Below are 288358 nucleotides of genomic sequence, written 5' to 3'. Positions count from 1 at the left end.
GATGGAGCACTGTAGCGGGCCTGAGCGTGCTTTGGCTGTGGTAGCCTTTTACAGACACGGTAACCATGTTGCTGCTGGTAGATTAAAATACCATCATTTCAACATTAGACAGAACTACGCTGAAATCGCCAGGAAGGCCCAGAAGCTGTCGCTCACAGGAACGAATAGAGGAGGTGCAAAAGGTTGAAACCAACAGTCCAAAGGGTTCTGTGAGACCAACTGAGACAGTAGTGGGAAAGCCCACTTGTAGTGTGCACAGAATGTACAGTATGATTTAAAGTTGCCACCGGACAAATTACTGGTTGTGCAACAGTTACATGAAAGTGATTAAGAAAACCGAACAATTCTGACTGTTGAACTGTTGACAAACATTAGGAACAACGAAGGTTTATTAAATTTACTACAGATGAGTGAAGAGTTATATTTTCATCTCATTGGTTGTGTCAGCAAACAAAACTGTCGTTACTGGTGCGAGGATAAGCCCCATGAATACCATCAACACCCCTCACGCGGCTAGAAAGTCACAGTGTGATGCGCTGAGGATGAACATGGACGAGGAACCAGTGTGATGTCTTAGCGGTATGCTTCCACGGTGCCACAGTTGACCTGATCTTGAACAGTTTCCTGCAAATGACCACTGATTTCACCGAGATAGTGCTACATCTCATTGTGCTCAAATTTCAGTGACAGTGCATAGAGTATTTGGTAACTAAGTCATTTCAAAGAGTGGGGACATTTTGTGGCCTCTCAGATCTCCCAGTTTATCCTCCTGTGACTTCTTTCTGTGGTTGTTCCTGAATCTCAGTGTGTATCCTAAACGTATACACACAACTCCGAAACAGAAAGACACAAATCGTGCAGAAAGCAGAAACGTTCTTATACAGAAGCTTGAACGTGCCTTGAACTATTTACGTCACATATTGTCTGAGTGTCAACGTAGCAATGGTGGCCAACTACAAGACATCATTTTCACTTCTATTCGCCTTCCCGAATACTGTTCAGCAAAGTAGATAAACAGGCAGTACTGTCGTATTTCAATAAGGATCTCAAAACACTTGGCGCTGCAGAGGAGCGTGTAGAACTGTGGCTCAAGTTTACGCGAATAGTTGATCATACACTTGTTAGATATGTATCTAGTAGGGACCAGTCAATGTATACAGTGAATGTACAGAAACTTCTAAAGAATCAGAGACTACCACAGAATAGATGCAAAAAAGGCTTCGTGCTATAGATGGGGAGATGCTGAATGAAAAGCGTTTCGCTGTCAAGAGGGGAAGGCATAAAGATTTCAACGACTACCATAGCAGAATATTAACACAGGATCTCTGTCAAAATCCGAAGAAAAACTGTATATAATAATAACTTTTAATGATGCCAAGGTCAGCGTCCAATCACTTATGGACGAGTCAGGGAATGAAACACTGATTTCGGTTTCCAAATATTACTTGGCAAATGTAAATCAAAGGGTACTGCCCGAATTCAATTCTCGCACCACTGCAAAGATGAGTGACCGAGATATTAGTGTCAGCGGCATTGAGAAATTGCTGAAACCACTAAAACTAAGCAAAGCTCCAGGGTCTGACTGAAAATCCTGTCAGATTCAATACAGAATTTGTGGCTGAGTTAGCCTCTCTTTCAACCATAATCTATCATAGGTCACAAAAGAAAAAACTGTGCCCAATACTTGGAAGAAAGTGCAGATTATACCATTTTACAAGAAAGATAGCGGAAGCGATCCACAAAACTACCGTCCAATATCCTAGCCATCCTTTTGTTGTTGAATCTTAGAACATATTCTGAACTCAAACATGAGGTATCTCGAATAAAATGCCTTCCTCCTTGCCAATCAGCATGGTTTCCAAAAGATCGATCGTTTGAAGCTGTGGATCAAGGCAGTCAGGTGGATGCAGTATTTCTTGATTTCCGAAAACCATTTGACTCAGCATCATACTTACCCCTATTATCAAAAGTATTATCGTATGTGGCTTCGAGAGAAATTTGCAACTGGATCAAGGATTTCTTGGGAGTACACTACATGTTGTCTTGGATGGAATGTCACTGACAGATGAAGTAACTTCATGTGCGGTCCAGCGTTTCGTGGTGGGATCCTTGCTGTTCATACCGTATATTAATGACTTTGCAGGATACATTTGTAGTAACCTCTCACTTTTCACAGGTGATGCAGTTACCTATAATGAAGTATTATCTGCAAAAGGTACACAAATATTCAATATTGGTGGTGTAGAGATTGACAACTTGCTTTAAATGTTCAGAAATGTGGAACTGTGTAGGCCTACTTCACAAAACGAAGAAAACATGCTATCCTATGATTACATCATCAACGAGCCACAGCTGGAACCAATCAACTCACACAAATATCTGTTGTATGGTAAACTAGAAGGCAGACTTCTGTTTTTGGTGAAATATTGGGAAATTCAACCAAAGGTGATTGTTACAAATCACTCGTATGATCCATCCCAGAATATTGCTCAAGTGTGTGGGCCCTTTTCGAAATAGGACTAACAGGATATTGAATGAATACAGAGAAGGGCAGCACGAACAGTCACACATTTGAAACTTTCTGGCAGATTAAAACTGAGCTTCCCAAGCACGACACATACATGGATATGTGTGTGTGTGCGAGTGTATACCTGTCCTTTTTTCCCCCTAAGGTAAGTCTTTCCGCTTCCGGGATTGGAATGACTCCTTACCCTCTCCCTTAAAACCCACATCCTTTCGTCTTTCCCTCTCCTTACCTCTTTCCTGATGAAGCAACCGTTGGTTGCGAAAGCTTGAATTTTGTGAGTATGTTTGTGTTTGTTTGTGTGTCTATCAACATGCCAGCGCTTTCGTATATATATATATATATATATATATATATATATATATATATATATATATATATATATATATATATATATATATATCAATTGGTTCTACTGAGAAAGTCATCAATGGAGTAGAATGAGTTGGCCACCAATAAATCCTTTAGGCTTCTCTTAAACTGAATTTCATTGGTTGTTAAGCTTTTTATGGCTGCTGGCAAGTTATGGATCCTCACATACTGGTTGTGTTGTGACATCCTCTTCACTATGATGAGCAATGGACATAGCTCCTCCTGCCAATTATTCCCCATCATCAGGTAGCTCTTGAGTTTCCTGGAATGAGAAGCCATCATCATAAATCAGACTGTAGTTGTGCTTCACATGGAGGGCATGGACAATGTATTTATGCTTTAGTCTTGTGTCTGTGATGGGTTTAATCTATTACAAATATTTTTAATTTACAAAATGGTGGGGCCATAAATAAGCCTATAGTTGACAAGCAGAATCTTGTATAAATATATTGCATTTTGATGAAACCTGGTGAGGCAAAGGGATGCTAGAATACTGCAAAACAGTGAATTATCTGACGACTTGTGTTTCATTTCTATGTTCCTAGATGCACATTTAATTATTGTCACTGTGGATTGTGTATTTTGCCCATGTCTGTCTGTTTTTGCCTAGGATGTTAGACAGTGGGGGCAGGTGGATGCCCTTATGCTACCTCATTGACTAGTGTGTGTTGTTGTAAGTTATATTAAGAGTCCCATTTATAAAGCTAATCTCAGTTGGGTGGAGTATTTATATTGGATGATAAACATACATTAAGTTACGGTTTTCTGTTTGCATGTTCATGTGTACCCCTTGACATTTTTATTATTACTGTGGGGCAAGAATTTAATTTTCTTGAATTTTTATATTATTATGTCAGTTTTTACGTTATTTGGAAAATTGAGTACAAACTCCAGGTTGTTTCATCTTATGCATGTTCTCTGTTAATCTTAAGCTTCATACTGTTAATAAAATAAAATTAAAGTTGATTAAGAGCCCGTACTTGCACAACACTGAGGTAAATTCCACTCTCACCGGATTCTTGCATCACATAATGTTCAATCAGTATAACAACAGGAGAAGAGTAAGGTTTACTGATCAACATATGCAAACAGTTGAATAAACTCTTCTCAGTTTAAAAGCCACATCAATTTAAATAAAACTCCAGCTTTCAACAGTTGTGTCTGCCATTATCATCAGGAGTTGGGCATTCACACCAATTGTGGTCCACAGCAGGAGCTGCTGTGAGTGGCCCAACTCACCTTAGTGAGCATATATCACTTCAATCACCTCTGGAAGATTCCAGACACTGTAATCATGCCTACACAAGGGGACAGTCCTGGCAGTCAGTCTTTGCATTAAAGATGCCTTATTATGTTTGAGCTCAGAATATGTTCTAAGATGCCGTGACAAATGGATTTTGAGGATAGCGGACGATAGTTTTGTGGATCACTTCTGCTACACCTCTTGTAGACTGGTGTAACCTATAATTTCTTACTTTCTTCCAACTATGGAGCACAGTTTTTTGTTTGAGGACCAATGATGGATTACAGTTAAAAGAGGGGCTAACACTGCTGCAAATATGGTATAGACTCTGATAGTGATTCTAACAGGCCCTGAAGCTTCGTTCAACTTAAGAGGTTTCAGCAGTTGCTCAACACTGCTGACAATAACTTCTATATCACTCATCTTTGCAACGGTGCGAGAATTAACTTAGGGCAGTACACCTAGATTTTCATTTGTAAAGGGACATTTGAACTAGGTTCGGTGTTTCTACTTTTGCTTTGCTACCCTCAGTTTCAGTACTTGTCTCTTCCCTGCATGTCTGGACACTAACCTTGGTACCACTAACAGTCTTTACATATGACCAGAGTTTTCTGGGGGGTTTTGAGAGAGCCCTTTGAATAATATCTTGCTGTGGTAGTCACTGAAGGCTTCACCCATTGCTCTCTTGACAGCCAAATGCATTACATTTAGCACCTCCCTATCTACCGCCCTGTATTTGGTTTTTGACCTACACTCATGCTCATAAATTAAGGATAATGCTGATACATGGTGAAACAACGCTATGGTGGGCAGTTTATGGGTTTAAATGACCTCGGGGTATGGCGCATTTGACCTGCGGTCATCGCACAGTGGCGCTGGCAGCAGTCCACATACACAGAGGTGTGTTGGTGTATGTCAGAGTACAGTGCAGCAAGTAAGTGTGCAGACATTTCCAGACGTGCTAATGGTGACTGTGTGTTGAAAATGGCTCAAAGAACACATATTGATGACATAATACTAGGGCAACTGGAGGCTGGTCAAACACAGCAGGTCGTAGCACACGCCCTCTGTGTGCCACAAAGTGTGATCTCAAGATTATGGCAACGACTCCAGCAGACAGGAAACGTGTCCAGGCACTACAGTACAGGCTGTCCACAGTGTGTAACACGACAAGAAGATCAATATCTCACCATCAGTGCCGCAGACAGCCACAGAGTACTGTAGGTAGCCTACCGCAGCCAATGGTACAGTTGTCTCCAAACACACAGTCTACAGATGACTGAACAGACATGGTTTGTTCACCCAGAGACCTGAAAGGTGCATTTCACTGGCCCCCACTCACAGGAGAGCACGTAAAGCCTGGTGTCAAGAACACAGTACATGGTCATTGGAACAGTGGTCCCAGGATGTGTTCACAAACAAGTCCAGTTATAGTCTGAACAGTGATTCCCACCGGGTTTTCATCTGGCGTGAACCAGGAACCAGATGGAAATGAAGTCCCATGCTTTTTTACAGAGCGTAGGGGAACGATGCGGAAGACTTGCACCGCCTTCCTAGGCAAGGTCCTAATGGAGGTGGTTTGCCGTTGCCTTCCTCCGACCGTAATGGGGATGAATGATGATGATGAAGACGACACAACAACACCCAGTCATCTCGAGGCGGGAAAAATCTCTGACCCCGTCGGGAATCGAACCCGGGACCCCGCGCTCGGGAAGCGAGAACACTACCGCGAGACCACGAGGGGCGGACAGGAACCAGATACCAACCCCTTAATGTCCTTGAAAGGAACCTGTATGGAGGTCGTGGTATGATGATGTGGGGTGGGATTATGATTGGTGCATGGACACCCCTGCATGTCTTTGACAGAGGAACTGTAACAGGTCAGGTGTATCGGGACGTCATTTTGCACCAGTATGTCCGCCTTTTCAGGGGTGCAGTGGGTCCCACCTTCTTCCTGATGGATGATAACGCATGGCACCACTGAGCTGCCATCATGGAGGAGTACCTTGAAACAGAAGATATCAGGCGAATGGAGTGGCCTGCCTGTTCTCCAGACCTAAACCCAATTGAGACCGTCTGGGATGCTCTCAGTCGACGTATTGCTGCATGTTTTCAAACCCCTAAGACACTTCAGGAGCTCCGACAGGCACTGGTGCAAGAATGGGAGCTGCACCCCAACAACTGCTCGACCACGTGATCCAGAGTATGCCAACCCATTGTGCGGCCTGTGTATGTGTGCACGGTGATCATATCCCATGGTGATGTTGGTGTACATGTGCAGGAAACAGTGGTGTTTTGTAGCACATGTGTTTCAGGACGGTTTTCTCAACTTATCACCAATACCGTGGACTTACAGATCTGTGTCGTGTGTGTTTCCCATGTGCCTATGGGCTATGGTATTAGCACCAGTTTTGTGTAGTTGTGTGGCACCACATTCTGCAATTATCCTTAATTTATGAGCATGAGTGTATTATAGAATAGTCTCTGTTTCTTTAAAAGTTTATTTACAGTGACATTATATGATTGATGGTCCCTTTCATCATGAACTGTTCTACTAGGTACATATCTGTCAAGTGAATGGTCAATCATTCTTCAAAACCAAAGCCTAGTTCTTCTACACACTGCTCTCCAGCTTGAAATGTTTTGAGTGCTTTATTGAGATACTTACAGCACTACCATCTCTCTGTCTGCTTTGCTGAATATGTAAATCCACCTACTCATTTTGTTGCCCTTTGTATTTTGGCAATCATTGATGCATAACTGTCTTATGTTCACAGAACCCAGTTTCAGTGTAGCCATTCTCAAAGAGATCAGGTCTGTTTGTTACCATTAGATTCAACATATTTCCATAATAAGTGGGCTTCCAAACAATCTGTTCTAAGTAGTTTACAGAGAATGTATTTAGTAATGTTTCACAGGCCATCTTGTCACATGTACCACTTACAAATTTGTCATTTTCCCAGTTCATTGGTGTATGATTAAAGTCTCCTCTATTGATTACAGCATGACTGGGAACTCATGTTCTAGTGAAATAATATTTTCTCTAAAGTTTTCATTTGCATCTGGGGGCAAAAATGATCTTTAACAAAAGAATACAATTATAAGATGTCAACCCTTGACTCTTGCCCAGACAATCTCATATGCAGTTTCAGTTTCTATCTTGTTCAAGTTTCTTGCTTACTGTGAGAAATATATCGTGCCCATTTACCATTAACTTATAACAGTGAATAAGGTTAAATTTTCCCCAAATATCTCACTGCTATTGATTTCTGGTTTTAACCACCTTTCTGTACGTAGTGTAATGTGAACTCCACAGCTTCATAGAAGCGCTTCAAACTCTGGCACTTTGTTGCAAATGGTTTGGTAATTAATCTCTAGGATTTTAATACTACTGCCTATAGAGGGCACTCTTTGGATCTTATACTGGCACTTCCATGCGACCTGCAGCTATCATTATCTGGATTGGATGGTGAGTTGGCTGATCTGAAAATCCTTGTGGGCACCCTATACACAGTCAGCTACCTGGGTGGCAGCCTTTGGATGTGCACTGCACACCTTACCTATTTAGGAGGTCCCTACAGTCTCAATCCTGTAGTGCAAGTTCAGGAAGTCACAGCATAGATTGTCACAGAATCTTTGATGTCTCTGGTTCAGTCCTTCCATTCAACTCAGAACCAAGAGCCCAGAATAATTTCTGGAGACAATTCTACAAATTGCAAGCCTTGATGAAACTCTGTGAGCAAGATTGGTCTTCTCAACCCTCTCTGGCAGTTGCTATAATGCTCCACGTGTGACCGTAGAGCCCAGACAACAGGCATTGCGTGTTTCAATGTATGTAACAATTTGCAGTTGGTTACACCCATTTCTCTCAATGGCTGCTGGAATAACCTCTTCACCATGTTGAGTGAGTCTTCCAGGCACACACACTGATTGCCTCTGGCATTCCTTCACATCCATTGCTGCCATTTCCCTAACAGGCACCGATATTCACCATACAGTTGAATTGCTGACAATTAATAGACACTTACCCTTTTGTGTTTGCCTCTCCTTGGCACAGGTTAAGTGAGCCTCACTGCTTCAGTTTCAGAGTCAGCAGAAGACAGCACCTGGAACTTGTTGGTTAGGGAGATCAGTGTAACATCTTGAGTTCTCCTGCACAGAAAAAATAGCAGTAATTCTATTACCATAGCCAGTCAAGTCTCAATAGACTGAGTCAGTGTTCCAATTAGACAATTAAACAACAATTAAACAATCACTGTAATACAAGAACAAATTAGCCTAAGTGTGCTTAATAATACAAGAAAAAATTCGTATAAGTATAGCATACCACATAATGACACATAGAGTGAGAAATTTTTAACTAGTACAGTGCACTTCATTTCATACAGTAGTGCATTCTTCAGGGAGTTGAATTTGCTGTTTCACTGTCAAAGAAGAAATTTTGGCATAAATTTTGTGGCACCTTTCCTTGATTTTTCACCAATTCCAAGGACTACATATTAGTACTGATATGGTTGAACTTTTAATAGTTACTGCTGGAAAAGTGTCCTGTGTCATGCAGAATGGACAGCTTAGGATGTCTGTGTTTTCCTTCTTGCATGTGTTATAATTGTTGATGTCACTTCTGTTGGTGAGTTTGTATCAGTCTTTTTTAACATACATGAAACAGGTGAAGATGTGCTGACTGAAAATTGTCATGACTCCTACACATATGAAGATGGGTTTGCAGTGGCCTAGTTTTTTGCTTGTTGTAATGATTCTTAATGCTTTTTTTGTAGTATTAGAATTTTACTGCAGCCTGTAGAGTGACTCTATAGTAACAGGCCATGGCTGATATGACTGTGGAACATCAAATAATACACTGTCAGCAGATATTGATCACTTATCTCAGGCTTCAGTTTCCTCAGGAGGTAAATGTCTCATGACAGTTTGTCACACACATGTGCAGTGTGTTCTTGCCAAGTGAGCTTACTATCCACTGTGAACCCTAGAAGCTTCACAGTTCCTGCACTGCTTAAGTACTCTTTGTCATTGAGGCTACATATCAATATTTGCATTTTTCTTCATTACTTTCATTTTGTTTACAAAAAACTGTTTGTGTGCAGCATTGAACAAAGCATCTACTTCTTCTCAAGCCTCGCTGGCACCAATGTCTTTCAAGTAAAGAGTTGTGTCACATACTGATTACATGAGAGCTTAAATCATTTACAAATACTAAGAACAGGAGGGGGCCCATTACCAATCCCTGTAGCATGCCTTATTCCAACTTCCATTCACATGATAGTACTCCTTGGACTAATACATTCTGCCTTCTGTTTTACAAATTAGATTTGAGGGTTGCTAGAACAGTGCCTCCAGCTTCATATTTACTGAGCTTGTTTAGGAGAACCTTGCAAGGAATGCAGTCAAATCCCTTACTAAGGTCACAAACTGTCAGCACTACAGATTATTTTTTCTCAAAATTCTGGTTATCCTAGTAACCAGATTTAGTGCTGCTGTTGTTGTAGATTTACCTTTCCAGAAACCATGCTGTGCATCTGTAAAGAGTTCATTAGTTCAACTTGGTATTTCATCTTTAATTGCAGTCTCAATGACTTTAGCGCAGACTAGAATTATTGAGATTGGTCTGAAGCTTGCTACCATGGCTGAGTCACCTTCTTATTAACTGGTACTGTCCACGAAAGTTTCAGGAAGTCTGGAAAGACATCAGCAGTGAAATACAGGGTTATTACAAATGATTGAAGCGATTTCACAGCTCTACAATAACTTTATTATTTGAGATATTTTCACAATGCTTTGCACACACATACAAAAACTCAAAAAGTTTTTTTAGGCATTCACAAATGTTTGATATGTGCCCCTTTAGTGATTCGGCAGACATCAAGCCGATAATCAAGTTCCTCTTACACTCGGTGCAGCATGTCCCCATCAATGAGTTCGAAAGCATCGTTGATGCAAGCTCGCAGTTCTGGCACGTTTTTTGGTAGAGGAGGTTTAAACACTGAATCTTTCACATAACCCCACAGAAAGAAATCACACGGGGTTAAGTCGGGAGAGCGTGGAGGCCATGACATGAATTGCTGATCATGATCTCCACCACGACCGATCCATCGGTTTTCCAATCTCCTGTTTAAGAAATGCCGAACATCATGATGGAAGTGCGGTGGAGCACCATCCTGTTGAAAGATGAAGTCGGCGCTGTCGGTCTCCAGTTGTGGCATGAGCCAATTTTCCAGCATGTCCAGATACACGTGTCCTGTGACGTTTTTTTCGCAGAAGAAAAAGGGGCCGTAAACTTTAAACCGTGAGATTGCACAAAACACGTTAACTTTTGGTGTATTGCGAATTTGCTGCATGAATGAGTGAGGATTCTCTACCGCCCAGATTCGCACATTGTGTCTATTCACTTCACCATTAAGAAAAAATGTTGCTTCATCACTGAAAACAAGTTTCGCACTGAACGCATCCTCTTCCATGAGCTGTTGCAACCGCACCGAAAATTCAAAGCGTTTGACTTTGTCATCGGGTGTCAGGGCTTGTAGCAATTGTAAACGGTAAGGCTTCTGCTTTAGCCTTTTCCGTAAGATTTTCCAAACCGTTGGCTGTGGTACGTTTAGTTCCCTGCTTGCTTTAATCGTCGACTTCCGCGGGCTACACGTGAAACTTGCCCGCACGCGTTCAACCGTTTCTTTGTTCACTGCAGGCCGACCCATTGATTTCCCCTTACAGAGGCATCCAGAAGCTTTAAACTGTGCATACCATCGCCGAATGGAGTTAGCAGTTGGTGGATCTTTGTTGAACTTCGTCCTGAAGTGTCGTTGCACTTTTATGACTGACTGATGTGAGTGCATTTCAAGCACGACATACGCTTTCTCGGCTCCTGTCGCCATTTTGTCTCACTGTGCTCTCGAGCGCTCTGGCGGCAGAAACCTGAAGTGCGGCTTCAGCCGAACAAAACTTTATGAGTTTTTCTACATATCTGTAGTGTGTCGTGACCATATGTCAATGAATGGAGCTACAGTGAATTTATGAAATCGCTTCAATCATTTGTAATAGCCCTGTACTTAGTAATTACTGTCTTTAATGGTTCAGCAATTTCATACATAATTTTCTTGAGGACATTAGTAGATATATATATCCTGACTATCAGAATATTTATAAGATTTTATAATCTGTACACACACACACACACACACAAACAAAGATGATGTGACTTACTGAACGAAAGTGCTGGCAGGTCAATAGACACACAAACAAACGCAAACATACACACGAAATTCAAGCTTTCGCAACAATCTGTTGCTTCATCAGGAAAGAGGGAAGGAGAGGGAAAGACGAAAGGATGTGGGTTTTAAGGGAGAGGGTAAGGAGTCATTCCAATCCCGGGAGCAGAAAGTATATACATATATATATATATATATACATACATACATATATATATATATATATATATATATATATATATATATATATATATATATATATATATATATATATATATATATATATATATATATATATAAAGAATGTATCTCAATATATATATATATATATATATATATATATATATATATACGTTCATCACGATGCATCTTTTGTTATTTATTACAGCAGCTGCAGAGTTTATATTGATGTTTGGGATTGTATTTAGTGTTTTCAATAACATCAATAAAATAACTATTAAAGTCATCTGAACCAGATAAACTTAAGGGAGAGGTGGTTTTCTTCCTGTGTTTGTTGCTCAGATCTCAGGCTGCCTTGCATGGATTGTGAGCTCCTTCAATGAACCTAAAGTGCTTTCCCATTTGGCATCTTCTACATCCTCTCTATAACATCTTTTTGCTTGTAAATATATGCTGTGGAATATTGGGATCTCTGTAGTGATCATGTAATAGCAGTACTATGCATTTTAGTTTTTCAGTTCATCAGTATACCATGTTTTTTCTTTCACACTGTGGCTGTGTTGTGATATGCTTCCAGGACATTTTTTGGTCTTCTGTGGATCGATATAGTCAAAATTGGCTTCGATGAGCTAGAAAAATTCTTTAAATGCATCAGTCACTGCCATTTCCCACAATACAGGGTTCAACTTCACTGCAGATACTGCTGTCTGAAAAGCATTTATTGGTTCCTTGCTTATGATGTTATTCATACATTTAATTAGAACATTAGGTAACAGTTGTTTGATTTTTATCTCTTTTTGTATATAGTTTCATAACTAAAGCACTGTTGTCTGAGATCAATGGATCGACTACAGTCATCTCATTCCCAAGTATTTAAATTTGTGATCACCTCTGGTTGGTAGACGGTTTGCCATAAATAGCTCATAATGGGCTACTAAGTTCGTAAATTCTCTCTCCTTAGTGCTATCTTGACGAAGTGTACACTAAAAACACCACATAATGCTATTTTTGATTTCGAGTGCATTAAGTAGGACAGGCAAGATTCCCTTTGGCCATGAAAATTTTCAAAGTTGCCATTTTCACACTCCAAGCACCTACTTCTGCATTACTAAACTTTCTTTACAAATGTTATAGTTTTGACATAAATGGTCCCTGACTGAAACTGTTCATACAATAAATAATAAATTGAACAGCAGCCTAAGGTCTTTCATAATGTCATTTCCACAAACAAAACTGTTGCTATGAACATACCCACAGTCCAGTTGACTGTGTGGTCAAACAGTTACAAAGACAGACTATATAAAATTTCTGGGTCTTTGGATACAGCATGATATTCAGTGGAGCACATATGTAGACAAAAATAAAAAAAAAAATAAGTTCAGCATCATTCATGGTGAGAATATGAAAAAAATTAGACCAGAAGTGACACACTCAAACGTGCATATTTTTCATATGTCCCCTCCATACTTAGATACTGTATACTGTTTTCAGTAAATAGTGGTATCAGCCTAAAATTTTTGAGACTTCAAAAGACAATAGTTAGAGTAATGCAAACTGGTAAACCACTAAAATTAAATGAAGCTGTGTGAGATTGCTGAAATTAAACAAAGCTGTAGGGTCTGTTGGGATTCCTATCACATTCTGTATTAAAGTTGCAGCTGAGTTAGCCCCTCTATTAACTATAATATATGATAAATCCCTCTAACAACAAACCATGTCCAGTAGTTGGAAGGAAGGATAGGTCATATCTATCTAGAAAAAGGGTAGCAGAAGTGATCTACATAACTACTATCCAATATCCTTGACACCCATTCATTGTATTCTGAGCTCAAAAGCAAAGAGGTATGTTGAACTGAATCATCTCCTCTATGCCAATCAGCATAGATTTGGAAAACATTAATCATATGAAACATAACTTGCACTTTCGTCATATAACATCCTGAAACCCATGGATCAAGACAATATTTCTCAACTTCTGAAATTCAGTTGACTCAGTACCAATGATCATATGGAACATCAAGTAAAAATTGTGACTGGATTGGTGAGTTTTTGGTACACACACAATATGTTATCTTGGATGATATTCATCTAAAGACAACTTTAGGTTTCCTGCAAGGAAGTGTTTTGGGACTCTTGCTGTTCATATAGCATATTAATGACTTTGCAGACAATGTTAGTAGTAGCCTCAGACTTTTTGCAAATGATGCAGTTATTTGTAATGATGTACTGTCAGCAAAGAAGATGCACAAATATTCATTCAGATCTTGATAATATTTCAAAGTGGCACAAAGATTGGCAACTTGCTTTAAATGTTGAAAATGTAAAATTGTGCACTTCACAAAACAAAGCAAAAATGCAGAATCCTATGACTAGAGTATCAATGAGTCATGACTGGAATTGTTCAACTCTATAAATACCTGGGTGTAACACTTCATGAAGCTATGAAATGGAACAATCACATAGGCTCAGTCATAAGTAAAGCAGGCGGCAGAAATAGGTTTATTCGTAGAATGCTAGGTAAATGCAATCAGTCTGCAAAGGAGATTGCTTATGAATCATTCATGCAACCTCTCCTAGAATATTGCTCAAGTGTGTGGGTCATGTACCAAATTAAACTAACAGGGAATATAGATCATGTACAGAGAAGGGCAGTGTGAAGGTCACATATTTATTTGACCCATGGGAGAGGGTCGTAGAGATGCTGATGATACAATTGTCAGACACTTGAAGACAGATGCAAACTGTCCCAAGAAATCTTAAAAAGTTTTAAGAATTGCCTCTAAATGACTCTAAAAATATTCTACATCCTCCTAGATATTGCTCTCCATTAGATTAATTATGGCATGTACAGAGGAATTCAAACAGTCCTTCTTTCCATGATTCATACATGAGAGAAACAGGAAGAAGCCATAATAATTAATACACAGGGCTGTATCCTCTGCCATGCAATTCACAGTGGTTTGCAGGGTATGGATGTAGATGTAGGTGTAGATGTGTAGTCTAAAGAAAATCATGCAGACCATTTGTTTCTAGAAATTATATCTTGCCTCTACCTTGTATTGCATTTTGTAAAACATTATGCATATGGAAAGAAACTTGAATGGTGAAAAGAAACTTGACTGTACATAATCACTAAACACGGCGAAAGGAAGAGTTGCATTTATATAAAAAAAGAAATTTTGCAAAGCTTAGCATGAAATTATAGAATGCTTTGTGTAGTTAGTTATTTAGAACTGTGAATGACACTATACGGTTTAAATTACAGATAATGGTTTACTTGTTTGAATACTGATTTTACTCATTAATTGAGTTCCTCAAACAAAGAAACTGTTATTCTTTTATTGTGTTATCCAGTTGTACTTATTATTCTCTGAACTTTGGACATAAATTAGTTTCATTTAAGTGTTATTTGCATTGTATTTGTCATTCACCTTGTTTAAATGCCAATTGTCCTGGATACAAAATGATGAAAAAAGGACCAACAAATAAATGAAAAAGTAAATTAACTGGACATTTTGCACACATTGTTCAAGTTACCGTTTATATTTTCACTATGCCCCACTCATCAACACTGGCAAACACGTGAATGAACTTTTAATGACTATTTTCATCATGTCGCATGTTTATTTTTGTTGACATTTTCATATCTTATCACAGGAATATTTCCACATAGTAGCTGATGTTTTCATATGAAGGTACCAGTACACATATTCTCTCTGTTTGCAAAATTATTGGCCTCTTTTTCTTCCAGCACTTGATTCTAAATTTTCCATTCTAGTTTTGTGTTGTAGTATGTTGTTAATGTGGCAATTATATGATGTCAGTAACATATCCTAAATGAATGCAGAAGTTCACTTAGTAATCACAGTTGGCAGAAATTATGGAGATTAGAATGACAATTGTCATGCCACATGAAAGCTTAGTCAATTACATATAAGTTAATGAGTTAATGGTAAAACAAACCTATCTACATATTCTTTCAGGAACTATATATTTATGGAATATAAAATACTTTAATCATTTTTAAATCTCACCAAAATGATTTTCCTGAAACAGAGGTGTACGTTATTAGGTCATTAGTCATGCAAGGAGGATTTAAAACAAACAGGATGATTTTTACTGTGGGAAGATGCTAGGTTTTTCACAATTTTTAAGAAATAGTATACAGCTTGGTGTAAAAGAAGATATATCTATAGGGCTAGCTCAGATGCTGACATTCAGGTATACCAGTCATGGGTTTGAAAGGAGGAAATCTCATGGCTCTAAGCACAATCATTAAAAATATGTATGGTAGATGTTTTTCATGCAAATAGAGGTGTGCTAAACTGAAATACGACCAATATTTTAACATATCTCAATTCTCATTTAAATGTGGGTACTCCACTAACAGAAAATTCTAACAAAGGTAAAAGTCATTTTGATGGAAAATTAATTTAAATATGTATACATGTGCACTCATTAGCAACTGAATTAGGGCTAAACTGTTTTGCTGTCATGAGAACACTCTTGTTGTCAGTTCAAATGGAATATTCAGTCTATCACATGATTATTTGACTTCATATTGGCCTGTGACATGACAGCTGGCATGGTAAGGCAAGACAATATCAGTAGTAACAACCAGAGAGTGGCATAATTTAAATAAATTTCTATCTGTCTAGATTAAAATTTTTTTTAAAAATATTCAGAAATAAATTATTTCCAGGTAAAATACACATTATTTTTTACTGATTATTAACAATTTTAACTCATGAATAATAGAAAGTACCATGAATTTTCTTTGCCATGACATTTTATTTCCTTATTTCTCAGTCAGCACTCCCTTACATATAACCAGTGTTTGTTGTTGCTGTGGCTCAGTGTAGTTTCTGTTTGATAAATAGGTTACTAATGCTTTATGCAATGAAACAAACATAACAAAAATACTTCACAGGCAGACAACCTTATTAGTAACATCTCCAACTTGCCCAAAGTCAATTGACACTCACTCACTTGCTGGTTCTTCCTCCATTTCTACCCCTACCCTTTCACCCCCACTAAGATGCAGAAGCACTTCACATTACCTACAAAAAGGTAAGCATGCAGCTGACAGAGAATCTAATCCCAAACAGTACCTTACTCAGTTGTACCGGATGCAGAAGCTATGAATACTGACCTAGCTGTATCTGATCACAATGCACTCATCATTAAAGTTCTCAGAGTTCCAATTAATACAAAAACAGTACATCACATGAATAAAAGAATTGTCTCCCTTGAAAACTGCAACCAGTTGGCTATCACACTGACTAGCCAATCATAAGCAGAAGCATTGTGACAAATAAGCACTAATGCTGCATGCATTGTATCCTCTTCTCCTTTTAAGACAAATTTCGCAATGTGCTTTCCAAAAAGATTACCGTAGTCAAAATCAACTCATGTAGGCATAGATGTACAAATTCATGGGTCACATCTGGTATACAAAATTCCTCTTTTCTATGAAAAGACTCAGTTCTGGAAAGAAAACTTTTACTGAACCTAATTTAAAAAATATGTAGGAAACTTAAAAAAATACAGAAGGGCAATTAATCTAGCAAAAGTACTAATTAATGATAGATTCATAAGGAAGTCAGACAATAAATCAAGAAATATATGGGAAATTTCAATAAGAGAAATAGGAAAAAGTTGTAAGGAACACGATATTGTACTTAAATCTAGCAATAACATTAAAATAAAGATGGAAGGCTTGCCTAATTACATTAATAACTGCATTTTAAGTGTACCACAGAAAATAAGCAAGAACTTTAACAAGCAAAACAAAATAACAGCACCAAAAGTAGTCAGCAGTATGAGAATAAGTCCCACAAGTGAACATGAAATGTTGAAAGTAATTAATAGTCTGACACCAAGAATGTCTGCAGGAATGGATGAAGAGCCAGTGTCACTAACAAAAGAAAATTGCTTCACAAATTTTGAAACCAATGCTAGATATGGCCAATTTATCATTCAGTAAGGGGGTGTTTTCACAGAGTCTGAAAATGTCTGAGGTTAGATCACTATTCAAAAATGGAGATGCATGTAAAGTAGAAAACTACAGACCTATATACCTCCTTCAATCTTTTTCAAAAACCTTTGAAACAAATGAAAATCAGACTCATAATCTACGCTGACACCTTCAATCTTCTGCATTGTAACCAGCACGGTTTTCGTACAGGTCACAGCAGATAAACAGCTGTACAGGCCTATACAGAAGAGATTGTTAGAAATTTAGATCATAACAAAAGTGTGGTAGGAATCAACCTAGGTCTTTTGAAGACTTTGATACAGAAAACCACCAAATTCTCTTTAACAAACTGGAGAAATTATGCATCAGAGGAATTGGGAGGAAATTGTTTGAATCCTATCTCCCAGATAAAACTCAGGTTTTGGAATTTATCTCAAAACAGGCAAAAAATAAAGTTGGTATCAATGCCAGGAAAGTGGAAGCAGGTGTCCCAAAGGGTAATGTTCTTGGCCCTATATTATTCTTGATCTATATAAATGATACTGAAAGCCCCAACACTTCTAACTCAATTATATTATTTGCAGATGCTACGAACATAATTACAATTGATTATAGAAAATCCTTGTCCACTACAGCTTAAAAAGTTCTGAAGCGTGCAGTTGAAACATGGTACTCAGGGAAGGCGGGATTTGGTGTGGACAGGGCCTTACTCAGTTACCATTAGTTGCTCAGCTTTTTTTTATTTTTTTAAATCACATACACTTTATTTGGAACCAATGAGGTTGACAATAATGAAAAATTATCAGATTTGACTGTTAAGACACAATGTATAATAAAAATACTTAAACAAGTTGCAGTCACAGCTGAAGGCCTTATCGACCAGAACTTCAAATTATTTGTCAGCTGAAGGGCCAAATAGTAATAACTCAAAAACAAATTGATGGCTGAAGGCCTGGATAGAAAATTCATAAAAACAGTTAAACTTCTCCAAGAGATACTAAAATATTTCTTAAAGAAAAAATTTACTATTAAGAGACAATATCAAATTAAAAATTCTTAAGACAAATTGCATTCACGGCTGAAGTCCTTATTGACCACAGATTCAAATTATTTGTCGGCTGAAGGCCCCAATAGTAATAACTGAAAATTAAAATACTTTTTTTCTTTTTAAAAAAAAAACGATCATCACAATCTGATCAAACCAAGAGAGAAGTGGGCCTCAGACAGTGCTCCAAGGATCGGCCTGGGAAAGGTCGCTCAACTTCGTAACCGACGAGACAGGCAGCCAAGAGTTGTATTCACTTAACGATGGTAACTCAAACTAATGACAGTTTAAATGCAGACCAACATTCTTGCAAAATCTACCTAATGTCTGATAACCAACACAATGATGGAATAACCCAGGCAAGATGGAACTGGTGGACAGCACTGCGTCTTCAGAATCCGGTGTTTAGAACATCCAGAAGCAGAAGGAACCACTACGACCAAAGCAGTCCAACAGAAACAACATATCTGAACCACGATCAAGGAGACTGTCTAACTACACGCCTTACCAGATAGCAGCGGCAAGGCAAGGAAAGGTACACTGCCGCAAAAATACGCTAACCTCCAGGGCAGGTAACTGGGGCATTAGCAGCCACTAGGCAGAAAAATATCACTGGCTGAACTTCATCAATAGACACAAGGAATTCAAAGATTAATAATAAGAAGCAGAGGATGGCTAACTAATTTTGCCAATTCCAAACACTCCACCCGTTGCTCTTCGTCTCAGTGACCCTGCGAGCAGCAACACGCGAACAAACAGTGTGCTCTCAAAATAGTGGAGGTTTCACCAGTGGGTTAATGTTCACTCAACTCAAACATCCTGGGTCCAGTGGACAATGAGGTTGTGGCCCTCGCAACTAAAGCCCCTTGATCCTGCAGTGCCTGCATGCCAGCAGCAGTCCCGGCATGTGCTTGCGCTGCCGGACCTCACTGCTGGTCCGTCCCAACCGAACTCCCTGACACACTCCAATCCGGACAACACTTGACACTCTTCCAAAGATAGTACAAGGGTACTAGATGTCAATAACTGCTGCTGCTGCCACTTGCGAATAGACAATGCCAGTAAACATGAGAAGAAAACGAGATGCCACTATCCCTATTACAAGATGCCAGCCTACCAATGGGACCAACACGAGCCGCAACATGGCTCAGCAGTAGTGGTTTCATGCTAATAAGCTAGGTAACACACAATTTAAGTAAAACAAATGACATGTAGTACAGTAAAATAAGTGAGAAGGACGATATCCAATTATTAATATGTGACCAGGAAAGACAGAAGAGAGAGAGAAAGTACAGTGTACAAAATTTCTGGACATCTGCATTGATCATGACTTGAGCTGGAAAGAACATGACATATATATATATATATATATATTCAAAAAACTCAATTCTCACTTCAGAGACATTTGTATAGAAAAGAGTCATTAGAATTATTACACACAGCTCTCCACAAAGACATTGCAGGCCCTTAATTGTCCAGTTAAAAACGCCCACAGTACTATCTTTGTACATATTCAGAAGTGTATTGTATACAAGAGTATGCCTGAGTAGTTTACATGTGAATTCATATTTCCATAACTACAACACACATATCAGTAAAAATCTGCATGTAGAAAGAGCAAGAAAATCAAAAACTCAAAAACATGTGAGCCATTATGAAATAAAGCTGTGTAATGATCTCCCAATTTGCATCAAGGGAATGAAGAATGAGGGAAAATTTAAGTCACAATTAAAACATTACCTGTTAAATAAACCTTTTATTAACCTATAGCAACATTTTGAATCTCTAAATCACTGACAAAGACTTGTATTTTCTTCACTATCATTTCAATCATGCTATTCCCAATGCAAATTTTATATTTTGTTTGCATACTCTCTTAACTCTAAATGATGTGAAAAATGTGTTTCTCACAATGAACAGTATGTATGTCAAATCATTATTTACTTGTTCAGAGAATATGTATAAGACCATGTCTTAGTTCAGTATGTCATTTTTAGACACATTATAAAATGTTAATCTTATATGTATTATATAAATATGTAAAATTGTGCTGTGCATATGCTGTATGGTATTATGGCAGTTCCTATGTCATGTAAGTGATGCAAAGGATGCTAATAAACTAAACTAAATTAAGGGTATTGCAGAATTTCGGAGAAAGTGTTGAGAGATGTACTGAATAATTTTTTGTTGTTCTTTACTTAAGGGAGGACATACTCATACAGCTATTGTCGCAGTGTCTTACCCATTATTTAAAAATGGTTCACCTACATTGCGTTCCATCTCCAAGTGAGCCTTACAGTGAATTTCAGGTGCAAATGAGCAAAGAACTGGAGCAGTAAATGAGTTTGGACTTGAAATTTATCCTTAAAAACCAAATGTTGCACAATGTGGCCTCTGATAGCAACAGTCTACCAGGTGAATCGCAATACCTAGGAACACCATTCTGAAAGATCAGTTATTCTGAAAAGTGGATACTTAATGCAGTTGGATCAGAGTGGGGTTAATCCAGGGAAGTAACTTAAGATACAGAGGCAACTACTACAAAGGTCTTCATGCAATAATTTGATAGTATGTTTTCAACAGTCAAAAGGATCTTCAAGAGATACAAAAGAGATACAAAATTCAGAAAGCTGTTATGTCTTATAAAAGATGATCTTGGATTTAAAATGTGCAACATAAATAATATTCCATGACAGTGTGGGAAGACTTATATTGGGCAGAAATGTTGCAATATGCAAGAACAGTGTTAAACACAATTGACATGCATACCTGGTCCATGCTGACAAATCAATAGTAGTGGAGCATTGTCTAAACACAGAGCATCACATGTTTTATATAATGAGTTTGATCCTCTGAATCATAATTATCAGACTGCGCTATTAAGGAAGTCATCAATGTAACTGTACAGTAGACAATCTTATCAACAGTGATGTATGATTTCAGTTAAGCATTGCCTGGAACTTGACAGTGGATGTCATTAAATTAGGAGAAACAAGAACCTTCAATAACAGACCCACTGCAGTGCAATGTATAGATTTACCACATCTTTTAGCCACAGAAATGCCTGGATGCAGGTGATACAGCACCTGCAGGAGACACTGAGAGCTACTGCAAATTCTGCTGTAAGAACTCTTCTGCATCTTCATCTTGCAGCAGTAGCTACTGTAAGCATCCAGAGAGGAGTACTTCAAAGAAGTTTTGTGTGACATGCACATTGTTGTCTGGTGACAAACACAAGAAATGTATTTGCTGTCGTCAGGTATGTCAATCATAGCCGTGGATCAGTGCATAATATTTGGTGTGGGAAGTTTCCTGTATCAAATGTGTCAACTCATTGAGCCAGTCACATTAACAGCCATTCAAAGGTATAAGAATAATGAACATAACTTTCTTTTTGGCCCTTTAGTTATGGACTAACACTGGGCACACTGTTGTGACACCAAAAAGAAGGAAAGTAGCAAGAAACATGAACACTTCCTCTCATAAAAGAAAAAGGTGCGTTATTCATTGATGAAAATCATGCTAAGAGCACTTTTCTATTATTATGGTTTTTTTTTAATGGTGAGATATGATACCGGAGGACTTCATTCACTTTCTTGTCTAGCAAATCTGATAAAATGTTTCTACAGTTACTGTAAATGCTTGAGGTGAATGCAATGACCTATTTTCCTTGAAATGCTTTTTGAAGTTCTGCTTGTGATGTATCAGTAATGAGTATGATGGATGTTAAAGTCTAACCTTCACTTCTCCTTTGTTGGCAGAAAAAAAAGTAATATAGAGATGAATTAATAAATTTGCGCAACTCGAACTTCTGTGAAAAGTTATAAAGCAGTATTATCTTATGTGGTTTAGATGAAACAAGCTGTGTTAGTGTTGAATGGCTATTGCAGTTTTCATATACTGTCTGCCATCAGAAAACTCATTCAGAACTGCCAACCACATGTCAAGAGTGGTATATACTTAGATCCTGTTGCTATATGTTGTAGTATATAGAATTGTGTGCATGCCGTAACTAATAATTACATGCATTTACTGGTCAAAACCTTTTCTGTTTATTTCATTCATCTCCTGTTGCTGATCATCATGGGTTGTGAACAGCTATGAAGCATTCTCATTTACACTAAAGGGGACACATAACTGTAACTAGTGCAATAGTTTTGAAAGCTCTGCCTTACTTTTTTGTGTCTATCACTATAGAGAAAAATAATCTGTTTGATTACTTGGGGAGATAGATGTAAGCAAGTGAAAACCAAGATAGTTATGATTTGTTGGTAATGACAGAGTTTATAGCATTAGTGGAGAGCCAAAAATAAGCATGTAAGCATAGCAACTGTCATAGATAAGCGATATCTGTCCTTTCCTAAGATTAATGCTAAACTAGTGCAAACCACAAAAAAGCTGTTAATATACTTTGATGTGTGACAATTTCCTTCATAATACATGTCACATGGTGCACATACTCACTGCAACACTGCTAGTCATTGATGTTACTGGATAATTCTGATGTCTGTGCCTCAAGATCTATATCAATACTAGAGATAGATGAAGATGTGGAATTCATGTCCATGATGTTAAGTTCCAACTATAAGCAGATGTACACAAGGTAGCCAGTTCTGTTTTCTTAAATATCCCTCTCTTGTTGTAAAAATCAAATCTATTTCCAACCTATAACTTAATACCCTCCCATAGGGGAGATACTGTCTTCTGTTCAGTTTCTGAAAGTCGTATACTACTTTCACTCCCTTTGTTATTGTCAATCAGATAATTACAAGTAAAACTGGTATGTTAAGGTCTCTCTCTCTCTTCTTCTTCTTTTTTAAATTATCACTACCAGTCACAAACTTTGTCAACTATTGTATTACTTATTTATTTGGCGACATGTTTCGAGGGTTATACCTTATCTTCAGGTTAAATAAATGGCATGACAAAAAACAGCTTTACAATAAGTAGTCAAAATGGCTTCAAAAATTGTTATGTTTAATTGCATCAATCATGAAAGATAGTTACATTAATAAATATAACATTTTTAATTAAGCACAGTTGGAGTTCACAAATGAGGTGAGTACAACATCAGTCATTACCCAGGTCACAAAAGTGGTACTGGTACTTCAAACTCTTGACAAGGATGACTGTGTTACATGCACATTCTTACACTTGTCCAAGGATTTTGACACTGTTGACCACAAAATACATCTAAGTAAAATGGAAGCACTAAATGTAAGAGTAATAGCAAACAGGTGGTTTCAGTCCTACCTGGAAAATAAAGTTCAAAAGGTAGATAGTTCACACATCTTCTGATGTTACATTTCTAGTAAAAGAAATGTCAAATGAGAAACACATAATCATGGCTGTGCTCGGGGCTGTGTATTGGGTCCATTTCTGTCCTCAATATCCATAAAAGAATGTCCTAATTTCAATGGAATATTACAACAGTTTAATTTAGATTATTTACAACAAATTATACATCAAATTGAAGGTAAACTAACCCAAAAACGTTCATTATGTGCACGTTTAGTTACACAGCACACAACCTAACTAAAATCCAATTCTTCCCACACTTTCATTAATTAGTCTAGAGTAATGGAAGTAATAGCCTCTAAAATTCTCATGTTTCAACTCTGGCAAATCATTAGGTAGTGGCAGAATCTAGACCCAATCTTTTATAAAGCTTCAAAGGAAAAAGGTGCATGGCATCAGGTTGGTGGAACATGGAGGCCAGTGGAAAACAGTTCTGTCATGTTGACCATTATGACCAATCCAATAGTCAGGGATTTGATGCTGTGCCACTGTTATACAAAAAGATATCAATGGGGAGGGGCTACATCTTATTGCCAAATAAAGTTTTCTGCTTCACCTTCTAATTGAGGAAAAAGGCTTTCTTGCAACACATCCAACAAGCCATCCCCATTACTGTACCTTAAGTGAAAAAAAGGTCTGTCCACTTGACTTCAAGACACAGCATAGAAAACATTTAATTTTGGGGAGGGAAGGAGGTTTCCTTTCCAAGGAATACTATTGAGCAAATTTAGAGAACCAGTATTTGCTGGCTGCAGAGTGGATCAACAACGACCAACACAAATTTCACATAAGGAACACGAAGATAAGATTTGAGAAATTAGAGCTCATATAGAGGCGTATAGACATTCATTTTCCTCTTGATCTATTTGCGAGTGAAACAGGAAAGTAATTGATTAATAATGGTACAGTGGATCCTCTGTAATGCATCATATGGTGGCTTGCGGAGTATGTATGTTCATATAGACATAGATTTAGAATCTTTTTGGTATTGTACAAGTTCATGCGAATCTTCTGACCCCTAGATATGAACATTTTGGATCATCTTCCACTGAAACACTTCATTTGCAAAGTTATAATGTACACCATAGTCATCTGGTTATGGATGCCTGTGTAAACTTTTTCTTAAAAAACCTTCTGCACTGTCATCTTTGGCACCAAGAGTTGTAGACTTCCTTCCCAAACAGGCTTCTTAGGACTACGAAGGTAAGATGCTCTGACGAGGTCAACATCCTCTTCAGACTTTTTGTTATCCTGAGCTTTTACCTTTGCACAAAAATGCAGTTATTTTGATTAATTGACTCTACCATCAGTGGATGTTTTTGCTGCATAGGGGATAACAATGAAAATTAAAACAAAATTGACACTGAACTGAAATTACAGATTCACTGCAAAATGCAATGCTTCACACCAAGGAGTCATCATTTTGCATACATGGCCTTTTTTTTTTATGGACGCCCTCTACATATATATGCTCAGACAGCATACGACATGAGAAAATGTTTTCTTTGCTAACGACACCAACATCATACTCACTGACAAAACACTAATAGAGAAGACAAATAAAATACTCAAGGATGTTTACAGTTTGGTACTGAACATAAAACAAATGTTACTTAGTACAAAACAAAGAGGAAAAACAACTCTATCACATTGAGCATAGATGATGAACCTATAGATTATGTAACAAATGCAGGTTGTTTAGGGATGAATACTGACTGTCAATTGATGTGAAATGAGCACACAAAGGTATGTTAAAAAATGTTTATGGCAGGTTATGCTTTCAGGGTTCTATAATGAGTTTATAACAGCCAATGTGGCAGCATACCATTCACAATATACATTCAGTTTTTGCTTAGGTTTCTCTTCCAAGGATCAAAGGCACAAAACATGAATGTAGTTTTCAAAGTGGTGAAAAGGTCCATAAGAGTAATAACTAAAAGTAGTAGTTAGAGTAAATGTAAAGAACTATTTAAAAATCTGGGTGACCTCACTGCACCAAGTAAGCACATATATCAACCTACTGTGCATTTCAGGGAAAGCTTTAGTAAATACTTCACTAGTAGTTCCATACATTTTCATGGAACAAAAGCTTGTTTGGACTTGTAATTACCAAGGAAAATTGAATGAAAAACTAAAAACAGTATTTTCTGTCAGGAAATAGAATTGTATAACAAAACTTTCCAATGATATGAAAAATATTTCTAAACTAGATCTATCTAAAAAAGGCAGTAAAACATAGTTCATATGTAATGCATACCACACAATTAATGATTACATACAGGGCTCAGAGTAGGGGTTAATGCCGGAAAGGAGATTGATACAATATCCAGTCATATTACGATACATGGTCACAATGTAATGCTTTTGTAGCAAATGTCCCAAGCTCTATAGTGCATGATGCAGTGTGGGCAAAATAAAAGTGGCCTGGGAAATATTTACAACAAGACTGATGTGGTATTTGCTCTTGTTAATAAACATTATAGAAGGTCCTGTAAATGGCCACTGTTGGTGTCAATGCAGTGCTGTACATGATTCATCAAACTGAGAAACATGTAGCAGCTTTGACTGAGGGCAATAGAGTTTCTAGTGTTCTGCTGTAGCTCTTCCAGTGTGTGAGGATTATCTGAGTACACTTGTTGTTTCAGTTCGCCACAAAGGTAAAATTATAGGGAGGCAGATCAGGAAATCAAGGTGACCAGGAGACTGCACTCTCTCTGCTGATTGTCCTTTCCTCACCAAACACCTCAGGCATTCATGACAAGGTTATGATGGTGGCATGTGCTTTTGCTCATCTTACTGAAAATATCCATACAATTGTTCATCTTCTTAGAGTTGATCCACAAATAGATTAGTTTCTGAACATATCAGTTACCATTAAGAGTTTGGTGAAAGAATAATTTTATGATGCAGACACCAGACATTTTGCATCAGACACCAATCTTGAGGGAATCCAACAGCTGTTAAAAGTGCTAATGAGGTTTTTCTGATGTATAATGCTACATGTTTGGTGTGTTCACGTATCCTGATGGGGCAAACTAGGCCTCATCTGAATAAATATAAAACTTATTCCATTTCACTCAGAAATAACTAGCAGAACTGAACACCTGAAAGTTTGTCTGGGCACTTTAACTCATTCACGACAGCAAATTTGTAAGGATACAGATCCAGGTTCTTTTTGATGATGATTTAGCATGAGAATATTTTAATTCCCAGTTCTAAAGATATACAACATTGAGAATCTGTTGGACATCATTGCAGGCTTTCCTTCCCTTCAGCTATATTTTCTGCTCTTCAAACTCTTTTTGGATTGTTATGGTTTTTATCACCACAGTTCCCATTTCATGCTATTTTGCCGTTAAGGTTTGCAATGTAGAGTTTGATGCAAGTTTTGCCAAAATACTACAGGCTCAAATTCTTGTGCAAACATTTCTACACACTTTTTCCATGAGTTGTTCTTTGCATAAACTTGACAGTGAACACAAGCCGTCTTATCATTGCTCCATTTTGCTTGCATTCAGCTGGTTACTAAATATGTCTGCTCCTCTCACTCACTAATTCAACTAATTCAAATATAATGACACAGTGAAGTAGTCAAGACAGAATATGTGCAAGAAATGAATACACTAACATGTGACAGCACCAATTGGTGCATCAGCATCATGGATTCCAGCATTTTCTGTGATGGACAGTTCTCGTGGTCATCAACAAGGGTTAATTCTGCATCAGTTTTATAAATATTTTCTAGGCCAGTTATATTTTGTACACCCATAATAATGTCTTGTCATTTTCCTGAGCTCAACATCCTAATCACAGTGGTATACAAAATTGGTGGCAGACACAAGGGTGCTGACTGACTTTCAAGGAATCCTTTGGCAGAAAGTAGCAGTGAGGATGAAATTTGATTCATTGCTGCATTAAATGACATTGCTGCTGAGGAGAGGGAAAAATCCACACTGCTGAAAACCTAGAAGCTTTGAAGAAGGAGGAACTGACCAATGGGTAATTCTAATTAATAAATGAAATGGTGTATAAGAGGAATTATGATCCAGTGGGGTGGAAACGGCTTCTCATCATTACAATTCATCTATGGCCAGCCTGAAATATTTCTGTGACGCCCCGTCACCCCATCATCTGCTCACATGGCATTTATGAACATTAGACAGAATTAGATGTGAGTATCCTTGAACAGGTCTGTACCGATGCGTTGGACACTATGTGAACCCCTGTAAGAAATGTCAATGATGGAATCTTGTGTTGCAGTTACCTCTGAGGTATCTGGTATCAAATCCATCTCCAACAGCACCATTTCACCTAATTGGAATCAGAGCTCAGCAACCAGGAATTCAAAATTGTTAAGGGTACTCCACAAATTATATTAGAACTGTAACAGAGCCAAAAACTCGGCGAAGTAAGGAACCAGAAAAAGAAATGTCGGGTACGGCCTTTCTGCCATACATTCCCAGAGTGACGGACAGAATCGGCCGTATATTGCGCAAACATGGCGTAAAGACGATTTTTAAACCGACAAGGAAGATCAAAGAGTATCTTAGATCGGCGAAGGAGAAAAGAGACCCACTTGCAATGTCGGGAATATACCGTATACCATGCACAAGCGGGAAAGTTTATGTCGGAATGACTGGACGATCAATTAACACCAGGATCAAAGAGCATAAGCGACATTGCAGGTTGGGGCAGGTGGAGAAATCGGCCGTGGCAGAGCACGCACTGAATGAGACCTACCACGTAATAAAATTCGCCGACACGGAAGTTCTGGCTGTAGAGAAGCACTATCACACGCGCTTGTTCAGAGAAGCTGTAGAAATACAAAAACACGCGAACAGTTTGAACAAGAAAGAGGAAAGCCTTAAGGTGAACGAATCCTGGCTTCCCGTACTGCAGCGAACGACCGTCGCAGGTAGCAAGAGGAGAACCGCACCGGAAACGACCGCGGAGAAGCCCTCGGACGTTGGCGCGCCAGGTACACATAGTCTGCGGCCGCGAGCTCGGCTCCAGTTCACCACCGGCAATGGAGGGTGAAGCTTTGACAATGCCAGCCACTCGTGCTGGCGAAACGTCAGAAAAATCATTAGATGAACGTCGGCCGAAGAACCCGAGACAGGAGCCAATAGGCAGTTTGTCAACCAGGAATTGTTGGATAGTAATGTGCACAGACTACCTCAATCACTACATTACCACTAAAGCTGTGCCGACTGCCAAAGCTCCGTAAATTGCAAGGTTTCTTGTTGAAGACATCATTTTCAAGCACGGAGCACTCCATGTGATGATCTCTGATTGTGGAAACGATTTTGATTTGAGACTTGACACAGAGGTAATTTCACAGTGCATCACCCACAGAATGACAACTGGCTATACCCATGGGCGAATGGCTTCACAGAATACTTTAATAAGATTTTGGCAGATATGCTCTGTGTATGCTGATGTTGAACATAAAGCCTGGGATGCATTACTGCCCATCTTGACATTTAAATTCAACACAGCGAAGCAAGACATTGGAGGTTCTACACTGTTCTTTCTCCTCCACAGTCGTAGCACCAAAACAACAATGGATACATTGTTCCTGGTTCAACCAGGTGGTATTCAAGATGCCTACGTAAAACACATCATTACCAGGACTGAAGAATCAAGAGAGCTGCGTGCCCTGGAGGAAGACCAAGAGAGCTGTAATGCAAAGCACCAGAAAATGACATGCAGCCTGGGAGGCTTGATATGGACTGTTTAGTACATTACTTACTAAGTCGAGGATTAGGGTCCTTCAGAAAGTAGAATGAAGCGCAGAGACATCGTCCATACTCTCCATGTGAAGCCCTACTGCAACTTTTGTTGCTCCTCACAGTGAAGAGGATGTCACAACACAACCAAATCTAAGGATACACCAGTTTTCTCAGACAGAGTACCACAAACAAAATCTAGATCCAGGGTGCTGTACTCGGCTCCAGTGGGAAATTCTGAAATAGTGGGTCACTGTTTCACCAACAGACAAGAGTCGTGTCACAAGCTGTGGTGAATGCAGTGTGGCATAGTGGTTAATCTTAATCTTGCTGGCTCAGTTTAAGCTTGACCACCAGCAATTATTTGCTGTTTAGTATTTATGATTTCTAGAAGGATCGTGAAATATCTAATTTCGTAAAGTTTGTGTATTGTGGAATGTTCCTTGTTTGTTGCCGAGCCAAAAATTCAGTTCTGTTCTGGCTGTATGTAGTGTTCATAATAAACGTGCTTCCAGTGCTAAGTGTCTTATTTCACTAATGACTCTGCTTTCGGATTTGGACTTGAGTGTGGTTATGATGTGACAATATCATTTTAGCCACAAGTGTTTGGTACTGTTACAGAACAGTAACAACAGTAACACAGACCCTTTTGATGTGGAAATGACATTGTGGCACTTAATTTGACAGTCCAGAGTTGTGTTTTAGGCGCCAAGTGTACCTTAACCTCTACGTTCCACCAATAATGTCAACATCATTACGTATTTTGATAAATAAAACAGACAACTTAAACATGGAGATAATATTGTGACAGTTAATTTGAGTGTCCATTGTTCCAAGTGGGTACAAATATCGAAATTTACTCATCACCATGTGGGGTACAGAGAAAGAGATGGGCGGCTCTGGGTAGGGTTCATGTAATTTTTTTTTTTTTCATAGTAGGGAAAATACTGCTCTGTGATTGGGGGAGCAAAATACACTGTAAGACAAACAAACGACTCACCACGAAGTAATTATCTGAATTGGACGGAAATCGGTAGATGTGATGTACATGTACAGACAAACAAACAAATTTCAGAAAAAATGAACAATTTATTTAAGAGAAAGAACTTTACCAACAGAACAAGTCAATAACGTGTTGGTCCGCCTCTGGTCCTTGCGCAAGTAGTCATTCGGCTTGACATTGATTCGTAGAGTTGTTGGACGTCCTCCTGAGAGATATCGTGCCAAATTCTATTCAATTGGCGAGTTATTTAGATCGTCCAAATCCCAAGCTGGTTGCAGCGCCCAGTCCATAATGCTCCAAACGTACAGATTTGGAGGGAGATCCGACGACCTTACTGGCCAAGGCAGAGTTTGGCGAGCATGAAGACAAGCAGCAGAAACTTTCGGTGTCAGTGAGTGGCCATTACCTTGCTGAAATCTTAGCCCAGGATCGCTCGCCATGAAAGGCAACAAAATGGGGCGTTGAATATCGTGGACGTACCGCTTTGCTATAAGGGTGCCCCCTCATTGTATGGGGTGTCTCTGGACACATCGTCGGCTTGGAATCTCATTGACTGGAATTGAATTGTCTTCATGATGAGCTCTGGTTCGAACTGAGCCCTGATGGCCAGCAAAGAAGTATCTGGTGATACCCTAGACAGTGTTGGATACCAACATGACCATTGCCTTTCGTATGTCCCAAAAACAAGGACTGATGGTCTGAAGGTCTAGGGTGCCATTTCTCTCCATAGCAGGACCCTTTTGGTTGGCATCTGCAGCACCCTTACAATACAGCGGTACGTCGACAATATTCTACTCCCCGTTTTGTTGCCCTTCATGGTAAGCCATCCTGGGCTTACTTTTCAAGAAGGTGAGAATTTCTACTGCTTGTCTTTGGGCTTGCCAAAGCCACCTTCACAAGCAAGATCACCGGATCTAACTGAGAACGCTTGAAGCATTATGAGCAGCTCCCTACATCAGCTCGGGATTTTGACAACATAACGCGCCAATTGGACAGAATATGGCACGATATCTCTCAGGACATCCAACTTTATCAACCAATACTAACCGAATAACTGCTTGCGTAAGTGCAAAGGCGGACCAGCTCGTTACTGACTTGTTCAATTTGTAAAGCTCTATCTCTCGAATAAATCATACAATTTCTTTGAAATTTCAATCACTGTTTGTCTGTACATGTACACCACATCTACCGATTTTCGTCCCTTTTGGGTAATTCCTTCGTGATGTGTCACCGTGTGTGTGTGTGTGTGTGTGTGTGTGTGTGTGTTGGCTTATAAGCTCTCTGACTGGCCTTTTGCATTACAGGAGCATTGCTTAGGGGAATGGGGGGGGGGGAGGGGGGGCGATGGTGCACGACTACTTCAAGCGTTTGCCCCTGACCTGAATGTAGGCGAGCCGACAGTTTGCGGTCGAATTGTATTCAAAAAGTACATTGCTTCCCCACTGTGGAACAACGTAAGTTAATTTCCATAGCAGAAAGAACATGAAAGTATCCGATTACAAAATTTGTGTTAAATCTTTGTACCGGAACACATCATATAAATCTACATCTACATCCATACTCTTTACACCACTGTAAAGTGCATAGCAGACCATACTTACCACTGTACTAGTTATTAAGGCTTCTTCCCGTTACAGTGTAAGAATGACTTTACATGCCACTGTGTGTGCTGTAATTAATCTAACATTGTCCTCAAGATGCCTACATGAGCCACACATGTGGCCTCGCAGTATATTCGCAGAATTCATCATTGCAAACTGGTTGTTGTAACTCTTGTAATCGCTCTCTAGAGAAACGAGTATTAGATTTAATTCTGTAATACGAAATGACCTGAGAACCAAGAAGCGGTAGTAGTATTTCGAAGTAATAGTTAGTTAAAATTGTACAAATAGTTGATATTCGAAATAGAGTAACGCAAAGTAGTACAAAGGGAATCCAAGGAAGACATACCAGAGCTGCGTTTGTTTTGAATGTAATATATAAACCAATGCGCAGCATTGTTAGGCCTCTTGAGTTTTTGTTTTCAACGGTGGCGAGTGTGTTCGCAGTTCTTCCGTGGTAGTCGGAATTTTGGGATTAGCAGCCTAATTCAATTGCATACTTAGAACTGGATTAGACACTGGAGTGGTGGAGAATAGATTATTTTGGGATAAATTCAGAGACGGTGTCAATTAGAGGTGATTGGGTATACGATCATTGATATTTAAGTGAATGGTGATTGCACGTGTTAAAACGATCGTATACTTACGGTTGTGAAGAGATTTCAGAAAAAATGAACAATTTATTTAAGAGAAAGAACTTTACCAACAGAACAAGTCAATAACGTGTTGGTCCGCCTCTGGTCCTTGCGCAAGTAGTCATTCGGCTTGACATTGATTCGTAGAGTTGTTGGACGTCCTCCTGAGAGATATCGTGCCAAATTCTATTCAATTGGCGAGTTATTTAGATCGTCCAAATCCCAAGCTGGTTGCAGCGCCCAGTCCATAATGCTCCAAACGTACAGATTTGGAGGGAGATCCGACGACCTTACTGGCCAAGGCAGAGTTTGGCGAGCATGAAGACAAGCAGCAGAAACTTTCGGTGTCAGTGAGTGGCCATTACCTTGCTGAAATCTTAGCCCAGGATCGCTCGCCATGAAAGGCAACAAAATGGGGCGTTGAATATCGTGGACGTACCGCTTTGCTATAAGGGTGCCCCCTCATTGTATGGGGTGTCTCTGGACACATCGTCGGCTTGGAATCTCATTGACTGGAATTGAATTGTCTTCATGATGAGCTCTGGTTCGAACTGAGCCCTGATGGCCAGCAAAGAAGTATCTGGTGATACCCTAGACAGTGTTGGATACCAACATGACCATTGCCTTTCGTATGTCCCAAAAACAAGGACTGATGGTCTGAAGGTCTAGGGTGCCATTTCTCTCCATAGCAGGACCCTTTTGGTTGGCATCTGCAGCACCCTTACAATACAGCGGTACGTCGACAATATTCTACTCCCCGTTTTGTTGCCCTTCATGGTAAGCCATCCTGGGCTTACTTTTCAAGAAGGTGAGAATTTCTACTGCTTGTCTTTGGGCTTGCCAAAGCCACCTTCACAAGCAAGATCACCGGATCTAACTGAGAACGCTTGAAGCATTATGAGCAGCTCCCTACATCAGCTCGGGATTTTGACAACATAACGCGCCAATTGGACAGAATATGGCACGATATCTCTCAGGACATCCAACTTTATCAACCAATACTAACCGAATAACTGCTTGCGTAAGTGCAAAGGCGGACCAGCTCGTTACTGACTTGTTCAATTTGTAAAGCTCTATCTCTCGAATAAATCATACAATTTCTTTGAAATTTCAATCACTGTTTGTCTGTACATGTACACCACATCTACCGATTTTCGTCCCTTTTGGGTAATTCCTTCGTGATGTGTCACCGTGTGTGTGTGTGTGTGTGTGTGTGTGTGTGTGTTGGCTTATAAGCTCTCTGACTGGCCTTTTGCATTACAGGAGCATTGCTTAGGGGAATGGGGGGGGGGGAGGGGGGGCGATGGTGCACGACTACTTCAAGCGTTTGCCCCTGACCTGAATGTAGGCGAGCCGACAGTTTGCGGTCGAATTGTATTCAAAAAGTACATTGCTTCCCCACTGTGGAACAACGTAAGTTAATTTCCATAGCAGAAAGAACATGAAAGTATCCGATTACAAAATTTGTGTTAAATCTTTGTACCGGAACACATCATATAAATCTACATCTACATCCATACTCTTTACACCACTGTAAAGTGCATAGCAGACCATACTTACCACTGTACTAGTTATTAAGGCTTCTTCCCGTTACAGTGTAAGAATGACTTTACATGCCACTGTGTGTGCTGTAATTAATCTAACATTGTCCTCAAGATGCCTACATGAGCCACACATGTGGCCTCGCAGTATATTCGCAGAATTCATCATTGCAAACTGGTTGTTGTAACTCTTGTAATCGCTCTCTAGAGAAACGAGTATTAGATTTAATTCTGTAATACGAAATGACCTGAGAACCAAGAAGCGGTAGTAGTATTTCGAAGTAATAGTTAGTTAAAATTGTACAAATAGTTGATATTCGAAATAGAGTAACGCAAAGTAGTACAAAGGGAATCCAAGGAAGACATACCAGAGCTGCGTTTGTTTTGAATGTAATATATAAACCAATGCGCAGCATTGTTAGGCCTCTTGAGTTTTTGTTTTCAACGGTGGCGAGTGTGTTCGCAGTTCTTCCGTGGTAGTCGGAATTTTGGGATTAGCAGCCTAATTCAATTGCATACTTAGAACTGGATTAGACACTGGAGTGGTGGAGAATAGATTATTTTGGGATAAATTCAGAGACGGTGTCAATTAGAGGTGATTGGGTATACGATCATTGATATTTAAGTGAATGGTGATTGCACGTGTTAAAACGATCGTATACTTACGGTTGTGAAGAGATTTATTAACAATACGGAAATTTTTATGTTTAATTAGGACTTAATTCGCTGTATGCGAAATATTAAAGAGTATTGGGACCGAAAATAGTTTGGACCTTATCACACTAGTATCTTTGCCGCTCGTTGTCAAGATGATTCCGCTAATAAAGGAGAAGTGAAAAATAGTGCCGGTTAAGAGACTAAACTTGTGCTGAACAAGCATTGAAAGGATTAGAACCCATAATTAATATCGTGTCGAGAACTGAGAAGCTTAGGCACTCTAAGACCCAGAGACATAATTTATCAGACATTAATGGCAAAGGACAGTTTCATGGGAAATTATATCTTTGGTGATATGTACACGAAGGAATGTAGTACTGACTGACTTATCATATCGAAACAATACCCAATAGGGTCAGCTCTCCTTTCATTGGTCCCCCAGTGCCATCTCTCATTAAGTTAAGAACTTCATTCTGTCAATAGAACAGAAATATACGAGACATTCCCAGTGTTTACTAAATTCCATAATCAGCTAGTACATAGACAATAATATCTGTGAAAATTCAAGGATTATTGAAGGAAGCTGATAAACCTTTTTACAAACAGATTTAATATGATTCAACGAATGCATACAGACTGCTAAAGTAACTAAATCAAATTACTCAGGGAAACAAGTTAGTAAAAACAGACTGGAACTCAACTGATATCTTACTGAACAGTAATAAAAAAAAGAAAACAAAAGTGTCTTTGGATCTGTCGTGGTTGAAAGAGTATGAAACATCTCGAGCAAAACGCGATCAATTTTCAACTGCTAGTTCACACGACTAGATTCACGACGTGATTCAGAGACGTTTTATGCCCGGCCCACAAGGCAGGGAATGGTTCTTAACTAGCTGGGACAATATATACACAAACTTTTGAGATCAGCTCCCCTGACGGGGGGAAACGGCTTCAGTTTCTCGGGTATTTCTGAGACACTCCACCTTGGGTCAAACAAACCTGTGACTGCTTGTGCTGCCCTTCTCTGCATACGATCATCCCCTGTCAGACCCATTTGGCACGGGTCCCACACACTTGAGCAATATTCCAGGGTAGGTCGTACGAACGATTTGTAAGCAATCTCCTTTGTAGACTGACTGAATTTCTCAAGTATTCTACCAATAAAGCGAAGTATACAAACTACTTTGTGAACCAGTGTGGTCGTTCCATTTCATCTCCCTATGAAGTGTTACATCCAAGTATTTGTATGAGTTGACCGATTCCAGTTGACAGTCCTTGGTACTGTAGTCGTAATATACTACGGTTTTTCATTTTGTGAAGAGCAAAGTTTCACATTTTTGAACATTTAAAGCAAGTCGTCAATCTTTACACCACTTCAAAATTTTACAAAGGTCCGATTTAATATTTGTGCACTTTTTACAGATAGTACTTTGTTACAGATAACTGCATATCTGCGGAAACTCTGAGGTTACTACAAATGTTATCTGCGACGTCATTAATTTACAATGTGAACAGCAAGGATCCCACCATGCACCACTGGACCATAGATGAAGTTACTTTTCCATCTGCCAATGAGTCTCCATTCAAGATAACATGGTGTGTCCTGCTTACCAAGAAATACGCAATCCAGTCACAAATTTCGTTTGTTATCCTACACGATATGATAACAGGCGTAGGTGTGGAACTGAGTCAGATGTTTTTCGGAAATCGAGAAATACTTGATGTGCCCGACTGCCTTGATCCTTGGTTTTCAGGATTTGAACTCACAATATGTTCAAAGATTCCACGACAAATGAATGTCATTGATATTGGACGGTAGATCTGTGGATAATTCATGCTACTTCTCTTGCAGGCAGGTGTAAGCTGTGCTTCCCTCCAACTACTGGGGACAGTTTTGTGTTCGAGGGATCTATGATAAATTACGGTTAAAAGAGGGGCTAAATCTGCTGCAAATCTGGTATAGAAACTGACAGCGATTCCAACGGGTCATGGAATTATATTCAGTTTTAGAGCTTTCAGGAGTTTTCCAAGACCGCTGACACTGATATTTGCATCACTCGTCTTTGCAGTAGTGCGAGAGCTGAATTGCGGCAATACCTGTTAATTTTCATTTGTAAAGTAACATTTGAAACTAAAGACAGCATATCTGCTTTTGCTTTAATGCTCAGAAATTCACCCCCTGTGCCCGCATCTCGTGGTCGTGCGGTAGCGTTCTCGCTTCCCACGCTCGGGTTCCCGTGTTCGATTCCCGGCGGGGTAAGGGATTTTCTCTGCCTCGTGATGGCTGGGTGTTGTGTGATGTCCTTAGGTTAGTTAGGTTTAAGTAGTTCTAAGTTCTAGGGGACTGATGACCTAAGATGTTAAGTCCCATAATGCTCAGAGCCATTTGAACCATTTGAACCATTTCACCCCCTGTCTCGTCTATGAGTGGTTGGACAATAATCTTGGTACCAGCATCCAACGATAATTCTTTGCTATGATAGTCGTTGAAGGCTTTACGCATTGCTCTTTTCACAGTCAAACGTGTGGATTCAGCATCTCCCTATCCATAATCCTGTGCTTTGTATTACATCTACCATGCGGTAGTCTCTGTTTCTTTAGAGGTTTCTTTATCTTGCGTCTGTCCGATAGCTAGATCGTGAGATTTTGCATTTCTTTCGTGGTCGCGATCGATTCACAGGTGCCGCCTTACGCCTCGCCTCTGCCGCACACGTCTCGCCAGCTGCAAGTTACATTGCTGCACGAAGCAAACCGGGTAACGTATTGCTGCTCCGGCCTTTAGGGCGTACATATCCCAACCACCACTTGCTCTCAGCTGCACCAATAGAAACTTCTGTAGATCATCGATCAAAGTCTGCTAAGCGTCAAATTAACACAGCGTTACCCACATTTTGTAGGGCCAGAGTACTTGACTCACTTTTGCCACCCAGGATCCTTGTCCACTGTGGTCTTAAGCCGCCTGTTGGTTGTTTACGATATTCTAACATAGTTTATTTAACTTTAATTATGTCTGCCATTTTTTGTTTTGGGGAAAATAAATGTTGTCAGTAAACTAAATTTTGCTTACCTTCTCAATCAAATATTCACGTTTATATAGTCACCCTGCTAGAATTAACTGCCGTCCGGGGTGACCGAGCGGCTCTAGGCGCTACAGTCTGGAACCGCGCGACCGCTACGGTCGGAGGTTCGAATCCTGCCTTGGGCATGGATGTGTGTGATGTCCTTAGGTTAGTTAGGTTTAAGTAGTTCTAAGTTCTAGGGGACTGATGACCTCAGAAGTTAAGTCCCATAGTGCTCAGAGCCATTTGAACCTTGTTTAGAATTAACTTTTTTTTTTGTATGACCCTGCCAGGATAACTTTCATATTGGCCTCTCCTGCCAGGATCTCGGATTGATGGCACCTTCTGTGACTGTCAAATCGCATTGATTAGCGTAGTCATTCAATTTGACGTCCCTTGCGCCGAATTTGGAATTGATGGCACCTTCTGTGACCGTCAGGTCGTAGATAGTGTTGCATAGTAAGTTTCTGTTCCCCATGTTTAATGTGGTGCACTGCGTAGAATAGATTCGCGTTGCAGGCGCCTAGACGTAATACTAATATTTAACTATTGAGTGTGTGTATTTTCAAGTTTTGGTTGTGACTTCTGTGCCACTTGATTGTTTGTTTCTGACGGCGAACGGCGTTGTGCTGATTTGTTAGGACTGATTGAGATTTTCGTCTGTGAGTATAGACAAGCGTTCTCAGGAACTAGGAATCAGCAGCTCACGGAGTGTAATTTAGATTAGAATCTGTATGACATAGGAGTGTGTAGTGTTTAAATTCGTTTGGGTCAGAATTAGAGTGCATGCTTACAAGAAGCAAGGCACGTTTGCTACAGAGTAGCGGAATTAATTGTTTTGTTAACCATGGATCCACGTCAGATTATTAGCGATGACCAAGCAGATATTACACGGGATTCTCAGGTAAATGCAGTTGCAGACCGGGCAGATGTGTCGAACGTAGAACCTGCAGAGTATGACGACTTGTCTCAGTCAGGTGATGAAAGTGAGCAGGAGACCGCAGCAGAACGAAATGTAGGCGCTGCCGGTACGAGGCGCACCATCAGTGAAACTGGCAGACCAGAATCACGAACGAAACGTCATAGAATGACGGAATCTCGTTCATCTAGTCCGGAAAGTGTTCGCGGTGAATCTCAGTTTGAGGCTCTTGTGCAATTCGTGCAAGAGGCAGAAAGGGACAGACAAGAGGCAGAAAGGAAGAGTCAAGAGGCAGAAAGGAAGTGACAAGAGGCAGAGAAAAAGAAACGGGAGGAAGAGGAGGAAAGACACAAATTAGTCGTAAGAACGGTCACTGACGGTATAGATGGAGTCAAGAAAGAGATCGCAGGAATGCAAGAAGAGCTAGAGAATGTCAAGAAAACGACAGTAGAAACGCGTGAGGTCGCGGACCAGGCGAAGTACGATGCTAAAATAGCACGATTGGTAGCGCAAGTAGCACGAAAGGACGTATCAGTGGCAAAAGAACAGCTTAAACTGGCAGGAACTGAGGTGTGTAAGACAAAAAAGGCACTCGCAACTCTCCAAAAGCAAGGTAAAAAACAGTACAAGAAACGCACGAAAAACTGAGTGAGGCGACGAAGTGAATTGATCAGATAGAAATCAAACGGGCCGAAATCTCTGAAGTTAAAAATCAGCAGACCCGAGTCGCCGCGCAACAAAACGAGTTGTCTAAGGACGACCGGCAGGCACACGAGAGGGTCTCGCAATTGCAGGCACAACCTCGTCCGGTACAGCGCCATCGAGAGCATCCCAGAAATGAAGACAAATGTTTTGCGACTCTCCGAACCGCTACTTGAGGACACACCCCCTGCACATGGGCGAATGCAGCAGGAATATGCTCCTGCCGCGGCGGAATGTGTAATAGAAAATGCTCCGTCGGTACGCAGCATGTCAGACATCGAGCCTGAAAACAATTGTACACGTCTACGGAGGTCAGAAACGTTATTACGTGAATCTGAAAACACGAGGGGACAACATAACAGTGCACGAGGATCATTTGAGCACGGACACATGGAAAATTCGTACGGCGGATACGTCGAACCTTTCGACCACAAACTTTTCTTGACCATCCAAAATTTTCAAATCTACAAGGAGGTAAACAACGCATTACATCCAAAGATCTGGATAGCACAGTACAATCACGTGCTAGCAGAATCTTGGCCACTGAAGTGGAAGCTACAGTTTATCTGTGGTTTCTTAGAAGGGTCGATTGTAGAACATATGCGCGGAGTTGCTGAGAGTTTTCGCTCCAACCAAGAATTTAAGGACGCATTCCTTAGCATGGTCGGAAGACACACAAGAGAGGCTAAAACAGGAGATCATGTTAGGAAAGGACTTAGAAGCGTCTGGATTCCGCAGTCCTGTCAAATTCTTCGAATCCTTGGCTAAGAAGAACCGATTCTTCGATAAACCATACAGTCCCAAAGAAATTATATGGCACTGATACATTAAATTACCATTACGTTGCCGGCAACTGCTTATCGGTAGATGCAGCGATTCAGTCGAAACTTTTGAGAGCGCGCTGTGCGAACTCGAGTACGCGAATGATATTCACAACTTGCGGGAAAGAAGTAGAAATAATGACCGTAACTGGCCAGATTCGGCAGAGAGGAATGACGATGAACGAAATGGGGTAAAACATCGATCGAATAGAAACCAAAATTCAAACTCCAATGGGAATAACCAACCGTCATGGGAAAATAGTGGGAGACGAGGAAATTATAATCATAACAACAACTACTACAGGCGAAACGGAACCGGAGAGAGCAGCAGCACTCGAACCAGGGCCAACAGGTGTTTAGGGAGCAACAGCAAAGCAATAGCAGGACGTACAACGGTCAAGGTCAATGGAATGACCAACACACCGAATATGTGGAATTGAGGCCACCTAACCCATCGCACCTACGTTGACGACCTCTTGATAGTAGAACCGACGTGGGGATGACACATTGAGATCCTCAGAGAAATCCTACAGACCTTTAAAGAATGCGGCGTAACCGCCAACATCACGAAGTCATGCATAGGAACCTCACGAGTAAAATTCCTTGGACATATCATTACCGCGGAAGAAATCACACCAGACCCGGACAAAATAGAGACAGTTACGAAAGTTGCCAAGCTAACAACCAAGAAACAACTACGTGGCTTCCTTGGCATCGCAAATTTCTGTAAACTATTCGTCCATATGAAGAAATTAGCGACACCGCGGCTATGCCAGCTCACAGGAACAAAGAGGCCGTGGGAATGGGACAACGTGGCGGAAGATGAATTCCAAGGCCTTAAAACCGCGATGATTAATGCGCCACTTCTTTCACTCCCCAACTTGGAGGAGGACTTTTGCAAGGCGTCAGACAGCTCTTACTCTGGTATTGCTGTAGTGATTTTCCAACGATATCAGCAAGGGGAAAACATGGTGCACAAAATCATTGCTTTTGGAAGCCGAGTCCTGAGCAAGTGTGAAAGAAATTTTTCGGTTACTGGATTAGAAGTTTCGTCGGCGGTTGTTTTCGGCTTCGGGAAATTTCGTTTTTTCTTATATGGGAGAAAAACAAGAGTGCACACCGACCACAAAGCCTTGGAATTCCTACTCACAGCGAAAATCCGAAACAAACGTCTAACGAGATGGGCACTCTTGCGCCAGGAGTATAACTTTTCGATCACACACATACCAGGGAAGGAGAACATCATTGCGGATGCGCTGTCACGTTCACCTGTGGGGCTAGAAACAAGTGAGGCCAATCCACTGGTAAACAACAACTATAGTTTGTTTTATACGAAGAAGGTTGCATTTGATAATTATGTAACCTAGAGCTTTAAGGACATCAGCAAGGAGCAGGACAAGGATCCAGGTGAGAGATGAAACGGTGAACTTTTAGAGGTCTGTGTAATAGAAAAAGAACTGAAACTATACCCTCCTGGAGCAATGTGTCAAGCCATTTGAAAGACAAGTGCAATTTATTGCTCAAAAATGTTTCTTCTAAGGCCACAGGTTAAACTTTTCATTGAGAATAGAAATGCATTGAGAAACGTCTCTCTTCTTTGTAAGTGTCTAATGTCAAACTGTGGCTTCAGTGCAGCGTAGCTGTAAAAATTACTGATCAGGATTTCTGCTTCTTTTGATCAGAAATCATACGAGAAGGTAAATTCCACGATTTCAAAGCAGCTATAAGAAAATTTAGTCATCATTTGTAATATTTATCCGAACAGTTATCTCTCTCGTCACTCTTTGGTGATTAGTCAGACGTACAAACCAATTTGCACAGATAGAATCTACAAAGGTAAAAGGCATTACTCTTTTTTGTGGAGAACTGAATGCGTCGTTATATGGTAAGTTTAATATTCTTCTTCTTATCATTTATTATTAATTCTTATTCGTTAATTTACATCTCCTGCCTAAATCTGAACTTCATTCCAAAGAAAACGTTAGCCGTCTTCGTGTGACGCAAGAGCAATGATCCATTCTATTTCTTGAAGATTATGGGCGTACAACAGTTTTATTCAAGAATTCCCTTCGACATGGACGACCAAGACTTCACATTGAGACGCTAAACGATAGTTAAGGAGTTCAAAGCTGTTTGTGGTTCTGTTGCAAGGTGTGTTAAATTAATGCAATATTTTCATGGACTATTGACTGTAGATGCCGAATAACAGGAATTTGTATTATGTTGTGTTCAAGATCATCGTGGACTGTACCCTAATTGCAAGAAAAACATTCTCGAGAACAGTAAACGCATCCTAAAACGTAAATAATATTTAATTCTGATTTTATGCAGTCCTCAATAACTTTTACACTGACTAAAAATATAAAACTGTAAATTCCAAATATTAAAATTTTAACATCACCTCATTAAGATAAAAAAAAATTTCCGAGTAAATCTAACCAAATAGAAAACATTTCAGGGGTGTGGGTAAAAATGTTCGAAAAATGATTTTTTAAGGCAAAGGAAACCCTAATGATATTTGCTAATTTTCGCTTCGTCCAACTTTTGGTTGTCTGTGAGGCTTTGCTTACGTTTAAACTTACAATTTTTCTCTTTTCGCAGCTTTATAACACGGTTGTCGAACCACGTCGGCTCTTTTCCATCCTTCACACTTTCGCTCGGCACTTAGGCCTGCCTATCTAGAGCATACTGTACAATACTTTTAAACTTTGCCTGCTGATGCTCGAAGTTCAAGAGTAACAGATAAGGCAGTTGACACAACAGTGCCAGTCATAGATAAAACTAATACAGCTAAGATAAATATGTTCAAGTGCCGAGTCAGCAGATCCCAGTGCATATCGATTCTGTGTTTAATCATTAAAATGGATGGCAGGTGTTGGCATGTCATCAGCGAATATTCAGCAGACTCACGAATGCGTGAAGGAGTCGTTTTCGCGAATTGCCGGAATGAAATACCTTCGTCTCGGTTGAGCAAGTTGTCTGCCAATTGTATGTGTAGCTTTCTTGACCATTGAATCCCTATAAGATGAGGTTGTGGCTAGTATCTTGACTTTTCCGTTATCCATGGAATGGCCAGAGGATATATAACGTCCAGACACCGCACATTTGTTGCGCTGTTGAAAGCGATTGTCTGGTTGCTATTCGAGGCACCGTCCTTATACACTGTGTTTGGTTTGCCCTAACTGTTTCCGCACTAACGAGAAATTTTATAGGTACCCACCTTTTGTAAAAGCAAATCGTCCTTCGCAGATCTCGAACGTTGGGCGGTAGATCAAATCCACTTTATGCTTGTTCTTTATTTTGTCAGTTTCTGAAGAAACATTTCTCAGACGCGGAAGAAATGCTGTAGCCTTTACATCTCCTTCCTCTTCCAGTTATAGGGAAAATGTTAAGGTAATTCTTACACGGCACATTTTCATTTGGCTACTCTTTTTATCTTTCCATTCCAACCAAAAAATATTATATGGAATTTGGCTTACTAGCAGAAGGGGAAAGGGTGTCCATGGGCATTCAGAATCAGAATATCCAGAAAACAAAAGAGACAATAACGTGTTATTATTCCTGCATATTGAATGCACTTCTGTCCGCCACTGGTAGCTGAGTGGTCAGCACGGCGGAATGTCATACCTGAAGGCCCGGGTACGATTCCCGGCTGGGTCGGAGACTTCCTCCGCTCAGGGACTGGGAGTCGAGTTGTCCTTATCATCATCATTCCATCCCCATCGATACGCAAGTCGCCGAAGTGGCGTCAACTCGAAAGACTTGCACCGGACGAACGGTCTACTCGACGGGAGGCCCTAGCCGCACGGCATTTCTATTCCCAATGCACTCCTTACCCAATGTAGACAGATTGTTTAATTAAATTTCTGTTATAATTTCACAGATCACTCTGGCAGCGCGGATGACGACAGCTGGATGGTCGTTGGTGCATGAGAGCACACTGCAATACATCTCCCCAAAGCATGCCACACGTGGTCGACGGAATTTAAGTCAAGGGTACGGACAGGCGAGTCCATTCGCAGAATGTCCTTTCGTTTCAAGTGTTCTTCGACCTGCGCTGCTCGATGCGAATTTTCACCCATAAATATGGCGTCAGGTCCGAATGCACCCACAGACAGACGCACATTGGGAGGGAGTACAGTGTCACAATAACGCTGACTGGTGAGTGTATCGTGTTCAAGGATCTGGAGACCAGTACGCCCATGCAACATTGTGACTCCCCATACAACAACAAGGGAACCACCAAAACGACCATGTTCGACAATATTCCTGGGTGCTTTTTTTTTTTCACGAAGAACGTAAACGAGAACTAAACACTATTTTGTTTCGTATTTCATTGTGTTTTCGTTATTTCCAATCTAACGCTTTCTTCTTTTTATGTAAAATGTAAGGTGACAGAACGCATGGGATACCTCCTAATATCGTGTCGTACCTCCTTTTGCTCGGCATAGTGCAGCAACTCGACGTGGCCGTGCGGTTATAGGCGCTACAGTCTGGAACGGAGCGACTGCTACGGTCGCAGGTTCGAATCCTGCCTCGGGCATGGACGTGTGTGCTGTCCTCAGTTATGTTTAAGTAGTTCTAAGTTCTAGGGGACTGATGACCATAGATGTTAAGTCCCATAGTGCTCAGAGCCTTTTGAACCATTCCATGTAAACATGGAGCTACCGTTAGCTTGCACAGTGCTTCGTTGCCAAATTGGGTCCATGGCTGTGTGGGGTCTGCGCCACCCGCAAACCCTACCATCAGATCTTACCAACGGAAATCGGGACTCATCTGACCAACCCACGCTTTTACAAGTCGTCTAGGATCCGATCGATATGCTCACGAACCCAGCACAGGCGCTGCAGGCGATGTTGTGCTACCATGGCCCATTACGGTCAAGTTCGCCGCACTGTCCTGGCGCACACGTTCGTCGAACGTCCGATACCGATTTCTGCAGTTACTTGTATGTCAGCACTGACGACTCCACGTGAACGGCGCTGCTCTCGGTCGTTAGGTGAAGGCCGTAGGCCACTGCGTTGTCCATGGTGAGAGGCAATGCCTGGAATGTGGTATTCTCGGCACACTCTTGATACTGTGGATCTCGGAATATTGAATTCCCTAGCGACTTCCGAAATGAATTGTCCCAGGTGTCTACCTCCAGCTGTCATTCCGCGTTCGAAGTCTGTTAATTCCGGTCGTGCGGCCATGATCACGTCGTAAACCTTTTTACACGAATTACAGCTTCACAAATTGTACCTTGTGTACGCGATAATGCCGCCATGCATACATGTGCATATCGGCGTCCCATGATCTTTCTCACCTCAGTGTAATATTCTCCAGTACGGATACTACAAGAAATTTCACAAGAATACGATGAATTTTCCATTTGAGCTAATGCCCCCCGCCCCTTTAAGGTATGAATTCGCACGGTATTTTTGAACGGAAAATGAACTTCAGAAATACTAACATGCAGCTATGTTACAGCACTTTTAATACTCAAATCAATGGCGTTACCCATGCTCTCTGGAAAATTTAAGAAACTTACAAGGAGATTTACTGCAAACACAGAAAAAAATGACTTAACAACGTGTCGCTGCCATGCTGCTGTCGTGAAAACCACAGGAGAAACGTTACCAGATGCTAATTAATCACGTTCGAAATATCTCTACTACACATTTCATCCGCAAAGAGGCGTCAAATAACTACACAATCAGCTGGTATTGTTTTGCCATTTACCTTTCCTTTCCGCCCTTTTTGAATTTCTGAATTCACCGTATAAGGTTTAATGTTCGCTTTATTTTCAGAGCGCTGTTCTCTCATCTTTACTCTGTATATCACACAGAGTCGCTCTTAAACATATTGCAACATTTTATTATAGTTAAAATTCTTCTTTGTTTATAAATCCGAAACATCACTTTCTAAGTATAAATCTCTCTGTTCCTCAGTCTTGCCCATATGTTTCAACGAGACACTTACATTCTCATCACAGTTCGTATGAAATAGGTAGATTCTGCGTCCAGCCTTCTTGAGATGAGCCCGGTATAAACCGGATTTTTTTTTGTTTTACGCACATGTTTCTAAACGAAGAGTGGCGCGATCTCTGTTCGTTACTACTTTCATTTCCAGTGATTGTCCTCCACAGCTAGAACGTTGTCCTGCCGTTTCTCCAGTCCGAATCGCCACGTCATAAAATTTTGAGAAGACTTGCGGCATTGTTCGTGGACAACACCCTGAGAAAGACCCAGGTGTACGCATGGGTCAAACAGTTTTCACCAGGACGAGAAACAGCTGAGAGTGCACCTCACCGTCGCCGCTCGAGGAACTTATGTAAGACGATCGGCGAATAACAGTTGCTGAAATTGCTACTGAGCTTGGTAGTACGGTAGTGGATTTCAGAAAGTGTTCGCAACGTGGGTGCTTCGTCTTCCCACCGTACAGCACGAATTTCATTACCTCGACATGTGCAAACGGCTGCTGACACTCTACCAAACCGAACGGGCACTAATTTTTTTTTTTTTTTTTTTTCACCGAACTGTGACCTGCGATGAAACGTGGGTGCACCATCACGAGGGGCCTATGAAAAGTCCGTGCAAAGTCAGAGAGATGGCACCAGCGGCGCGTATCGAGGTCATGTTTAGTTAGTAGCATCTTTGGAAAGAACTCACACCAAGTTCCAGCCATATTGGTCTATTTCTTTGTGTTTGGCATTTGTGTGAATCAAGGAAGCCGAGTGATTGTCAAAAAATGGACGAAAATTAATTTCGTGTGGTGATTAAGCATTACTTTATGAAGGGCAGAGCGCCTCTGGAGACTAAAGAGAAGCTTGATAAACATTACGGGGACTCTTCTCCTTCCATTAGAACAGTTTAAAAGTGGTCAAAATTTTCGGGGTGGCCATATGGGCACAAGTGATGCTGAACGTTCTGGGCGCCCTGTGGAGGTTACGACTCCAGAAATCATTGATAAAATCCATGATATGGTGATGGATGACAGAAGAGTGGTGTGTGAAATTGCTAGTGCTATGGGCATCTCGAATGAATGGGTACATAATATTTTGCATAAACATTTGGACATGAGAAAGCTATCCGCAAGATGTGTTCCGCGATTGCTGACGCGCGACTAAAAACGGAATCGCGTGAAGTGTTACAAGGATGGTCTGCAGCTGATCAGGAAGAATACACACGACTTTAAGCGTCGTTTCGTCACTGTGGGTGAAACATGGATATATTACTCCTAAGACCAAACAACAATCCAAACAATGCGTTACCAATGGAGAATCTGCACCAAAAAAGGCGAAGACCTTTCCTTCGGCCGGAAAGGTTATGGCGACTGTCTTTTGGGATTCGCAAGGGATAATCCTCATCGACTATCTGGAAAAGGGTAAAACTATTACAGGTGAATACTATTCATCGTTGTTGGACCGTTTGAAAACCGAGCTGCAAGAAAAACGCCGGCGATTGGACCGCAAAAAAGTCCTTTTCCATCACAACAATACACCAGCACACACTTCAGCAGATGTGGTCGCAAAATTAATCGAAATATGATTCCAACTCGTTTGACATTCCCCCTATTCCCAAGACTTGGCTCCCTCAGACTGCTATTTATTCCCCAATTTGAAGAAATGGCCGGTGGGACAAACATTTTATTTAAACGAGGTGATTGCAGCAACTAATAGCTATTTTGCAGACTTGGACAATTCCTATTATTCGGAAGGGATCAACAAATTAGAACAGCGTTGGGCGAAGTGTGTAAGTCTAAAAGGAGACTACGTCGAAATATAAAAAAGGTTTATCCCAAACGTGTAAGTAGTTTTTATTTTTGCAAACGCCCGTCGTACACCCCGGAATCGAAAAATGCAGCACTGAATGGCGGCAAAAAAAAAAAAAAAAAAAAAAAAAAAAAACGAAAGTGTACTCATCAATGTTAGAAACCGTCCTTCCGCGGGGGAGGTTCTTGCAACCTTTTTTGTTATAGAGGAGTTCCCCTCATCGATTGTCTCCACGAATGTGGTTCTGTCAACGCTGCATACTACTGCCAAATTATGGACCACATGAAACGTTCATATTATCAGAAAATGTGCGAATTTCTAAAGTGGGATATGGTCGTGATTTATGACAACGCTTGACGCTACGCAGCTGACCGAACACAACAAAAAATTCTGGAACTGTTCTGCACCGCACTGCAACATTCTCCCTAAATCCCGAATTTGTCACCTCGCGATTTTCATTTGTTTGGACCGTTAAAGGAAGCAGTCGGAGATTAGAGATTTGATGACGATAGCGCTGTTGAAGTGTTCGTGCGCAACTGGCTGCTGTCAAAGTCTCGTTCATTTTAAAGAAATAGGACCAAAAATGTGCCTATCCACTAGAAAAAATGTGTTTCCCGTTCAGGGGCTATATAGAAAAATGTGTTCGCGTACATAAATTATCCGTAAGGTTAAATAAACTTATAAAAATTCAGGTTTATATTTGATTCACCATCGTACTTGCAGCTACAGCAATCAGAAAACATCCAATAAAAAGAGAAAGGTGAAAAATACGTAGCCCGAACAGCAAGGACAGTAATTTGTGGATAACTGTAAATAGGACGCTGTATTAGCTGTGCAAACAGATGGCCAGTGCGGAGACGTACAGTATCGGACACAACTGTTTGAATACCTCAGTTTGGATGCTGCGATAAAAGGACAGCGGTGCAAGTTAGCTTACTGCGTCTGCGCACGAACGCTCGTCCACGTTCCTGGACCAACGCCCATGCGACGCGACGGAGTCTAGCAAGTTGAGCGCAGTACTTGTGAAGTTGTCGCCTGTGGGACGCCGTAACCCTTCCGGATTGCGAACTGCGCTGCAGGTATGGAAATTGCATTTCACTGGTCGCCTTAAAATTGTATGTTGACACCGTCTGGTCGCCTAAGAAGTTGTATTCTACTTGCTATACTAAACAACATAGTTACAACGCAATATTTTATTTACAAACAACAGTGATGAAAATTCCTAACTTACGCACAGGGTAATTTTCCTGGCCGAGCTACGTATGATGCAAAAACATACTGCTACGACTTCACTGAAGACACTGAAGGTATTAATTACAGTCAGTCTTCTGGTAATCTTTTAGCTGCTTCCTTATCCGAATCCGAGAAATAAATTTCTGTTCTGGAACTGCCGTCTGCTTCGTTGATAACGAGTCGATCAACAACAGAATCCACGAAGCCACCCAGGCGCCGCATTTTCTCGTTTTCTTTTATGGCGTGCCGTTATATATCCAGCGAGAGTTCGACAGTGACACGTGAAAAAGCGCTGGGTGCGTTAGTTCCAGTACGTCGCAAATGTAAAAATGCAACATTTGTGTGGTGTGCTCGATGCTGTGAAAATGATTGTTTTTCATGTTTCTACGATACTCGTCACTCTGATTCGTGTGAGACGACATCTGTGGTATAAAACAATGGACAAAGTCCAAATAAAGAGTATTTGGTTCTTCATTTTTGTCCAGAAAATTAAATTGTTATGTTTTCTTAATTTAAGCAACCTTTATTAACAATATTTCATAAACTATCGATAATTAAGAATTTACATTTAAAATGAAAACAGGAATTTCGCTTGCATTATGTAATTAGAAACAAGAAGATATGCATTATTCATAAAAACGATTACGAATTTAACAATTACGAGATGTAGGTATTTCGAATTGAACAAAAAAAAAAGACTATGGCATGATTTGAACCAGCGATCCATGAACTGCACTGGGTTAAGAAGCTCCATCACTACCGATTCCGCTCTACATTTAATTTGTGTCTGTGTCTCAATTGCATCAAATACAGTCCCTTCGAAAATTTCAAAGTCGATTTTTTTCTGTAAATCTATGAAAGGCGTTAAGAACAGCCTATTTCTCGTCACTTTTTAACAGTATTCGACACGCGTGTTTCACTATGGAGCAGGAAGCAGCCTCAGCCATTTTCGTACTGCGTATTATTAACAGCGCGACAATCGGAGTACAACAGTACAGAGACTGTGACTGTACACGGTTTTTGAAATGAAGCCTAGATAGCTGAAGCGTGATTAATAAAAACGTTGATGGCTGTTAACACATTAGAATATCTTAAAGTTTCATTTAACGTAACTTAGTAATAAGATATGTAATACCTAAACAGTACCAACTTTCAAGAGCGTAAAAACACCAGTGTGCGTGTGGTAACGGCTTCTGACCAATCATCGCGTTTATTCTTCTGGTGAAGAGAGTATAGTGATACGGGTGTTTAATTAAGCGGATTACTCCTATTTCCTTTCTTGGGTACTGCTGCGACTTGTGCAACTTATCAGTCTTTAGGTACGGATCTTTCGACGAGCGAGCAGTTGTATAAAGCTATTGTATCACCATACTCTGAAAGGAACCTGACTGGCAGAAAATGTGGACCGGAGCTCCTGCTTTTATTAAGTGATTTAAGCTGCTTCGCTATCCTCTGGGTATCTACCTTTAAAGCACTCATGTTGGCAATTGTTCTTGATTCTTTTGCGAAAGAATTTCAGAGAACCCTGTTTAGTAACTCTGCTTTACTGACAATTTCATCAGTAAAATTACGACTGTTATCATTCAGTGGCGGTAATGGTTGAGTCTTGCTGCTGGTGTACTTCGCATACGACTTGAATCTCTTTGGGTTTTCTGCCAGATCTCGAGGCAGAGTTTCGTTGTGGACACTACGAGGATGAGTCAAATGAAAACCTAAAATATTTTTTAAAATATTATTTATTGTACGGGAATGGTACAAAGCTGTATCACTTTTCAACATAATCTCACCCACGCTCAATGCAAGTCCTCCAGCGCTTCCAAAGTGCATAAATTCGTTTAGAACAAAATTCTTTTGGTAGTCCGCGTAACCACTCATGCACTGCGTGGCGTACCTCTTCATCAGAACGGAACGTCTTTCCACCCATTGCGTCTTTGAGTGGTCCAAACATATAGAAATCACTTGGTGATGAGGAATGGCGCCATTCCTTGCTCGCTCTCTTCGTTTCCGGTTGGTGGAAGTGAACCCAGGTTTCGTCCCCAGTAACGATTCTTGCAAGGAAGCTATCACTTTCTCGTTCAAAGGGTCGAAGAAGTTCTTCACAAGCATCAACAAGTCGTTCTCTCATTTCAGGAGTCAGCTGCCATGGCACCCATCTTGCAGACACTTTGTGAAACTGGAGCACATCATGCACAATGTGGTGTGCTGACCCATGACTAATCTGTAAACATGCTGCAATGTCATTCAGTGTCACTCGGCGGTTTTCCCTCACTATGGCTTCAACTGCTGCAATGTCCTGTGGAGTCACAACTCGTTGTGCCTGACCTGGAAGAGGAGCATCTTCCACTGTTGTCACACCATTTGTTACCTTCCTACTCCATTCGTAGACTTGCTGCTGTGACAAACATGCATCACCGTACTGAACCTTCATTCGTCGATGAATTTCAATAGGATTCACACCTTCACTACACGAAAACCGAATAACAGAACGTTGTTCTTCCCTGGTGCAAGTCGCAAGTGCGGCGGCCATCTTTATACTGATACTGCGACGGTATGTGTGCATCTGCAGTATGCTGTCACCTACATGCCATTCTGCACGCTGTTTGTAGCACGCTTACCAACTTACAGGATAATGGCGTGAAATTTCGAGTTGTTATTACAAATTTAAGGCTTTCATTTGACTCACCCTTGTATTAAAAGATCTTGCATTGAAGTACGCGCTAAATTTAGAGCTTCCGCAAAACTTCACCTTTAAATTTGGCATGCTTCTTTCGGTTCTTTTGCACCAATGTTCTGATCTGTTTTGTGTATCATGTGGGATCAGCTCCATCTCATTAATTTGTTTGTTACATATCTCTCAATTGCCGTCGATACTATTTCACTGATACATGAAATGTATTCACAGTAGCGAATACGAACAACCATCACATTCATAAGGGAATGGCGACAACGAAAATCAGTGCCGGAGCAGGGCTCGAACCCGGATTTCCCGCTTTACGCAAGCAGTCCCTTTAACAGCTTTGCCTATCTGTGCACGGCCGATGGACAGACACAATCTTCCATACGTTCTCATTTCTGCAACACAGCCTGTTCTCATATATGCATTATGTAATCCTCGTACAGGAAATGACATTTTTATTGAAAGTAGCCGTGTTAAGAAGACCGCTACGGTCGCAGGTGCGAATCCTGCCTCGGGCATGGATGTGTGTGATGTCCTTAGGTTAGTTAGGTTTAAGTAGTTCTAAGTTCTAGGGGACTGATGACCTTAGAAGTTAAGTCCCATAGTGCTCAGAGCCGTTTTTTTTTTTTTTTTTTGTTAAGAAGAAAGATGCAGTTTTCATGCGGACATGCATGTGTGTACGTACAGGCAGCGACGCAGGATCGACGATATGTGGAAGGTTGGTCTCACTTTGAGTCCTGCACGGATATCTAAACCGGTTAAAGTGACCCCCTGTCATCAAGCGCGAAATGTGGGTTCGAGTCCCGATCCAGGACAGATTGTCGTCATTCCCTTATACAGCTGATGGCTGTTCGTATTCGCAATTGCGAACGCGTTTCAAGTATCTCATAACGGCTGTAGTTGCCGCTGCTCTTCTTAACAACACGGGCATTGCAATATCCAATTTCTTTGAATTTGAACCACATTTTGTCTACGATTAAATAATCAAATTGGAAGGAATGGAGGCTGTGTCTCAGGCCTGTTTCACGTGCCTGCGGTTCTATTCGCTTCGGTTCGTTTTCGGTTCTTTTGCGGTAGCTGCCAACAAGTGTGAAACCGTGCTTCGGTTTATATTCGCTACCTAATAACAAACAGTAGACATCTAATACCCTCTCGACAGCCGGCCGCTGTCGCCGAACGGTTCTAGGCGCTTCAGACCGGAACCGCTCTGCTGCTACGGTCGCAGGTTCGAATCCGGCCTCGGGCATGGATGTGTGTGATGTCATTAGGTTAGTTAGGTTTAAGTAGCTCTAAGTCTAGGGGACTGATGATGACCTCAGATGTTAAGTTTCCATAGTGTTTAGAGCCATTTGAACCATTTGAACTCACTCGACACAAATAGGTTTCATTAAGTTTTTATACGGTACGAACTCGTGTCCAGGGAACAGAAAGCAACGAACGCATTCACACACGCACGATTCAGTCTGTTTTAAACAGATAGCGAGTGAATTATCTCTGATCATTATTTTTTGAAAGTTGTCGTCTCAGTTTTTCTGGTAAAATGAGCGGTTCACCAGATGTTGATGTGGATCAGCTGATTTCTGCACTGCAATTTAAACTAGTGCTGTGGGACAAAACTTGTGAAAAATACAAGGATAAATTTAAGGCGCAGGTAGCATGGAAACACATGTTAAAATTTGCTACGACTTTCATGAATTTGAAGTCACTAAAAAGATGGATTTGGATAAGTATTGAAAAAATCGTTTTTGTCGAATAGAAGACGTGGTACAATTGGAGAACTAGTGAACTCCTCGCAATTTTGAAGAAATTTAAAAGGAAATGATTTGATAATTAAGAAAATAACCAATGAAATTTATTTAAAATAGATATCAATTTATAATGCAGTGCACTGTTGATTACACTCCTCAATAAATGTATCTTGGCGTTGAAGACGATCCTTTAGCTTCACGTGTAATTCATCAAATGATTTCATTGACATCCTGTAGTAATTAAAAAATTGTGCTCTTGTAGCTTCGGGAAAATGGTGCAGAATACTCCGAATTTCTGCATAAAGTGATGAGAGGGTACTTCCACTAAATTCTAATATTCCTCCTTCGTATGTTCATTCTTCCATAGAGAAACAACTTGGCAGCAGCTCGACTTCTCTCCATGATCACTACTCAGTCCATGTACGAAAGAAAACAAAACGTAATTTGAACCGTGTGAGAACCGTGTATGTGCGAAACTCTTTCATTCGTTTTCCGTTGCAACCGAAAACTAACCAAAGCGTATGGAACGGCATACGTATGAAATAAGTCTCAGGAAGGTGTCAAGCGAATTTTTTACTCCCTTTTTTTTAAAAAAAAATTAAGCCTTTTGTGTTTTGATGTTAAGGTATTCAGTCTAGCTACAATCACCTTATCGTCACTAATCCCTGTATCTGTCATGATTTTACTCAGTTTTATTTGTTGCTAAGAGGTCAAGCATGTTTTCGTAGTCGTTTACACTTCCGATGGGCTCCTGAACTAATTGTTCAAAATAATGTTCTGAAAACGGATTCAGTAAGATTTCGGACGACATTTTATGCCTAACGCCATGTATTTTCGCCAACCTGTCGAGGGTAGATTGAAGTCACCACGAAATATCATTGTATGAGGGGGGTATCTATTTGAAATGACACGGAAGTTTTCTTTGAACTGTTCAGCAACTGTATCGTCTGTGTTGGGGAGTCTGTAAAAGGAACCAGTCATTAATTTACTCTGGTCGACAACAACAAACAGTGCACTGTACTTAATCTATCCTTTCCATACACGGTTACGTCCTCTGCAAAAATTTCAGATTTTCTTATTTCCCGCTCTGCCTCGTGATGACTGGGTGTTGTGTGCTGTCTTTAGGTTAGTTAGGTTTAAGTAGTTCTAAGTTCTAGGGGACTGATGACCATAGCTGTTAAGTCCCATAGTGCTCAGAGCCATTTGAACCATTTTTGAACTTATTTCCGGCTTTCCGTTCCTACAACGCCTTGAGCTTCAATGCTTTCTAATAGCGCCTGGGGTTCTCGTTCTTTTCTAACACAGTTAGACAGTTTACAACTTTTTTATCAGCCTTCTGACTGATTTGATACGACCGCCACGAATTCCTCTCCTATGCCGTTTTCATCTCAGAGCAGCAGTTGCAGCCTATGTCCTCAATGATTTGCTTGATATAGTCCAATCTGCCTTCCTCTACAGTTTTTACCCTCTACAGCTCCCTCTAGTACCATGGAAGCTATTCTCTCATGTTTTAATAGATGTCGTACTATCCCGAGCCTTTTTCTTGTCAATGTTTACCATATACTGCTTTCCTCGCCGATTCTGTGGGGAACCTCTACATTCCTTACGTTATCAGTCCACCTAATGTTCAACATTCTTCTGTAGCATGACACCTCAAACGATTCTTTTCCCCTATGTTCCGGTTTTCGCACAGTCCATGACTCACGGCCAGAGAATGCTATACTCCAAACGTACATTCTCAGAAATTTCTTCCTCAAATTAAGAGTTATGTTTGATACCAGTAGACTTCTTTTGGTCAGGAATGCCGTTTTGGCCAGCGGTAGTCTGTTTTTTACGTCCTCCTTCCTCCGTTCGTCATTGGTTATTTACTGCCTAGGTATCAGAATTCCTTAACTTCATCTACTTCACCACCAATCCTGATAAATTTGTCCCTGTTCTCATTTCTTCCGTTTTTCATTACTTTCGCTTTTCTTCGATTTACTCTCAGTTCATATTTTGTACTCATTAGACTGTTCATTCCATTCAACATGTCCTGTAATTCTTCCTCACTTTCACTGGGGACAGCACTGTCATCAGCGAATCTTAACATTGATATCCATTCACATTGAATTTTAATCGCACTCTTGAACCTTTCTTTTATTTCTGCCACTGCTTCTTCGATGTATAGATTTAACAGCAGGGGCGGAAGACTTCGTCCCCATCTTACACATTTTTTTAATCCTTGCACTTCGTTCTTGGTCGTCCACTCTCTCTGTTTCCTCGCGGTTCTTGTACATATTGTATATTACCCGTCTTGCCCTATAGCTTGGCGGCCGGAGTGGCCAAACGGTTCTAGGCGCTACAGTCTGGAACCGCGCGACCGCTACGGTCGTTGGTTCGAATCTTGCCTCGGGCATGGATGTGTGTGATGTCCTTAGGTTAGTTAGGTTTAAGTAGTTCTAAGTTCTAGGGGACTGATGCCCTCAGAAGTTGTCCCATAGTGCTCAGAGCCATTTGAACCAACAGTATAGCTTACCCCTTGCTTACATCTTGCATCATTTTACATTGTCGAACTCTTTTTTCACGTCGACAAATCTTATGAATGTGTCTTGATTTTTCTTCATTCTTGCTTCCATCATAAATCGCAACGTCAGAATTGCCTGTTTGCCGGCCGATGTGGCCGAGCGGTTCTAGGCGCTTCAGTCCAGAACCGCGCTCCTGCTGCGGTCGCAGGTTCAAGTAGTTCTAAGTCTAGGGGACTGATGACCTCAGGTGTTGAGTCCCATAGTGCTTAGAGCCATTTGAACCGTTTGAACTGCCTCTCTGGTGCCTTTCCCTTTCCTGAAGCCAAGCTGATAGTCAGCTAACGGATCCTCAGTTTTCTTTTGCAATCTTCCGTACAGCAACACACACGAGTGACATGATCCAGATGTTCAACAGGAATCTTATAATCGACACTATCACGTATTTCTATGTGTCACTAGCTTAGCGCCCGCTGCTTCGCTCGCGTAGACTGTATGGAGTGCACAGATTTTATTTTTTTTTTGTTTTCTTTAAGCGAGTTTTTATGTTCCCATGTTTGCCCTGCACCCTAGTATACTGACGCCCATTCTGTAGTTTCCCGCGACCCTGTAACCTAAGAGACGGCCAGTCCCCTCCACACAGTCCCCGTTAACCGTGTAGCCGTTAAGCGGAACCTGAATACCCGCCACCCTATGGCGCAAGTCCAGGAATCTGCAGACTACTCGGTCGCAGAGCCGTCTGAGCCTCTGATTCAGACCCTCCACTCGGCTCTCTACCACAGAAACATGCGAAAGAACTTCACGGCGCGAGTTAGTTAATGTACCATCACCACTAGTGACTTCTCCGATTTGGATTCGGCGATCGTTCATAATCATCGGTTGTTGATGTGCGGGAGCGTCTGGGAAGTTCGTCGTCTTCAGCGTCTTCACGATCTAATTCTAAACGGTAACTCCACCCCAAACTAAGGTTACCCATACCCGGGGGCAAAGCGGAGGTCCCCCTCTCCCCAGACCTCAGGGAAAGGAAGAAATGTAGTGCAGTCAGGTGTTTTTCTTTCACCCCCCCACCCCACCCCCTCGCTACAAACTGTCGTAATATCGTAATCGTATGCGCGCCCTTGCCGTAAATCCTTGTTTTTTTCATAGCATACTCACCAAAAGCAATATTTAACATTTCTAAATCTTTGCTTCACGTTACTCCGCCCTTACAGTATAATTTAATACAAATCGCCGACAACTATCAACATGTAACCACTTTACGTCCGACAAGATTAATTATCCGATCTGGCTACAACTGTTCAGGTATTTTTTAGAAAACACAGCAACGATAAAACTGCACGAATGAGACTAATACAAGACACCAAATTACAAAACTGACTTTACTTTCTCAACACGCATCGTCTTTACACAATTGATATGATCCAGATGTTCACCAGGAATCTTATAATCGACACTATCACGTATTTCTAAAAAAAAAAAAAAAATGGCTCTGAGCACTATGGGACTCAACATCTTAGGTCATAAGTCCCCTAGAACTTAGAACTACTTAAAACTAACTAACCTAAGGACATCACACACACCCATGCCCGAGACAGGATTCGAACCTGCGACCGTAGCAGTCCCGCGGTTCCGGACTGCAGCGCCAGAACCGCTAAACCACCGCGGCCGGCCACGTATTTCTATTTGTTACTAGCTTAGCGCCCGCTGCTTCGCTCGCGTAGACTGTATGGTGTGCACAGATTTTTTTCTGTTTTCTTTAAGCGAGTTTTTATCTTCACAAATCCATCACCTTCTAAACTTTTAATGCTACTGCTTTAGAAGTCAAATCCAATACTCATAGATTTATCTTTATCTGTGTTTTAATATAACGAAATATTTTAATAAAATTTTCATTCCTATTTCACCCCCTTTGAGTTGAATTTCCAAAACCTCTGAAACATGTATCTTTTTTCTAATCAAGAAGCTAAATACAAATTTTCTTAGATTTAGGTTTGAAAATGCTTTCGTAATTAAATTTTTTCACGAAAATTTGCATCCCCTCTTTCATCCCCTTAGGGGTTAAATTTCCAAGTCGCTGAAACACGTATTTTTTTCATTTGTAACCAAGAAGTCAAATATCAATTTTCACGGATGTAATTTCAAAATGCTTTGGTAATTCTTTAAGAATATTTTATTTTTTTAAAAAAAATTCACCCACTACTTCACCCCAATAGAAGTTAAATTTCCAAAAATTCGGAAACAGGCATTTCTTTATTTCTGACCGGGAAACCAAATACCAATTTTCGTAGTTCTGGCTTCATAATTACCTTTATAATGTCATATTTTCAAAAACACATTTCATCCTCTTAGGGGTGGAATTTCGAAAAATTGGTTCCTAAACGACGCCCATGGTATTAGGTCAAGACTCTCTCCAGATCTGAAGTTGCTCTCCTCAGCAGTTTTGGCTGGGCGACGATGATTCAGTCAGGGCATTTTTTTTTATGCGTAGAGGCTGGCATTGGAACAATCGGCTAACATGTCTAACTAATCGGCTGTATGGATACTGCATAAAGCACCCAAACGATGTGTCAGCTTATTTCTCACAATCTACGATATTGAGGGGTGGTTTTGTGTGCATCATTGCTTTCCTAACTTAGATGGTTATTGATCTTGGTGCCGTAGTTCCGATTTTTGCCCGTGTTTGCTTTCAAACAGTGGCGGGCCATGCAAACTCTTACCCCTGTGCTACAGTGTGGTGGCCTATCCTTTTCACTTACAGGGGTAGTAATCTAAACGAAATTCTGTCTCGAAATCTGGCAGAAAACCCAAAGAGATTCTGGTCACACATAAAGCACACCAGTGGCAAGACACAATCAATACCTTCACTGCGCGATAACAACGGTGAAGTCACTGATGACAGTGCCAATAAAGCAGAGTTGTTAAACACGGTTTTCCGAAACTCCTTCACCAAAGAAGACGAAGTAAATATTCCTGGATTCCAATCAAGAACGACTGCCAAGATGATAAGCATAGTAGGAAATATACTCGGTGTAACAAAGCAGCTTAAATCACTTAATAAAGGCAAGGCCTCCGGTCCAGATTGTATACCAGTCAGGTTCCTCTCAGAGAATGCTGATAAAATAGCTCCATAATTAGCAGTTATATACAACCACTCGCTCACAGAAAGATACGTACCTAAAGACTGGAAAACTGCTCAAGTCGCACCAAGACCCAAAAAGGGAAGCAGGAGTAATCCGCTGAATTACAGGTGTATATCACTAACGTCGATTTGTAGCAGGGTTTTAGAACATATACTGTATTCGAACATTATGAAGTACCTCGAAGAAAACGATTTATTGACACATAGCCAGCACGGATTCAGAAAATACCGTTCTTGTGAAACACAACTAGCTCTTTATACTCATGAAGTAATAAGTGCTATCGCAGGGGATGTCAAATTGATTCCATATTTTTAGATTTCCAGAAGGCTTTCTACACCGTTCCTCACAAGCGTCTTCTAATCAAGCTGCGTGCCTACGGAGTATCGCCTCAGTTGTGCGACTGGATTCCTGATTTCCTGTCAGAAAGGTCACAGTTCGTAGTAATAGACAGAAAGTCATCGAGTAAAACAGAAGTAATATCCGGCGTTCCCCAAGGAAGTGTTATAGGCCCTCTATTGTTCCTCATCTACATTAACGACATAGGAGACAATCTGAGTAGTCGTCTTAGATTATTTGCAGATGATACTGTCATTTACCGTCTTGTAAAGTCATCAGCTAATCAAAACGACTTGCAAAATGATTTAGATAAGATATCTGTATGGTGCGAAAAGTGGCAATTGACCCTGAATAAAAAAAAGTGCGAAGTTATTCACATGAGTACTAAAAGAAATCAGCTAAATTTCGATTACGCGATAAGTCATACAAATCTGAGGACTGTAAATTCAACTAAATACTTAGGAATTACAATAACAAATAATTTAAATTGGAACGATCACGTAGATAATATTGTGGGTAGAGCAAACCAAAGACTGTGATTCGTTGGCAGAACACTTAGAAGGTGCAACAGGTCTCCCAAAGAGACTGCTTACACTACGCTTGCCCGCCCTATTCTGGAGTACTGCTGTGCGGTGTGGGATCCGCGTCAGGTGGGACTGACGGATGACATGGATAAAGTACAAAGAAGGGCAGCTTGTTTTGTATTATCGCGGTATGGGGGAGATAGTGTCACAGCCATGATACATGAATCGGAGTGGAAATCATTAAAACAAAGGCGTTTGCGTTGCGACGGTATTTTCTCATGAAATTTCAATCACCAGTTTTCTCCTCCGATGCGAAAACATTCTGTTGGCACCCACCTACATAGGGAGAAATGATCATAAGGATAAAATAAGAGAAATCAGGGCTCGCACGGAAAAATTTAAGTGCTCGTTTTTCCTGCGTGCCGTTCGAGAGTGGAACGGTAGAGAGACAGCATGAAGGTGGTTCATTGAACCCTCTGCCAGGCACTTTATTGTGGTTAGCAGAGTAATTACGTAGATGTAGATGTAGATGAAAACTGAGTACACACTGATGGAAAAAAGTCTTAACACTAACGAGGAGTTGGGCTACATAAACGAAAGATGATGCCTATTCAAATTTCGCGCCGATCGCATAAGAGGGCCGCTAGTAGCGCCACTGTAAAAACGCAAATTAGGTTTACTTTAAACATACTTTGTAACGGTCGTGAGCATTAGTTACGTTTGAGATACGACGCGGTGAGGTGATGTTAGTCCAGAATGCCTTTAAGGCGACAAAGACGCCATTGTCAGTACCTCACTGAGTTTGGACGAGGTGGTGTAACAGGGCTACGAGAAGTTAGATGTTTCTTCTGTGATATTCCAGAAAGGCTTGGCGGGAATGTAGCCACTGAACACGACAGCTGGTGGTGGTTGCGAGAATTTACGGTCGCCAGAAGACCGGGCTCCGAACCGCCACTTATCACTACCGAGATAGAAGACCGTGGTGTTCTATGTATGGTTCTGGCGCATCATACTCCACCTGCAGCAGCAATATGAACAGATGTTGGCACCATAGTGATCTGTTACAAATCGGTTACTTCAAGGATACCTGTAGCGTCCGTTACACTGACCCAAAACCACCACCATTTGCGACTTCAGTGGTGTCAAGTGAGGCTTCATTGGAGGTCAAAGAGGAGGTCTGTTGTATTTTCTGATGAAAGCTGGTTCTGCCTCGGTGTCAGTCATGGCCGTCTGTTCGTTAGAAGGAGGCCAGTGGAGGGCCTACAACCAACCCCATGAGTGCTAGACACATTGGACCTACAACTGGAGTTGTTGGTCAGGGTGCGATTACGTATGGCAATAAGAGCACTGTCGTAGTTTTCCCACGCACTCTGACTGAAAAATTGTACCTCAGCTTGGTGATTCGAACTGTTGTGCTACCATTCGATGGGGAGTTTTCTAACAGGATAATGCTCGCTCACGTACCACAGTTGGAACTCAACATGCTCTATAGAGTATCGACATATGAGGTGTGACAATAAGTAATGAGACTAATTTTCTTTGCAAGATGTGGCAACCCTGCAGGCTTGTATAGACATAATATCTTTGACCTTGCTCCATAAGCTGCTTCGAGTCCAAGCATCACATCGATGCAACTGCTCAGTCGTGAGTTGTGCTGTAATAAGTTAACACTTGTTTGTGTCTCTCGTCACGGAACCGCATAATATTGCTCAATGGTATATCATTTCTTTTTTAATTAAATTGGGTGAAAACGCAACGACAACTTACGGTAAGCTTCAGAAGGCTTTTGGAGAAGAGACAAAACACCAAAGTTCGCAATGGTGCTCAAAGGGATCACCAAAAAAAGCTCCTCGCATGTCAAAGTCAAAAGTGAAATGCATGCTTGTGTGCTTCTTTGATTCACAGGGAATTGTTCATAAAGAGTGGGTGCTACTGGACAAACAGTTAACCAACACTACTACAAAGAAATTTTAGAAATACTTCGTAAAAGAGTTTTTCGTGTCCGGGCCAATATTGCTGATAACTGGATTCTGCATCATGATAATGCGCCATCCCATACTGCTCTATCAGTACAGCAATTTTTAACCTCAAAACAAATTTCAGTACCACAGCCGCCTTATTCAACAGATATCACTCTGTGCGACCTTTTTCTATTTCCAAGAGTCAAAACCGCGGTCAAGGGACACCTTTTTCAAACAACACAAGATGTCCAAAAAACTGTGACGAGAGTCTTGAGGATATTACAGAAGATGAGTTCCAGAAATGTTACCATCAATAGCAGAAGCTCTGGAAAAAGTCTGTGCAATCAGAAGGGAACTACTTTGAAGGAGACAACACTAAACTTGACTAAAACGGTAAGCAACATTTTTTTTCCATTACTTTATTGTCGCACCTCGTATTACCTTGACCTGATCGATCACCAGATTTGTCTCCAATCGAGCACAGACTGGACATCATCGAACGACAACTCCAGCGTTATTTGCAACCAGCATTATTCGTCCCTGTATTGACCTACTAACTGCAATATGTGTTAAACATTATCCCACGAAATGACATCCGGCACCTGTACAACACAAAAAATGCACGTTTGCATGCTTGCATTCGAAATTCTCTCTGTTACATCCGTTGTTAATGTACCAGCGTTTCACATTGTCAATGGCGTAAATTGGGCTTACATTAACGAGAGATTTTGCGATGTGACTCATTCAAATATGTTACCTAGAAAAACGTATTCCCCAAATTTCATTACTCTACATTAATTAATTTTTGGTGTTGCAGTTTTTTTCCGTCTGTGAATTAATTTTACGCTTATAAGTTGAACTGTTTAAATAGTTTTATGTTTTATAATTAACCTTTTAACATTGCGAGGACTAATATAAAACGGAAAAAAGCAGTGATGTCAGCGAACGGAATCGAACCTGAGTCAACAAATTGTCCATCCGTGCACTTAACCAATAGATTACGCAACTGATATATATACCACTGCTCGAAAATCGCTCATACTACACGCTTTGAGAATTTAAGCGCTATTGGCGTATTTAAACTCCGTTGTGACAACCCTCTCACAGCTTCCTACGGATTACTTTATATATCGGAGTGTAACACGTCCGGGGGTACAAATGGCGGGGGTACCTTTAACTGGTTCTCGCTTCGCTTTTCTTGACCGTGCGCCATGTCCACACCATGCACCTGATAATCCCGCGGCGGTCTTACCGTTCTGCTCCACACTGCTGCTGGCTTGCCTGAAATTATCTATCTAAATATGCAAGCGGGTTTAGGGGATCCACTCAACATTAAAAACAACACTGTCCTACGTCTGATATGAACAACTATATTCTGAGGCGATAAGAAAATCACAGGTTGCATTGTTTACACTCCATAAGTCATAAGTGACTATGCCAATTAACTTATTGATGATTATCTATCCACAATATCACTTGGACGAGCGTACGCGTAACCGACACAACGCTGGTGATTGTTGAAGATGCGGAGGGACACGCAACGAGAGGATACACAAATACGTTATCGGCGGCACTGCTCATTTTTAACTATCATTTCGAACTTTCCTCTGAATCACTTCCATATTTCATCACTTTACTGTAATAGCACTTGTGGCAACATTGAACTTCCATAATAACAATGCCTCTCACATGCAGAGCTACCCACAACACAATAGTTCAGTGTCCCGTCCTCGACTCTGCAGACGCGGCTGCCCACAAAGATACTCTGCAACGAAGCCAGTGATATGACAATACGAATACAGACGAATAAAAAATTTTCGAGTATTTATCATAAAAAAGACACATTGATCAGCCAGAACATTATGACCAACTTCCTGTATATCCACTTTTGGCACGGATAACAGCAGCGATGCGTCGTGGGAAGCAATGAGGCCTTTGTAGGTCGCTGAAGGTAGTTGGCACTACATCTACATACGCAAGTCACCTAAATCCCATATCCGGATAGGGGGCGATGATCTCTGACGCCAGATGTGTTCGATCGGGTTCTGATCTGGCGAACTTGGGGGGGGGGGGGATGGGGGGGGCAGCACATCAATTGGCACTCGCTGCTGTGTTCCTCGGACCACTCCATCACACTCCTGCCCTTGTAACATGGCACATAATCTTGTTGAAAAATGCCACGTCGGAAACATGATCGTCATGAAGGGCTGCACGTCGTCCGCAACCAGTTTGCGACACACCTTGGCCTTCATGGTGCCTTGCACGAGCTCCGCTGGACCCATGAATGCCCATGTTAATGTTTTCCGAGGCGTAATGGAGACGCGCCAGCTTGTCTCTGATCCGCAGTACAGGTGTCAAGGAGCTGTTCCCCTGGGACCCCCATTGGGATGATGAAGGTCTCGGGTTAAGTCAGACCATTCAACGCTCTGCCACTGTACCAACGTGCCGATGGTCATGTGCCCATTACTCTCGTAGTTGCCGATCTCGTGATGTTAGATTTGGCATATGCATGGGTTGTTAGGTGCGGAGGCCCATCGTTAGGAGTGTTCGATGCACTGTGTGTTAGGACACAGTTGTACTCTGCCCAGCATTAAAGTCTGATTTAGATCCGCCACAGTTCGCTGCCTGTCCTGTTTTACCAGTCCGCCCAGCCTATAACGTCCGACATCTGTAATGAAGGGTGGCTGCCCAACCCCACGATGTCTGGACGTGGTTTCACCTTAGTTTCGCCATGTGTTGAAGACACTCACCACAGCACTCCTCGAATACCCGCCAAGTCGTGCAGTTCCCGAAATGGTCGTGCCGATCCTCCGGATCATTACATCTGGCCTCGCTTAAAGTCATATACATCGCTCGCCTTCCGTATTCTACACTACGGGCCATTAAAATTGCTACACCACGGAGGTGACGTGCTACAGACGCGAAATTTAACCGACAGAAAGAAGAGGCCATGATATGCAAATGATAAGCTTTTCAGAGCGTTCACACAAGGTTGGTGCCAGTGGCGCCACCTACAATGTGCTGACATGAGGAAAGTTTCCAACCGATTTCTCATACACAAACTGCAGTTCACCGGCGTTGCCTGGTGAAACGTTGTTGTGATGCCTCGTGTAAGGAGGAGAAATAGGTACCATCCCGTTTCCGACTTTGATAAAGGTCGGATTATAGCCTATCGCGATTGCGGTTTATCGTATCGCGACATTGCTGTGACTGTTAGCAGAATATGGAATCGGTGGGTTCAGGAGGGTAGTACGAAACGCCGTGCAGGATCCCAACGGCCTCGTATCACTAGCAGTCGAGATGACAGGCATCTTATCCGCAAGGCTGTAACGGATCGTGCAGCCACGTCGCTATCCCTGAGTCAACAGATGGGGACGTTTGCAAGACAACAACCATCTGCACGAACAGCTCGACAATGAAACTTCCTGGCAGATTAAAACTGTGTGCCCGACCGAGACTCGAACTCGGGACCATTGCCTTTCGCGGGCAAGTGCTCTACCCCCTGAGCTACCGAAGCACGACTCGCGCCCGGTACTCACAGCTTTACTTCTGCCAGTACCTCGTCTCCTACCTTCTCAGGAGAGCTTCTGTAAAGTTTGGAAGGTAGGAGACGAGGTACTGGCAGAAGTAAAGCTGTGAGTACCGGGCGCGAGTCGTGCTTCGGTAGCTCAGGGGGTAGAGCACTTGCCCGCGAAAGGCAAAGGTCCCGAGTTCGAGTCTCGGTCGGGCACACAGTCTTAATCTGCCAGGAAGTTTCATATCAGCGCACACTCCGCTGCAGAGTGAAAATCTCATTCTGGAAGCTCGACAATGTTTGCAGCAGCATGGACTATCAGCTCGGAGACCATGGCTGCGGTTACCCTTGACGCTGCATGACAGACAGGAGCGCCTGCGATGGTGTACTCAACGACGAACCTGGGTGCACGAATGGCAAAACGTAATTTTTTCGGACGAATCCAGGTTCTGTTTACAGCATCATGATGGTCGCATCCGTGTTTGGCTACATCGCGGTGAACGCACATTGGAAGCGTGTATTCGTCATCGCCATACTGGCGTATCACCCGGCGTGATGGTATGGGGTGCAATTGGTTACACGTCTCGGTCACCTGCGAAACCCTACATTTGAGCAGGATAATGTACGACCGAATGTTGCAGGTCCTGTACGGAATATCTGTGGATACAGAAAATGATCGACTGCTGCCCTGGCCAGCACATTCTCCGGATCTCTCACCAATTGAAAACATCTGGTCAACGGTGGCCGAGCAACCGGCTCGTCACAATACGCCAGTCACTACTCTTGATGAACTGTGGTATCATGTTGAAGCTGCATGGGCAGCTGTACCTGTACACGCCATCCAAACTCTGTTTGATACAACGCCCAGGCGTATCAAGGCCGTTATTACGGCCAGAGGTGATTGTTCTGGGTACTGATTTCTCGGGACCTATGCACCCAAATTGCATGAAAATGTAATCACATGTCAGTTCTAGTATAATATATTTGTCCTATGAATACTCGTTTATCATCTGCATTTCTTCGTGGTGTAGCAATTTTAATGGCCTGTAGTGTACACACGGACTGCACGCTCACTGAAACTACATACATCGTGCGTGTATCTGGGTAACAGTCATTCCTCGCTATGTGACGCTGCTGTCGAATGGACGGGTTTATATTGACAATAGGTCGGTGGGCATAATTTTCTGGTTGACTAGTGTACATGCCTGTGTGCGTGTCTTTTTACCTCTGCAACATCTTTATAATTTTATGCAATCCTTTACTTCATTCGATGCAGCACGGTAACAATGACGAATAATGAAAAGAAATTCATTCCTTTATCTGGCAAAAATAATAATCTGTAAGATGTGCAAAAATCGAATTTTTTCACTGAATAGATTTCTTAAAATTGGATTCTAAGTATTTCGTAGTGGCTGGAACACCACCTCTCAGCACACGTAGCACAGTTAAGTGAACATTACAGCGACAACAACGCCTCTCTCAGCATGGTGTATAGAGAGCACGTCTGCAGCAGCTAAAGGTTCCATTTTATAATTAATATTTTAACATTGAGAGGAATGAAAACACAAGCCAGCCAATTAAACCACTCAGCCAAAGCGTCATTGACATAAGTGGTGGTCTAAAATCCCTCATACTCTACACTTGCACAATACCTTGCACGCAGAGCTCAAAGTAAATTACTGACCTGGTGCTGCGAGCAACGGAGTACCAGTAATGACAGAAGGGATGACGTCACATCACAGCATGCGCAATCGAAAACAGATAGCTGCATCCATACTTTGCGTTGATCGCAGAGTGGCTGACTGTCATTTCGGCACCTGAAACTGTTTTCTAGTTATTTCAAAGCGAGCGCTACAGTCCATGCTTTTGTTCGCTTTATTTGTATACCAGCTCACATTCGAAGAGAACTGGCATAATTATAATGTGATTTCTGGTTTGCATTCGAGGAGAAATTGCCTAACTTTAGTGTGATCTCTGGCATGCATACAAACTTGTACTACTGTAGTAGTCATAGGCTTCGTGTCTATCTTGGCCACAATAATGCGTTCACTATGCTGTTTGTAGTAGCTTACCCGCACTCCTATTTTTTTATTCGTTATTAAACCCACTCCTGCATTACCCCTATCTGATTTTGTATTTATAACCCTGTATTCACCTGACCAAAACATGGGCGACTGGAATTCGAGAGTAGGAAAAGGGAGAGAAGGAAACATAGTGGGTGAATATGGATTGGGGGAGAGAAATGAAAGAGGAAGCCGTCTGGTAGAATTTTGCACAGAGCATAACTTAATCATAGCTAACACTTGGTTCAAGAATCATAAAAGAAGGTTGTATACATGGAAGAATCCTGGAGATACTAGAAGGTATCAGATAGATTATATAATGGTAAGACAGAGATTTAGGAACCAGGTTTTAAATTGTAAGACATTTCCAGGGGCAGATGTGGACTCTGACCACAATCTATTGGTTATGAACTGTAGATTAAAACTGAAGAAACTGCAAGAAGGTGGGAATTTAAGGAGATGGGACCTGGATAAACTGACTAAACCAGAGGTTGTACATTCAGGGAGAGCATAAGGGAACAATTGATAGGAATGGGGGACAGAAATACAGTAGAAGAAGAATGAGTAGCTCTGAGGGATGAAGAAGTGGAGGCGGCAGAGGATCAATTAGGTAAAAAGACAAGGGCTAGTAGAAATCCGTGGTTAACAAAAGAAATATTGAATTTAATTGATGAAAGGAGAAAATATAAAAATGCAGTAAATGAAGCAGGCAAAAAGGAATACAAACGTCTCAAAAACGAGATCGACAGGAATTACAAAATGGCTAGGCAGGGATGGCTAGACGACAAATTAAGGATGTAGAGGCTTATCTCACTAGGGGTAAGATAGGTACTGCCTACAGGAAAATTAAAGAGACCTTTGGAGAAAAGAGAACAACTTGTATGAATATCAAGAGCTCAGATGGAAATCCAGTTCTAAGCAAAGACGGCAAAGCAGAAAGGTGGAAGGAGTATATAGAGGGTCTATACAAGGGTGATGTACTTGAGGACAATATTATGGAAATGGAAGAGGATGTAGATGAAGATGAAATGGGAGATACGATACTGCGTGAAGAGTTTGACAGAGCACTGAGACCTGAATCGAAACAAGGTCCTGGGAGTAGACAACATTCCATGAGAACTACTGACAGCCTTGGGAGAGCCAGTCCTGACAAAACTCTACCATCTGGTGAGCAAGATGTATGAGACAGGTGAAATACCCTCAGACTTCAAGAAGAATATAATAATTCCAATCCCAAAGAAAGCAGGTGTTGACATACGTGACAATTACCGAACTATCAGTTTAATAAGTCACTGCTGCAAAATCCTAACGCGAATTCTTTACAGACGGGTGGCAAAACTGGTAGAAGCTGACTTCGGGGAAGATCAGTTTGGATTCCGCAGAAATGTTGGAACACGTGAGGCAATACTGACCCTACGACTTATCTTAGAAAATAGATTAAGGAAGGGCAAACCTACGTTTCTAGCATTTGTAGACTTAGAGAAAGCTTTTGACAATGTTGACTGGAATACTCTCTTTCAAATCCTAAAGATGGCAGGGGTAAAATACAGGGAACGAAAGGCTATTTGCAATTTGTACGGAAACCAGATGGCAGTTATAAGAGTCGAGGGGCATGAAAGGGAAGCAGCGGTTGGGAAGGGAGTGAGACAGGGTTGTAGCCTCTCCCCGATGTTATTCAATCTGTATATTGAGCAAGCAGTAAAGAAAACAAAAGAAAAATTCAGAATAGGTATTAAAATCCATGGAGAAGAAATAAAAATGTTGAGGTTCGCCGATGACATTGTAATTCTGTCAGAGACAGCAAAGGACTTGGAAGAGCAGTTGAACGGAATGGACAATGTCTTGAAAGGAGGATATAAGATGAACATCAACAAAAGCAAAACGAAGATAATGGGATGTAGTCGAATTTAGTCGGGTGATGCTGAGGCAATTAGATTAGGAAATGAGACACTTAAAGTAGTAAAGGAGTTTTGCTATTTGGGGAGCAAAATAACGGATGATGGTCGAAGTAGAGAGGATATAAAATGTAGACTGGCAATGGCAAGGAAAGCGTTTCTCAAGAAGAGAAATTTGTTAACATCGAGTATAGATTAAGTGTCAGGAAGTCGTTTCTGAAAGAATGGAGTGTAGCCATGTATGGAAGTGAAACATGGACGATAAATAGTTTGGACAAGAAGAGAATAGAAGCTTTTGAAATGTGGTGCTACAGAATAATGCTGAAGATTAGATGGGTAGATCACGTAACTAATGAGGAGGTATTGAATAGAATTGGGGAGAAGAGGAGTTTGTGGCACGACTTGACTAGAAGAAGGGACCGGTTGGTTGGACATGTTCTGAGGCATCAAGGGATCACAAATTTAGCATTGGTGGGCAGCGTGGTGAGTAAAAATCGTAGAGGGAGACCAAGAGATGAATATACTAAGCAGGTTCAGAAGGATGTAGGTTGCAGGAAGTACTGGGAGATGAAGAAGTTTGCACAGGATAGAGTAGCATGGAAAGCTGCATCATACTAGTCTCAGGACTGAAGACAAAAACAACAACAACTGGCATGCATTCGAAGAGAAATGGCATAATTTTAGTGCTATATTTACAGTGTGCCGTAGCACATTAGCACTTGATCATTGGTCGCCATTACTTTCAAACATACACTCCTGGAAATTGAAATAAGAACACCGTGAATTCATTGTCCCAGGAAGGGGAAACTTTATTGACACATTCCTGGGGTCAGATACATCACATGATCACACTGACAGAACCACAGGCACATAGACACAGGCAACAGAGCATGCACAATGTCGGCACTAGTACAGTGTATATCCACCTTTCTCAGCAATGCAGGCTGCTATTCTCCCATGGAGACGATTGTAGAGATGCTGGATGTAGTCCTGTGGAATGGCTTGCCATGCCATTTCCACCTGGCGCCTCAGTTGGACCAGCGTTCGTGCTGGACGTGCAGACCGCGTGAGACGACGCTTCATCCAGTCCCAAACATGCTCAATGGGGGACAGATCCGGAGATCTTGCTGGCCAGGGTAGTTGACTTACACCTTCTAGAGCACGTTGGGTCGCACGGGATACATGCGGATCTAGGCGCGCAGTCCGGAACCGTGCGACTGCTACGGTCGCAGGTTCGAATCCTGCCTCGGGCATGGATGTGTGTGATGTCCTTAGGTTAGTTAGGTTTAAGTAGTTCTAAGTTCTAGGGGACTTATGACCACAGCAGTTGCGTCCCATAGTGCTCAGAGCCATTTGAACCATTTGATACATGCGGACGTGCATTGTCTTGTTGGAACAGCAAGTTCCCTTGCCGGTCTAGGAATGGTAGAACGATGGGTTCGATGACGGTTTGGATGTACCGTGCACTATTCAGTGTCCCCTCAACGATCACCAGTGGTGTACGGCCAGTGTAGGAGATCGCTCCCCACACCATGATGCCGGGTGTTGGCCCTGTGTGCCTCGGTCGTATGCAGTCCTGATTGTGGCGCTCACCTGCACGGCGCCAAACACGCATACGACCATCATTGGCACCAAGGCAGAAGCGACTCTCATCGCTGAAGACGACACGTCTCCATTCGTCCCTCCATTCACGCCTGTCGCGACACCACTGGAGGCGGGCTGCACGATGTTGGGGCGTGAGCGGAAGACGGCCTGACGGTGTGCGGGACCGTAGCCCAGCTTCATGGAGACGGTTGCGAATGGTCCTCGCCGATACCCCAGGAGCAACAGTGTCCCTAATTTGCTGGGAAGTGGCGGTGCGGTCCCCTACGGCAGTGCGTAGGATCCTACGGTCTTGGCGTGCATCCGTGCGTCGCTCCGGTCCGGTCCCAGGTCGATGGGCACGTGCACCTTCCGCCGACCACTGGCGACAACATCGATGTACTGTGGAGACCTCACGCCCCACGTGTTGAGCAATTCGGCGGTACGTCCACCCGGCCTCCCGCATGCCCACTATACGCCCTCGCTCAAAGTCCGTCAACTGCACATACGGTTCACGTCCACGCTGTCGCGGCATGCTACCAGTGTTAAAGACTGCGATGGAGCTCCGTATGCCACGGCAAACTGGCTGACACTGACGGCGGCGGTGCACAAATGCTGCGCAGCTAGCGCCATTTGACGGCCAACACCGCGGTTCCTGGTGTGTCCGCTGTGCCGTGCGTGTGATCATTGCTTGTACAGCCCTCTCGCAGTGTCCGGAGCAAGTATGGTGGGTCTGACACACCGGTGTCAATGTGTTCTTTTTTCCATTTCCAGGAGTGTATAATTTGGATACAGGGTTCTGCCTTGAACAACACAATTTTCTACTTTCACATCCAGAAAGACCAACAGAAATAAACAACGGTGTAAAAAATTGTTAAATGCTGGCAACTATGATCCAATTTCTGCATTCACTGTGTATGCAGGACATGTGTAGTAGTAGTAGTAGTTGTTGTTGTTGTTGTCTTCAGTCCAAAGACTGGTTTGATGCAACTCTCCGTGCTACTCTATGCTGTGCAAACCGTTTCATCTCCGAATAACTACTGGAACCTACATACCTCTGAATCTGCTTGCCGTATTCATCTCTTGGTCTCCCTCTACGATTCTTACCCTCCACACTTCCATCTAGTGCTAAATTGGTGACCTCTTGATGCCTCAGAATGTGTTCTACCAACCGATCCCTTCTTCTGGGCAAGTTGTGCCACAAACTCCTCTTCTATTATATTCAGTACCTCCTCATTAGTTACATGATCAACCCATCTAATCTTCAGCATTCTTCTGTAGCACCACATTTCAAAAGCTTTTATTCTCTTCCTCTTTTAGCTGTTTATCGTCCATGTTTCACTTCTAAAAAATAGTTCAAATGGCTCTGACCACTATGGACTTCACATCTGAGGTATTCAGTCCCCTAGATTCAGAACTACTTCAACCTAACTACTCTAACGACATCACACACATCCATGCCCGAGGCAGGATTCGAACCTGCGACCGTAGCAGCAGCGCGGGTCCGGACTGAAGCGCCTAGAACCGCTCGACCACACCGGCCGGCTGTTTCCCTTCCATACATGACTATAGTCTATACAAATACTTTCAGAAAAGAATTCCTGAGACTTAAATCTATACTCAATGTTAACAAATTTCTCTTCTTCAGAAATGCTTTCCTTGCCGTTGCCAGTCTACATTTTATATCCTCTCTACTTCGACCATCATCCGTTATTTTGCTCCTCAAATAGCAAAACTCATCTACTACTTTAAGTGTCTCATTTCCTAATCTAATCCCCTCAGCATCACCCGATTTAATTTGACTACATTCCATTATCCTCGTTTTGCTTTTGTTGATGTTCATCTTATATCCTCCTTTCAAGACACTGTCCATTCCGTTCAACTGCTCTTCCAAGTCCTTTGCTGTCTTTGACAGAATTACAATGTCATCGGCAAACATCAAAGCTTTTATTTCTTCTCCATGCATTGCAATTCCTTCTCCAATTTTTTTCTTTTGTTTCCTATGTTGCTTGCTCAATATAGAGATTGAATAACGTCGAGGGTAGACTACAATCCTGTCTCACTCCCTTCTCAACCACTGCTTCGCTTTCGTGCCCCTCGACTCTTAGAAATTGTGTATAACCTTTCTCTCCTTGTATTTTACCCCTGCCACGTTTAGAATTTGAAAGAGAGTATTCCAGTCAACATTGTCAAAAGCTTTCTCTGTCTACAAATGCTACAAACGTAGGTTTGCCTTTTCTTAACCTACTTTGTATGAGAAGTCATAGGATTAGTACTGCCTTGCGTGTTCCTGCATTTCTCCGGAATCCAAACTGACCTCCCCTGAGGTTGGCTTATAACAATTTATCCATTTGTCTGTAAAGCATTCGTGTTAATATTTTGCAACTGTGACTTATTACGTTGATAGTTCGCTAGTTTTAACACCCGTCAGCACCTACTTTATTTGGAATTTGTATTATTATATTCTTCTTGAAGTCTGAGGGTACATACATCTCGCTGACCAGTTTTTGTCATGGCTGGCTCTCCCAAGTCTACCAGTAGTTCCAACGGAATGTTGTCTATTTGGGGGGCCTTGTTTCGACTTTGGTTTTTCAGTGATCTGTCAAATTCTTCACGTAGTATCATATCTCCCATCTCATCATCATCTACGTCCTCTTACATTTCTATAATATTGCCCTCAAGTACATCTTCCTTACATAGATCCTCTATATACCACTTCCACCTTTCTGCATTCCCATCCGAGCTCTTGATATTCATACAGGTGGTTCTCTTTTCTCCATAGGTCTCTTTAATTTTCCAGTAGGCGGCATCTATCTCACCCCTAGTGATATATGCTTCTGCATCCATACGTTTGTCCTCTAGCCAGCCCTCCCTAGCTATTTTGCACTTTCTGCCGATCTCATCTTTGAAACGTCTGTATTCCTTTTTGCCTTCTTCATTTTTATATTTTCTCCTTTCATCAATTAAATTCAATACGTCTTGTCTTACCGTAGGATTTCTGATAGCCTTCGTTGTTTTACCTACCTGTCCTCTGCTGCCCTCAGTATTTCATCTCTCAAAGGTGCCTATTCTTCTTCTACTGTATTCCTTTCCCTCGTTCTTGTGTATCGTTGACTAGCGCTTCCTCTGAAAAACTCTCTACAACCTCTGGCTCTTTCAGTTTATCCAGGTCCCATCTCTTAAATTCCTACCTTTTTGCAGTTTCTTCAGTTTCAATCTACAGTTCATAACCAATAGATTGTGGTCAGAGTCCGCATCTGCCCCTGGAAATGTCTTACAATTTAAAACCTTGTTCCTAAATCTCTTGTATTACCATTATATAATCTATCTGAAACCTTCCGGTACCTCCAGGTCTCTTCCACATATATAACCTTCTATCGTGAGCCTTAACCAAATTTTAGCTACGATTAACGCATATTCTGTGCAGAGTTCTTCCAGGCGGCTTCCTCTTTTGTTCCTTTCCGCCAGTTCATATTCACCTGCGTATTTTCCTTCTCTTCCTTTTCCTGCTATCGAATTCCAGTCCCAGCTACCGTAAAATTTCGTCTCTCTCAACTGTCTGAATAATTTCTTCTATCTCATCATACATTTCTTCAATCTCTTCGTCATCTGCGGAGCTAGTTGGCATATAAAGTTGTGCTACTGTGATGGGTGTGCGCTTCGTGTCTATCTTGGTACAATAATGCGTTCACTACGCTGTTCGTAGTAGCTTATCCGCGTTCCTATCCTTTTCCTTTGTTGAACCTACTCCTGCATCACCTCCTATCTGATTTTGTATTTATAACCCTATATTCCAGAATGAGATTTTCACTCTGCAGTGGAGTGTGCGCTGACTTGAAACTTCCTGGCAGATTAAAACTGTGTTCGAGTCTCGGTCGGGCACACAGTTTTAATCTGCCAGGAAGTTTCAACCATATACTCACCTGACCAGAAGTCCTGTTTCTCCTGCCACCGAACTCTACTAATTCCCAATCTATCTAAATTTAAGCTATCCATTTCCCTTTTTAAATTCTCTAACCCACCTGCCCGATTTAGGGATCTAACATTCCACGCTCCGATCCGTAGAACGCCAGTTTTGTTTCTCCTGATAATGACGTCCCTCTGAATAGTCTCCGCCCGGAAATCCGAATGGGGGATTTTACCTCCAGAATATTTTACCCAAGAGGACGCCTTAATCATTGAACCATACAGCAATGATGTATTCCCCCGAGAAAAATTACGGCTGTAGTTTCCTCTTGCTTGCAGCCGTTCACATTACCATCACAGAAAAGCCGTTTTGGTTGATGCAAAAAGGACAGTTCCGCCAATCATCCAGACTGTTGCCCCTGCAACTGCTGAAAAAGCTGCTGCCCCTCTTCAGGAACCACACGTTTCATGGCCTCTCAACAGATACCCCCTGTTGTGGTTGCACCTACGGTGCGGCTATCTGTATCGTTGAGGCACGCAAGCCTGCCCACCATCGGCAAATGCCCATGTTTCATGGGGGCGGGGGATGAGGGGGACAGGACATGTATATATGACATTCAGTTTATTGATCTCATTGCTTCAACTTCTTTCCTTATCGAAAATTCAGATTACTTCTTGTTCTTTTTCATGATATGAATGATGTGAAAAGAACATTACCATTATTCTAGATTTTAATTTCAATTTTTAGCAAAGGAGATACTAGTTATTAAAAATTGGACCATACCTAGATGCTAGTGTTTTAAGTATGGTCCACATTACATGTGTTATGGTGCCTTATGGACCTTACGTCCATTTATTTGAATAGGAAATTACAGAAAAACATTATTACATTATTTGACACATTTCTTTTGCCTCATATGTCTTCGAGGTCTTTTACAGAAGGTAATTCTCATTTGGTGGACGCCTTAAATGGGGACTAAATTGTGCAAAATACATCAGATTCGTTGCACATAATAAGATCCCTTTCATTCCCAATTCTTGCCATGCAAATGACTTCTGCCACAGTTCTGCAAACCTGACCAGATTTTGCCCGCGTCTTTAACAATCAACAAATCTTTTAGTCGCTTCCCTCTGGCTCAGCCTTTTTTTCCCTTCAAGTATGTTCCTTGAACCCAAGTCGGTTGTATCTTGGGCATAAGGGCGATATAGCCGCCCACCCTTTTTTTCGTTTATCATTCATTATTTACTGCAGCAAAACCTACAATTGTATTAAATAGAGCTATTTTAATTTCAGATATTTAAGTACCGCACCACCAATGTAAAGTACTTTAAGACAAACATCCTGTTGAAGGACACCTTGGACCATAGTTAGGTGTGATGCGTAATTTTTTTATAAATTAGCGTGTAATGCAAGTTTATTAAAAAGACTCTACTAAATAATGAGAAATAAGAATAGTGTACAGCAATATTTAAATTTCCTTAGCTGTTTATGGACACATAAGAAGGTCTATGACAAAATCAAAAACACGCTCACTACTCAAGTAAGTTTAACAGAAACTGAGGCTTTCCAATTATGCTGATACAGTCATTTTGCGGCTTGAAAGACTGCAGCACACATCGGACTTCCTCAAAAGAAATGCTGATAACTATTGCGTAAATACACACAATAATACAATTAGATACTAACAGCTTGGGCCAGCTATGGGCCTGAACCATCGTTATTTGAACATACTGCGTACATAAAGATGTTCAAGAAATAATAAATTAAAACAGAGCAGTCCGCAGTGGAACTCTGTATTGACAGCAGAGAACAGACAAGAAAGTTAATGATTCTCGCCCAGTACACACAAAACAATATGGTTGAACAGATGAATATATTTCATGAACAGTTACACAGTTCGTTAACATGTACAGTTTTCTTAGAGTTATGACAACGTGAAAACAACAAAAAGCAAGACAAACAATTTACATATAAATCTCCCCATACCCCCACCCCTTTCCACCACTCCCCCGCACTCACCAATTTACAAAGTGGGTCGCAGGTAACAAGTCCTCACATTATTGTCGAAAGTTGTTTCATTAACCTGGCAAACAATAGTTAAATGATAAAAACCAGTATTGACAGCAGAATATAATATAAATAAATGCAATAATATAACATTAACAAAGAGTGAGCAATAGTTTCATTTTAGGACTGACATTTCGGTAAGTACGATAAGTGTTCAATAAGTAATACAACACATTCCTTTCCTGAGTCAGTTTCGGTCGTAAAATATGTAGAATTTGTAGTGAATCATGGTACAACATTTCAGCTTCAACCCCTACATTTTCATGAAATTGCGGTTGGTGGCAACGTTATACATAGACATCAAAATGGCGTCTGTAACGGAGGTGCGTTCCAAGCAGAGAGCTGTCATTGAGTTCCTTTTGGTGGAAGATAAGAGCATCGTAAATATTCAGTGGCGATAGCAGAATGTCGACGAAAACATGGGAGTCAACAAAAGCACGTTGAATCGTTCGGCGATGCGTCTATCGCCATCGCAACAAGGGACATCTCTGTTGGTAGTGCTGACACACTCATCCACCATTTGGGGTACTCAAAGGTGTGTGCCCGCTGGATTCCTGGCCGCCTAACAGAAGGCCATAAAGAGCAACAAAGGACCATCTGCGAGGAGTTGCTTTCGCGTTACGAGGTTGATCGTGACCATTTTTTATGAACATCGTCACAGGCGATGAAACATGGGTTCACCACTTCGAACGGGGAACAATATGCCCCTGCTTAAAAATGGTTCAAATGGCTCTGAGCACTATGGGACTTAACATCTGAGGTCATCAGTCCTCTAGAACTTAGAAATACGTAAACCTAACTAACCTAAGGACAGCACACACATCCATGCCCAAGGCAGGATTCGAACCTGCGACCGTAGCGGTCGCGCGGTTCCAGACTGAAGCGCCTAGAACCGCTCGGCCTCAATGACCGGCGCCCCTGCTTAACCCACGGGACAGGACAGGTAGTTTAAATTGTGGAATGGGGCCAAAATAAGGGCTGTCAGTTACACTCGAACATATAACTTTATTTTTTGATCAAACATTACCAGAGCCCAAAAAAATTATTTTTAAACACACATCTTTCGGACTTAATTACCAGCTGAATGCCATTTAAAAATAGCTGAAGGCCAATAATTTAAAACGCAAGCATAATCAGAAATTTAAAAGGCAAGCCTTATCTTATAATAGTTCTTTATTTAGGCCGAAGGCTCAAAGAATCTGAGATTTCCAGAGCAAACAATTTGTATTCAAAATCCACTGAAAGCCCAACACTTAAGGTAAAACGACATTAATTTTAAAAAAACAAGGCCTTATGTAAAACAGTTCTTAATTAGGCAAAACTCAGCCAAAACAGAAGTTTAAAATGGAAAGCCTTATCTTAAAACAGTTCTTTAGTTAGGCTGAAGGCCCAAAGAATCAGACACTCCAAGAGCGAACAAGTTAAATTCAAATCAGCTGTAGGCCCAACACTTAACATTCAACAACATTAAAACCTTTAAAATGCCGAAAGTCTTACGTGAAACAGTTCTTTAAATTAGGCTGGAGGCCTAAAGAATTTTACACCTTAACGGCAAAACAACCTTAATTTTAAAAAATCGGCTAGAAGCCATACAAGTACAAACAACAAAAACAATGAAAAAGGCAATACACTAAAGGGCGCTCAGATGTTCGAGGGGCAGTCTGGAATTCAAACACTAACGCTCGCTTAGGTGAGACAGGCAGTCGGGGCAACCATTCACGATCTGACGACAACCCAACCGACCAAACAGTCAACGGACTCACCGACAAGATAACTTCCACTTCTCCCGACCAGGGCGCAACAGGGAGTTCCGCGGAACAACGTAGGAGATATTGGCGCCCACAATCAATCATACATGGAGCTGTCAAACTACACACGGTGCTGGACAGCAACAACACAATGAGGAAACTACACTGCCTGAAATTTACGTCAACGGCCATGGCAGGTAACCGGAATGTTAATGGCCACAAGGGTGAAGATTCCGCTGGTGCACTTCAAATAACCAAATACAGTGAAACTCCACCGGAGGGTGGCTAGAATTTTCCAACTTGAAAACCACTTCGTTGCTCGTGGGAATATCCCAATAGCCGACAACGATTTCCAAACGACACAATGTGAACAGTCTTGACTTGATGGTAGGTTACATCAAAACTCAACTTTCGTGTCCAGGGTCGGTGAGCCATGGACCTCTTAGCAATGGGAACAGCCCCACACACTCAGACACCGCGTAGAGACCACCAGCGGCCTCAGCCAAACTACGCCCCGCCGAGAATTCCTAACTGCTCCACGCCAACCGACCGACTGGTCACACACCGCCCAGATGGCAACTATAAGCGCCTAGTCAAAGACAGTCCAAGGCGCGAATATCGATACACACCGCTGCTGCCACCCGCGGAAGGAAAGGATAGGAGCATAATCGCGATAACCGCGGGTGACTAAACACAGAATAGCAACGAAGGTTTAATCCAGCGCATAGCATGAGCCAGCCACGGCTCAAATGCATAGAGCGGCGCCAAACCACCTCTCGTCCAATACACTCCCTCAGCCGGTAAAGTCATGGCGACTTTCTTCTGCGACTGTGAAGGGGTTACTCTGTTTGATGTTCTTCCTCATGGTGCAAGCATCAACTTTAAAGTATACTGTGCTACCTACAGAACATTGAAGAAACAATCTAAGCGTGTTCGTCGCCTCGAAAATGGAAACGAACTTCTCTTTCTCCATGACAACGCAAGGCCTCATACAGCCTGCACACCCGAGAGGAGCTCACGAAACTTCACTGGAATGTCTTTCATCGGCCCTACAGCCGAGATCTCCACCTTCCGCCTTCCATCTGCGGGTCCAATGAAGGATGCACTCAGCGGGAAGCAGCTGGACGTTGGCTCCGACGTCAACCACCAGAATGGTGCCTTACGGGCAGATAGGCCTTGTCATCGCATTGTACAGAGATTATGTTGAAAAATTCGGTTTTGTAGCTAATAGGTGGTGGTGGTGGTTAGTGTTTAACGTCCCGTCGACAACGAGGTCATTAGAGACGGAGCGCAAGCTCGGGTTAGGGAAGGGTTGGGAAGGAAATCGGCCGTGCCCTTTCAAAGGAACCATCCCGGCATTTGCCTGGAAGGATTTAGGGAAATCACGGAAAACCTAAATCAGGATGGCTGGAGACGGGATTGAACCGTCGTCCTCCCGAATGCGAGTCCAGTGTGCTAACCACTGCGCCACCTCGCTCGGTGTAGCTAATAGTGGAGAATAATTTGGTGTATTGGAATCCTGAATAAAACCAACCTGCTTTTAGAAGAAAATGTGTTGCATTACTTATTGAACGCCTCTCGTGTCTGCAATACTCGCATACTACAGAGAAATCCTGGTTAGCGGCAGATGACAAACTGTGGCCAAATATCAGTTGTACTGGAGACGACAAATAGCTACACGAACATCAGTATGTAGTATTAAGGTACATATTTTGTTAATAATGTTATGAATTTAAATGCCATGCTAAACATTTACTTGCTGTTCGACAATAAAAAAACATGAGTACACTGACAATGACGAAACTTAACCGAAACAAGTATGGTTGTTGATGTAGGAAACTATGATTACTGTAGGCGTAAACCTATTTCCAGAATTATAATTAGATAATTACGTATGTAAAGGATAGATAAATGGGATCGTACCAGCTCGGACAGCTTTGCATATACACTCAAGCTTATAAATTAAGGATGATGGCAGAATGTGGTACCACACTACGTGGCACTACACAAAACTGGCGCTAATAGCGTAGGCACATAGGGAACACACACGACGCAGATCTGTAACTCCACGGTATTGATGACAAGTTGAGAAAACCGTCCCGAAACGCCACTGTTTCCTGCACATGTACCCCGACATCAACATGGGATGTGATCACCATGCACACGTACACAGGCCGCACAACGGTTTGGCATACTCTGGATCACGTGGTCGAGCAGCTGCTGGGGTATAGCCTCCGATTCTTGCACCAGTGCCTGTCGGAGCTCCTGAAGTGTCGTAGGGGTTTGAAAACGTGCAGCGATACGTCGACCGAGAGCATCCCAGACGTGCTCGATGGGGTTTAGGTCTGGAGAACAGGCAGGCCACTCCATTCGCCTGATATGTTCTGTTTCAAGGTACTCCTCCACGATGGCAGCTCGGTGGGGTCGTGCGTTATCATCCATCACGAGGAAGGTGGGACCCACTGCAGCCTGAAAAGGCGGGCATACTGGTGCAAAATGACGTCCCGATACACCTGTTACAGTTCCTCTGTCAAAGACATGCAGGGGTGTACGTGCACCAATCATAATCCCTCCCCACACCATCAAACCACGACCTCCATACAGGTCCCTTTCAAGGACATTAAGGGGTTGGTATCTGGTTCCTGATTCACGCCAGATGAAAACCCGTCGAGAATCACTGTTCAGACTACACCTGGACTCGTCTGTGAACATAACCTGGGACCACTGTTCCAATGACCATGTAGGCCTACTGTGTTCTTGACACCAGGCTTTACGGGCTCTCCTGTGACCAGGGGTCAGTGGAATGCACCTTGCAGGTCTCCGGGCGAATAATCCATGTCTGTTCAGTCGACTGTAGACTGTGTGTATGGAGACAACTGTTCCAGTGGCTGCGGTAAGGTCCCGAGCAAGGCTACCTGCAGTACTCCGTGGCCGTCTGCGGGCACTGATGGTGAGATATCGATCTTCTTGTGGTGTTGTACACTGTGGACTTCCCGTAATGTAGGCCTGGACACGTTTCCTGTCTGCTGGAATAGTTGCCATAATCTTGAGATCACACTTTGTGGCACACGGATGGCCTCTGCTACGACCTGCTGTGTTTGACCAGCCTCCAGTCACCCTAATATTCTACCCCTCATAACGTCATCAATATGTGTTCTTTGAGCCATTTTCAACATAGAGTCACCATTAGCACGTCTGAAAACGTCTGCACACTTACTCGCTACACCGTACTCTGACATGCACCAACACACCTCTGCGTATGTGGACTGCTGCCAGCGCCACCGTGCGACGACCGCAGGTCAAATGCACCGTATGGTCATACCCCGAGGTGATTTAAACCCGCAAACCGCCTACCAGAGCGTTGTTTCACCATGTATCAGCATTATCCTTAATTTATGAGCATGAGTGTAGTTTATTCACTCCTGACACAGGGAAGATAGCAGAATCAATGCTTTACCTGCCACCCTTGATGTGGCCTGTCTGAGTGATTTTCGAAATTCCCTAAGCAGCTGACGGAATGGTTCGCTACATGTGCCCCTGAAACACGCCACACAAGCTGTTGAACTGTAGATACGAACTGCGAACGCTGCTGCTGGCAGTAGTTTCAGTTGCGCTTGAAAGTGTGCGATAGTAATGAGCACATATGAGTTTAGGTACGTTTACAAGCACCATTTCTGCAAGAAAGAAGGAAGGAAGGAAGATCAGGATTTAACGTTCCGTCGACAACGAGGTTCTTAGAGTCGGAGCACAAGCTTAGATTGTGTCAAGGATGGGGAAGGAAATCAGCCGTGCCATCGCGGCATTTGCCTGGAGCGATTTAGGGAAATCACAGAAAACCTAAATCAGGATGATCGGACGTGGACTTGAACCGTCGTCCTGTTGAATGCGAGTCAAGTGTGCTAACCACCGCGCCACCTCGATCGGTAACATTTCTGCAATGTGGCTGCAATATTACTGATGCAACAGGTACTTACTGGTAGTTTGCCGAGGTGTGGCCCAAATATTGCCGGTGTTTTCCCCCGGAGGTGGTGAATGTCTCGTATGGTTGGTCGATATCTACCTCTGCCTCTGTCTTTGTACGTAAGTGCTACCATTTCATACTGCTCCCTCTTTCTCACTTAAACAACGGGGCTGTGCCGAGTCCCGTGAAACGACGTGATTTCGCTTGAGTTTCGAAAGTTTCCGTAGATGCATTCGATTTGTTCGTTGTCTACTGGAATGTAGAATTGGAGACACGAGAGAATCATCAATTTCATAAATGCGGAACAACGTCGACCAAAGAAAGTAGGAACTTCAAGACCGCAATGTGAAAAAGACAGTTGACAAGATGTTGACTACGAGCACGTAATCACACGTGATGAGTCCTGCAAAAAATTTCGAAGTCTTCGAGTATATGTAAAAGACGAATAAAATATTGAATCGTCGCTGCTAGCGTCGTTTTAGGAGATGTGCAGAAGTCAGTCATAATTCTGTTTCACAAAACATCGAAGATTTATAAACTTGTTGTAAGCTTCATTACATGTGTTTCGGTGGTCAGTTACAGCAGTTTGTCAACTGTTATTTTTAATGATTACTTCCATCGTTTCAGGGGTAAGACAAGGCTGCAACCTGTCTCCACTGTTGTTCATATTATTTATCGATCATATGTTGAAAACAATAGACTGGCTGGGTGAGATTAAGATATGTGAACACAAAATAAGCAGTCTCGCATATGCGGATGACTTAGTTGTGATGGCAGATTCGATTGAAAGTTTGCAAAGTAATATTTCAGAGCTAGATCTGAAATGTAAGGACTATGGTATGAAGATTAGCATCTCCAAAACGAAAGTAATGTCAGTGGGAAAGAGATATAAACGGATTGAGTACCAAATAGGAGGAATAAAGTTAGAACAGGTGGACGGTTTCAAGTACTTAGGATGCATATTGCACTAATGCAGTGAGCGCTCAGCTACGAACTACTCTCTTCTGCAAGAAGGAAGTCAGTACCAAGACTAAGTTATCTGTGCACCGTTCAATCTTTCGTCCAACTTTGTTGTATGGGAGCGAAAGCTGGGTGGATTCAGTTCACCTTATCAATAAGGTTGAGGTTACGGATATGAAAGTAGCTAGGATGATTGCAGGTACTAGTAGATGGGAACAATGGCAGGAGAGTGTCCACAATGAGGAAATCAAAGAAAAACTGGGAATGAACTCTATAGATGTAGCAGTCAGGGCGAACAGGCTTAGATGGTGGGGTCATGTTACGCGCATGGGAGAAGCAAGGTTACCCAAGAGACTCATGGGTTCAGCAGTAGGGGGTAGGAGGAGTCGGGGTAGATCAAGGAGAAGGTACCTGGATTCGGTTAAGAATGATTTTGATGTAATAGGCTTAACATCAGAAGAGGAACCAATGTTAGCACTGAATAGGGGATCATGGAGGAATTTTATAAGGGGGACTATGCTCCAGACTGAACGCTGAAAGGTATAAGCAGTCTTAAATAATGATGATGATGACTTCCATCGTCCCGTAACACTGATCGTATATGTATAAAAATTTCGAAATTGCTAGTTCTCTCACAATTAAGTATTAAGATAAACGTTTGGTCGTTATTTCAAATTTCTCTTAATGAATTCCTTGAGTGATTCTACGAAAGCGTAACAGTCATTTAGTACTGAGAGGCACTTCAATGACAAATGTACTTCAGACACGTACATAGCGGTCATGATAAAACTTTTGGTATATGAGAGGGGCCCCAATCCAAAAACAAGTGACTGTAGGGAATGAAACTTCGCAGCAACATTTGTAAGGACATGCAGAAAGGAAATAACGAATAAACCGTTGAAAGAAACACATTTTAATTTCCACATGAGAGGGTAACATCTGATAATTGTGTACTATGTTTGTGTTCCAGGTTAAAAACACTGCTCAGTTTGACGATCATCTGCATCCACGACAGCTTGCAACCTCACAAGATACTGCTTTTCTGCTGCCCAAACCACCTTAGGCGGGATGTTGTCTACCTCCCTCGCTTTGTTTATCTTCAGCCTCCAATGTGTGTTAGTGTCTCGTTGGTAAATTTCATTTCATTTCATTTTCATTTCATTTATTGTATATTTTAAGACTTGCTGCCTGATATTTAAAAAAAAAAAACATGTCGTGCATAATACAATTTTACATGTAATAGTCCACCGAAGGGACAATGAAACTGGTATAGGCATGCGAATTCAAATACATTGGTGTGTCAACAGGCAGAATATGGCGCTGCGGTCGGCAATGCCTATAAAGACAAGTGTCTGGCACAGTTCAGTTACTGCTGCTACAATGGCAGGTTATTAAAGTTTAAGCGAGTGTGAACATGGCGTTACAGTCGCCGCACGAGCTATGGGGCACAGCACCTCCGAGGTAGCGATGAAGTAGGGATTTTCCCGTACGACCATTTCACGAGTGACCCGAGAAAATCAGGAATCCGGTAAGAATAAAATCTCTAACATCGCTTCGTCTGGAAGAAAGTCTTGCAAGAACGGGACCAATGACGACTGAAGAGAATCGTTCAACGTGACAGAAGTGCAATCCTTCCGCAAGTTGCTGCAGATTTCGATCCCTGGCCATCATCCCGAGGGCGAAGTGCTCTGTCTGTCTTCTTGTTAGAATAACAATTTTTCTTGAATGTCGACCGTAGATGTTCAAGCTCATCTTTTAAGCAAGTTGGTTCACAAATTTTGTGCGCTCTATGTACCAACGTTTTAATCACTCCTCTTTTCTGTCTAGGGTAGTGATTGGAATCTTTATGCAGGTAACGGTCAATATGGGTGGCTTTTCTGTATACTCTATGGCCCAACGTCCCGTCCGCTCGCTTGACAACCGACACTTCCAAGAAATTCAGCTGACCGTTATTCTCCTTCTCCATAGTACAGTGTATTTTCGGATTGATACTGTTGAGATGCACCAGGAAGGCATCCAATTCCTCTGCACCGTGTGTCCATACTACGTTTGTATCATCCACACTGCGGTACCACATGGCTGGTCTTTTCCTGCCAGTCTGCAACGCCTGTTGTTCAAAGTTCTCCATAAACAAATTGGCAACAGCTAGACTAAGAGGACTGCCCATAGCTGCCCTGTCAATCTGTTCATTATTAAGGGCGTTCAAAAACTTTTACACAGTTGCCTCTAATTTTTTTTTATTTTTTTGCAGGAGGAGAATGAAATTTTTTGTGAACATACTTGAAACATTTAGCTATACATTGAGCCTACTTCATGTAGCCTCCGTCATCTGTGACGCATCACGTCCTTTAAACCTCTGCAGCCACCGCAGGACACTGCCGCAATCCACTGTGTCCTCTCCATAAACAGGGAGCAACTTCCTGTGAACCGATGTGGCAGAGTCATCGCCGTCTTGAAGAGGAACTTCATCATCGATCGTTGTCGCAACCTGACATCTACTTCACGGTTCATTGCGGCTCACCTGTAAATAAAAGAAAATACTTTTATACACCAACTTTTAGCTAATTGTTCCAAATATGTTCACAAAAAATTTCATTCTCCTCCTGCAAAAAATAAAAAAAATTAGAGACTATTGTGCAAAACTTTTTAAACGCACTTTGTAAAAGACTTCAGAAGGATCCGACTACAAAGATTTTAAAAATCACTAATAGACTGGTGAAAGCGTCTTCACTCTCCTCTGACAATAAGAAGCTACTCTGCAAAACGGAAGCGTACCCTCCTAGGCTCTATGGACGACCTAAAGTGCACAAACCACACATTCCTTTGAGGCCTGTTGAGAGTGCTATAGGGTCTCCCACCCACGAATTAGCTAGACACCTTGCCTCACTGCTACAACCTTATGATGGTGGAACGGATAGTCATATTAAAAATTCATATAATTTAATTGCCAAACTAAAAGAAATGCACGTGGGCCAAAGTCACATTCATGTTAGTTTTGATGTCGTGTCGTTATTTACCACGATTCCAGTGAACGAAGTTATCTCATGTATAGCTTATTTTTCCAGCAGATATTACGTAGTTATTCAGACACTGCCTCACCACGACCTATTTTCAATACAACAATGATTTTTATGAACAGATTTGCAAGGTGGCTATGGGTAGTCCTCTTAGCCCAGCTGTTATCAATTTCTTTATGGAAATCTTTGCACAACAGGCGTTGCAGACTGCTAGAAAAAGACCAGCAAGGTGGTAGCGCTATGTCGATGATACTTTCATAGTATGGGCACACGGTACAGAGGAATTCAATGTGTTCCTGGTACATCTCAATAGTATCTATCCGAAAATACAATGTGCTATGGAGAACAACGGCCAGCTAAATTTCGTGACCTCAGCCAACGTGTTTAGGAGGCAGATTGGCCTGTATGTTTTGGTTCAATTGGGTTTCTGTCCTCTTATTTCTTGATAATGACCGCGTTGGCTGTTTTCCAAAGAGTAGGTACTCTACACTATTTAGAAATATCTTTTTAAGGTATAATACATTCTTTATAATAGTTTTGAAATGAAGATATAATATATTATATATTTTTCTCATTAAATGGCTTCACTGAAGAAAAAAAGGTTTGGGATAAAGACCAAATGAACGGAGCTGTGGAAGTCGTTTTAATGTAAGATACGGACTTCTTAAAATCAGCTAGGCATTTCTGTGTACCACAAACAACGTTAAAAAGGTATGTAAAGCAAAGGCGAGAATCTGACAATGAAAATATTACTACAAAGTTAGGAAGAAAGCCTGTATTTGCACCGGATATTGAATGTGACCTGATAAGGCATTGCCTTTTAGTGGAGTAGCGAATTTTTGGGTAAACCAGGACTGATTTAAGACGACTGGTTTACCGCTTAGCGGTGGAAAATAATATCCGAAATACGTTAAATGAAGAAATCGAGACTACCGGTAAAAAGTGGTTGCAGGGATTTATCAACACTGTCTGTTGGAATGCCACAGGGAATTTCGATATCTCGTGTGAAATACGATCCTAATGGGGTACATATTTGTGATGAAACAGGGATTTCTTTTAAAATGAAAAATATCAGTGGCATCATTGACATCATCAAGTGTGGCTGCCTCATTACTATTGTACGGATGCTTCTCGACATTACGTCTCACCTTTAATTGTATTTCCACGAAAATAGATGCAAGTAGAGCTCATGGATGGAAATCCACCAGGGTCGATTCATGCCTATCATATTTCAGGGTGGAGACAGGCAGATATTTTCACACGGTGGATTTTATCGCAGTAGTAAAACCGACCAAATCAGATCCTGTCGAACTTATAGTTGACGGACACACTCCCACATTAGAAATATGGATGTCATTTATCTTGGAAGGAAAAATGGGAGTTCAATTGTACGCCTTTCACTCCACACCTCTCACAAGACACAACCCCTAGGCTTGGCATCTGTGAAACCGCTCAAGACTTTCTACTGCCAGGAAACTGAGCCGTCGCTAAAAAATAATTTCCCTCCCACAGGTACGATACGCCAGGTGGGAAAATTATTGGCAGCGCATATTCCGAGCTGCAGCTCCTGAGATGGCAGTTAACGGTTTTAGAAATAGTGGAAACTATTCGCTGAACCGAGATGTGTTCAGAAGCTGTGACTTTGCCGTATACTCCGGAAATGAAGCACTTACCGAACGCCAAAATCAGCAGTCATCTGTCAGTGGACTTCAAACAACTGATGATAGGCCTACAGCTTCAGCAAGGGATATTTTGAGTGCTGCAGACGTGTGTTTCCTGCCATCTAATTTTAATGCCACTGCTGACGACTTGGCAGGTTGTTCTGAACAAAACTCAACCTTTTCGTTACTAAAAATTCATTCGTAAAGTTGGATGGTACGATCCGCAGAATTGTGTCCTCTGCCATCTATTTCTAATGCCGCTGTCCAAAGAAGTTCTAGAGCAGGTTCAGCGAAGATCATAACTTCATCGCCACATATGCAGTAACTGACAAGCAGTCAAGTGTAGAATATCGTCAGAGTTGATAATCAAAAATCTGCAAGGCCTACACGGACTAGAGGGTCTCAGAAGATTACGAAGAAGGATTCCTATGCACAGAGAATGTCAACTAGTCACGCCAAACAAATGGAAAAAAGAAGAAGAAGAAAAGTTTTTAGATCTTCCAACTTCATCTTCTCCAGAAGATTCAGAATTTCTTCTCTTTTAGAGAATGATGATTGCGGAAACAGAATCGAGATGAATCTCATGCTGAAAATGTGTATTGTGTAGGGTTGTTTTCAGATTATCGGCCAGGTGAAGAGTGAATCCGTTGTCAGAAAGGCCTGAAACGGTCTGACATAAACTGTTCAAATAATCTGAAAAAGAATTTCATGTGCTTGAAGTGTAAATAACTGAATAATAAACCCTATGTGATCATTTTAGTTTTTTTCCTTTGATTTACTTTAGTTGATGTGAAATAACAAAATAAGAATATGTTTTTCCTGATTGGAAAACTCAAAGCAATGCAACATCTGTATATGGAAACTTTGTTAAACTGTTCCTAGTAATAACTGATTTTATTGTCATATTTCTAACTGAAAATTGTAAAAAAAATGTGGTACCACTACATAGGAGCCACCGCTGTATTGGGAACCGGTTCTGGGATTTTCTAAAAATAAACCACAAAAGAAAGATTCACATTTAACAGACTAAAAGCCAGATAAACCTAATCTTAGAATCCCATATTTTAATGTAAGTGTAAAAGTAGTGTTTAATTCTTAATGGTGTTAGCGGTACGAGACAAAATCAAAAGCTACCCCATATAAGGTCACTTTATGTTTCTTCTTCATCAGGGAGGAACTTGCTGAGTAAAAAACCGTACCGTCTGCCCGTTTTAATGCTGACAGAACTGTTGAATGTCTTAATTCGTTCTGTCTGTAACTTAAATGGTTCTCCGCATATGTTATTCCGTAGCTGTGTCTTTACAAAGTTGTCCCAGTGGTTTCATCTTGTTTTATTTTGTTTAGTTCTTTCTTGTATTTTTGTTTCCCGTCACGATATAGTTCAGATCTTGAGTTGTCTTTTTGGGCTGTCTTGGCTCTTAGGTAGTACATTCTTTTGTCACTTCTTTCCGTAGTCTTTGTCAACTCAATAGACCATGACAGTTTATGTTTCCGTCGGAATTTCGCTCCCGGAATGGCTATTGACCGCGCTCTTTGGAGTAAGCCTCTTAGAATATGCGTTTTGTAGTCTGTGCTACCTTTGATAGCCTGTAGTGGAAAATGTCCTGATGTGTCTAATTTTCTGCCAATTTGTCCTTCCTTGAAGAAATCGCTCATGTTTTTAGGTCGTGGTGTGTGTGTGTGTTCATTTATGTGTCTGTGTGAATGATTATGGCATTGTGGTCACTGTGTGTTACTTTATCCAGTACTTCCCATTTTGTTAGGCGTGCTAATGAGTTGTTGTTTGCTAGTGATACGTCTATGTTACTGACTCCTCCAGAGTTACCAGTATATGTTGATACAAAGCGGTTGCACTCATTTATGATGATACCAAAAATTAGAGTGGGCGTTAATATCTGTGAGTATAAGTAGTTTTCTACCTCTGGAAAATTGTGCAGCCTCTCTGATTATGTCTGCAAGAGGTTCATGTTGTAGGGATACTGTGGATACACTGAAGTGATTACCCATGTGTCGCGACTGTAGGTGATTTCAGCAGTGGCTGTGTGTTCCGAAGAGCGGTGTGCTAGCATTGTTGCTTTAGCTGCAGCCTTTGCGTCTTTTGCTCCTGTAACTGCCATGCAATGTTTTGGAAGCGCTGGAATTTTTGCACTATGCGTGTAACGTTCGTGGAGACAGAGTCCATCCGCTCCGACGTTCGATGCCTACTAATGTGCTCCTCATACATATTATTGTATATGTTCGTAGTGGTTATTTAGTGTAACCGAAACACTGATGTGTAAAGTTCAAGCCCTCTCCTCTTCGTGTACATGACGCTCCCAAGAGGCTGCAGAGCTCACTTTTGTCAGCTGGAAGATTTACGGTTCGGAGAATCATCCGATCTGTTTGCTCAGTGGTGTGTGTGTGTGTGTTTGTTTCGATGGTTGAGACATGTGACTAAAACTAAGCGCAGTTCCGTTTCAAATATATCTCTATTTTCGAGTCTACAGATACGCAGGTTTGTCTCAATGTTATCATAATCGATTATATTTGTTATGTCACGTCCATATTTCTGGTCTGCGTCTGGTGATATGTCCGGATGGTGTTCTTTATCAGTTAGGAGACGGTCTGTGGAATCTATATCTGTTTCTGATATTTGCTTGGGATACTCTGTGTCTGCCAATAATATACGTAACACAGATGCTGCAGACTGGCTTTGTTTGCAGTGTTTGTATTTTCATGTGTTTTATATGTCTGTATGGATCTCGTATCTTTGTATGTGTTTATGGCATCAACGCACACCACTGTTGCCTTCCTTCTGACTGGTGTTGTTTTAATCTTTGATGTATTTGTATTCTGCTCGCATGTTGCTGAGCTGTCTATTACAGGTGCTTGAGTGTGCTGACTGCGTGTAGATCCGCCATAAGTAAAGCGAACTGGTTTTATGCAAGGTTTACAGTTTGTTGTGTCACACTCTGGTTTTAATCTTGGTGTTTCGGCTGTGGGTGAGTTTGGAATTTGTATTTTATTACTATTCTGAGGCGTGTTAATGTGAATGTGAAGTGTATATGTATCCAGGTTGGTGGCTATTTCATTAATTTCGGTGTTCTGATGCTGAGTACTGCAATTATTCCATTAATGTTTTGGCGTGTTTACAAGTGTATGTGTGTGTGTGTGTGTGTGTGTGTGTGTGTGTGTGTGCATTATCAGTATCTAGATGTAACATTTCCGCTTCAAGCTCCTCGATTCTGAGTAAGATCCCGGTTTGAAAGATGGCCCATTGATAAATGTCATACTTGATCTGCATGGCTACGTAGAGTTGTATGGCACCTTGCACACATGCATCGTCGATATAGTCTGTGATATGAAAGTATCTCTGGCGAACTGTATCACACGAATGAGGCGACGGCAGTTTGCCCGTCTCTAAGTCTGCGTTTGGTAAAAGTCCCAAGTGTTGCTTCAGAGGACCACACGACGCCAAGCTCTGTTCCTGGTTTCAGTTTTACAGTCTGTACTTATGTTTGAGATGGGGGTTGTTCTATCGCCAGTATGGTTACATTCTGTTTTGGTGAAAGTTGTCTGCAACTTCGTATTCTGTGCGTCCAATTTGTCGTTCATACCCTCCTGGAAATTGAAATAAGAACACCGTGAATTCATTGTCCCAGGAAGGGGAAACTTTATTGACACATTCCTGGGGTCAGATACATCACATGATCACACTGACAGAACCACAGGCACATAGACACAGGCAACAGAGCATGCACAATGTCGGCACTAGTACAGTGTATATCCACCTTTCGCAGCAATGCAGGCTGCTATTCTCCCATGGAGACGATCGTAGAGATGCTGGATGTAGTCCTGTGGAACGGCTTGCCATGCCATTCCACCTGGCGCCTCAGTTGGACCAGCGTTCGTGCCGGACGTGCAGACCGCGTGAGACGACGCTTCATCCAGTCCCAAACATGCTCAATGGGGGACAGATCCGGAGATCTTGCTGGCCAGGGTAGTTGACTTACACCTTCTAGAGCACATTGGGTGGCACGGGATACACGCGGACGTGCATTGTCCTGTTGGAACAGTAAGTTCCCTTGCCGGTCTAGGAATGGTAGAACGATGGGTTCGATGACGGTTTGGATGTACCGTGCACTATTCAGTGTCCCCTCGACGATCACCAGTGGTGTACGGCCAGTGTAGGAGATCGCTCCCCACACCATGATGCCGGGTGTTGGCCCTGTGTGCCTCGGTCGTATGCAGTCCTGATTGTGGCGCTCACCTGCACGGCGCCAAACACGCATACGACCATCATTGGCACCAAGGCAGAAGCGACTCTCATCGCTGAAGACGACACGTCTCCATTCGTCCCTCCATTCAAGCCTGTCGCGACACCACTGGAGGCGGGCTGCACGATGTTGGGGCGTGAGCGGAAGACGGCCTAACGGTGTGCGGGACGGTAGCCCAGCTTCATGGAGACGGTTGCGAATGGTCCTCGCCGATACCCCAGGAGCAACAGTGTCCCTAATTTGCTGGGAAGTGGCGGTGCGGTCCCCTACGGCACTGCGTTGGATCCTACGGTCTTGGCGTGCATCCGTGCGTCGCTGCGGTCCGGTCCCAGGTCGACGGGCACGTGCACCTTCCGCCGACCACTGGCGACAACATCGATGTACTGTGGAGACCTCACGCCCCACGTGTTGATCAATTCGGCGGTACGTCCACCCGGCCTTCCGCGTGCCCACTATACGCCCTCGCTCAAAGTCCGTCAACTGCACATACGGTTCACGTCCACGCTGTCGCGGCATGCTACCAGTGTTAAAGACTGCGATGGAGCTCCGTATGCCACGGGAAACTGGCTGACACTGACGGCGGCGGTGCACAAATGCTGCGCAGCTAGCGCCATTCGACGGCCAACACCGCGGTTCCTGGTGTGTCCGCTGTGCCGTGCGTGTGGATCATTGCTTGTACAGCCCTCTCGCAGTGTCCGGAGCAAGTATTGTGGGTCTGACACACCGGTGTCAATGTGTTCTTTTTTCCATTTCCAGGAGTGTATAATTCCCTTTATGATGGGCACTCATTCCTCCAGCCTTGTCAAAGCCTATTTCGATATTTGCACCTAAGAGCTGTTTCTTCACTGCAATCTTCCAAAGACTTGTTCTCTGTGACAGAGTTTCAGAGGATGGGCTAGGCCCCAGCAGTTGAAACACTTTTGCACTGCTACGAAATCCCTGGTGCTTAGTGCCTCGAACGCTATGTACACACTCTCAGTTTGTAGCAGCAGAAGACAGGCCCTCAGGACGATTTCTAAAATGTTGTTAACATTACGTTTTCCTGTCGGTCCTGCGTTAAATTTAATATTTACTCCCTCGTTGAATTCGTCCTTGGCGATGTGTTCACTAAGACTCATTTCATAGAGCTCTTCGGGAAAGTATGGGTCAGTTACTGTGGTAGGTACTTGGTTTATTGCCAAAAACAATCTAAATTTTCGACGCTCCTCACGACTGATATCTTTTAACAGTGCTGTTTTCTCAATGATTATCGTTTTGTCTCCCTTCGCTTGCGCCTCTAGAATTATTATATTTGCAGTTGATCTGATAGCTTTTATTTTCACTTAATTTGTTTGGAATAATTAGTGGTTTTCGTTATGGTATCACTCACAGCCTTTGTATCCTGATTGCTTTTTGGTTTGAAAAATAAAACACTGCTCTGCTTTTCTTTTCCTTGGACTATCCGCTCCTGCACCTTGTTTTTCGGCTTTCTAGCTGAGCCGGCGGCTGCTACTGCACATTTATTTATTTTGTTAACAGTACAGAGTAACCCACCGCCTTTAAATGTAAGGTGGGTCGGATGCTTCTGAATCTAATAGCAAAGACTTCTCATAGTTACAATCTTATAGATATACAGTTGTTAATGCTTTTTTTTATAACATAAAGAAGATAATATATAAAGATTTCTCTGAGGTTACAACGAATTGAATGCTTAAAGAGTGTTAAAATGGTTCCATATAATTTGTTACTACCTAATTGATGAAAATATAATTTATATAATGCAAATGTCAAAGAAAAAGAAAAAAAGAAAATGTAACACAATGAGCGTGGTGAATATAATTTGTAGTATGTAGAGGGAAGTGATATGCTGTATTTGGATGTGTAGTACAGTCGAAGTAGCATATGTTGGTTAATAATGGCCTATTTCTACCTATTTCAGATGAGAAGGTCTCGGTACAACCTCGAGGTATTCTCATCTGAAATTGTACGTGTTAATGTATGTTTACACAGGTTATACAGATTAAATACTAATTGAGTACTTCATACATGGAATACATTAATGTTAGCTATACATGAGAAATACACTTACGTTTGTAACTTGTTAGCAGAAATAGAATATCGTTCATCATTACTTGAGTGCATTATTCCTTAAATAACTTAATACATTTATGATATATAAAATTCATTGATTGTAGCTTTGAATAGAGAAGAGAATATACTGCTGTCTGCACACAATAAGACGAGAAATACATTACTGTTTGTGTGCAGTATACTTTAAACACTATGCGTAATACTGAGAGGAGGAGCCTGGAATAAAAGTTCTTCGAGCCTTCTCCTCCCAAGCAACATTATCTTATTACTACAGATTACTACAGTCTGAGTATGTGGCGCCGGTGTTTATTTGTTTTATGATTGTTCTGTTGTGGCATGCAGTGTCATACATTGTTGGTTTTGGTCCCTTACGTGTTGATCCCTTTTGAGTCATGTTCACGCAGGTTCCTTCCTCGGTTTCGGAATCTGTGTTTGTGTCCTCCCATATGGTTTGTTGTGTTGTTTGTGCTTGTCTACGCCTCCTTTCATATGGGTTTTGGCGCTTGTATTCTTCGTGCAGAGTGTTCGATACAATATCGGCTACGCTATTTGTTGTGTTCCAGTCATCAGGATTACGTATTATTCTGGCGATGCCATTGTCGTTCTGCATAGGTCTCACTTGTGCTAGCGTGTTGCACAGCAGTGTGACAAGTCGTGGTGTCCCAGTTTCTCCACATAAGCATACTTCATCGTTAGTTAGTCCCATTCGGTTTAAATGTACCGGATACGGTCCGTGACCTGTCAGGAAATGGACCATCCCCCGGCTTGGGTCGACATGTTTCAGTTGTAGTCTTTCGTGTACATCAGGAAGGAAAGAGTGTACTCGGTGACCCTTGTCGGATGCATCCCACTCTCTCTGCCATGTTTGAATCCGCCATTGTTTCATTTGTGTTTTATTCGTAATGTTGGTTCCCGTAATTTCGTTGACTTTATCGAGCCTTTCCCTCTTAAGCCATTAAAGTGCAGCTCTATAACGTATTGTTATGTCTATAGGGCAGGTCCTCATCACAACGCAAAGTGCCTCTAGTGAGGTGGTGTTTAAGGCTCCGCTCATTCCGCAAAAGACTTTCGGATCTTAACTCTGAGGTAGGCAATTTCCTCTTCAAGACGTACGCCGATCAGCCAAAACATTATGGCCACCTACATAACAGCCAGTATGTCCACTTTTCGAACAGATAACAGTGGCGATGCGTCGTGGCGTAGAAGCGACGAGGCCTCGCTAGGGCGCTAGAGGAAGTTGGCACCACATCTGCACGCACGCAAGTCATCCAATTCCCGAAAATTCCGGGGAGGGTGGCTATGAGTGCCGACGCCGCGTTCAATCACATCCCAGATATGTTCGATCGTGTTCACACTTGGCGAGTTTGGGGGGATCGGCCCATTAATTGGAACTCGCCACTGTGTTCCTTGAACTTCTCCATCACACTCCTTGCCTTGTGACATGGCGCATTATATTGTCGGAAAGTGCCACTGCCATCGGGAACACGATCGTCATGAAGAGGTGCACGTGGTCTGCAACCAGTGCACGATACTCCTTGGCCATCACGGTGCCTTGCACGAGCTCCACTGTTTCCAAGGATTCCCATGTAAATGTTCGCTTGGGTATAATGGAATCGACTGTGCAACGCTTCGCCACAGCGATTACGACTAGTGCTAATGGTAACGTCTCCATTTCAGTTGTAGTTGTCGATGTCGTGGTATGGGTCATCGCCTGCAGAGGCCCATCGTTAGGAGCGTTCGGTGCACTGTGTGTTGAGATACACTTGTACTCTGTCCAGCATTAAAGTCTGATGTTAGTACAGCCACAGTTCGCATATTATCTGTGGCCTAAAGGACATTGTATATAACGCTCTCCAGCGTCGTCTACCAGCAAGTCATGACACTAAAGCTATTAACAAGGCAAATCCTGCAGTGTACAGTCTAAACATACGGTAAATAGTTTTCCGTCTGCACTGGCTCATTTAGCGAAAGTTTAATTATAACAAACTTCTGCATGAATCACCACTAACCGAAAGCTGAAAAATGCTTTGGCTGTAGCCGGTACACAGACTCTTACATTGGTTTTGGTCTTACCAGTCCCCTGACCAATCGTTTTTGCAAAATGTTCAAAACAGTGTCTCGGCGTTTCGGCGATTCCTGGGAAACGATGAACCCAACACCAGTTAACAAGTTGAACTTCGAGAAGCTTAAAGTATAACTCATCCACAAAGTGAGATTTCTCATTTTATTGTTTATACTTCCTTGCGGAATTTTCTCATTTTCTTGTTTTTTCTTCCTTGTGAAATCCAAACACAGCACAGAGTTTTCATTCCCTATGTCTTCTCTACTGTGTTATCAACGTACACTGTCCAACATATCCCTCCTCGACCTCAACGCTCTTGTCTGCATAACATGGCAGAAACAGTTGTTCCTGTCAGAGCAAAATCCTTTCCGTAGTTCAGCCACTTTCACGATGTCCTCCTCAGTAGGAGGAAACTGACTATGAAATAACCTCCTGCATTATTTAGATAACTAAATGACATCTCCAGGTTCAGACAACAGTTATTAACATATCTACTAAGGCAACAATAATGATTACAATTGTCCCTGTCAGCAATCATTATTGTAGCATATCCTTCTTTCCAGTCGGATCTTTCTCTTTTATAAATTTTATAGTGGTGCAGTTTATTTAAATTTCCTTTCCCCAGAACTCACTCTATTAGAAAACATCTATTTATGCTCCTTTAAATCCTTTCCATATCAGTCACGAACATTATTGTTATTATGCTATTATTACTTAGCACATAGTATTACTTACTCAGAGGCAACGGCCTTGCCGCAATGGATACACCGGTTCCCATCAGATCACCGAAGTGATAACAGGCGTGGCCGGCACTTGGATGGGTGACCATCCGGGCCGCCATGCGCTGTTGGCAATTTTTGGGGTGCACTCAGCCTCGTGATGCCAATTGAGGAGCTACTCGACCTAATAATAGCAGCTCTGGTCAAAGAAAACCATCATAACGACCGGGAGACCGGTGTGCTAACCACAAGTCCCTCCTATCCGCATCCTCAACTGAGGATGACACGGCGGTCGGATGGTCCCTGCGGGCCACGTGTGGCCTGATGAAAGAGTGCTATTACTTACTCTCGTCATCAGTATAGACTGTCAAATCATTTTAACACTAAGAGGGGCATTCAATAAGTAATGCAACACATTTTCTTCTGAAAGTAAACTGGTTTATTCAGGAATCCAGTACATCATACTATTCCCCACTTTTTTGGACAAAAATGTCTATTTTTCGCCTCCCCATCATCAATATACTGCTTGCCATGGAGCGCATTCTTCATTGGACCAAACAGATGGGTGTCAGAAGGTGCGACATCCGGGCCCTAGGGTGGATGAACAATCCAATAAAGTTTTGTGAGCTCCTCTCAGGTGTGCGCTCTTGCGTTGTCATGGAGAAGGAGAAGTTAGTTAGCATTTTTGTGGCGACGGACACTATCAAGTCGTTTCTTCAGTTTCCTGAGGGTAGCACGAGACACTTGCATCATGAGGGGGGACATCGAACAGAATAAACCCTTCAGAGTTCCAGAAGACCGTTTCCGTGGCTTTACCGGCAAAAAGTGCGGCACTGAACTTTTTCCTGGGAGGAGAGGTGGAGTGGCGTCTCTACGGATTGCTGTTTTGTTTCCATTTGGAAGCGATGAACCCATTTTTCATCGACAAAAAATTTTCACGATCAGCCTCGTAACGCGCAAGTATCTCCACACAGATGGTCTTTCGTCGTTCTTTGGGGTCTCCTGTTAGGCAGCGATTAACCCAGCGAGCACACACCTTTGAGTACCCCAACTGGTGGATGAGTCTGTCAGCCCTACCAACAATGATGTCCAATTGAGCAGCGAGGTGTTTGTTCCTGATCCGTCAATTACCTCGAATGAGTGAGTCTGCTCGTTCCAACATTGCAGGAGTCACAGCTGTGTGCGGCAGATCGACATGTGGGATATACGAGGGTTGTCCAGAAAGTAAATTCCGATCGGTCGCGAAATGAAAACCACAGTGAAAACCAGGAACGTTTTATTTGCAACAGCTAGGTACACCTTCCACCTACTTCTCTACATAATCGTCGCTCCAACTTCGAGTGTTGTCTTAGTGTTGTATCAACTTTCCAATATCCTCGTCATAGAAAGCAGCCGTCCGTGCTTTCGGCCAGTTTTCTGCACTGGTCTGCAGCTCGTTGGTCTGTGGAAAAATTTTGTCTTCGTAGCCAGCGGTTCTTGCGGGCAGAGATGAGACACAGGGGTAGCCAATTACGGACTGTATTGTGGGTGGTCAAACACTTCTCATCAGAAACGCTTCAGAAGCGTCTTCATTGTCCCCTGCAGTGTACGGCCGAGAATTGGCGTGAAGAAGAAACTGCTCGACAATTACGTTATGTGGGCTGCATGACAGAGGCGAAATCTCTAACCAGGCCCCAATACTTCGCAAGAGACGCCATTCTCTACGCATCTTTACGTGCTCACTGTTCACTCAACACTCAAAAGAGCGACGCGACACGATCGACAGGCATATTAGAGACACTGCCCAACACATCTGTGCAAAGCTTTCCATTTCGCGACCGATCGGAATTTACTTTCTGGACAACCCTCGTAGGACACATTGCGCAACCTCCTCGCGATGATCACAGACGCCTCGCCCAACAACTCACCGTGCTTTTGTTCACTGTCAGGTCTCCGTAGACATTCTGCAAGCACCTATGAATACCTGTGACGCTCTGGTTTTCTGCCAAAAGAAACTCAATTACGGCTTTCTGCTTGGAAGGCACCTCCGTTACAGACGCCGGTTTTAAGTCCACGTATAGGGTCGCCACCTATCACAACTTCATGAAATCATATTCCACGAGGTCCTACAACAAATTTCGCATTTTCCAATCGAAAGCGGCTGAGAAAAAATGTATTGTACTACATACTGAACGCCCGTTGTATTTGTCACCATAAAATTGTTATATTTTAGACAACTATGATGTAAAGAAAGGTACTATATGTGTGATGCCCTGGCCCGATGTAAGACATGGCCTGATGGCGCAAATCATATCAAGTTACGTAAACATTAAAGAGCGGCGATAACTGTCACTGCAGTTCACTTTCTTCCATTTCACGGCTATACTGCGCCCCCCCCCCCCTCCCCCCCTGTGTGATCATACCTTTTAGATATTATCCTCGCATCTGGCAGCTTTAATTGTTAAGCAACGTGGTGTAATTGTTTATAACATGTGATTTAGATTGATCAGCAAGCGCTACATGGAGACACTTTTAGACCCTAGAGCACTACCTCACAGTGCCCAAAATCCTCTTACTACTCAGGTCAAACAGTTCTTTCTTTTCAGTATTAAAAATGTGTCTCTTTGTTCTTATTTCGAGTTGATTTAACTTATCATTCGTTTTATGTGACAGAACCCCTTTCGCGTTGATTAAGCAGTATTTTCCTCACTTTCCAGCCAGGGTACAATGTCACCGGTGACAGTGGAGAAGATTACCGAGCCCTGCAAGTTAGGAGAGGGGCCACACTGGGACGCAGACAAGAAAGTCTTGTACTTCGTCGACGTCGGATCAAATCGGGTGCATAAGTACGACCCGGCGACTCGTACTCTGAAGAGCCTCACTCTGGGTAAGTACTGTTTTATTCGTTTGCACACAATACACCGATGAGCCAAAACTTTGTGACCACATGCCCAACGGTTTGGTCCAAAATTCAAATTCAATGCATCAAAGATGTATGAGTCACCGATTCGGCAAGACTTTGGTGGTTTTCCAGAGATACAAGGTGTTGAGAAACATTGATAATTGCCTTTTCTTTATTTCGTCCGTTTCAGTTGCACTGATATAAAATTCAGTTGTAGTTGCTACTGGTTTCGAGCTACTACACACGTTTTCAAACCACAATTCTAAACATGACTAATTACATGTCATAGAATAATGTGTACAAACAGTTGTGTGTCCATATTCTTTGTATTCATATGTTTATAGACATCCCTTGCTATTAAATGTAATTATTCATACAATATGGTGCCAAAGGGCACAGAAAAGTATATGGTGGGCAACCAAGTATTCTCACTGACCTTAGCCTACACGTCCGCTGATGCCGACAGACACAACCAACTTGACAAATATTACGTACAGCAGTCAATAGGAGGCCCCTATTGGTGCCTCCCTCGTACATACGTGCACGCTAGTGTGGCTGTTTGTTAGTTTTCTGCGGTGCTGCCCTGACCACTGTCTTTGTTATTGATAAGATTTTATAAGCAAAGAAGTATCAAATTTACGGTATAGAAAATGTTGACAATTTTGTTTTACAAAATAATGTGGCATCGAAATGAAAATATGAATTTTACGTTACAGGAAATGTTAATTTTTTTCCGAAAATAACTTAGCATCCAAATGGAACATGTAAAGCCAGGAGGCGACGAAATAGCGCACCCTCCTGTATACAACCCAATATTTATGTAGCAGAGTAAAGTACCAGGCATCACTACCTTGCATACAGGAAGTCAATGCTAAAACCTAAAATATGTTGTTCCTCATTGCATTAGACACATACTATCTAAAATAAAATGAGGCGAAAGACATAAAACAGTTACAGCTTTACAAATTACATTATTAGCTTAACCTTTGATATTAAACGCACTGTAACGTATTAAATAAACGTTGCACAGCACCGTACTGAAGACCATCCGACACAATCATTATTCATGGCGCGAAGGCCAATTTCAAAGACAAAAGTTATTTCTGCTTTGGTCATACAAACACAATAATCGTAGGTAAAGGTATCATATAAGATGTTGATTGTATATCATTACATAGGACTACATTAAAAAGACCATGTTACAACTATTATGCTTCATCACGAGGTTTTGGTCATACGCACTTGAACAAGTGTATCAAATGATTACGTATGCGCGCAGCCTAAGCGCGATAGTAATACACCAACATATGCTTTTCGCTCAGGAAGGAAATAACCACAAGTACGGCTGACACATACTGAGCAGAAAATTTTTGTGTGACCGATGCATACTCCAGCATACAATGCCTGTCTGAGCGGAAAGTATGTGTTCTCAGATATTTTCAGTCTTTGTTCGATTTCTACTTTTACTACAGAAAATAACTGGAATGAAAACCCGAAAAAAGGTTATTTCAGAAACCGGTTATTTTTAGCGGTTTTAAGTCGTGGTTATAGCCGAAAATCGGTTGTGTCGGTCATAACCGGCATCCCTCATTGCTTCCAGCAGCCGTTCGCCTGGATGACGGCATATCCAAAAGTAAACTTATCTCCTCCCGCACAGGCCATGAAGGCCCAAAGGTACCGACTGGCCACAGGCGTCACTGGGTGCGGATATGGAGGGGCATGTGGTCAGTACACCACTCTCCCGGCCGTATGTCAGTTTACGAGACCAGAGCCCCTACTTCTCAATCAAGTAGCTCCTCAGTTTGCCTCGCAAGGGCTGAGTGCACTGTGCTTCCCGGTAGACCGGATGGTCACCCATCCAAGTGCTAGCCCAGCCCGACAGCGCTTAACTTCGCTGATCTGACGGTAACCGGTGTTGCCACTAAGGCAAGGCCGTTGGCCTGACGGCGTATCAGGACACGAAAATCGAGCTGGGGAAATAAGAAACGCGGTTCGTGCGACCACGTGACAGTTTTCGAGTGATACGCCTTCCAGTCTCTAAGATACCATGCCTCACTGCACTCCAAACTGATGATGTCGTCGGATTAACATAACACGTCGGGGTCATCTTCTGTGGAATACCCAGTTCACCAGTGTGCGTTAAACATTGTGCTGCGAAACGCCTGTACCTGCTCCAGCACTGTATTCTGTAATTCCATCAGACCGGACAAGCCGCCGACCTCGACGTTCCGTGATGGGACATAAGTCCAACAACTTGTCACCTACTTGTGATACCGTCGCACATCCACATTCTATAGACGCTCACGAGAGACGCTGACAACCGATCAGCTTCCCGTTTCCGAGATCCGCCTTCCAGTTGCCAGGCCATAACAATCTGCCCCGTTCATCAGAGTCATTTGTGGCAGTGTATTGTCCCATTTGCGACCCATATCGTCGCTGGAATGAGTCCCCGCTCGTCTACGGACCGAGTCACATTACAGTAACCAACACCTATGTTCGACTTAAGCGTTATTGTTGTTGTTGTTGTGGTCTTCAGTCCTGAGACTGGTTTGATGCAGCTCTCCATGCTACTCTATCCTGTGCAAGCTTCTTCATCTCCCAGTACTTACTGCAACCTACATCCTTCTGAATCTGCTTAGTGTATTCATCTCTTGGTCTCCCTCTACGACATAAGCGTGCAATAAACATTTACAGAAGGCAAGTGGCAGTATTAGCAGTGAAAGGGATACAGAGCGTTTTAGGGGGACACGAAAAACAGTGCAGTACTTGTCGTAATGCGGAAAAGGAGCGAGTTATCTGTCGTCCAAAAGGACATCGACTTTCTTGTAAGAGGGGGGGGGGGATGTGGGGGGAGAGGGGGAGAGAAAACAATTTCCGAAACGGCTAAGTTTGTAACGGTTCACGTGACACCTTGGTTTAGTATACAGTGCATGGCAAAAAGCCACGACGCAAAACAAGCACCGAGGCAACTGTGATGCACCACGGGCCGCAGATGACAGGAGTGAAAGATGGCTGCGGAGATGTGCACGGACGAATGGAAGTGCAACTGTTAAGCAACTGACCTCCCAGATGAACCAAGGGGCTACCAACAGTGTCTCTTCGACGAATGTTCGGCGAACGTTGATGCCTATGGTGCTCAGCAGTAGGCGCCTGGTTCATGTACCCAAGCTGACGGCTGTTCTTGGGCAATGGACACTGGAATTCCCACTAGAGTACCGCAACTGGACGTCCACTGAGTGGCGACAGTTGGTCTTTTCAGAATGGCGTTTTATGCTCCATCGGACAGATGACCTTTGGCGTGTAAGGTGTGAAACATCTGAAAGCAAACAACCTGTGACCAGAAGGGAGCGTTATGCCCTGGGGAATATTTCCGCGGTGTTCCCTGGGTCATCTCCTCATTGTGGATGGCACAATGGATCAACACAAGAATGGATCTATCCTTGGGGACCATGTCCACCACTACATGCAGTTTGTTTTTGCCTCTGCTCGATGGCATCTACCAGCTGGATAATGCAACGTATCATACAGCTCGCAGTGTACTTGTGTGATTCGGCCACCAAACTCCCCGAATATAAACCCAGTCGAGAATCTGTGGGACCATCTCTATCGGGCTGTTCGCGCTATGGAGGAAAAAAAAATCACTCCGTCTTCAGGCCACAATTGGCCCATCGGGACCGTCCGACCGCCGCGTCATCCTCACCTGAGAATGCGGATACGAGGGGCGCGTGGTCAGCATAGCACTCTCCTGGTCGTTATGATGGTTTTCTGTGACCGGAGCCGCTACTATTCGGTCGAGTAGCTCCTCAATTGGCATCACGAGGCTGAGTGCACCCCGAAAAACGGTAACAGTGCATGGCAGCCCGGATGGTCACCCATCCAAGTGCCGGCCACATCCGACAGCGCTTAACTTCGGTGATCTGACGGGAACCGGTGTAGCCACTGCGGCAAGGCCGTTGCCCTATGGAGGAGAGAAAGTGTTGTTTTCAAGGGAACACTATGGAGGACATTTAGAGAACAGGTATTTGAAGCTGACTGCTGGACGATTCTGTTGCCTCCAACATTCCTTGCACGTAAGGAGCACGGAGGTAAGATAGGAAAAATTAGGGCATGTACGGAGGCACATAGACAGGCGTTTTTCCCTCCTTCTGTTTGCGAGTGCAACATGAAATGAAATGACTAACAGTGGTACGGGGTACCCACCGTCACGCGCCGTAAGGTGGATTGCGGAGTATCGATATAGATGTGGATCCTCAAGCGCAGACCTAGTGCAGCTGGCCACGACAATGGAGTCGGCATGGCTCCACATAGCTGTCGACACGTTCCTCACTAACTCTGCACCTATCGCACTTCGCTATTCGGGCTTTTGACAGGAGGTCACATTAATGTGACTGGGCAGTGCATTTTCCTCACTGTGTCACGTGGCCGTGACACAATCAGGCGGCATGCAGTCTCGCGATAGGCGGCAGTCATGTTTTAGCTCATCAGTGTATTTTCTAGTGAGATATTTTATCAGGATGACGGGATGTGTATAAGAGAACGCTGTGAAGCGCTCACGACTGTTATATTTCTCAGTAATTATCGAAATAAGAATTACCACAAATCATTGGTGTGAAGCGGTCTGCGACATGAGGTTCATTGTTCGAAGTGATCAAAAAGGAATATAGGAAGACAGTGATTACATATATTGCTTATGAAATGCAGAAAATAAGTAATATACAGTAAGACACAGTTTGGATGGTTCAAAGACCAGCAGTTGAGAGGTTTATTGCAAAAACTGGACAAGTCCAAAATTGTCACTTTTCAGGAATAAAAAATAGAATACCTCACCCTTTTAAACTGAACCACGAAAAAAGTCCAAACGATATTCATAGCATAACAAATAGAAGCATCCTGTTCAATAATGTTCTTTGTTACATACACAGTCTGTAGTTAATTCCTAGAGAGCATTTTTTTCCTTTGGATTTGACCGGTCTTCGTAAAATATTAAGAGAAAAGCTCTAATATTGTTCACTGGTCTTATTTATGCTGTCTGGGAAGACTTTACAATGAACACAAAACAATACCGTTTTCTTTACAACAAACTGAAAATAGAATTCCTGTTATTCCTATTGTTCCCATTATTACGAGGGTCATTTAATGATTAAAGAAACAAATTGGTCTGGAGAAAAAACGGTTAGAAGGCCAAGTTTGGTACTTTTACAGCTTTAAGTTGGCATCACTGGGATGAGCCCTGATCAGCTGATGTATCAACATTGTTTTGTTTATAACCTCAAAAATGCGTTTGAAGATGGCGAGTCCGCTTGAGACGTCCACATTAGTTGAACAACGTTCTGTTATTAGCTTTCTACTTGCTGAAGGCGAGAAACCAGTGAATATATACCACAGAACGTCTAAATTTTATAATGAAGGTTGTATGAATCGTGCAAATTTTTACAAGTGGGTGGAGCAGTTCAAACATGGTCGCGACCCAGTGACTGGCCGACCAGTTGCAGTTTCAACTCCCTCGCTTGAAATTAGAATTGATGACATTATTCGTGTCGACCACCGTGTGTCTGTGAAAATGATAGATAAGGGTCAAGTTAGCACTGGTACAGTTCATAACATTACCTGTAAGAAGCTGAAGTACGGCAAAACATGTGCAAAATGGCTCCCAAAGGAGTTGATGGGGCTGTACAAGGAAACACGGTTGAGAGTGTACACAGAGCTAAAGGAACGTTATGAAAGAGAAGGTGAGCACTTCCTCAACAATATTTTGACTTGTGATGAAACTTGGGTTCACTATTATGACCCTGAATCAAATAGACAAAGCATGGAGTGGAAGCACACCAACTCACCTTTCAAGAAAAAATTCAAAACCCAAGTATCAGCAGGAAAAGTCATGTTGATGGTGTTTTGGAATGCTGAAGGTCCAGTTTTTTCTGATTGTCTCGAATTGCAGAGTACGATGAACAGTCAATACTACTCGGATTTGCTTTTAAACAAGGTTAAGCGCACCATGAGAGAGAGACGTCGTGGATCTCAGAGGAGAGGTGTGATTCTCCAGCAAGACAACGCACGTCCTCATGCTGTTCAACTAACCCGTGAAACCATCGACAAATTGGTTGTAAAGTATTGCCTCATTCCCCTTACAATCCTGATTTAGCACCTAGTGGTGCATTACGTGGGAAGAAGTTCCAGGACAAAGAGGGCGTCAAAAAAATTGTGGGAAATTGGTTCAAACATCAAGATAAAGAGTTCTTTGCAGCCGGAATAAAAAAGCTTGTAGCCCATTGGAACAAGTGCATAAATGTTCAAGGGGATTATGATGAAAAGTAGAGAAAGCATTGTTTTGTAGAAATAAACGCTTTTTTCTCCAGACCAATTTGTCTCTTTATTGAATGACCCTTGTAGATCTTATTCATCCTCGCACCCATCACTGTTACCATTATCATCATAAACAATATCCTCCTCTTCATTACATTTTCATCTTGGGTACCATGAAGCACATCCTTGTAGAAGGCTTTGTTTTCTTCTTGCCGGCCGAGGTGGCCGAGCGGTTCTAGGCGCTTCAGTCTGGAACCGCGTAACCGCTACGGTCGCAGGTTCGAATCCTGCCTCGGGCATGGATGTGTGTGATGTCCTTAGGTTAATTAGGTTTAAGTAGTTCTAAGTTCTAGGGGACTGATGACCTCAGATGTTAAGTCCCATAGTGCTCATAGCCATTTGAACCATTTTTGTTTTCTTCTTCCAGGAAATGAGTGGAGTTACAAAGATCTCCCTCTGTATTTAGCTAGCTAAATACCTGCGGTCTTGTAGTACAGCAGATGTAGAGCGAAAATAGTTTAATTTATTCTGTAATAGGACTTCTCTTAACAATTGTGTGTCTGTTCCTCACGTCAAAGTAAGAGCTTCGCCATGAAACACATAACCTGTCTTCCATATCATTTGCGAGTCATTCGTACCTGCTGCAGTTTGAGTGGAAGTTAGGCGTTTTCAAACAGAATGGTTCAATAGCACGTTTAATGTCTGTGAAATCGTCACGTTGCATTATTTTCAGCTACAATGTATGAGGGTGATGTATGGGCTTCAACAGTTTTCCTGACTCGAGTTTTAGGAGTATCTGCAGTCTTTGTGTTCCGCTTCTCATGTCCTGTCAATGTGAAGACTTGATCATTTGCTAAATAGCTGTGTCGTCGCACTGGAAATAAACATGTGACCCTCTTGTAGATCTTCAAGATCAGCACTTGACTGTAAAAGAATTGAACCGTAACTGTATTTTTGGTCTTCCGCGGACACCCAATACTAACAAGGGAACCTCCCCATCGCACCCCCCTCAGATTTAGTTATAAGTTGGCACAGTGGATAGGCCTTGAAAAACTGAACACAGATCAATTGAGAAAACAGGAAGAAGTTGTGTGGAACTGTGAAAAAATAAGCAAAATATACAAACTGAGTAGTCCACGGGTCGCATAGGCAACATCATGGACAGAATGAGCTCAGGAGCGTCGTGGTCCCGTGGTAGCGTGAGCAGCAGCTGAACGAGAGGTCCTTGGTTCAAGTTTTACCTCGAGTGAAAATTTTATTTTCTTTATTTTTGCATAGTTATTATCTGTCCGTCCGTTCATTAACGTCTTTGTTCACTGTAATAAGTTTAGTGTCTGTGTTTTGCGACCGCATCGCAAAACCGTGCGATTAGTAGACGAAAGGACGTGGCTCTCCAATGGGAACCGAAAACATTTGATCGCAAGGTCATAGGTCAACCGATTCCTCCACAGGAAAACACATCTGATATATTCTATACGACACTGGTGACGGCATGTGCGTCAGATGACAGGGATATGTTGTCGACCCACCTAACTTGTACACTTGGCGAAGGGGTAAAAAGATTCTTCTACCTTGCCCGATTTAGGTTTTCTTGTGGATGCGATAATCACTCCCAAAAAAGTGATGAAAACATAAGAGTTTGTCACATAAACTGAAAATAAAAAATTAAAGTTTTCACTCGGCGGTAGACTTGAACCTAGGACCTTTCGTTCAGTAGCTGCTCACGTTACCACGAGACCACGGCGCTCCTGCGTTCTTAGTTTCCTTGACATTGCATATCTTCCCATGAACTACTCAGTTTGTATATTTTGCTTATTTTTTCATAGTTCCACACAACTTCTTCCTGTTTTCTCAATTGATCTGTTTTCAGTTTTTCAAGGCCTATCCACTGTGCCAACTTATAACTAAATCTGAGGGGGGTGCGATGGGGAGGTTCCCTTGTAAGCAGAACAAGCACATTTCCTCCATTCTCTAACAGAATGCTGTTTATGTAGTTCTAAATCACGGATGTAGCTCCATTAGGACCTTTTCTGCGTTGATGTTCAAGATGGATAAACTGAAACTGAGTCATCTGCCAGACAGCGAATCAGTAAATGGCATTTGACTGCAAGTGCAGTAGGAGCAAGTTTTGCGTATGATCAAATGAAGTACCGTTAATGAGTCCTTGTTTTGAATTTAGAATATAGTTAGGTTTCATGCTTACAAAGTCAGAGACCTTTCCAAGTGTAACGTCTTTTACGCTACTCATTGACTCTTCGCAAAATCTCTTTACTCAGCTTTTATTTTTCTGTTCAGTGAGTTACATGCTGTACATGTGTCAGATCTGAGATATTCAAAATGTATTTTAAATTTTAATCTTCTATTGCCCTTTATAAATGTTTTTTTTTGAAACCCTGCGACTATGAAGACAATGGGTTTGTTTTTAGATACTCTATGGAAGACTTGTAACATTATCTCTGTCAACTACATTTAAAAACACATTTGTAACTGTTTGTTTATGTACGTTATTCTCGATGTATAATGTGCGCTGAAAGTTGTGTGTGAAGTTTAACATGTATCAGACTCTGCACAAATGGTCCATAAGCAAACTGTAACTAAATAAAAATTGCACGTTTTTTATACATTGTAGTAAAGTCAACAAAACAAAGCAGAACCTTACACATCGAAAACATTATGTAAAAATAGCATACTACAAAGAGAGAACACACTTGAAAATGGCAATCATTTCCCTAAACGCGTCGTGTGAAATATGAATAAAAGGAAATAAGGAGTGGAAGCAGAAAAGTGATCTAAAAACAAACCCATAAAAGTTTTAAACACTGTGCAGTAGGTTTTATATGGAAGAGTGATATAATACTTGTCAAAAAATTAAAGATGCATATAACTTTGGTTAAGTCTTCTAGCAAGTATTTCCGATTTGGATTATAACGCAGAGAGAAGTATGAATGTCTTGCTCTAACGCACATTAAATGACATTCAATCACCTGATCAGTCAGCCGTGGTATCTTTTTGTGGTCTGTTTTTCGTGGGAACCTCATTTGTCTTTTAGAGACTGCCCATGCATTACAATACTGCTCTGGATTCTTTACAGTCTGTGCTAGGTTATTCCATGAAAGCTGAGGAATGCTACTTTACAAATTGGAATATCCCTACCTTCAATTCTCAACTTGAAGGAAAATTCAGCTGCATAATTCCATCTTCGTCTGCAACTTTTGGACGCTTCCTCTGTCCCATAGTGCTTAGAGCCATGTGAACCATTTGAACCCTTCCTCTGAATGTGCTGCTTAGTAACAAGTGCAGCAACGTGAGGAGATCTACAAATCCTGGACTTGCCCGACATTTGTAGAAATAATAAGGGAATAGCCTTTTTTTGTGAAGACCAAGATTTTCAAAATGGCTCTGAGCACTACGGGACTCAACTGCTGAGGTTATTAGTCCCCTAGAACTTAGAACTAGTTAAACCTAACTAACCTAAGGACATCACACACATCCATACCCGAGGCAGGATTCGAACCTGCGACCGTAGCGGTCTCGCGGACCAAGATTTTCAAATGGATATTTCTTAGAATCTGTGGGGCTTTTGTCGAAGAAACAAATTCCACTATAAAATAGAAGAGAGAGCAAAGGGTATTAGTTCAAAAACGTTTTTGGACTTTTTTTGTAATCAGTCCCTCAATTAGATCTCATCTGGGAATGTAATAGGCTATCCCGGCGCGTGCTATTTATGAAAAGCTCTCCGGTTTGCAGCCAGGTGGCGGTGTTAAAAATACCATGACGTTTCGACGAGTATCACACTCATCATTTTCTGGCGAAGTGTCGAGATAATGCCCACACAGAGATGCGAACTGCTCACTCGCTTTCCCCGCGGCCGGACAATACTCGACTGACTGTAACCAGGTGGAAGGGGACACATTGCCTGTATAAATGTTATGTCACCCGCGTATCTCGACACGTCACCAGAGACTGATGAGGGCGACATTCGTCGAAACGTTGCTGTATTTTCCCCTCTGGCTGGAAACGCGAGAGCCTTTCAACAATTAGATCTCAGTTAAATCTTTTTTTTAACCTATGCTCTCTATGAAATGCAGAAATGCAACCTTCTATTGCACAGTTGTTGAGTCACAACTAGAATCAATGTCTTCACACAAATACAGTGTCTGCAGTAACAATGCTCAGCGATATTAAGTGGAACGACCGCATCCGTTGATTCGTAGCTGCAGGAAATGGCAACCTTCGATTTACTGGTTGACTAATCGAAACTGTAGTTTCTCTTCCAAAGAGATAGTCTACAAAACAATTTACTGCAGAAATTGAAATATTGTCCTAGTGTGTGGGAGCCATAACAGGTCGGAATAGCTATAGATATTAGGGGTATACGAAGAAGGGCTGTGCTAGTGGTGAAATGTTTGTTTCACGAGCGAAGGAAAATAAGAAAGGCGATCAAAAATTTTAAATGGCAGCCTCCCAAAGAAAGATGCCGTATATCTCGCGAAAATCTGCTTACAAAATTCGAAGAATCGAATTTTACGGCGAAAATTACCAACATTCTTCAGGCTTCTGCGTATCGTGTAGAGCAGATCGGTTAATATACTAGACTAACAATAGGCATCATAGAGGCATGTAAACAATGGTCTTTCCTGTCCTCAGTCAACGAATGGAAACTGGAGGAAATTCCAGGCGAACTAAAAATTTCAATCAGCAATACACAGTACAGTTATTCGCAGAATGCAGGGTGTTACAGGAAGAATGGTCAGTATTCAAAGATATGACAGGAACGATCATTCGAAGCAAAAAGTCTACGAAACTAGGGCTGTAAAATCATACCTCAAGAGCTACAAGCACTCCTTTATTTTAGATAATGTGAAATAACTTTTTCTTTTACTGCAAGCTCTTTGCTTTCCATATTTTGTGAGCAGGTAGTATAGACCAAAACAAGAAAAAATTGTCTCGTAAACGTGCATACGTCAAGAGCTATGAGCACGTGTTTGGTATGAGAGACGTGTTTCATTGTAGCGAAGATGATAAAGTACTGATAGCTCTTAAGGTATGCACGTTAGAGCCGATGTCTATTAAATTTTTTCTTGTTTTCGTCTACACTATCACCTCTCAAAATATGGAAAACACAGAGTTTGTAGTATAAGAAATCTGTTCCACGGTATCGAAGATGAAGAAATACTCATCGCTCTTGAGGTACGTATTTTAGATCCTATGTTTACTAGACTGTTTTGCTTCGAATAATCCTTCATGTCATATCCTTAAATATTGAACATTCCTCCTGGGACAAACTGTATAGATACAGACGGAGAAATAACATGATAAAAGAAATTTCCGCCATTTGACCGTAAACCGGTTATTTCACTCAATCATTTTTTGGCATTATAGCCATTCCCAAGTACATGTTGAAATGTTACATTCTATGTTTCCCGTCTGTGATAAACAGTTGTGACAAACAATTTACAATGAAATGGCTGAAGTTAATCTCAAAAATTTCTACATGACGAAGAAAAAATCATTAACATATGATAAAAATGAGACAGCGACTAGTTGATTAACAACTAAAAAGTAAATTATGTACCTAGAGAGGGCACCCGTCCCTTTTGACCCCTGACATCATGTAAATGTTGGTCATACAACATGTTAAATAGTGTTATCGTTACACACAGTATCATTACTGTTTCCTTAGAAGTCGTCTTACACGTAGAAGGTGTGCTTTGGTGTTCGATAGTCACATATCACCATTTTGTTAAAAATGTTGCTTTATGCCCAGGTCCATAGCGTAACAATCGTCTTCATAACGCTGTTGAAATAGTTCAGTCAGTTGATCCATTAGAACATCCATTTTAATATCGGCCAGTTCCACTTTATATGGTATAGGCACAGGATTTTTTTATACACTTCAAGACAAAAAAAGACGCACCACGAAGAAATTATCCGAACGGGAGGCTGGTCTTCGGCGCTCGGCTCGATGCGCGACTAGTCACTGAAAACAATTCTATTCCAGTCAACGAGATTACAAGCCGAAGACAGCCGTGGTGTACCAACCTGACTGTATGAAACTGGTTTCTGTACAGATATCATTGGTGTCGCTCGCTGCCCGCATCTCGTGGTCGTGCGGTAGCGTTCTCCCTTCCCGCGCCCGGGTTCCCGGGTTCGATTCCCGGCGGGGTCAGGGATTTTCTCTGCCTCGTGATGGCTGGGTATTGTGTGATGTCCTTAGGTTAGTTAGGTTTAAGTAGTTCTAAGTTCTAGGGGACTGATGATCATAGATGTTAAGTCCCATAGTGCTCAGAGCCATTTGAACCATTTTTTGTCGCTCGCCAGACGGCTGACAGCCGGGAGCGATGATCTGGGGTGCCATTTCTTTTCACGGCAGGACTCCTTTGGATGTCATCGGCGGCATCCTTACGGCACAGCGGTACGTCGACGACATTCTGCGCCCCGTTTTGTTGCCCTCATGGCAAGCCGTCCTGGGCTTACTCTTCAACAAGATAATGCCCGCCCGCACGCGGCTCTTGTCTTCGTGCTTGCCAGACCCTGCGTTGGCCAGCAAGGTCGTCGGAGCCCCTATTCAGAGCGTTTGGAGCATATTACGGGCAAACCCTCCAACCAGCTCTAGATTTTGACGATCTAACTCGCCGACTGCAAGAACGTGGTACGACAACCCTGAGGAGGATATCCAACAACTCAATCATTCAATGCCAAGCAGAATAACTGATTGTATAAGGGCCAGAGGTGAGTTACTGACTTGCTCAATCTGTGAAGCTCTTTCTCTATAGGAAATCATCGAATTTTTGTGAAATTGGAATCATTTGTTTGTCTGTACATGTACGAGGGTCTCTCCAAAAGAAATGCACACTATTTTTGTAAAAATACAGTTTTCATTCTGCATGTGTGAAAGTTTTACAGTGTGTAGATACATTCTTCCCGCTTGTTTTCAAACTTAGTTCAACCTGTTCCCGTGAGTGGCTCCGTCACAGCATGTCTTCAACATGGCTGCTACACTTGACGTTCGTCAGAAGCAACGTGCTGTCATAGAATACCTGTGCTGTGAAAACGAGACAGTGGGAAACATCCACAAGAAGTTGAAAAAGGTGTATGGAGATGCTGCTGTCGATCGCAGTACAGTTAGTCGGTGGGCAAGCAGGTTTCGTGATGAAAGCGGGCACGGCAATATTGAGGATTGTCCTCGCAGCGGCAGGCCTCGTATTGCACACACTCCAAACAATGTGCAGAGAGTTAACGAATTGGTGAATGCTGACAGACGCATCACAGTGATCTAATTGTCACGCTACATTGGGATAGGGGTAGGAAGTGTTTGCAGAATAGTGAAAGTGTTGGCTTAAAAAAGGTTTGTGCCAGGTGGGTTGCCAGTATGTTGACAGTGGCTCACAAAGAAACAAGAAAAACGGTATGCAGCGCACTTTTGGAACAGTACGAGAATGGTGGAGATGAATTTCTTGGAAGAATTGTGACGGGTGATGAAAGATGGCTCCATCATTTTTCATCAGAGACGAAGAGGCAACCAATGGAGTGGCATCGTGCAAATTCACCCAAGAAAAAAAATTCAAAACCACACCTTCTGCTGGAAAAGTTTCGATTCCGAAGGACTCTTGCTTGTGGACATCATGCTTAGTGGAACCACCATAAATTCTGATGCATATGTGACGACACTGAAGAGACTTCAAGCTCGACTGAGTCGTGTTCGACCACATCGGCAAAAGCAGAATGTTTTGCTGTTGCACGACAATGCACGGCCACATGTCTGTCAAAATATCGTGGAAGCGATCACAAAACTCGGATGGACAACAGTGAAACACCCGCCTTACAGTCCTGACGTGGCTCCATTTGACTATCATCTCTTTGGGAAACTGAAAGACTCTCTTCGTGGAACAAGGTTTGGAGATGATGACTCCCTTGTGCACGCTGCCAAACAGTGGCTCCAACAGGTTGGTCCAGAATTTTACCGTGCGGGTATACAGGCGCTGGTTCCAAGATGGCGTAAGGCAGTTGAGAGGGATGGAAATTATGTGGAGAAATGAAAATATTGTATCTACACACAGTAAAACTTTCAAACACGTAGAATAAAAGATGGATTTTTAAAAAAATAGTGTGCATTTCTTTTGGAGTGATCCTCATACGTCGCATCTACCAATTTCCGTCCCATTCGCTTTATCACTTCGTGGTGCATCTTTTTCTTTGTCTTGGAGTCTATAATAATACCATGTTTCCGTCTATGCTTGTTAGGGTTATTTTCAACGAAAAAAGTATATTGTGCGTTTTTATCGATATGGCCCCTCCTTTCACTCAAACACGCTTATGCCTCGCTCACTTTATCTGTGCCTCATGGATTCCATGCACCATGTGTCGTCATTTTTCATGTCCTCCTTCCTCCGTCCATCATGCTTCAGTTCGCTGCCTAGGTAGCAGAATTCCTTACATTCATCTACTTCGTGATCACCAGTCCTTACATTAAGTTTCTCGCTGTTCTCATTTCGGCTACTTATCATTGCTTTCGTCGTCGATTAAATTTCAATCCACATTCTGTACTCACTAGACTGTTCATTTCATTCAGCAGATTGTCATGTACACTGAGGATAGCAATGTCATGAGCGAATCTTAGCATTGATATCCTTTCACCCTGAATTTTAATTCCCCTCTTCAACCTTTCCTTTATTATGTAAGTATTGTGTGGCGGCCAGCACGGCAGAAAAGGCTTGAACTGCATGGGTACGTCGTCGGGATATGATGCCTGCTCTGTTTCTCTTGTGAATATGCAATGTTTGTTTCGGTTGCTTGGGAGTTGTACAGTGTCGAGCGTTTAAACTGCAATGGGTTACTGGCGCTGGCGCTCAATCACACAAGATGAATGTGCATATTACAAACTGTGGCTATTTATCAGTGGTTGAGACAGGTGTTATCTCGTGCTGCCTGTTGGACGACCGTCACTGTGCGTTAATTCCAGAACATTCAGCAGTATCAGTTGCTTCTAAGATTCATTTTGATCGATATACGTTTTGCTGAGCCCTTTTAGTTGGCTGATTCGAGTGATACGAGTAATCGTTAACTTGGTATTTAAACTGTATGCTACTGTTACTGTTATCGTGTTAAGGGAGTGCCGGCGTCACGCTACTTTCTTAACTTCCTTATTGCCTTAATCTTATTTAATAAATTACTTCCTAAGTAATGGTATTTTGTGTTGTTTAAATTATTATACATTTGGGGGGGGGCATTATGTGATTATAAAATTTTTGAGGGATGGTATTTGTATTCTTTTATATGATTGTTCATTTTGGGGGCTTTTTATGGGCATATTGTAAAATTGCAATTTTGTGGGTCGCCCCTTGTTTCAGTATTCATATTGTGCAATGTTGTTACGCACACTCTCGAATCCGGTACCACCGCTTCCTCTACCGTACATTCTCGCGTTTTTCGAACATGACTACTTCTTTATTCTAGCACCGTAAAAAACTAATCCCACTGATTGAACAATTTTTGTTTTCCCTTGCTAGCCTTGACGTCCAGTTCTGTGCAACAAAGGCCGTGAAAGTTTTCCAAAAATCGTTTTTTGTTAGTTTTTTTCGTGACCTAATGACACATTTAAACACATCAGCAATGTGATATTTATCGTGAGCACGTCGTCTTCTTTCGTAGCTATCTGAGTCTCATTCCGCTGAACGTTGTGTCCCTCCTTTCGTCGTTTGCTCAGGTTTTAACAATTAGCTTAAGCGTCGAGTCACCTTTTTCTTTAGGTCTGTCACTCCTTTCCGCTTCTCTTCGCCAAAAACTATAACAGCGGTCATTGAGACTAAGGCACTTTTCGGGATTATTTTCTGTGCTTGCTCCCCGAAGTAACAAACCGCATTACTTTGAACTGAAACATGGATGTACACCGCGAAAGTGGAAGAGGAAACGCAGTGACACTGCACTGGTTGAAAGGGTGTGTGTTATTTCAGCAGTTACAAAATCGAGTCAAAATTACAAAGAATTTGGCAGAATGAGCCCACTTATCAGTATGACATTGCACTACCTCTCCCTTGGATGCTGCACTGATTCGGTTAGGAAGGTGACATGGAGCCGTTGTGCCCTCTTCTGAAGCAAGTTGGCCCATAACAGTTGCAAGTGGTTCTTTATATCCTGGACACTGGCTCTGGGACGGAACTGACGTCCGAGCCGGTCCCATCCATGTTCTATTGGGGACAGATCTGAGTATCTGACTGACCATGAGAGTACCTCGCATCATGCAGATGGTTCATAGAGAGACGCGCCATGTGTGAACGAGCTTTGTCCTGCTGAAAAATTTCATCATGATAGTGTCACATGTGAAGTAACGCGTGGTGATGCAGGCTGTTCTTGACGTACAACTGTGGCCTCAAGAGTTCCCTCAATCAATACCAGTCGTGACCTGAATTCAAACCCGATGACTCCACACACCCTGACGCCAGTAGTAACACAGCTTTGTTTCTCCAAAACACGGGATGTATGAAAACTTCTCCCTGGTCGCCGCCATAGTCGATGATTGTCATCTGGGGTAGCGCAACTCATCGTTGAACACATCACAACGCCATTCATGGATATTCCACACTTCCCGGTCATGGTACAACTCCAAAGGCAGCTCTTTGTATAGTGGTGTTAATGGCAGCCTACGAATAGGTTGGTAATTCCCTTGTCAGGCTGTTGCTACTCACCGACCAATGGTGTGGGGTGACGCAGAATGTTGCCCAGTATCCATTACTTGTTCTCAGTCAGGCACAGATGTCAAGGAGTAATGACGCATTTTGTTCGCAATACGGCGATCCTTCCATTGGTGATCAGACTTGGTCGACCAGAACCTTGATGACGAGTATCCATATCCTCATGTTCCAGTGCCGTCCAGCATCAGGCCACTGTAGCACGATTCGACCAGCTGGCCAAATGGAGACCCACCATGAGCCCCCTTCCAACTCTGTCAGTTGCTGATAACGCAGTCTCATACGAGTATGCAGCATCTCCGTGTCCTTCAGAGTCATCACTCACCTGACGCTGTGCACGCAATTTATACAAGGTGATTCAACCTAAAACTTGCACCGCAAATATTTCCATATTGGGATGGTTCACTGACACGTGAATTTCACAGATTGAAATGACAGGCTGGGGCCTGCCTTTCTAGCCCACACAGTGTTATGAGTTTCCGATCTGTAGTTATTTACAAAAGATCCATATATTTCATTGAAACAATGCCCATTGACTGTACCACAATGGAAGTAGACTAAATCAGAACGTCACTGGTGTTCGTTGCAGGAGTCTGGATGCATGTAGTTTACGAAATATCGTAACACCGACAGTAGTTTGTTCCGTGTTGTATGACGAACGAAGGTGAATTTCACATAGGTGCATATCTGCAGCCTTACGTCTCCGGAGTTCTGTTGTTAAACAGGACATTGCCTACGACAAGCGAAAAACAAAGGTGAATATAGTACCTCTGTGGGATCAAACACTTAAAGAAACAATGCACACTCAAAACCTATACTCAAAATGACCACCCCCTGCGTCAATACAAGCTTGCAGAGTGCAACCCCACACTTGCTGCACTTATTCTACACTAAAGTGTCAAAGAAACTGGTACAGGCATGCATATTCACATACAGATATATGTAAACAGGCAGAATACGGCGCTGCGGTCGGCAACGCCTATATAAGACAACAAGCGTCTGGCGCAGTTGTTAGATCGGTTACTGCTGCTACGATGGCAGGTTATCAAGATATAAGTGAGTTTGAACGTGGTGTTACAGTCTGCGCACGAGCGATGAGACACAGCATGTTCGAGCTAACGATGAAGTGGGGATTTTCCTGTACGACCCTTTCACGAGTGTATCGTGCATATCACGAATTCGGTAAAATGCCAAGTCTCCGACATCGCTGTGATCGGAAAAAGATCCTGCAAGAACGGGACCAAGCAGAATTCAGTGCTGGGTCAGCGAGCGAACCATTTAACGAAACATCATCGATATGGTCTTTCGGAGCAGAAGGCTCATTCGTGTAACCTTGATGACTGCGTCACCCAAAGCTTTACTCATCTCCGTCAATAGCGACATCGGACTGTTGATGACTGGAAACATGTTGCCTGGTTGGACGAATCTCGTTTCAAATTGTACGAGGGTAATTCCAAAAGCAAGGTCTCCTATTTTTTATAAGTACATAGACCTTGTTTATTTCGACAATGGTCTACATCAGTTTACAGAGTGAACATTTAGCTATTTTTCGACATAATCACCATTTCTGTCGATGCATTTTTGTAGACGCTGTGGCAGTTTTTGTATGCCCATGTCATACCAGCTCGCCGCCATGCTGTCAAGAACCTCTTCTTTCACCTCGTCGTCGGAGCTGAATCGCTTTCCGGCCAAATGTTCTTTTAACTTAGGGTATAGGTGATAGTCAGTGGGCGCTAAGTCAGGACTATAGGGTGGGTGGGTGATTATGTTCCACTGAAACTGTTACAGGAGATCAACGGTTTGCCGAGCGATGTGTGGGCGAGCGATGTCATGGAGAATGTGTACGCCCTTGCTCAGTATTCCTCTTCCCCCGTTCTGAATTGCCCGTTTGAGTTTTTTCAGAGTTTCACAGTGCCTGTCAGCGTTAATTGTGGTTCGAGTGCATGCTTTGCTCAACCTTCAACGCTGTCTCCTCAGAAATTGACGGTCTCCCGCTCCTCTGTTCGTCGTGAATTTCGGTCCGACCAACTGCAAACTCTCTACACCACTTACGATCATTTTTGACATCCATGCACGACTCACCATACACTTCCGTCAATTAGTGATGGATTTCAATCGGCGCAGTGCCCTTTGCGTTCAAATACCGAATAACTGCGCGAAATTCGCACTTAGCGGTAACATCCAACGGGAGCCCCATTCTCAACGGCTGCAAAGCCAAGAGTGAGCGCCTCAGCGCGGCGTGCGCATGTTCACACACAGCGCGTGAAGCACTCTTCGTAACAGTGTGACAAACTGCCACACAGAGTTCTGTACTTATAAGAAAATAGGAGATCTTACTCGTGGGACTACCCTCGTATTTGAGCGGATGGACGTGTACGGGTATGGAGACAACCTCATGAATCCATGGACCCTGCATCTCAGCAAGGGACTGTTCAGGCTGGTGGAGGCTCTGTAATGGTTTGGAGTGTGTGTAATTGGAATGATATGAGACCCATAATACGTCTAGATACGACTCTTGACAGGTGACACGTACATAAGCACCCTGTGTAATCAGCTGCATCCATTCATGTCCATTGTGCATTTCGACGGATTTGGACAATTCCAGCAGGACAATGCGACATACCATACGTCCAAAATTGCTACAGAGAGGGTTCAGGAACAGGGATGCCTTGCAACGTGCCATTCCGAAGAGATTCCCCACCCCCCACCCCCACCCCCCGCTCCCTTGGTACTCTTACGGATTTGTTGACGGCCCTGCAGGATTCAGGTTGTCAATTCCCTCCAGCACTGCTTCAGACATAAATCGAGTGCATGCCACGCCGTGTTGCGGCACTTCGGCGTGCTCGCGGGGCCCTACAAGATTTTAGGTAGGTGTAACACTTTTCTTTGGCTCTTCAATGTAGCATGTAGCATTTCAGCGGAAACTGTAGCGCAGGCAGCAGTAATACGCCGTTTCATATCAAGTGTAATTGTTTGAAGAGGCTGACCACGGTGACATCTGTTAGGGTACCTTTCGGCGTACACTGTGCACGAACGAACCTCATGCTTTCTACATTCACCATAAACATAAACCATGAGCATGTGCGCTTTTTTTGCATTGGGAAGTACCATCTTCAAAGCACGTCACTGCTTCCACTATCATACAATACGTGACAGTACCGCTGCAATGCAATCGCAGTATACATACAACAAACGTAAACGAACTTAACATTGTTCCATTGTATTACGTAGATGGTGTACAACAAACAGCTGTCAGTGTCTACAATGTTCACAACACGATGACTCGTAGACTATTTGCACTAGCTTCCTGCAACAGACACCACTGACATTTTCCTTTACGCTACTTTTAGGATATTACTGTCAACAGGCATTGTCCCATTAAAAATTTGTAACCGTTGTAAAACACGGGACTTTTGTCAACGTATCAAAATTTGGGTATTGGCTGCAAATACGCTCCCTTGCCTACAATTCAGTTCTGCGAAAATTGCATATCGATAGTATCTTCTATATCCGAAACATATGCTGCACAAGTGTTAGGTGATTCAGCGTGTATACCAGGATAGCTAATAACACTGAAAGCGATCAAAGCTAATGCACTCTGGTCGTTGTTCTACCTGTCATAGTGAATCGCAATTTAAATGTTTCAGATACCTGCCAATTGCGTGTACTTGTATAAAGTTGCATGATTTGACCATGTCTTCTGGATGCTTGACATTTTTTGTCAGCCAGCGTACTTATTGACGTGGCCAAGTTAGTTCTCGCGATGACTAGGTCTGCCATTCGCCCTTTCGAGTTACAGAACACCATAAAACTGCAGTGCCGACGACAAGAAGTTCTTTGAAACGCATCTGAAAGAGGATAATAAAAATGACTGATAGCAAGTTTATGCTGAATGGATCCCGGCCTGAAGATGGTCATTTTATCTGAAGGAAAACCGTGCAGAAAGATTAAAACAGATTTTTTTCTTTACAGATGGCGTAACTTTCATTATTCCAGTTAAAGGCGAGACAGACAAGTTCGTTATAAGCATGTACCGTGATGTGGTGCTGATGACGTGGGATGGGGAGAGCAGCGAGCCAGCCGCTCTGGAGGTGATCGCGACGGTGCACGACGAGGACGGAAGTCGGGACAACAGGATCAACGACGCCAAGGCGGACGCTGCCGGCACCCTCTGGGCAGGTAAACACTGTCATATCACTCTGCTTTGTTTGCCGGCCTTTAACGAAAGTTAATAAGTCTGGAATCTTGTAGAAGTCTTTTAGTGAGTGAGTGAGAGAGTTAGTTAAGTGCAGAGAAATATCGGCGTGAATAACAACAAAATGGCCGCCATCAGTGTTAGAAACGAAAATATACAGTGTCACATAGAGCAATCAGACCAAACCACCGCCTGTCGCACCGTTCATTCTCCTAGTAACTGCCGGTAACTGCCCTTAAGGGAAGACGTTCATGAAAAACACACGCTAATTAAGACACACCACATCCACAATTTTTAAGATACGGAGGTCAAATATTGTACCATGCATTACATGAAATTAATACATTAACTGTTAAGTTCATTACATTATATATACTTAACTTTTTTATGAAACTTGAAGATTTTATTTTTTAAAAAATTAATAAGTACCTCTTTCTCAGAAATTATTCAATAATTTCCTACAAGATTTCCTGTTTAATTTCCTTGCATGTAGTTAGCTTCTCTCATGAGGTTTTTTGAATGTATCGAGCAAGAGAATTTTGATAATTTTAGTTGTAATTCTGTAAATGTTGTTGTTGTGGTCTTCACTCCTGAGACTGGTTTGATGCAGCTCTCCATGCTACTCTATCCTGTGCAAGCTTCTTCATCTCCCACTACCTACTGCAACCTACATCCTTCTGAATCTGCTTAGTGTATTCATCTCTTGGTCTCCCTCTACGATTTTTACCCTCCACGCTGCCCTCCAATGCTAAATTTGTGATCCCTTGATGCCTCAAAACATGTCCTACCAACCGATCCTTTCTTCTAGTTAAGTTGTGCCACAAAGTTCTCTTCTCCCCAATCGTATTCAATACCTCCTCATTAGTTACATGATCTACCCACCTTATCTTCAGCATTCTTCTGTAGCACCACATTTCGAAAGCTTCTATTCTCTTCTTGTCCAAACTAGTTATAGTCCATGTTTCACTTCCATACATGGCTACACTCCATACAAATACTTTCAGAAACGACTTCCTGACACTTAAATCTATACTCGATGTTAACAAATTTCTCTTCTTCAGAAACGATTTCCTTGCCATTGCCAGTCTACATTTTATATCCTTTCTACTTCGACCATCATCAGTTATTTTACTCCCTAAATAGCAAAACTCCTTTACTACTTTAAGTGTCTCATTTCCTAATCTAATTCCCTCAGCATCACCCGATTTAATTTGACTACATTCCATTATCCTCGTTTTGCTTTTGTTGATGTTCATCTTATATCCTCCTTTCAAGACACTGTCCATTCCGTTCAACTGCTCTTCCAAGTCCTTTGCTGTCTCTGACAGAATTACAATGTCGTCGGCGAACCTCGAAGTTTTTACTTCTTCTCCATGAATTTTAATACCTACTCCAAATTTTTCTTTTGTTTCCTTTACTGCTTGCTCATTATACAGATTGAATAACATCGGGGAGAGGCTACAACCCTGTCTCACTCCTTTCCCAACCACTGCTTCCCTTTCATGCCCCTCGACTCTTATAACTGCCATCTGGTTTCTGTACAAATTGTAAATAGCCTTTCGCTCCCTGTATTTTACCCCTGCCACCTTCAGAATTTGAAAGAGAGTATTCCAGTTAACATTGTCAAAAGCTTTCTCTAAGTCTACAAATGCTAGAAACGTAGGTTTGCCTTTTCTTAATCTTTCTTCTAAGATAAGTCGTAGGGTCAGTATTGCCTCACGTGTTCCAACATTTCTGCGGAATCCAAACTGATCTTCCCCGAGGTCCGCTTCTACCAGTTTTCCCATTCGTCTGTAAAGAATTCGCGTTAGTATTTTGCAGCTGTGACTTATTAAACTGATAGTTCGGTAATTTTCACATCTGTCAACACCTGCTTTCTTTGGGATTGGAATTATTATATTCTTCTTGAAGTCTGTGGGTATTTCACCTGTCTCAGACATCTTGCTCACCAGATGGTAGAGTTTTGTGATGACTGGCTCTCCCAAGGCCATCAGTAGTTCTAATGGAATGTTGTCTACTCCCGGGGCCTTGTTTCGACTCAGGTCTTTCAGTGCTCTGTCAAACTCTTCACACAGTATCTTATCTCCCTTTTCGTCTTCATCTACATCCTCTTCCATTTCCATAATATTGTCCTCAAGTACATCGCCCCTGTATAGACCCTCTATATACTCCTTCCACCTTTCTGCTTTCCCTTCTTTGCTTAGAACTGGGTTGCCATCTGAGCTCTTGATATTCGTACAAGTGGTTCTCTTCTCTCCAAAGGTCTCTTTAATTTTCCTGTAGGCAGTATCTATCTTACCCCTAGTGAGACAGGCCTCTACATCCTTACATTTGTCCTCTAGCCATTCCTGCTTAGCCATTTTGCACTTCCTGTCGATCTCATTTTTGAGACGTTTGTATTCCTTTTTGCCTGCTTCATTTACTGCATTTTTATATTTTCTCCTTTCATCAATTCAATATTTCTTCTGTTAGCCAAGGATTTCTATTAGCCCTCGTCTTTTTACCTACTTGATCCTCTGCTGCCTTCACTACTTCATCCCTCAGAGCTACCCATTCTTCTTCTAGTGTATTTCTTTCCCCCATTCCTGTCAATTGTTCCCTTATGCTCTCCCTGAAACTCTTTACAACCTCTCGTTCTTTCAGTTTATCCAGGTCCCATCTCCTTAAATTCCCACCTTTTTGTAGTTTCTTCAGTTTCAATCTGCAGTTCATAACCAATAGATTGTGGTCAGAATCCACATCTGCCCCTGGAAATGTCTTACAATTTAAAACCTGGTTCCTAAATCTCTGTCTTACCATTATATAATCTATCTGATACCTTTTAGTATCTCCAGGATTCTTCCAGGTATACAACCTTCTTTTATGATTCTTGAACCAAGTGTTAGCTATGATTAAGTTATGCTCTGTGCAAAATTCTACAAAGCGGCTTCCTCTTTCATTTCTTCCCCCCCAATCCATATTCACCTACTATGTTTCCTTCTCTCCCTTTTCCTACTGACGAATTCCAGTCACCCATGACTATTAAATTTTCGTCTCCCTTCACTACCTGAATAATTTCTTTTATCTCGTCATACATTTCATCAATTTCTTCACCATCTGCAGAGCTAGTTGGCATATAAACTTGTACTACTGTAGTAGACATGGGCTTTGTGTCTATCTTGGCCACAATAATGCGTTCACTATGCTGTTTGTAGTAGCTAACCCGTACACCTATTTTTTTATTCATTATTAAACCTACTCCTGCATTACCCCTATTTGATTTTGTATTTATAACCCTGTAATCACCTGACCAAAAGTCTTGTTCCTCCTGTCACCGAACTTGACTAATTCCCACTATATCTAACTTTAACCTATCCATTTATCTTTTTAAATTTTCTAATCTACCTGCCCGATTAAGGAATCTGACATTCCACGCTCCGATCCGTAGAACGACAGTTTTCTTTCTCCTGATAACGACGTCCTCTTGAGTAGTCCCCGCCCGGAGATCCGAATGGGGGACCATTTTACCTCCGGAATATTTTACCCAAGAGGACGCCATCATCATTTAATCATACAGTAAAGCTGCATGCCCTCGGGAAAAATTACGGCTGTAGTTTCCCCTTGCTTTCAGCCGTTCGCAGTACCAGCACAGCAAGGCCGTTTTGGTTAATGTTACAAGGTCAGATCAGTCAATCATCCAGACTTTGCCCCTGCAACTACTGAAAAGGCTGCTGCCCCTCTTCAGGAACCACATGTTTGTCTGGCCTCTCAACAGATACCCATCCGTTGTGGTTGCACCTACGGTACGGCCATCTGTATCGCTGAGGCACGCAAGCCTCCCCACCATCGGCAAGGTCCATGGTTCATGGTTCATGTTCAAAATATATAATATATTTATATAATACACACACACACACACACACACACACACACACATATATATATATATATATATATATATATATATATATATATATATATATATATATATAATTTAAATATATAAACATATTGCATATAATATGTAATTATATAATTAATATGTATTTACATAAAATATATAATATTTTATATAATATATATAAAACTCATGCACAATTCCAAGTACTTTGCCCCATACCTCACCTTACACTCAGCATTTCAGAATTTGCTCTTGAGACAACATTTATCGGGTTTATATAAATAAGTACAAAAAATTTCATTATTCTAGCCTTCATAGATTCTGAGAAGAAGGTGCATAAACTTTAAGAAACCTAATTTTCACTAAATTCGGTTTGAAGTTCAACCTAATGTTTTTTTTCTTACATCACATCTTCAGAAGGCTCCAGATTTGTTCTCAGGAACCTCTTTCCGTACAAGGCTTCTCTTCTGACTTCTTATTTTCTGCCTTTGCTCTTTTACTAGGTCTTCAACCGACTTTTCATTTGCAGAGAGGCACAGTAAATCTATTTTTCCTAAGATGTCTTGAGTGAAATTTCCTATTTTAGAGCCTGTTTTCTCTAATACCTTCGCCCCCACTCCCCCCCCCCCCCCAACATACTTATCATTAAATACAAGAACTGCATTATAAGTTACTATTCTGACAACTGTAGCAGATGAAATTGTGGCAAAACAAGAGTTACTTCTCCATAAACAAAGCAGATGGTTTGTTATTGTTTCTATGGAACAGAGTTATAGATCTATAAAACCAAATAGTATACACTGAGGTGACAAGTCATGGATAGCTATAGACACAAAGTCAGACGGCAGTAGCATTGCGTGCACAACGAATAAAAGGGCAGTGTATTGGTGGAGCTGTCATTTGTCTCATTTAATATTAATAACTAAATAATTATAAAACTAAATGACTGGGATGTTTTTTATTTATCTTCAAAGATTCGAGTCCTCCCTCGGGCATGGATGTGTGTAATTTTGGTAAACATTTTTGGAATACAGTGATCAACAGATTATTATATTTTGACTAAAGTTCAGTCTTGATCACACCATTTATGTTTCAATGCTATAGGTAACCGGTTTCGGTTATTTTTAGATAACCATCATCAGACCCATGGCTCCCTTAGGATGGTAGGCGAAGCTCCTCAGCTGCTACGAAGTTAACTGATCACTTCGTAGCAGCTGAGGAGCTTCGCCTACCATCCTAAGGGAGCCATGGGTCTGATGATGATTATCTAAAAATAACCGAAACCGGTTACCTATAGCATTGAAACATAAATGGTGTGATCAAGACTGAACTTTAGTCAAAATATAATGGATGTGTATGTTTGTCCTTAGGATAATTTAGGTTAAGTAGTGCGTAAGCTTAGGGACTGATGACATTAGCAGTTAAGTCCCATAAGATTTCACAACCATTTTTTAATCTTCGAAGGCCTACCTAAACTTCCCTAACCAAAACGTTGTTATTTAAGCAACGGTAGTACATTTGATTCACTTGCTCATTTCACGACGCCCAAAACATAGTTTACTGTTACGGGTTAACGATTAATGGTTAGCTTTAAAGTCCGCAAAATCTCCAATAAATTAATGCTTCAACGTTTAACGAAGTTAACTTTTTTAGCAATGGATTAGCGAATAGTGAAGTTAAATTTTCGATTAAAGTTGCCAAACTATTGGTTTAGTTCATGAAGGCTGCCTCACAAAATCTTTTACGTCACTGCAAGTAAGAGGTGGTTCTGACTTTCAATAAAAGTTTGTAAAATAAATATAACTAAAAAAGACTGAAATGAAAAGAGGTGTATAATGTCTAGCAATTTAATGCTACAGCCGAAAGTTTCTATTGCAGATGGTCCAGTCACATTAATGACGTCTGAAAAAACTACCTTTTGCAGTGGGTACGTGCAAGTAGAGCGTCAGTGAGGTTCTGGAAGGTCCCGAGAGGGATGTTGAACCATACTAACTCGAGTGCCGTGGACATTTGCACTAGGTTTCTCGCTTGAGGATCCATGGTGCGAACTGGCCGATCGATGTGGGCCCACATATTCCCGATTGGGTTTAAATCCGGAGAGTTTGGTGACCAGAGGAACACAGTAAACTCATTCAGGTGCTCTTCGAACCACCCACATATATTGGGCTGCATTACCTGCTGGTAGTCGCCATCGTGCCGACAAACAAACAAACTACATTTAGCGGTAAACGTGGTCTCCAAGAATAGGTGCAAACGAGGGGCGTTTGAAAAGCCCGTGCGAAAATAAAAACTACTTACGTATTTGGGGTAAACCTTTATTTTTCGACATGGTCTCCTTTTAGACTTATACACTTCCTTCAACGCTCTTCTAATTAGTTGATCCCTTCCGAATAATAGGAATTGTCCAAGTCTGCAAAATAGCTATTAGTTGCTGCAATCACCTCCTCGTTTGAATAAAATCTTTGACCCACCAGCCATTTTTTCAAACTGGGGAACAAATAGTAGTCCGAGGCAGGCGAGGATAGGGGGGATGTAAAACGATTTGGAATCCTATTCCAAACAATTTTGCGACCACAACTGCTGATGTGTGTGCTGGTGCATTGTCGTGATGGAAAAGGACTTTTCTGTGGTCCAGTCACCGGTGTTTTTCTTGCAGCTCGGTTTTCAAACGGTCCAATAACGATGAATAATATGAACCTGCAATAGTTTTACTCCTTTCCAGATAGTCGATGAGGATTATCCCTTGCGAATCCCAAAAGACAGTCGCCATAACCTCTCCGGCCGAAGGAATGGTGTTTGCTTTTTTGGGGGCAGATTCTGCCTTGGTAACCCATTGTTTAGATTGTTGTTTGGTCTCAGGAGTATAGTAATGTATCCATGTTTCATCCACAGTGACGAAACGACACTTAACGTCCTGCGGATCCTTCCTGAACAGCTACAAACAATCCTTGCAACACTTCACACGATTCCGTTTTTGGTCAAGAGTGAGCAATCGCTGAACCAATCTTGCGGATAGCTTTCTCATGTCCAAATGTTTATGCAGAATATTATGTACCCGTTCATTTGAGATGCCCATAGCACTAAAAATCCCACGCACCTTAACACTACTGTCATCCATCACCATATCATGGATTTTATCAATGACTTATGGAGTCGTAACCTCCACAGGGCGTCCAGGACGTTCAGCATTATTTACGCCCATATGGCCACTCCGAAAATTTTATAAACTGTTCTAATCGAAGGTGCAGAGTCACTGTAATGTTCTTCAAGCTTCTCTTTAGTCTCCTGAGGCGTTTTGTCTTTCTAATGTTTAATCACCTAATGAAATTATTTTTCGTCCATTTTTTTGACAATCACTCGACTTCCTTGATCCACACGAATGCTAAACACAAAGAAATAGACCAGTATGGCTGAAACTTGGTATGTGCTCTTTCCAAAGATGCTACTAACTAAACATGACCTCGATACGCGCCGGTGGTGCCATCTCTCGGACTTTGCACGGACTTTGCACGGACTTTTCAAACGCCCCTCGTAGTTGTGCTGATTCACTGAGCCTTTTTGAATGATGTGGTCACCCAAGGAATTCCACGAAACTTTCTCCAGATCATAACGCTCACTCCTCCGATACTGACCGTTTGCTTCCTGACATTTACGCCGTACACGCCAATGACTAGCTGTTCGATGGAGCATAAAACGTGATTCACCTGAATAGGTAACCTGTCGTCATTCAATGGACGTCCAGTTGTGGTACAGGTGCGCGTATCCCGGCCTTCGTCGCCCATGAACAGTGGGTGCATGAACACGGCGCCTCCTGTGGAGGCCCACAACCAGCAACGTTCGCTGAGCGGTCGTTGAGGACACAGCGTTGGTTGCGTTTGGTTCGTTTGGGTGGTGAGCTGGTGAACAGTCGTGCGTACACTCGCCGGTACACGTCTCCACAGGTGTCACTGACTCCTGTCATCTACGGCCTGTGATGCACCATAGTTGTTAGTTGTCTCGGTGCCAGTTTCGGATGGGGTCATTTTGCCATGTACGGTATACTTTGACCATGGCAGCGCGAGAACTGTTGACAAACTTAGCCGACTCCACCCTTGGCCCGAAAGCCAATGATTATGCCCTTTTGGACGTCAGATAAATCGCTCCGTTTCCGCGATACAACGACTGCTCTGTTTTCCACGTCCCCCAGACACGCTTCATATACCCTCCACTTCTGTTGCTGCCACTTACCGTATGTGAGTGGTTATTACACGATGAAGTCCAACACAGCCCGTGGTCTCAATGTGACTCGACGGTGTGTACGTATATTATTTTAACATTTTGTGATTGTATATTCATTTGTGCCCCCTTAAGGTTTCTGTAGTTGTAGCTTTGCGTGAGTTTATTTTCCTTAATTTTTAAAATGGTTCGAATGGCTCTAAGCACTATGTGTCTTAACATCTGAGGTCATCAGTCCCCTAGACTCAAATGCCTCCCGGCCCACAAGGAGGCAAACAATTCAGAAGCGGAATTACTCCACGAAGATGGTGAGAGTGTGCCACTTCAGTATAGAAGGCTACACAAGGACGAAAGGAGAAATCCTTGAAAAAATTGTAACAAGAGAAAGAGTAAGTGTCGTATTCTTGCAGGAGACACACCTGACAGATGAAAACATCGAACGATTATGCATACCAGGATTCACCAATGTGGGATACTCAGGACACGACAAACATGGTATGGCGACCCTGGTGAAAAATGAGCTTCTAGGAAACCTCGAGAACAATGTGGAATCGGTTCCACACGCAATAGGCATTAAACTGGGAGAGATGACAATCTACAATGTCTACAAACCACCTTCGCAGCAATGGCCTATAGGAATCTTACCGCAGGCTAATCATCCAGCAATCAATGCCGGCGACTTTAATTCCCAGCACACCAGATGGGGATATCAGAGATCCACTCCGGAAGGCGTTGGACTAAGTGACTGGGCTGACAACCGGGACCTACACCTCCTGTTTGATCCCAAGGACAGAGCGTCCTTCAATTCAAAAGTATGGGGCACAAAGACGACACCTGACCTGACCTTTGTCACACGCGGCGCAACGGGCGTACCAATGCAAGCTACAAGAAGAGTCCTCGAAGCTTTCCCACGGAGCCAACACCTCCCGATTATTGTGGAGATCGGCCTTTCCATCCCGATCATAAAGAGCCCCCCGATTCCACGGTGGAATCTGAGAAAAGCAGACTGGGGGAAATATAAATCTTTTATTGACAAGACAATAAATCGAATACCACCAAGTCCAGAGAACTACCAAAGGTTTGTAAACCTGATATATAAAGGGGCCCTAAAGGCTATCCCCCGAGGGACCCGGAGGGAATACATTCCTTGCTGGTAAGAGGAGTGCGAGTCATTGTTAGAGCAGTATGAGAGGAGTGGGGAGGACGAGACTGCAGAACGACTGATCAACACTATGAACGAGGAACGTAGGAACAGGTGGAAGATGGCAATGGAGAACCTGGACTTTACCCATTCTAGCAGGAAGAGCTGGGGTCTACTACGGAAACTGGGTGGTGCCACAACACCACGAAGATCGGCCGCGGGTGTGGGCCCATCCGAAATAGCGACTGCCATGAAACAGACCTCCAAAATACGACTGAAGACTGAGGAGAAGAAAAGGATCTCCAGGAACCTAACCAAGGAATTAGCCAATAATCCAACTAATCTAGATATTGTCAAAGCAGTAGACGTCGAGGAGATTACCCAGGCCCTAACACTAATGAAAACAGGGAAAGCAGCCGGACCCGACGAAATCCTCCCAGAATTTCTGAGGGAGCTGGGACCCATTGGGAGGAAATGGATGGCCAAGCTCTTCACGGAATGCATTAAATCAGGTGCACTCCCGAAGTTATGGAAAGAAGCTAAGGTAATAGCGGTACTGAAACCAGGGAAGGATGGAGATAATCCAAAGAACTATAGACCGATCTCACTGCTTTGTACCTCTTACAAACTATTTGAGAGAATATTACTGGCCAGACTAGCACCATACATTGAGGCGAAACTCCCGGACTATCAAGCAGGGTTCCATGTGGGAAGGAACTGCTGTGAACAAGTTTTGTCCCTTACAACATATATAGAGAAAGGCTATCAGAACAAGCTGAAAACGGGCCTGGTATTAATAGATCTTACATCAGCCTATGACACTGTCTGGACCGAAGGACAACTGCTCAACCTTACTCGAATTATCAAATGCAATCAGACGTACACATTACTATAAAATATGCTGACAGGCAGGAAGATCAAGGTCTATCTCCATGGAAAGAGCAGCAAAAGCATTGTCATAAACAATGGCCTGCCGCAGGGGTCAGCCCTGGCGCCGACCCTTTTTAATTTATACATATCTGATATGCCGAACACCAGGTCGCGTAAATTTGCGTATGCGGATGATCTGGCCATCGCATACCAAAGCAAAAATTTCGAAGATCTTGAAAAAACGTTGAATGCGGACCCTGAAGCGCTGAACACCTACTACCTTAAGTGGCATTTGCATCCCAATCCCAATAAAACGACCAGTACCATAATGCACCTTAATAACAGAGCTTCAAGCAGGAAACTACAGCTTTCCCTGAATGACCGGCATATCAGACATGAAGATAAGCCCAAATATCTGGGAGTAAAATTAGACCGTACACTAACGTTTAGCTCCCATCTGGAAGACACCAAACAGAAAGTAAAATCTCGAAATGCCATTATGTCTAAATTGGCCGGAACATCATGGGGGTGCGGAGCTAATACACTAAGGACGTCAACATTAGCCCTCGTGTACAGCGTGGCTGAATATTGTTCACCAGTCTGGGCGAAAAGTGCGCATGTAACTAAAGTAGACACCCAATTGAAAGAGACGATGAGAATTATCTCAGGCACACTTAGGGCTACCCATGTGACTGGCTCCCAGTCCTTGCCAACATAGAAACCCCTGATATAAGGCGCTCCATGGCGACCTCAAGAATATACAGGAAGATCGTACACAATCCAGAACTCCCTATACACCAAGACTTATCACCCATCAACAGGCTAAAATCTGGGTCCCCCTTTTGGAAGATTGGCAGGGAATTACAGGACTTCGACCCAAAGCTAGCGTGGGGGGAATCATGGCGCAAAGGGACACACAAGAACCAATAGCTTATCGATGACCCCAGCAAGAAGATAAATGGTTTTGATCTCCCTCGGAAGCTCTGGGTTGCCTTAAATCGCCTTAGAACAAGCGTGGGAAGATGCAAACATCTAATGAATAAGTGGGGACTTGCGGAGAGTCCCGTGTGTGAATGTGGTGAACTCCAGACAATGGACCACCTACTGGTGTGTGAAGTGGTAGGATATAGTGGCGAACTGAAGGACATACATTACTTGTCTGACCTAGCCATATATTGGCTCAAAACTATAAGTAGCATTGTGTAGTGTTGTAATTTCCTGTTGGATTGTAATGACACTGTAATATTTGCCTTGTACATGCCGAACGAATAAATAAAAAAGAACTACTTAAACCTATAGCAGCAGCGCGGTTCTGAACTGAAGCATCTAGAACCTTAATTTTTATGTTATTATGTGGGGTATTAAGGCATTCAGAAAATTGACCGCGAATTGCTAGTTTGTTTGGTCTGTGGCAGTTCACACTGCTAATAAAATTAAATTACAGTCGGCTACAGCTCACAATTTGCACAACCCCTATCCGAAAATCCGATCCCACTGAAATTCTGCACCGCAAGTTAAACAAGCTTTCAGTAACTGTGGACCGAGTTTCAAAGGTTTCAGCGCCACATGTGTTTAGCACGCCAACAGCTTCACACACTGAAGAGCCAAAGAAACTGGTTCACCTGCCTAATAATGCGTAGGGCCACCGCGAACACTCAGAAGTGCCGCAGCGCGACGGGGAGTGAGTAGTGTCTGAAGGAAGGGAACTAACACAATGAATCCTGCAGGGTTGTCCACAAATCCGTAGGAGTACGAGGGGGTGGACATCTTGTCTGAATAGCACGTTGCAAGGCATCCCAGATATGCTCAATAACGTACATGTCTGGTGATTTTGTGGCCATCGGAAGTGTTTAAACTCAGAAGAGCTTTCCTGGGGCCATTCTGCAGCAATTCTGGAAGTGTGGGGCGTCGCATTGTCCTTCTGGAATTGCCCAAGTCCGTCGTAATGCACAATGGACATGAATGGATGCAGGTGATCAGACAGGATGCTCACGTACGTGTCACCTGTCAGAGTCGTATCTAGACATATCAGGGGTCCCATATCACTCGAACTGCAGTGGTCGAACCCATTACAGAGTCTCCACCAGCATGAACAGTCCCCAGGTGACACGCAGGGTCAATGGATTCATGCAGTTGTATCCGTACCCTTCCATCCGCTCGATAGAATTTGAAACGAGACTCGTCCGACCAGGCAACATGTTTCCAGTTATCAACTGTCCAATGTCGGTGTTGACCGGCCCAGGCGAGGCGTAAAGCTTTGTGTCGTGCAGTCATCAATGGTACACGGGTGGGCCTTCGGCTCCGAAAGCCCATATCGATGATGGTGCGCACGCTGACACTTGTTGATGGCCCAGCATTGAAAGCTGCAGCAGTTTACGGAAGGGTTGCACTTCCATCACGTTGAACGATTATCTTCAGTCATCGTTGGCCCCGTTCTTGCAGGATCTTTTTCCGGCCTCTGCGATGTTATAAATTTGATGTTTTACGGGATTCCTGATATTCATGGTTCACTCGTGAAATTGTCGTACGGTGAAATCCCCACTTCATCGCTACCTCGGAGATGTGTCCCATCGCTCGTGCGCCGACTGTAACACCACGTCAAACTCACTTAAATTTTGATAACCTGCCATTTTAGCAGCGGTAACCGACCTAACAGCTGCACCAGACACTTGTTGTCTTATATAGGCGTTACCGACCGCAACGCCATATTCTGCTTGTTTACATATCTCTGTATTTGAATACTCATGCCTATACCAGTCTGTTTGGCGCTTCAGTGTATTATACTGCTACGTAGAACTTAACATCGCAGAAAGGCGAACTCACACAGCAGGGTGCCGCTCTCGGAGCTGTAAAAGACGGAGAAGCTGAGAGACAGCTCACAACAAATGGGAGCGCACCTCCTGTCGTGGATCCAGCAGCGCACGATCTTCGGCCACGGGAAGGCAAGTTTCTACCACGGACCATTAATGCTGGGGTCAGGGCACGTTGATGCTGACAAGTGTGCTGCTGGCATGGGAACGTGAGTGGCAGCGACCTGCAGTCGAAGTAGGGCTGTTGATAAAATATCGGTATTTCCTCAATGTATCGATATATATTGGTGAAATCACTTTCAGCGATAAATCGATGTTGAAATGATAATGTCGAATGCTGATATTTTTATTTTATATATTTTTTTCGCAATTTTCGGTAAATATTTGAAGTATTTCTTTCAAATTGCACCAGAATATAATTTGATTTTGCTGTGTATAGGAGTCACTACTTTTCGAGCTTTCTTCCAGTCTTTCTCTTTGACCGTGTGAAGCGAGTGTAAGTGTCATAAAGTAGTCCGAATGCATTGGGGGTGAGGGGGGGGGGGATGTAAATTGAATAACAAGATTTTCAATGTGAAGGCATAGCATATGAGATGCTCTAAAAACTTTGTAACGCAATTGGATTGCTATTTTTTCTCATCGGCATTCTTCAGAAACAGTTGCAAAGATCAACAAAAATCTAAATGGCAAGATTGGTCTTTGCGGTAGGCGGAGACGTGGGAGGGGAAACGCTGACGTAATAGGCGTTCGGTACTACCAACAGGAACTGGAACGTTGAACTTCACGACGCAATTCTGACATAACAACTGCTGGGTCGCTGGCGTTTACAGAAATGAAGAAACAGGGAAGTCGACGGGAAGTGTTCCGTACAAATCCGATATGAGACGAAACCGAACGACGGACTGAAACATTCCCGTTATATCCTTTATTGGGTTTTGTGTGATTTACCGAAGCCGCCAAACAGTTAATTATTATGAATATATAACCGTGTGCTTAATGGATGAAAGGGCCATCGGTTTTTCTGCTGTGGTTTCGGGGGTATTACAACAAAGTACGGCTGTTCTCAGTCGGAACAGTTAATGATTGAAAGTTTTTCTATTATTAAAGACCACAAAGGTTGCGATATACAAACTGATATGTATTTTCTATCAACACACAAATTCTGAGGCAGCTGCTACCTTCGCCTTACACCTTTAATGACGGTTATATCTCTTATTGGTTGCTGATTTTAAGTGCTTCGTCACACGCAATGATGATGGTTAACATTCAGAACAATCCTCACTGCAATCCATGGTTGTTACTGGCCGACGCGGTTGACGCTAAACACGTAATTCGGCACTTGTCACTTTTGATTTTATATCATTCGCGAATCGGTATTGATGAGGGTCAACCCCACGACGGTAAGGGGACGCGCGTATTTGTCACACTCCGCTGAATTTTCAATTTACTCCTCACTCGGCACATCCGCCATTGACTCCGTATTCAGCTCAACCGCCATTTTTTATGTTTACCCGTCTTTCCAGTACTGCTTTCACCCGACACTAATCTCACTGCCTCCTGCAGCACTCGACAATTGACTCCTGTCTGCTATCGACCTGGGTGTCGGATACTAATATCTATGTTAGCGGGGTCACGGATCCGTTACAGGACCCATTGGACACCTTTTGTTGGTGCCAGTTACCATTGCTAACAAAGTGGTTACCCTCAAGCATGAACACGCATCGTTTTCCTTTCAATTATTGCTCTAAGGGGAATAGGCAGACTGCTAGCTTGTTGATGTAGAGAATATCTAATAATAAATCTATACTTAAATATACAGCTGTAGAACAGGCAGTATATTTACAATATGCAGCCGATATTTTTATAGGCTGGTACGTCCATGCTTCCCGTCAATATATCAGTATATAGACACAGTCTTGCGATTTATCGAGGACCGACACTCACATTTTATTTAAATATCGATATATCGGATCCCCAAAATTTTTAAAAATATCAACAGTCCTAAGTCGAAGGGCGAGACTGCCGACAGCTGACTCCAAGTTTACTCACGAGGCACTCCCGCGACACCGGAGGCCACGCAACAACTTCTATCTCGTTGCAGCAAACGAATCCTCCATATTACCCCACGGGAATTAACAGATCTGAACATAGGCTTGCGGAGAGTTTCCGAGTGGCGCTCTATTGTCACCAATGTCCTCCACTGTGTTATTTCTGTTGGTTGATTTTGGAATAACCGTGCTGGGAGGCAGCCCAACAGCTAACACAAAGAGTATGAATCGGTATGAATTTTACGTAACGAGGGATGATTACTACTTGCTGCACTGGAATTAAAACATTAATTCTTGTTGAAACTAAATTTGGTGACATGAACAGTCTTCCTCGCAACGTAAGAAAAATACAATGCAACGTACAAATACTGAAGTCACACAAACCGTATTTTGCAGCAAACTTGATGCTTAACAAAAAGGCAGTTGTTCGTTTACTACACACATAGCCTATATATTTAGTAGAAGTCACTATTAAGTTACATTGATTATGTTTCACCTCTAATTTTTCTGTGGTTCCCTATCACACAGTCCATCCATTAAATCTTGATGATTTGCGCCAATATATATATATTTTAAGATGTCTTGTAGGATGGAAGAAATTACTGCCTCTTCTTATGACTGCAGGTGAAAGTCATACTTTTAAATAAAAATATTCTTGCCCTTACGCTAACTCTTAATATATACATATATATACTACACCTATTCAACGCACCAGTAAAATTATACGCCATTTTTGTATGAGATCTAAAAATAAGTACTCTCAGGCGAGATTGAAACATAAGTTGTTAAAAAAAATTGAAATTTCTCCTGACATTGCTCTTTTGTTACAAAAATAATTTTAAAAACCTATCTTTGCCGTCTTCAGTGGCGATGTACCAATTTCTGATTAGTAATGAAGAAAAGAAAATATTCATATAAATTGATATTGCCAGAAAAAAAATAAAATGATATTACACACCATGCAATTACAGGCATCGATTTACTGTCGTCACCTCATACTTGATACGTAACGTACTTACTTTCAGGACCAAACAGTTTGAGTAGAAATGATAATTCAGTGCAGTGACGCCACCATGCATTTCATCACAATAAAATCTTCACTCTTGCATCTCCTAGCGGACCTTTCTTCGATTATACGTGCAGCGCGTGTTCTGGACTGGCACCAACCCTAGTTTGGAAAAAAAATTTACATAGTAACGTAGCAATTACGTACAGTGCTTCATTTGATTTAAAGCATTAAAGGTTTTTCTGCCATTTCTGTGAGACAATACACAAGGAATGAAATTATGGTAATAGTAATAAATTAAAAACTTAGCAATTCATTCATGTAGTCAATAAAAATAGAAAACAGCTGATCTGTTGCCTTACTCTACATAATACGCCTTTATATGCTTTTAGCCCTCGAAAACAGATAAAGTAACACGAAAAGCAGAGTTCTTCAATCTGTTTTCACCATTTAGTAACGACTACTCGTGTGACCCCCAATTACAACATGATTTCTAAGCAGAGTTTCAAAATATTAGAATCAGTAGGGGAATACTGATGATTTTTTGGTAGTATTAAACCATTTATCACTTTTCGAGTAAAGCGGCGAACGGTGGACGGAGTAAGTTTCGCCTTATTTACTTATTTAACATTGTTAGTGTATTTATCTTGAAACTGAGAGTCAGAATTTTTCAGTCTTTGTTTGATTTCTATGTTTATTACAGGAAATAATAGGAATAAAAAGCTTAGAGTCATTCATTTCAGAAACTATTTGTTTTGCTGTTTTAAAAGTCAGGTTAAATTGGCGTGGAAAAAAGCGATACAACGGTTGTTTCAGCGATAGTCGCGATAACTATTGAGTGGGTAGACGTGATAGGACAAGCAAATGATTATCCACCCGTCTTATCTAGATTTAACCTCATATTTTGGACCGAGCGAGGTGGCGCAGTTGTTAGCACTCTGGATTCGGGAGGACGACGGTTCAAACCCACGTCCGGCCATCCTGATTTAGATTTTCCTAAATCGCATGAGGCAAATGCCGGGATGGTTCCTTTGAAAGGGCACGGCCGACTTCCTTCCCCATCCTTCGTTAATCCGATGGGACCGATGACCTCGCTCTTTGGTCCCTTCCCCCGAATCAACCAACCAACGCTTCCCATCTACATCCACATGACTACTCTGCAATTCACAATTAAGTGCTTGGCAGAAGGTTCATCGAACCACCTTCCAGTTATTTTTCTACCGTTCCATTCTCTAACAGCGCACGGGAAAACCGAACACTTAAATCTTTCCGAGTGAGCTCGGATTTCATTACAATGATCATTTCTCCCTATGTGGGTTGGCGCCAACAAAATATTTTCGCATTCGTGGGAGGAAGATGCTGATCGAAATTTCGTGAAAAGATCCTGCCGCAACAAAATATGTATGTTTTACTGATTGACATCCCAGTTCGCAAATCATATCCGTGACACTCCCACCCATATTTCGTGATAATACAGAACGAGACGCCCTCCTCTGAACCTTTTCGATGTCCTCCGTCAACCCTACCTTACGCAGACTCCATACGGCGCAGCAACACTCCAGAAGGGGACGGACAAGCGTAGTGCAGGCAAACTGTTTAGTAGATCCGTTGTATCTTCTAAGAGTTCTGCCTAATAAATTACGGTCTTTGGTTAGCTTTAAGCACACCATTATCTACGTGATCGTTCTAGTTTAAGTTATTCATAATTGTAATCATTAAGTATTTAGTTGAATTCAAACCTTTAGATTTGTGTGATTTATCGTGTAACTGAAACTTAGCGATTCCTTTTAGTACTCATGTGGATGACTTCATACTACGGTTTCTGGGTCATTATTAGCTTTGCTCCCCACTTCTTCAATTATAGTCCTTCCCCAAAGTAAAAAACAAAACAAAAAAAAAAAAGAAACACCAGTTCCGTCCCGCTCCTTTTTGGTCAATCCCTCCATCCCTCCTTTGTTATCCTGCACGATTGAATTCATGTTTTTGCTTGTCAATTTCTCTTCAGCAATAAGTATCACACATCACAAGATTCAAGTGCGTTGTTCCATAGCACCGATATGATAAATATGTTTAGGAAGACCCAGCTTGAGATGAACCGATGGCCCGAACAGACAGGCCAAACCCGTCCAATACATATTCTACTACATTCGAAACCAAATTATATTACAGGGTGATTCAAAAAGAATACCAAAACTTTAAAAATGTGTATTTAATGAAAGAAACATAATATAACCTTCTGTTATACATCATTACAAAGAGTATTTAAAAAGGTTTTTTTTCACTCAAAAACAAGTTCAGAGATGTTCAATATGGCCCCCTCCAGACACTCGAGCAATATCAACCCGATACTCCAACTCGTTCCACACTCTCTGTAGCATATCAGGCGTAACAGTTTGGATAGCTGCTGTTAAAGAAAAAATCGCAGGGGGTAAGATCAGGGCTTCTTGGAGGCCAGTGATGAAGTGCTTTGTCACGGGCTGCCTGGCGGCCGGTCCATCGCCTCGGGTAGTTGACGTTCAGGTAGTTACGGACAGATAAGTGCCAATGAGGTGGCGCTCCATCCTGCTGAAATATGAATTGTTGTGCTTCTTGTTCGAGCTGAGGGAACAGCCAATTCTCTAACATCTCCAGATACTGTAGTCCAGTTACAGTAGCACCTTCGAAGAAAAAGAGACCAAAATCTTTATTGGCTGAAATGGCACAGAAAACGTTCACCTTAGGCGAGTCACGTTCATACTGAGTTGTTTCCCGCGGATTCTCAGTGCCCCATATACAGACATTGTGAAGGTTGTCTTTCCCGTTAGAGTGGAAAGTTGCTTCATCACTAAGCACAATCTAAGGGATTCTATTAGTGTTTATCTGCTCTGCATAGTAACTAACAGTTCTTGATAAAACTTTACGTAGTTTTCGTGTTAGATTTCTTAGTGTTTTCTTGATCGTTTAGAACAGAAAGCGCCCTAAAACCGTCTTTTGTTTGTTTCGCGGCCGTTAGCCACTAGTCACTTGAATCAGCAGTTGTCTTGTGACAGCCAGAGCGAGAGGACCAGCAGCAGCGAGTACTGTTTGTATAAAGCGTTTATTTTGCATTTTGTTTACGACCTTCCACTAAGGAAGGGATTCTATTTGTGTTTATCTGCTCTGCATAGAAACTAACAGTTCTTGATCGTTAGGAGAGAAATTTATTTTGTACTTATTTGCTGCGCTTAGCTTTTAAATAGTTTTTCTGGGAAAACCTAGCGTAGTTTTCGCGTCTCGTATTTCAGTGAGTGTTTCTTGATTATCAGAGTAGCTCATCAGAAGATTATCTTGGGAATTTGTCACCGTATAGAGTAGGGTAAACATAGTCATGTGTAGGGACTGTGGTTGTTGTGAGCGGACGCAAGGAGAATTGGCCACTCTTCGGGGGCAGGTGGAGGCTTTGTCTGTTAGGCTCATCGAGCTCGAGGCGCAGGCGTCGGCTCGTAGTGGCGTTGGGGCAACTGTGGTGAGACCTATGCCTACTTCGGTGGCCTTGGAATCACATGGAACCCCTGATGTCGCTGCGTCTTCCGGCAGTGAGCATCTTACCGGTCAGCCATCACTCCAGGGTGAATGGCGGACAGTGGTGGGCTCGCGCGTGCCTGGCCGAAAGGCGAAGGTGGGATCTGGCCGCGTGGCAGCTGCCTTACCCCTTTCCAACAGGTACGGGGTGCTTCCTAGTGGTGATGACATCGTTTCCGAGCCACCACAGGATGCCTCGCCTGTTGGGCCAGTGGCCGATTCTCCGGCAAGGTCCCGACAGTCACAGAGGGCGGGCCTATTAGTTATAGGGAGCTCCAACGTTAGGCGGGTTATGGAGCCCCTCAGGAAAATAGCGGGTAGGTCGGGGAAGAATGCCAGTGTGCACTCGGTGTGCTTGCCGGGGGGTCTCGTCCGTAATGTGGAGGAGGCCCTTCCGGCAGCTATTGAACGCACTGGGTGTGACCGGCTGCAGATAGTAGCACATGTCGGAACGAATGACGCCTGCCGCTTGGGTTCTGAGGCCATCCTTGGTTCCTTCCGGCGGCTGGCTGATTTGGTGAAGACAACCAGCATCGCACGCGGAGTGCAAGCTGAGCTTAATATCTGCAGCATAGTGCCCAGAGTCGATCGCGGTCCTCTGGTTTGGAGCCGTGTGGAGGGTCTAAACCAGAGGCTCAGACGACTCTGCGACTATAATGGTTGCAAATTCATCGACCTCCGTTATTGGGTGGAGAACTGTAGGGCCCCCCTAGACAGGTCAGGCGTGCACTACACACCGGAAGCAGCTACTAGGGTAGCAGAGTACGTGTGGCGTGCACACGAGGGTTTTTTAGGTTAGAGGGACCCCCCCTTGGGCGAAACGATAAAATACCTGACGGCTTACCAGAGAGAACATTAGCATCGTTGATAAAGAACGTCCGTCCTCAGAGACCAAAAACAGGAAAAGTTAACGTAATATTGGTAAACTGCAGGAGTATCCAGGGCAAGGTTCCTGAATTAGTATCGCTTATTGAAGGAAATAGTGCGCATATAGTATTAGGAACGGAAAGTTGGTTAAAACCGGAAGTGAACAGTAACGAAATCCTAGACACAGAATGGAATATATACCGCAAGGATAGGATAAACGCCAATGGTGGAGGAGTATTTATAGCAGTAAAGAATTCAATAATATCCAGTGAAGTTATTAGCGAATGCGAATGTGAAATAATCTGGGTTAAGTTAAGTATCAAAGGTGGGTCAGATATGATAGTCGGATGCTTCTATAGACCACCTGCATCAGCAACCGTAGTAGTTGAGCGCCTCAGAGAGAACCTGCAGAACGTCGTGAAGAAGTTTCGTGATCATACTATTGTAATAGGGGGAGACTTCAATCTACCAGGTATAGAATGGGATAGTCACACAATCAGAACTGGAGCCAGGGACAGAGACTCTTGTGACATTATCCTGACTGCCTTGTCCGAGAATTACTTCGAGCAGATAGTTAGAGAACCAACTCGTGAAGCTAACGTTTTAGACCTCATAGCAACAAATAGACCGGAACTTTTCGACTCCGTGAATGTAGAAGAGGGTATCAGTGATCATAAGTCAGTGGTTGCATCAATGACTACAAGTGTAATAAGAAATGCCAAGAAAGGAAGGAAAATATATTTGCTTAACAAGAGTGATAGGGCACAAATCGCAGAATATCTGAGTGACCACCATCAAACGTTCATTTCTGAGGAAGAGGATGTGGAACAAAAATGGAAAAAATTCAGAAACATCGTCCAGTACGCCTTAGATAAGTTCGTACCGACTAAGGTCCAAAGCGAGGGGAAAGATCCACCGTGGTATAACAATCATGTACGAAAGGTACTACGGAAACAAAGAAAGCTTCATCATAGGTTTAAGAGTAGTCGAATCATAGCTGATAAGGAAAAGCTGAACGAAGCGAAAAAGAGCGTAAAGAGAGCAATGAGAGAAGCATTCAACGAATTCGAACATAAAACATTGGCAAACAATCTAAACAAGAACCCTAAAAAGTTTTGGTCATATGTAAAATCGGTAAGCGGATCTAAATCCCCTATTCAGTCACTCGTTGACCACGATGGCACCGAAACAGAGGACGACCGAAGAAAGGCAGAAATACTGAATTCAGTGTTCCGAAACTGTTTCACTGCGGAAAATCGTAACACGGTCCCTGACTTCAGCCGTCGCACGGACGCCAAAATGGAAAATATTGAAATAAACGATATCGGAATTGAAAAACAACTGCTATCACTTAGTAGCGGAAAAGCATCCGGACCAGACGAGATACCCGTAAGATTCTACAGTGATTATGCTAAAGAACTTGCCCCCTTTCTATCAGCAATTTATCGTAGATCTCTGGAAGAACGTAAAGTACCTAGCGACTGGAAGAAAGCGCAGGTCGTTCCCATTTTCAAGAAGGGTCATAAATCAGATGCGAATAATTATAGGCCTATTTCGCTTACGTCAATCTGTTGTAGAATAATGGAACATGTTTTATGTTCTCGTATTATGACGTTCTTAGATAATACAAATCTCCTTCATCATAACCAACATGGATTCCGCAAACAGAGATCATGTGAAACTCAGCTCGCCCTATTTGTCCAAGAAATTCACAGTGCCGTAGACACTGGCGAGCAGATTGATGCCGTATTCCTGGACTTCAGGAAGGCATTTGATACGGTTCCGCACTTACGTTTAGTGAAAAAAATACGAGCTTACGGAATATCGGACCAGGTTTGTGATTGGATTCAGGATTTCCTAGAAGAAAGAACACAACATGTCATTCTTAACGGTTCAAAATCTGCAGATGTAGAGGTAATTTCGGGAGTACCGCAAGGAAGCGTGATAGGACCTTTATTGTTTACAATATACATAAATGACTTAGTTGACAACATCGGTAGCTCCGTGAGGCTATTTGCAGATGACACGGTTGTCTACAAGAAAGTAGCAACATCAGAAGACTCGTACGTACTCCAGGAAGACCTGCAGAGGATTAATGAATGGTGCGACAGCTGGCAGCTTTCCCTAAACGTAGATAAATGTAATATAATGCGCATACATAGGGGCAGAAATCCATTCCAGTACGATTATGCCATAGGTGGTAAATCATTGGAAGCGGTAACGACCGTAAAATACTTAGGAGTTACTATCCGGAGCGATCTGAAGTGGAATGATCACATAAAACAAATAGTGGGAAAAGCAGGCGCCAGGTTGAGATTCATAGGAAGAATTCTAAGAAAATGTGACTCATCGACGAAAGAAGTAGCTTACAAAACGCTTGTTCGTCCGATTCTTGAGTATTGCTCATCAGTATGGGACCCTTACCAGGTTGGATTAATAGAAGAGATAGACATGATCCAGCGAAAAGCAGCGCGATTCGTCATGGGGACATTTAGTCAGCGCGAGAGCGTTACGGAGATGCTGAACAAGCTCCAGTGGCGGACACTTCAAGAAAGGCGTTACGCAATACGGAGAGGTTTATTATCGAAATTACGAGAGAGCACATTCCGGGAAGAGATGGGCAACATATTACTACCGCCCACATATATCTCGCGTAATGATCACAACGAAAAGATCCGAGAAATTAGAGCAAATACGGAGACTTACAAGCAGTCGTTCTTCCCACGCACAATTCGTGAATGGAACAGGGAAGGGGGGATCAGATAGTGGTACAATAAGTACCCTCCGCCACACACCGTAAGGTGGCTCGCGGAGTATAGATGTAGATGTAGATGTAGATCTTTGAAACGAAAGATTCATCTGTTTCCATTTGAGCAAGGATAAAATCACAGAAATCGATTCTTTTAATCTTATCAGCTGCAGACAGTGCTTGAACCAATTTCAGACGATAAGGTTTCATAACTAACCTTTTTCGTAGGACTCTCCATACAGTTGATTGTGGAATTTGCAGCTCTCTGCTAGCTCTGCGAGTCGATTTTCCTGGGCTGCGAACAAATGCTTGCTGGATGCGTGCTACATTTTCATCACTCGTTCTCGGCCGTCCAGAACTTTTCCCTTTGCACAAACACCCATCCTCTGTAAACTGTTTATACCAACGTTTAATGCACCACCTATCAGGAGGTTTAACACCATACTTCGTTCGAAATGCACGCTGAACAACTGTCGTCGATTCACTTCTGCCGTACCCAATAACACAAAAAGCTTTCTGTTGAGTGGTCGCCATCTTAGCATCAACTGACGCTGACGCCTAGTCAACAGCGCCTCAAGCGAACAAATGTACAACTAAATGAAACTTTATAGCTCCCTTAATTCGCCGACAGATAGTGCTTAGCTCTGCCTTTTGTCGTTTCAGAGTTTTAAATTCCTAAAGTTGTGGTATTCTTTTTGAATCACCCTGTATATTGAAAATCGATACTTGCTGTATATGTCAGTACCGTGTTGCAAAATAGCCCATCCTTAACAAGTTTTCACTTATTTTATTGCAGACGTTTTTCCATTACTAGAATGCAAAAAATCGTGCTGTGAAGTGCGAGTACGTGAAATTTTCAGCACCAAGTACAATATTGTTAATACATGTTTAAAAAATTGAAGATATCCTCTCTAATTCTCTATCATTTCTTATTCTTGCACCACAACTTCAGAATTACACAGTATGCAGGTACCTCCAAAGAGTGAAAGTTATTTGTCAACAGACATTTAAAATTTTTGATTATTTTTGTTTCAGGGACGTTGGGACCAATAGTAAATAATGAGATCACTCCAGAGAAAGGAATATTATTCAGCCTTGCCAAGGACAGAAGCACTAAGACGCACGCAACAAAAATCAGCATTTCAAACGGCTTTGCGTGGAGTTCGGACAACAAAACCATGTACTATATTGATTCTCCCACTAGAAAAATAGATGCTTTCGATTTTAATATTACCGAGGGCAAAATAGGTAAATCACACATACAATTCAAGTAACTCTAGTATTGTCAAATTGAGGTTTGTCCTGACTAAAGCGTTTCTTTTGCAGGCAACAGAAGAACGGTTTTCGACTTCAAAGAACAAGCAGTGGAAGGACTGCCAGACGGACAAACTATTGATACAGACGGAAACCTATGGGTGGCGTGCTTTGGCGGCAAGCAGGTAGTATTTTCATTTCTGTTGTGTCAAGAGACTAACCTTCGTAGCCCAGGTCGCCAAAACACGTGTGTGTGGTGGCTCTAGACCCGAAAGTAGCTCGTTGGAACCCTTCTGGTATAACAAATTTTCGGTGACAGTATAAGACTGTCAAAGCGAGGAGACGTGACAGCTTGAAGTTCCTCTTCTCTAGACGTGGAGCGAATGTCATAGGTCAAATTCGAAACCTCTCTGCAGTCATCATCATCATCTTGGACAGTTTCCAGCCACTGGCTGGGTCTGTCGGTAACACAAGCCTCTCCATCGTGTTCTGTCTTTCCACCGTTCCCCCTCTTCCACCTTCGTCCAGTTCTCTCCTCTTCTCGTCACACATTCCTTCACTCCCTTCACCCATCTATCTCTTGGTCTTCCTCTGGGCCTCTTCCCCTCCAGTTGCAGATCAAACATCCTCTTTGGAATTCTTCCCTCATCCATTCTCTTCATGTGTCCATACCACTGCAGTCTTGATTTTTCTATCCTGTCCTGTACTGGTTCCTCCTTTAGTCTTTCCCTCACATACACATTTCGCAATCTGTCTCGTCTTGTTACACTCAACCTGCTCCTCTGGAACTTCATTTCACTAGCCTGTATTCTACTTTTGTCGCTTTTGTGCATTACCCATGTCTCACTTCCGTATGCCAATATGGGGACAAAGTAGGTTCGGTATATAATTCCCTTGGATTTCTGTGGCACCTCCTTGCTCCAAATAAGCCCCCTAATGCATTTGTAGAACTGCCCTGCTTTTCTGCACCTTTCATTTATTTCCATTGCGTTTCCCCCCTTACTTTCAATCATGCTTCCCAGGTACTTGAAGTTCTCTACCACTTGTAGTTTTTCCCCTCCACAAGTTATATCCACATTTGGCCTATTCTTCTTCCTTGTTGTGACAATTATTTCACTTTTCTTTGCAGAGAAATGCATTCCATATTGTGCTGCCGTTGCCTCCCATACATCTAACTGCTCTTGCACCTCCTTCTCGCAATTTCCCCATAACATCAGGTCATCGGCAAAAAGCACTGCAGTGCGACATGTAATGAGGACATGAGACACTGTTAACTGTGATCCGTCATAATGTTACATTCCTCTCATGCCTAGTCCCTAACCCATACTGATATCATGATTGTCCAGAAAGTAAGTTTCGAACGGTCATGAAATGGGAACCACAGTGAAAATCGGAAACTTTCTATCTGCAACACATTAACTGCATCTTCCAGCAACTTGTCTACATAGTCGCCCCTCCGTAGCGTTATACCAACTTTCCAATACCTTCGTCAAAGAAGGCAGCCGCCTAAGCTTTCCGACAATTGTAAACCCTGGTCTGCAGCACGTTGTCTGTGCCGAAACGTTGACTTCAAAGCCAGTGGTCGATGTCAGCAGAGATGAACGCCACAGGGAACCAAGTCCGGGCTGCATGGTGGGTGATCAAACACTTCCCATCGAAAACGCTGCAGGAGCGTCCTTGTAGTCCCAGCGGAGGGCGGCCGAGAACTGTCACGAAGCAGGAAATAAATCAGTTACGTTATGTGGAAACAGGGGAACACCCTCGGCAGGAGGCACTGTTTTCTAGGCATTTTTACGTGCTCACTGTCCGCTCAGAACTGCAAAGTGTAACGTGACACGGTCGTCTGATATACTACAGACACTGCCCAACACATCTGTGTAAAGCTTCACCGGATTTTCATTGTGGTTCCCATTTCGCGACCGATCGAAACTTACTTTCTACGTATTATAAATGCATAACTAACTCCGTCAAATATTCACAACTAAACCACTGAACGAATTTCGATGGTATTTGGTATGAATATAGCTTGAACGCCGAGGAAGGACATAGGCTGCTTTAGAAAGCGTGTGGTAGAGAATATTCATTGAACTGAAGAGTACAACGCTAATTACGAATACATATTTACCAGCAGAAAAAACCTATTTACCCTCTGAGTTTTAAAAATTATTTTGTGAAAACGCTTTTAATGTTTGATATAGTCTACGCAATATGATTCAACGTAATGAATACAATGCATATAGAATTCTCAAAGTGTTTAATTCATACTTCCATATTAATACTGTATGTGTGAAAGTAGCTATGTTACAATTTCGTGCCTAGAGCGCTGAACCGATTTCGATTAAATTTGATGTGGAGATGACTTGAATCCCAATGGCAAACAAAGGCTACTTCAGAAATGAAAAAAGTGACAAAAATTTTAAATTTGGTTTATGATGTACGTGTTGTATAATGTATTAGCTGTTAGCTGCCACGCGCGGTAGCCGTGCCGTCTAGGGCACTTTGTCACGGTTCGCGCGGCTTCGCCCCCCCCCCCCCCCCCCATCGGAGGTTCGAGTCTTCCCTCGGGCATGGATGTGTGTGTGTTGTTCTTAGAGTAAGTTATTTCATGTTACATTGAGTAGTGTATAAGTCTAGGAACCGATGACCTCAGCACTGTGGTGTGACTTAGGAAGTCGGGATTAGCATGGAAGGACAAGACTACTATAATGTCACTCCTTAAACACAACAACTAGTAGGTCAATAAATTAACAATTTATTCAAGACCACATTTATAAAACAACTAACATACAATCAACATGTGGCCATCTTAAAAACAATCCAATATCACCAATAGCTTCCTTCTCCAGCAAGCAGCAAATTAGAATTAGTTAATGAACAATAAATCTGAAGTAATTTAAAAAGATGGCTCAGATAAAATATTTTTGAGCAAAAATACAACCAGCACAATACGTTACACTTAATATAATTCATTGGAGAGCAAATTTAAAATTTCTTTTTTAAAAAAAATACATGAGTGATATTAGATGTTTAACAAACAGGCAGTGACGCCAGGCTACCCTGGGCAAAAGGTGACTTAACTTAAAACGCCGGAAGCAGCAGACCAGCCGTCCAAAACAACACCTAAACGCCGGTTGCCAACCGGGAGTCACTTCCCATTAGACGACTCGTCACAGCTTGTGTGCACCGAAGCAGACAGAACGTGGCGCCGCTCCCACACCCCCTAACTCGCAGAAAACTGGAACAGACCGCAGAAAACACGGCAAACACCAAGCAAACATCAATTAATATCAGTTAAGAGATCAATAAACAATATAAATAAAAAAAACGATAAGTGGTTTCAATATAAACTAATGCTTTAAAACTTTTGAACTAAGATGTGACTTATAATCCGTCTTGATTGCAAAATTTTTTATTCATATGACCGGTTTCGGTTCATTCAGAACCATCTTCAGATTTGATATTTCAGTTACAGGAGTAACCCGTCCAAATCCAGCAACTTTCACATGCTGTGACGCAGCATGTGAAAGTTGCTGGATTTGGACGGGTTACTCCTGTAACTGAAATATTAGATCTGAAGATGGTTCTGAATGAACCGAAACCGGTCATATGAATAAAAAATTTTGCAATCAAGACGTATTATAAGTAACATTATACAATCGCTGATTGCTGCTATCCCATCAGACATTATATCTGTTTTCTGCAAAATTTAAACTAAGACTTGTACACCAATGCAATGCTGTCAGATAATATCATACCTCTACACTCCCCTAGTTTACCCAACAATATTTACATATATGATTAAGGCCGACAATGTGCACAATGATGAAATGGAAATAATTTCAAGATAATATCACGTTATTCAAATGCACAGTTTCACAACAAAACTAGGTTTTGTGCATTTTAATTTTGTTGCATACCTCTGCAATGTAACTGTGAATTGTGTAAGTTTGGTATGCAAAAAATCAGAACTAGACTATGAAGTAATATCTTCAATACCTTACAGTTACTACATCTTTAGGGAACGCTGATTTCCTTAAAGGAAGTGGTGACTGCTGGTCTCCATTCGATCACACACCTTGCCGGCTGCTCTTACTTCAACAACACGTATATTAGGGCAACCAACCAACCAACCAACGAGTGACAGTCCCTACAACGCAAATAGTTCCACGAAACAAAGGCACCAAAACCACTTACACCTTCGATGGAGAGCGTCGTTCGAGATGGTCTCGAGGAATGGGTCTGTCCGAGAAAACAGGCGCCAAAGCAATGCGACGAACAGCGCCCGGAGTTGACATCAGGCAGGTGCACCACAAACTCGCGACCGTCCTGCAAGGTAGACCGGCCGCGCCGCTGCTGGCAGAGCCCGCGTTTTTTGCTCCTTCGTCCCCTCAAGCACGTCCTAGCTCCTCGTAACGAGCCCGACGACCAACTCCCCGACCGCAAATACCCGCCGCCAGATCACAACAGGGGCAAAGATCAGGTGCACCAGGGAGCGAGAGCACTTTGGCTGACTTATAATGAGTTACCGCCTGATTTGGATTTATAGTATAAGCAAAACTGACTGGAAAGCGTTGATAGTGGCATGAAATTTTCACATTCATAACTGTAATTGTTTACTGTAAAGTCACCGTATGTTTCCGATAACGGCCAAGTACAATAATATGGTGGCTGAGTAGTAATTCAGCAGTCCAATGCGCACACACACCATTTGGCAGCGACACTTTGTGTGCACCTCATCGTGCATTGGGGCACTTGGCAGGAGTGCGGGTGTGGGAGGGGGGGGGGGGGGGAGGAGGCGCACGCCACGAGTTATGCTCCTCGGAACGGCAGACACTTGAGGGCGGCTGACTTCATTAAACGTACAATAACTTACTCAGCATCGCTCATTATAACAAAACTACTGATATGTGAGCACTACCGCAGATAACAGCTATTATCCTTATATAGCAGCAGATGCATCGCCTGTGACTAATGAGCTTGGTTCCATACAGCTACTCTGGGTAAAGCCTTTCACTGAAGGTGGCAAGATGTCAGTTTCATCATGCATTAACCTCATGTGTAAGCATCTAGGCTAGTGGTAGTGAAACTGATCCCTACCGCCCACTGATGGGCATTTCAGGTTTCATGATGGGCAGCATGTGGTAGAGATTTTAAAAAGCATTTTCATTAGGTTTTTATAAAATTTTGACATAAAGTATTTGGTAAATAATAATTATTATTAAGTGCTCTAACTTGCTGTAATCCTGCTTGTTAAATTTTGTAAAGTATAGTTACATCCTTACTTCCTAAATCACCATTGCTGTGGAAACAGTGTGCAATTAGAAAATTTTACTAGTAACAGGGATACAAAAGTGCACGGTCGGTAAAAAAGGTTGACTATCACTAATCTGGACAGTTTCCAACCTGTTCCATAATACAATTTCTGATGATGTCCCTCACAGTCGGTATTGCAACCAGGCTTAGACTGGTAGAGTATTGTTTCTGATATGATTACGGGTAGCGTCTAGCGGTTCTGGCGCTGCAGTCCGGAACCGCGGGACTGCTACGGTCGCAGGTTCGAATCCTGCCTCGGGCATGGGTGTGTGTGATGTCCTTAGGTTAGTTAGGTTTAAGTAGTTCTAAGTTCTAGGGGACTTATGACCTAAGATGTTGAGTCCCATAGTGCTCAGAGCCATTTGAACCATTTGATTACGGGTAGCTACCATTATTAAATGAAGAGATGAAATAACATCACAGTGTGTTTACCTCACTGAGAAGTTTACACTAATACACCTCCGATATTATTACACATAACTAATTCGAGAACGGAAAAAGTTTACATTTTTAGTCAGCACGGAGATCTCGCCTGGATCACGCCTAAACTTGGCGCACTACAAAACCTGTTATGTAACTTCGTAAAATTTTTTACTTCCTCGTGTATTCTCTATCGACTGTCCCCGTCATTTCTTCATCAAGGACTTCCTGACATTTCCTGTATAAAACTGAATTATTGTTATCACTGATTATTGTTGAAGTAGTGACAATTTGGCGCCCTTTCTGTGGGTCATCCCCTCGTCACACCACAGACCTACTACAAGCGGAATGTGGCACGGTATATGCACTGCTCAAGCTGTCCAGCAATGGGTACATCTCCCCTCTACAGTTTGGTAACAGCGTAAGCCACTGCTTGTGAAAGTACTGGGATGTCTAAATCTCCATAATACTTAAAAGGTCTAAGTAAAGAAAACACGTGGAGTCCCGATTATGACAATGTACACTAGTGTGAGACAGGGAGTTCAATCTCAGTGTCACCCTTGGCACTATTTGAGAGAGTGGGCTATGTGCACGCACCGGGTTTCGCCCTCTCTCTTCTCTCCATCCATAAAAACACAACACTTTGCAGCAAATAACTCGGCACTTCAGGACAAGCAACTGAAAACCACCTCCCAAGGACGTCAATCTGGGATCCCCTAACGCTCAAGTCCTGAGTGTGGTATTGACTTCGACTTTAGGGAAGAAGGGACGGCAAATACTTCAAAATTGTGTCTTCTTGAGCAAAAAGGTGCTGGAGACACCGAGACACTGTCATCAAAATGATGTCGGCTATAGTATTATAACACAACGTTGTCATGATCAAACCAGTCATCAGTTGGCACAAGACTATCGCAGCTGCAGATTCATGTACGAGGTGTTTGTTCTTCACGCTAAGCAGTGGTCAATACCTGCAACGTATAGAAAATCGGTGAAAGCAGCAGTATCAACGAGACAACCACACCTCATTACGGACATAAATGAACAAGTTAAAACGACTTCACCGTTTAACAATGGTGTTCGTGATAAAACGCATGGAGAAATGGAAGATTCGTGTTTAACTTCCTTTCAAAGACAGTATCGTTAGATAACTGATTCATGGAAATAATGGAAAGCCTAAATCCAGATGTCCAGACGGGGATGCGGGCCTCTGATAGAATGCTACCTCGCTGTTTGACGTTCAGGGGAAGAAGGTAGTCTATGCCATTATACAGGGTGATTCAAAAAGAATACCACAACTTTAGGAATTTAAAACTCTGCAACGACAAAAGGCAGAGCTAAGCACTATCTGTCGGCGAATTAAGGGAGCTATAAAGTTTCATTTAGTTGTACATTTGTTCGCTTGAGGCGCTGTTGACTAGGCGTCAGCGTCAGTTGATGCTAAGATGGCGACCGCTCAACAGAAAGCTTTTTGTGTTATTGAGTACGGCAGAAGGGAATCGACGACAGTTGTTCAGCGTGCATTTCGAACGAAGTATGGTGTTAAACCTCCTGATAGGTGGTGTATTAAACGTTGGTATAAACAGTTTACAGAGAATGGGTGTTTGTGCAAAGGGAAAAGTTCTGGACGGCCGAGAACGAGTGATGAAAATGTAGCACGCATCCAGCAAGCATTTGTTCGCAGCCCAGGAAAATCGACTCGATATGGTGTTTCGGCCACCTCTCCCAGCCACCATTGATGATTTGAAACGAGAAATAACAGCAGCTATCCAAACTGTTACGCCCGATATGCTACAGAGAGTGTGGAACGAGTTGGAGTATCGGGTTGATGTTGCTCGAGTGTCTGGAGGGGGCCATATTGAACATCTCTGAACTTGTTTTTGAGTGAAAAAGAAACCTTTTTAAATACTCTTTGTAATGATGTATAACAGAAGGTTATATTATGTTTCTTTCATTAAATACACATTTTTAAAGTTGTGGTATTCTTTTTGAATCACCCTGTATACTGAGATGAAAAGGCACGATATACCTCCTAATATTATTCTGTGCAGGAACTGACCTCTCGATTATGTCCCATAAATGATCGATGGGTTTCATGTCGGGCGATCTGGGTGGCCAAATCATTCGCCTGAACTGTCTGAACGTTCTTGAAACCAAACGCGAACATTTGTGGCCCGATGACACGGCGCATAGTCATCCACAACAATTCCATCGATGTTTGGGAACATGAAGTCCACGAATGGTTGCAGATGGTGTCCAAGTAGACGAGCATATCCATTTCGAGTGAATGATGGAGTCAGCTGGATGAAGGGACCCAGTCCATTCCGTGTAAATATATCTCACACCGTTACTGAGCCACCACTAGCTTGCACAATGCCTTGTTGACAACTTCGGTCCATGGCTTCATGGGGTCATGGGGTCTGCGCCACACTCCTACCATCAGCTCTTACCACCTGAAATCGGGACTCATCTGACTAGGGCGCTGTTTTCCAGTCATCTAGGGTCCAACGGATACGATCACGAGGCCAAGAGAGGCGCTGTAGGCGATGTCGCGCTGTTTGCAAAGGCAATCGCGTCCATCTGCCACTGCCGCACCCCATTAACGCCAGATTTCGTCGCACAGTGCTAACAGATACGTTCATCGTAGGTCCGCGGTTATTTCACGCAGTGTTGCTTGTGTGTTATCACTGACAACTCTATGCAAACGCTGCCCTTATCGGTGATTAAATGAAGGCCTTCGGCGACTCTGTTGTCTGTGGTGAGAGGTAATGCCTGAAATTTGATTTTCTCAGCACTCTCTTGACACTGCGAGTCTCGGAATATTGAATTCCCTAACGATTTTCGAAATGGATCGTCGCGTGCGTCTAGCTCCAGCCACCATTCTGCGTCCTGTGGCCATAAAAACGTTGGAAACCTTTTCATAAGACTCACTCTCGTACAAATTGCAGCTCCACCAGTGCATGGCCCTTTGATGCCTTGTGTGCTACCCTCTTTATATCTTGTGTACTACTGAAAGTATCATGTACAAAAATGGTCTTTAAAAGTGAAAGTATCTAACCCAACATTGTTTCCTTTTTAATTAGTGAAAGTATCAAAGATAAAATTGTTCCAAAATAATTATTCAACAAACCCGCATCTGACTGCCTCTGCGAACTTGTTTCGTGCACTCCTCCATTTTGCCAGTAATGAAACATGTATTTGGCTCAGCAATCAAGTTTAAGAGAATGATGCCGTTTGTGCAATGACATTAGGATGGTACTGAAAAATTAACTTTTGGCCCTAATGTTTACTTAATGAAATTTTATCTTGACTTGAATAATGCCAGTTGTGCAATGGCATAAAATTACTTATTTGAAATAACTTTGCTCTGATAGCTTTAGTTGTGCGAAAATCGATTTCAAACCGTGAACTGCACATGTATATTGCATAGAGGCCTCATTTTCTTTACGTTCTTTCATTTGGTGGGTAACTTTACTTTACTACTCATTTTCATATTCAATACAAGCAAAGGATGTGGATTATGATTCAGTCTGTTAGATTGAAACACCATGTTGATATATATTGTTAAAAATTTAAGACATATACAAAAAATACCATTTCCAACATTTTTGCAGCACGAATCACTCTTACAAAAAATTTTACAAAACGCTTACTGCGTCAAAACTTGGACATACAAATCCTAACTCTGAACATTATCTAACAAAGACCATTTTGAAATCATTTTATAGTTTCTCCCATGTTGTTGTTGTGGTCTTCAGTCCTGAGACTGGTTTGATGCAGCTCTCCATGCTACTCTATCCTGTGCAAGTTTCTTCATCTCCCAGTACCTACTGCAACCTACATCCTTCTGAATCTGCTTAGTGTATTGATCTCTTGGTCTCCCTCTACGATTTTTACCCTCCACGCTGCCCTCCAATGCTAAATTTGTGATCCCTTGATGCCTCAAAACATGTCCTACCAACCGATCCCTTCTTCTAGTCAAGTTGTGCCACAAACTTCTCTTCTCCCCAATCCTATTCAATACCTCCTCATTAGTTACGTGATCTACCCACCTTATCTTCAGCATTCTTCTGTAGCACCACATTTCGAAAGCTTCTATTCTCTTCTTGTCCAAACTGGTTATCGTCCATGTTTCACTTCCATACATGGCTACACTCCATACAAATACTTTCAGAAACGACTTCCTGACACTTAAATCTATACTCGATGTTAACAAACTTCTCTTCTTCAGAAACGATTTCCTTGCCATTGCCAGTCTACATTTTATATCCTCTCTACTTCGACCATCATCAGTTATTTTACTCCCTAAATAGCAAAACTCCTTTGCTACTGTAAGTGTCTCATTTCCTAATCTAATCCCCTCAGCATCACCCGATTTAATTTGACTACATTCCATTATCCTCGTTTTGCTTTTGTTGATGTTCATCTTATATCCTCCTTTCAAGACACTGTCCATTCCGTTCAACTGCTCTTCCAAGTCCTTTGCTGTCTCTGACAGAATCACAATGTCATCGGCGAACCTCAAAGTTTTTACTTCTTCTCCATGAATTTTAATACCTACTCCGAATTTTTCTTTTGTTTCCTTTACTGCTTGCTCAATATACAGATTGAATAACATCGGGGAGAGGCTGCAACCCTGTCTCACTCCTTTCCCAACCACTGCTTCCCTTTCATGCCCCTCGACTCTTATAACTGCCATCTGGTTTCTGTACAAATTGTAAATAGCTTTTCGCTCCCTGTATTTCACCCCTGCCACCTTTAGAATTTGAAAGAGAGTATTCCAGTTAACATTGTCAAAAGCTTTCTCTAAGTCTACAAATGCTAGAAACGTAGGTTTGCCTTTTCTTAATCTTTCTTCTAAGATAAGTCGTAAGGTTAGTATTGCCTCACGTGTTCCAACATTTCTACGGAATCCAAACTGATCTTCCCTGAGGTTGGCTTCTACCAGTTTTTCCATTCGTCTGTAAAGAATTCGCGTTAGTATTTTGCAGCTGTGACTTATTAAACTGATAGTTCGGTAATTTTCACATCTGTCAACACCTGCTTTCTTTGGGATTGGAATTATTATATTCTTCTTGAAGTCTGTGGGTATTTCACCTGTCTCAGACATCTTGCTCACCAGATGGTAGAGTTTTGTGATGACTGGCTCTCCCAAGGCCATCAGTAGTTCTAATGGAATGTTGTCTACTCCCGGGGCCTTGTTTCGACTCAGGTCTTTCAGTGCTCTGTCAAACTCTTCACACAGTATCTTATCTCCCATTTCATCTTCATCTACATCCTCTTCCATTTCCATAATATTGTCCTCAAGTACATCGCCCTTGTATAAACCGTGTATATATTCCTTCCAACTTTCTGCCTTCCCTTCTTTGCTTAGAACTGGGTTGCCATCTGAGCTCTTGATATTCATACAAGTGGTTCTCTTCTCTCCAAAGGTCTCTTTAATTTTCCTGTAGGCAGTATCTATCTTACCCCTAGTGAGACAAGCCTCTACATCCTTACATTTGTCCTCTAGCCATCCCTGCTTAGCCATTTTGCACTTTCTGTCGATCTCATTTTTGAGACGTTTGTATTCCTTTTTGCCTTTTCTCCCATTAACGTGCTAAAGTTTGCTCAGTGTACAACCTGAAAACTGTGTAGCGCGAATCCTACCTTAAAGCTGTCACCACACATCTGCTTCCTCCGGGCACCTTGCTGCGACCGGGCAGTTTTTTTACTGCGTGCGCCCGACTCTCTTAACCATCAAAGATCCTCCTACTCAAAGATATTATACTCATTCCATCTTGCGGTTGGCAACTATCGACTTTATTTTCTGGATTTACCCTGATCAGACGTTTCACTACCGCCATCTGTCTATGTGTGTATCACTATCCGATGTCCTTTGTCACCTCTGTGTGTTTTGCCACCAGAGTTTTCGTAATGCAATCAAGAAGAGAGAAGTCTTAAATACATTGGTAGACAGAGCATGACCTGTTTCTGACGAAATTATTCATCTGAAGTACGCGTTCCGAAAGAATGGCTATTGTTCATGTGATATGAAGTCAGTGTTCTTCAAGGAAAAAAACGTGAAAATGTTAAACATCTACAGGATGGGTCACCAATTGTATTCCCTCCTTTCTATGGTGCCACATCCAGGAAAATAGGTAGTCCTGGGAAGACAATGTATAAGACCTATTTTCGAACCTCCTAAGAAGATAAAGGAGATGCTATGTCCTGTTAAGGACAGTGTCGGACTCAACATCCCTGGTATTTATAACAACCCTTGTGAGTGCGGAAGCAGTTACATTGGTTAGTCCATCCGTACCGTTACCGAATGTTGTGCAGAACATCGATGGCATATTAAAAATCGAGAACTGAAAAAATCTCTGACGAAACAAAAGTTTCGTTTCAGGCTCCTACATACTGGGATTGTGTAATTGAAAAGGCTGTAGAAATAATGTTTGAGGCGAATTTTAACCGTGACAGCGGATGTAATGTTAGCGGTGCGTGGAAGTAAACTCTCGATAGAGAAGCAGACGTTTGTCTCAAAGTTTTCGCTATTACAGGAGCGGCGGCGCCACCAATGTAGACGCTGGTACCATCTGCGACAACCTTAGATAATTACCAACCAATCACAAGCCGTCTATGGACTACATAAGTCTACCAGAGCAGCAATTAGGACAGGGAGTTGTTCTTGAAGAAGACTATTGAGCTAATTGTCGAAAGCTCGAGGTTTTATCCTGAATTGACGCTGAAAGAATTCAGAGGATGTCTATACAACAGTGCCATCACGAAAGAGCTAGTTCTAATATTAAGTAATTTGTTCCCTTTTAGGGTTTGACATCCATATTCCAAATTTTTTCTGTAGTATGGACCGACTGGTCAAGAACGTCTTGAATAGCGTCAACTGCCTACAGCGTTAATCCTCTGTGTACCTCTGCATGGCTGCTCTACAAATCACAATTAAGTGCGTGGCAGGCGGTTCATCAAACCACCTTCACACTAATTCTCTGTTATTTCCCTAACAGCGCACAGACAAAACGAACATCTATATCTTTTCGTGCGAATGCCGATTTCTCTTATTTTATTATGATGACCGTCTCTCCCCACGCAGGTTGGCGTTAACAAAATGTTGCTGTGTTCCGAGGATGAAGTTGGTGACTGAAATTTCGTGAGAAGATCCCACCGCAACGAGAAACGCCTTTATTTTAATGACGTCCACTACAGATTCTGTATCATGTCCGTGACAATCCCTCCCCTATTTCTTGATAATACAAAACGTGCTGCCCTTCTTCGAACTTTCTCGATGTACCTACTCCGTTAATCCTATAGAGCAAGGTTCAAAAATGGTTCAAATGGCTCTGAGCACTATGGGACTTAACATCTTAGGTCATCAGTCCCCTAGAACTTAGAACTACTTAAACCTAACTAACCTAAGCACATCACACACATCCATGCCCGAGGCAGGATTCGAACCTGATACCGTAGCAGTCACGCGGTTCCGGACTGAAGCGCCTAGAACCGCACGGCCACCGCGGCCGGCTATAGAGCAAGGATCCCATACCAAGTAGCAGTACTGCAAAAGAGGACGGACAAGCGTAGTGTAGGCAGTCTCTTTAGTAGACATGGATTCTGCCGATAAAAATGTGTTTGGTTTGCCTTCCGCACAACGTTGTGATCGTTTCAATTGAAGTTGTTCGTAATTGTAATTCCTAGGAATTGAGTAGAATTGACAGCCTTAAAATTTTTGTGATTTATCTTGTAACCGAAATATAATGGATTTATTTATACTCCAGTGGAAGACCTCACACTTTCCCTTATTGTGAGACAACTGTCATTTTTCACGCCATACAGATATCGTGTCTAAGTCATTTTCCAATTGTTGATGATCTTCTGATGACAGCATCATCTGCAGTCTAAGAGGGCTGCACAGATTGTCTCCTGAAACGTTTATATAGATAAGGATCAGCAGAGGGCCTATAACAGTACCGTGGGGAACGCCAAAAATCACGTGTTTTACTCGATGACTTTCCGTCAGTTACTACGAAACTGTGACCTCTCTGACAGGAAATCACGGATCCAGCCGCATAGCTGAGACGACATTCCATAAGCACGCAATTTGATTACAAGCCGTTTGTGAGGTACGTTGTCAAGCCTTCTTGAAACCTATAAATACGGAATCAATTTGAAATCCCTTGTCAATAGCACTCAACACATCGTGTGAGTAAAGAGTTAGTTGTGTTTCACAAGAAGAACGTTTTCTAAAGCCGTGTTGATCGTCACTAGACCTTTCTCTTAATAATCTTCGAACACAATATATGTTCCAAAATCCTGCTGCATATCGACGTTTATGATATGGGCCTGTAATTTATTGGATTACACCTATTTCCATTTTTTAGTACTGGTGTGACCTATGCAGCTTTACAGACTCATGTGTGAATTTAAAAGCCAACATGGTACCCAATCCGACGTGGTGGGGTCGTTATGTACCCTTTCAGTTGAGCCTCTTGACAACACAGGGATCACACGTGTGAAGCCTGAGCTTCTAACTTCTTACGCTTTTCAGGAACCTCGACAATGGCCATCGCGCCAGATGACCTTTGGTGCTGCTGGGTGGTGCATGTGAGGAGAACCCTTTTAATGGGGAAGGTGGCATCAGGACGGATCTTTCCCACATGGCACGCATCAGACTAAACCAACATAATGGCCCTACTGATTCGGCTATCTCAACAGATAGGCTACCCCGAGGAAAGGGAGAAGACTGGGAAGAAAACAATTTGTCCATTAGCTGGTGTGTACTATAAGAGAGGGAAATATCTTACAGTGACGAAACCATTATTTTTCGTGAAACAAATAGAAGTCAAATTTGGAGAAGTGTACTCATTACACCAATTTTGGCTAAAGCTTCCTCTGTCGCATAATCTCAAGCATTTCAGACATGTGGAAGACTGGGTGACAAAGCAGTGAGCATTACTCCACATAAAACTTTGAATATGACACATGGAATTATCTTTCACTGAGACCTTACACTCCAGACAGACAAGGAGTTACGAGCTAATATAGAATGGCAAGGCGTACATTTTGTCCAGCGTGTACAGAGGGGTTGAAAAGATGATACAGAAACTTCCATCTCGCATTTGCAGGAAAAGACCTCCCAGAAAATGTTGAAGTTGTAGTGTGCAGGCGTGACGTGAAACCTTACGCCCCACTGCCCATGAGATATATCTGATGCTTATAATGCTTTGGACATGTGTCATCGTGCTGGATAGCGGACCGAAAATATGGAAACTGTGGAAGATCGCTTCGCGAACGTCGCCCTTGCAAACAACTGCCTTTGTGTGTAACAGTACAGAACACCATCCTCCTCGTTCGCCAGCCTGCCAAGTATTAAAAAAAAATACAAGAATATAAATCAAAACGGTAGAAACATTCAGTCAGTTGGCAGTTGATGGTTGGACTGTTGACACCAAAGATTACAGATTGTCTGAGTTAACCAGTTATGTTGGTCACTGTTGCGCTATATATATGGATCGTGTAAACCCATTCAGCATCAATTACAGCGAGAAGATGGCGCACTGAAGCGCCGAAACTGGTAACTACTGAATAAATAAGATCATAAGGATGGTTGTAGGCGTATTATTTTCTTAGAATAGTGAACAGCCATGGTCCCCAAGACCTCCAGTCAAAAAGATATACAAAAACTTGAAGGCCATAATAGGGTTAATGGCGACAGCAGAGAGGACGACGCTCGGGACAGAACCCTGAGGCTGACCGTTTTCCTGTATAAAGGTGTCTGACAAGGCTGAATCCACATGCACCTTGAAAACATGGTATTTTAAAAATTCCTGAAGGAAATGGAGCATGTGGCCACAGAAGCGCCACGTGTAGAGAATGCGAAGGATACCTGTCTTCCAGCATGTGCGGTAGGCTTCGTCCAAATTGAAAAACACGGCGTCAATCTTATATTTCCGCAGAAAAACGTTTATGACTTTGGTTGACAAAGTGACGAGATGGTCAACTGCAGAGCGGCGCGCTCGAAATCCACACTGTGCAGCGGTTGGTAAATTGCGAGAATCGAGCCACCATACCAGCCGGGCATGAATCATACGTTCCATCACCTTGAAAACACAGCTGATGAGAGAAATGGGGCGATAACTATAAGGAAGGTGTTTGCCCTTCCGAGGCTTAGGTATTGGTATGACAGTGGCTTCACGACAGCGTCTGGCAAACGTGCTCTCCACCTAATTGCGACTGTATGTATTAAGGAGAAAGTGCTTGCTCGCAAGAGAAAGGTTCTGCAAACTCTGAATGTGAACATCGTCCGACCCTGGGGTGGAGGACTGGGATGAAGTGAGAGCATGATCCAGCTCCCTCTTAGTGAAGGCGGTATTGTAGTACTCACGATTCTAAGAAGAGAAGCGTATCGCCCGAGCCTCCTCCACTCGTTTCCAATGGAGGAAGGAAGGGTGATAGTGGGAGGAGCTCGAAATCACCGCAGGTGTTGGAGATACCAATAAGTTCCACGGTGACTTCGTCTGCTACTGTCAGGCCGGAAACTGGGAAATGGGCTTTGGTCCCTGAGTGCCACCGGCAGTTGGCCCACACGACGGAAGAGAGAGTGGAACTATTAAAAGAACTAGTGAATGAAACTCAGCTAGCTTTTCTGCTATCCTGAAGAACGCGCCGACACTGTGCACCCAAATTTTTATAGCGAATGCAGTTTTCCATCGTAGGATGATGGTTAAAAACGCGGAGAGCACGTCTCCACGCGCGAACAGCGTCGCGGCACGCCTCAGCCCACCAAAGGAGCGAGATACGGCGCTGTAAAGAGGAAGTGCGAGGGATGGAACGTTCTGCGGTGGTAAAGATATCGTATGTAAGAAATTCTACTTTGTCACCACAACTGGGGAAATGTGGTTCGTCGAAGGTGGCCATGGAGGAGAAAGCCTCTAGTCAGCCTTAGAAACCTGCCATTTGGGTGTGCATGTGGGTGGGGTAAGAGTCATCAAAAGGAGAGCACACGGGAAATGGTCGCTCTCGAACTTGCCAGTCGAGACAGAAGGCAAGTTGTGCAGAGTAGAAGGATAAGTCGAAATGAGAGTAGCTGTGCGTGGAGTCTGAAAGGAACGTGGGTGCTCCCATGTTAAGGCAGATGAGGTTGAACTGATTGAGAAGGGCAGCCACGAGGGCACGTCTCTGGCAGGTTCTGGGAGAATCCCGAAGGGGATGGTGTGCATTGAAGTCACTGACCAGCAGAAATGGGTTGAGGTATACGATAAATCGCACAAATCTAATGTCGATTCCACTAAATACCTAGGAATTACAATTACGGGCAACTTAAAATGGAAAGTCCACATAGATAATATTGTGGAGAAGGCGAAACAAAGACTGCACTTTGTTGGCAGAACACAGAAAATGAGACAAACCCACTAAAGGGACAGCCTACATTACACTTGTCCGTCCTCTGATGGAATATTGCTGCGCGGTGGGGGATCCTTAACCAAGTAGGATTTACTCAGGACATCGAAAAAGTGCAAAGAAGGGCAGCTCGTTTCGTGTTATCGCGTAATAGGGGTGAGAGTGTCGCTGATATGATACGCGAGTTGGGGTGGCAGTCACTGAAACAAAGGCGATTTTCTTTGCAGCGAGATCTGTTTAGGAAATTTCAATCACCAACTTTCTCTTCTGAATGCGTTAATATTTTGCTGACACCCACCTACGTATTTAGAAATGATCATCATAATAAAATAAGACAAATCAGAGGTCGAACGGAAAGATGTTCCTTTTTCCCACGCGCCATTCGAGCGTGGAATGGTAGAGAAGTAGTATGAGAATGGTTCGATGAACCCTCTGCCAGGCACTTAAGTGTGAATTGAAGGGTAACCATGTAGATGTAGATGTAGAAATGGGTTGAGGTAGTTGCCAAATAAGCTAGAGGAAGTCTGCCCTGGTTGCAACCGTTGATGGAGGGATGTAAACGGTACAAAGAGAAAAGGTCAAGTGAGGAGAGAAAATGCAACCTGCAACAGCTTGTAGCCGGCAGTCATGGAGACTGATTTACTATGAACGCCACCATGGATGAGCAGCGTGACTCTCCCATGAGATGGATTGCCGTCCTCGGGGGGAAGATCAAAGCAGACTGCGAAGAAATGTGGGAACTCAAAAGCGGATGTGAGAACGCAATTTTGTATCCTGGAGGCAGAGAACAAGCGGACGCTACCATTCTAAGAGCAGCTGTAAGTCGACTTTGTTGGACTGAAGGCCGCCAAGCTCCCATTGGACTGAAGGCCGCCAACATCCCATTGGAAGGGAGTCATGGCGAAAAAAGGGAGGAGGGAAAACATGAAGTGCTGTCATCTCGGCGTCTGTCGAGTGCCAGCCTTGAAAGACTCTCTGCTACAGGGCACAGAGGCTGGCGGATCCTGCTCCATGGAATCTACAAAGGCATCGGCATTCTCCTCCTGTCGATCTGCAGCGTCCAGTGCAGGAAAACACCGGCGACACGGAGGTCGGCCAGGGAGGGTATCACGTGGCGACACCGTCGAAGAGGATCTCCAAGTCGATGAAGGAGGAGACCGTTTGCCTTTGCTGATTACTTGGAGCCTTTCCAGTTGGGAGAGGAAGATTCAGATGTTTGTTGGCTAGAAGGGCATAGGATGTCTTCATGGCAGTATTCCTACTGTCCTTTCCAGCCTGTTGGTCGTGTATGAGGTTACTTCACCCAGTGAGGTGAAAGTTCAGTAGCTTGTTGCACAGCTGGAGGAGAAGACAGGGATGCTACCATGACACTGGGCGATTTTACAACCGTGGTGCTGAATTTGAAGTTGCATGCCTACATGGCTAAATCCTTCGTGGACCGAGAAGCTGCAAGAACAGTACTGTAAGTGCCACATGGTAGAACGCAGGGTTTCCGACTAGCTAACAACTTGCGAGCGACCGAGTAAGGCATTTTTTCCTTCACCCAGGTGTCGTGGACAGCCCGTTCATCGAGATACACGGGACAATCCCGGGAGGAGGTTGCGTGGTCGCTATTGCAGTTGATACAGTGGGGAGCAGGAGGCAGACAAATGCCCTCATGAGCATCCCTATCACTGGTTACACATTTGGCCGGGTGTCGAGAGGACATTCAAGTTGGTCATAACGATGGCATTGCTAGCAACGCATCGGGTTCGGAATGTATGGTCGGACTGTGATAACTTGATAACCTGCTTTGATCTTTAATGGAAGAACCATCCTATCAAAAGTGAGAAAAAGAGTGTGTGTGTGGGCACTAAGGAGGCATCTACCTTTTTCATCACATGATGGATTGCAATGACACCCTGATCAGAGAGGAATGTTTGCATCTCAGGGGAAGAAAGGAAAACCAATCCAATCCAAACACAAGGTGTAGCACGAGTCGATACACGGCTCAAGTCCATTGAGCAGCCTAGTGTAAACAACACCATGTGAAGAATGCAGCTTTCGATGGGCCTCGACACGAACAGGATAGCCATGGAGGAGCGAAACTGCAAGCAGTAGTTGTGTCTGAGAATCAGTAGTAGTCCCCAAAAGCAATGTTCTATTGCATAGACAGGAGCAGGATTTCATAGGGCCAGCAGTTGTATCAACACCTTTCTGAATAATAAGCGGATTTACCATAGCAAAGGACAGACTAACTTCAGTATGTGAAACCACGAGGAACCGTGGTGCAGCTGGAAGCGTCTTTGGATATTTAATCTCATTCCGTTTACATTTAGTAGACAGACTATGAAGATGATGATACGCTCATTGCGCGAAATTCCTCATGATTTCCAGCTTCCGATGGTGCACTCCTTCCAACTGGGGGCTCCCCTCAGAGGGGGAGCACCCAACTTAGATGATTTTTCACACCTCAGGTCACACCACCTGTACACCCAACTCAGGGACCAATTGGCAATTTGTGAAGGTACCAGCTCAGGCCGTCACCATTCCCTGGGCCTGACCTGTACCAGGGAGTATGTGCGGACCCTAGCTGTCGACGCGGGGCTGGGAATTACGCGTTACCGAATTACCTGTTACGCATCAGACGCATGGCCAGCCTTCAGGAGTGTACAGGGAGGAAGAAGAAAAAGAGGAACCTTAAACGCCGAAGCAGAGGAAAAATAAGAGAAGGGGAATGTAGAGAAAAAAGAGCGAAAAAACGATGGAGAGGCTGCCTGATGTCAGCCTACTGAAAATGCAGAACACATTTCCAAAAACATCCCAGACATATTCCCAAAGGGAAGGGAAAAAGAATAGCTAGACTAGCAGCACGGAAGGGAAAAGATCCTGCAAAGGCTGGGGCCCCTTGTTAGCGAAGCATGAACTCGCCAAAGAATGGTGAGCCCTGGGGGGATTCATGCTGGTTGCTGACTCCAAGGTAGCTCAATAAGTTTCTTTATTTTTTTTATTTCGCTTCTGGACATAATGATTTGGAGTGGTCGGGTAATAAGTGACATCCTGCGTTGCTTCGCACTACATATATCTCGCGCAAAGACGAAGGTAAAATCAGAGAGGTTCAGACAGAAGCGTATCAACAATCTTTCTTCCCTCAGACCATTCATTACTGGAACATGAAAAGGTTGACTAGAGAATACCTTAACCCAGGTATACTGCGACTGTCGTGGTTACTTTTACCAATCATACACGAGAAGTTTTATAGCTCTTTGCTGGATCTCAGTTGGGAGTTCAGTACACACTGTTCAGTGATAAAACTTCATCCATACATGCTAAATGGTGCCATGTAGTACCGATTTTCTGGCGCAACAGTTGGAAAAACCTGCTGCAACTTATAGTTGTATACGAAAAAGTGAGTTACAATCAGGTTGCACAAAATGCACCTATGTTATTTAATGGCAAAGCGATCAGTGTTTTCAACTAATTTGTGTGTGTTAGTCCATTAATACTCTGAACAAATAGTTTTTTCATCACATGTGTATATCTTCCTACTATATTGCTGTTTTAGGGTGATGTACATGATTTCTCTTTTTTGGAGATACTTTGACCACTGGTTATTGTTACCCCAGGATTACAGATACACAATTTATTAAACAGTATCAGTATTGATGCCAATGACAGTGTGGAACTGAGTAACACATACATCGGTATGTAGACGAAGGCTCATTTCTAATTGTTAATGTGCCTACAGCTAAGAAAAACAGAGGTAAGTTATACATTGCTCAAATTGCAAGCTGTTGTGGTTCAGGCAGTAATTCAGGTATAAAATATAATGTCAGTTGTCTCCAGAAACAAGGAATGAAGTTTGTTTGGCCACAAGTGCCAGATAAGTGAACAACAGAAGCTTTAATTCTAACTGCAGTGGATATTTTGAAACGAGGATTTAGCTTGAGATGGATGAAATTGAATGTATTTTGCTCAGCTAAATTTTGAGCTATGTTTGTGGTACTCCATCTTAGCACCTTTCATTAAAATTATTTAAAATTTTGATGATGGATCGTATTGATTTGAATACCATGTGTGGTTTTTTTATGAAATTTGATAAAGCACTTAAGAAAACTTTAGGTCAATATATATGTTTCTTCGTGGTCAAGGTTTCATTCTGTTTTTGAAATACTGACTGCAAATGGTTTGGTAGCTGACAGTTTTGGTGGATCTATAGGCCGGTCATTATACACCTCATATCCATGCTGACTTTGGCCACATACATTTTTTCCCATCACTTCCTCCCCATTTTACGAATTTTATTGTACTAATTAGTATGTAGTCCCTTGATACAAGCCTCTATGTTCACTAATATAAATACCACAGACGTTAAAAAAACCTTTGAATCTGAAAATCGGTAAAGCGTACCCAATATACATGATTCGTTGATCGATTCACGCATTATATGACGTGTTTAAATACAGCTTTTAAAACTGTCATAATATACACTGAAAAGCCAAAGAAGCTGGTACACCTGCCCAGTATCGTGTACGGCCCCTGTGAGCACGCATAAGTGCCACAATACGACGTGGCATGAATTGACTAATGACTGAAGTAGTGCTGGAGGGAATTGACACCATGAATCTTTCAGGGCTGTCCATAAATCCGTAAGAGTATCGTGGGTGGAAATCTCTTCTGAACAGCACGTAGCAAGGCATCCTATAATTGCTCAATAATGTTAATATCTGAGGAATTTGTTGGCCAGCGGAAGTGTTTAAACACTGAAGAGTGTTCCTGGAGCCACTCTGTATCAATTCTGGACGTTTGAGGTGTCTCATTGTTCTGTTCGAATTGCCGAAGTCCGTCGGAATGCACGATGGACATGAGTGGATGCTGGTGATCAGAGAGGATGTTTACGTACGTGTCACCTGTCACAGTCGTATCTAGACGTATCAGGAGTCCCATATCACTCCAATTGCACACGCCCTGCACCATCACAGAACCTCTACCAGCTTGAACAGTCCCCTGCTGACATGCAGGGTCCATTGGTTCATGAGGTTGTCTCCACACCCGTACACGTCCATCCGCTCTACACAATTTGAAATGAGACTCGTCCGACCAGGCAACATGTTTCCAGTCATCAACAGCTCAATGTCGTGTTGACGTGCCCAGGCGAGGCGTAAAGCTTTGTGTCGTGCAGTCATCACGGGCACACGAGTGGGCCTCGGGCTCCAAAAGCCCCTATCGATGATGTTTCGTTGAATGGTTCGCAGGCCGCCGCTGGTGGCCGAGCGGTTCTGGCGCTACAGTCTGGAACCGCGCGACCGCTACGGTCGCAGGTTCGAATCCTGCCTCGGGCATGGATGTGTGTGATGTCCTTAGGTTAGTTAGGTTTAAGTAGTTCTAAGTTCTAGGGGACTTATGACCTCAGCAGTTGAGTCCCATAGTGCTCAGAGCCATTTGAACCATTTGAATGGTTCGCACGCTGAGGCTTGTTGATGGCCTAGCATTGAAATCTGCAACAATCTGCGGAGGGATTGCACTTCTGTCACATTCAACGAATCTGTTTAGCGGTCGTTGGTCCCGTTCTTGCTGGATTTTTCTGCGGCCGCAGCGGTGTCGGAAATTTGATGTTTTACCAGCTTCCTGATATTCACGGTACACTCGTGAAGTGGTCGTACGGGAAAATCCCCACTTCATCGCTACTTCGGAGATGCTGTGTCCAACCGCTCGCTCGCTGACTATAACACCACGTTAAAACTCATTTAAATCTTGATAACCTGCCGTTGAAGCAGCAGTAACCGATCTAACTACTGCGACCGACACTTGTCATATAGGCGTTGCCGACCGCAGCGCCGTATTCTGCTTGTTTGCATATCTCTGTATTTGAATACGCATGACTATACCAGTTTCTTTGGCGCTTCAGTGTAAAACTGAATGAAATGTCCAGCAGTTCATAGTAGCTGTTTTTATTGAACTCTGCTAAATCAACTTCAATAAAAACAGCTACTGCGAACTATTAGACTTTTGATTCAGTTTTATATTTTAATAATTGTAACACCAGTAGATACATGGTGGTCCATTGATCGTGACCGGGCCAAATATCTCACCAAATAAGCGTCAAACGAAAAAACTACAAAGAACGGAACTTGTCTAGCTTGAAGGAAGAAACCAGATGGCATTTTTTAAATAGAATCCCCAATTTTTATTACATATTCGTGTAGTACGTAAAGAAATATCAATGTTTTAGTTGGACCACATTTTTCGCTTTGTGATAGATGGCGCTGTAATAGTCACAAACACATGGTTCACAATTTTAGACGAACAGTTGGTAACAGGTAGGTTTTTTAAATTAAAATACAGAACGTAGGTACGTTTGAACATTTTATTTCGGTTGTTCCAATGTGATACATGTACCTTTGTGAACTTATCATTTCTGAGAACGCATGCTGTTACAGCGTGATTATCTGTAAATACCACATTAATGCAATAAATGCTCAAAATGATGTCCGTCAACCTCAGTGCATTTGGCAATACGTGTACTCAACAGCGAGTAGTTCGCCTTCCGTAATGTTTGCACATGCATTGACAATGCGCTGACGCATGTTGTCAGGCGTTGTCGGTGGAACACGATAGCAAATATCCTTTAACTTTCCCCACAGAAAGAAATCCGGGGACGTCAGAAACGATGAACGTGCGGGCCACGGTATGGTGCGTCGACGACCAATCCACCTGTCATGAAATATGCTGTTCAATACCGCTCAACCGCATGTGAGCTATGTGCCGGACATCCATCATGTTGGAAGTACATCGCCATTCTGTCATGCAGTGAAACTTCTTGTAGTAACATCGCTAGAACATTACGTAGGAAATCAGCATACATTGCACCATTTAGATTGCCATCGATAAAATGGGGGCCAATTATCCTTCCTCCGATAATGCCGCACCATACATTAACCCGCCAAGGTCGCTGATGTTCCACTTGTCGCAGCCATCGTGGATTTTCCGTTGCCCAATAGTGCATATTACGCCGGTTTACGTTACCGCTGTTAATGGCGCTTCGTCGCTAAATAGAACGCGTGCAAAATAGTCATCGTCTCATAATTTCTCTTGTGCCCAGTGTCAGAACTGTACACGGCGTTCAAAGTCGTCGCCATGCAATTCCTGGTGCATAGAAATATGGTACCGGTGCAAGATGTTGATGTAGCATTCTCAACACCGACGTTTTTGAGTTTCCCGATTCTCGCGCAATTTGTCTGCTACTGATGTGCGGATTACCTGCGATAGCAGCTGAAACACCTATTTGGGCATCATCATTTGTTGCAAGTCGTGGTTGACGTCTCACATGTGGCTGAACACTTCCTGTTTCCTTAAATAACGTAACTATCTGGCGAACGGTCCGGACACTTGGATGATGTTGTCCAGGATACCGAGCAGCATACTAGCACACGCCCGTTGGGCATTTCGATCACAATAGCCATAAATCAACACGATATCGACCTTTTCCGCAATAGGTAAACAGTCCATTTTAACACGGGTAATGTATCACGAAGCAAATACCGTCCGCACTGGCGGAATTTTACGTGATACCACGTACTTATAAGTTTGTGACTATTATAGCGCCATCTATCACAAAGCGAAAAAAGTGGTCCAACTAAAACATGCATATTTCTTTACGTACTACACGAATATGTAATAAAAATGGGGGTTCCTATTTTTTAAAAAACGCAGTTGATATCCGTTTGACCTATGGCAGCGACATCTAGCGGGCCAACCACAGCGCCATCTGGTTTCCGCCTTCAAGCTAGACAAGTTTTGTTCTTTGTAGTTTTTTTCGTTTGATGCTTATTTCGTGAGATATTTTGCCCGGTCGCTATCAATGGACCAAACTGTATACACCTGATATAGTGTATGAAGTGGTCAATCAGTTATGTGTAACTACCTCAGCTGTGACTGCCCTTGTTTTGAAATCATCTCTAAGGTATACCTGGTTTACGGCAGTACAAAAATGCCTGCTGCCACATACTAACAGCCCCCCCCCCCACAAATTCTATAAGTCCCTCCAGATACTTGAGTGTCATGCACTCCGCCTCGCCTTCCGTCTATGCCTCCCGTCCCCCACGCGGATCCTCTATGATCTCATTCCTTTCCCCCGTCTGCTCCTATTCCTCGAACATATCTGCATCCTCTACACCTCCCGCCGTCTTGAACCCCCGCACCCCCTGGTTGCACCTCTCCTCTCCGATCCCCGCCCCCTGCCACGTCTTCACCATTATGTCCCCCCTACTCTCCATCTCTACACCCTACATCTCCTTTCCCAAGGTGGCTTCCGTCAACTCCCCCTCCCAGATGATGCCCTCTCTCCCTCCATTTATCCCTCCTATCAACTCTGATCCTCACTCCCCCTCCTTTCCTCTGTCCTTTCCCTGGGCTCCCTCTTCCCCCCTTCCATCCTGTTTTCTCCCCACTAAACCTCTCCCTACCTCCCTTGTCCCCCCCCAAGTCCTTTTGTATTCCCCTCCTCTGCTTACCCCACTCCCTGTCGCGCCTGCCCAGCGCCCCCAACCCCTCTTATGGGTCCTCATCCTCCATCAGCTCCTTTCCCGGCTCCCCCCCTTTTTTTATTTTCCCGTCATCTGTCCAGTTTCCCCCCACCTGCTCTCGGCTGTGGTCTGTCACATTTGACAACTTTTTATTGCAGTGTTCCAGTGACTGTTCAGTGTTGTTCGTCTTTCTCGTGTTGCGAACAGAAATCATGCTGTCGCTGGGTGTGAATTTTATGTCTTTTGCAAACAGAAACCAGACTGTCGCCGTGTTTTTTTTAATTGTCTGTCTATTGTTTTACCTGTCTGCTTTGTATGTATTTTCTTAGCGTCATCATCCCTCTGTTCTTTGTTTTAAGTTCCACGATTTCTTTTCGCCATGTTACTCTAAGTCTCCGATTTTATCGCCTGTTTTTATTATTTATTCTCTTCATCTTTCTCACAAAGTCTTTAGGCTGAAGAGCGGCATACTAAGCTGCTGCCAGCCCGCCCCCTTCAGGGGGGGAATTGAAATTCAATAAAGGAAAAAAAAAAAAGAAAACATACTAACAGATGGCTCGCGGAATAAAGATGCTGATGTAACTACAGCTGCTTAATATACCAACATGTCCCTGTTGTATCTTCATTTATTTGCTGTCTATTTATTTTTAAGCGGGGCAAGTACCTGCTGGACAGGAGAACAATGATAGCCGGTGTTGCAGGTGATCCAGGTGGACCCACGCACTGGCAGGCTGCTGCGGCGGGTGGAGATCCCGGCGCAGAACGTGACGTCAGTGGTGTGGGGCGGCGCAAGCCTCGACGAGCTTTTCGTCACGACTGCCTCCTTCGGCCTGGACCGCCCCGAGGAGCATCCCATGGCCGGCTGCACCTTCCGCGTCACCGGACTCGGCGCCCGCGGACTCCCCGCGCAGTCCGTCGTCCTCTGAGCGCGTCTTCAATCGGTGTTGCAGAGATTGGCGGCAATAAATAAAAGACCTCAGTGCAGGCCTGATGATACGCTATAAGATCAAACTATTTTATACTATTGTTACTTGTATCCAATTAAAAAAATTCTTTAAAGAAATTCTGTCGAAATGGCCTATTAACCTCAAAAAGTCTTCTAGCGGACGAGACTCATCCAGTAGGTGGTAATGCACCGCATTTCCCAGATTTTTAATTTCAGTTTGTTCATTTTCGGCTCGAGGACACACAGCCATCTCACTAGTGGAAAAACGATAAGACACTGTGGTTGAAACGACTTTCGTGTCAGTTATGACCTTACGAATGTAAAGACAACACGACACTAATTCCCCGAGCAGAGAAAATCTCCGACCAGCCTGGGAATCAAACCCGGGCGTCTTCGGTTAGCATCCAGCTGTTCTGACCCCACAGTTACACAGGAGTACGATCCGTGGAACCGCTACACTCACATTAAATATCTCTTCACAGTGGATACGACTTTCGTGTCAGTTATGTCCTTACGAATGTAAAGACAACACGACACTAATTCCCCGAGCAGAGAAAATCTCCGACCAGCCTGGGAACCAAACCCGGGCGTCTTCGGTTAGCATCCAGCTGTTCTGACCCCACAGTTACACAGGAGTACGATCCGTGGAACCGCTACACTCACATTAAATATCTCTTCACAGTGGATACGACTTTCGTGTCAGTTATGGCCTTACGAATGTAAAGACAACACGACACAAATTCCCCGAGCAGAGAAAATCTCCGACCAGCCTGGGAATCAAACCCGGGCCTCTTCGGTTAGCATCCAGCTGTTCTGACCCCACAGTTACACAGGAGTACGATCCGTGGAACCGCTACACTCACATTAAATATCTCTTCACAGTGGATACGTTCCCTCTTCTCCGCGTTGATCTTGCAGAGCGACATTGTTCAAGTTCGCTGCGACTCCTGGGAGCATGTCTAGATTCTCTGCGATGCCTTCCTTTCTCGCATGTGCATGCAGAAGCACTTCACACATGAGGACTGCTGTTGTACGCGCTTTTTCATAGCCAAGTATGGGATTTATCAGAGGCCTAACTAGCCTATGGCAACCGGGGAGCCATTATTGTGCGGGCGCGGTCTTTCTGGCTGGCGGAAGCCAGAGGGAAAGCGAGGCGCCGTACCAGAGCGAAGAAGAGAATGAGAAGGATGAAGAGATAAAGGAGCAGAAATGAAACGATCGTATGGCATTGGTGGCCAGGAGGCCCCATGCGGGGGAGTTCGGCCGCCGTATTGCAAGTGCTTTTTAGTTGACGCCACTTTGGCGACTTGCGAGTCAGTGATGATGGAGGACACACAACACCCAGTCATCTCGAGGCAGAGAAAATCCCTGACCCCGCCGGGAATCGAACCCGGGAGCCCGTGCGCGTGAAGTGAGAACGCTACGGCAAGACCACGAGCTGCGGACAAACGAGTAGAAGAATAACGAAGACTGAAATGAGAAGAGGGCAGGTATGTATGAAAGGAGATCTTGAGGAGATTGGGACTGGACTGTACTGATCAACAGTATTGTATTATTTCTTGCACAGCGACGCTTGTTTCTGGTTTTTGGCTGCTAGATGGAGTCATTCTCGTTATGTCAAATGAGCCAACTATAATATACCTTTCATTTTGGCAGTGTGCCAGTTTATTGACTGGAGTAACATTATTTGTTCGGTAGCAGTTCTTCCTCTCCATGAATTTGTTTCCATGCTACTCTCTGTTATTTTCTATTCTTTTATCGAGAAGAAGCATGCAATATCATTACCTTTAGTTCTGGAGCTCTATGGAGGAGTAATTGAATTTAGCGTTATTGGTGTCATTGCTTACTGCACAAGTCACTGGGTTTCAAGCCTTAAGATTATCAAACGTCTCTCTGAACACATGGTGCAGCTTAATCAGAATCTTCATGCGTCTTTATTAATTCCAATTATTTCGTTTAACATTTCACGAATTTATTCTAGTATACCATGAGCGATCCTGCAGGCGGCCATTAATTAATTTCAAAAACCTCCCATAAAAGTTGGCGCGCATTGCACTGAGGACAGCCAATACTTCATTTACAGGAACTAGAATTTTCTCTACTTTTGTTTTATTTGAACTAGTGAATGCCTGCAGAAGTAATTTCAGTTTAAAAATCCAAAGATAATTAAAACCTTAATTAAATACTTTACAAATGCATTCTGAAAAATATACCTCCTAATTTTATGCGAAAAATCTTAAAGCTCTTTAAATAAAGCAAACGTTATTAACATTCTACATCTTTATTCTTCACGTCTACGTATTATGACCAATGTCCACTGCAAAACTGAATGCTTCCCTGTGGTGTTGCGGGCGGTCTCATGACACAGTAAGGAAAGAAAGTAACCGGTTCAAATGGTTCAAATGGCTCTGAGCACTATGGGACTTAACATCTGTGGTCATCAGTCCCCTAGAGCTTAGAACTACTTAAACCTAACTAACCTAAGGACAGCACACAACACCCAGCCGTCACGAGGCAGAGAAAATCCCTGACCCCGCCGGGAATCGAACCCGGGAAAAGTAACCGGAAGAAAGACGAATGGGCAGTCATTATAGCGAAGATTATGGCCGCAAATGCGGAAATCCACTGATTTAACCGATTCTGGCAAAGGACACATTGCTATGGCCCTGCGGCTGAAAACAAGAACCTCTGAAACGGGGAATCTGGTCGTCTGATCGCGTACTACTGTCATGAGCATCTACAGGAAGTGACTGAAGCATGATGAAATAACGAGTAAGCCATATGGTGTTGGACGGCCACGTCTCATGTAAAACATAGAGTTTGGAGGATCCTCCATTGTGTAATCCGGGACAGGCAGCCATCTGTGGTAGATCTGATGAGAGAGTACAATTCTGGTGCAGGCGCAAGTGTTTCGGAGCACACCGTTCAAAGTCCATTCTTGAACATGGGGCTCCACAGCACACGACCCCTATGTGTTTCTGTATTGAGCCAACGACATCATCAGCTAAGATTGCAGTGGGCACAAGATCACTGAGCTTGAACTGTGAATGAATAGAAACGTATCGACTGGTCGAAAGAATCGCATTTCTTGCTACACCAGGTCGATAGTTTTGTCCTTAGACGCCGTCATGCAAGTGAATAGCTGGCCGAAACGTGCGCCACGGCACAGATGCAGGTCGGTGAGAGCAGAATAGTTTTCGTGGGTGCACTTTGTTGGATTTCCACGGGATCTGGGTTACTAATCGAAGGCACCATTACAGCAGTGAACTATGTTAACGCTATTGCGGACTACCTACATCCCTTCATGTTTGAAGTCTTCCCTGACGGTGATGGTATCTTCCAACAGGATCACTGTCCATGTCGTATTGCCAGAATCATGCTACAGTGCTTTTGAAGACCATAACAGTGAACCCACATTGATGTCTTGGCCAGCAAATGCCCCTGGTCTGGACCCATTGGAACACTTATTGGATGCGAGCTGCATACCCACAAACCGCCATCTTGTAATTTGCCGGAACTGTGTGACCTGTGAGTAGATGTTTGGTCACACATACCTCCAGCGACCTATCAAGGACTTGTAGGAGCCATGCAAGTTTCCCCCTTTTTTTTAAAAAAAATTATACCAGGTGAGTAACTGTCCTGTTTATATCTTTTTAGTGGGTGAACGCCCCCAGTAGCTTAGTGGTCGGCACGACAGAATGTCAATCCTAAGGGCCCGGGTATGATTCCCCACTGGGACGGAGATTTTCTCCGCTCAGGGACTGGGTGTTGTGTCGTCCTGATCATCATCATTTCATCCCCATCGACGCGTAAGTCGCCGAAGTGGCGTCAAATCGAAAGATTTGCACCCAGCGAAGGGTGTACCTGACGGGAGGCCCTAGTCACACGACGTTTTCATTTTAGTGGATGAAGAGTACCACTGTCAACTGACACCCAAACACGTGCAGTGCAAACCATAAGGATCCAGGAAAAGCAAATCAAAGGCAGTCGTTCAGTGCACCACCAGTAACTGCATAAATACACTCCTGGAAATTGAAATAAGAACACCGTGAATTCATTGTCCCAGGAAGGGGAAACTTTATTGACACATTCCTGGGGTCAGATACATCACATGATCACACTGACAGAACCACAGGCACATAGACACAGGCAACAGAGCATGCACAATGTCGGCACTAGTACAGTGTATATCCACCTTTCGCAGCAATGCGGGCTGCTATTCTCCCAGGGAGACGATCGTAGAGATGCTGGATGTAGTCCTGTGGAACGGCTTGCCATACCATTTCCACCTGGCGCCTCAGTTGGACCAGCGTTCGTGCTGGACGTGCAGACCGCGTGAGACGACGCTTCATCCAGTCCCAAACATGCTCAATGGGGGACAGATCCGGAGATCTTGCTGGCCAGGGTAGTTGACTTACACCTTCTAGAGCACGTTGGGTGGCACGGGATACATGCGGACGTGCATTGTCCTGTTGGAACAGCAAGTTCCCTTGCCGGTCTAGGAATGGTAGAACGATGGGTTCGATGACGGTTTGGATGTACCGTGCACTATTCAGTGTCCCCTCGACGATTACCAGTGGTGTACGGCCAGTGTAGGAGATCGCTCCCCACACCATGATGCCGGGTGTTGGCCCTGTGTGCCTCGGTCGTATGCAGTCCTGATTGTGGCGCTCACCTGCACGGCGCCAAACACGCATACGACCATCATTGGCACCAAGGCAGAAGCGACTCTCATCGCTGAAGACGACACGTCTCCATTCGTCCCTCCATTCACGCCTGTCGCGACACCACTGGAGGCGGGCTGCACGATGTTGGGGCGTGAGCGGAAGACGGCCTAACGGTGTGCGGGACCGTAGCCCAGCTTCATGGAGATGGTTGCGAATGGTCCTCGCCGATACCCCAGGAGCAACAGTGTCCCTAATTTGCTGGGAAGTGGCGGTGCGGTCCCCTACGGCACTGCATAGGATCCTACGGCCTTGGCGTGCATCCGTGCGTCGCTGCGGTCCGGTCCCAGGTCGACGGGCACGTGCACCTTCCGCCGACCACTGGCGACAACATCGATGTACTGTGGAGACCTCACGCCCCACGTGTTGAGCAATTCGGCGGTACGTCCACCCAGCCTCCCGCATGCCCACTATACGCCCTCGCTCAAAGTCCGTCAACTGCACATACGGTTCACGTCCACGCTGTCGCGGCATGCTACCAGTGTTAAAGACTGCGATGGAGCTCCGTATGCCACGGCAAACTGGCTGACACAGACGGCGGCGGTGCACAAATGCTGCGCAGCTAGCGCCATTCGACGGCCAACACCGCGGTTCCTGGTGTGTCCGCTGTGCCGTGCGTGTGATCATTGCTTGTACAGCCCTCTCGCAGTGTCCGGAGCAAGTATGGTGGGTCTGACACACCGGTGTCAATGTGTTCTTTTTTCCATTTCCAGGAGTGTATATACTGGAAGAAATTTTGTGCAAGTACACTGGAGTGTGTTAATGCTGGGAACATCAGTGAAGTGTATTATGGTATCAAAAGGGCCAGTGAGCCTACCCTGAGGAAGACTGTCCCACTAAACCCTCCATCTCATCCAATCGCCTGATAGGCACAGCTCACATGTTTTTGTTCCCCTCACCCCAATTAGGCAGCGTGGGATTTCCCCACCATTAGTGCCTTCCTATCTTCAAGTGCCCCCTCCATTATTTTTTGCGCTACTTTCGTGGAAAGCAGATGTGAAGTTAATGGCCTCTCAATCTCACTGCGCCCGATTATATCTCACTGAAAGAGGTGTGTGTTTTTGGTTCTTCTTCATCAGCATTCTTATTTTGTTCGCTTGATGTGCGAGTAATCCGAATTTTGTGAAAATATGTAGTATACTGAGCTCAGTATTTCAGGCACATTGTACCTGAATAAATAAAAGACCTCGTGTTCTCTTTTTTACACTTCATATTCTCCAAAGATATAGCTCACAATCATTACGATTTATCTAACTCACGTCATCTCTTATAAACACAGGAACTGCTGATGTGCAGTGATAAGGAAGACCCCATGGTGTCTGAGGATCTTGGTGTTGACAGTGACGCTGGCTCACAAGACGAGGTGAAAGAACGTGAAGACGATTCTGTAACGGAGCAAGATGGTGAGGATGCAGCTGAAGACGAAGAAAGACGAGAAAAAAAACACGAACTTTTATTTGCGAAGAGATAAGAAGGCCATGTGGCCAAAAAAGGACTCTGGAAAGCATCGCATCATCGCATTGGATCTCAAAACATCATCACTCACCTTCCTGGAGTCACAAGAAATGCTGAAAACGCTAAAAATTTAGTTGAATGTTGGAATAATTTATTCACTGACGACCTCCTTGACACAATGCTCAATGACACAGATCGATACATTCACAGATTTAATTGAACTAAGATCTTTTATTGGCGTTTTGTACCTCTCAGGCGAATATAGAGGGAATTATCAAAGTCTGGAGGAACTCTGGGGGACATAGGGCGACGGTGTTGAAAAATTCAGTCTCGTGATGAATCTCAAACGGTTTAAGAGTCTGATATGTTGCCTTCGTTTTGATAACCGAACTACCAGAGCCCAGCGGAAAGAATTTGACTGGCTCGTTCTTATTTTTCAAGTTTTCGAAAAGATCGTGGAAAATAATCAAAAGAGCTATTGAGCTGGGGATAACGTCACAATAGATGAAATGCTTCCCGGTTTTCGTGGCAGATGTGTTTTTCGGCAGTACATACCCACAAATCCAAATAAATATGGAATAAAATATTTTGCTCTTGCTGATACTAAAATGATATACATAGTTAACATGGTGATCTACGAGCGTTATTCAGAAAGTAAGGAACGATCGGTCGCGAAATCGAAACCACAGTGAAAATCTGATGAAGTTTTGCACAGGTGTGTTGGGCAGCATCTCTAGTATGTCCGTCGATCGCGTTAGGTTGTTCTTTTTAGTTCTGAGCGCACAGGGAGCACATAAAGATAACTAGAACGATAGTGTCTCCCGCCAAGTGCGAGTACCTGGTGCGAAATTTCGCCTGTAGCTATGCACCCAACATTACATAACTGTTGTGCGCTTTCTCCTTCAAGACAGTTCTCAGCCTCAGTCTGCAGAGGCAATGAAGTTTGCGCACAGACAACGAGCTTTAGGCCAGCGTAGAGAACTGGCGAAAAGAACTGGCGGCTGCCTTCTATAATGAGAGTATTGGGAAGTTGGTACAACGCTACGACAAACGTCAAGTCGGTTCGGCGACTATGAAGATAAGTAGCTGGAGGTTGTAACTGATTGTTGCAAGTAAAACAGTTTTGATTTTCACTGTGGTTTCCATTTCGTGACCTGTCGTTCCTTACTTTCCGCTTAGCTCTCGTATGTTGGACTACAGACTGCGGGTCCTTCCTGCGTCAGCAACAAACCGACTGAAGTTGGCCTGTGTTTGCGTCCTGCTGATAACGGGTTTTTGACTTTGACCTCAATGATTATTTGAAGACAAAAAACTTTCGTATAGCGGAACTGCCAGAAAAAATAAAAGACAGTTTCCATCAGACATTGTTGATGTAAAAGGGAAGACGCAGCACAGCAATATATTTGGCTTTAATGATGGGAAGGTTTTGGGTTCCTAGATCCGCACCAGAACAAAAATCTGATTCTTGTATCTTCGCTTCACAATGACAATGCCACTCATCCTGAATCTGAAGAGAAAAATGGACCAGAGGTAGTCTCTTTCTGCAGTTCAACAAAAGATAGCGTTGATACCGCAGATCAAATGTATGCTACTTACAGTGTGAGCAGAAACATAAAGCACTGGCCAATCATTTTTTTTACAATTCTGAATGTGGGTGGTATCTACTTCCAGGTTATTTACCTGGGAAATCAACTGGAGAAACTGCGTAGAGGAGTGTACCTAAAATCGCTGGCTCAACAACTTATTCTTTGAGAGATATGCGGAAGAAGTATGAAGAAGACTGGAATTCCTTCCAGCTTGCAAAGCCGACTCATAAAATATAGCCCCACAGAAGGAAGAAATCACCACCTCTCCTACATCTCAAAAGACGTAGCTGCATCACCTGAACTGAGAAGGATGTCAAGGTATGAATGTAGAAACTGTTACAACGTGATCTGCTTATCCCGTGCAAATATCGCCTGCCAAGTTTCCTTCTCTGCGTGTTTCTTCCGGTAATTCTGAGTGATTGTGAAAACATTAACACTAAAACAGCGACTTAAACATGGTGTTTTTCGATAAATTTAATGTTTAATAAAATTTATTTACTGCAAACTGTAACTATTCAGTGGTGGTTTCAAAATTTCGATCCTTTAGAGTTTGGTTTTTTTGTGCGTAATAAAAGGTTTCGTTAGCAACCAGGTCCGTATGTTTTGTTTCTACACATTCCTGAGAAAGCCGTTGAATATGTTTGAGGAACTAGAGTTGAAAATATCAGACGATAGGTGATTTCAAAATCTGTGCTCGTAAGTCTCCTTGCACCTGAACACAGAATGCGCCTGACAAAGGGTTGAGGCACAGTCGTCACAGATTGTAATCGCCAACTGCAACGACGGGCGAAACACTACTTGGGCCTCGACTCACATCCAACCAAAATCAGCCCAAAAGCAAGAGGAGTAATTTCTCAGTTGTCAACTTTCCACGAGCCTGATGCCGTGTCTATTAAGGAGGAGCTACAGAGAGATGATGTGTGGCTTAAATGTGGGAAATGCTCCGGTAGAGGCAACATCCACCCAGAACTTGTCAAACTGACACTACTCCTCCCACTGCTCTAAAGCCATTCATTCAAATGTTGAGGTAGGGGGAGCTGAGATACTGTGCCGCTGGGTATGTGCAAAGCCAACATCGTCGCTCTATACAAAGATCGCAATGATTGTAGTTGCAACCCCAGAATTTTGTTGGTAAGTATTGTCCAAAAAGAGTTTCGAGCTGAGCAATCTTCTATTCATACTGTCTTCACACTCCGGCAAATTCAAGAGTAGTACTGCGACCAGAAGAAGACACTGTTTAGCCGGCCGTGGTGGCCGAGCGGCTCTAGGCACTTCAGTCTGGAACCGCGCGACCGCTACGGTCGCAGGTTCGAATCCTGTCTCGGGCATGGATGTGTATGATATCCTTAGGTTAGTTAGGTTTAAGTAGTTCTGAGTTCTAGGGGACTGATGACCTCAGATGTTAAGTCCCATAGTGCTCAGAGCCATTTGAACCAAGACACTGTTTATTGCTTTCATAGACCTAAATATGGCATTTGACACAGTCGCCACAAAGGGACTGTAGGTTTTACTAGTGAAGATGGGTGTCCTCCAAAACTCCTGAAGATGATCAGGGTTTTTCACGACGATATGGAGGGTACTGTAACATTTGGTGGAAGCAATTCAGATGAATTTCTTGTGCCAAGAGTTGGTAGTAAGTCTGGGTACTGTTCCCCATCTTTTTTGGAAAATTCTTCTCATTAATTCTCAAATTATCTTTCGGGAAAACACATCTGGACATCATCTACATATCAGGGCTGATGAGAAACTTTACACCTCGCTACTTGGGTAGATGTGAATACCGTGAGAACTTACTTGTGAGCAACCTTTCATTCGCTGACGATATAGCTTTTGTAGCACATATTTAAGAGGATATTCAAAAGTTTATAGATAAACCTACTGCTGCGTGCAAGCTCTTCTGTGTCTGTGAAGAATGCGCAATGATATGCGGATGTGCCTCGTAACACAGGATGGCTCGCTATTGAATGTGTCGACAAATTCCGCTACCTCAGCTCGCTAGTGTCAGATCTCTCTATGGGCGACGAAATAAACGCGATAATTTGATTAAATCGTTCCGGGGATTGGTGGGGGGGGGGAGGGGGGTCAGCGGTGGCCCACGTTGTCAAGAACGTCTTCCCATTGCTCATCGCACTGCGAACTGTTGTTTTCTATCGCGGAATATGTGGGTATCAACGCACCAGGGAATGGGGTTGAGTCGTGCACGGCTCGCGTTTATCCCATTTATTGTTTGTCATCTTCTATTACGGTACTGCCGCCTCGTTTTCTTATTCCATTTACTGGCGTCACTAACTTCCTGTCTTACTTGCCCGTGAGCGGCAGCAGCAGCGCATATCGATAAGTGCACTGTCGTACCATCTCCGGAGCGACCAATAGTATTTCCGGGTCGTCGTGTGTCTGGCAGTCAGTTCGGAATGGACCAGCAGTGCAGTCGGAACGCAGCAGCAGTGAAGTCAGGGGACGGAGCGAAAGTGAGGTGCCGACAGCTAGTGCTCGCCGACCGCTGGCGACACACATGAACTGTGTCCGACGGAGGGAGATTGGAGCGGGACGACCGTTGGTTGGTCGTGCGGCTGGTCGTCTCATCGGCTGATGCATACTTGGTCCTTTCACCGTTTCCGGGCCTGAAGTTGCTCGGTTGGCGTAGAGCAGCGAGGAAATCTGCGAGGCGCATAGCTTGGCCGTTCCCACTGGCGGCATCTATGCAGAGTGTGTGGTGCTGTTCCCATTGCTACGAGGTTCGTGGCTCACCGATCCTGAGCATAAAAGTTGAGGTTTGACTTAATCTACCAGCAAGACACGACTGTTCACATTGTGTCGTTTGGTGTTCGTTGTCGGCTGTTGGGATATTCCCACGAGCAACAACGTGTGCTTTCAAGTTGGAAAATTTTAGCCACTCTGCTGTGGAGTTTAACTGTGCTTGGTACTTCCGCACCAGAGGAATCGTCTGCCTTGTGGTCGTTAACGTTTCAGTTACTTGCCCCGTCCGTAGACATAAATTCAGGCAGTGTATTCTCCTCATCGTGTTGTTGCTGTCGAGCACGGTGTGTAGTTTGACAGCTCAATGTATAATTGCTTGTGGGCGCCAATACTTTCTACGTTGTTCCATTGAACTCCCTATTGTGTGCTGGTCGGGTGAAGTGGGGGTTATCTAGTCGGTGGGCCATTGATTGTGTGTTGGTTGGGTTGTCGTCGGATCGAGAAGGGTTTGGCCGACTGCCTGTCTCACCTAAGCGAGCGTTAGAGTTTGAATTCCAGGCCGACCAACGGAGCTTTTGAGCACCCTTGGGTGTGCTGCCTTTTCTTGTTGTTTGTACTCGTATGGCTTATAGCCGATTTTTATATTAAGGTTGTTTCGCCCTTAAGGCGTAAGATGTTTTTTTTTTAAGTTTTCTTTACTCTTGTAATGTTTGATCAAATAAAAGGTTGTATGTTCGAGAGTAACTGACAGCCGCTTATTTTGGCCCCTTTCCACAACTTAAACTGTCCAGCGGGTTCAGCAGGGCGTCTCAGGGGTGGTTGCATGGACGCCCTTTATGCCATCCCCTGAGGGTTTCTCGTGTCGATTCTGAGTGGTGGTGTGCCTCAAATGTTTTCCTCTGCCCCTCATAAGACAACCGCGTAATTTCAACGCTGGGTGTCGCGGTTCTGACCCCCATCTTAGAGGTGTCAAAAGAAGATTGGTTGTTGGTTGACTCGGGGGAAGGGACCAGACAGCGAGGTCATCGGTCCCATAGCATTAGGGAAGGATGGGGAAGTAAGTCGGCCGTGCCCTTTCAAAGAAACCATCCCAGCATTTGCCTGAAGCTGTTTGGTGAAACGACGGAAAACCTAATTCAGGATGGCCGGACGCGGAATTCAACCGTCGTCCTCCCGAAAGCGCATCCAGTGTGCTATCCACTGGGTCACCTTGCTCGGTCCAAAAGAGGAGGTGAAATCTAGATAAGATGGGTTTGTCTGTACAAGTGCATCACATCTAACAATTTCCGTACCATTTGGACAATCTCTTCCTTGTGCATCCTTTTTTTTTTTGTCTTACTTGTTAAGTGTATGTTGGGTCTCGAAATTTTACGAGAGACAGACGCAGTAACAGATTTCTCTACAGGTAAATGCTATTTGAATGTCAATAGCCAAAGAACCATAACAGATCTGGTACAGATAAAAGCAGCCCATGTAAGTACTGTCAAAGGCTAAAACTAAACTAAAATCACGACAGCACCTGTACACCTGTAGTAAGTAATCACGTTGGAGAAACTGAGAACCAGATAATGGTCAAAGTAATTGGGTCCATACTTCATCAAAAGAATAAATCCCATTGAAACAAAAAGAAAAAAATGGTTCAAACGGCTCTGAGCACTATGGGACTTATCATCAGAGGTCATCAGTCCCCTAGAACTTAGAACTACTTAAACCTAACTAACCTAAGGACAACACATACATCCATGCCCGAGGCAGGACTCGAACCTGCGACCGTAGCAGTCGCGCGGTTCCGGACTGAAGAGCCTAGAAACGCTCGGCCACAGCGGCCGGAAAAAAAAGAAACGCGACAATTGGTCAACAGCCGTAGCCCACGTACCCTGGCTTGCGGAGTAGGTCCTACTTCTGTATTACATATTTTACTACTACGTTACTGTAAATGAAATTTTAAGATATTCTAATGCATTAACAGTCATCAACGTTTTCCTTAATCACATTTTAGCTATGTACTTTTTATTTTAAAAATCGTGTACAGTCGCTATTTGTAAACACTAGTTGCGCTCTGATTGTCTCTCTGTGAATATGCACCGTGAAAATCGCTAACGGTGATTCCTGCTCCGCAATGACACACCCTCGTCTAACACTGTTGAAAACGGCGAGAAACAGGTTGTTCATGTTTTTCACAAATTTACAGAGCCGGCCGGTGTGGCCGACCGGTTCTAGGCGCTTCAGTCCGGAAGCGCGCTGCTGCTACTGTCGCAGATTCGAATCCTGCCACGGGCATGGATGTGTGTGACGACCTTAGGTTAGTTAGGTTTAAGTAGTTCTAAGTCTCTGGGACTGATAACCTCAGATGTTAAGTCCCATAGTGCCTAGGGCCATTTGAACCATTTTTATAGAGATTCTTGCGTTTGAAGTATTCAATTGATGTTTTCTACATAAAATTATTGTTAACCACATGTGTAGCTCAATCTGTAGCGTTAGAGTATGGTAACCGAGTGTTCTGGGCATCGCTGGTTCGAATCTCAGGGTAATTTTGTTTTCATATTTTTTCGTTCAGTTTGAATACCTACATAATCTAAATACAAAAATTCATTGTATATGCTAATTTACACATATCTAATATCACCTGCTATGGAAGACGCACATCATCTTGTTTCTAATTATATGTCACATGCGCAATTGCAAACTTCATTGTTAATGTGAATTCTTAGATATCGATGGTTTATAAAACACTTTATAGACAGCTTACATTACTAAACCGCCACAAATTAGATTTTTGGGCCAAAATTAAAAATCAAACACTCTTTGTTTGGACTATGTCCATTTGTTTTATACCACAGATGTGGTCTCATACGAGCCAGTAGGATAAGCGTCGTAGAAACATGGAAAATAGTTTTCACGGAATCGAGAAGACCGTAAAAATACTGCATGTTTACACTTGCTACCGTACCACTACAATCTGTACCCAACAGAACTGATATGGATCCAAGTTAAGGGATTTATCGCCGGAAATAAGACATTTATGCTGCCAGACGTAGTGGAACTAATATACGAAGCTCTGTCACACGTCAGTACCGAAGGATGGCGTGATGCATAAAAGCGCGTCACAAAAGAAGAAAGCTCTCGATGGCTTCGTGTATTCTGTTGTTGAAGTCCTCGTTGCCAACGTAACAGATCACATTCCTCGGATTCGGATACGGAAGAAACTTGCCTGAAAGACGTTTACATCAAAACATTATCACTATTTTATCTAATTAGCTGACTGTAGTAGAAAACAGCATTCTACACCACAATTACTTGCTAACAAGTCATCAACAATCACTTGTTGTACAGTGCCTTCAAATTAATTGCAACTATGATGCTGTAAATGATATGAAACTATTCTATATCTCCCATGATAGTGCACTTGAACGGCTAATCCAAGTTGTTTCAATTCTTGTCATAACCATTGAAGAGGGCGATATAACAAATTAACTTTCGAATTAAGTATCAGATCCTTATCTGTAAAAATATCAAAACAGTGATATGTAAAAAATATGCGGCAGTCTGCCAATTTAATCGTATTCTTAATGACTCAATAGTAGCGGTTGAAAGCACTTTTCTGAAAATGAGTGAGATGACAATTGCGCGCCGTCAGTGTGCCATCATATGCATAATTCTGTTCTTCCCCCTTAGAACCTGTAACGTAAATACTTTGTTGTACGAATTCCGAGTATTCTTGCTGTGAACTGCGACACATTTCATCACCTCCTGCAGCATTTTAACACCGCGAATCATCGCCCAAGTTAACGCACTCCTACAGCGATCTCTGCGCCTAGTTTCACGATAGCCGAAAAATAAGGAAAACAACGCCCAGATTCGGGTTCAGCGCGGAGTTTTGTTTGATATCGCCGGCCGCGGTGGTCTCGCGGTTCTAGGCGCGCAGTCCGGAACCGTGCGACTGCTACGGTCGCAGGTTCGAATCCTGCCTCGGGCATGGATGTGTGTGATGTCCTTAGGTTAGTTAGGTTTAAGTAGTTCTAAGTTCTAGGGGACTAATGGCCACAGCAGTTGAGTCCCATAGTGCTCAGAGCCATTTGAACCATTTTGTTTGATATCCTATCTTAACTGCAAGCTAAACATGATCATTTTCGCTCCCTCTGCAGCCTTTGTGATTTATCCCATCTTACAACAATTAGCATTTTGTGGCTCATTCCCGCCGAGCATTCCATCTGTTTCTTGATTTCCTTTACGGAATAAAAAATCAGAGAAAGTGTTGTACGATTTCAAGGAATTGTAGAAATAGTTTACCCGAAATTTTCACTTGATGTAAAGCATAACATCTGTCATTAAATGCGGAAAAATGTGAAATAATGTGTGTAAGGAACAGACAGAATAAAATATCTGATAGCGGGAGTAGTAGTGAACGTAAGCTCGCCAAAACGTAGAAGTACCTAGGGTTAATACGAAGAAATAGATATGAAATGAGGTGAACACTGTATTAGACAAGACGCATGTGAGACTTGTCGGCAGGGTTGTGAGCAAATACAGTGCATCTCTAATGGACATCGCTAACGAGATGCTAATGCGACCAGTTCTAAAGTTTTGTCCCATTGTTTGAAGTCTTTATCAAGCAGTAAACGTAACATACATTGAACTAATTTATAGACACGTTACTAGGATCCTAACAGGTTGGTACGGCCCATGCGTAGGTTTAACACAAATGCTCGGTGAACTTAAATGGTAATCCTTTCAGGAAAGATGACGTAGTTCTCTTGAAGCCCTGTCTGATAAATTTAGAGCCACTCTATCGGAAGAAGACAGTACGACCACTGTGCTGGCAACACTATTTCTCGAGTAGGAATGTGAGAATCTACATCTACATCTACATCCATACTCACAAGCCACCTGATGGTGTGTGGCGGAGGGTACCTTGAGAACCTCTATCGGTTCTCCCTTCTATTCCAGTCTCGTTCGTGGAAAGAAAGATTGTCGGTATGCCTTTGTGTGGGCTCTAATCTCTCTGATTTTATCCTCATGGTCTCTTCACGAGATATACGTAGGAGGGAGCAATATACCGCTTCACTCTTCGGTGAAAGTATGTTCTCGAAACTTCAATAAAAGCCCGAACCGAGCTACTGAGCGTCTCTCTTGCAGAGTCTTCCACTGGAGTTTACCATATCTATCATCTCCGCAACGCCTTCGCGATTACTAAATGATCCTGTAACGAAGCGCGCTGCTCTCCGTTTGATCTTCTCTACCTCTTCTATCAACCCTATCTGGTACGGATCCCACACCGGTGAACAGTATCCAAGCAGTGAGCGAACAAGTGTACTCTAACCTACTTCCTTTGTTTTCGGACTGCGTTTCCTTAGGATTCTTCCAATGAATCTCAGTCTGGCATCTGCTTTACCGACGACTAATTTTATATGGTCATTCCATTTTAAATCACTCCTAATGCCTACTCCCAGATAATTTATGGAATTAACTGCTTCCAGTTGCTGACCTGCTATATTGTAGCTAAATAATAAAGGATCTTTCTTTCTATGTATTCGCAGCACATTACACATGTCTACATTGAGATTCAGTGCCATTCCCTGCACCATGCGTCAATTCCTTGCAGATCCTCCTGCATTTCAGTACAATTTTCCATTGTTACAACCTCTCGATATACTACAGCATCATCCGCAAAAAGCCTCAGTGAATTTCCGATGTTATCCACAAGGTCATTTATATATTTTGTGAATTGCAACGGTCCTACGACACTCCCCTGCGGCACACCTGAAATCACTCTTACTTCGGAAGACTTCTCTCCATTGAGAATGACATGTTGCGTTCTGCTATCTAGGAACTCTTCAATCCAATCACACAATTGGTCTGATAGTCCATATGCTCTTACTTTGTTCATTAAACGACTGTATCAAACGCCTTGTGGAAGTCAAGAAACACAGACGGCATCTACCTGGGAACCCGTGGCTATGGTCCTCTGACTCTCGAGGACAAACAGCGCAAGCTGGCTTTCACACGATCGTATTTTTCGAAGAGATTAGAACATGTAAACAGGCGTATGTCGAGTGTTTCCGTAAGAGCGTGCAAAAATGTGACAGGACACAGAGAATGCTCCACTGAACAATTTGCAGTGGGGAACCTGGGGTCGGAGAAGCCAGCTTAAGGAGCTATGGAAGTAAACAGGTCTACCGCTTTGTCCTGCATTACTGTTTTCCAGCTTGTTTACAACTAACATGAATACAAGTTTACACGTACTGTGCTGTTTATTTCTATGTACATCCTTCATTTCCTGCAAGGAAACAAGGAGGACGAGCCTGACTACTACGACGTCATGATGCAGGTTTTGTTTACTTCATTTGTCCATAATTTGGCTCTGTCGTAATGTATTTACACCGTCCTATGAGAGAACGTGCTATGAATCAACGACAGACCCATTCATTATTCAGTGTTATTCAGAGACTTACGGTACAACACGATGGATGAATACCGCTGCAATTTTGCAGAACTCACTGACAAGCACCTTGTATATGGAGAAGTAGGTTGCACTGCTCTCGCTGCTGAAAGTCTGTACACGTAAAGATTTCCTAACAGGCATCACCCATGACGGCGAGTGTTTATCTGTTTCGATCGACGAATGCGGGAGATTGGTTCATCGGAAAGAACCAACGAGGGACCTGGGAACATTAAAACCACTCGCACACCCGATTTTGAAGATGAGGCGCTGGAACGTGTTGTAGCGGACCCGACTACAAGTACTCGTCGCATTGCACGTGAAACAGGCGTTGCACGTATTAGCGTGCGGCGAATACTCCACGAACAACAGTTACACCCAGATCAATCACAACGAATCCATATAATGCTTGTGACTGACTTTGCATCAGAGATCGCATTGTGTTAGTGGTTGCTCCAACAATGGACTGATCGACCAGATTCTCTCGAAATCGAGCTGTTTACTGACGAGACCTCATTTGATCGTGATGGTATTTCGAACAGCAGGAATAGGAATACGTGGGGTGAGGAAAATTCTCACGCTGTAGGAATCACACCATCAAGTACGTTTTGCTGTAAATATCTGTGCCGGCATTGTAGGCGACTATCTGACTGGGCCCTATCTTCTACCTGGCCGTATGAATGGCCTCCTGTACTTGAGTTTCATACAAAGAGTTCTATCTGAGTTCTCGGAGAACGTATCCTTGGCTGCTCGTGAGAGGATGTGTATGCAACATGACGGTTCACTGCCTCACTTCAGTCTGGATGTGCGCAAACATCTCAATGCTGTATTTCCTGATCGGTGAATTGGAAAGGGAGGTCCTATTACATGACCTGCGAGGTCACCTGACCTGAATCCTGCTGGTTATTTCCTACGGGAATGTCTGAAGTTACTTGTGTATGAAACCCCAGTGGACACGGAGATGGAATTAGTTGCCACAATTGTAGGTGCCTGTGATGCGATTCGAAACACACCAGGGATGTTTGTCAGGGTGCGTCAGAATCTTGTTCGCCGTCAGGTGCACTACATTTTGTAAGATACAGTACAAATGGTACGTTCATTGTGTCAGTGACGGTATTTGCAGTTAACTGTAACTAATATAAATGAAAAAGTACACAGTAATGTGATTTTATTCCAATTAAATTGTTCAGTGCAGCATCTTATACGTCCTGTTAAATTTTTGCACTTTGTGGAGAGTAATTCCTCCCTCGCTCGGTGTGCGACTGGAGTAGCAACGAAAATGCGTAATTCTTGAACAATGATCGCCCCCGCCGGACACTGTAGAGTGCCCTGCCCAGTATACACACGTGCAGACGCATCCCGTCAAGTACAGAGCACCGAACAAAGAACGTAGCATATGCCTGATGTTACCATAGCACGTCGCTCATGAGTCGTGCAGTTAGATAGGTACAAATTTAGCCGGTAGGCCGCTCCCTGCTGACATACTGCCATTGGCCAGCGCCGGCTGACGTCACCAGGAAGAAAGCAGTGTAGCGAACTTCAGTTTCCCGTTGTACTAAGAAGGCGACCGTACGAACTTCCCCTCACCGATTTGAATCATATTGGCAGGGTGTGCAGAGTTTCAACGTACGTAGATGGGAAGGCGAAGCTCTCACCCGTTTTCGAGGATATCGGGCTTCAAAGTTTTAGGCGAGCATATTTACTTTTCATGGATATAGGTATTTGATAAGTCCACAGCCGAGCGAGCAATCATTTAATTTTATAAGTGCAAGGTTTATGGATTAAATATCGCTGTCGGTAGTTTCTTTTTCATTCCGACGTTATTCTAACAACAGGTTCATTATGACTGTGCAATTATCAGTAGCTAATGAATCATTTATTATTTTCATAATCGTTACCCTGAAAAATCCGATTTTTCTCCAAAATTTTGGGAGTCGTTCCCATTATAACTGTATTCCTGCAGGTTCGTTCAAGTCCGCCGTAAGCCCGTTTTCCTGGTGTCCATGCAAATACGTTTCGACCCACCATCAGCTTTGTTTCCTGGTGCACGCTTAGGTACGGTACTACTCACCAAATGAACACATTGTCTCGATATTGGTACTTCGTCAGCAAGAGAAAGCGAACCTGTTCGAGAAGCTGAATCGCTTTACAATAGTGTTTCAAAAGTGGGATCGAAAACGGCGCTCGTGCATAGTGAACAGCTCTTCCTCCAAAACATTCACGTCTCTTTAAACCCTTCTGCAGTAAAAACACGCGAAAACATGGAAATTGAAGAAGAAACATTTCGCAGCACTACTGAAATACTAATGGCGAAACAATTTGTTGGACAAGGCGAGGGAGGTATGTTTGAAGAAACCGAAGAAGTCGCTTCACCTTTGTCAGCCGATTTCGAAACCAGAAGAGAAGCAGGCAAAAACGGGCAGAGGATGTTTTCTACTGAATTACAAAATTGCGGTCTAGCGAGAGAGCATTCAGGATGGAGTTTGGCCACTCCTCAAAATAAATTAATCGTTGGATATTGATAGTCTGAATTACATGGGAATGAAAAAAAAATACAATCGAGATTCCATGCAGGAACCTCAAGCTTATGAAACGAAGCGCTTACGCCCTCTGCTGTAGACTCACTGAATACAAGCGATCATTCAAAGTATATAACCACGCCTAAAATTTTCAAACGCGATTTTTTCGGGAACTGTTGAGACTTAAGCGTCTTTCTGTTTACGCATGTTGAAGTCCTAGTGGTGCCCTGTCATTATGAATCAAATCGGTGAGAGGAAGTTCGTACGGACTCCTTGCAAGGTGTCACCGCGATTTGTTCCTCGGGGTATTTTTCATACTGATCGTAAACAAACACACATTTCAGCTTGGAACATTTTAAAACTACTGTCATTCTTAGGCAAGCTGTATAACAACAGGGTTAAAAATAGACTGAGGCTGCTCAGAGTTACAGAACGCCTCTCATAGTTGCGTATGCTTATTGTTTATAATAATTATCACATCAATGTCAATACCACATAGGCGAATGCAGGAACTGAAAATCCGCTGGCGTACTTGGCTGAGAAGAACCAAGTCCTACAGTAACCCGACCTGATCTCACAAGCTGGGAATGAAAGACGTAAAATAATAATTAAAACACTACAGCACTTTCGAGCACCACATACGTCCCCTCAGACAGTAACGTGTGTAGTTCCATTTCCTTAATGTCAGTGTAGTACTACCCAGATCAGTCTCAACATTGTGCCCCGTCACCTAGTATGGTGTCAGTCCAATTTTTCCCACAAGACATATGCATATTTCTAGATGATTCAAAGAAGCCTTTGGGATATAGTTGAATGTAGATCACCCACAAGTGTTGAAATTCTAAACATTTCAAAATCTCAGAAAAGCTTCACTTATTTTGTATTCTAAATACAGAAATATCTCTACATTCCCCTCATATGTGACCCTGTAAAAATCCAAGTATATCAAACGAGGTGTTGTTGTTGTTAGACACTGACCTGGCATTCTGGAGTCCAGGCTTCAAATCTGCGCCCGACCATCTAGATTGAGGCTTTCCCTATATAATTGAAAGTGACGAACAGGACAACAGGACGTTTTCTTTGAAAGGGACGTGGTCAATATACCACCATATTCCCTCCCAAACCGAGCTTGAAATCCATTTCTATTGACTTCTTGTAGCAAGGTCAGCAATAAAAGTGACACAAGGCCAAAGGGTTGGGTTGGGTTGTTTTGGGGGAAGAGACCAAACAGCGAGGCCATCGGTATCGCCGGATTAGGGGAGGACGGGGAAGGAAGTCGGCCGTACCCTTTCAAAGGAACCATCCCGGCATTTGCCTGAAGCGATCTAGGAAAATCACGGAAAACCTAAAACAGGATGGCCTGACGCGGGACTGAACCGTCGTCCTCCCGAATGCGAATCCAGTGTGCTAACCACCGCGCCACCTCGCTCGGTCCAAGGCCAAAGGAAGTAGTAGTAATAAGAGAGGTGATGGGGGGGGGGGGTGTTATACTACTGATGACAAATTGCCGGAAACAGTGTCCGTCGAAAAATATATCGCCGTAAAATATGTAGGAGTAACTACTCGGAGAGACCTGAAGTGTAATGACCATGTTAAACAAATAGTAGGAAAAGCAGGTGCCAGACTGAGATTCAGAAGAAGAATATTACGGAAATGAAACTCATTCATACGAGGGGTTTGTTCGACCGAGTCTTGTTTGTCAATATGGGACCGTTACCAGATAGGTCTGATGGAAGGCATAGAGAAGATCCAAAGAAAAGCGGTACGCTTCGTCACGGGATCGTTTAGTCGGCACGAGAGCATTACAGAGATGCTCAACAGGTTCCTGTGGTAGACGCTGTATGAGAGACGTCGTGCATCACGGAGAGGTTTACTATTGAAATTTCGAGAGAGTACTTTCTCGGAAGAGTTGGACGACATGTTACTTCCTCCCACATACATCTAACGAAATGACCATGAGAAAATTATTAATACAGAGGCTCATCGACAATCATTCTTCCTGTGTGCCATGACGAATGGAACAGGGAAGGGAGATCACTCAGTGGTGCCAAAGTACGCTCTGCCACGTACCGCCAGGTGACTTGTGGAGTACTGATGTAGATGTAGAAGCAGAAAACTGACTGAAGAGTCCGCTGAAGGTAGCGCAGGAAAAATACTCTAGTGCAAAACGAATATGAAGCTTTTGTAAATCATATAAACAAAGTTCTTCGATGGCTGGGGTGCAATAATAGAAAACAAGTCACTTCTTGAATGTTGAATGAACAATAACTATGTATAACGCTGAAAGCCTGAAAGTTTAGGAGTAAGTTAAAAGTTCCAGGATCCTACGTCCATGCTCCAAGAGTGCTACACACAAAGCTCAGAAGGGATACACAAAAATTTAAGCCCGGTGTACTGCTGACGAAAAACAAAGACAAATATAGGGTGTGGTACATAAAACCGGCCCGTCAACACATGAACATAAAATGAAATTCAATTTATTGAATATGACTACTCACCTTCACAGTCGGTGCTGAAAGTGTCCTCCGCCCACTTCAGCGCACATGTGAGCACGCTTGAGGAGATTCATACATACCCTAGCCAGTTCTTGTATTGTGATGCTGCTGATGGCATCCTGGGTCCTGCCGGCCGCTGTGGCCGAGCGGTTCTAGGCGCTTCAGTCCGGAACCTCACTGCTGCTACGGTCGCAGGTTCTAATCCTGCCTCGGGCATGGATGTGTGTGATGTCCTTACGTTAGTTAGGTTTAAGTAGTTCCAAGTCTAGTGGACTGATGACCTCAGATGTTAAGTCCCATAGTGCTTAGAGCCATTTGAACCATTTGAACCTGGGTCCTGGTCTTCAGTTATTCAATTGTGTGTGGATTTGGTTCGTATACTATTCCATTTCACAGTCCCCAAAAGTCACAAGTGGACACGTCTGTTGACTGAGGAGGCCCCAGGCCTTTGCTGATTGTCCTCTCTGGTGCAAACATCTCACGCACACGGGACAACGATGCAGCTGACGTGCGGAATGTTGAATCGTCCTGCTGACAGTAACATAACTGACGTTCCTCTTCTGTAAAACTTGAATAAAACTCCTCCATGATTCAAAAATGCACGTTACTGTTCACTGTCGTGTCAAACAATTCAGACCCCATAACGCGTGTGGCGGAAATGGCACACCAGACACCAATCTTTTCGTCATGCAAGGGTACCTCGGGGATCGCGTGTGGATTTTTTGTCAACCAGCACTGGTTGTTTTGGGAATTTATGAAACCAGACAGGAGGAACCACGCCTCGTCACTCAACATGTGCCTCAGTGGGTCTAAGACACCACCGGCAACATTTCTCTACAGCCATGAACAGAAATGCACTCTGTTCTGCAGGTCACGCTCCTTCAGTTCCTGCACAACACCTATCCGGTACGGTTTTAACTTCAGTCTCTTTCAAACACGTATGCAACTTCTCTCACTCGCATCAACCTGTTGCCTCAATCTCTTCATTGACTTACGAGGACATCTTGTCATTATCTCCTGCACCTACCTCTTTAATCCAGGTGTTAATTCAGGTGTGGTCTGTTCCTGGGGGCATTTTGAACCGATCCTGTACGCCACCACTTTTGAATCAATTCCCGTACGTTGCTTTTTACTGGAACAGAACGTCCTGGAAATTTCTGCTGAAACAAGTTACGAAACTAGTCATACCCTCTGATGTGCCGACACTGCGCGGAACTTTGTTGTATAAGACATCTGCAGCCGCAGCCAGTGAAACTTCGCGAAACTAGAATGAGATTTTCACTCTGCAGCGGAGTGTGCGCTGATATGAAACTTCCTGGCAGATTAAAACTGTGTGCCCGACCGAGACTCGAACTCGGGACCTTTGCCTTTTGCGGGCAAGTGCTCTACCATCTGAGCTACCGAAGCACGACTCACGCCCTGTCCTCACAGCTTTACTTCTGCCAGTACCTCGTCTCCTACCTTCCAAACTTTACAGAAGCTCTCCTGCGAACACTTGCCCGCGAAAGGCAAAGGTCCCGAGTTCGAGTCTCGGTCGGGCACACAGTTTTAATCTGCCAGGAAGTTTCATTGCCGAAACTAGTTGATAAAAAGGCCTCGTTGTGTGAAGCCAGGTTAATGTGCTTTACATTATTATCGGCGCGCGCACTGGAGCATTATCGTTGCGTACGACGGGCCGGTTTTACGCGCCGCACCCTGTATTACAGTCAAATGGCTGGCCGTAGATCGAAGGCCGCAAATGGTGTAGGTTCATAGCTGGCAGCTCCTGGAGGCGTAGGTCGACGTTTACGGCGATTTCAGTGTGAGATACTAATTGTCGGAATGCTTTCGCAATCGCCACATGGCCCCGATAACTCACTCGCAGTGAACATTCCGAGCGTACCCCGGGTGCTGGTCGAAACACTGCCTAAACACCAGGATGGTGCAGCTATTACTTCCTATGGAGGAGGAAAGGTCCGCAGGGCTTGGTTTGCCGCTTAGCGGCCGGACAATGAGCGGCCATCGCTTGTCTGTCATTTGAAGAGCTGTTCCCTGTGAGGTCTGTGACCGCATAATCTGTCTGTGACGTTGGTTGCTGGCAGAGAAGATGCAAGGCCTCGACACAGCACTGATGACTGCAGAAATAAAGAGAAAATAAAATGGTAGACTGGCAACAATAGAAGAGACTTTCCTCAAAAAGAAAAATTTGTTACCGTAGAATGTAAATATATATGTTGGGAAGTCCTTTATGAAGGAAATGCTCTAGATTAGATGGGTAGATCGAATAACTGGTGGTTCATATGGTTCAAATGGCTCTGAGCACTATCGGACTTAAGATCTGAGGTCACCAGTCCCCTAGAACTTAGAACTACTTAAACCTAATCAACCTAAGGACATCACACTCGTCCATACCCGAGGCAAGATTCTAACCTGCGACCTTAGTAGTCCCGCGGTTCCGGACTGAAGCGCCTAGAACCGCTTAGCCATAACTGGTGGATGAAGTACCGAATCGAATCAGTGAGAAAAGTAAGCACAAGAGCAGGGTTGATAGAATACCTCCTGAGACATCAACAAACTTTTAATTTGGGTATGGAATGGGGGCGTGGGGCAGGGGTGGCTTGGGGAGTCTGCAGAAGGAGAAAGCGTCTTCACTACAGTAAGGAAGTTCACATGGATGCAGGTGTCAGTAGTTACCGCAGAAATGATAAAAGCAGCGTAATGGGCTGCACAGAAGAAATTTTCGTACCGAAACAAGAGAAACACCAATAAAGAAGCGACCTGTTGCAGCCTTCTATTGTTCGCCGTTCCCGAGTTGCTTCATTTTAGATTTATGGTGGTCTTTACGACACATACAGTACAAGTTTAGGCACATCTGTTAATGACCGAGGTTTAAGTGTTCAGACGAAATCGCCGATGATACCAGTGCCGCCAAGTCATTTAGATAGAGACGTATCAGTCATCTGTACTTCATCTCTTATTTGTTAGGACTTTAAACTCGTATCCTTTTTCCGGTAGGACAGACGTTATGTTAGAAGCATATGAATCACTGGACTGTAATCGCAATTCAGACTTGTCATTTGTTTGTCGACGCGTTTCCTCTAGAAGCGGAGACGAGGCTTTTTACGACTGCAAATAAAATGCTGAAGTACGTACGTATGAAGGTGCAACGAACTGCGCAGCGAGTCGTGGTCACATGAACGCAACAACCTGCCTCTCCCAGCAGATGTTTTCCCCATAAAAGTATTTCCGGCACGGCAGAACGTTGTGACTGGTTTTTGCCGTCATGAGTCACTCCCTGGCCACTGGCTGAGCTCACTGCAGTCACCGTGGTGAGCATTTCTTTGTCTAGTCCTGTAATGAACTTCAGATGTGCAAATTCTTACCATATGGCCTATACGAACCGCTTTGTTCAAAAATGGCTCTGAGCACTATGGGACTCAACTGCTGAGGTCATTAGTCCCCTAGAACTTAGAACTACTTAAACCTAACTAACCTAAGGACATCACAAACATCCATGCCCGAGGCAGGATTCGAACCTGCGACCGTAGCGGTCTTGCGGTTCCAGACTGCAGCGCCTTTAACCGCACGGCCACTTCGGGCGGCGAACCGCTTTGTTAATCACAAGCAAACATTACTCAATTACCGAAACCTGCAGAGCGTAGATAAATGGTGTAGCAACCGGCAGTTGACCCTGAATGTACTGCGCATGAATAGAAGAACAAATCCGCTACTGTACAATTACATTATTGATCAAGAATTGCTGGAAAAAGTAACTACCGCAGAATATAACATCCAGAGAAAAATTAAGTAGAATGAGCATCTAAAACAAATAATAGGTAAATCGGATGCCAGAATGAGAAGACAGATTGCTACTTGGCGTAAAAGAGACAGGCACAAGTATAAGACACTTAATAGAAGCTTTCGGCCCCAAACTTCATTAGTAAAAGAGAGACACACACCATTCACACACACAGGCAAGTATACCTCATGGCGGTCGCGTGTGCCTGATTATCGGTTTCCATTGGAACCCAAATTGGACAGCACCTCCTGGAACATCCGACTCACGGCGTCAGCAATCAGATTTCTGAGCTTCCATTAGAACCCAAACTGGACAGCTCCTCCAGGAACATCCGGCTCACGGCGTCAGCAATCAGATTTTCAGAGCTATGTAAATGTCTTGAAGGCTGAAATCTGGACCTTCCTGCGGGCAATACGACCAGTCTTTCGACGCCTAGCCAACACCCAGTTCACTGCCTGATTATCGGTTTCCAACTCGAATTATTTATATTCGCGACAAAACTTAAATTTCTCGAATACAAATAAAACAGCGAGAGCCTCTAACTCATATAGCTACTGAGTATTTCTGTTCCGACTCCGACAGGCACAGTGAAGCATAAGCAAGTGGCCGGCGCTCACCCTCCTCCTCCTGGAGTAATACAGCAGCATGTCCACTGTTCCTGACATCAGTTTGCATCACAAAGTCTTTATTAAATTCCGGTTCTTCCAAAACGAGAGCATTAGCTACATCTCTCTTCAGGGAATCGAACGCTACCTGTTTTAAATGAGTCCAGCAAAACTTTGAGCTTTTTTTGTTGAACTGATTAAGGGGTGTGGCAACCTGAACGAATTTAACAATGAACATGCGGAATAAGTTTATCAACGCCCTTCTTGTCCCTAGGTGGTTTCATATCATAAATAGCCTTAGTTCGACTCTTATCTATCGCTACCCCTGTGCCCGACATGATGCGCCCCGGGAAGGATATTTCACTGTGAACCGACTATAGATGGCTTAAGGGTTACGTCAGCTTCCCTCAAACGGTGTAAAACCTGACTCAGGTGCCACAGATGTACATCAAAAGTCTTGCAGAACACCACATCATTAAGATAGTTGTAGACGCACCGAAACTTTAAATTCCACAAGACAGAATCAATAACTGCGAAAGAAGCGCAGTTCCCATAGTCAGCCCAAAGGGAACGCGATTGTATTCGTAAAGATTGTAATCAATACAGAAAGCGGTAGCAACTTTAGACTCTTCCGCCAACGGGATTTGATAGTAAGTGTGGTTCATATCAACTTGACTTGGATTAATTCCTTTGGCCCCTATGGGGCATAGGGCATCCAGGAGAACTCACCATCCGTCTCTGTCTTTGGCCATTTGCCTCAATTCTGCCCGGGTCTTGCCAACTCTTCCCCTCCCACTCTCCTCTTCGACGTGCCCCTAGGTCTTCCTCTCTTCCTTGTTCCCTGGGGATTCCATTCCAATGTTTTTTTCTCGATGGCTCCATCTGATTTTCTTAAGATGTGCCCCAACCAACCCCACTTTCTCTCTCCTACCTGGTCTTCTAAAGGTGTCTGGTTTGTTATTCGCCAGAGCTCCTCATTGCATATTTTTTCTGGCCACCAGATATTCACGATGCGTCGAAGACATCTATTTATGAAGCTTTGTAACTGGGATGTTATCTTTATATCCATTTTCCAGCTTTCACTGGCCTACAGAAGGACAGCACATTTGTATTAAAAAATACGGATTTTTGTTCTGTACGTGATATTTCTATTTTTCCATATTGGATACAATTTTATGAAGGCAGCATTTGCCTTTTTAATGCGGTTTTTCACGTCATCTCCAGCTCCACCATCTTCTGTCATTATACTACCCAGGTACAGGAATGAGTTGACAGTCTCCACCCGCTGCTCTCCTATTAACAGTGGCACCTCCATGTTACCTGAATTTACTTTCATTTCCTTTGTTTCGCCTGTATTTATCTTGAGGCCAGCAGCCTCTGCTTCTTCTTTCAGCAAGTTTAATTTAGCTTGCATATCAGTCAGCCTTTGAGCTAATAAAACTATAGCGTCTGCAAAATCCAAATCCTCCAAACGTTCATGGATCCCCTACTGGATTCCTCGTCTCTTGCCTGCTGTGACTCTTCTCATAACTGAGTCTAAAACAAGTTTTGGTGATAAAATATCAACAACGCTTAAAAAAGCTCCCGAAAACTAAGAGAAACAATTATATAAATCTGAGACTGGAAAGATTCCAGCATCACTTTCTAATTCAAGCAGAATTGTCTATTAGCAGGTTGTATCCTGGCCCACCTGCCTTAGGCACCAGGAAAATGGATGACGCATAGGAAGAGACCGATTGTCTAATGCCTCCTCCTTCAAAATCCGATCCGCAAACCTACGTAACTCCATTATCCTCGACGATAATCGATGCGGAGCTTGTCTTAACAGGTGCACGATCGGTATTGAATCTTATTAGTAAACCACAACTTATAGGAGAGTACGTCAGAAAATTTCTCAAGGAGACGTAGCACATGTTCAGACTTAGTTTAGCTTGAATGAGTCGAGTTAAACGTACTGACATCATTATTGACGGCACAAAGTCATTCGTGAATGCTATGCTGACAAAAGGGAACCCTTACCGCCTTCTTAAATTAAAAAAAAGTAATGTTTACCAGAATAGATTAACATATATCCAGTCTAAGTTAAAAAATCACACGAGAATGTTAACTAAGTAGTCACCCTCTGAAAACCAGAAATTGGAGAGGCCACGAAAACTTATCAGTCTTAACCTTCAAGCGACACTGCCTAACTATTGATAGTACACTACCATTGGCCGTAGAACACTTCCTCTGTGGATGGGTTATTAGGCCAAACGCTCTCACACTACGATGCCGAAAATAATACTTGCTGTCCAAAAAAAAAAATACCGACTTGCCAGAATCGACCAGTGGACATACCTGTTCAGAAGATATCGAACTGCCAGAATCGACTAGTGCACGTATCTCTTCAGAATTTGGACTGGGTTGACGCCATCGAAAACAGGCGACCACCTTTTCGGTGGTCGCACGCTTTCAACGCTCTAGCACCTGTCTCCTTCCAAGGCTAACTCACGTTTTTGGTCCTCAAACCTAATGTTTTCAACTGCTGACATCGTCTCATACAGATCAGCGAACAAAGTCAGTTTATTGCGTAACATGAAACTGGAGCGATCCCTTGGACGCGTTCCCTCAATGAACATGCGTACCATCTCAGCTTCCGATAATTTCACCGATAGCACAATACAAACTTCACGAATACTCTCCACATAAGTACTGAGCCCCTTTTGCGCTCCCAGCACTAGGGAAGCTTACTCATTTATCAGTTCTTGAGTTATACGGACGCGCAACTTATCATGAACAATTTTGCTACGGAAATCTTATTGAAATGCCACGCTCAACAGCTTCAGCCACTAATTTATTTCAGAGTCCTACAGTCACTGAATACAGTATATGGAAAACATAATTACGTGAAAACTGTGAAACGGTCAAGTGCTTCTCTAAATTGACAGTTTTATTAATTGGTTTTATTATTTATGATTCAGCGTAAAGCGTCTAAATGTATGCCACGTAACTACACACGTAGAATATTACAAACAGAATTTCTATCTCAGGGATTTATCACACATGAAAAGCATGAGAAATTAATTAGCGTTGGCAATGATGTGGCGCAGAAGAATAGCGAACTTCTGCATGACCCGCTGAAGTGTAGGAACATGGATGCTGTCGACCCCCAAAGGGCTGCTCCAAGGCAGCAAACACTCTCTTGCTCCGATGGTGTCAAGCTCCGTCTTGCATGAACCACATCTTGTCGAAATCAGGATCACTTAGGATAATAGGGATGAAATCATCTTTCAAAACCTGCAAGTACTGTTCGGTAGTCACAGTGCCATCAAGGAATATTGCAACAATTATTCCGTGACTGGACATTGCACACCACACAGTCACCTGTTGAGAGTGGCGAGATTTATCGATCACGAAATGCAGATTCACAGTCCCTTAGATGCGCCAGTTTTGCTTATTGGCGAACCTATCCAAATGAAAGTGGGCTTCATGGCTTAACCAAACCAGACAATTCCCATAATGCCCCGTGGCCAACCGTACAGTTTGAACGTCCTAACGCAAATCGTTCAGAAGTTATGGCGATTTTATTTCATATACACTCCTGGAAATGGAAAAAAGAACACATTGACACCGGTGTGTCAGACCCACCATACTTGCTCCGGACACTGCGAGAGGGCTGTACAAGCAATGATCACACGCACGGCACAGCGGACACACCAGGAACCGCGGTGTTGGCCGTCGAATGGCGCTAGCTGCGCAGCATTTGTGCACCGCCGCCGTCTGTGTCAGCCAGTTTGCCGTGGCATACGGAGCTCCATCGCAGTCTTTAACACAGGTAGCATGCCGCGACAGCGTGGACGTGAACCGTATGTGCAGTTGACGGACTTTGAGCGAGGGCGTATAGTGGGCATGCGGGAGGCCGGGTGGACGTACCGCCGAATTGCTCAACACGTGGGGCGTGAGGTCTCCACAGTACATCGATGTTGTCGCCAGTGGTCGGCGGAAGGTGCACGTGCCCGTCGACCTGGGACCGGACCGCAGCGACGCACGGATGCACGCCAAGACCGTAGGATCCTACGCAGTGCCGTAGGGGACCGCACCCCCACTTCCCAGCAAATTAGGGACAGTGTTGCTCCTGGGGTATCGGCGAGGACCATTCGCAACCGTCTCCATGAAGCTGGGCTACGGTCCCGCACACCGTTAGGCCGTCTTCCGCTCACGCCCCAACATCGTGCAGCCCGCCTCCAGTGGTGTCGCGACAGGCGTGAATGGAGGGACGAATGGAGACGTGTCGTCTTCAGCGATGAGAGTCGCTTCTGCCTTGGTGCCAATGATGGTCGTATGCGTGTTTGGCGCCGTGCAGGTGAGCGCCACAATCAGGACTACATACGACCGAGGCACACAGGGCCAACACCCGGCATCATGGTGTGGGGAGCGATCTCCTACACTGGCCGTACACCACTGGTGATCGTCGAGGGGACACTGAATAGTGCACGGTACATCCAAACCGTCATCGAACCCATCGTTCTACCATTCCTAGACCGGCAAGGGAACTTGCTGTTCCAACAGGACAATGCACGTCCGCATGTATCCCGTGCCACCCAACGTGCTCTAGAAGGTGTAAGTCAACTACCCTGGCCAGCAAGATCTCCGGATCTGTCCCCCATTGAGCATGTTTGGGACTGGATAAAGCATCGTCTCACGCGGTCTGCACGTCCAGCACGAACGCTGGTCCAACTGAGGCGCCAGGTGGAAATGGCATGGCAAGCCGTTCCACAGGACTACATCCAGCATCTCTACGATCGTCTCCATGGGAGAATAGCAGCCTGCATTGCTGCGAAAGGTGGATATACACTGTACTAGTGCCGACATTGTGCATGCTCTGTTGCCTGTGTCTATGTGCCTGTGGTTCTGTCAGTGTGATCATGTGATGTATCTGACCCCAGGAATGTGTCAATAAAGTTTCCCCTTCCTGGGACAATGAATTCACGGTGTTCTTATTTCAATTTCCAGGAGTGTAGTTCAATAATTCACACCCTGTAACTGTGGAACATCACCTTCCATCTCCCCTTGCCAGTTCGTTGTCTATTGGAGTGTGCACTGAATCTGCGAACAGCAGACGACCGCCATATTTACCAAATTCAAATCCAAGATACAATGGTATAAATGATTACAACAAGCCTGGAAGGGCAACACCTGCCACTGTGAATTACCCACTTGCTCTAAAATTTCAGCACTTTGTGGGCTTTCAAATAAAATGAAATGGTGACGGTGAGGTGGCTCTCAACTACGTACCCTCTGACTCAGAGTTGAAATATTAAAAGTTTTGGCTGGTTTCGTTGTCTAGGGGCTGGGCTACGTAGTTGGCCCATTACAAGCCAAGTACTGCTGAGTCTACAGTATACAATATGAATACACACAAGAATCGAATGGTCGAAGGTTCCTATCACACGGCAATTGCGAATTATGAATGTAACATATAAATTTATAAATGAAAGATTGCAGTTAAATAAAATCTGCAGGTACTATTTTAACGACTTTAAATTATGAGTACAGTAGTCGAAGTACTTTTGAGAAAGCGGTATATTTCTACAAAACACTTATTGGTGTCGATGGTCCAGCAATTAAATAAAATATAAGTTGAATAACAGCGAAACAATAGATTCCTAGTGCACGTAATTAGTTATGAACAACAACATAGCTCGCGAGATATTCACTTCTAAACGCACACTACATCTTCAGTGTAGAAGCCACGGAAATCTCACAAGTGCACTAGTCGGCACTCCGAAGTATTTCTATCTGCTGCGACTAAGTGCAAACCGTTCCACATTCTCCAAGTCTCTGCCGCGACCGTATGTCTCGGACAGCCCGTCCTGTGCGACCCTCCCTCATGTAGCACTCTTCAGAACTCCCCTGTGTCCTCTTTGGAAAACAATCTTCTTATCCCCCATTCACGAGGACTGTGATTGGCTAGAGCGTTTCCACCATGTCTTCAAGCCAATGCACAGTCACAAACATAATAAAACACTTTTGAAATACTGGATTTACATTTAAATAACTTGAAATTAAATAAATATCCCTACGGCTGGTCCATAAACACGCTCTTACACACATTATTAAATACATAAACAAATTATATAGACGTATATCAAAGGAATTGCAAGCAAAAGTAGGCCAGTAGCCTAACGTCTCTGTGCTTTCTAAAACACAGTAAATATTTGACCAATTTCTTCATGAATAGTATATATCGGATATAAACAAAGACATAGACGAATAAATTTATTTATAAACATGCTGCTACCGTTTCTTCCTGTAACTGCGGAGTACTTATGGCCTCACGTGATATATAGCAATCGGCCACCTTGACCTCCAATAACTCATGTACTGTAATTTATACGAATTTAGGTTTACACTGATAGCTTTCCAAAGACATGTCGATCGACAAAATCGGATGAACCGTTTAGATTTTGGAAATTCGTTGCTGGGTGTTAGTTGTATAATTTACAGTCAGATACTAAACTTTAAACTAATAAAGATATTGAAAATCTGATTACACCATCAGAATTGTCGTGTAAAAAATAGTAATGAACATGTTACTTTTTGAGGTATCATGATTCATCTGGCTACAATTAATTTCTTTATGAACTGTGAAATGTCTGCCATTAAGGTTTCATAAAGTCTGCCATCTTTGACGCTCCCTGCACGTCTCCTACATCGACACAGCGTCACCATGGAATTCCCAGCCATGCGGCCGATCGACTCCGGCTAATGTTCGGCACCCCCTGGCCGCTGACGAGCCGCGGCTCGCCCGCCGAGAGGCCCCAGCGCTGCCACACCAACTCCAAACTTAGAATATTTCCAGGGCACCACAACTCGCCCGTTACCACACAACTGTCTCTGGCATCACACGGCAGCTTGGTACAAGCAGTGAAAGGGGTACCCGCCTAACCGATGGTGTTTACAGAAATGTTAACCAGCCACTCCAAGAGACCACACGTCATGGACTGTGCGGCTGGTCCCGGTGGAGGTTCGAGTCCTCCCTCGGGCATGGGTGTGTGTGTTTGTCCTTGGATAAGTTCAAACAATACCTTCAGTCATGGTCTCCTGAATCTGATGTTCATGTACCAAATGCGCCTTCTCCAAATACGTTACTCCCAGTACCATATGGGGTGCAGACTCCATTCTGAAACAGTAACAAAACACCCAGTACCCAAAACTTACACAGGTCCGAGCGTATGCATGTTCCTGCCACGACAAAATTTGCAGCAGTTAAGTCGTTTCGTGGCATTCGATCATGGGACGTTGGGCTACCAACTTGATCCTCATAAGACACAAAGCCACTTTTGGTTTGGTGAGATCGCTCCAATGCAGCATAGCTTGCACTGTAGATGAATTTAAAGTCTATTTCTCATCTTTTGCATTTAACGATTTCCTCTGTTATGAATTGTTGTTTTTAATTACCTTTTCAAAGCAAATAATTGTGCAAATTCTAAAACGTGGTTCTCTTTTTAAAAATCACGTGGCTTTCAGCTGAACGAATGGTTAAACTTTCCATTATTTCAGCTCTACATTAATGATAGGCATTGTAAAAAATGTTTTGTAATCACAAAGTTGCGCCACATGTCTAAGACTGGAGTTGTTCTGAGCTACTTTGCAAGGATTCACGTGGCTTTCACTCGAATCAACGTGAAATGAACTATATATCAGTCTACATACTAATGGTGCATTCACACAGTGTTCCCAATGCCTGCTCTAAACATTGTGGGAGGGTGGAGTGTTAAGCGGACTTCGTGCGTCTCATGACTTGTGGGCTACATTCCACTCAGCGATCCCATCAGTGGCCAACGTGCATAACATTGAAGTTTACCACCCATCCCTCTCCCCTTCCCCGGTGCCTGTTGAGACCTCAAGATAGTGTGAGCCGTGGAAAAAAATTGCTGTTTTGAAAAGCGCGACGCAGCGCGTAGTGTGAAGCATTCGTTCTCCGTTTCTGGTGGTGGCGCCGCTGTGGCAATCGCAGCTTTGGTGTCTCCCTCTGGTGGGAAAGCGGAAAGGTTGTCTGATCACGTGTATTTAAGGGGCGCTATGAGCTCGGCAAGAGTTTTGTCTCGACCTCGAAAAGGCCTACGACTATGTCTGGAATCCCGGTCTCCTGTTTAAACTCCAAACCTACGCCCTTCCTGTCAACTACATCCGTCTGATGGCCTCCTTCCTCTCCCGCCGCCCCTCCTATGTTACCATCCATAATGCCAATTCCCACACCTTCTACCCCTCTGCAGGTGTTCCCCAGGGTTCTGTCCTCTCCCCTCTCCTCTCCAACCCCCCCCCCCCTTTCCAGTACACCTCTTGCACTATGCCGATGACACCGCATTCCTCGCCTTCGCTCCCACCCTCCAACGGTCCCAACACCTTCTGACCTTTTTGTCTCATGGTGTAACCAGTGGCTCCTGAAAATCAATCCTTCCAAGACCCAGGCAATCATCATAGGTCGTACCACTCGCTCCTTCCGTCTCCTGTATTTTTCCCTTACCGTCTGTGCCCATCCTGTCCACCTTTCCCCCACCCTCACCTACCTTGGCCTCACCATTTACTGTCACCTCACCTGGATCCCTCATCTCTGCTCCATCCAATCCAAAGCCCACAACCGCCTCCAACTCCTCAAACTCCTCTCTGGCCGGACATGGGGTTTGCACCCCTCTACCATCCTCCACACCTACATATCCTTAATCCACCCCATCCTCTGTTACGCCAGTCCTGCCTGGATATCTGCCCCCCCTCAAATTCTATAAGTCCCTCCAGATCCTTGAGCGTCATACACTCCACCTCGCCTTCCTTATACGCCTCCCATCCCCCACATGGATCCTCTATACCCCATTCCTTTCCCCATCTGCTCCTATTCCTCGAACAAATATGCATACTCTAAACCTCCCACCACCTTGATCCCCCTCACCCCCTGGTTGCTCCTCTCCTCTCCTGTCCCTGCCCCCTGCCACACCTTCACTGTTGTGTCCCCCCCTACCCTCCATCTCCACACCCTTCATCTCCTTTCCCAAGGTGGCTCCCATCAACTCCCCCTCCCAGATGATACCCTCTCTTCCTCCATTTATCCCTCTTATCAACTCTGATCCTCACCCCTCTTTTTTCCTCCATCCATTCCCTGAGCTCCCTCTTCCCCCCCTTTCCATCCTGTTTTCTCCCTGCCTAACCTCTCCCTACCTCCCTTCTCCCCCCACCTCCAAAGAGTCCTTTTGTATTCCCCTCCTCTGCCTTCCCCACTCCCTGTCGCGTCTGCCCAGCACCCCCCTGCCCCTCTTATGGGTCCTCATCCTCCATCGACTCCTTTCCCCCCTGCCCCCTTCGCTTTTCCTCTTGTTCCCCCCTTTTTATTTTCCCCTATCATCTGTCCAGTTTCGCCCCACCTGCTCTCGGCTGTGATATGTCATATTTGCCAACTTTTTAGTGCAGTGTTCCAGTGAATGTTCAGTGTTGTTCGTCCATCCAAAGTGTTGCGAACAGAAAGCATGTTGTCGCTGGGTGTGAATTTTATGTCTTTTGCGAACAGAAACCAGACTGTCGCCGTGTTTTTTAATTGTCTGTCTATTATTTTACCTGTCTGCTTCATATGTATTTTATTAACATCGTCATCCCTTTGTTCTATGTTCTAAGTTCCACGATTTTTTCGCCATGTTACCATTTAAGTCTCCGATTTTATCGCCTGTTTTTATTATTTATTGTCTTCATCTTTTTAAAACAAAGTCTGTAGGCTGAAGAGCGGCATACTAAGCTGCTGCAATAAAGAAAAACAAAAACTCGGCAAGAGGTCAGTCCGTCAGTCTGAGTCGGCGAGTCTAGTCTGTTGGTCAGCTAAGTTAGTCTGGGTCTGTCTCCCGTCCGCGTTGGTGAGGTGGTTAGTGTTTGTCTGTCGTCCGGAGTGCTGTATGTCGTCCGGAGTGCTAGTATGTGTTAGGCCGCCAGTCTGCTCGTTTGCTCAGGCAATGGACATTGGCGGTTGGGTCGATCGGTTGGTCGGTCGCGCACTGAGACACAAGACGCCTGGAGCGTCGGCGCATGTGAGGTGGCCACGTGAGTCCAGTGGCCGCGCCGTATAGCGAGGCGTAGTGGCTTCGAGGCCGACACGAGAGGAACAGGGGTCAACCCACGACATCGGTCTGGCCGGGGCGAGCTGCGACGCCTTGAGACGGGAGGTCGGCGCGCCTTCCTGTGTCCGTTGAAGCGGCTAGCAGCGGACGGTCTGGGAGAGCGTTTTGGAGGTGCTGCGTGTAGTGGACTGACAAGGCAGCCAGTCCACAGAGACGGGTAGCCGAAAGGGCACACGTACACACACGCCGACTGGCGCGAAGTCTGGAACAGGATTCGTAATGAATGTGATAAAGAAAAGAACGTAGCTACTAGAACACTTAACTTTTATATCGTCCTTTGGTATACAGCATTCTTGATGATACAAGTGAGACTATCTTGAGATACATGCAATGGTACAAATGGCGCCTTGCTAGGTCGTAGCCATTAACTTAGCTGAAGGCTATTCTAACTGTCTCTCGGCAAATGAGAGAAAGGCTTCGTCAGTGTAGTCGCTAGCAACGTCGTCGTACAACTGGGGCGAGTGCTAGTACGTCTCTCGAGACCTGCCGTGTGGTGGCGCTCGGTCTGCGATCACTGCCAGTGGCGACACGCGAGTCCGACATGTACTAATGGACCGCGGCCGATTTAAAGCTACCACCTAGCAAGTGTGGTGTCTGGCGGTGACACCACACTGCGCCAGGTCTTCGCCAGACATCGCAGTTTATTAGAAGTTAAGTGATTCGTCATATGTTGCTTCATTGCTTGTTAAATTCTACTTGTGTTCTAAGTCAGCATCTCGTCCCCAGCTTGCTCGTCTGTCTCTCGTCCGCATTTGTTAGGCAGTTACTGTCTGTCTGTCTGTCTGTCGGTCTGCCGTACGTTAATAGCTGCCTCTGTCATGTCTGTCGGATTCGGTGTTATCGAATTTATTGCTTAAAGGCCTATTCTTGAAATATGTTTTCATCTTGCCTATCATCTTGCGAGGTGGTGTATGTGTAATGTAGAGTATGTTGTACATTTTATGTAAGTCTGCATTTTATGGGTTTTATTTAAATAGTCATTTTAGGTTATAAGGTTGCCACCATTCCACCGTAAGAGTCCTTAAAAAAATTGCACTTACGGTGGCAAATAATTTGAGTGTTGTACCATTTCCATCCCTCTTACGGAGTGCATGGTTTACGTGTTTGTATGAGTTGTTAAAAATTTTTCGTTTAAAGTAAACTGGTGTGTTGCAGATTTGCACCATTGTAGTCTTTCAGAGGTTTTTGTGAGCGGTAATGACTACGGCCGTCTAGAAAGGGTGCAGGCAAGCTTCTCAGCCCGAAAGCTCCTACTGTTAATACTGTCCTTTCTGCCTCTAAATAAACTTGTAACTTGATATTTCGAGGGAGCTTTTCTGCTTATAATTTTAAATCTGTTTTGAAAAAGCTTTTAGGAATAAAATTCACATTTGTTATAAGTAATTTTATTTTCCATCAGTTACTTCCTGGCAACTACTTCCACGCTCACCTAGTGTGATTAAATGTGTTAATGTTCTTGATGAATAGCTAGTAGTATAAATTCTTTTAAAAAAATTGAAAGTAAATTCACGGTTCATAGTGCATTGATCACTGAAACTGGTCGCTCTATGATAAATAACGTTGAAAGTACTGTTACAGGTGTTCAATTTCATTACATAAGTGAAGTCCCTCCAACCTTCAGTCAGAAGGATGGACATACAAAAACCTTTAAAATGCTCGTCGGGTCATCAGATCTCGGTTATCCGCATTTACTCTTAACTGCGTAAAGTGAACTAAGGGCTAATTGCTTTTAACAGGACACGGCCGATTTCCTACCTCTGAGTTTGTGCTGCGTCTGTAATGCCCTCGATTTACTTTTCATCAGCAACAACAGCATCCACTTTGAATCTACTGCTGGAAAAAGGCCTCCTCTATATTCTTGCACATGTTACAATCTTTGTCCGCACGCATCCACTTATTCCCGTATGTAATCTGCCCATCCACCATTTCTTCGATGTTTGCCGTCAGCAGGTCTGTCAAAATTAAGCTACACTTACTTCTACAACGTTAGATAAAAGTAATTTCTTCGATGTTTGCCGTCAGCAGGTCTGTCAAAATTAAGCTATACTTACTTCTACAACGTTAGATAAAAGTAATTTAAAGCTACCACCTAGCAAGTGTGGTGTCTGGCGGTGACACCACACTGCGCCAGGTCTTCGCCAGACATCGCAGTTTATTAGAAGTTAAGTGACTCGTCATATGTTGCTTCATTGCTTGTTAAATTCTACTTGTGTTCTAAGTCAGCATCTCGTCCCCAGTTTGCTCGTCTGTCTCTCGTCCGCATTTGTTAGGCAGTAAATAGTGTTTCTTTTTGACATATCTGACGATGGCAAACGCTGAAAGTAGTTATGTGCAATATACAGTGTGTTAAAACATGTCATATTTTAAGAGGTGGTAGTACCCACGAAAAGAAGAAAAGACGTCTAAAATATGGGATCTATTATGAATACCTTAAGAGCTATGAGTGCTCGCTCAAAAGAAGAGATGTGGTTCACATATTTTGCTGAGTGCAAGCACCTCTCAAAATATTCAACTCCTTTTTAACACCCTGTATAGATAAGAAAAGAAATGTCACTCAGACTGAAGTAACTGCTAAAAATGTATGCCTTCTTTCTGAGCACTTCGTTTGATAATGCTTATTTCTTTTTCCAGTTTGTTGAAATGTCTGTAATTTGACCATTGTGTATACAGGATAATTCACGAAGATTTGGAAACATTTTAATATGTTATTCTACAAGTAAAATTAAAAAAAATGTTCATATAAACATAGGTCCGCTAATGTTTAGTTACGGAGCTACGGCTAATAAGACTTAGCCTGAAATCTAGCAACTTCGCTAATATGAAGCCATCACAAAACTGCGAATTTAAAGTAAAGCACGATTTCCATTTATTTTGTTGTTATTGAGCTGGTGAGTCTAATAAAACATGTCTCAGACGTGTATCTGCAGTAGCTTTCCAGAACATCCGGAGAAGTAAAGAAGTAATTTCGTAAAAATTTTAATTTATTAACTACTCGATCCAATTTGTTTTTCAAACTCCAGACAATTGCAAAAAGTTTTCAACAGATGTTGTAGAGAATTTAATTTTGGAAAAATTATGGTAATTGGTTGGTTGTTTGGGGAATGAGACCAGACAGCGTGGTCATCGGTCTCATCGGATTAGGGAAGGATGGGGAAGGAAGTCAGCCGTGCCCTTTCAGAGGAACCATCCCGGCATTTGCCTGGAGTGATTTAGGGAAATCACGGAAAACCTAAATCAGGATGGCCGCACGCGGGATTGAACCGTCGTCCTCCCGAATGCGAGTCCAGTGTCTAACCACTGCGCCACCTCGCTCGGTGTATTATGGTAATTAATTAAAATTATATGAATGTCAGATAGCCTGCTTTTATTAATACTATAGCACACGTGAATTCATTTTAAACCAAAAAAAAACAAAGCTCAGTGTTAAGGAATTTGTACAGTGTACATACAATTTCACATACATTCACAATAAATGTTCAAAAATGTTTCCACAGAGTTCAATGTATTTAGCTGCATGTGTATGAACGGATTTTGTTGTTCTTTTCAGTTTCACATGGTTATTCTTAATTTCATCTTTTGCATTCATAATGCGAGCAAGTAATGCCCATGTGTATTACCTTCGTCCTCATAAGCGATGTCTTTCATCCATCCACATACACAAAAATCCATTGGTGATAAATCGGACGATCTGCGTGTTGCAGCACGACCAATCCATTTCTGGGGAAAATGTTCGTTTAAATGTGTAGTTACGGCGTTCATGAAATGTGGAGGCGCACCGTCGTGTTGAAAATAATTAGCAATCGTGTAGGAAATGGAACATCTTCGAGCAATCGGGGCATTTATTCTTGAAGGAATTGTAAGTACGTCTCGCCAGTTAGACGTCCTGGAAAAATGAACGGTCCAATAAAGTGTATGTTGATTATACCACACCACACATTTATGCGAAATCGCTGCTGGAAATTGCGTTGGACTGTTACATGTGGGTTTGCTTCAGACCATACGTGCTCGTTATTAAAATTGTTTATACCATCTCGAGTAAACTGTCTCATCAGTAAATAAAATGTATTTATGTAAATCCGATTAATGTTTAACCAGTCGCACAACTCCAAGCAAAGGGCAGGGTCTCTCGGATGTAAATGATGCACTTTTTGTTTATGGTAAGGATAAATATTATTGTGTTTCAGTGTACGCCATACGTTAGATTGTGAAATGCCTAATCGTTGAGAGATACGTCGTGTAATGGTACTCGCGGTACGTTGAACAGCATGCATCATACCCACATCAGCGTCTTGACGTATCGAGTGCTCGTACTGATTATGAACGCTAGGTAGAAAACCTGTCTCCCTTAACATTCGAAATACTCCGCTAATGGTTCATGCCTTCGGAAGCATCACCTAGACCATAGGATGGAATAGATGTTGAGGCAAGAAATCTCATGAGGGTGGACTTTTTATGATACTGAAGACACCAGTCTTTTTTACTCAGTACGTGCACATACTTTAACAATGAATTTTCTAACACAGCTCATTTTTATGAGTCAGTAGTGGTATACTGCATTTATCACAAAAATAAACCTGTTGTAGACATTACAAGTTTGCTCGGGTCTCTTTGGAAATCGTTTCATGTGGAGCAGAAGGCAGGCTTCCGTGAGTACAGTCAACTCCGATAATAAGTATGCATTCTATGCTGTGCATTACGTGCACGTAGACTCAGCTGTAATACGGAATGACGGCTTTACCTGCGCCTTTACCTTGGACAGCACTGGCCACCCAGCTGGTCCAGTTTACCTGGAGTGATGCGAACAGTAGAAGTTAAGACGTAAAAAAAGAGACGAGCGTAGAAGCAATATAGTTTCTAATGTCATTTAATTTGTAAACAGAATGAAACAATATATAGCGAAACTCCGGCAATACGCTTCCTAAGGGACCAGACGGAAACATAACACGCTCTCGTTCTTAGCTAACATAGTATTGTAACCAAAAACAAGAGTGATGAAAATTCCTAACTTAAACATGGGGTAACTTTTCTGTATGAGCCTATTGGAGAGATTGCACCGCACAGTAAAAAATCGAAGCCACTGAAATTCTTCCATATCCAAATCCGGTTAATACATGTCAGTACCAGAAATATGGTCTGTTACGTTGGCAACGAGGAGACCAATGACAAAATCAGACATCGAGAGCCACGTTTTCTTCTTTTATGACATGCTGTTGTACAACACGCCAACCTTCAGCACTGACGTGTGACAGTGCTTCGTACATTAGTTCCACTATGTCTGGCAGCTTAAATGGCTTATTTCCTGGGACAAATCCCATAACTTGGATCCAGATCAGTTCTGTTCGGTGCAGATTGCACTGGTACGGTAGCAAGTGTAAAAATGTAGCATTTGTACGGTATTCTTGTTGCCGGGAAAACTGTTTTCCATATTTCTACGACGCTTAAATCACTGTCTCTTATGAGACCACAACTGAGGTAAAAAACAAATGGACAAAGTCCAAATAAAGAGTATTTGATTTTCTAATTTTGTCCCAAAAATTTAAATCGTAGTATTTTATTAATATAAATTGTTTATCACGTCCTTTATAAACCATCGATAACTAAGAATTCACATTAGCAGTGAAATCTGGAATGGTGTATGTGATATGTAATTAGAAACGAGATGATGTGCGTCTTTCGTAAAAGCTGATGATTAGATATGTCTTAATGAGCATATATCCGGAGAATATTTATATTTAGATGATGTAGGTATTCGAACTGAAAGAAAAAATACGGAAAAAGGAAAGTACCCCGAGATTCGAACCAGCGTTGCGCAGAACACACGGTTACCATACTCCAACGCTTCCGATTTAGCCACATATCTGGTTAACAATAACGTTATAACATAATGTAGTAAGCATCATTGGAATACTTCAAACCCAAATATCTCTGTAAACCTGTGAGAAACATGAATAACCTGTTTCTCGCCATTTTAACGGTATTCGACGTGCGTGTATCACTACGAAGCAGGAATGACCGTCAACCATTTTCACAGTGCGTATTAACAGAGCTACAATCAGAACACAACTAGCATTTAGAGGTTACGACTGTACACGATTTTTGAAATAAAAAGTACATAGCTAAGGTGTGATTAAGAAAAACGTTGATGGCTCTTAATGGATTAGAATATCTTGAAGTTTCATTTACAGTAACATAGTACTCAAGCATGTACTACAGAAGTAGGACCTACTCCACAAGAGCGTAACAAAGCTAGGGTACGTATGCCAATCGTCGCATTTCTTTTTGTTTACATCAGGTCTATTCTTATGATGCCAACGGCCTTGCCGCAGTGGATACACCGGTTCCCGTCAGATCACCGAAGTTAAACGATGTCAGGCGTGGCCGGCACTTGGATGGGTGACCATCCGGGCCGCCATGCGCTGTTGCCATTTTTCGGGGTGCACTCAGCCTCGTGATGCCAACTGAGGAGCTACTCCACCGAATAATAGCGGCTCCAGTCAAAGTAAACCATTATATCGACTGGGAAAGCGGTGTGCTGACCACACGCCCCTCCTATCCGCATTCTCATCTGAGGATGACACGGCGGTCGGATGGTCCCGATGGGCCGCTTATGGCCTGAAGACGGAGTGCTTAGTGCTTATTCTTATGATAAAGTATGGACCCAGTTACTTTGACCATTATTTCGTTCTCAGTTTCTTCAACCTGATTACTTTGTATTGATATGCTACAACTGTACAGGTGCTGTCGTGGTTTTAATTTGCTTTTAGCCTTTGGCGATACTTACATAGTCTGCTTTTATATCTACCAGATCTGTTATGGTTCTTTGGCTATTGACATTCAAATAGCATTCACGCGTACAAAAGTCTGTTAATGCGTCCTTCTCTCATTAAAGTTGAAGAAAAAAATGTTCAAATGTGTGTGAAATCTTATGGGACTTAACTGCTATCAGTCCCTAAGCTTACACACTACTTAACCTAAATTATCCTAAGGACAAACACACACACACACACACACACACACACACACACACACACACACACACACCCATGCCCGAGGGAGGACTCGAACCTCCGCCGGGACCAGCCGCACAGTCCATGATTGTGGCGCCCGAGACCGCTCGGCTAATCCCGCGCTGCTAAAGTTGAAGACCCAACATACACTTTAACAAGTAAGACAAAAAGAGAATGCACCAAGAAGGGATAATCCAAATGGGACAGAAATCTTTAGATGTGATGTACATGTACAGACGAACAAATGATTACCCACTCCCTCTTATACAAATTTCACCTCCTCTTCTGGACAGAGCAAGGTGAAGCAGTGGTTACTACACTGGAATCGCATTCGGGAGGACAACGGTTCAATCCTGCATGCGGCCATCCTGAATTAGGATTTCCGTGATTTCCCTAAATCGCTTCAGACAAATACTGGGATGGTTCCTTTGAAAAGGCACGGCTGACGTCCTCCCCATCCTTCCGTAATGCAATGGGACCGATGACCTCGCTGTCTGGTCCCTTCCCTTGAATCAGCCAACCAGTCTTCTTCTGACGCCTCTGATGGGGGTCAGAATCGCGACACCCATCTTTGAAATCACACGGTTGTCTCATGAAGGGCAGAGGAAAATATTTGAGGCACACCGCCGCTCAGAATCGACACGGAAAGCCCTCAGGGGGTGGCATAAAGGACGTCCATGGAACCACCCCATCCACTGGAGCGTTGATACCCACACGTTTCGCGACGGAAAACAACAATTCGCAGTGCGATGAGTAACGGGACGACGTTCTTGACAACGTGGCCCACCGCTGTCACCCCAGACGATTCAATCAAATTATCGCGCTTATCTCGTCGCTCAGAGAGATATCTGACACTAGCGAGCTGAGGCAGCACAATTTGTCGACTACATTCAACAGCGAACCGTTCAATTTTAAGGATGGCATATCAGGCGCATAATCAGTCTTCTTTACGTACAGAGACACAGAGAAGGGCTTGCATGCAGCAGTAGATTTCTGCATTAGCCTTTGAATATCATCTTAAGTATGTGCTACAAATGCTATATTATCAGCGAATAAAAGATTGCTAAAAAGTAAGTTCTCACGATATTGCCTCGACCCACGTAGCGAGGTGTTGTAGAATTTCCCGTCAGCTCTGGTATGTAGATGACGCCGGGGTTTGTTTCGCCGAAAGCAACTTTGAGAATTAATGAGAAGAATATACCAAACAAGATAGGGCCAGTACACAGACTTACTAACTACTCTTTCCACAGCAAATACAACCGAATTGTTTCCTCCAATTGTCAAAGCATCATCCATACCATCGTGAAAAGCCCGGATCATCTTGAAGAGTTTTGGAGAACAACCATCTTCACTAGTACATTATGTTGTTGTTGTGGTCTTCAGTCCTGAGACTGGTTTGATGCAGCCCTCCATGCTACTCTATCCTGTGCAAGCTTCTTCACCTCCCAGTACCTACTGCAACCTACATCCTTCTGAATCTGCTTAGTGTATTCATCTCTTGGTCTCCCTCTACGATTTTTACCATCCACGCTGCCCTCCAATGCTAAATTTGTGATCCCTTGATGCCTCAAAACATGTCCTACCAACCGATCCCTTCTTCTAGTCAAGTTGTGCCACAAACTTCTCTCCTCCCCAATCCTATTCAATACCTCCTCATTAGTTACGTGATCTACCCACCTTATCTTCAGCATTCTTCTGTAGCACCACATTTCGAAAGCTTCTATTCTCTTGTCCAAACTAGTTATCGTCCATGTTTCACTTCCATACATGGCTACACTCCATACAAATACTTTCAGAAACGACTTCCTGACACTTAAATCTATACTCGACGTTAACAAATTTCTCTTCTTCAGAAACGATTTCCCTGCCATTGCCAGTCTACATTTTATATCCTCTCTACTTCGACCATCATCAGTTATTTTACTCCCTAAATAGCAAAAATCCTTTACTACTTTAAGTGTCTCATTTCCTAATTTAATTCCCTCAGCATCACCCGATTTAATTTGACTACATTCCATTATCCTCGTTTTGCTTTTGTTGATGTTCATCTTATATCCTCCTTTCAAGACACTGTCCATTCCGTTCAACTGCTCTTCCAAGTCCTTTGCTGTCTCTGACAGAATTACAATGTCATCGGCGAACCTCAAAGTTTTTACTTCTTCTCCATGAATTTTAATGCCTACTCCCAACTTTTCTTTTGTTTCCTTTACTGCTGCCTCAATATACAGATTGAATAACATCGGGGAAAGGCTAAAACCCTGTCTCATTCCCTTCCCAACCACTGCTTCCCTTTCATGTCCCTCGACTCTTATAACTGCCATCTGGTTTCTGTACAAATTGTAAATAGCCTTTCGCTCCCTGTATTTTACCCCTGCCACCTTCAGAATTTGAAAGAGAGTATTCCAGTTAACATTGTCAAAAGCTTTCTCTAAGTCTACAAATGCTAGAAACGTAGGTTTGCCTTTTCTTAATCTTTCTTCTAAGATAAGTCGTAAGGTTAGTATTGCCTCACGTGTTCCAACATTTCTACGGAATCCAAACTGATCTTCCCCGAGGTCGGCTTCTACCAGTTTTTCCATTCGTCTGTAAAGAATTCGCGTTAGTATTTTGCAGCTATGACTTATTAAACTGATAGTTCGGTAATTTTCACATCTGTCAACACCTGCTTTCTTTGGGATTGGATTTATTATATTCTTCTTGAAGTCTGAGGGTACTTCGCCTGTCTCATACATCTTGCTCACCAGATGGTAGAGTTTTGTCATGACTGGCTCTCCCAAGGCCATCAGTAGTTCTAATGGAATGTTGTCTACTCCCGGGGCCTTGTTTCGACTTAGATCTTTCAGTGCTCTGTCAAACTCTTCACGCAGTATCTTATCTCCCATTTCGTCTTCATCTACATCCTCTTCCATTTCCATAATATTGGCCATTAAAATTGCTACACCACGAAGATGACTTGCTACAGACGCGAAATTTAAACGACACGAAAAGGATGCTGTGATGTGCAAATCATCATATGCAGAGCATTCACACAAGGTTGGCGTCGGTGGCGACACCTACAACGTGCTGACAGGAGGAGAGTTTCAAACCGATTTCTCATACTCAAACAGCAGTTGACCGGCGTTGCCTGGTGAAACGTTGTCGTGATGCCTCGTGTGTGGAGGAGAAATGCGTACCATCACGTTTCCGACTTTGATAAAGGTCGGATTATAGCCTATTGCGATTGCGGTTTATCATATCGCGACACTGCTCCTCGTGTTGGTCGAGATCCAATGACTGTTAGCAGAATCTGGAAACGGTCGGTTCAGAGGCGTAATACGGAACGTCGTGCTGGATCCCAACGGCCTCGTATCACTAGCAGTCGAGATGACAGGCATCTTATCCGCATGGCTGTAACGGATCGTGCAGCCACGTCTCGACCCCTGAGTCAACAGATGGGGACGTTTGCAAGGCAAGCATCTGCACGAACAGTTCGACGACGTTTGCAGCAGCATGGACTATCAGCTCGGAGACGCTGGCTGCGATTACCCTTGACGCTGCATCAGACAGGAGCGCCTGCGATGGTGTACTCGACGACGAACCTGGGTGCACGAATGGCAAAACGTCATTTTTTCGGATGAATCCAGGTTCTGTTTACAGGATCATGATGGTTGCATCCGTGTTTGGCGACACCGCGGTGGACGCACATTGGAGGCGTGTATTCGTCATCGCCATACTGGCGTATCACCCGGCGTGATGGTATGGTGTGCCATTGGTTACAGGTCTCGGTTCGCATTGACGGCACTTTGAACAGTGGACGTTACATTTCAGATGTGTTACGACCCGTGGCTCTACCCTTCATTCGATCGCTGCGAAAACCTACATTTCAGCAGGATAATGCACGACCGCATGTTGCAGGTCCTGTACAGGCCTTTCTGGATACAGAAAATGTTCGACTGCTGCCCTGGCCAGCACATTCTTCAGATATGTCACCGATTGAAAACGTCTGGTCAATGGTGGCCGAGTAACTGTCTCGTCACAATACGCCAGTCACTAATCTTGATGAACTGTGGTATCGTGTTGAAGCTGCATGGGCAGCTGTACCTGTACACGCCATCCAAGCTCTGTCTGACTCAATGCCCAGGCGTATCAAGGCCGTTAGTACGGCCAGAGGTGGTTGGTTCAAATGGCTCTGAGCACTATGGGACTTAAATTTTGAGGTCATCAGCCCCCTAGAACTTAGAACTACTTAAACCTAACTAACCTAAGAACATCACACACACCCATGCTAGATGTAGGATTCGAACCTGCGAACGTAACGGTCTCGCGGTTCCAAACTGTAGCGCCTAGAACCGCTCGGCCACCCCCTCCGGCCCAGAGGTGGTTGTTCTGGGTACTGATATCTCAGGATCTATGCACCCAAATTGCGTGGAAATGTAATCACATGTCAATTCTAGCATAATATATTTGTTCAATGAATACCCGTTTATCATCTGCATTTCTTCTTGGTGTAGCAATTTTAATGGCCAGTAGTGTAGTTCTGGAAATGTTAATCTTAATTATGCAATATCTTTTAGCTGGGTGAATTTTTTTAGGAACAAAGTGCCGGTGTCCCTCTTACTATATGATCCTTGTCTGGCAGCGTTATGGGAAGCGTGTGTGATAAAGACTGAAGTTATTCCTTGTGGTTAAAGTAAAATGTAGATGATGCCAGTATTTGTAACAAAGGTGCACCCAGGAAACCTAGTGCTTCGTCTTCCCTTTAAAGCATGTGTTAATGTACAGCTCGTACTTGTCACAGAATTCACGGAGCTGTAATCTGTTCATTCATTTTGTCTACTCCATGTATGCCCATAAAATCCGTCCAGGTTGGAGAATCTCATTAGTACAGTAGTACAGAAGCGGGAAACATGTCAGTGGCACTCTTCATCCAGTAATAAGATCTAAACAGGACAGATACTCACCTGGTATATTTTTTTCAAACCGGCATAGATTCTACTGGTCTGTGATAGTCCTCTGGAGCTAAGGGGGTGGGTGACGGGGGGGGGGGGGGTGGCAAATGAAATGTCTACTCACGGGTCACGCAATTCCAGCAAATTACTGGATAGGTGGTTTGTAGGTATGGAGCTGAGAGCCGATATGTGTACCAAAGGTTAGAGGTGTCAGGCAAATTTGTCGGCCGAAACATCGATGCGAGTGCACTATAATGTCCCTCAAACCACTCTAGTGCGAGTCCAATCTCGCAACACGGACAGTTGAGCTGCCGAAAGATACCATCACTTTTGGAGAAGATTTCAGACATGAAGGATGCAAGTGCCCCGCAATATCTACATCTACATCCATACTCCGCAAGCCACGTGACGGTGTGTGGCGGAGGGTACCTTGAGTACCTCTATCGGTTTTCCCTTCTATTCCAGTCGTGGAAAGAAGTATTGTCGGTATGCTTCTGTGTGGGCTCTAACCTCTCTGATTTTTCCTCATGGTCTCTTCGCGAGATATACGTAGGAGGGAGCAATATACTGCTGGACTCTTCGGTGAAGGTATCTTCTCGAAACTTTAACAAAAGCCCGTACCGAGCTACTGAGCGTCTCTCCTGCAGAGTCTTCCACTGGAGTTTATCTATCATCTCCGTAACGCTTTCGCGATTACTAAATGATCCTGTAACGAAGCGCGGTGCTCTCCGTTGGATCTTCTCTGTCTCTTCTATCAACCCTATCTGGTACGGATCCCACACTGCTGAGCAGTATTCAAGCAGTGGGCGAGCAAGCTTACTGTAACCTTTTATTTTCGGATTGCATTTCCTTAGGATTCTTCCAATGAATCTGTCTGGCATCTGCTTTAGCGACGATCAACTTTATATGATCATTCCATTTTAAATCACTCCTAATGCGTACTCCCAGATAATTTATGGAACTATCTGCTTCCATTTGCTGACCTGCTATTTTGTAGCTAAATGAAAAGGGATCTATCTTTCTATGTATTCGCAGCACATTACACTTGTCTACATTGAGATTCAATTGCCATTCCCTGCACCATGCGTCAATTCGCTGCAGATCCTCCTGCATTTCAGTACAATTTTCCATTGTTACAACCTCTCGATACACCACAGCATCATCTACAAAAAGCCTCAGTGTGAACTTAGTTCACTACTGTCATCGTGCCTTCGATTAGTACCCCAGATCCCGTGGAAATCCAACTCAGTGGACCCAGTAGGATAATTCTGCTCTCACCAGCCGGATCTGTGCCGCGGCGCACGTTTTGGGCAGCCACGCGCTTGCATGACCGCGACTAAGTACATCCTTCCGCTTTCCTAAAACCTTCTTGACAACTTGGGGTACAGCACCGCCTTGGCTCCGTCCCCGGATCTGCCTTATCCGTGACCTTTGTCGATTTCCCAAGGATGGTACCCCTTCACTTGTTTATCGTCGGGCATTTGCTGCTCTATGTGCACAAATGACGGACGCCACCTTTATTTACACCGACGGCTCGAAAACATCGTTAGGTGTAGGGAGTGCCTATATTGTTGGCGACACCCCAAATCACTTTCGGCTTCCCGACCAGTGTTCGGTTTATACTGCGGAGCTTTACGCTGTTCTCCAGGCTGTCCACTACATCCGCCGCCATCAGCGGATACAGTACGTAATCTGCTCAGATTCTCTCAGCTCTCTCCTCAGTCTCCAAGCTCTTTACCCTGTGCACCCTCTGGTCCACCGGATTCGGGACTGTCTGCGCTTGCTCCACCTGGGGGGGGGGGGGGGGGGCGTCTCGGTGGCGTTCCTCTGGCTCCCGGGACACGTTGGTATCTGTGGAAATGAGGCGGCCGATATTGCAGCCAAGGCTGCAGTCTCACTTCCTCGGCCAGCTATTCAATCGCTTCCCTTCGCCGATCTACGGAGCGTTCTATGTCGACATGTTGTCCATTTATGGCACACGCATTGGTCGACACTTACCCATAATAAATTGCGGGACATGAAAGCTCTTCCTTGTGCTTCGACCTCTTCCTCCCGAACGCGTCGTCGGGAGGAGGTAATTTTAACTAGACTCCGGATAGGGCACTGCCTTTTTAGCCATCGATATCTTTTAAGCGGCAATCCTCCCCCATTCTGTCCCCACTGCTCTCAGCTGTGGACGGTAAGACACCTTTTAATTGAGTGCCCCTATTTTAATCCGTTACGCTCCCGTCTACAGCTATCGCCTGATATATCGTCGATTTTAGCAGATGACACGCGCACCGCCGACCGCGTTCTCAAGTTTATTAGTGCCAGTGAAATGACGTCAGTCATTTGAAGCTTTTTTTGGGTACAACCGACTCCTTTCTGTAGTGGATTTTTAAGCCTTCCTTCCGCTTTTAGTTTCTCCAATTTTATGACTTTCGTTCTCATTGCTGCTGGTTTTAAATTTCGGTTTTTTACTGCTTCCTAAGTCACAGACCGGGCGCTAATGACCATAGAAGTTTTGCGCCCCAAAACAAAAAAACAAAAAAAAAAACATAATTGTCGACCTGGTGCAGCAAGAAACGCGGTTCTTTCGTCCAGGCGATACGTTTCTATTCATTCACAGACAAAGCTCAGTGATGCTGTGCCCACTGCAATCTTAACTGATGATGTCGTTGGATCAACACAAACACCTAGGGGTCGTGTGCTGTGGAGCCTCATTCTCGTTTCCAGCTGCAGGGCCATAGGAATGTGTCCTTTGTCAGAATCGCTTAAATCAGCGGATTTCCGCATTTGTGGTCCGTATCTTCGCTATAACGACTGCCCATTCGTCTTTGTTCCTGTTACATTCTTTCCTTACTGCATCGCGGGCCCGCCAGCAACACCACGGGGAAGCATTCAATTTTACGGTGGACTGTGGACGTAATATTCTTACCCATCTGTGTACTTATAAACATTCTACGTTTTTATTCTTCATATATGTTGTTGCGTGTAACAAGGGATTTGTGACGTAACTATCTTCGTGTGTGAAAAACAGCGTGCTGAAATCGAGTTTCGTATTTGAAGACTTCCTGTACAAATGGAACGCACCCTCTCCTTCAGCATGAGAATGCCAGACCATACGTGCACTGCTACATAAGCAACAATGCGACGCCTTGGGTGCACTGTCATCGATAATCGTCCATAGAGTCCCGAATGGCCCCATCCGATTTTCATCTGTTTCCAAAACTTAAAGAACATCTTCGAGGACTTCACTTTGCTAGTGATGAAGCGGTGCAAACAGAGGCGAGATTGTGGCTCCGACAACAAAGTCAATCCTATAATAGCGATAGAAACAATCTGATGCCCCGTCCCGAGAAATGTGTTCGTCTGCAGGTTGACTATGTTGAGAAATAAAGATGAAGAATGTTAATAACGTTTGTTTTATTTAAAAAGCATTAAAAGTTTTAATATAAGACAGCACACCCTTGTAAAATACTTAAATTTTTAACTATCTTTGTATTTTTAAATTGAAATTATTTCTCAATTGATTTAAAAGTTCAAATAAAAGTAGAAAAAATTCTAATTCCTGTAAAAAAAAAAAAGTATCGGCTGGAATACGGTTGCGCTCAGTGCAACGCGCGCCGGATTTTAGAGTTCGACTTTTATGGGAGGTTTGTGAAATTAATTAACGACCGTTTGCAGGCTCGCTCACGGTGTACGAGACTGTATTCGTGAAATCTTAAATGGAGTAATTAGAAATAATAAAGAGGCGTAAAGATTCCGATTCAGCCGCACCATGTGTTCGGGGAGAATCCATCTCCCGCCATGAAGTTCAGTGATTTGTACAATGACCAATGACGCCAATAACGCTAAATCCAATTGCACTGCCGCATCCAGTACAGCTCCAGAACAAAATGTTATGTGCTTCTTCCCGATAAAAGAGTAGAAAATAACAGAACGTAGCATCTAGTCAAATTCACAGAGTGGAACAGGCTGCTACCGTACAAAGAATGTTACTCCAATCAATAAATTGGCACACTGCTAGTATACATATTTGCTTACTTGGGTTACAAATAAAGGTATATTATAGTTGTATCACTTGGCAAAACGAGAATAAGTCCGTCTAACAGCCAAACACCAGAAGCAAGTGTCTCCGTGCCAGAGCAGTTCAGTCTTTCGGAACTGTTGGTAAATACAGTCCAGCCCAAATCTGCTCAAAATCTCCTTTCATACATACTTGCCTCCTTCCCAGTACCGTTTTTGTTCCTTTCTTCTTCTACTGCTTCTTTCTCCAGCTCCTTCTTATTCTCTTCTAACCCCTACTACTTCGCCTCCCTCTCTCCTTTCCCTCGTGCCGGCTCTGGGGTACACCTTCTTCACTCCTGCTAGTGGCGCCCACCAAATGTTGGCGCTTCCACCTGAATATTCTATCTACACCGCGGAGCTACTGGCCAGCAGGAAAGCTGTTCATTATGGCACTTGAACATTCTACATTCGCGCTCATAAATTAAGGATACATGGTGAAACAACGCTCTGGTGGGCGGTTTGCGGGTTTAAATCACCTCGGGGTATGACCATGTGGTGCATTTGACTTGCGGTCGTCGCATGGTGGCGCTGGCAGCAGTCTACATACGCAGAGGTGTTGGTGCATGTCAGAGTGCGGTGCAGCGAGTAAGTGTGCAGACGTTTTCAGACGTCCTAATGGTGACTATGTGTTGAAAATGCCTCAAAGAACACATATTGATGACGTTATGAGGGGTAGAATACTAGGGCGACTGGAGGCTGGTCAAACACTGCGTGTCGTAGCATGGGCCCTCCGTGTGCCACAGTGTGATCTCAAGATTATGGCAACGATTGCAGCAGACAGGAAAGTCCAGCCGCCACAGTTCGGGACGTCCACAGTGTACAACACCACAAGAAGACCGAAATCTCACCATCAGTGCTCTCAGACGGCCACAGAATACTGCAGGTAGCCTTTCTCGGGACCTTACCGCAGCAAATGGAACAGTTGTCTCCAGACACGCAGTCTACATACGACTAAACAGACATGGTTTATTTTCCCAGGGACCTGGAAGGTGCATTCCACTGACCCCTGGTTACAGGAGAGCCCGTAAAGCCTGGTGTCAAGAACACGATACATGGTCATTGGAACAATGGTCCCAGGTTATGTTCACGGACGAGTCCATGTATAGTCTGAACAGTGATTCTCGCCGGGTTTTCATCTGGCATGAACCACGAACCAAATACCAACCCCTAAATGTCCTTGAAAGGGACCTGAATGGAAGTCTTGGTTTGATGGTGTGGGGTGGGATTATGATTGGTGCACGTACACCCCTGCATGTCTTTGACAGAGGAACTGTAACAGGTCAGGTGTATCGGGACGCCTTTTCAGGGGTGCAGTGGGTCCCACGTTCCTCCTGATGGATGATAACGCACGGCCCCACCGAGCTGCCATGATGGAGGAGTAGCTTGAAACAGAAGGTATCAGGCGAATGGAGTGGCCTGCTTGTTCTCCAGACCTAAACCCTATCGAACACGTCTGGGATGCTCTTGGTCGACGTATCGCTGCACGTCTTCAAACCCCTACGACACTTCAGGAAATCCGACAGACACTGGTGCAGGAATCGGAGGCTTTACCTCAGCAGCTGCTCGACCACCTAATCCAGAGTATGCCAACCCGTTGTGCGGCCTGTGTACGTGTACATGGTGATCATATCCCATATTGATGTCGACGTACATGCGCAGGAAACAGTAAAGTTTTGTAGCACATGTGTTTCGGGACGGTTTTCTCAACATCACCAATACCGGGGGCTTACAGATCTGTGTCGTGTGTGTTCCCTATGTGTCTATGCTACTAGCGCCAGTTTCGTGTAGTGCCACGTTGTATGGCACCACATTCTGCAATTATCCTTAAATTATGAGCATGAGTGTAGTTCGTCCTGATAGCTAAGAACTCTCAAAGTGTGCTGCAGAATTTGCAACAGCCCGCGTTTGATAAACAGAATAACAGATATGTTCTGGACGTCTTGGCGGCCGTTAGAGACGCATAGACCTTGCGCACTGCCGTAGAATTACTCTGGATTAAAGTACATCGTGGCATTCTGCATAATGAAACTGCTGACCGCGTTGCGAAGAGGAGCATTACAGAAGGCCTGTTACGGCCAGCACCAATTCTTTATACTGATCTCATATCTAAGATACGGAGGGCCTTGGAACTGTGATTGGCATATCTCTCAGCACTCAAAGGGCGACCACCTGGCGGAGATACAAACGAACGTCTCTTCTCGGCCATGGTTCGTCCCGGTGCAGCTTCTTAGACGTAAAGTGATTTGTCATTTGCACGATGGAAGTCATGGTGTTACCCCGCGCGTCTATATCAGTTGAAGATTATTGCGTCTGGACACTGCGATAAAGACACAACGGCAGTAGCGGATCCTAAACACAGCATATTGGCAAGTTCCAAGTACACGACTGCACAATCAGACTTGTATAAGAAATTGGTTGCACCTGTTTTACTGCACCATTTTGATAGATATAACTTGCTCGCTGACTATTTGAAAGCCACCGGCATCCAAATTTAATTTGATGTGCTGAAGTCTTAATTTTCACATGGCATCAGCCTTGTTCGTATTAAGGTGCGCAATTTTGTGTTTTAATACATACAGACCTCCATTTGTACAATAAATTTTCACTACCGCTCTATTGTGCATTTTGTCACTGTTCTACCAGCACTATTGTACATACCGATGGTTGTATTGTGGTTGTCAGTTTGGGTTTTTGTTTAAGTACGTCTGTCTGTGTACTACATGTCTCGTATTATGATATTTGCAATTTTGTTCTTCAGCTATTGTTGTACTTATTGTATGCTGTACGATGTTCGCACTTTCATTTTTGTCTTCTACTGTAAGAGCATATACATGTTTGTCATAATGTTGCTATATAGTGATCCTTGTAATTCTGGTCCAATATCATTGTTACCACTGCCGTCGGCTGTCTGGTGTACATCAAACTGCGCTTTTATATTATTTTAAGTGTGTTGAGCCGTGGCTGGCTCGTGCTATGCACTGGATTAAACCTTCATTGCGATTCTGTGTTTAGTCTAACCCAGTTATAGCGATTATGCTGTTATCCTGGGTGGCAGCGGCGGTGTGTATCGATATTCGCACCTTGAACTATCTTTGACCTGACGCTTATAGTTTCCGGCTGGGCGGTGTGCTGTCAGTCGGTCGGTTGGCGTGGAGCAGCGAGGAATTCTCTGCGGGACGTAGTTTGGCCGGGGCCGCTGGCGGCCTCTATGCGGTGTCGGAGTGTGTGGTGCTGTTCCCATTGCTACGAGGTCCGTGGCTCACCGACCCTGGACACGAAAGTTGAGTTTTGATTTAAATTACCAGCAAGTCAAGGCTGTTCACATTGTGTCGTTTGGAGTTCGTTGTCGGCTATTGGGATGTTCCCGCGAGCAACAACGTGGAAAATTCTAGCCACCCTCCGTTGTAGTTTCACTGTATTTGGTTATGTGAATTGATGTGCACAAGCGGAATCTTCTGTCTTGTGGCCGTTAACGTTCCGGTTACCTGCCCTGGCCGTTGACGTAAATTTCAGGCAGTGTAGTTTCCTCATCGTGTTGTTGCTGTCCAGCAAGGTGTGTATGACTGGTTGTGGGCGCCAATATCTTCTACGTTGAACCCCCTGTTGTGCCCTGGTCGGGTGAAGTGGATCTTGTCGGTGGGTCCATTGACTGTCGGTCGGTTGGGTTCTCGTCAGATCGTGAATGGTTGGCCCGACTGCTTGTCTCACCTAAGCGAGCATTAGTGTTTGAATTCCAGGCTGACCCTCGAACATCTGAGCGCCCTTGGGTGTACTGACTTTTTTCTATTTGTTCTTGTTGTTTGTACTTATATGGCTTCTAGCCGATTTTTTTTTAAAAATTAAGGTTGTTATGCCCTTCAGGTGTAAGATTCTTTAGGCCTTCAGAGAAATTTAAAGAACTGTTTCACGTAAGACCTTTGGCATTTTAAAGGTTTTAATGTTATTGAATTTTAAGGGTTGGGCCTTCAGCCGATTTTGAATTTGAGTTGTTTCACGTAAGGCCTTTGTCATTTTAAAAATTTTAATGTTGTTGAATTTTAAGTATTGGGCCTTCTAAATTTCTGATTTTGCTTGCGTTTTAAGTTATTGGCCTTCAGCCATTTTTAAATTAAAATGGCTTTCAGCCGGTAATTAAGTCCTAAAGATTAAAATTGTGTGTCTAAAAAAAATTTTTTTTGGGCTCTTGTAATATTTGATCAAATAATAAAGTTGTATGTTCGAGTGTAACTGACAGCCCCTTATTTTGGCCCCTTTCCACAATTCAAACTACCTGTCCTGTCCTGCGGGTTTATCAGGGCATCTCAAGTGTGTTTGTATGCTAACTTCGTAATTTTGTTCCGTTTCGCTTTTATGCAATTATGTTTCCTTGGCACTTTATAAGCGTTGTGGGCAGTTCGGTCCTTGTAACCCAAAGCCAAAACAAAGAAGTTAAAAAAGAAATTCCCTCATGCTACCGCCTGCCTTGAAGACCGTGCCCGCACGATGATGGCCATAGGCTAGTTAGGCCACTGGTAAATCCCATTCTTGGCTGCGACGAAAACGCGAACAGCAGCAGTTATTCCATCGCACTGTGTATCCGGTACTGATTACGCTGCTTTTGTGCGAAGCGCCTCTGCGTGCACACGTGTAGAAGGCAGACATCCCACAGAACCTAGACATTCTCCCAAGAGCCGCAGTGATCTTGAACAGTGGCGAGCTGCGTAATCAGCATCGAGAAGTGGGAGCCTGTCCATTGTGAAGAGATGTTTTGTGTGAGCGTAAAAAGTTTCCAGATCGTCCACCTAGGTAGCTGTGCGGTCAGTGCGGCTGGCTGCTGACCAAAGGGGCCCACGTTCGATTCCCAGCCGAGTTGGAGATTTTCTTTGCTCGGGTGACTGGGTGTTGTGTTATCCTTACATTCGTATCGTCATAACAGACACTAAAGTTGCCACAACCACACTGTCGTATCGTTTTTCCAATAGCGAGAAGCCTGTATGACCTCGAGCCGACAGCCAGTAACTTAAAATTTAAAAAAAGGTTTCCATATCCGGGCCACTCGCTACATTGCAACCTGCTGGATGAATCCCTTCCGCTAGAAGACTTTTTAAAGTAAATAAGACCAGTACGACCGAAATTTTCTTGAAAGGAAATTAATCGGACACAGAAATAAAAGTTTGGTCTTATAGCGTATAGGACTGCACCGAGGCTTTTTTATTTATAGCTCCCAATCTCTGCAACACCGATTGAAGACGCGCTCAGAGGACGACGGACTGCGCGGGGAGTCCGCGGGCGCCGAGTCCGGTGACGCGGAAGGTGCAGCCGGCCATGGGTAGCTCGTCGGGGCGGTCCATGCCGATGGAGCCCGTCGTGACGAACAACTCGTCGAGGCCGGCGCCGCCCCACGCCACCGACGTCACGTTCTGCGCCGGGATCTCCACCCGCCGCAGCAGCCTGCCAGTGCGTGGGTCTACCTGGATCACCTGCAACACCGGCTATCATTGTTCTCCTGTCCAGCAGGTACTTGCCCCGCTTAAAAATAAGATTCCAATTGAAAGAAGTTATAATGGGAATTTGTTGATATGTTAAGCATCGGTAGTTACATCAGCATCTTTATTCCGGTAGCCATCTTTTGGAGTGGCAGAAGGTATTTTTGTAGTACCGGAAATCAGGTATAATTGTCAGATAATTTTACAACTAGGGCAGTCACAACTGGGGTAGTCACACATAACTGATTGATCAATTCATACACTACATTAGGTGTATATACCTTGTATACTGGTGTTACAACTACACTACTGGTCATTAAAATTGTTACACCAAGAATAAATGCGGATAATAAACGGGTAATCATTGGACAAATATATTATACTAGAACTGACATGACTACATTTTCACGCAATTTGGGTGCATAGATCCTGAGAAATCAGTACCGAGAACAACCACCTGTGGCTGTAATAACGGCCTTGATACGCCTGGGCATTAAGTCAAACAGAGCTTGGATGGCGTGTACAGGTACAGCTGCCCATGCAGCTTCAACTCGATACCACAGTACGTCAAGAGTAGTGACTGGAGTATTGTGGCGAGCCAGTTGCTCGGCCACCATTGACCAGACGTTTTCAATTGGTGAGAGATCTGGAGAATGTGCTGGCCAGGCAGCAGTCGAACATTTTCTGTAGCCAGAAAGGCCCATACAAGACCTGCAACATGCAGTAGTGCATTATCCTGCTGAAATGTAGGGTTTCGCAGCGATCGAATGAAAGGTAGAGCCACGGGTCGTAAAACATCTGAAATGTAACGTCCACTGTTCAAAGTGCCGTCAATGCGAACAAGAGATGACCGAGATGTGTAACCAATGGCACCCCATACCATCACGTCAGGTGATACGCCAGTATGGCGATGACGAATACACGCTTTTAGTGTGCGTTCACCGCGATGTCGCCAAACACGGATGCGACCATCACGATGCTGTAAACAGAACCTGGATTCATCCGAAAAAATGACGTATTGCCATTCCTGCACCCAGGTTCGTCGTTGAGTACACCATCGCAGGCGCTCCTGTCTGTGATGCAGCGTCAAGGGTAACCGCAGCCATGGTCTCCGAGCTGATAGTCTATGCAGCTAGAACGGCATCGAACTGTTCGTGCAGATGGTTGTTGTCTTGCAAACGTCCCCATCTGTTGACTCAGTGATCGAGACGTGGCTGCACGATCCGTTACAGCCATGCGGATAAGATGCCTGTCATCTCGACTGCTAGTGATAAGAGGCCGTTGGAATCCAGCACGCCGTTCCGTATTACCCTCCTGAACCCACCGATTCCATATTCTGCCAACAATATTGGATCTCGACCAACACGAGCAGCCATGTCGCGATACGATAAACAGCAATCGCGATAGGATACAATCCGACCTTTATCAAAGTCGGAAACGTGATGGTACGCATTTCTCCTCCTTACACTAGGGATCACAGCAACAAATTCACCAGGCAACGCCGGTCAGCTGTTGTTTGTGTATGAGAAATCGGTTGGAGACTTTCCTCATGTCAGCACGTTGTAGGTGTCGCCACCGGCGTCAACCTTGTGTGAATGCTCTGAAAAGCTAATCATTTGCATATCACAGCATCTTCTTCCTGTCGGTTAAATTTCGCGTCTGTAGCACGTCATCTTCGTGGTGTAGAAATCTTAATGGCCAGTAGTGTATTAGAATATAAAACTGAATGGAAAGTCTAATAGTTCACAGTAGCTCTTATTATCGAAGTCGATTAGAGACCCCCATACAAATCTCTAATAGAGTTCAATAAAAACAGCTACTGTGGGCTGCTGGACTTTTCATTCAGTTTTCCATTGAAGTGACGAAGTAACTGGTATAGGCATGCGTATTCAAATACAGCGATATGTAAACAACAGAATACAGCGCTGCGGTCCGCAACTCCTATATGAGACAAGCAAGTGTCTGGCACAGTTATAAGATCGGTTACTGCTGCTACAATGGTAGGTTATCAAGATTTAAGTGACTTTGGTGTTATAGGAGGCGAACGAGCGATGGGACACAGCATCTCCGAGGTAGCGATGAAATGGGGATTTTCCCATGTGACCATTTCACGAGTGTACAGTGATTATCAGGAATCCGGTAAAACATAAAATCTCAGACATCACTGCTGCTGGAAAAAGATCTTGCAAGAATGGGACCAACGATGACTCAAGACAATCGTTTAACGTGACAGATGTGCAACCCGTCTGCAAATTGCTGCAGATTTCAAAGCTGAGCCATCAAAAGGTGTCAGCATGTGAACCATTCAACAAAACATCATCGATGCTTTCGGAACCGACTGCACGACACAAAGCTTTGCGCTTCGCCTAGACCCGTCAAAACCGACATTGGAGTGTTGATGACTAGAAACATGCTGCCTGGTCGGACGAGTCTCGTTTCAAATTGTATGGAGCCGATGGACGTGTACGAGTATGGAGACAACCTCATGAATCCATGGACCCTGCATTTCATCAGGGGACTGTTCTAGCTTGTGGAGGCTCTGTAATGGTGTGGGGCGTGTGCAGTTGATCTGATATCGGACCCCCTGATGCTTCTAGATACGACTATGGCAGTTGACACGCACGTAAGCATCCTGTCTGATCACCTGCATTCATGTCCATTGTGCATTCCGACGGACTTGGGCAATTCCAGCAGGACAATACGACACCCCAAACGTCCAGAATCGCTACAGAGCGGCTCCAGGAACACTATTCTGAGTTTAAACACTTCCGCTGGCCACCAAACTCCCCAGACATTAACATTATTGAGCATATCTGGGATTCCTTGCAACTTGCTGTCCAGAAGATGTCTCCACCCCCTTGTAATCTTACAGATTTATGGACAGCCCTGGAGGATTCATGGTATCAGTTCTCTCCAGCGCTACTTCAGACACTAGTCGAGTCCATGCCACATCGTAATGCGGCACTTCTGCGTGCTCTCGGGAAACCTACACGATATTAGGCAAGTGTACCAGTTTCTTTGGCTTTTCAGTGTATATTATGACAGTTTTAACTGCTGCATATATTCACCTAATATAATGCATCGATTGATCAATTATTTATGTGTAATTGATACACTTTGACTGATTTTCACATTCAAAGGTTTTTTTAACATCTTTGGTATTTGTGTTAGTGAACATAGGAGGCTTATATGAAAAGATTACGTAATAATTAGTACATTAAAATCCGTAAAATTCAGAGGAAATAATGGGAAATAAATGAACATAGTCAAAGTTAGGAAGGATAACAATATTTCAAAAACAGACAAACTTTGACCCCCCAGAAATAAATACATTGATCTAAAGTTTTCTTAAGTGCTTTATCAAGCCTCATAACAAAAGAATCCCACGCATGGTACTTAGATCAGTGCGGTCCATCATCAGAATTGTAAATAACTATAATGAAAGGTACTAAGATGGAGTACTACATACATAGCTCCAAAATTAGCTGACCAAATACTTTCAATTTCATCCATCTTAACCTAAATCCTAGTTTCAAAACATCCATTGCAGATAGAATTAAAGTTATCTATTCTTCATTTATCAGCCGGCCGAAGTGGCCGTGCGGTTAAAGGCGCTGCAGTCTGGAACCGCAAGACCGCTACGGTCGCAAGTTCGAATCCTGCCTCGGGCATGGATGTTTGTGATATCCTTAGCTTAGTTAGGTTTAACTAGTTCTAAGTTCTAGGGGACTAATGACCTCAGCAGTTGAGTCCCATAGTGCTCAGAGCCATTTGAACCATTTCTTCCTTTATCCAGACAATATCTGGCACTTGTAGCCAAACAAACTTCACATTTGTTTCCGGAGACATTTGACATTATATTTTGTACCTGAATTACTACCTGAACCGTAACCGCTTACAATTTGAGAAACATTTGAATGACTTTTGCTTTTCTTAGTAGGCGCATTAACAATTACAAATGAGCCTTCATCTATATACCGATGGTTAACGTGTGTATTTCTTAGTTCCACATTTGTTATTGGCGTCAATATTGATACTGTTAAATAAGTTGTGTATCTGTGATCCTTGGTTAACCATAACCAGTGCTCAAAATAGCTACGAAACAGAGAAATCTTATACACGACCTAAGAAATCGCAATATAGTTGGAAGATATATACAGGTGATCTGTTTAGAGAATTAATCGAGTAACATACATAATTAGTTGGAAACACCGATTGCTTTGCAGTTAAATGACATCAGTGGATTTTGCGCAACTGAGCAACTGACTTTTTCGTATAGATCTATAAGTTGCAACAGGTTTTCCAACTGTTGCGCAAGAAAATCGGCACTTCTTGGCGCCATTTAGCGTATATTGATGGAACTCTGCCACTGAACAGTGTGTACTAAACTCCCAATTGCGATCCAGCAGAGAGCTTTTAAACTTCTGGTGCATGATAGCTAAAGGTAACCACGGCAGTCCAAGTATACCCGGTTTATGGTTCTCTCAAGTCACCCTCTTCGTGTTCCAGTAATGAATGGTCTGCGGAAAGAAAGATCGTTGATAAGCTTCTGTCTTAACTTGGGCCCCTCTGATTTTAACTTCGTCTTTTCGCGAGATGTACATTGGGCAAAGCAACGCAGGATGTCCCATTTAACCTCACCACTCAAAATCGTTATGTCCAGAAGCGAAATAAAAAAATAGACAAACTTGTTTAGTTACCATGCGGACATCAACCTGCATGAATCCCTCCAGGGGGCTCACCAGTCTTAGGCGAGTTCTTGCTTCGCTATCAAGGTTCCCCAACCTTTGTAGCATCTTTTCCCTTTCGTACTGCGTGTCTATCGTCTTGCTATTCTTTTTCCCCTCCCTTGGGAACATGTCTAGGATGTTTTTGGAAATGTTCAAATGATTCTGAGCCCTATGGGACTTAACATCTGAAGTTATTAGTCCCCTAGAACTTAGAACTATTTAAACGTAACTAACCTAAGAACATCACACACATCCATGCCCGAGGCAGGATTCGAACCTGCGACCGTAGTGGTCACACGGTACCAGACTGAAGTGCCTAGAACCGCTCGGTTACAGCGGCCGGCTTTTGGAAATGTCTGCTGCATTTTCTGTAGCATGACAGTAGAACAGTTTCACCACTGTTCTGTACGTTCTTTTTTCTTCTGCGTTCCCCTATTCTTCCTCTGCTTCGGCGTTTGAGATTTATTTTTTTTCTTCCTCCTCCCTGTGCGCTCCTGTAGGCCTGCCGCACGTTTGATGCGTAACAGGTGACTGGATAACGCGTAATTCCCAGCCGCGAGTCAACAGCTAGGGTTTGCATGTACTCCCTGGTACAGGTCAAGTCCAGGGAAGGGTGACTGTCTGAGCTCTTACCTTCACAAATTGCCAATTGGTCCCCCTGTCAGGCATTTGGGAGGTGTGACCTGAGATGTGTAAAATCATCTAAGTTGGATGCACTCCCTCTGAGGAAGCTCCCAGTTGGAAGGGGTGCGCCATTGGAGACGCTGGGAATCGTGGGGGATTTTCTCGCATTGAGCATATCATAATCTTCATAGTCTTTCCGCTAAATGTAAACAGAATGAGGATTCAAAGCCCCTCCCAGCTGCACCACAGTTCCTCGTGGTTTCACGTACTGAAGATGGACTGTCCTTTGCTACAGTAAATCCGTTTATTATTCAGAAAGGTGTTGATACAACTGACGGCCCTGTGATATCCTGCTCTCGTCTACGCAATGGCACATTGCTTTTGGAGACTACTTCTGATTCTCAAGCACAATTACTGCTTGGAGCTTCTCTCCTCCACAGATATCCTATTTGTGTTGGGGCTCATTGAACGCTGTATTCTTCACGTGCTGTTCTTTACACTAGACTGCTCGATGGTCTGACTAAGGCAGACATCCAAACATTCTTCTCTGATCAGGGTGTCATTGTAGTCCATCGGGTGATGAAAAAGGTAGATGCCTCCTTAGTGCCCATACGCGTTCTTTTTCTCACTTTTGATAGAGTGGTGCTTCCATTCAAGATAAAAGCAGGTTATGAAGTTATCACAGTCTGACTGTACATTCCAAACGCGGTGCGCTGGTACCAGTACCAGTGTCATTTTTACAACCACACTCAAATGTCGTGTCAGTACCTGGCCAAATGTGTAACCTGTAGTATAGATGCTCACAAGGACAATTGTCCGCCTCCTTCTGCCCACTATACCAATTGCAATGGCGACTCTGCGCCCTCCTCCCGAGAATGGCCCGTGTATCTCTATGAATGGGCTGTCCAGGAGAGCTGGGAGAAGGAAAAAAGTGCCTTACATGGACGCTCGCAAGATGTTGGCTAGTTGGAAACCCTGCATTCTATCATCTGGCACTTACAGTACTGTTCTTGCTGCTCCAGGAAGGACATGGCACGCAGACATGTAACCTCAGATTCATCACCACGGTTATAAAATGGCCCAGTGTCAAGGTAGTATTCCTGTCTCCACCAAGCATCCATGTCTCCTCTTCCAGCTGTGCAACAAGCCACCAAACTTTCGCCTCACTGGGCGAAGTCACCTCCTGAAGCAGTAGGCCGAACAAGACAGAAGAAATACTCCCGCGAAGACTTCCTATGCCCCTCCAGCCAACAAACTTCTGAGTCTTCCTCTCATAACCGGTAAGACGTCATCAGGATGCCAGCAGTCAACTCAGCGGTCTGTGTCCCTGCCGGCTCAGCGCCGCTCAGTGTGTGTCACAGGCGGCCAGCCGCATGCTTCTCGCCAGCATGGCTGAGATCGCGGCGACAAGTGCCCGCAATCTGGAGTCCAAATCTGTAGCCCTCGCTTCGGGATGCCTCCGGTGTGTGTTAGAAGCCAGGACGACTGCCTGTGGTAGCGAGCCATGGAGTGGCCTGCTGCTGGCTGGCTATGGGCCCCGCGTCAGCGTCAGAGGGTTGAACCAGCGACCTGCTGTGGACTGGAACACTGGCCCCCCCATCTGCTGCTGCGTGTAGCTGGTGGTGTGACATGCCCCACCGTCCAGGAGAGCTGCCACACTTGAATGCATCTCGTTAGAAAGCCGCACCTATTTATACATGGCAGTGCGCCTCTGCTTTGCCATACTCGCTGCTTCGTGTCATGTACTCATACCACGCTAGGTTGGCCAGTGGGGCCCTTCTGCCTGTGATTTGCCACATGCAAAACCGCTTCGTATACTCTTTCAGCAATTTGACGGCCCTGTGGCCTCTATTCTACTTCGCAACTGTTGGTATGCTTAACTCACTGCAATCCGGCCCGCACCTGGCTGTAACTTGTGCTCCAAATATTGCACAAAACTAACTTTCCTTATCCTAAACGGTGGTGCCGCTACACTCAGTATATAACAGGCCAGCAACTGACGTATTCTTGTATTTTCTATTTTTAAGACTGGGCAGGCTAGTGAACGTGGAGGATGGTGTTGTGTACTGTCTACACACAAAGGCAGTTGTTTGCAAGGGCGACCTCCGTGAAGCGATCTTCCAGTTTCCATATTTTCGGTCAGCTATGCAACAGAATATGTCCAAAGCATAATAAGCATCAGAAATATCTCATGCACAGTGGGACATAAGGTTTCACGTCACGCCTGCACACTAAAACTTCAACCTTTTCTGGGAGGTTTTTTCCTGCAAATGCAAGATGGAAGTTTCTGTATCTATTTGGTCATCTTTTGGACTGTACATGTCGGACAAAATGTACGCCTTGCCGTTCTATATTAGCTCGTAGCTCCTTGTCTGTCTGGAGTGTAAGGTCTCTGTGGAAGATAACACCTTGTTTCATATTCAAAGTTTTATGTTGAGTAATAGTCACTCGTGTATCACCCAGTCTTCCACATGTCTGAAGTGCTTGAGATTATGCGGCAGCGGAAGCTTTAGCCAGGAGTGATGCAATGAGTACACTTCTCCAAATCTGTATTCCATTTGTTCCATGAAATATAATGGTTTCGTCACAGTAAAAGTATTTCTGTGTCTTATAGTACACACCAGGTATGAATATATTGTTTTCTTCCCAGTCTCGTCCCTTTCCTCGGGGTAGCCAGGGTAGGAAATGCAGCTAAAATATCTATGCCTGTTTGTTGAGATAGCCGAATCAGTACGGCGATTATGCTGGTTTAGTCTGATGCGTGCCATGTGCGAAACATCCGTCCTGATGCCACCTTCCCAATTAAAAGGGCTCTCCTCATAGGCGCCTCGCGGCAGTAGGTGATGCTCAAGAAGACGGACGTCTACTCTTTGACAACAGTAAGACGTTAGCAGTTCAGGCATCAGAAATGTGATTCCTGCGTTATCAAGGGGCTTAACTGAAAGGGTACATAACGACCCCACCACGTCGGATTGGGTACCATGTTGGCTTTTAAACGCATATATGCGTCTGTAAGGCTGCACAGGTCATACCAATACTCAAGACAGGAAATAGGAGTAATTAATTAAATTAGTCCCATATCATTAACATCGATATGCAGCAGGATTTTGGAACATACATTGTGTTCGAACATTATGAAGTGAACGGTCTAATGACGGTCAACAAAGATATAGAAAACATAATTCTTGTGAAACACAACTTTTTACTCACACGAAGTGTTGAATTCTATCAACAAGAGATTTCAAATTGATTGTGTATTTCTAGATTTCCAGAAGACTTTTGACATCATACCTCACAAGTGGCTTGTAATCAAATTGCGTGTTTATGGGATAGCGTCTCAGCTATCGATTGGATTCGTCATTTCCTGTCAGAGTTCGTAGTAACTGACGAAAGTCATCGAATAAAACAGATGATTTCTGGCGTTCCCCAAGATAGTGTTATAAGGCCTCTGCTGCTCCTTATGTATGTAAACGATTTAGGAGACAATCTGTGCAGCCCTCCTAGACTGTTCGCAGATGATGTCATTTACCATCCAGTAAAGTCATCAGAAGATCGAAAATAAATGGAAAATGACTTAGAAAAAATGTCTGGTGCGAAAAGTGACAATTGTCTCTGAATAAGGGAAAGTTGAGGTACTCCACATGGATATAAAAAGTAATCCGTTATATTTCGGTAAAAAGTAGTTCATGAGCTCACTCGAAGCGTAAATGGTTGCGAAAGCATATTTGACCTCTTAGCAACAAATAATCCTGGACAAATAGTGAGTATCGTGACGAATACAGGGATTAGTAACGACAAGGCAGTAGCTGTTAGGCTGAATAGCGTAACTCCTACAACCATCAAAAAGAAACGAAGTACATCTATTTAAAAAAGCTGATAAAAATGCTCTTAACACCGTTTTAAGAGACAGTCTGCACTCCTTCCGATCTGATCAGGTAAGCGTAGAAAAGTTGTGGAATGATTTCATAGAGATAGTATCGACAGCAATTGAGAGATATATACCACATAAATTAATAAGTGATGGTACTGATCCCCCCATGGTACACGAAACGGGTCAGATCGCTGTTGCAGAAACAGCGCAAAAAGCGTGCCAAATTTAAAAGAACGCAAAACCCCCAAGACTGGCGAAGTTCTGCAGAAGTTCGAAATATGGCGCGTACTTCACTGCGAGATGCTTTCAATAATTTCCACAACGATACTCTGTCTCAAAATCTGGCAGAAAGCCCAAAGAGCTTCTGGTCATAAATAAAGCACACCGGTGGCAAGATGCAATCAATACCTTCACTTCGCGATAGCAACGGTGAAGTCACTGATGACAGTGCGACTAAAGCGGAGATATTAAACACGGTTTTCCGGAGCTCCTCCGCCAAAGAAAACGCAGTAACTATTCCTGAATTCCAATCAAGAACAACTGCCAAGATGAGAAACATAGAAATAGATATAATCGGTGTCGCAAAGCAGCTTAAATCACTTAATAAAGGCCAGGCCTCGGGTCCAGACTGTATACCAGTCAGGTTCCTTTCAGAGTATGCTGATGCAATAGCTCTATATTTAGCAATTATATAAAACCGGTCGCTCACAGAAAGATCCTTACCTAGAACTGGAAAACTGCTCAAGTCACATCAATATCCAAAAAGGAAAGTAGCAGTAATCCGTTGAATCACAGGCCCATAACACTAACGTCGATTTGCAGTAGGGTTTTGGAACATATACTGTATTCGAACATTACGAAGTACCTCGAAGAAAACGCTTTATTGACATATAGTCAGCACGGATTCTGAAAATATCGTTCTTGTGAAACACAACTAGCTCTTTATACTCATGAAGTAATAAGCGCTATCGACACGGGATGTCAAATTGATTCAATATTTTTAGATTTCCAGAAGGCTTTCGACACCGTCCCTCACCGTCCCTCCGTGCCTACGGAGTATCGCCTCAGTTGTGCGACTGGATTCGTGATTTCCTGTCAGAAAGGTCACAGTTCGTAGTAAGACGGAAAGTCATCGAGTAAAACAGAAGTAATATCCGGTGTTCCCCTAGGAAGTGTTATAGGCCCTCTGTTGTTCCTGATCTATATTAACGACACAGGAGAAGATCTCAGTAGCCGTCTTAGATTGTTCGCAGATGATGCTGTCATTTACCAAAGTCATCAGATGACCAAAACGAATTGCAAAATGATTTAGATAAGATATCTGTATGGTGCTAAAAGTGACAATTGACCATGAATAAAGAAAAGTGTGAAGTTATTCACATAAGTACTAAAAGAAATCCGCTAAATTTCGATTACGCGATAAATCACACAAATCTGAAGGCTGTAAATTCAACTAAATATTTATGGATTACAATTACAAATACCCTAAATTGGAACGATCACAGATAATATTGTGGGTAGAGCAAACCAATGACTGCGATTCATTGGCAGAACACTTAGAAGGTGCAACAGATCTACTAAAGAGACTGCTTACACCACACTTGTCCACCCTATTCTGGAGCATTGACGTGCGGTGTAGAATCCACATCAAATGGAACTGACGGATGACATCGAAAAAGTGTAAAGGGCAGCTCGTTTTGTATTATCGCGAAGTAGGGAGTAGTGCCACAGGTATGATCCGTGAACTGGAGTGACAATTATTAAAACAGTCATTTTTCGTTGCGACGGGATCTTTTCATGTAATTTGAGTCACCAGTTTTCTCCTCCGATTGCGAAAACATTCTGATGGCAACCACATACATAGGGAGACATGATCATCACGATAAAATAAGAGAAATCAGGGATCTCAAAGAAAAATTGAAGTGCTAGTTTTTCCCCCCGTTCCAGAGTGGAACGGTAGAGAGACAGGTTGGAGGTGGTTCATTGAACCCTCTGCTAGGCACTTTATTGTGAATAGCAGAGTAATACGTAGATGAATACGATAAATCAAACAAGTTTAAAAACTATTTATTCGACTAGATTCGTAGCAATTACAATTAAGAATAACTTAAATTGGAACGATCACAAAGGTAATGTTGTGGGGAAGGTGAAACAAGGACTATCTTATTGGCAGATCACTTAGAAGGTTCAACAGATGTACTTAAGAGACTGCTACACTAGGCTTGTCTGTCCTCTTTTGGAGTACTGCAGAGCGGTGTCGGATCGTTGCCTGATAGGATTAACGTAGTATATCGAGAAAATTCAGAGAAGGGCAGCACGTTTTGTACTATCGAGAAATAGTGGAGGGAGTGTCACTGACATGATGCAGGATTTTGGGTGGATATCATTTAAATAAAGGCGTTTCTCGTTGCGACGGGATCACCTCACGAAATTTCAGACACCAACTTGAAAGCGAAAATATTTTGTTTACGCCGACCTACATAGCAAGGAACGGTCATCATAATAACGCACGCTGTTCGGGAGTGAAATAATAGAGTGTGAAGGTGGTTCGATGAACCGTCTGTAGGCACTTAAGTGTGATTTGCAGAGTAGGCATATACGAGATTTGTAGATTTAGGTATAGATGGTGGATGTACGTAGTTATTGTACACAGGCACTGTAGGCAGTTGACGGTATTTAAGACGTTCTTGACCAACCGGTCCATACTACAGAAATTTTTTTGAATACAGATATCAGGTCCTAAAGGGGAACAAATTATTTAATACAAGAACGAAGTCTTTCGTGGTGGCACTGTTGTATAAACATTCTCTGAATTCTTGCCGCGTCAAATCAGGGTGAAACCTCGAGTTACCGATGTTTGCCCCAATACTCTTCGTCAGAAACAACTGACTGTCTGCACTGCAGCCCTGGTAGCCTTACGTAGCCTATAGACGGCTTGTGATTGGTCAGTAATTACGTAATGCTGTCGCAGATAATGTCAGCGTCTTCAGTGGTGGCGACACCGCTCCTGTAATAGGGCAAACATTCCGACAAATGTCTGCTTCTTCTCTCTGTCGAGATCTAGATTCCATGCACCGCTAAGATTATATCCACTGGCTTAAATTCTCCTCGAACATTCTTGTTTCTACAGCCATTTCAAATACACAATCCCGCTATGTAGGAACCTGGGACGAAACTTTTGTTTCGTTAAAGAGTATTTCGTGTATGTTTCTAAGGTTTTGTTCAGTAACTACAGATTTCTCAAGTTCTCCATTTTTGGTATTCCGTTGACGCCCTTCACAACAGTCGGAAACGGTACGGTGGACTGACTGATGTAACTGCTTCCGCATTCACAAGGGATGTTACAAATAACAGGAATCCTGAGGCCGAGACTGTCTTTAACAGGGCGTAGCATTCCCATCATCTTCTTAGGCGGACGGAAAATAGGTCTTATACCTCGTCTTCCCAGGACTCTATTTTTATGGATGTGGCGCCGTAGAAAGGAGGGAATACTATCGGTGGCTCATCCCTTAAATGTTGAACATTTTCAAGATTTCTTTTCTTGAAGAACGTTGACTTCATATCACATTAACAGCCATTCTTCCGGAACTCGTACTTCAGATGATTAATTTCGGAAGCTAGGTGGTCCTCGTCAAAAAATGTTTTTGCTCTGTGTACCAATGCATTTAAAACTGCTCTCTTCTGGATTGTATTTCGAAAACTTTTGGCGGTAAACCACTGAGGTGACAAGTCATGGGATGGCGGTATACTCACAGACAGATGGCGTTAGTATCGCGTGTAAAAGGGTATGCATTGGGCGAGCTGTCATTTGTACTCAAATGAGTCGTGTGAAAAGTTTTCCGATGTCTTTATAGCTGCACAACGGGAATTAACAGACTCTGAACGCGGACTCTTAGTTGGAGCTAGACGCACGGAACATTCCATGACGCCATTTCGGGAACGTTAGGGAACTCAATATTCCGAGAACCACAGTGTAAAGAGTGTACCGAGAATACCAAATTTCTGTAATTACCTCTCACCACAGACTTCACAGTGGCCGACAACCTCAACTTAACCACCGAGACCAGAGGCGTTTGCATAGAGGTGTCAGTGCTAACAGACAAGCAACTCTCCGTGAAATAACCGCAGAAATCAATGAGGGACGTACGACGAACGTATCCGTTAAGACAGTGCGTCGAAATCTGTCGTTAATGGGCTACTGGAGCAGACGACCAACTCCAATGCCTCAGTGCCTTTGCTAACCGAACGACATCTGCAGCGCCTCTCCTGGGGTCTTGAGCACATCGGTTGGAATCCAGATGACTGAAAAACCGCGTCCTGGTTAGACGAGTGCCGATTTCAGTTGATACGTGTTGACAGTAGGGTTCGACCCCCGAAGCCACGAACCCAAGTTGTGAACAAGGCCCTAGGTAAGCTGATAGTGTCTCCGTAAAGATGTGGGCTGTGTTTACATGGAATGGACGGAGCCTGTTAGGCAAACTGAACCGATCATTGATTGGAAATAGTTATGTTCGACTATTTGGAGACCATTTACAGCCATTGATACCGTACTTTAATCCATGTCAATGCGCCAAGTCACCGGGCGCCAACTGTTCGCGATTGGTTTGAGGAACACTCTGGACAATTTGAGCGAATGATTTGGCCACACAGATCGCCCTATATGAATCCCATCGAAAACGTATTGGACATAATCGACAGGTTAGTACTTGCACATAATTTTGCACCGGCAACACTTTCAAAATTTTATATCGCCCCCCCCCCCCCGCAGGGGGTCCACAACTCTTTTGTGGATACGTGCGTAGCGAGCACGGGACCCCGAGCTAATGTGGCCCTCCTTCCTTTCCGGACTGCATACCTTCCTTTTCCACCTCCTTCCCTATCCATCTTCGCCCCCCCCCACCCCACACTTCTGGCTCTTTCCTTCCCTTTCTCCCCCTCTGGGAGTATGGATTGTGCCTACGTCCGGAGACAGACGCTCGTAAATGTAACGCATTCTTCGCCTTCTCTGCTTGGATGTCTTCATCCTTCCTTTGTCCTTCTCTTTTCCTTACCTCTTCTCTTTACCCTTTTCTCTGCTGCGGCGATTGAGACCTCTCTTCTTTCCTTTCCATTTCTTTGTTTTTCCCTTTCTATTTCTTCCTCCCTGTGTGTGTCTGAAGGCCGACCCACGCATTTTCGTGCGTAGCCGATGACGGGGTAATGCGTAATTCCCCGCCCCGGGTAGACAGGTAGGACATGTACGTACCCCCTGGTAACGGCCAGGCCCAGGGAGGGGCGATTACCCGAGCTGATACCTTCCGAAAGTGCCTATTGGTCCCTCCGTCCGTTTCTTGGGAGGTGTGACCTGAGGTGTGAACAATCACCTAAGGCGGGAGTGCCCTCAGAGAGGGCCCCCACAAGGGAGGAGCGCGCCGGTAATCATGGGGGATTCTTCCACAATGGTTTCCTCATCTTCCACTATGTCTGCTCACAAGCGTAAGTTCACAGAGTCTCAGCCACAGACAGTTCTTCCATCGTTGCCACAGTTCCTTGTTGTTTCTCGGTCTGACGAAGGTCACGACTTCTCCACGGTCAACCCTTTCATTATTCAAGAAGGTGTCGACGCAATTGCAGGTCCTGTAAAGTCTTGTTCCAGATTACGGAATGGAACCTTGTTGTTAGAAACAGTCAGTGCCCTCCAGGCACAAAAATTGCTGCGTACTTCACTTCTCCACACCTTCCCTGTCCGGGTGGAACCGCACCGTACTTTAAATTCCTCACGTGGAGTCGATTATACACGCTCCCTCGATGGATTGTCTGACGACGAAATTCAGCACAACCTGTCTGACCAGGGCGTAACGGCTGTTCATACAGTTATGAAAAGGGTTGACATGAACATCATCCCAACCCGTACTGTCTTCTTGACATTTGACAAAGTTCAACTCCCATCCAAAATCAAAGTAGGCTATGAGATAATTTCCGTTCGCCCTTACGTCCTGAACCCTACGCCTTGCTATCGGTGTCAGCGGTTCAATCACACCAGCCAGTCCTGTTCCAATCCGGCCAAATGTGTTACGTGTGGCAACGATGGCCATGAGGGTGCTTGTCTACCTCCATTCCCTCGCTGCATCAACTGTATGGGTGACCACGCTGCTTCCTCTCGAGATTACCCCATTTTTAAAGACGAAAAGCTCATCCAGGAAATCAGAGTGAAGGACAAGGTGTCGACCTTTGCTGCTCGAAAATTATTCGCCAGTCGACAGCCCACCGTGCCTCAGACAGGAAAATACAGCACTGTCCTTGCTTCTCCTCGGCCAACAAAGGAGGCGGCCACGCCGACTTGCGACCTCACCTTTAGTGTCACGGTAGTCAGATCGGCCAGCGCAAAGATCGCCTGTTCAACCTCACCACTTTCGCCTGCCCACTCCACGGCTCAGCCTTCATCGGGTTCTGCTAAATCTCGAGCCCAAAAGTCAGACACCAAGACTTCGAAAAAAAAGCATACTTGTGAAGATTTTTTACATACCCCAACTTCACAACCATCGGTTCCTCCTTCATCTAAACATCATATTTCCAAGAACGCTAATAATAAACACAGTTCATCTCCTTCTCCGCCAAGGCGTGTGTCATCTACAGCACCACCTGGCGGAAATCGCCCTCGGCCATCTTCTGTGTCTGCTACGGTCGCAGGTTCGAATCCTGCCTCTGGCATGGATGTGTGTGATGTCCTTAGGTTAGTTAGGTTTAAGTAGTTCTAAGTTCTAGGGGACTGATGACCACAGATGTTAAGTCCCATAGTGCTCAGAACCATTTTCTTCTGTGTCGCCGAGGCGCACTGCTGGCGGCCGATCAACCGGCCGATGGCTGGTGGCAGGAGCTGCTCCTGAACAACCTATGGATCAGGATCTTCTGCCTTCGGCTGAATGCCATTCCATGCTGTCGGTCGCAAGCTCTGAGCAGTCGTTGAGTTGACGGCAACCTTGGTCACATTCCTCCATTTTATGTTCACCCTATGTCCATTATCCACTGGAATATCCGCGGCCTTCGAGCAAATCGGGATTAATTGTCGATCCTCTTACGATCCTATTCGCCGGTCATCTTCTGTCTTCAGGAAACAAAGCTGCGTCCCCATGACCGCTTTGTTCTCCCCCATTTTCAGTCCGTCCGATTTGATCTCTCCTCTGTTGAAGGCACTCCAGTAAATGGAGGACTCATGATTCTTCTCCATGATACTATCCATTATCACCCAATCCACTCAAACACTTCCTTCCAAGCTGTCGCTGTCCGTCTTTCCCTTTCTGGATATACCTTTTCTCTTAGTACTGTATAAATTCCCTCCTCCACACCAATGGCACGAGCTGATCTCCTTCATCTTCTTGGTCAGCTTCCACCCCCCCTATTTGCTGGTTGGGGATTTCAATGCCCACCACCCGCTTTGGGGATCTCCACATCCTTGTCGACGTGGCTCACTATTGCTAGACGTCTTCCACCAAGCGGATCTAGTTTGCCTCAACACTAGGGGCCCCTACATTTTTGTCTGCCTCCACGACAAATTTCTCTCATTTGGACCTTTCGGTCGGTACTGTTCCGCTAGCTCGGCGCTTCGAATAGTTCACCCTTGATAATACATACTCGAGTGACCACTTTCCATGTGTCCTTAGACTGCAGCCTCAACTGCCCTATATGCGCCCGCGACGCTGGAAGTTTGCCCAAGCCGATTGGACACTTTTTTCGTCTCTAGCGACATTCGATGACAGTCACTTTCCTAGCGTCGACGATGAGGTCACACATATTACCGACGTTATTCTTACAGCTGGGGAACGTTCAATACCACGCACCTCCGAATTGCCCCGGCGCCCCCCAGTTCCTTGGTGGAACGAGGCATGCCGTGACGCAGTACGTGAGCGGCGAGGTGCTCTTCGCGTTTTCCGCCACCATCCTACTTTGGCCAACTGTATCCGCTATAATCAGTTCCGTGCGCGATGCCGTCGCGTCATCCGCCATAGCAAGAAGGCAAGCTGGAAATTCTTTATTAGCTCATTTAACACCTTCACTCCCTCCTCGGAAGTTTGGAGTCGACTTCGACAGTTATCAGGCGCGCCTAGTTTCTCCCCGGTCTCTGGGCTCACTGTCGCGCGTGATACGTTAGTGGACCCCGTCGCAATTTCTAACTCCTTGGGTAAACACTTTGCTGAGATTTAGAGCTCTTCAAATTACCCGCCAGCGTTTCTCCCGAAGAAACGTGCAGCGGAAGTGCAACCTCTTTTTCTTCTCTCAAAATCGCGAAAGCTTTAATACTGTTTTCTCCAAGCGGGAACTGCAACATGCACTCTCTTCCTCTCGCTCCTCCGCCCCAGGACCGGATGGTATCCACATCCAAATGTTGCTGCATTTATCAACCCATAGTCTGCGTTACCTCCTTCACATTTATAATCGAATTTGGACCGACAGTACTTTTCCCAGACGATGGCGGGAAGCTATCGTCGTTCCTGTTCCGAAACCTGGAAAGGAGAAACATCTCACCTCTAGCTATCGCCCCATTTCTCTCACGAGTAGTGTATGTAAGGTTTTGGAACGTATGGTGATTTGCCGTTTAGCTTGGTGGCTGGAGTCCTGCAGTCTTTTAACACCTGCCCAATGCGGTTTCCGAAAGCATCGTTCTGCAGTTGACCATCTTGTTTCTCTCTCCACTTATATCATGAACAATTTTCTCCGGAAACGCCAAACAGTAGCTTTAAGTGGTAAAAACAGAGCCCCCACACGACTCTTTAAAATCCCTAGATTCCGCATTTTGGTGGAGTCCTCAGTCAGACGATCTGGGCGTCGAATCCGCATCTGTCGACTCCAGCCGTAAGTCTGCTCTCTCACTTGGAGTGCGCCAATGAACAGTGTCACATTCAGTATGTTTTGTTTTGCAACTAAGTTGTTGCCTTAAGATGCTGCTAGTGTTACTGTGGTTAGCATCCACTCCTGGGACTTCTGCACTGGCTTCTGTTGTAACAGTGTACTAGTTAGTTCTGTCTGAAATAAACAATAATTTCAAAACCCTGTATGTCCGAGTCTCCACAACGAGTTCCCTACCAAGTCTCACCATCTGCCTTTCTAGTAAATGCCTGTACAAGTGTTGGTTCAGATAGAAGAAAACAAACAAATGCCTTGACTGTGAATTGTCCTTCTGCCTTTTGCTCTGTACCGGTCGGGAGCGCAGACTGATCAGTAACCCCTTTTCTCCCACCTATGTCAGGACACGACAGATTTTCGTGCTGACTCAGAATGTAAAAACGTTTTTCCATTTTCGAATTAATTATGTTTATTAATATCAGAGGTGTATTATTGTAAACTTCTCACTGTGCCAAACACTCTGTGATGTCATTTCATCTCTACATTTAATAATGGTAGCTACCCGTAGTCATACCAGAAGCCACACATTATCATTCTAAGCCTGGTTGCAACCCCGACTGCGAGGGACATCATCAGAACAAACACTATTACGGAACAGGCTGGAGATTGTCCAGATCAGTGGTAGTCAACCTTTTTATCTACTGCCCACTTTTGTATCTCCGTTACTAGCAAAATTTTCTAACTGCACACTGGTTGCACAGTAATGGTGACTTACGAAGTAGGGACGTAACTTGACTTTCTAAAATTTATGAATGAGAATTACAGCAAGTTAAAGCACCATTATGGAGTCGAGGTAGCAGTTGTCGTTATACTGATTATCACTGCTAGCATTCAACCGCGATTCTTATACATATTTTAACAACGCGTTTCAAGAGACAATGCTCTCATCATCAGGTTGTAAAATCTATGTCATGAATTAAACGGACTAAAAAGACCAAATATCATCACCAATGGACTTCCCCACTATTGGTGATGATATTTGGTCTTTTTAGTCCGTTTAATTCATGACATAGATTTTACAACCTGATGATGAGAGCATTGTCTCTTGAAACGCGTTGTTAAAATATGTATAAGAATCGCAGTTGAATGCTAGCAGTGATAATAAAGTTAAAGCACGTAATAATTACTTACCGAATACTTATGTCAAAATTTTATGAAAACCTAATGAAAATCTTTTTAAAATCTCTGCCACATGCTGCCCACCATGAAAACTGGAATGCCGATTAGTGGGCGGTAGGGACCATTTTGACTGCCACTAGACTAGATGCTTACACATGAGGTTAATGCATGGCCAAACTGACATCTTGCCACCTTCAGTGAAAAGCGTTTACATAGTGTATCCGTACGGAACAAAAGTCATTAGTCACAGGTGATGCATCTGCTTTTGTGTAAGGATACTAGCCGTTATCAGTAGTTTTGTTATGATGAGCAGTGGTAAATAAGTAAGATATTGTAAGTGCAATGAAGTCAGCCGCCGTATTATTGCACTTGGCCGTTATCGGAAACATGTGGTGACGTTACAGTAAACACTTACAGTCATGACTCTGGAAATCTATCGCACTGTCAATGCTTCCCAGTCAGTTTTGCTTATACTATTAATCCCAATCAGGTGCTAAACCATGATAAGCCAGCCAAAGTGCTGTCTCTCCCTGGTGCACCGGGTGCAATAATATAGGGTTGACTAATAGCTACACGTTATACAACACATACGCCACTTCTTTTAATTTCTGAAGTAGCCTTTGTTTGTCATTGGGATTCAAACTATCTCCAACCAAATTTCATCGAAATGGTTCAGCGCTCTAGGCATGAAATGGTAACACAGTTACTTTCACGCTTACAATATTAATATGGAAGTATGAATTAAACACTTTGAGAATTCTATGTGCATTGTATTCATTACGTTGAATAGTATTGCGTAGACTATATCACACAATAAAAGCGCTTTTAAAAATGTTTAAAAGTCAAAGAATAAATAGTTTTTTTCTAAGCGTAAATATGCTCGTTTTACTCTTCAATTCAATGAATATTCTGTACCACACGCTTTCTAAAGCAGCCTACGTCCTTCCTCGGCGTTCAAGCTATATTCATACCAAATACGTCGAAATTCGTTCAGTAGTTTAGTTGTGAATATTTAACAGAGTTAGTTATGCATTTATAATACGGAGAAAGTAAGTTTCGATCGGTCGCGAAATGGGAACCACAATGAAAATCCGGTGAAGCTTTACACAGATGTGTTGGGCAGTGTCTGTAGTATATCAGACGACCGTGTCGCGTTACACTTTGCAGTTCTGAGCGGACAGTGAGCACGTAAAAATGCCTAGAAAACAGTGCCTCCTGCCAAGTATGGTATCCTGCCGAGGGTGTTCCCCTGTTTCCATGCAAACCCACATAACGTAACTGATTTATTTCCTGCTTCGTGACAGTTCTCGGCCGCCCTCCGCTGGGACTACAAGGACGCTCCTGCAGCGTTTTCGATTAGAAGTGTTTGATCACCCACCATGCAGCCCGGACTTGGTTCCCTGTGGCGTTCATCTCTGCTGACATCAACCACTGGCTTTGAAGTCAACGTTTCGCCACAGACAACGTGCTGCAGACCAGGGTTTACAATTGTCGGAAAGCTTAGGCGGCTGCCTTCTTTGACGAAGGTATTGGAAAGTTGGTATAACGCTACGGAGGGGCGACTATGTAGACAAATTGCTGGAAGATGCAGTTAATGTGTTGCAGATAGAAAGTTTCCGATTTTCACTGTGGTTCCAATTTCATGACCGTTCGAAACTGACTTTCTGGACAATCATGGTATCAGTATGGGTTAGGGACTAGGCATGAGAGGAATGTAACATTATGACGGATCACAGTTAAGTCTCTCATGTCCTCATTCGTTGACACACTGCAGAGAGGTTTCGAATTTGACCCATGACATTCGCTCCACGTCTAGAGAACAGGAACTTCACGCCGTCACGTCTCATCGCTTTGACAGTCTTATACTGTCAGCGAAAATTTGTTAAACCACAAGGGTTCCAACGAGCTACTTTCGAGTCTAGAGCCACCACACACACGTGTTTTGGCGACCTCGGCTACGAAGGTTAGTCTCTGACCCAATAGAAATGAAAATACTACCTGCTTGCCGCCAAAGCACGCCACCCATAGGTTTCCGTCTGTATCAATAGTTTGTCCGTCTGGCAGTCCTTCCACGCCATTTTCTTTAAAGTTGAAAACGGTTCTTCTGCTGCCTGCAAAAAAAAAAACGCTTGTCAGGACAAACCTCAATTTGATAACAGTAAAGTAACTTTAGTTATGTATGCGGTTTACCTATTTTGCTCTCGGTAATATCAAAATCGAAGGCATCTATTTTTCCTGTGGCAGAATCTATATAGTACATGGTTTTGTTATCCGGACTCCACGCAAAACCGTTTGAAATGCTGATTTTTGTTACGTGCGTCTTAGTGCTTCTGTCCTTGGCAAGGTTGAATAATATTCCTTTCTCTGGAGTGATCTCATTATTTACTATTGGTCCCAACGTCCCTGAAACAAAAATAATCAACAATTTTAAATGTCTGTCGACAAATAACTTTCACTCTTTGGAGTTAGAGAAGACATCTTCAATTTTTTAAACGTGTATTAAGAATATTGTACTTTTTCAAAGAAAATTTCACGTATTCGTACTTCATAGCACAATCCCTTGCATTCTAGAAATGCAAGAAAATCTGTAATAAAATTGCGTCCTGCTCGCATTTTCAGTGAAAAATTGTGGTCAAAGATCGGCTATTTGGTAAGACGGTACTGAAATATGCAACAAGTATTGATTTTCAATATGATTGGTTTCGGAAACCGAGCGAGGTGGCGCAGTGGTTAGACACTGGACTCGCATTCGGGAGGGCGACGGTTCAATGCCGCGTCCGGCCATCCTGATTTAGTTTTTCCGTAATTTCCCTAAATCACTCCAGGCAAATGCCGGGATGGTTCCTCTGAAAAGGCACGGCCGACTTCCTTCCCCATCCTTCCCCAATCCGATGAGACCGATGACCCCGCTGTCTGGTCTCCTTCCCCAAACAACCCAACCCAGGTTTCGAATGTAGTAGAACATGTATTGGACGGGTTTGGCCTGTCTGTTCCATCGGTTCACCTCAAGGCTGGTCTCTCTAAACATAATTTTGCATATCGGTGCTGCGGAACATTGCACTTGACTGATGTGACGCTTATGGTTGAAGGGAAGGTACCAAGTAGAAGTATAACTCTACTGGAAGACAACAGAGGGAGGGATTGACCTAAAAGGAGAGGCATAGAGCTGGTGTTTTTTACTTTGAAGGAAGGGTTATAAATGAATAATGGCGCAGCAAAGCTAATAATGACCCCGAAACCGTAGTATGAAGTCACCCACGTGAGTACTGAAAGGAATCGCTAAATTTCAGCTATACGGCTGGGTACTGTCAGCCGTAGTACCTGGTAAATCTCTGTCCCAATGTTGCTAATTCTCCAGCGTGGGAGTGGAGGGCAGCTACACCACTCCTTCCCCAACCCCCACCCCCCACCCCCCACCCCCCCCCCCCCCCGCCGCCACCCTCCGGGAGAAACTAGCGAAAATAGTTTGAGATCTTGTTTTAATGTCCAGCTATGCAACTGCGCCTGGTGGACGCTGACCGGTCAGTCCGATTGTGGCCGGTGGTTCGGCGACGTATTCAGCACTCACGTTTTCGGGTATATCGCTCCTTTGCACGCCAGTTTAACTTGACTTCTAAAACCATTCAAAATAATTAGTTTCTGAAATGAACTATTTTCGGCTTTTCATTCCTATTATTTCCTGTAATAAACGTAGAAATCGAACAAATATTGAACAAATTAAATTAAATAGGCAAGTAAAACAACTTACTCCATCAACTATTTGCTGCTTTTCTCGAGACGATAGGTGGTAGAATACTACAAAAATAAATAAATATTATCATATTGATTCTAATACTTTAATACTCTGCTCAGAAGTCATGTTATAACCGGAGATCATAACACTGTTTGAGCTTTACGAGTAGTCAGCACCGAAAGGTGAAAACTGAAGTTGAAGAACTCTGCTTTTGTGTTAACTTGTCCGTTTTCAAAGGCTACAAGCAGTTAAAGGCCTGCTATCTAGAAATAGGCAGCAGGTCAGCTACTTTCTATTTTTATTGTCTACTGTGAACGAATTGTTAAGTTTCTAATTTATTACTGTTACCATAATTTCCTTCCTCTTACACTGTTTCGTGGAAACGGAAGAAATTTTTTTGATGTTTTAGAGCAAATGAAACGTTGTACTTCATTGCTACGCCACTTCGTAAAAATATTTCTAGACTAGGGTTGGTGCCATTCTGCAATACGACGGATATCCGCAACCGCACAGAGAAACTCCTGTATAGACCACCACGGAGCAAGCTTTGCAGCCGGCCGGTATGGTCGTGCGGTTCTAGGCGCTTCAGTATGGAACCGCTTGACCGCTACGGTCGCAGGTTCGAATCCTGCCTCGGGCTTGGAAGTGTGTGATGTTCTTAGGTTAGTTAGGTTTAAGTAGCTCTACGTTCTAGGGGACTGATGACCTCAAGCTGTTAAGTCCCATAGTGCTCAGAGCCATTTGAACCAAGCTTTGCACATTGCAAGTAACACGCGTACCTTAAGCCATTGACGCACGCCAACAGGGACATCGTCTCAGAGAAGCTGTATCCGGTCGTGTACCATGACTTTGTTGCTCGTTTCTGACTGCATTCTTATTAAAACAGCGCTGATCGCTTTTCCCATTTTCTGTACAACGCAATATTTCAAACCAATGGAAATTATACGACTAAAAATTACTATTTTTTTTAAAACAATGTTTATCTAAAAATGAAAGAATTTGAGCAGTGATACTATGGCTAATTGATATTTCGGGTTTTTAATTAGATTATTTCTAAAAAATAAAAAAGGCCTATTACAACAATCAAACAAATACCGAAAATATCGGTCGCTCAGAACGAAAATACAGGTAATGGTTTTAACCGGTTGGCTTTTCCCATCCCTATAATTCAGTCGTGACCCTAAAGCCACCCTCTAATACACTTTGTGATCAAAAGTATCCGGATACCTGGCTGAAAATGACTTATAAGTTAGTGGCGCCCTCCATCGGTAATGCTGGAATTCAATATGGTGTTGGCCCATCCTTAGCCCTGATGACAACTTCTACTCTCGCAGACATCGTTCAATCAGGTGCTGGGAGGTTTCTTGGGGAATGGCAGCCCATTCTTCACGGAGTGCTGCACTGAGGAGAGCTATCGATGTCCGTCGGTGAGGCCTTGCACGAAGTCGGCGTTCCAAAACATCCCAAAGATGTTCTGCAGTATTCAGGTCAGGACTCTATGCAAGCCAGTCCATTACAGGGGTGTTACTGTCGTGTAACCAGTCCACCACAGGCTGTGCATTATGGACAGGTGCTCAACTGTGTTGAAAGGTACAATCGCCATCCTCGAATTGCTCTTCAACAGTGGGAAGCAAGAAAGTGCTTAAAGACGGGCGTTGTGGCCGAGCGGTTCTAAGCGCTTCAGTCCGGAACCGCGCTGCTGCTATGCTCACGGGTTCGAATCCTGCCTCGGGCATGGATGTGTGTGATGTTCTTAGGTTAGTTAGGTTTAACTAGTTCTAAGCCTAGGGGACTGATGACCTCAGATGTTAAGTCCCATAGTGCTTAGAGCCATTTGAACCAATTGTCTGTTAACGCTTTTTAAAATTATCTTAAGTTAATCCGTCACTCGAAAAGTTAACTTCGTTAATTAAAGATTGACATTAAGAATCTTGTGCCAAGCTACAATTAAATCCACCAAGCTTAATACGAACTTCGATACTTACTTCAATTGCTTAGAAATACTGTATGAAGAATCTGTCGAAGTGCGATGTCATTATACCTCGATACATGGTTCAGCTATGAAATGACGTTTTACTTACTATTAAGTAATATATAGCCAAAAATACACCAATAAATTCTGAAATACTTGCCTTGGCAAAATCCGATTCCAGGTTTGTAGCTTGCTAACCACATGCAAGTTGCTGATGTACTACATATCAAACACATTCTGCGCAACTTTCTATTTTGGCATTTTTTAGTGATTTTCGCTTTTGTATGTTTCAAGCCAAAGTCAAACAGATTAAATCAATATGTGATAAACCTATGAGGTTCCACGAATTTTATAGTTATGATCTATTGAATTTTGGTTTAATCTGGTCTTCAGCGTCATTTGAAATTATGTAAATCATAAATGATTCAAAAGACGACGTGGTGTAAGTCTTGGTTGACGGCATAGGAATAACCTCACAAGCCACTATTGTACAAATAACTGCATCGACCATTAACGGCAGTTACCACCAGTTAGTTGCTTGCAGAGTGAGTGGTGCGACTAGTGATGGTTTGCCTTGACTACTTCAGATGGCACTGCGTATTTCCGTTTGAATAATGGTATGGTGGCAACACTGATGGCTGCCATTTTGTTGTTATTCTCGCCAATATTTCACTGCAGTTAACGCACTCACTCACTCACTGAAGGACTTATAGAAGATTAGACTTATTAACGACTGCGAAACGAAGTAGGGCGATATGATAGTGTTTACCTGCCCAGAGATTGCCGGCAGCGTCCGCCTTGGCGTCGTTGATCTTGTTGTCCCGACTTCCGTCCTCGTCGTGCACCGTCGCGATCACCTCCAGGGCGGCTGGTTCGCTGCTCTCCCCATCCCACGTCATCAGCACCACATTACGACCCATGTTTATAACGAATTTGTCTGCTTTGCCTTTAACTGGAATAATGAAATGTACTCCCTCTGTAAACAAAAAAATCAGTGTTTTAATCTTTCAGCGTGGTTTTCCTTCAGATGAAATGATCATCTTCAAGCAGTTGATATGGGACTCATTACTAACTCTATTCAGTATAAACACGTATCAAGTGATTTGTGGTATTAATCTTCTTGCAGATGCATTTCAAAGAGAATTGTCTACATCTTTTGGTGATGAATGATTTACATTCAGAGTTCTCAAAGATAAGTGTTTAATTGAGTAATAACAATTAAGGCAATATTACATCATAAATAAGTAAATTAATACCTATTGTAGGTATCAATTGAAGATTTCACATTTTAGCGTACTTTCTGGCAAAAGAAAACATTTCACATGCGCGAGTTTTGGACTAGGATTTATTTACGTTATTGTATATTGTAATTTACGTGTTTACGTCAACGAAGTACAGTTTGTGTTGTTATGGTATTCTTACACACTATCCATTTGACTCTCTAGTAAGTTGCGGAAGTGAAAAGTTCCGAAGTAAGTGACAAGTTTGTACAGCGTAGACTAAGTTCTTTGTTTACTTTTTGTTTCGTCACGTAAACAATACAGGTTTAACCATTTCTGTTTCTCCATAAGTTTTGAATTAGTATCCGAACTTTAGGCCTAAACTTTCTGAGAAATTTAATACATTAATAAGTAGTCTAGGAAGTTATTCATATTTAACTTAGACTAAAGCTAAAATTTGTTTGCCATGAGTGGGAAATGTAGGACTTGCTGTAGGATTGTTAGTTCCAGTGTGTGGTGTGAGGATTGTTGCAGTTCCTTTCACGTGGGTGACCATAGCGGCGTGGGAATTGGGGAAATAAACAATGCTCACTGGCTGTGTAGAATTTGCTATGGAGATAGGAAGATAGTAGAACAGGAGGAGTAGGTCGTTGCCCTTCAGGCAGAACTACATAAAGCATAACAAGATCTTGAAAGGCTAAGGGAGAGAAGGGAAAGAGGGAGATGGAAAGTGAAAACAGGTTATAGAAGAAATAGAAATAGGACTTTCTCAGACATTGGTATTGTGAATGTGGAAAACAGGTTCGATCAGTTGAAAACTGATATATGTAGGAGTAGACAGGACACAACAAACTTAAAAAAAAAGTGTTTAAAAAGTAAGAGGTCAGGAAAGGTGGTGAAGGAGAAAGTTTTGTTGTTAGGTAGTTCCCATGGTAGAGGTGTTGACCAACTGTTGCAGGATGAACTAGGGTCGGATTACCAGGTCACTAGTTTTTTTTTAAAACTAGTGCAAGCCCAAGTCAGGTGATAGAGGATGTAAGTTCACTTTGCGAACACTTCACAAGGGAAGACACCTGGTAATAGTGGATGGAGTGGGCAATATCATAGACAGGATCCCTAATTATTCAACTGAGTGACCTGGAAAACATAACTTCAGCAATGAGGCAATAAAAAAATTCAAAAGCCAAGATCGCTTAAACACTGTTTACTAGATGGCCAGTTTCAACACACTAAAGGTACCATCCTCGGATCTGTGAAGATATAACATGACAGGTCTGAGGGAGGGCTTACATGAGTTACTCTATATACATTACTATCAGTACAGTACCACATACCTGAATGTAGCTTAACGTGTATATATCATTTGGATATAATGATACATGAGGCAGACCAGCTGATATAAAATCATTGTCGCATAAATAAAAATAAAACTGCTCTCATGGTCATTTTACTCAATCAGATATATAAAACCGAAGTCACAAGATAAAACTGTTTGACACATGACCGCAGCTCGAATAACGGTCGGCATGCCGAATATTTACTATTTGCACGATATGCGAGAGAGAATTGTCATAGCATGTGCTTCGATAAGTGCCGAAGTGATAAGGAATACCACTCAATCCATAAGAAGATTGCAGCACTGCGATGATACCAATGATCATCACTTCGAACACCTCCTGTAAATGGACGTTCATGTCACCTTTTTGACCCTCAAAGACCTTATTGTTACACATCATTGGATTCGTCTCGGTAGCCACTATCAGAAAGTAAGTACCAAACTACAGCATCCCACTAAAAAAAGTTGACCTTCATATATCTGACGCGACCCCACCTAGCAACAAAAAACCAACGTCATATTATTGCCCCGTTGTCCCATGCAACATTTGTCCCACAAACTTTTCAGCTACTATCATTCTTTCGGAGTTATTCTAGGTGACAATAGTTACTGACTGACCCTGTATATTGGAGATGAGAAGCGGTAAGGAGTGACACATCTGAAGAAAAAGGTGACTGGACACGTATGCAAATGGTTAAAAGTCGACGTTATACAACCAACGAGGGGAGGGACATAACGCTGAACGGAATGAGACTCAGCTACGCGAAAGTAGTAGTGCATACGATAAATATATTGATGATATGTTTAAACGTGTCATCAAGCTGCAATTTCTGCTAGACGACAAAAAATACTAAGAAATAACGACTTCGTGAAAACTTCACAGACCTTGTTACAGAGGACTGTATATCAAGGCTAGAAAGGCAAAACAACAGTTGTTCCGTCACTGGGATTAGTTTTTAAAAGTGCGAGAATAAAGAAATAATCATGTACGAAAGAGGCGATATATGTGCGGTAGGAGTGGTGATGTTGGTTTCGAGAGGTGTGCGTTACAACATTGCACAATGTTAATACCGAATTAGAATCACAATTTTACAGTAAGCGTATAAAAAGACCCCCCAAGATGTAAAATACAAATGCCATATCTTAATTATTTTATGACATAATGACCTGCAAAATGTACAATAATTTAAACAACACAAAATATCATTATTTAGGATGTTGTGCAACCCTTTCACGATTTATTAAATAAGATTTAGGCAATAAGAAAATTAAGGAAGTAACCTGACGCCGACACTCGCTTAAAACGAGAACAGTAACAGTACCGTACTGTTTAAATATCAAGTTAACAATACTCGAATCACTGCAGAAACGACCCCAACGTAAGGCGTGACAGAACCTCAGTTTAAATAAAAGGGTCCGATCAATATGAATCTTACAAGCAACTGATACTGCTGAATGTTCTTGAATTAATGCGCAGTGATGGCCATCCAACAGATAGCACAAGATAACACGTGTTTCTTAACTCCAGCCACTGATAAATGGCCACAGTTTGTAATGTGCACACTCATCTTGTGTGACTCAACGCCAGTAACACTGTGCACCTTAGCTTGCCACTGTACAACTCCCCAGCAAGTTAAGCAAACATTTCATAAACACAAGAGAAACGGAGCAGGCTGAGCACGGTTGGGTGGACGTTCGGATCTCCACGCGTCCGTGACGGAGTTGGTCACAACATAGTTTCAAAAAGAGTGACTTTTGCGTATGGATTTGTTGCAGTTCCACGGCTCTGTGTGCATTTTGACAGTCCATTAATTGTCAGGAAAGTAATTGACTAGTGATACACTACTGGCCATTAAAATTGCTACACCACGAAGATGTGCTACAGACGCGAAATTTAACCCACAGGAAGAAGATGCTGTGACATGCAAATGATTAGCTTTTCAGAGCATTCACACAAGGTTGGTGCCGGTGGCGACACCTACAACGTGCTGACATGAGGAAAGTTTCCAACCGATTTCTCATACACAAAAAGCAGTTGACCGGCGTTGCCTAGTGAAACGTTGTTGTGATGCCACGTGTAAGGAGGAGAAATGCGTACCATAACGTTTCCGACTTTGATAAAGGTCGGATTGCAGCCTATCGCGATTGCGGTTTATCGTATCGCGACATTGCTGCTCGCGTTGGTCGAGATCCAATGACTGTTAGCAGAATATGAAATCGATGGGTTCAGAAGGGTAATACGGAACGCCGTGCTGGATCCTAACGGCCTCGTATCACTAGCAATCGAGATGACAGGCATCTTATCCGCATGGCTGTAACGGATCGTGCAGCCACGTCTCGATCCCTGAGTCAACAGACGGGGACGTTTCCAAGACAGCAACCATCTGCACGAACAGCTCGACGACGTTTGCAGCAGCATGGACTATCAGCTCGGAGACCATGGCTGCGGTTACCCTTGACGGTGCGTCACAGACAGGAGCGCCTGCGATGGTGTACTCAACGACGAGCCTGGGTGCACGAATGGCAAAACGTCAGTTTTTCGGATGAATCCAGGTTCTGTTTACAGCATCATGATGGTCGCATCCGTGTTTGGCGACATCGCGGTGAACGCACATTGGAAGCGTGTATTCGTAATCGCCATACTGGCATGTCACCCGGTGTGATGGTATGGGGTGCCATTGGTTACACGCCTCAGTCACCTCTTGTTCGCATTGAGGGCACTTTGAACAGTGGACGTTACATTTCAGATGTGTTACGACCCGTGGCTCTACCCTTCATTCGATCTCTGCGAAAACCTTCATTTCTGCAGGATAATGCACGACCGCATGTTGCAGGTCCTGTACGGGCCTTTCTGGATACAGAAAATATTAGACTGCTGCCCTGGCCAGCGCATTCTCCAGATCTCTCACCAATTGAAAACGTCTGGTCAATGGTGGCCGAGCAACTGGCTCGTCACAATACGCCAGTCACTACTCTTGATGAACTGTGGAATCGTGTTGAAGCAGCATGGGCAGCTGTGCCTCTACACGCCATCCAAGCTATGTTAATGCCCAGGCGTATCAAGGCCGTTATTACGGCCAGAGGTGGTTGTTCTGGGTACTGATTTCTCAGGATCTATGCACCCAAATTGCGTGAAAATGTAATCACAAGTCAGTTCTAGTATATTTGTCCAATGAATACCCGTTTATCATCTGTATTTCTTCTTGGTGTAGCAATTTTAATTGCCAGTAGTGTATTTTGCTTCCGAAACATAATCTACGTTAATACATCCGAAGATTAGTGAAATTACGTGCATTTGTCACGATAGTACGACGAGGATGATTTCATGTTTCAGGCCCACGACGACCTGATCATTAATGATGTTGCTCTTATTATTCTGAAATGAGTAGTGTGGCTGAAATATGAGGTACACCCAGAATGTAAATTCCGTTTGTATTTCTTTCCGCGACAGCGCTACAATTGTAGTTCGGTGCATCAAGGAGGAGATTCACAGTTTTCAGGTCTATTTACTGTATGTTCTTTAAAGATACTGCTAAATCATCCGGGTTGTTAACTCGTAGTTTGTAAGGTTTCGCTCAGAAATGCACTGGACACCACCAGAAGCGCTCCTGATTCAGCTGAGTCTTGCCGACGAAACGTTCGGAACGAAAAAGTTTCATCGACGACGATCATACAACCTGGAAGATTTACCAGCGATCAAGATATCCGGTTAACAAAGCCTTTATTGTGCGTGCTTTTTATGCCGTATAGTGCTTGTCTGTTGAGTATGTGTCAGATGACGATCAGTTTGGGTTTAGGAAGGGTAAAGGCACCAGCGAGGCAATTCTGGCATTGCAGTTAATTATGGGAGCAAGACTAAAGAAAACACACGTTCACAGGATTTGTTGACCTGGAAAAAGCGCACGACAATGTAAAACGATGCAAGACGTTCGAAATTCTGAGAAAAGTAGGGGTAAGCTGTAAGGATTCAAATGGCTCTAAGCACTATGGGACTTAACATCTGAGATCATCAGTCCACTAGACTGAGAACTACTTAAACCTAACTAACCTAAAGACATCGTACACATCCATGCCCGAGGCAGGATTCGAACCTGCGACCATAGCAGCAGCGAGGTTCCGGACTGAAGCGCCTAGAACGGCTCGGCCACAGCGGCCGGCAGTAAGCTGCAAGGAGAGACGGGTAATATACAATATGTACAAGAGTCAAGAGGGAGTAATAAGGGTGTAGTCTGTTCAACCTATACATCAAAGAAGCAATGACAGAAATAAAAGGTTGAAGACTGGAATTAAAATTCAGGGTGAAAAGATATCAGTGTTAAGATTCGATGCTGTTCTGAGTGAAAGTGAAGAAGAATTACATGACATTCTGAATGGAATGAACAGTGTAACGAGTACAGAATGTGGATTGAAAGTAAATCGAAGACGGAAGTAATGAAGGAACCAAAATGAAAACAGCGAGAAACTCAGGATTGGTGATCACGAAGTAGATGAATGTAAGGAATTCTGCCACCTAGGGAGCGAAATAACCCATGACCGACGGAAAAAGAACATGGAAAACGCCCACATATTGCGCATAGAAGAGGATGGTACCCCTTAGGACATGGAAAACGCCCACATATTGCGCATAGAAGAGGATGGTACCCCTTCTCTTGTTTATCGTCGGGCATTTGCTGCTCTATGCGCACAAATGAAGGATGCCACATTTATTTACACTGACGGCTCAAAAACATCATTTGGTGTTGGGAGTGCCTATATTGTTGGCGACACCCCTAATCTGTTTCGGCTTCCCGACCAGTGTTCGGTTCTTACTGCGGAGCTTTACGCTGTTCTCCAGGCTGTCCAATATATCCGTCGCCATCAGCGGATACAGTATATTATATGCTCAGATTCGCTCAGCTCTCTTCTCGGTCTCCAAGCTCTCTACCCTGTCCACCCTCTGGTCCACCGGATTCAGGACTGCCTCCACTTTGGGGGGCGTCTCTGTGGCGTTCCTCTGGATCTCAGGACACGTTGGTATCCGTGGAAACGAGGCTGCCGATATAGCGGCCATGGCTGCAGTCTCCCTTCTTCAGCCTGCTATTCGCATGGTTCCCTTCGCCGATCTACGTAGTGTTTTATGTCGTCGTGTTGATCTTTTATGGCATGCACATTTGGTCTACACTTCCCAATAATAAATTGCGGGACATGAAAGCTCTTGTGCGACGGTGATGCCACAAGTAGGAGACAAGTTGTTGGATTTCCATGTCCCATCACGGAATGTGGAGGTCGGCAGCTTGTCTGGTCTGTGAAGAAAGACAGCCGCCGAACCGCGGTAGATCGAATGACACAATATAGTGCTGGAGCAGGTACAGGCGCTTCGCAGCAAACTATTTAGCGCACATGGGTGAGCATGGTATTCCACAGTAGATGACCCCGCGTTTAATGTTAATCCAACGACATCATCAGTTTCGACTGCAGTGGGTCACGGCATCTTACAGACTGGAACGCGTATCACTCGAAAACTGTCGCATGGTTGGATGAACCACGTTTCTTATTACCCCAGCTCGACTGTCGTGTCCTGATACGCCGTCAGGCCAACGGCCTTGTCGCAGTGGTAACACCGGTTCCCGTCAGATCATCGAAGTTAAGCGCTGTCGGGCTGGGCTAGCACTTGGATGGGTGACCATCGGGTCTACCGGCAAGCGGGGTGCACTCAGCCCTTGCGAGGCAAACTGAGGAGCTGCTTGATTGAGAAGTAGCGGCTCCGGTCTCGGAAACTGACATACGGCCGAGAGAGCGGTGTGCTGACTACATGCCCCTCCATATCCGCATCCAGTGGCGCCTGTGGGCTGAGGATGACACGGCGGCCAGTCGGTACCTTTGGGCCTTCATGGCCTGTGCGGGAGGAGTTTAGTTTACTTTTAGATATGCCGTCATCCAGGCGAACGGCTGCTCGAAGCAAGGAGGGATGGTGGTTATCGCTGAGACAACCGATTTTTGGTTCTATCCACATGACTTAAAACCGCTCAAAATAACCGGTTTCTGAAATAACCGATTGTCGGTTTTTCATTCCAGTTGTATCCTGTAAATGTCGTGCGGCGAGGGCCCTCTGCAGGTAGAACTGACCGCCTGGTGCAAGTCTTTTGAGGTGACGCCACGTCGGCGACCTAGGTGTCGATGAGGATGAAATGATGGTTACGAAGACGACACAAACACCTAGTCCCTGAGCGGAGAAAATCCCCTACCCAGCCGGGAATCGAACCCATCGCCTACCCCCCCTTCCCCGCCCCAACCTCCCCCCCGCCCCCCGAAATTACAAGCCGGCGCGCTGATTTCTCACAAGGGAACATCCCCGTCGCACCCCCCTCGGATTTAGTTATAAGTTGGCACAGTGGATAGGCCTTGAAAAACTGAACACAGATCAATCGAGAAAACAGGAAGAAGTTGTGTGGAACTATGAAAAAAATAAGCAAAATATACAAACTGTGTAGTCCATGCGCAAGATAGGCAACATCAAGGATAGTGTAAACTAGGGAGCGCCGTGGTCGCGTGGTTAGCGTGAGCAGCTGCGGAACGAGAGGACCTTGGTTAAAGTCTTCCCTCGAGTGAGAAGTTTAATTTTTTATTTTCAGACAATCATCACCACACGTACTGTTTATCAACAAATGAAGCAAATAATCATATAAATGTTCGACAATCGCTCGATCCCTTAAGGAACTTTCCGATGCCTTACAGTTCGGAAAATATTCATTGATATTGTTATTGAAGTCGCGAGCTATATTTGCTGGATTCATATTGCCCACGGAATGCATCTCACGTATTTAATGCACTCTCGTCCAAAGTAGCGAACAGTCAACTGCCAGCCAGGGAGCCTCGTTAGCAGGAATACTCTCTTCCGTGCGCTGTAGTCGACTGACATCTTGTGTTTCGATGCTTGTTTAGGTGTAGCGTCATCATACTACGGCGCAGTTACCTCGAATCGGACGGACGGACAGACAGATAATAACTGTCTGAAAATAAAAACTTAAACTTTTCACTCGAAGGGAGACTTGAACCAAGGACCTCTCATTCCATAGCTGCTCACGCTAACCACGCGACCACGGCGCTCCCGAGTTCACACTATCCTTGATGTTGCGTGTCTTGCGCATGGACTACTCAGTTTGTATATTTTGCATATTGTTTTCATAGTTCCACACAACTTCTTCCTGTTTTCTCGATTGATCTGTGTTCAGTTTTTCAAGGCCTATCCACTGTGCCAACTTATAACTAAATCTGAGGGGGGTGCGATAGGGATGTTCCCTTGTCAGCTACGGTGGCGGACAGTTATTTCCCGTAATAAAAGTAGAAATCGAACAAAGATTGAAAACATCTGACAACATATGCTTTCTGCTCAGACAGGCATTGTATGATACAGTACGCACTGGTCACACAAAAATGTGCTGTGCTATATGTGTCAATGGTACTCTCATGTTTATTTCCTTCCTACGCGAAAAGCATATGTAGGTGTATTACTATCGCGCTTAGGGTGCGCGCATACCTAATCATTTGATACACTTGTTCAAATGTGTACGACAAAAATCTGTACGCCTAAAGGTGGCGCATAGTAGTTGTAACATGGTTTTTGTAATGTAGTCCTATGTAATGCTATACAATCAACATCTTATATGATACCTTTACCTACGATTATTGTGTTTGTATGATCAATGCAGAAATAAGTTTTGATTTTGAATGTGGCCTTCGCACCATGAATGATGATTGTGTCGTGTGATGGCTCAGTATGGTGCTGTGTAATGTTTATTTAATGCGTTACTGTGGCTTTGATATCAAAGGTTACGCCAATAATGTAATTTGTGAAGCTGTAAATGTTTTATATCTTTCTCATTGTTTTATTTTACACAGTATGTGGCCAACATGCTATAATGAACAACATATTTTACGCTTTAGGATTGACTTCCTGTACGCGAGGTCGTAATGCTTCGTACTTCACTCTGCCACAAAAATATTAGGTTGTATACAGGAGGATGCGCTATTTCGTTGCCTCCTGGCTTTGTATGTTCCATTTTGACGCTACGTTATTTTCGAAAAAAATTAACATTTCCTGTAACGTAAAATGCCTATTTTTATTTCGATGCCACGTTATTTTGTAAAACAATATTTTCAACATTTTCTACACTGTAAATTTGATACTTCTTTGCTTTTAAAATCTTATCAATAACAAAGACAATGGTTTGGGCAGCACCGTAGAAAACAAACCAACCAACAAACAACCACACTGGCATGCACGTATGTACGAGGGCGGCACCAATAGAGGTGTCCGCCCCAGTAGCTGAGCGATCGCTGGCGTGGTAGCTCAGCGTGGTCGGTCAGAGAGTTATATGTGCTCTGTGATAAAAATACCGAGTTAATGGATCAACGACGGACTTACATGGATGTCTTACGACGTCCGCCCCGATGAGATGCAACGAACAAAATAAGATTTAAAAAAAAAAAATAAGTGGTCAGCGCGACGGTATGTCAGTCCTAAGGGGCCGGATTCGATTCCCGGAGATTTTTTTTCCGCTCAGGGACTGGCTGTTGTGTTGTCCTAACCATCATTTCATCCGCACCGACGCGCAAGTCGCCAAAGTGGCGTCAAACCGAAAGACTTGCGCCCGGCGAACGGTCTACCCGACGGGAGGCCCTAGTCACACGACGTTTACATTTATTTACCAATAGAGGTGTCCTGTTGACTACTGTAGGTAACATTTGTCAGTTTGGTTGTGTCAATCGGCATCAACGGAAGTGTACGCTAAGATCAGTGAGAATACGTGGTTGCTCACCGTATACGTTTTGTGCCTTTTGGCACCACATAGTATGGATAATTACATTTAATAGCAAGGTATGTCTATAAACATGTGAATACGTTCAATATGGACACACATACTGTTTGTACACATTATTCTACGACATGTACTTAGTCATGTTTAGACGTGTTGCTAGGAAACGTGTGTATCAGCCCGGAAGAGGTAACTACACCTGAATTTTATGTCAATGCAACTCAGACGGACGAAATAAAAAAAAACTATCAAATTTCCTCAATACCTTGCATTTCTGGAAACCCACCAAAGTCTTGTCGACTCAGTGCCTCGTACAATCGTTGCTGTACTGCGTTCCAGATTTGGACCAAGACACTACTGAGCACGTGGTCACAAAGTTTTGGCTCATCGGTGTGTTGTGTACAAACGAGTAAAATGGTTCAAATGGCTCTGAGCACTATGGGACTCAACTTCTCAGGTCATTAGTCCCCTAGAACTTAGAACTAGTTAAACCTAACTAACCTAAGGACATCACACACATCCATGCCCGAGGCAGGATTCGAACCTGCGACCGTAGCGGCCTCGCCGTTCCAGACTGCAGCGCCTAGAACCGCACGGCCACTTTGGCCGGCGTACAAACGAGTAAAACAGTACTTACCGAGAGTGAGGCTCTTCAGAGTACGAGTCGCCGGGTCGTACTTATGCACCCGATTTCCTCCGATGTCGACGAAGTACAAGACTTTCTTGTCTGCGTCCCAGTGTGGCCCCTCTCCTAACTTGCAGGACTCGGTAATCTTCTCTACCGTCACTGGTGACATTGTACCCTGGCTGGAAAGTAAGTAAAGTGGTGCTTTATCAGCGCGAAAGGGGCTTCGTCACATAAAATGAATGCTAAGTTGGATCAACTTGAAATAAGAACAGACTTTTTTTTAATACTGAAAAGGAAGAACTGTTAGACCTGAGTCATAAGTGAATTTTGGGCAGTGTGAGGTAGTGCTCTAGACTCTAAAATTATCTTCGTGTAGCGCTTGCTGATCAATCTAAATCACATGTTATATCCAATTACACCACGTTGCTTAACAATGAAAGCTGCCAGATGCGAGGATAATATCTAAAAGGTATGATCACACAGGGTGGGGCACAGTATAGCCGTGAAATGGAGGAAAGTGAACTGCAGTGACAATTAATGCCACTCTCCCGCTTTTTAATTATTTTTTTATTTACTTAAGTTGATCTGATTTGCATCATCAGGCCATCTCTTACATCGAGCCTGGGCTTCACATATATAGTACCTTTATTTACATCACAATTATCTGAAAAATAACATTTGAACATGACTGACGTTTGCAGCAACCGTGTATACAAATTTGAAAAATATGTAAAAATCTGCCAACGGTTTGCATAGGTTTTCTATATACCTTGACCAGGTTTCGTCACCAGTAAGGGTGACTTCATCAGAATGTAAGGTAATTACATGAAGAACATATCGTCAAAGATGTATAGTGATTTAAGAGCTGAGTTGCTCAAGTCATACATTAAAATATGACATAATGTTCTTCAAAAAGTCAAACATTAAAACATAAGTAACACCGATGTGGTGCAAGGCGTCAGTCTCCTCACACCACACCGGTGTTACTTATGTTTTAATGTTTGACTTTTTGAAGAACATCATGTCTTATATTTTAATGTATGACTTGAGCAACTCAGCTCTTAAATCACTATACATCTTTGACGATATGTTCTTCATGTAATTACCTTACATTCTGATGAAGTCACCCTTACTGGTGACGAAACCTGGTCAAGGTGTATAGAAAACCTATGCAAACGGTTGGCAGATTTTTACATATTTTTCAAAATTGAAAAATAACAATTTTATGGTGATAAATACAGCGGGCGTTCAGTATGTAGTACAATAAATTTTTTCTCAGGCACTTTCGGTTGAAAAATGCGAAATTTGTTGTAGGTTAATATGGTTTGATGAAGTTCTGATAGGTGGCGACCCTGTACGTGGACTTAAAAACTGCGTCTGTAACGGAGGCGCGTTCCAAGCAGAAAGCCGTAATTGAGTTTCTTTCGGCGGTAAACCAGAGCGTCACAGGTATTCATAGGTGCTTGCAGAATGTCTACAGAGACCTGACAATGAACAAAAGCACGGTGAGCCATTGGGCGAGACGTCTGTGATCATCTCGACAGGGTCGCGCAATATGTCCCACATCCCACGTGTCGATCGGCCGCAGACAGCAGTGACTCCTGCAATGTTGGAACGTGCTAGCTCACTCATTTGAGGTGATCGATGGATCACAATCGAATACTTCGGTGCTCAATTGGACAACAGTGTTGGTGGTGCCGACACACTCGTCCACCAGTTGGGGTACTCAAAGGTGTGTGCCCGCTGGGTGTTTCGCCGCCCAACAGGAGACCACAGAGAGTGAAGAGAGACCATCTGTGTGGAGGTACTTGCGCGTTACGAAGCTGATCATGACAATTTTTTGTCGAACGTCATCACAGGCGATGAAAAATGGGCTCATCACTTCGAACCGGAAACAAAACGGCAATCCAGAGTGGCGCCACACCACCTCTCCTCTGAGGAAAAAGTTCAGTGCCACACTTTCAGCTGGTAAAGTCATGGCAAGGGTCTTCTGGAACACTGAAGGTTTTTTTTTTCTGTTTCATGTCCTCCCTCATAGTGCAAGTGTACCCTCAGGAAACTGAAGAACCGACTTGACCGTGTTCGTCGCCACAAAAATGCCATCTTCTCCATGACAACGCAAAGCCTCACACCCGAGAGGACCTCACAAAACTTTATTGGATTGTTCATCCACCCTATGGTCCGGATCTCGCAACGCCCGACTTCCATCTGTAAGTCCAATGAAGGATGCACTCCGCGGGAAGCAGTACGTGGATGATGGGGAGGTTATCGACGCAGCAAGACGTTGGCTCCTTCGCCGACCAGTGGTGTGCTACCATGCGGGCGTAAGGTTTCTTCCAGTAAGGTGGTGTACGACCTTCGCATTCAACGGAAATTATGTTGAAAAAATAGAGATTTGTGTCCAAAAAATTGGCGACTAGTATGATTTACTGGAAGCCTGAATAAACCAATTTGCATCCTTCCACATTACATTGGTGGCTCTACTGCGCCAAGGCGGCCCTCCGACGGACGCTCATGGGATGTCGCCATGACAGAGCGTGCTGGAGTCGGGAAAAGCTGGAATTTTATTACACTGAGGAACATCACGTGACCAGCAGTCAGCGGTTAAGTCTCGAAGCCACTGAAATGGCATCTGCATATTAAGTCATCAGAGAGAGCTGCCACCGCAAGAGCCAGCTTATAACATCAGTCGAGACAGGAGTGGGTGGATGCATCAACACGCAGTGTGCCATCAAAAATGGCTCAAATGGCTCTGAGCACTATGGGACTTAACATCTATGGTCATCAGTCCCCTAGAACTTAGAACTACTTAAACCTAACTAAATTAAGGACATCACACAACACCCAGTCATCACGAGGCAGAGAAAATCCCTGACCCCGCCGGGAATCGAACCCGGGAACCCGGGCGTGGGAAGCGAGAACGCTACCGCACGACCACGAGCTGCGGACAGAGTGCCATCGCTGCAGCATTCATCCAGCATTACAGGGCGTTTTATGTCGAGGACCCACGTACCATCCAGAAGTATCAAGGCATCCTGTGCGATTTGCCTGTCCCCAGAGTAGTTTCCCCAGGACGACGCCCTCCTGGCTCCCATAACTGCTGAAGACTTAACAGCAGCCTCGCCACACGGTGTCCGAACAAATCACTGGGACCAGACGGCTTACCAAATGAATTCTACCGCGCCTGCTGTCGCCTAATGGGAGCTCAGGTGAATTCAGATGTTTCAAGACCTTCTCCACGACGATTTCACCGTCCACATGGATTTCCTGGAAGGCATCAGGATACTGGTTCCAAAATAGAGCGGTTCTCACTGTTGTCACGATTATTGTCCACTTACGCTCCTAAACATGGATTATAAACTTTTTGCCCGAAACTTTGTACACATCTTCAGGCCACAATCGGACACATGATCCATCCTGAACAGACTTATTTAGGCGGCGACAACACCTACTGCGCACTTTGGGCGCCTACCTCGACGTCACGGTGCTGGTGGCAGCCTACCGCCTCCGAGGCGACCTTGTCGCCGTCGATTTTGCTCACACATTTCACCGTATCGACCATGGATTCATTTGCGCTGTACTTGGTCACATAGGCCTCTCGCAGGCGTCGGAAAGGGTGATCCTACGTTTAATCCACAGGGCGCGCTCCCAGATTATGGTCAACGGCCACCAGACCGAACACATCACTCTTGGAGGGCCGTGCAACAGGGATATCCTTTACCAGGAGTCTTATTCGCGGTGGCCTTCGAACCTGCACGCACGGCCTTAGCCAGCGACTGGAAGGGATCTGCATACGAGACGTGACCTTGCTGACGATATGGTGCTCTAGGCGCGTTCGGTCGACGAAATCCAAGTGACTCTTCAGTGGTTGTGTCACTACGGCGCTATATCAGTCAGCGTCGTCAACATGCGCAAGGTGATGTACATGGATGTCGGAAGGGGCCTTCTTCCCCCGACAGCGATCTCCTTCCAGAAGTTCCCACACTGACCTCATTGGGGATGCAGTTCTCCAGTACAGTTCGCCGAACTGCGACAGCCACATATCGCCGGCTACTACAACGGTCAGGTGCGCTGCTGCGTCACGGCAAATTCAACATGGAATTGATTCTCCGAACGCATTACGTCAACACCTACCTTGTGTCCAAACTTAATTATTTTGCAGACTGTCACTATGGCCCATTTTGTGAGCACAGGTCACAAAGTCCGCTACATTACTTCAATGGGGCCTCCACTGTCAGGAGGCCTGGGGTTGACTCCTGTCCACAACCGCGCACGGGCGTCCAATCTACGTACGACCGACTCGCGTGGACTGCGGCCAGGACCAGCTTGATGAGGACGCTGCTTCAGATTGTCGCACTCTGAGATCTTCTAACGCCGGTCGCTGTGGGACACACAGTTCTGTCTCTCGCCCATATCCAAGATTTCCTGGTCGATGTGAGCCACATGATCGAGGACAAGAGTGCCGAGCACGAGAGACTATTACCACGTATACCTGATGAGTCAGCACAGCATGGAATTCAACTTTTACACAACGACGCAAGCTCAGCACAGTAGGCTGTGAGGTGGTAGAACTGGACCGAGTGACACATCAGCCAATCACCATCTACAGTTGCACTGAACATTTATTTGACACATTTAAACGAGACAAATAACAAATAAAACCATCAACACATTTTTAAAATTACCATTTAGGTGAGAGCAAGTTACTTCAAAATTTAAACATTCGTAAACCATGGCACTTATGGCCTACTACACATATAGTGAAATCAGTTAAAAATTATTTACTCAAAAACTGCGATCAACCTGAAGAACAATCTACCAAAATTTAACGAGGATATGTAGTCTTTCGTTACTGCAGTGATTGGTATTACCAAAGAAATTCAGAGTACAGGTAACAACAAATCAGATACCATAGCACACAATCAGATACCATAGCACACAACCAGGTTACTTAAATGGCAGGCACCCTACAATGTAGGATATAAAGTATGAAATTCCATGTGACCAAGCAACCTCTTGGGCTTCAACAAACTACGCCCAGAAGCGGATGCCCGCCCACTCAGCTGTTTTCAATACATGCTCGGCATGGACACCCAAACGGGAGCAGCAACGGTCACGAATAGGTACGAAAAATCCCAGAACTAGTGGGTATCTACAACAGACGGACATCTGCCTTAAGTAACTCTAAACACAATAATTCATTACATCATCTGTAGAATTAATCAACCTATTAATGAACATCAGCTAAGCAGTAGAAATCTATTATCTTATGTGCGTAAGGCGCAACTAGCCTCTCAGTAACTTGTAAGAATTTATGAAACTTTTTAGAATTAGACACTTGTCTCTATCACACTGTCACTTCAGATAGAAACGTAACAGTAATGTTATTGCAATTCGCAGCAAGATATATCCAGGGAAAATCTTATCAGTGTATATCTATAGCAATTGGCCAGCTTAACTCCGTCGTGTGGTATTAATACGAGTGCAATAACCAGGTGGCACTTAGACAAGGACCAGCCAAACTGTTTTCAATGGCGGTTAACACTGGCAGTAGCAATCTATAAACAGAATGCATCAGCACTCCACGCCCTAGTAAATGTTAATCATCACATCACATACAGCTCTCACTAGAACCTTGCGTATTTAGCAAGTTGAAATTAAGAGATTCGAGGACAGACTCAGTAGGAGTGGCAACAGCGGGCCAAGAAAATGAAGTCAATAGCGCTGAACCTAGTAGTTTCCGGCCACAATTTACAGCACAAGCAAGGCCCCCTACCCTCTTGCTTTTTAGACGAAGCCAGACGACGGAGATCCCGGTGCCAGGAGACATGCAGGAAGCGAAATACACCAACGGCTTCCCAGTAACGTGACTGCTTCCACGCCGGCGATATTTGCTACGGCGCCGTCACCCGGGTCAACAGCCCCTTTTAGATGTGCTGTTCCTGATGTCTCGCACGGCACCTGTACTGTCCGCCAGACTTCCCAAACGACATTACTGCTAGGCGTCCCCAAAGTAAAATCCTCGCTACTTGCTAGAGCTTACCCCCCACCCCCCCCCCCTCCTCGCTCCCCGATCGACCCGGTATATGGCGCCACCGAGCGCTGGGCGCACACCACCGGAAAGATGAGCCATATCGGCGGCGGGAATATCGCTGGTGGAGCCATACGGCTCGCTACCAAGTTCGACAACCCCTCAAGAACGTTGAACAGCACCACCTGACGATCCGCTGGACCGGGGTGTGTCGTGCCATCCACATCCCATACCTCCCCACGTACACTCGTTCCTTGTGGCGCCTGGTGGTGAACGGCAGATTAGCCACACGCCAGCGCTTCCATTCCATCCATGCTACAGACGACCCTTTGTGCCCGCACTGCGCAGTCGTCGATTCAGACGCACACTGCTTGACATGTGCTGCGACGGGCAGCTGCTGGGATCTTATGCAATGTATGCTGGTCCTCCTGTTGCGACGAAGCCAGTCTATTACGCCGACTAACTCCTACGCACAGATAATGTTTACTTTTCCACCGCCAGAACGAACGCCGTCAACTGGCGAATGTCATGGTGCTGTACTACATGTTGCAAGCTGTGCCTGGATACGCTCTCGACTTGTGGTTCCACATGATGACGAGCCGTGAGGCGTTCTGCTGCCATGTACGAGGTGCATTCAAGTTCCAAGGCCTCCGATTTTTTTTTCTAATTAACTACTCACCCGAAAACGATGAAACTGGCGTTACTTCTCGACGTAATCGCCCTGCAGACGTACACATTTTTCACAACGCTGACGCCATGATTCCATGGCAGCGGCGAAGGCTTCTTTAGGAGTCTGTTTTGACCACTGGAAAATCGCTGAGGCAATAGCAGCACGGCTGGTGAATGTGCGGCCACGGAGAGTGTCTTTCATTGTTGGAAAAAGCCAAAAGTAACTTGGAGCCAGGTCAGGTGAGTAGGGAGCATGAGGAACCACTTCAAAGTTATCACGAAGAAACTGTTGCGTAACGTTAGCTCGATGTGCGGGTGCGTTGTCTTGGTGAAACAGCACACGCGCAGCCCTTCCCGGACGTTTTTGTTGCAGTTCAGGAAGGAATTTGTTCTTCAAAACATTTTCGTAGGATGCACCTGTTACCGTAATGCCCTTTGGAACGCAATGGGTAAGGATTACGCCCTCGCTGTCCCAGAACATGGACACCATCATTTTTTCAGCACTGGCGGTTACCCGAAATTTTTTTGGTGGCAGTGAATATGTGTGCTTCCATTGAGCTGACTGGCGCTTTGTTTCTGGATTGAAAAATGGCATCCACGTCTCATCCATTGTCACAACCGACGAAAATAAAGTCCCATTCGTGCTGTCGTTGCGCGTCAACATTGCTTGGCAACATGCCACACGGACAGCCGTGTGGTCGTCCGTCAGCATTCGTGCCACCCACCTAGATGACACTTTTCGCATTTTCAGGTCGTCATGCAGGATTGTGTGCACAGAACCCACAGAAATGCTAACTCTGGAGGCGGTCTGTTCAACAGTCATTCAGCATCCCCCAAAACAATTCTCTCCACTTTCTCGATCATGTCGTCAGACCGGCTTGTGCGAGCCCGAGGTTGTTTCGGTTTGTTGTCACACGATGTTCTGCCTTCATTAAACTGTCGCACCCACGAACGCACTTTCGACACATCCATAACTCCATCACCACATGTCTCCTTCAACCGTCGATGAATTTCAATTGGTTTCACACCACGCAAATTCAGAAAACGAATGATTGCACACTGTTCAAGTAAGGAAAACGTCGCCATTTTAAGTATTTAAAACAGTTCTCATTCTCGCCGCTGGCGGTAAAATTCCATCTGCCGTACGGTGCTGCCATATGTGGGACGTATTGACAATGAACGCAGCCTCATTTTAAAACCATGCGCATGTTTCTCTCTCTTTCCAGTCCGGAGAAAAAAAAATCGGAGGCCTTAGAACTTGAATGCACCTCGTATTGTATCGGACATGACTATCGAATTATTTAGGGGAATTATTCGACGGTCATTCTGACCATTGGGGTGTTTAGAGTACTAGACGACGCACTCGAAGACGATTCAACATGATTGAGAAAACTGTTTAGATACAGTTCCCTTTCCATTAATTTGCGCGAAGAGGGCTCGGAAGCTTCTGGTGGCGGTAGTAGAAACCGATTACAAAAAAAGCTAAATAAATAAGAAATTAAGAAAAAAAGAAAAAAGTACTTACAAATAATAAACTTGTTCAAACAAATCTCTCCTGATCCTGTAAGACCCCTTTTCTTTCTTGGCTCTGAGATGGTGGCAATGAGTCACTGTGGCCAGACCTCGGAAGGCGACCCCTGTCTTCTTTGCCCCCAACACCCTCTCGAGCTTCATAAAAAAAGAAAAAAATACTGGTTCTCGTAAAGAAATCCTGGAAAAAGTGGTTTAGCGTACAAGCTCCTAATTCGTTGGCTTGAGTTCAAATCCCACCCCTACAAACTTTTTGATTCTATTTTATTCCACTCAACGATAAACCATTAATTATAAAATTTGACACTTTCGCTGCTACAGACGTGCTCTCTACATTCCACGCTGAGAGCGGCTTTGTTGTCGCTGTACTGCTCGCCTAATTCTGCTACCTGTGCTGAGAGACGGCGTTCCAGCCACTACGAAATTCTTATAGTCCAATTTTAAGGAAAGTATTCAGTGAAAAGATTAGATTTTTTGCTTGTCTTAAGATTTGATATCTTTGCTTGATAAATGAAAGAATGTCTTTTCATTATTCATCATAGTAACTGTGCTACACCAAAGTAAGTAAAGCGATACACAAAATTTTAAAGAGTTTGCAGAGGTAAAAACAAATGTAAACAGACATGTACATTGATCAGCCAGACCATTATGCCCACCGACCTATCATCATATAAACCTGTCATTCGATAGCAGCGTCACCTGGAGAGGAATGATTGCTAGTAAGGCAGACGCAAGATGAATGTAGTATTAGTGAGCGTGCTGTCCGTGCGTAGGATGGGGAAGGCAGGCCGTCTATCTGACTTCGACCAAGGGCAGGTTGTGATTGCTCAGAAGCTCGGCACGAGCATTTCGGAAACTGCGCGACTTTTCGGGTGTTCGGGGATGCTGTGGTGAGTGTCTTCAACGCATGGCGAAACTGAGGTGAGACCACGTCCATACGTCGTGGGGTCTGGCGGCCACTCCTTATTACAGATGTCGGACGTCGTAGGCTGAGCAGACTGTTGAAGCAAGACAGGCGGGGAATTGTGGCGGAACTAACATCTGACGTTAATGCTGGGCAGAGTACAAGTGTGTCTGAACACACTGTGCGCCGAACACTCCTAACGATCGGCCTCCGACGCCGATGACACACGCGTGTGCCAATGTTAACACCACGATATCAGCAACCTTGGCAGAAATGGGGACGTTACCATTGACACTAGATGTTGGTGCAGGGCAGAGTTTTACTTGATCTTATGAGTCCCGTTGCCTTCTTCTTCATGTCAATGGGGTTCCAGGGGAACAGCTCCTTGACACCTGTACTGCGGGACGGAGACAAGCTGGCAGCGACTCCATTGTGCTCTGAGGAACATTAACGTGGGCATTCATAGGTCCAGTAGAGTTCGTGCAAGACACCATGACGAATCTAATGGCTTCAGTCCGGAACCGCGCTGCTGCTACGGTCGCAGGTTCGAATCCTGCCTCGGGCATGGATGTGTGTGATGTCCTTAGGTTAGTTAGGTTTAAGTAGTTCTACGTCCAGGGGACTGATGACCTCAGGTGTTAAGTTCCGTAGTGCTCAGAGCCATTTGAACCATTTTGAACACCATGACGGCCAGGGTGGATCTTACACTGGTTGCAGACCATGTACACCCCTTCATGACACTCATGTCTCCCGGCGGCAGTAGCATTTTTCAACAAGATAATACACCAAGTCACAAGGCCAGGAGCGTGATGGAGTGATTCGAGGAACAGTGGTGAGTTCCAATTGATGTGCTGCCCCCTCAACTCCCCAGATGTGAATCCCGTTGAACACTTCTGGGATGTTATTCAACATGGAGTCAGACCTTTTCGCCCATTCCGCAGAATTTGCGGCATTTAGGTGACTTGTGTGTGTGCAGATGTGGTGCCAACTCCCTCCAGCAACGTACCGTGGCCTCATTGCTTCCATGCCACGACGCGTCGCTGCTGTTATTCTTGCCAAAAATGGACATGCTGACTATCAGGGAGGTGGTCATAATGTTCTGGCTGATCAGTGCATCTTTTATCATAAATACTGAAAACCTTTTTTATTCGCCGATATATCGAGGTAATCCGTACGCAGCTGTGAGAGGGTCATCAGAACGGACGTTCAAATTCACCAATAGCGCTTAAATTCTTAAAGAATTTTCGAGCAGAGGTATATATATATATATATATATATATATATATATATATATCAGCTCCGTAACCTACTGGTTAAGTGCACGGATGGACAATTTGTTGACTCAGGGTCGATTTCCTCTGCTGACATAATTGCTTTTTTCGTTTTATATTATTCCTCGCAATGTTAAACGATTAATTATAAAATATGAAAGTATTTAAACAGTTCAGTTAATAATCGTAAAATTATTTCACTGACGGGAAAACCGCAACACCAAAAATTAATAAATGTAGAGTAATGAAATTTCAGGAATAGGTAACACATTTGAATGATTCACCTCGCAAGATCGCAAATTAATGTAAGCCCAATTTAAGCCATTGAAAATGTGAAACGTTACTACATTAATATCGTGTGTAACATGCATGGATTGTGCTGTACAGGTGCCGGATGTCATTTTTTGGAATGTTGTTCCATGCATGTTGCAGATAGGTCAATACAAGAACGGATAATGTTCGTTGTGGATGACGCTGGAGCTGTCGTCAGATGATGTCCCGTCCGTGCTCGATTGGAGACAGATCTGGTGATCGATCAGGTCAAGGCAATATGTCGACACTCTGTAGAGCATGTTGAGTTACAACAGTAGTATGTGGGCGAGCGTTATCCTGTTAGAATACAACCCTGGATTGGTAGCACACCAAACTGAGGTACAATTTTGCAGTCAGGATGCGTGGGATAATCACGATAGTGCCTTTGCTCTCATACATAATCGCACCCCGGACCGGTAACCCCAGCTGAAGGTCCAGTGTGCCTAGCACTCAGACAAATTAGTTACAGGCCTTCAATTGGCGTCCTTCTAACGAACACACGGCCATAACTGACTAGACCTGGGGGTATGGCGCATTTTTAAAATTTTGGAAGACGAATGGCGACTTGTGAGTAGCCACAAAAAAGTTCCATTTCCGAGTCTGTGAGGAACCTGCGTAATATCGACTTTTAAATCATTTCCTCGAAAGAAAAACACCTGACTGCACAACATTTCTTCCATTCCCCGGGTGTGGGTAAACCTTAGTTTGCGGTGGAGTTACCGTTTCGAATTAGATCGTGAAGACCTTGAAGACGACGAACGTCCTAGACGCTCCCGCACATCAACAACCGACGAAATCGTCGAAGAAGTGAAATAAATGATTATGAACGATCGCCGAATCCGAAACAGAGAAGTCACGAATGGTGATGGCACATTAACTGGTTCGTGCCGTGAAGTTTTTTCGGGTGTTTCTTTAGCACAAAGTCGAGTGGAGGATCTGAATCAGAAGCTCAGACAGTTCTGCGACCGCGTAGGCTGCAGATTCCTCGACTAGGGCGGTGGGCATCCGGGTTCCGCTTAACGGCTACACGGGTAGCGGGGACTGTGTGGAGGGGACTGGCCGTCTTAGATTAGATGATCTCGGGTAACTACATAATGGGCGTCAGTCTATTAGGTGCAGAACAAACACAGGAAAGTAGACCTAGCAACAATCGGTGTTGGTGCTGTACAGAAGAATGGAAAAGAAAACTGAGGATCCGTTAGCTGACTATCAGTTTGTCTTTAGGAAAGGGAAAGGCACCAGAGAGGCAGTTCTGACGTTGCGATCGATAGTGGAAGCAAGACTGAAGAAAAATGAAGACACTTTCATAAGATTTGTCAACCACGGAAAAGCTTTCGACGATGTAACAATGATGCAAAACATCCCGAGATAAACAGGATAAGGTATAAGGAAAGACGGCTAATACACAGTATGTACAAAAACCAAGAGGGAACAGTAAGACTGGAAGACCAAGAACGGATTAAAAAACGTGCAAGAGAGCTATGTAATCTTCCGCCCCTGCTGTTAAATCTATACGTTGAATAAGAAGTGGCGGAAATAAAAGAAAGCTTGAAGAGTGGGATTAAAATTCAAGATGAATGGATATCAATGTTAAGATTCGCTGATGACATTGCTATCCTCAGTGAAAGTGAAGAAGAATTATACGACCTATTGACTGGAATGAACAGTATAATGAGTACAAAATGTGGGTTGATAGTAACCCTAAGAAAATGGAAGGTAATGAGAAACAGCAGAAATGAGAACAGTGATAAACTTATCACGACTGGTGATGAAGTAGATAAAGTTAAGTAATTCTGCTACCTAGGCACCAGATAAGCCATGATGGACGGAGCATATATATAGACTACCACTGGCCAAAAGGGCATACCTGACCAAAAGAAATCTACTAATACCAAACATAGGTCTTAATTTGAGGAAGAACTTTCTATGGCCGTGAGACATGGACTGTCCGAAAACAGGAACAGAATGGGATAGAAGCATTTCAGGTATTATGAAGTATGTTGAAAATCAGATGGACTGATAAGGCAAGGGATGAAGAGGTTCTCCACAGAACCAGCGAGGAAAGCAATATATGGAAAACACTGACAAGAGAAAGGGACAGGATAATAGGGCATCTATTAAAACCTCAGGAAATACGCCCCATGATACTAGAGGGAGCTGTAGAGGGTAAAAACTGTAGAGGATGACAGACTGGGGTATATCAAGCAAAGAATTGAGGACGTAGGTTGCAAGTGCTACTCTGAGATAAAAAGGTTGGCATAGGAGAGGAATTCGTGGTGGGCCGCATAAAACCAGTTAGAAGACTGAGACAAAAAAAAAGAAAAATGAAAACTGTCTAGTTTAGTTGTCTTGGGAAAGAACCAGTGCCCCAAGAGCTATTAGTAAGCTCTGAAGCTCAAATCATAAGACAACCAGAATAACTTAATAACTAGTTCCATTTAGCGACCCCTTGGTATAGACGATAGAGTTGCTGAACAGTTCAAAGAAAACTTACGAGTCATTTCAAATAGATACCCCACTCATACAATGGCTCTTGGTGGTGGCATCAATCTACCCTCGATACGTTGGTGAAAATACATATTTGAAGCCGGCGTTAGGCATAAAATCTTACTGAAAGCGTTCTCAGAAAATTATTTTGAACAATTAGTTCAGGGGCCCATCAGAAGTGTAAACGGTTGCGAAAACATACTTAGCCCTTAGCAACAAATAATCCTGAGTTAATAGGGAGCATCTTGACAGATACAGGTATTAGTGACTACAAGGTTGTTGTAGCTAGACTGAATACAGTAACATGAAAATCCACCAAAAATTAAAACAAAATAATTCTATTTAAAAACGAAAGTAAGAAATTCGCTTGACACCTTTCTAAGACTTACTTCACACGTATGCAGTTCCATGCGGTTTGGTTAGTTTTCTGTTGCAAGGAAAACGAATGAAATCCTTTCACACATACACTGTTCTCACACAGTTCAAAATTTGTTTTGTTCCTTTCGTACACGGGTTCAGTAGTGATCCTGGAGAGAAGCAGAGTTGTTCCAAGTTGTTCCTCAATAGAGGAATTAACAAACGACAGAGGAATACTAGAATTTACTGGTAGCACCCTCTCATCACTTTACGGCAGGAATTTCGAGTATTCACACCATTTTCCCGAAGCTACAAGAGCACGAAGACAATTTTTTAAATTTCTTCAGGACATCAACGGAATCATTTGACGAATTACACGTGAAGCTAAAGGATCGTCTTCAAGCCCAAGATACATTTATGAGCGAATGTAATCAACCGTATACTGCATTATAAATTGTTATCTATTTTAAATAAATTTCATTGCTTATTTTCTTCATTTTCAAAATCATTTCCCTTTAAATTTCCTCAAAATCGCGGGGAGTTTACCAATTGTCCTGATGTACTATGTATCTTATTCGACAAAAATGAATTTTTCGGTGCTTATCCAAATCTTTCTTTTTTGTGACATCAAATTCATGAATGTCGTTTAAATTTTTTTAACACAAGTGTCTTTCCATGCTTCCTGCGCCTTAAATTTATCCTCGCGGTTTTCACAAGTTTTGTCTCACAGCACTAGTTTAGTTTGTACTGCTGAAACCAGCCGATACCCATCAGCGCCTGATAACAGCTCATTTTATCAGGAAAACTGCGACAACTTTCAAAAAATAATGATAAGAGATAATCTACTCGCTATCGGGTTAAAACAACTTGAATCGAGTGTTCGCCTCGATTGCTGTCTGTTCTATGTACACGAGCTCCCACCGTATAAAAACCTGATGAAACCTGTACGTGTCGAGGGAGTATTCGATGCCTACTGTTTGTATTAGGTACCGAATAGAAACCGCAGCACGGTTTCAGACTTGTCGGCGTTACTGAAAACGAACCGAACCGAATAGCGCCGCATACGCGTGAAACAGGCCTAGTTAGCAGTCTCCATTCCTTCCAATTTGACTGTGTAAGTGTAGACCAAATGTGGTTCAAATTCAAAGCAATAGGATATTACAATGCCTGTGTTGCTAAGAAGAGCTGCGGCGGCTACAGCCGTTACGAATGTGCCGTACCGGATCTCGAACCCGGATTTTCTGTTTGACGATGGGGATCGACTTAACTGCTTTAGCTATTGTAGTGCCCCTTAGGCGATTTTTACGGACAGTGCGTGTGCAGTGCATATAAAAAACGCGAATAAAATAAAACAAGGCTTGAGAGACATTTGTGAAGAAATGTACGATTAATATTCACAAAAAACTGTAACGTAAATACTCTGATGAGAAAAAGACCTTGTCGCTGAGAATTAATATCGCAGTAAAAAGTATATTGAAATAAAATATTTATATCTTTGTGTAACTATATATATAAGATGAACAGAACAAAACGATCTTCTTCTGCTTCCTTTGTTATACAGAGATTGTGTGTAGCGCTTAAGGCCTGCAGATGTTATTATTGTTTTATCTTCTAGACGATGTTAAGGTGTGTACGTAAATTATTGCTTAAAATACATGCATAAAAATAACTCATGTTATTATTTCAAGATAATGCAAGTACCTCATCTTAATGTTTCAATTGACGACAGAGATTAATTAGTATATTTCAGCTGCTACGACGACCAAAAGCCGTTATCGCTGACTAGCAACAATTGGCCGCCATTACGCGGCAGATTTAAATATTATGTTATTTTGCAATTTTCCTTCATAGCAGAGGCTACGAAATCATTTCAAGTCCTTATATAATATGAGTTTGAGCATTTCAGTAATTCATGTTTGCAAGAGGTCAGATATTTTCAGCGATACCATTTGGGGCCGATATGTGAATTCTGGTCTGGACTTTATTTCGTGAAATTATAAACTTGTAGGGAGCCTGGCGCTCATCTAAAATAAAATCAAACATTTATTTGGCCTCCTACAAAGTATTGCCGGCCTCTGTGGCCGAGCGGTTCTAGGCGCTTCAGTCCGGAACCTCACTGCTGCTACGGTCGCAGGTTCGAATCCTGCTCGGGCATGGATGTGTGTGATGTCCTTAGGTTAGTTAGGTTTAAGTAGTTCTAAGTCTAGGGGACTGATGATTTCAGATGTTAAGTCCCATAGTGCTTAGAGAAGTTGGAACCATTGGAACAAACTATTCAGCATATGATGGTCTTACCTACGCAATGAAAATAATGTTAATTTCTCATCGTACGTAGTTTAAAGTAAGGAAACACTATACTATCCATGCACGTCTCACAGCCAGACCCAGACTTCGCCGCGCGGGATTAGCCGAGCGGTCTGTGGCGCTGCAGTCATGGACTGTGCGGCTGTGTGTGTGTGTTTGTCCTTAGGATAATTTAGGTTAAGTAGTGTGTAAGCTTAGGGACTGATGAAGTTCGCAGTTAAGTCCCATAAGATTTCACACACACAGACCCAGACTTCCATGTCGTCGGTCTTGCGTCACAACCTGTACTTGCGTGCATGTATGTCCGAAAGAAGAATGCTTCGTTCTTCTTAACGCCACAGGTTCTGCAGTGTTGTATTTATCCGCCAATACCAGGCAGCTATCCTCAATTAAAGTGTCCTCCCGTGTACGATAATTACATAATGCACGTACGAGATCAAGTTGTGTTGCGGAAATAACAATGTGTGGAGGTTTGCGTCTGTCCATTGGTCGTGCACAGATAGCTAAAGCTGTTAATGCGACCGGTCGCGTAAAGCGGGAATTTGGGATTCGACTCCCGCTCCGGCACATTTTCATTGTCGCGATTCCCTTACGCATTTGATGGATGTTCGTATTCGCTACTGTGAATACATTTCATTTATCAAAGAAAAGGTATCGACGGAAATTGAGAGGTACATACAAAACAAGTTAATAAGAGATGGCACTGATCCCACATGATACACAAAACAGGTCAGAACACTGTTGCGGAAGAAACAAAAGAAGCATGCCAAATTTAAAAGGACGATAAATCCCCAAGGAGTAGTTATACAGAAGCTCGAAATTTAGCTCGTAGTTCACTGTGAGAGCTTGTAGTTACCACAATGAAACTCTGTCTCGAAATCTGGCAGAAAAGCCAAAGAGATTGTGGTCGTATGCAAAGTACACCAGCAGCAAACACTCAACCAGTACCTTCATTGAGCGATACTATCGTGATTTTACTGATGACAGCGCCACTAAAGAAGAGTTACTAATCACGGTTTTCTGAAATTCCTTCACAAAAGAAGACGAAGTAAATATTTCAGAATTCGAATCAAGAACAACTGCCAACATGAGTAACTTGGAGTAACTTAGAGGTAGATGTCTTGAGTATAGCGAAGCAGTTTAAATCATTTAATAAAGGCAAGGCCTCCGGTCCAGATTTTCTGCCAGTCATGCTCCTTTCAGAGTATGGCGATAAAATAGCTCCATATTTAGCAATCATATACACCTCCTCGCTCGTCGAAAGATCAGCACTTAAAGACTGAGAAGTTGCACAAGTCATACCAGTACCCAAGAAAGGAAATAGGAGTAATCCTCTTAATTAAAGACCCATATCACTAGCGTCGATTTGCAGCAGTATTTTGGAACATCCGCTGTGCTCGAACATTAACAATCACCTCGAAGGAAACGGTTTATTAACAAATAGGCAATACGGATTCAAAAAATATCGTTCTTGTGAAACGCAACTAGCTCTTTGTTCTCACAAAGTAATGAGAGCTATCGACAGGGAATGTCCAGTTGATCCCATATTTTTAGATGTCCACAAGGCTTTTGACACTGTTCCTTAAAAGTGACTTTTAATCAAGTTGCGTTCCTATGGGGCACAATATCGGGTGTGCGACTGGATACGTGATTTCCTGCCAGAAACGTCACAGTTCGTAGTAATTTACGGAAAGTCATCGAGTAAACCAGAAGTAATATCTGGCGTTCCCCTAAGGAACTGTTATGGGTCCTCTGGTGTCCCTGATCCATACAAACGATTTAGGAGACAATCTGAGTAGCCCTTTAGATTGTTTACAGATAATGCCGTCATTTGCCGTCTTTCAGAAGCATCAGATAATGAAAACCAATTGAAAAACGATTTAGACAAGATATCTGTAGGGTGCTGAAAGTGGCAATTGACACTTAGGGACTACGATTACGAATAGCTTAAAATGGAGCGATTACATATATAACGTTGCGGGGAAAGCAAAGACTGCGATTTATTGGCAGAACAACGAGAAAATAAAACAGGTCAACTAATGAGACTGCTGTAACTACGTTTGTCCAACCTCTTCTGGGTATTGCTGTGCGGTGAGCGAGCCGCATGACATAGGACTGACGTAGGACGCTGAAACAGTCCAAAGAAGGGCGGCTCGTTTTGTATTATCGTGAAATACGGGAGAAAGTGCCACGGATATGAACTGGGGCGGCAGTCATTAAAACAAAGGCGTTTTTCGTCGCGGCAGGATCTTCTCACGAAATTTCTATTACCAACTTTCTCCTCAGAGGGAGAAATGATCAGCATAATAAAATAAATCAGAGCTTTCACTACAGATTAAGAGTTTCCTTTTTCCCGCGCTTTTCGAGAGACTGGAACGGTAGAGAAATAGCTTTAAGGTGGTTCGATGAACCCTCCGCCAGACGCTTAATATGTTGCAATAAGTAGTATCTTTTCTTACACAGTTTACAATTACGCCCAGAGTATACAGATGTTGGTAGACGACTAGCAAAAATGGTAACGCAAATCATAGTCGAAGAAAACAGTTCGCATACTTCATATGAACACGCAACAGATGGGAGCATTCGGTGTTGACATCCCTTACGAGGTCAGTAGAGTTGGAGACAGGCCCAAATACAACGAGGATGGAGAAGAAATTTCATAGTGTTCTTTTCATCGGAAATATTCCGAGCATTCGTAGTCATCGATTAGGGAAATTACTAAAAATCTCAATCGAATGGTCGTACGCTGATCTGAATGCCGCTTCTGCCGAATGCGAGTATAGAATGCTCAGTGATACCATTAATTACACATTATATGCTCCTTGGCTTGTCAATAGCGTGGTGACTGGTGGGTGGCGATATATCTATATCTACATGGCTACTAGACAAATTGCCTGGCAGAGGGTTCATCGAACCACCTTCACAATAATTCTCTCGAACAGCGCGCAGAAAAAGCTAACGCCTTTCCGTGCGAGCACTGATTTCCATTATTTTATTATATGATCATTTCTCCCTATGTAGATCGGTGATAACAAAATATTTTCGCATTCGGAGGAGAAAGTTTGTGATTGAAATTTCACGAGAAGATCCCGCCACAGCGGAAAAAGCCTTTATTTTAACGATTTCCACCCCAAATCCTGTATCATTTCAGTGACACTCTCTCCATTACTTCTGGATAATGCAAAACATGCCTCCATTCTTTGAACTTGCTCGTTGTACTCTGTTAATGCATCGTCTAAGTGTTCTGCCAATAAAACGCAGTCTTTTGTTCGTCTTGCACACATCATTTTCTATGTGTTCATTTCACTTTAAGTTGCCGGTAATTGTGATTTCTAGGCATTTAGTTGAGTTTATTGTCTTTATATTTGATCGATTAATCGTGTAACCGAAGTCTGACAGATTACTTATAGCACTCACGTGGATGACCTCTCGCTTTTCATTATTTAGGGCCAACTGCAAATTCTCGCACCATACAGATATCTTAATCTTATCTAAATCGTTTTGCTATTGGTTTTGATCTTCTGATGGCTTTACTAGACGATAAACGACAGTATCATCTGCTGACAATGTAAGAGAACTGCTCAGACTGTCTCCTAAAATGTTGTATAGATAAGGAGCTGCCGAGGGCCTATAACACTAACTTGGGAAACACCAGAAATAACTTCTGTTTTACTCGATGACTTTCCGTCAATTACTACGAACTGTGACCTCACGAATCAAAAATGGCTCTTGGCACTATGGGACCTAACTTCTGTGGTCACCAGCCCCTAGAACTTAGAAACCTAACTAGCCTAAGGACATCACACACATCCATGCCCGAGGCAGGATTCGAACCTGCGACCGTGGCGGTCGCGCGGTTCCAGACTGTAGCGCCTAGAACCGCTCGGCCACCTCGGCCGGCTACCTCACGAATCCAGTCACATAACTGAGGCGATATTCCATGAGCATGGAATTTGATTACCAACCACTTGGGAGGCACGGTGTCAAAAAAATTTCTAGTAATCTAGAAATGCGGAATCAATTTGAAATCCCTTGTCGATAGTACTCAACACTTCGTGTGAGTAAAGAACAAACGCACAGATGAACTAGTGCAGCGCTGCTATTACTTTCAATAGCGCTCCGTTCTGCTAAATCAAAACAACTGCTGCAAATACTGAATATTAAGTACAGAAGTTGATGTGATGACTGCAGTAAAATGGATGTACGAACACCAAACGTATACTGGAACAGATGAATCTAACTAGATGCCGATAAACAGGTATTGCATAGCGCAACGATCAAATAGTCGTTCTCGACATATATGCGTGTCTGCCAGTATCTGATAGGCAATTTATGACTCATATGTGGCGTCAACACACGATTTTAAGGCGATCAGTGAAATGCAATTTCCATACCTGCAGCGCAGTTCGCAATCTGGAAGGGTTACGGCGTCCACAGGCGACAACTTCACAAGTACTGCGCTCAACTTGATCGACTGAGACGCGTCGGATGAGTGTTGGCCCAGGAAGATGGACGAGCGTTCGTGCGCAGACGCACCGCTGCCTTATCGCAGCATCCAAGCCGCGGCATTCAAGCAGTTGCGTCCGATACTGCACGTCTCCGCGCTGGCCATCTGTTTGCACTGCTAATACAGCGTCCTAAATTACAATGATACACAAAATACTTTCCTTGCTCTTCGGTCTCCGTACCTTTCAATTTTCTCTTATTACATATATTCTGATTGCTGTAGCTGCATTTACGAAGGTGAATCAAATATATGGTTCAAATGGCTTTGAGCACTATGGGACTAAACTG

General features: G+C 43.5%; 2 protein-coding genes and 1 pseudogene across 4 annotated transcripts; 1 reads left to right on the top strand and 2 right to left on the bottom strand.

The window, feature by feature from the left end:
- The first annotated feature begins 49315 nt into the window (after positions 1-49315).
- LOC126239154 (regucalcin-like) lies at positions 49316-172960 on the top strand. Of its 3 annotated transcripts, none has more exons than XM_049947840.1 (7): positions 49321-49361; positions 85069-85213; positions 100580-100749; positions 121728-121934; positions 146112-146324; positions 146403-146515; positions 172660-172960. In XM_049947840.1, exons 2-7 carry the CDS (start codon positions 85167-85169, stop codon positions 172882-172884), a joined length of 975 nt encoding a protein of 324 aa, XP_049803797.1. In that variant the 5' UTR covers positions 49321-49361; positions 85069-85166; the 3' UTR covers positions 172885-172960. The 3 variants fall into 3 exon arrangements, with proteins under 3 accessions (XP_049803798.1, XP_049803797.1, XP_049803796.1); XM_049947839.1 differs by having other exon boundaries at positions 85069-85228; XM_049947841.1 differs by lacking the exon at positions 85069-85213 and having other exon boundaries at positions 49316-49361.
- LOC126207746 (5S ribosomal RNA) lies at positions 104605-104722 on the bottom strand (annotated as a pseudogene).
- Positions 172961-230485: 57525 nt separating the features above from the next.
- Positions 230486-288115, bottom strand: LOC126239138 (regucalcin-like). Its single transcript, XM_049947838.1, has 6 exons — positions 287959-288115; positions 267709-267878; positions 256490-256696; positions 252206-252418; positions 252014-252126; positions 230486-230785 (listed from the first exon to the last, which is right to left on the bottom strand). The coding sequence occupies exons 2-6, from the start codon at positions 267866-267868 to the stop codon at positions 230561-230563; spliced, it is 918 nt and encodes a 305-aa protein (XP_049803795.1). The 5' UTR covers positions 267869-267878; positions 287959-288115; the 3' UTR covers positions 230486-230560.
- Between the last annotated feature and the right edge of the window lie 243 nt (positions 288116-288358).

Source organism: Schistocerca nitens, chromosome 1, assembly GCF_023898315.1.
Source record: "Schistocerca nitens isolate TAMUIC-IGC-003100 chromosome 1, iqSchNite1.1, whole genome shotgun sequence".
Classification (NCBI taxonomy): domain Eukaryota; kingdom Metazoa; phylum Arthropoda; class Insecta; order Orthoptera; family Acrididae; genus Schistocerca; species Schistocerca nitens.
The sequence above is the reverse complement of the archived record's forward strand: the minus strand, read 5'-3'. Positions and strand labels throughout refer to the sequence as shown.

Coding starts and splice junctions, on each gene's coding strand:
- LOC126239138 (XM_049947838.1), bottom strand. CDS start 267,868: ATGTCACCAGTGACGGTAGAGAAGATTACCGAGTCCTGCAAGTTAGGA. Junction 252,127..252,205: donor TATTACCGAGAGCAAAATAG/GTAAACCGCATA, acceptor TTTTTTTTGCAG/GCAGCAGAAGAACCGTTTTC. Junction 230,786..252,013: donor CGTGCTTTGGCGGCAAGCAG/GTAGTATTTTCA, acceptor CCGGTGTTGCAG/GTGATCCAGGTAGACCCACG.
- LOC126239154 (XM_049947839.1), top strand. CDS start 85,167: ATGTTGTCTACCTCCCTCGCTTTGTTTATCTTCAGCCTCCAATGTGTG. Junction 100,750..121,727: donor TCTGAAGAGCCTCACTCTGG/GTAAGTACTGTT, acceptor TTTTCTTTACAG/ATGGCGTAACTTTCATTATT. Junction 146,325..146,402: donor TATTACCGAGGGCAAAATAG/GTAAATCACACA, acceptor TTTCTTTTGCAG/GCAACAGAAGAACGGTTTTC.